Here is a 264,666-nt window from a genome sequence, read left to right as displayed (position 1 = left end):
TTTTGGCCTTAACCCAAAAGAGACAAAGTAAGAGTCTTTGGCCGGCTTTTTTTTTTTTTTTTTGGCTGTTTGTTACACTCCCACATTAGGTGCAGTTAAATTATTATTTTTTTGATTAAATCAAATCACTCATTTTGTAGACATCAAATAACTCAATTTACCCAATGAATTTATCTATTTTTTGTACATTTGTATATAGATGTATATATTTATTGTTCTCATCATTTTAATACTAAACAACATATCACAAAACCTCAGCAAATAGTACATTTTCTTCTAAAATCAGTAATAGCTCAAACATTTATTCTTGGCGAGACATTTAAAAAAAAAAGAAGAGGTTAATTATTTTGAAACAGCAATGATGCCAATTGCTACTGCACCCTCCTAAAAATAACATCCCGTATTACACAAACTGGAATGAATTTATTTAGTTATTTATTAACCACACCCAGCAGCAGAAGAACTGTCAATTATAAAAATGAACTTAGAAATGGGGGGGGGGGAACTAGAACAAATATATAAACAATGAACTCTATATACAAAAATTAAAATGAATAAAACTGCTGCAAACTGCTCTGTGACTCGATTAACCTGAAATATACAAATAAAAAAAATCTTAAGGTGGCCTGACGTTGCGATCTTAATAAGATCTTCAGAACAAGATGTTGTTAACCAAAGGGCAAAATTGTCCAGCCAATTTCTGATATACATGTACAGCCAAACGCCACATGCAAGAGCTATTTCAACAGTATTTGTGCGATATTTCTTTGGCTCGAAACACCATGGTGTCGGACGTACTCGGACAAATTGGAAATTTGGAATACCGGGTAATTACTTTTTCAGTTAATAGTAACAGCTGAACTGTTGAACATTGTCAGAAATAAACTATATTTCAATAAAATGCAGCTAATAAGTTTCAAAGTGATATGCATGTTTTATTTGTGGCATTTGGATTTTTTTTTAAAGTTTTGGCTTCAAGGTTTATAATCCCGTGGATTGCCCCCTACAAACCCCTCTAAGAAATGTGTATATGTTTAGTTTCTAATACCATGAATCATAACAAAAAAAGCACATGCATCCACCAGTATTGGTGCTCAAGGTGCAACATCATTATTACCCCTGCTCATTGGGCAAATGAATCTTTCCAAAGACAATCTCAGCTCCCTGGGGAGTATACAGCTCCATGCTGTCATTCCAGCAAAAAGCATCTACCACAAACCATCTCTGCCATCACAGGTACCCATCTACTCCTAGGTAGGGAGAAGCAATGAGTGACAAAGTGCCTTGCCCACACGCACCACAACCCCAGGCTGGACTCGAACCCACAACCTGCAGAATTACCCGAAGACCACGAATTCAATGCTCCAGACCACAAGGCCACGACACTCCACTGTTTTGATTAGACTTGACTCAACTTGGCTCCAAAGGCAGATCCACAAGCATCACATATCGTAGGTTAATTGTGTCGGTGAAATCCTTCCTCATAAACTCGGCACAGCAAGTCCGCAATTTTGCAAATTGCACTTTGTGATTGCTGTGTTCAGTCAGCATGGGTGAAAAGATTGAGTGAAATACATCAGAATATTATAAGCTGACCAGTATGGAGTCAACCGATTGGAGGAACCCTTGCCAAATCAAAGAAAGACATCTTTTAACCCTAACTCCCTAGTGTCCTTTACTAAGTACTGGACCAATTCCACCAAAATCCATCACTGACCCCGCTTCACATAACGCATTAGGACCAAAAATCCACTGAAATCCACCACAAGACCACCACTACTAAAGGTGGATTTTGATGGACTTGGTACAGATGGCTTGCCTACCAAAATCCCCAAAATGGGGAAATGGATTTTGATGGATATGGGTGGTTAGAGTTAATGTAGAGTAACATGACAAGAAATATTTTAGAGGCTCAGATGAAGAAAAAGACAAAATTTTGTCTAATATTAAAGCTTGAATTCCAATGTTAGGAAAAACCTCAAATACAGTAAAGCACATTTGAAGATTTACCCAATTAGTGTACACAAAGGTGTTAAAGGAGCTTTTGAGCACTATGTATACATTTGGGCCCTATGTAAACATTTTTCATAAAGACTGAACAAACAACTGAACTGGTAGCCAGCAGCTGAACACTTTACTATAATCAACACAGGGGATCCAGATAGGTTAGTGCTGGGGGGGGGGGCTCTTACAAGTAAAGAATGGCCTTATTTGAGACATTTTCTGTGGATGGGGGAGGGGGGGGGGCTCCGCACCCTGTTGGATCCACTGCTGTATAATAATTCATCTTTGAGCAAGGAAATTGCTTGATATTTTTTGTCATGTTATTCTAGATTAAACTTGTGGGTTTTTTTGCATTAGCCTGTTTCGTTTATTAATAAAAGGCAATACAAGCAATTGAAATAAGAGGATCTATTATTACAATCGGGTTAATAAATACATCAGTCCAATCAATCTACATTATTTCATTCAAGCTTCCATTAAGACTATTCATTTGGCTTTTTGTCATAATTTCTTTTAAATATATATATTTCTATATTTAAATTTCACCAAGATTTCTTTTTGTTGGAATTGCCATTTTTCTATCGGTACAAAAGTTATTCACTTTTTCCAACAGATTTTTGTGCAAAAAAAAGTACCTAAAACAAAAGTATTGGGGGATGTTGGGGTGCTGAAGTAAAACAAACTGATTATTTTAGGGGTGAACTGGATTTTATTGAAGAACATTATTTCAGTGTTGTCCATTTTACACAAGCTTTTTCATGAAACGGTAGTTAACACACAAGAGGGCGCTACGTAAATTAACCGTACAGCTAGCTAATCACGCTCGCTCGTGTATCGGCGTTTCGATGATGGAAGGTGAGCATGTGCCAAGACGATGTTTGCCAATCAATGCGGTAGGTAAACGTGGGGACGTCATGCTTGATCGCTCCGTGATATCAACTCGCAGCTTTTGTCACCGGCAGTTTCATCGGGATCCAGGGGGAGAAGCCCGCTAACTGTGGACCGTTAGTTTGTTCAAACAGCGGGGATTGCTGGATTTAGAACGCCAATATAAATCGGCTCCCGCACGGTGAATGGACCGCAGTGCGTGCGGCGCTCGCTTTCAGCCTGAACACGCTCCAGTACAGTCAGCGCTTGCGGTCCAGTCAAATCCGATTGTCAGATTTGTGGCCACTTGTGTTTATCGCCCGTTCCGCTGGCTGATTACCCAGGAATTGTTCTCCTACTTGTCGTAGGTGATTGGCAGTTTTCTGAGATTACTACCGGAGGAGGTGGCTGCCTGTTTTTTTGTCTTCCGATAAGCGCCGACTCGGTTCAGATCATGGGATGAGCACTCGCCCAAGATCTTCGCCGTGGTAAGTTCAATGGTCTATCGGTACATTGGTTTTTAAATTGATGGTCAAGTGCACTGCATGCACTTGCCAGTGCCGATGAAAACGGCGGCGGACAGAGGAAATGAAACTTTCAGCTCATTTAGAAACTTGAACATTTCTGATCTTTTTGGAAAGATTCCTATATCTGGCGATCACTAATTTTCCCCTTCAATATCCAAAAAAGTAAAGTTTAGCACTAGCAGTAGCAGGGAAAATATTGAAGTATTTACAGAGGAAACACTTAGAAATTTTCAGACCAGTCTCATAGGATTTGTGTACAGTGTGACAAGTGATGGCCAATCTTTCCATCTTTTTTTAATAGGAAAATGAATTCTCTTTTTTTCATATTTCTCTGTTGCTTTTTTTCCCTCCAATTTTTTCTTTGCAGCGTAGGGAACATTCAAGTAATGTATTTTTGTTTCAAACATTTGGTTTGACTCTAATTCATTGTATTTGTTTGTTTGATTTTTTTGGGGGGGGGGGTTGTTGTTGTTTTGTATCTGCTTTTATTTTGTTTTGAATTGCTTTGTTACTCATTTTCTATGCCAGGACTATAAAGCAGGCCATTGTGCTTGGGGTTTAGCTCTCTCCCCCCCCCCCCCCCATCCCAAGCCCTTTTTCCTCCAAAGAAATTACACGTGTACTTATAAAGATTTTGCACTTGTTATGCATCATAGCAACTATTCACCAGCTAGAGAGATAGGAAGTCCAGCCGCAAATTATTATTTGTTTTCGTGATAGCCAGCCATCTGGTCATATCGTTATCAGTAGTTCACTCTCAATAAATTTTTAAGGGAGTTTATAATGAATCATACATGTGAGCCATATGTCTATTTAGTTACATAGGCCTATATGTATCATAATCTTTGTCATCCCTTGCCAACGAGTGTCGCCTAATCTGATGGATTTTTTTAATTGCTCAGGGGCAGAGGTGTAATGGGGGGGGGCGGGGGGAGGGGGGTATCCCCTACTCCATCATACACCAAATGGATGCTACTGAAATTTATAAGGTTAAAAAAAATCAGGGCAAAGAGTCTTTGTCCAGTGTGCATTGGCTTAGACATATCTTTTCAGGGAGAGAGTTTTTCTAAAGAAAAAGAAAGTCAAGTTTTCTGGTCAACTGTGAAAAAAATTATAGTCTTGCAAGTATGTATACGCTTGTACTGTTCAGTAGTTTAATCGATGTCACATTCCACATATTTATCTACAATGTATTTGACTACTACACGCTGAGACCAGTGATCGGTCTGGTGCATTCTAATGACTGAACCAGACCGTTGCCAGGAGTCAGACAATTTTTCTGTTTTTCTTTTGCCCAAATTTTTTTTTAGGAATGTAATTAGTAGTCATCATTCACAATGTCACACGTAGGCCTATACTTGTTTTCAAGTTCTATTTGACTAAGATAACTTTTCATGAACAGATCTATACAATTTTTTTCTCCAATTTACCATTCCTTTCTTTATACTGTCAAGTTGAAGTTTTCTTCAAGTTCAAAATGCACTTTTCCAGTTAAAATATTACAGTTCTAGTGAAATGCACAGTGTTCAGGTACATTGTGTAGGACATGTTAGGGCTAAGAATAATTTTTACCCAGTTACCAACCAGTTTTGAGTCTAATGAATTTATCAGGAATTTTTCGTTTTCTAGGGCTCTCCCGTATACCAAGCTATTTGCCGGTTGGAATATTCAAAAACAAAAACAAACTACACATATATACACACACTACTGTGATGGTTTTTTTATAATAAAAAGGTAACTTTTTTTGTCGATGGTGGTTCATTGTTCCCATCCTTTTAGTAGGTTAAAGCCCTCAGACAATTAATAAAATACTCACTGCAAAACACTCCAGCCTCTCATATCGATTGCCTCTCATATCGATTGCTGCATGCAAATTTTAACTGGCGCACTCTTTTTTTAACTGCGTGCAACTTTTGACAGGCGCGGCACGTGGCTATAATTTGCAGGTGGCAGTTTCAAATATCCAAATATTCAGTCAAACGCACTTTCAAGTAATCGAATACTAAATTATTTGAAAATGAACAGCTCTATCATTTTCCATTCCCATCAGATGCTTGCACCATTGATGATGAAGATGCGATTGCGAAGGACATTCTTTCTCTTGATCCTGACCTGTGTACTCGCCTGCCTGTTTCTCTATTTACGCATATCTCCGATGAGGACCACAGAACGCCAAAAGGTAACTTACTTGCCATTTCATTTTAAACTGTTTTGAGTAAAGTCATCATGATTCGAGGAAGGTAACTAATTTGAATGTTTTGCAATATAAATTACAAAACAAAACCTACATTAACTTAAGAAATTGCCCTATTTTGCATGGCTTCAATTCTTGTTACACTTTTTGTTCATAAAAAGGTTAAGTTTGTCAAATTAACACAAGAATGTAACATTTTAAATACTGAAGAAGCCCTTTAAAAAAAACCATTTTGACATTGCCAGATGATTTATTCATTTATTATTTGAAGACTTTTTTAAATCTCTGCTTTTCTAGCTGTTCATAATTGAAAAAAAAGACATCTTGATTAAATCCATGCTGAAATAACTTCAGCTTTAGAAGTACTTGCTGTGTTGTTTGCTCCAAAGAAGTGTAAGACAGATTAAATTACAATTGCTGCTATGAAAGGTTTGATTCAGACTTCCTGCTTTCAAGACACAAAAGATTGAAATGAGATTTCTCGTTCCTGTCATTGAAATGATAATTTACGTATTTTTCATGAATTGGAAAATGCCGTTAAACAAATATGCGGTCAGATCCCACAAAATGAGTCATCGAAATTTCTCCATTTAGGCCTATTAGTTTTCCATACTAATCATTTGATCAGTTCAACATCTGTAATATGCAATGACTTTCCCATTGTGCTGTTTTTTACTCAAAATTAGCTCTGTCGACTTGGGTTACATAATGCATCAATTGGCATTTGATGTACATTCAGAGTATGAGTTCTGCATGGGGTATAAATGTCAAAACTACAATTTTCATCAATTTGGTTTTCATAAAAAAACATTATGATATTATGTAGGCTAGGCATATATGGTGAAAACGGAGCTCTGGAATTAAGGCCTAAATTAAGAAATGGCGATGGTTTAAAGAAAGATGATCAAAAATCAGTTTGCCCACACGCGAGTCTATGAGATAAAACTGCAATAATTGTAATTAGGTCTATATGGTAATTGGGTCTATGGCAGTCATGTAGACCCTCATTACAATTATTGTAGTTCTTTGTGCGTGCAGTGACATTTTGTTAACCATATCTCATAGACTTGCGTATGGACAAACATGACCATTCCCATTTCTATTATTTTCAGCGCCGTTTTCACTATATAATAACCTCTTTTTTTTGGTCCACCCTGTATAAATTTATGAAAATTGTACATAGTTTTGACGTGGACAAACTAGTTTTTGACCATTCTTCTGTAAATGGCCGCTATTTCTTAACTCGAGCTTTATTTCAATGCCGTTTTTTCCATGTACGACCAAGATCTTGTGGTTTAGGAATATATATCTTTAAAAAAATTCAAAATGTCTCTTCAGTTATAAAAAATCTGCCTCAGAAAAAGGTAAACTGTTTTGGGGACCTCCCTGTACATATATGCTTTGTTCCAAGATTTGCAAATCATTGGAAAGGTACCTTTTGGGAACTTAAGTTAAAGAGCTCGTAGCAGAAGCCTGCAACACCGTCTCGGTATCTTTATCAACTTGGCATTACTGATTTTCAAAAATTAAAACTTTGTGACTTTAACTCTAATGATAAACCACATGAACCATTTCCGAATAGTACCGGTAGTTACATGCCCCATTTACATGTATACATGTGCAGTGAGGTAACGCAAGCTAGGCGACTTCCTGGAATGTTGTTCGGTTCAGTGAATGTGTCGAGTTGCATGCAGATCACAGTCATGTACAAGTGGGAACTTCAAAGTGCACGCACCATGGTTACCATGGTCACTGTTTGTAAACCATCCATCTTCTGCCTCAGAATGCTGTCAATTTTACTAACATTAACTGAGAGCTACTGGGTATGGTACGGGTAAATGTAACGAAACTTTGAGACTGTCTTATTACGCTTTCTACATGAGAACAGATACATTTGAGGTTTTGCCTTGCCAGTTTGTTGTTTTTCTTTCTGAATATAAAAACATTCTTGAGTCAGTAATAAAAAATGGCATGAAATGCATCCACTGGTCTAAAAGTCAGGTTTTTGTAGGTTTTTTGCTTAAATGCTTATATCATTGAAAAATATTTCCGACAGTTTGAGAAGGTACAATATGTGTACAGCCTGCCGAGAAGTTGTGCTCTCAATTGAGTAGATTGTGTGTTACAGTGCCATGTACATTCCAAAGCAGCAAGCTTGCATGCTTTTGATGCAACTTTTTCCAAATTGCTTTCCAATTTGACTTGATCGAATATTCCTTTTGAAATGCACCGATCGGGATTTGTGTGCAGCTGCGCTTGACAGAAAGTGACGAAGAGCTTGTTAAAATAATGTAAAGAACGGGTAGCGCAATGGCTGATATTTTGGCCGTTTTTGAGAATTTGAACTAATAGGCCTATTCCTCATTGAATAGCTGCTCTCAAATCATGCGTGAAACCAGCCTTCAACAAAAGTGTGGCTTTTGACAAACGACAGAACTACACACAAATTGCATTTTTTATCATCATTCGGGTATTCGGTATTGGCACAGCCCAATCTGCAGTATGCACAGTAGGGATATACACACTAGAACCAGGAGTCTGAGAATGGTGTGATTGAACCTATTAAGTACACATTTGCAAATTATCAGTAGAGGTGGACCTTGGACCTACCTATATACTCATTATTTGCCAATCAACGGTCCCAGTACGTTTGGAGGACTCCAGTGCCGCCGTGATCTCTGTACGGGCCGTACAATCACCAAGCTTCGTCAAGCCTAGTTAATGGAGAAACCATTGTGTAAGCTATTGTACAGAGCAACTGCCCCGTGATAAATCTGAACAATAGCTAGCACCATGCTTTATAGCCATTGATGGGGGCCTCCATGATAGAAACTTGTGATAACGTGCCCGACCTGGATTAGTCTCGATACACATACCTAAAGAATATTTGGGTCACATTTCTACAAAATAACTACAAAATCTCAGTCTTTGACAGTTTTTTTTTAGTTATTTAGAGTTGCTCTCCCTGTGTGCTATTTGAGTATCACCTCGAAAAATTTGATTGTTTTTCAATTGTTAAATTTCACAAAAGTTACTTGCTTTTGAATGAGTCACACACACAAATAAAAAATACACCCACATTTAGTTTCGTATGGAATATTTACTGTACGAATTGTGAATTATTTTCAGTGCCGCAATCATTCAGGCGTATCTTTTTTTGTGTGTGCTGTGGGTACAATCAACCTGAAATAGAAGCGTACTAATAAAATGTCCAAACGGGGGGGGGGGGGGGGGGGGGGGGGGGGGGGGGGGGGGGGGGGGGGGGATGTAGCTTTTATTGTTTAAATAAAACAAACAAATTGAAATTTGTAAGGAGAAAATAATTGAATGTGTGGATCAATTTTTGCAATGCGCAACTGCTCAGTCTCATGTCCAGCAGGAGAACCTGCAGTTACCAATGATTTAATTTATTTCTGGCATCTAGTTACAACCATTTATCGTTTTGACTTATTGGTATGAATAACAAATCAACTGTTGACTGCTGTGATGTGGGATATGCCGTTTAGCCCCCTCCGCTATGCTCCCCTCTCACATCAGTCAACAAGTTACTGTTAAATAACAACATGTATACATAAGTAAAAAGCAAGGGTGTCAATCGCTTTTCAAAGGGGGGGGGGGGACATACCTTGATCAGAACTAATGCCAGCGGGAAGCCCTAATGGTGTGGGGTTCGGGGCCCACTGTAGGGCACCAGAAAATGTTGAATTCTAGGCAATTTCTTTCCACTTTTTAAAGCAAAATATCATCATTTAAACATCATTTTCGAGTTTGAATCAGCTATTCTGAGCTGTAGAATCAAATGTAGGTTACAATTTTTATTTGAGGACGAAAAAAGTGGGGGTGGGGGGTGGGACAAAGGATATATCTTGCTCCCCCAACTTTAAAATGTGGGGAGGGGGACATGCCCCCCCCCCCCCTGGTTAACAGTATATTTCACCAACTTTTGGCCCAGCATGTGTGTAATCAGAAGTGGTTAAAGAAAAGTGACATTTGGGTGACATCAGTGCATTAGTGGGGATAAGCTAGACAGACAGAAACACCTGCCAATTTGGGTCCGTAATCAGAGTGGTTAAAACTGCTGTAAATCTGGCAAGTGCTGAAGTTGCATGAGGCAGCAGCACAAGATAACTATTGGGTCGTGTGCAACAAAAAATTGTAAATGACCTCACAAAATGCAACACAATGTAAAATGGGTCATGTATGCAACTTTAAACTAGTCGTGTTACATTAATTTTCTTTTAAAAATCACACCCAGAAAATATTTGAAAGGCCCACACATTACAATACATTGGCAATGTACCAGTAGTCTATTTTATTCCAATACCTTCAAGGACACCAATAAGTGAATGCACTGGTTCCAGATCATATGCTGCAGTGTTTACGTTAGGCACTACATAACTCACGCTTGACTAATTCTTTTAATGCACATACAGGTATAAATTCCCCCCCCCCCCAAAAAAAAATTATGGATCACACATTCGCTTTCCTTCGCTGATTATTTCATACCACTAGGAACATTGGTGATGACCTGAAAATGTACCTACTGAAACAATGAAAAAAAAAGTTTGCCTAAAGTGAAGATAGGACTTGATAATATCAAGTCCTATCTTCACTTTAGGCAAACTTTTTTGCAGAATATCTATCTATCCAAAAAAGAATATCAATGATATTCTGCAAGAAACTCTTTTGTTTGGAAGAAAACGATTATTGAATGTAGTTGCCCACAGGCACACTTTTCGACGTGTTTACGAGACCCCGAAAATTGTGTGTATTCTCCGTTTTCTCAAAGCAGAGCTAAAACACAGCTAAAACGTCAATACATTTTAGTTGTTATGGCACATACCTACCCCAGTACTAAAAAAACCACAATGCAGACAAGCTAATGATAGCCTACGTTAAAAAGGTTATCAGTACAACCAGAAAGAAAACTACACGTGTACTAACTAAGCGTATAAACAGACAGCGTTTGTGCAAATGTATTTCCTTGTCAACACTTTATTAACACTCCCTTGTTGTGAATTCTCTTGTCATCTTTTGCTTTTAATATCCACCTGAGGACAAAGTTTTACCTGTACATGTAAAGACATCTGTTGTGCTTGTACTAGGGTTGTGGGCATGTATAGGCCTAACAACCACAATGATCTCAACCCCCCTCCCAATTCCAGGGACAACTCCCTTTTGATAAGCAGAAAAGCTCAAGAAAATAATGAAAGAGCAACTTGAGCTGTAGAAACAATGACTTTTGTAGAAATGTGCATGCAAATGTTTATATGGGTGTGCTTTGAACAGCGCCCCATAGAACGATGGATTTGGGGGGTTAGTATTTTACAGCAAATATTGTTCTTCTGATTGGTTTGAAGTTTTGTTCCTGTAGTCTGGTTTCCTGACCCCACGTAAGATGAAACAGAGAAATTTAGACATCGGGGAATTGTAAGGTCATGGAACCAGCCTAGCTGGCTTATAGGTGTGTAATCGATTGAAAATGAAATGCGGACTAACTAAATATCGTAAATTGGGGTCAGTATTTGAAAAAAGCCAGTTGTTTTCCAACAATGGTCGGCTGACCAGCATAGGAAATTGACACAAAAATACCACTTTTTGAAAGAAAAAGACATCACACCAGGTGCCATGATTTTACAGGATGCTTTAGACTGTCATTCACTAACGGTCCAGTAAGGTACTTCATAATAATTTGGTAGTCTTGTTTTTTTGACGTTTGCAAATGTTGTATGCTCTCTTTAACTATCGGTAGATCAAAGTCTGTACTTTGAAGATACAGTCCATCATTTGTAATTTGAGCATTTTGTTCGTTTGAAGCAACAAAAGAGTTCAAAATCTAATGAAGGATACTGAGCAACTAACCTGATGAAGTTTCAGCTAAGCTTCAGCTGTACATTCCGAGAAAAACAGCATTCTAAGATCTCAATTTCAAATCAAAAGTTACTGAATCATGTTTTGAATTGTTTTGAGTTGCAGCTATACGCGACGTCGCGCACTGATCCGACGAATTATAACAACCGCACGCGCGTGTGCGTCGTTCCAATACTTGTGCGCGCTGCGCCGAATAACAAAACGAACTACTAATTTAAATTTTCCTACGGTGCTTCTTAAGAATCACCGTTGGAAAGGCCTTCTTTCGTTGATTACTTCAACATGACAGCTTCCCAGAAAGAATAATTTCACAGGGAGTTTAGTTCCCTTACTATCTTTCAACCAAGTTTGTTTTTCAACAATAATTACGCCAGTTACTTTTCGGATGGCTGCAAATGATGGACTCTAGCTTTAAGGCGCCAGTGTAAATCTAATGTTTGGTACATGTATACATTTGTTACCATAAACATTCATGATTGAAAGATCACATTTTCTGCCTGATTTGGAATTCTTGATTTTCACGAATCCGTGGTTGGCCTAGAGGTCCAGGTGTGTATGTGTCAAGGATCAAGGATTCTCAGCCAGACTTGGAGACAGAAACCCATACCCCACGACAGGTGTGGCTTTACTGCTGTGATGGGATAGGAGTGAAGTAATGTGCTGATCTCATGCTAGTCCGATCAACATATTTGTCCCGAAGCAATAAACATGTTCCATTTCTCCAGCATGAATGCCTCCAGATATGTCAACCTGTTTACATGAATCGGCCTTTTGCATTCTGGTGAATATTCAAGGATGTCGCCTCATTGTTTTGAGGTGTCAGCACTCTGAGGTGTATTGAAAGCATAAAACATGTTTTTACAATATTTTTTCAGTTGTGTATACCGGTAATTAAACAATGTATTCCATTTGTTTGTAATTTGGAAACAAGATAACAAGTGTTTATATCTTCCATCAAATTTTAAAGAATTGATAATTTGTAAATTTTAAAATTCTCATGCCCCAAACGTTCTTCCAATAACAAAAAAAGTCTCACAGTCTTCAGTTTTCCACCTTTTTTTGTCAAAATTGGCAGGAATTGACAATAAAAGTGTCCCTCTTGACTTAGATTTATGTTAGAATATACAGCTTTTAAGTTTGCTGGAAACTTGTATTGAGAAAACCGGCTTACTTTTAGACTTGAACAGAAACAACTTACTCTATTTAACATGCTGTGTGTAATACGTAAACATTTTAAAGAATTTTGTGACTCATTTTAATTTAATTAGACACTTGTCATGTGGTTTAATTGGGTGCTGAATCTTGGTCAGGTTAAATCTTGACTATTTTAACCGATTTCATGACTCTCTTTCCATTGTTTTTTGGATGGTAATTTAATCAACCTTGTGAAATTGAAAAGAGGTTTTTTCAACACGAACCGACAAACTTTGAATAAATTATTTTCCTAGAAGCAGTTTTAAAAACAAACATTTAAGTATGAGAGGGTGCCACACTATACACCTCAGAGACGTCACCCATTTGAGTCCCTTTTATTCCCCTTTTTTGCCAAGAATTACATGTATTTGACAAGGAAACAGAGTTTGACATGACAGGAAACAAATAGCTTAATGCTGACAAAAATATCATGTTAGCTAATGACAATTACTAGTCTTCCCTCCTCAACTAATAATAACATATTGGGCTGGTGGGATGACCAAAGAAGCGTGAATATGTAATGAAGTGTGTGTGGAATTTGTGGACGCTTTCTGTGGCCAATTACGGCAATCATGCAGACCAAATTTGCCACATGGATGAAAACAACAACCCAACCAACATGTATCCTTGCATTTTGAATGAGGTTAATCCTTGGAACTAATTTGCAAGTTTGGGTCCAGACAGCCACCCTCAAGGCCTGGGAATTATTTGTTTCCATAGCCTGACTTGCAGGCCTTGATGTAAACGCCGATGAGGTAAACATTTGTAGCATGTCTGGTAGCAAGGATTCTAGGTAAACATGAATGGGTTCAAGAAATCATAGAGCAATGAAGAAATGGACATCTCGGGAAATGTTTCACTTGTGGAGTTTTCCCACATTGCATCAGCACGAGGCACCTTTAATGCCTATTACGCTTGCCATGGAGGAAGGAATTAATGATTATTAAAAATTAAAGATTACATTGTAACACATCATTAATCAGAGCTGCTCTTCACCCTTCAGAGGTGGTAGAGTTGTAATATCTGTTATTTTTACACGCCCTTTGATTTCAGTTCATTGGGATGCAAGGGCTGTCCTAAAGTGAATTTCGTGTTTGTTTTTTTAAAGTGTACACGTAGGCTACATGTTCATGACACACTCAATAAATGCTGACAAAAAGGATAAAAACTGCATAGAAAGTGATGCACTTCTCTTTAAAAAAAAAAGGTTTTTAGAGCCGTTCCAGCCAACTCCTCCCAATGTTTGTTTCCCCTCCCCCTCATACCCTCCCTTTCAGTTTCATAAGCATCAGAATGCTGCTGCTGATCATGGAGGATTTACACCCTCCCATACATGTTTGAAAAAAGTTCTCAGCAGGCATGTACACGAAATGGTCTGTGGTATGTAGGCCTACTTGTTGTATGTTTTAGCATTTGGTTCTTCCACGGACCAAAACAACGTGCAACCCGATTAACCATCAGTGAAGTATTACTTCATGAATTCAGTACAAATTTGTCTTCTGGGGTCTCATCAGGCTGCTCTCAGCTCTAGGGCTGTATGGTCTTAGTTGCTGTCATAGAAATTGTGATGTGGGAGTCAGTGGTGCTAAGTTATAGGGGCGAAGTAAAGCATTTGTAGTGAAGTCATAGGATATAAACAGGCACACATACATGTAATAAGCCAAAATTCCTTGATTGTCCACTGTTCAATCACAGACCATTTACTCTGTAAGTGGTGGTCCACCATTTCAAGAAATGGTCCGTGGTTCAATTTACTGCTTCTGTGTACACTCCATAATGAAAAGTTGATAGGCAAACGGACATAAGCTCAAGTACGCGGGGCGCTGCATACACACACTACAGAACACACGCTACACAACAGGCGCTCACATTTATATACAATGTACATAATACGCGCGCGCGTGTGTGTGGGTGGCTGACCATGGGCTAACTTATCAAAACACTGGCTGGCTATATTTTTTTCAAGCCAAAATGGTCGTCGGAATTTATTGTCCAATTAGCATGCTTCTTATATCAACGTTTAGAGAATTTTATAAACTTTATGAATGACGTCACCCCAAGGTTGCCGAACTTTTTTTTTAATGCTGTGGTAAAAAACACTTGGACATGCGTGCTAAAAAACTAGTTTACGCTTCGTGATGTGCACTATTGAATAGGAGCACAAAGCGTGGATGTGTTTTTTCAAACTACAATGGTCGTTATTGGCCGAGCACTGTCATTGACAAATTTCATCCCTATAGAAAGCTGAAGATGTCTTCTTTCATGTTCTGATCACCCAAGATTTGTACGTTGCCCGGTTTTAAAGATATATGCCTGTTTTGGTCTCTCAACAACGCATGCGCACACATACTGAGCGTGTACACGCAGTGTTGAGATGAGCAAATGTCCAAAACTTTTCATTATGTTGGCTTGTGGTAAGTAGAGTCCTGAAATATGTTCTTTCCTTTAAAATTAGTTAGGCCCTAAACCATAAACCCTTGAGTGCATTGGCTACAGCTAGGTCATAATCCCTGCACAGTTAAATTCATGAGTTACGTGTTTGCTGTCTGGACCACCAAGCAAGAAGCTTTGGTCAGTCTGACACCTCACTGGTGATAAACACTGCACAAATCCACCATTCAAGTTGATTGTGCATTACTGGTGGGCCCCCAAATGATACAAAAAGCCTCCAACAATGGCTTTTTGTTGGGTTAACTTAAAAGAGCAAGTCTACATGAATGGCTAGGGGCTTAAGTGGACAAACATTAGATTACCGACAAACAAATATTGACTCTTGAGTTTATTTAAGACCCATGTCTGGCTTTGGAATGGAGTTCCTTTTTTTGTGTGTGTGAAAAAAGTGATTGGTACTGGAGATGAGTTTGGAAATGGTTGACTTTTAATTTGATGGCGTCATCATGGACATAGGAGAGATTTCTACAACTGCACCTTTTTTTTTGCAAATAAAAACTAAGGTGATTTAGGTTATAAAAAGTAGATTGCCCAAGTTATATGCACTGAGAACACAGTTAACAGGATTAGAGAAGATATGATGGGAGACAAGATTTACAAATTCCAAGAGGGATCCTTTTTTTTGCATGGACTTGCTTGAAGTGAATACATTTTGTTAATTCTAATCAAATCACTTTTTAGGGGTCCAGAACGTAACCGTCCAAAACCAATGTGACCCTCTTAATTCACAATTCACAGGGTGATTTATAAAGAAATTCCAGGAAGGTTGAGTAGGCAAAGTACCCTAGAAACTTTTGGAAGGTATAGGCCTACACGACACACATTCAATCTAGATTTTTATGTATTTACTGTTCTGTCTGTTCTTGGCTGCTGTAATTTCATTGGTCCAGAATCGTCAGTACAGTTTCTAACAAATGGTGTAGGAACCAAGATTCAGCTTGTAGTTGGACTGTCCTGTGTACGAATTACTCTGCGTAAATTCTGCAATTTCGCATCAAATGGCCCATGTGCTGTCTCACCAAATCAGTGACTATGAATTTGCACCTGGTATTACCCATGCTACTCCTCCCCATTTACTCCATAGTTGTAGTTAAGAGGAAAATTTATACAGATTATTATAATGGGTGTTGAAATTAGTAGAGGTACAGTACTAACGGGTCAACAGATCCTGAGTTGATTGCTTCTGAAGCAGAGTCAAGCAATAGATAATCAAATAAGCAAGATAACAAAACTGATGGTAGCTGTACTGTGCCGTAGGACAAGACATCTTTAACACTTCGAAGTAATAAATTAAATAAAAATTAAATAAATTAATATAATGTGAGTGTTAGAAACATCATGTCCTACATGTATCATTCACTGATGAGTTGGGGTTGGTGGGGGCGGTGCAATGGGACTCAAAGCCTCCATAACATTTTACATGTAACTAAACCAGAAGAGTGCATTTGACTATCTTTAAAGCTATAGTCCATCATTTGCAGCCATTCGAAAAGTAACTGGCGTAATTATTGTTGAAAAACAAACTTGGTTGAAAGATAGTAAGGGAACTAAACTCCCTGTGAAATTATTCCTTCTGGGAAGCTGTCATTTTGAAGTAATCAACGAAAAAAGGCATTTCCAACGGTGATTCTTAAGAAGCACCGTAGGAAAATTTAAATTAGTAGTTCGTTTTGTTATTCAGCGCAGCGCGCACAAGTATTGGAACGACGCACACGCGCGCGCGCGGTTGTTATAATTCGTCGGATCAGTGCGCTATGTCGCGTATAGCTGCAATTCAGAACAATTGAAAACATGATTCAGTAACTGTTGATTTGAAATTGAGATCCTAGAATGCTGTTTTTCTCGGAATGTACAGCTGAAGCTTAGCTGAAACTTCATCAGGTTAGTTGTTCAGTATCCTTCATTAGATTTTGAACCCTTTTGTTGCTTCAAACGAACAAAATGCACAAATTACAAATGATGGACTATAGCTTAAAGTTGAAATGGATGCTGCTCATCATTTTGTTCCATTCACAGATTTGTGAAATAGTAGGCCCTTATCAAAAGAGAGATCTAAACAAAAAAAAGGTTGGGGAGAAATTACACCGAATAGCGTCAGAATTTTTGTTCTGGGTCTGGCCTTGCTGCCATCACAGTAATCAACAATCTGTTACGTAAATTGCGCCCAAGAATCTCAACCAAAGGTCACAATCTGAATATCTGTCAAAATATGCTGAAAGTATTCTAATCTTGCCCCAGGCCCCATCCATTCATATTATATCCCATGATTGATAACCATACTGCATCTAGCCTTGACCTGTCTCATATTAATCTCAAGCACGCTTTCATATGTGGGGATTAGTGGGCAACGGAGATAGGGCCCCCATTGTTGGAAGTGGTGCTCTAAACTACTTGCAAAGTTAGGGGAGCTAGAGGGGAATCTAGGATTGTGAGAAAATGGTTTTGTATCTGCATGGCCTCATGTTAGGTCAGAAGTTTGTACAAATTTGAAAAAAAAAACAAGTTTGCAAAAATCATTTTATGTGCAAGAAAGTGGTCAATAGGTTGGCTAAGTACTGCAGAAGATTGTTTGTAACCAGTTTACATCAATTATTAGAAAGTTAAAGAAATTGACTGGAGCAAGCTTTGAACCTGCATGCAACCACAGGAATACTATCCCGGCACTCGATCAACAGCTATCCTGCCATGTAATATGTTGGTCCTGAAATCTAGGTCCTGCACTAGGTCCTGAAATCCCCGAAAATTTCATGTTTTGGCTAGTTTACTTATCCTATTTCAAACATCTGGCTCAAAGGAAACCAACCTAAGAATGTCTTACCGTTCCCAAGAAAAGACACAAAAAACTCGGCTGTTTACATCGGACACGACGGAGTACGAATATGCTTTACTTGTCGTTTTCACTTTCAGTCAATGTACATACGATATGTATACACAGCACCGTGTTCGCGAACAGCACGGGGTGACCAAATTCGTGCACAAATAATACAGGAAAAATGCCCAGTTTTGAAAGGATAGTTGTGTGGATGTTTATATCCTACTTTTAAATGTTCTATCAGATTAACATCATTTCGTTTAAAGTGTGTTTTGTAGCCCAATTGGGCTGTTCTAGGACCCAGTGTCCCTTTAAACCCAAATCTGCCATGTAGCCAGGGATCACACCCAATGTCACAATGCCAAAATAGTTTAAAACAAAATATGTGAAAAAAATATTGAGAGAAATTTGTTCAGCCAAAAGTGTACTTCACTCTTCCATCTTCAACCTTATTTTGTCAGTTTGTGGTCCCCGTGTCTGACATACGGTACATGTACCGGTACCTTGCCAGTAAGAAAACCACCCTATTAAAGTGTGTTTTCCATTATGATACTATCGTACCATTCTGCTTTAATCATAAAATCACAGTCTTTATAAGTCCAAGTAAAAAACTAAACCAGTTTCTCGTCCCCGCCCGCTTCCTATTTTTAATTTTGCCAACGCGCATGGCTAAGGCGAACCAGAAACCGGAGACTTTATTTTTGGCCTTAAGCAAGTAAGATATCTATTTGCTGTTTAATTGTTTGCATAATTCCTACTTGTTTAATTGATACATTTGCCATCTATTTTGTCAATGTTCTTTTCATTTGTTTCCAACAAACTTGTAGATATGTAGAAAGGGTTACCGCTCTGTTGGTAAATTGAAGAAATCATCTGCCATATCTTTGAAAATGCGCATCTTGAAAGAAAAACAAATAACGTTCGCCTCGTTCAGTTTTTCAAAAAGCCCGGACGATCGAGAAACTGTTATTATTTTTACTTGGCCTAAAAGATTTGTAGTTTTACCTTTCATCATGTACCAGTACTTGTTGAGAAATGCAAAGCTGACATTTTTTCTGTATGATCTTAATGTATTTTTCACCCAAAATAAACTTAAACAAGTCACCACAAGCTGGAGATTATGCTTTACAAGGACAAATTCGTACCTAATTTGTTTCCAATGTTTTGTTATCTCCAAACTACACACATCTCAGGGTTTGCTCAAAAAGCGGATTTCCCATTCCAAGGGGAAATTCTGTTAATTTTCCCTTCATCCTCCACCACCAAAACTTAAACCACTGGCCCAATGTTTGTCAGATAAACGTCTTGTTTCTGTCAAATTGTCACTTCAAGGTTCAGCCTAGCAAATGATCTGATGAAGCTGTCAAGATACGGTCATTGAAAAGGACAGAAACGTTTTTGCAAATCCCACTTTGCAGACCTCTTAATCCCTTTCTTTATCCTGTGGAATCCATGCACAAGTGCCCCTTCCCTGTGATGGAGAGATGAGTTAACCACTAAAGGCAAAATTTTCCAGCCAAATTCCGATATAGGCCTACAGCCAAACGCCACAAATACTGATTCGTAAGAGTCATTTCAACAGTATCTGTACGATATTTCTTGCCGAAACAGAGTATTGTTTCAATACTGCACTGAAGTGTAAATTGTAGAATATAAGGCCGAGCACAACGGCCAATTGAAGATCAACACATGGTCCGCCTCCACAGACTTCATGGACTTTGTGTGTGTACAAAAGACACTAGGCATTAGCGTGTTTAGACCTCACCCGGAGGAGAGGCGAGTCGAGGGAATCTTGATGTTTTAATCCGTCAGCCGTGCCTGTGTATAAACAACCAGTGGGTTTTATCAAGTCATGAGATGCGAACTTGTTGCACTTATAGGGGCCATTCAAAATTATCAAAAAAATTAAATAAATATATTATGTTTTTGCCCTTCAAAATCTTTTTAATTTGACGTTTTTTTGGAAAATGGGTGAATTGCATCAAGGAAAATAATTGAAAATGGAAATTACTTTTCAAAGACATGTAGGCCTAATAAAAAAATAAGGAAAAAAACCCTAGTTAAACTCTCCCTAGTAGCGCCATAGCACTGTTGGGCATTCTCGGTGGATCTACGCCAACGCCCAATCACGCTGCGCTGTTGGTCAATTGCGCTGCCCTATCGGTCGATCATGCAGTCCTCGGTCAATCACCTTTCTTCTTCCTAATTCGCGCCACTGGGGGAATTTTTGTAATAGCGAATTGAAGTCCAAGGGGATTGAAGTCTGGGAAGCAACGTACAGGATCAATCGATTTCGTAATCACATTTCTGTGCGATCGGACAATAACGCAAATCCACCAATCGTGCCCAACAGCACCACTGTCAATGTTGTAGTCAAGTCTGTCACAAGGCTGGTCACAAGTTAAATCAAAAGTCCTCTCACAAAAATAATGACATTTAAAGGAAATTGTCACTGTTCATTTGAATTGCTTGAGAATTTTTTTTATTTTGTTGCTGTTTAGTGCAATTGATTCTGTTCTGTTTAATTTTTAATGTTTGTTTTTGAAATACAATTGCACGTGTACCGCTTTAAGATGTGTTTAGTACATAACAAATATTTCATTGAAATAAGTATTTGTATTATTCTTATTTGTGACTCGACTTGAGATGGATTCCCTATGATGGACTTGTGAGGACTTTTGCAGACTCGTGGTGGACTTGACTTCAGCACTGACCACTATTTTTGGCAAGAAGCCCATCATCGACCCATAATAAACCCCTTGAACATCATCAGGTCCAGGGCAGTTGTCCCCTTCTGTTAAAGTCTGACAACTCACCAGAGTTTTCTGGAGTCAGGGGCTTATTCAGGGAAACTGGGCATGCACGGACTTCCTGAGTGGCAGGAAGCGCTGAATTTGGGATGTTTTCCTGCAAGGCTCCAGATAGAGCCAGCGAGTATAGCCCCACTGACCTGACAGGGTTCTGTCTGTCTATTTTTGGTCAGTCTCGTCATTCGTGCCAAAGTCTTGTGTAATAAGCCCAGATGGTTGGCGTTGTACTTTCTGCCATGTGTCAACTATTAATATTGCATGATGGGGCCAGTTATGTTTGTGGGTGGACCTTTGACTGGAGTTCATTTGTATTACATGTACACAGTATATGTAACAAGCTTCCTTGGAAAAGTGTGCTGACTACTGAAAGGAAATTCTCACTCACTAAAAAAATTAGACCCAGTAACTTTGGCGCTAGAACTCCCTTTTGTCGAATTTTGTCTTTGGTCAATCGTACTGGCGCCCCAGCGAATAGTGGATCTAATGTAAAATCAGTATTTTCACGAACATCCAGCTCAAAAAGTTGCAAAATCACGGCAAAGACTTGAAAAACAATTACCTTATAAAGGACCTTGACAAAAATACCTTATAAATCGCCTACTGGCTTCTCATCTCAATGTGTGAAAGACGAATTAGGCTTCAATGGTACTCACGATCATTTTTTGTGCTGCAAATTGACATAATTTGACAAGTTTCACCCTCAACCACAAGTCATCTCATGAACAGTACAGGATTTTTGTACCGGATTTTGTCGTGAAATTGGTGGTTAAAGTTCCGGGTAATTGCAAATGTTCCATCATGCCTTGAACTACTGGTATTCGTGAGCCAAAAGAATTCATGGACATGCCAAAACACTCTAAATTTCATGCATAAGATTCCTCTGCATGTACGTCACAATTTCATAATTATATACCCTAGATTTTTAAATTAAATTCATCCTAACTGTGTGCATGAGGTTGTTTGGTCTTTGTAGAAATTGCTAGCTATACAAACTAAAAAGCTATGGAGGGTACGTGAAAGGTCTTGTAGTTTTATACAAATCCTGGCGACAAAATTTGTGTTTGCTTTGTGGCTGCTGGCTTATTGACACACCACACAGCGCGGTTTGGGTCACTTCCTTTTTGTGTGCCGCCGTTCACAATAACTCACTTTGTAAAAACTGAAATCACCGAACCAGGCACCTGAACCTATTCAGAGGTTCCTTTTGTCCCATTCTTTTACGCCGAGATCAGACAACAATTGTCAAACCATACATTTTACCAGGTCAACTGTAAATAGGATTTTGTTGAGGCCGGCAACACAAGGATATCGAGGGGCAATGTGTGGAATTCAGTTTGAGTGCTTGTAACTGATCTTTTTGTTGTTGTTTTTTTAAGTACAAGTTAAAAAGATGAAAAAGAATGAAAAACATAATTTATCATTATACATGACAGAATGCTGCTTATAATTTCATACGTACACTACAGTCCACTCACAGGTATTTTATATTGATAATTGTTCCCTCTGTTTGTTTTGTGTTAATAGAATTTGACTAGCGACAAAATTGGAGCCCATTTTCATCATTTGCCACGTATGCCACTCCCAGACTGAAATTTTTGTTTTGCTTTAGACATCAATTATGAAGTATATACACGTATCTTTCATATGGAGGGTCTGTGTGCTCCACACTTTAGGAAAAAATGGCCTTTTTATTTAGATACTCTAAAATTGAGGCAAGTACAGCAACTTTTTTCTAGTATATCAAAAATAATTTGAATAGTTCATAGGCCCTTGCACATTATCCGAATCTCCGTTTTGGACCCAGGCGAGATTTTGGGAAGAACTTTCACAATATAGCAAGAATCCAAAATGGCTACTATTGGTCCAGAATTCTACACTAGTAAAATTCATCCCTCGGTGTTCAAGAAAAGGATTGAGAGGCTCTACCCGGGTAGAAAGTCCTAAATTTACGGCCGACCGGTACACAAACTGGTGTAGTGTGAACGATATGCCTTGTAGATCCTTGTTCGTTGGGACTCAGTCCTATCACGGTGGACCAGTGTTGATTTCAACACCGGTAGTCAAGACCATGAAAAGGCCTAAGTTATAGTTGTAACACGACTATTCACCACCCTGGGTTCATATGCAGTGTGCCCGGGGTTCCAATCAGCTTACGAGGATTATAGTCTGTAGTATCCCTGATCTTATATGCAACATCCAGAGGGGTAGGGTCTCAGTGACAAGTGTTGGTAAAGAGTTCGTACGCCAGTTATTTGCTCCAGGCTTGTTAATATTGGCTTCAGTGGATCGGTACAGGGAATAAGGCTTATCCCTCCTCTGTGCGTGTGTGTCTGGCTATGAGACTGATCCAGATTGTTGTACATGTATTGAACCTGATTTGGGTGAAATATAGTCTGTTGACACTAGCAGTAGCACAAGCACACATAAACAGTACAGACTGGCTTTTTGCAAGTTTAACCATGGAACAAGGTCTGTTCCTTGCTCTATGGTTATTACTAGTGAAGTGAGTCAAAGTACCAGTAGTGTTGGATATTCCTACAGTAATTTCATGGAGCAAGGAACAGCTCCATGGTGTGGTACTGGTACAGTATGCACATGTCTGCAGTACTCTGCACGTATCAAAACATGTAACCGGATTCCCAGCCACTCTGGAAATCACAGAAAACCTTGAAAATGAGTTTCCAGTTTTCCAGTGAGGGAAAAGTCAGGGAATTAGTGGAAAACAACCCAAGTCAGCGAAAACTCGGGGAATTTGATAGTGACACAGAAGTACATATGTACACACCTCTCCAGCCTATTGGCTGTGCTACACCACCTCTTGAATTCCCAGCAAACTAGACTCATTGAAGGGAAATATTTCCCATGGCATTTTGGAAATTTCTCGGGGAAAAGTCGGGGAGTTTTGCTTTCATAAAGTGTTGGGAATCCTGTGAAATTGCTATTAAAACAAATCAGGAAATCTATACACTTCCAAATTGGTCAAACAAATATTCGATATAATCTGTTATTTCCATTCATTTGGGGGGATACAATGATGACTTTTTAATTTTTTTTAATTAGGCCCTATTTTTTGGTCAGTCCTAAGCTGGTCGTCATTTTGAAAACACATTCCTATACTCCAATTGAAGCAAATTTAATACAGGGGGGACTTTCAAGCCAACATCATCAAAATTTCATCAGAAATACAAAGTCCACTTCAAATCTGGGACCCTTCATACCGGTATGTACGCACCGTGAATTCCTCCTGCAATTGCCTGATTTCAGGCTTTTTCAAATTGTAACACATTTGGCAACATACATGTGTGTATACTTTGAATGTCACATTTCCAGCAAAAATGTTAGAGTCAACTTACACATCTTTGCATATTTACATACCCTCAAGTATGAGTGCATGATCTCTACGAAGAGAGAAAATGCCAACATGTTTAGAAATTGCAATGTGGTTTGCGTGTACACGCAATTTTTGGCCTAAATGTACATGTACCGGGCCTGGAACAACAAGGGGAACCAAGCCAGGTTGTATGCCCCCACTTTGTGTATTTGCCTCCACACTTTGGATTCCCTGCTAGCGATGCAACATGGATTGTGCCCTTCCACTTTCAAAAAACATTCCTTCATGGGTGGATCCATAATCCAAATTGGGAGGGAAGGGGCGGTTGACCTCAGGTAGGCACTAGGGGGCCCCTTTTTACTAATATTTCAAAAATTTGTATAGAGAAAGGAGGAGAAAAATCCATTTAAAAACAATCATCATCAATCCACTTCTGGTTAAAAAAGGGCCATGGTCCCTGTTGCCCATGGTCCCCCCCCCCCTTCTCCCTGCCCTCTTCAGCCTATGCATTTCGTCGCTTTTGGGACCCATTGAGCATCTACTCTGGCTTGAAGATCTTGCATGTAGATCGCGTAAAGTGCACATTTAAGCAATGTTCAGCTGACTGTGCAAAAAGCTGTCATTTTTGCATGACTGCAAGCCCAGAAGTGACACTCAGGTAAAAGTAATGCTTCTCGTTTCCAGCATTTATGCATGCAGATATCAGCCCATGGATGTTCGTGAATATTGGGACCTTTTACATGTACTTTCATGCGCACATACTTGTAATTTGAGGGGTGAATAAATTAAAATGTATGTAGTAGGTTTGCTTGTAGATGTTGCTTAAATTGTACAGCAGTTTGTTCAGGAAACCGTAAAATTCAACAACAAAAATTAGACACAAAAAAAGAGTCCATTTTTCATCAATTTTTAAAAATCTCATCCAATTTTTGTCAAGGCTAGGCTCTGAACATGAAAATGCTATAAATCTCCTAATTAATGATTTATGTCTACATCATCTCCTTGGCTTATTATTGCGTGCGACAACCGTGAATTCTCAACATAGACAAGAGTTCTATTATGGTTGTCTTGGTAACAGACCCCGTGAATTGCCCAATTCTTCCCATGGGAACTTGTTGCTGGGGGGCTGATTGTTCCATCGCTACAAAAGAATGAATGGCTACGGGTATTCATCATTGTGAATGTTACCACAAAGCAGCCCGGGTAAAGTCAAAGGAGCAATGAAAAGAGTTTCACAATTGACAGTAAAAAATGTTGTACAATAAAATATATGAATTGTATGAAACTAAATGGAGTGCAATTTTTTTCTTTTCTCCATTAATGACTATTGAATAAATCAGTGCTATTTCCATGGGCGTCGCGAGGGGGGGGGGGCACTTGGCCCCCCCCCCCTGGAAAAGCCAAAACAAACAAAAAAGGAAGAAAAAGAAAAGAAAAAAAAGGAAAGGAAAAGAGGCGCGAAGACAAAGTGGTGTAAATTTAATGAGTTGGGGGGGGGCAAAATGTCCCTGCCCCCCTCTAAAACTGATAAATCAAGAATGTGTTGAGAAATACAAGCATTTTTTGGCAAAAATATTTTTGCCCCCCTCTAGAGAAAATCCTGGCGACGCCCATGGCTATTTCTTAAAGAGGTTGTGGAATGCTCGAAGACATTTCCTTCATTTTTTCGGGTATATGTAGCCTAAGGTGTGATGAAATAAAAACGACTATTGTGTCTGTCATGAAATGAGTACAAAAGGTACTTTTGAGAGCTGTTTTTCAGGTCCTGTTTCGTCGTCGTTGGGGGCAGTAAACAAAACATAGTAAATCGTAATAAACAGGACTCGTTTATACTACGCTGCATCGGGAGTCCTGTTTATTACGTCACGATTTACTATGTTTTGTTTCCTGCCCCCAACAAGGACTTTTACACAAATTGCACGTTCGGGTCGAAACAGGACCTGAAAAACAGCTCTCAAAAGTACCTTTTGTACTCATTTCATGACGGATATATTAGTCGTTTTTATTTCATCACACCTTAGGCTACATATACCCGAAAAATGACGGAAATGTCTTCGAGCATTCCACAACCTCTTTAACACCTGAGGGCGCTCACACTTAGTACAATTATGTTGTCAGTTGCAATCAAATCTCTTTATACATGTAGTTCAGGAATTATTTGTAAAAGTATGAGCATAATTGTACAATTCAGCTCACTAGCAGTTTTTGTAACTTCCCCATTTAAATTTGAGGAAAGATAAAAACTGAAAGAATGTTGCATACTGACGCCACTTTTTTTCATCACATATTATCTCAATGAAGGTCAGTCATTGCAAAAATGTTGACAAGACATGAATCTGGGACTGAGAAACATTTCCAATTTGTTAGAAAATACTTTCTCGACTCTCGATAGACTATGTACACAACCACAGAAGTGGCGTCTTGATACTGCATGTACATTCTTTCCAATTTGTAGTTAGTTGCGCTATGAAAATGTACGTGTACGTAAACATATACAATGTAGACACACAAAGGAGATGAAAAAAGTCCCTATTGGCTCCGTGCCAGGTACCCCCTCAATGTTACGAAGGGGAGAGTTGGACGAGACCATGGGGGAGACATTCCAACGCATTGATTGATGCTCACGTGGCTTTAATTGTGCATACATTCATGATTCAGATAAGTTGCGCATACTCCGCGCCATACGTACGCAAACCATCACGCGTACGCGGTGTGTCCTCTATTGGAACCCTCAGAAATGGTCAAAAAGTGCCCTCTCTTGTTCATGCACGGAGCCCAAATTGTTTTGTCCACAGATTCCCTCTTGTTTGTAAAATTTATCTTCAGTTTATGCATGTACAATGTACATACAAAAATGATTTGGACTCATGAAAAAAAAACAGTTGTGGCACTTTTTGCAATAAAGTACATCCATATATAGCTTTGTTGTTGCAACCATTTGCTTTAGGTGACAGCGCTCTTTCAATCATGAATATGGAAATTTGCATCAGCATACAAATTAAAACAAAGTCCCTAGACACCTGAAGTGTGGCAATACAGAGTTTGAAAGTGATAGTAACTTGAACACACTCAGAAATGCATTTCACATTATAGTCTAACTCAAGAGCCCTTTCAGTTTGAGCGTGATAAGAGCTTCGTGAAAGAAGGCAAACGATGTTAGTATTCTGCAAAAAAAGAAGAAGTGGTTCTCACTGGACAATTTCAAGTGCATGTAGCGCGCCTAGGGGCATGAAGTTTAGGGGCATGAATCCTGGTGGCTGAAAATCCCAGTTACAAGAGTCCCTCACTGGGGACCACAATAACCTTTTACAGGGTTCCAGTTGAATGCATGGTTGCCATGGGGGGGGGGGGGGAATACTGGCACCATTTTTGCCAGTACAAAAGAGTCTATACCTGAACACTTTTAACAAATTGTCATTACTGAATCTATTCCGAACAGAAATTCCATTTCAATTCAACATTCGTGTACGCATGTTTACACTCTGAAACAACTACGATGTACGTGTCCTGAATTTTTGTACGTGTGCTGAATTATAGGCTTTTTTTAATTAGTAAGGAGAAAATGATGATTACAGTGTATCATTTTCGTACGATAAGAAAACAAATCAACCGTGTGCACATATCAACATGTGAGGCATGCGACGGAGGTGGATTCAGGTTACACGCCAATTGCCTGTAGGAGTAATTATGAGACCGCTGTGTACACGTGTACACAGTATCTGTAATATCTTTTATACAAGTATGCAATCAGGCCCAGCTAGACTGTCGCAGTGCAGAGTTCAGATTACATGTGCCACTGATGATGATGATGATGATACGAAGATGCGTTCCATGATAGATGCATGATCAGGCCCCCAGACCAGATTTGTTGATGAGAGAGTTGCGCGCCGCTTGAGGTGAGCTGACAAGACTCGGGTTGCGATAAAATGAACCCGAACACAGTCGTTCGTTATCCATGTGCATGCAGGCCGATCCATTTCAGGTTTGAGAAATGTTTCTTGCAGTCCCTACAGATACATCCCCAAACCGCCCTACCTATTACTCCCTGCACCGCTCCAAACAGCCTGAGCACTGTGTAGTTTTATGGGTTCTTCAGGTTGTGCTGGTACAATGTATTTAAGGTGCTAAGGGTTAATGCATGACCTTTAAAAAACAGTTTCAGCTGAGTGTGATTTTCTGTTGGACTGTCGCAAACTCATCAGAAATTAATGAGGAAATGTTGATCAAAACCAAAAACTTCTTGTTCTCCACAACCAGGAATTGTTTTGAAAGAAACCGTTTTCATTCCGTTATTCCTAAGAGCCGTATTTACCAATTAGAATCCATGAACGACATGAGTGGATTTGGAAGGGGAAAAGATCTCTATAATCTTGACTGCCAATTAAAAAAAAAAGGGTTTAGCGTCCGAAGAGATTTTATACAGGTCTCCGATGTTGATTACTCCTTTTTTATTGATATTAAATTGAGGCTAAAATCCACTTTTCTCCCCAGTGATGTTAGAAATGGAGTTCCTTTTGTCTGTCTTCCACAAGATGCATTCAATCCATTTCTAACAAGTCTTTTTGTCCACAAGATTTAAAATAGGATTTGCCAGATTTTCTTGAAAACAAGTTTCTCCAGGTTACCTGGGACAAGCTGAATCCTCTTAAAACCCCTGGGGGTATACAAGCCTGTGGACCACCCTGTAATCAGCTCTGTCCTTACAGTGCAGTAAAGCTAATCCGGTTTGTAGAAAGCCCCATCTTTATTCCCACTGTTATCCGATTACATCTTGACTGGCCGGTTAATCTCTCACTAGCCAGGGATTGTGAGAATTGAGCTCACCTATCAAAGGAAGATCATTAGTGTTCAGACAAATTGAGACAGTGATACAATGATTGGCTAAACCACCCAGAAGAAAGACAAATTGGCCTCACACCGAATCTTTAAACAAAAAACGCATATTTCTACTTTGGCACCTATTGTTTTTTGTTTTTAAGTAACCTATATTACCTATAGAAAGCTATTTTTTATGCTGAAGTACATTTTAAATTTTGAAATAGAATCTTAAAATAGATTTGACCTACAATTAAATCATAAGGCCGAAATAACCACACGGACAAAATACCTGTCTGGCATTTGTTTTTACAAGCCTTTTAGAATTGGGCAGTTTGCATGGAGTGCTGCAAATTGGCTTTAGATAACCAATCTAGTGTTGAGTTTAAGGTGCAGTGAGCAATTCACTTTATTTCTGCTACCTCGTGCTGGAACAAAATTGCACCCTAAAGACCTAAAAATGTCTATAATTTGGGAACTTTGAATCTAAGCTTTAAAAACATATATTTTGATTTTCAAAACCTATTAGAAAACATATGTTGATGAAGAGAGGCAAGTGCTGTGAGGCCTGCAGATATCCAATGTAACCACTGATCTCTATAGGACTGGCTGACAATGCCCACGCTTTGAAGCAATCTGTCGCCATCCTGGGTCACCCACGAAGCACGGGCAATAAATGCAATTTTTTTAAGGGGCGTTTGTTGGTTTTGGATTTCTTCTTCAGAGTTAAGTGAATGCAAATAAGAATCAAGTATTTTCTGACCAGCTTTTGAGATTTCAAAAAAAACCTTATTCCTAGGACTTGATGGCCAACATCCAAAGAATACTTAAATTCAGTTGTTGTTTTAAAGTGGAAAAAACCCTTAGCTGCAGAACGCAGGTGTCTAGAAATCCCTTCGTGATGTTTGGGGATCCAAGATTATTATTATTATTATTACTGATGGTTTATTTTGTATCAATATAAAGAGACATTGCAGTCAGGGGCTGAATGGCCTTTCTTTTTACACATCAATAAAAAGGTTAAGATTTATACAATGTACATGACTTAAGACAGTATATAAAATTATAAGTATAAATCGTCGGGTGCCCGGCAGAAGGGCATTTGAGCGCTCTGAAGCGAAAATCACTTTCAAGAAAACTGCATTGAAAAGCTCCAATGTTCCCCAGCCATTATTATGAAACCAATGTTCTCCCAAGCGAATTAGAAACTATAGTGGTATATATATACATCACACGTATGAATCATAATTTTGGAACAATTTGTGTAAATTTCCGACGGAAATCTTTAAATTTCATTAAAATAGAGGCAGTTTTCTGCATATGCCCTTTTGCTGGGCGCATTTATGCCAGTTGAAATTAAATCACCCCAAAAAAACATTACAACGCTGATGAGAACAATGACATGCTAATAAATCATGGGATCAACATGGACAATGGACACGAATTTACCTAGACACCAAGATGGCAGATCAATTGTTTCACCTTCAAGGCAACATTGGCCTATTATGTAGCAGCCAGTCCAGGGACTGAGACCACTACATGCAGCATGTACCGTAGCAGGGTTGCCAACTTTAAGAGTAAGAGCTGAGAGTGAGAATTTGGCGATGGAGCTTGATCAAAATTATTCATCATGCTAATGCGAGCGGGAAGTGGGAGGCCCTAACGGCGTGGGTTCGGGGGCCACTTCAGGTCCCCGAAAAAGTTTGCATTCTAGACGCTCTGTGGTGCGATCTGATGCAATTTCTGACCACTTTAAAGGGAAAATACAACATTTGCAAACATCAAAAAATAAAACTACCAAATCATTTTGAAATACCTTGCTGGACTGGAGTGAATGACAGTGTAAAGCATCCTGTAAAATCATGGCACCTGGTAATACTGTAATTTTCAAGAAAAGTGGTATTTTTGTATCAATTTCCAACGCTGATCGGCCGATCAGCGTTGGAAAAAACTGGGTTTTTTTTCAAATACTGGCCCCAGTTGACCATCGCACTTGTTTGCAATCGATTACACACCTATGAACGGGTACAAGCCAGCTAGACTGGTTCCCTGACCTTACAATTCCCCAATGTATGTAAACTGCTCTGTTTCTTCTTAAATGGAGTCAGGGAACCAGACTACAGGAACATGATTGTTTTTCTTGGTTTTTATAGCAGTTTCCAACCCAAAACCTCAAAAAAGTCAGTGTAACAATATTTGCTATATATTTCCAACCCCCAATTCCATCCATTTCTGAAAATTACAGCAAAAGCAAATGATGTATATTCCCTTTAAACAATTTTTTGTGTGCAAAAGATCATCATTTAAACATCCTTTTTGAGTTTTATTTTTTTTTTTTGGCGTGAGAAATCCCGTATGCGCATGAGAGCGTGAAAACAACCTAAAATTCATTAGTCTTACGCTCAATGCGTGAGAGTTGGCAGCCCTGCATATATACAATGTATAGCCAACAGTTAATCTTAAAGATGAATGTCATGCTTTGGAATGAAAGTGTCGTTGCCAAGGACATTCATTCCTGCTATGACTTTGTGATTCATTTCTTAATGATTGGCATTTCTCTGAAAGTGATCCTAAAAGTTAAGCATGTTTACAACAGGAATGAGTACAAAGCGCAGGGTGAATCATATAAATGCCAGTGCATTCATAATTCACATTCTATTTTAGTAATTATACCCAAATGACCTTCACATTTTATGGAACCCAATTAGGATGAAATTTGTCTTTAATTTGCTATCCTTTCAGCCAGCTGTGGTTGTCAGCTTTGCACATCTGCATGCAGATCATTTCAGGATTTTCCCCTTAACAACCAAAACGGATAAATACACAGTAATGCATGAAAATCAGTTGGAAAGGTTTGAATCAGTTTACATTCAATGGATTATTGATGTTAAAGGTCCATCAGAGCGCAGCCCCAAATTAGAGGAATTTTGCAACCCACGAAAGAGTTGCGTTTGTTGCATTTGTCAAACGGATGGGCCACTGCCTCCTTTAACAACAATTTTAGTATTTTGTACCAAACAAAATTCAAACCTCTCTGAACATGTTAAGTAGGCGAAAGATTTGTCAAATTTTTGATGGCGCGTATATGTGTTCAAATCAGGGTCACTGTTGTATGAAAATTGATTGATGGCTTTCTGAGGTTGTTATGATTTTTTTCCCCAGCATATTATGCAATAATATGCAATGATTCTTGAGTTGAAATTTGGCAAGCAGTTTTGTTGAGGGTGGCGAACCGTGTATTTCTTTTGATTGGGGTTGGGTAGGGCAGTTATGGTGCTCCATATGTGCCATCGGCATCGCTTTTTTGGGCGTCGAATTTTTTAAGCTCTGGCAGGGATCGATTTGATAGATTTCATGCAAGACTTTCATAGCGTATTGTGCACTTGCACTTGTTTCAATGGGTTGGCCTTTTAGTTGTGAAAACATGTTTGTTTTGTTTGTGGCCAAAAAAAATTGTTAATGCATATGGCCGCATTCAGTAGACCAGCGTCTCTGTTTGTGTTGTAGCTATCTCCATCTGGCTGTCCCTTAATATGCGCCATGTGAGCGTTTGGCCTTTACGAAGGTACTTTCACCTTCATCCCCCCCCCCCCCCCCCCCACCTCAGAAAGGCATCGTTGACCGTAAACAGTATCGATCTCCTCTCGTCTCTCTCCCACCTTGGAGGCCTGATGGAGGAATTCAGTCTGCCTGTGAAAAGCAGCTCAGCGAAGTGGTCAGGGAGAACTGGTTTAATTTGGTTCAGGTGTTTTTTTTTTCAGGAGAAAATGACATGGGCACAACAAAATAAATCATATTTATGGGGAAGGCTGTCAGATTTGTTTGTTGACAGCTGGTGGGTACATGGGCAATCCGTACATGCTTGCAACCTCGGGGTCTTGGGAATTGTGAGTTGGACATTGGGATAGATTTGCACAAAAAAATCACCCTTCTTATGATGTAAAGTCTAGTATAATTCAGTTCTCTTTAATCCTTTCACTCACTTGGCATTGTTGCTGGGATGCTTCATGTTGCTGGGACGCTTCATTATGCCAAATAATTACGACAGTATGAGGCGGTTTAGCTGTAAAGCCCGAATTCCTGCAAAAGAATGCAAATGGCAAATTTGATTTTAAGGAATTAAGTACTTAGGAATTAAGTATTTAAAACAAAAATTTGTAATGGGGTAAAATGGGGACAGTTGCAACCAAAAATGAATACAAAAATGCTGGGCAATCTCGGAAACTACATTTACTGGTATATTTAGCAAAGAATTAATGCATGTCATTTCACAGAAATTGTATGCGTACGTAAGCAGCAAATTCTGAAGGTATGTGTGTACTTTCGACTCCATGCAAGCTTCCCATCCAGCCTCAGTAAGAATGTCCCAGAATGTACATCAACATGGAATGCATACATTCCTGCATGCACTTCCATCCTCCGCCCCCCCCCCCCCCATGAAAAATGCAGGACCTAAGTCTAATATGGTACGTGCTGTTTTGTTGTACCAAAAGTAGACCATACATGCCTATCTGCTCCGTTCACAAGTACCCCCTCACCGGCAAAGAAAGTACAGGGGTTGACCGACCGACGCCATCTTGCCTGACTGCAATTTTGCCGCGACGCGCGGCCACCACTATCACTGCGTGTACATAGTACAACTGAATCCCTTGGTGTACGTGCGTCACACACAAGGAACGGTGCGCGTCAACGAACGAAATGTCCCGCCCATGGGACATCGTTGCTAGGTAAAAGGGCGCCCTCTTTCGTTGGGGCACGGAGCCCATACAGACTATATCACATAAGTTTGTAAAGGAAATTGGATGTTGTGGTCACATGATGCCAACTTTCAGCAAATGTTCTCTTCTGCACTGCATGCGTATCTGTTGAAATATGAATGGTTTAAAAGTGTTGACAACTGTTAAAAACGTGGGGAAAAATACATGTAACATGCAAAAGATGCTTAAAAATTTGGGTTGCCTGTCAGTTGCCCGTCGGTACGACGTCATAGCTGTGATGTGGTCTTGTTACCAAAAAAATTCCAAAAGTCCAACTGCGTTCAGTGGGAAGAACGAAAAACATGTTGCTTTCCAGCTTCCAAACCTATCAATGTGACGTCCCGCTGAGATTAGATTGAAGCTGTGAAAACCACGCTCAGACAATATAACTCAATAAGCACCGAGAGACTCAGACTAGAGGGTGCATTTAACAAGGTAATCATGTCACGCAGCAGCGGCTGAAAAACGATCGATACATTTAACTGCCATTTGACGTGTGAGCTTTTATCATGCTGTTTTGATGTTTGTATAGGTTAATCACGCATCAACTCAAATTGGGGAATGGTGTTACAATGTACCTTTGAAAGTGGCTCTATAAATGTTTTTGTGTTGGTGTTATTTTAATCGACCCAAAAGTAAGTAGCAGGCACTTTTCTGAGCAGCGCAATAGTCTTGCAAGATTTTTTTTTTAATTTCAATTGATTTGTTTGAATGTGGATTCAAGAACTTCACTCGGTCTTATTTTTGTCATGCATGAGACATACACATATGTTTTAACAAGGCTTTATAACATTATTGAGTTGTGTCGTTTTAAAGTTACAATCTACCGGTACATGTATGCATAATTTACATTTATATATGTATCCACTTAAAAATAATTGTAATTTTATCACTCTTTCGATGCACATTTGTGTGCAGTTTGTTTAAAAAAAATAAATAAATAAATAAATAAATTGATAGAGAATTACCTGCAGGAAAATGTCAAAAGCTGCATTTACATTGAACCTAATTAAGAAGTTATTGGGAGTGATTGTTAACATTCCATTGTGTTATTCTACCCTACATCAGCACTTGGATTAATTTCTGGCCGCAAAAACTTTTTGGTTCATAAAACTAACAAAGTAATTCTTCTGCGACCCAGTTTGCCCTGTAAAACTTACCACTGCTGAGCATAATACTTACAATCAACAGTCAACACTTGACAATTTGGGAAGTTTATACAGGCTGTCCACACTGCATTTAACTTGGTGAAGTTAACAACAGTTTCTCTATAAGTTTTACCATAGTGATGCTAACCCAGCTTTAGCTCTTTTTTACAATAACGTGTAAGTAAGATTTCAGGCTTTGCATGGTGGAGAAACTAATGAATGAAAGGTTTCCGGAAACACCATGTGCGAATGATTTCTCAACTAAGAGAATGGTTCTGAAAAGAACCAGCTAGGTATAAAATCTTGAGTTTATACCTATATGAGTATAAGCTAGAGTTTATACATCTGGTTCTTTTCAGAACCATTCTCTTAGTTGAGAAATCATTCGCATATGGTGTTTCCGCAAACCTTTCATTCAAAATAACGTGTATTTTTCTTCCAAAATGCCTTTTCTGTACTGTACCGGTATGGTATGTCATGATGTAGAGCCCATTGCAATGTATGCAGAGTTGCCAACCATTACTCTTTTGGAGTAATTATTAGGATTTTGAGGCATGTTACTACTCTTGAACATTCCAGCTGTCCTATACGCCAACATTGTGGTTACTCTGAAAAGTACTGTGGTTACTCTTAAACTTGACTGTTGTCCTATGTATTTACATTAGCATTACCCTCTGCAGGAAGAATCATTACTATTTTGTAGTCTGTAAAGTTGGCATCCCTGTGTATGGCATACTGTGCCTTTCTAGATGATATTACATGAAAGCTTGAATACCGTATACCATTTTGGTGACCCATTGACTCCTTTTGGATATATCTGAAAACACAAGTCTGAAACAAAACAAAACCCAAATTGGCACGATAGCCCCTAGATGCACAGCAGTGTCCAGGCAGGAAGGCCTTGATTAGAAGGCCTGTCCATGTGCCACCCAGCCTGTCTCCATGCTGGCTCCTAGGCCATGGACAGCTGACCTTGTCAATTAGTGTTTGTGACTTGTCAGTTATATGCCTAATTGTTTGTCATGTCAAAATCGGGAAAAATTGGGGTTTTTTTGTGCACAAACCCAAAACTTTTTGGGTGAGCATTGGGCTGTCATCCCCAAACCCAAAACTTTTTCGGGTGAGCATTGTGGGCGTCGTCAACAATGCGTTCATATGTCTCTCTTCATTGGTCGCCCCCTATTCTTCCATTTCACCGTAGCGGGAGTACAACCGTTTCCCTTGCATCACTTTAAGGGCAATTCCACGGTTACTCACGTTACGTTTTCGTAACATGAGTAACCGATTTTGTGCGTCTTGTTTATCATACATTTTTCTGTATGTCATCTTTGGTGCTCAGGTAGGTCTAGGTCTACTCTATTAACCATGGGGATCAACCTTTTCAGTAAGGTAATTACAGCCCAAGGAAACTCAAAATTACATCAAAAATGTAACGTGAGTAACCGTGGAATTGCCCTTAAGATGTTTGAAGTATGGAAAATGGGTACATGTTTAACTTTGCTGACCTACAAAAAAGGGGGCTAAAATCTTGAATGATGTACATGTACTGTAATAACCTGGAACTTTGTCCAGGAGTTTTATGGTCAAATTTACCATGAGCCAGTTTTCTTGGGTGCCATAGATTTTACTGTAATCTACATTAATCCATAGGATGCATGCCCCATTAAGTACATTGGCCTGTCCTTAAAGTTGATAAGTCTCAGACTTCAGGCTTCATTTTTGTAACATGTTGTGGATATAGATACATTTTCTTCAACTGAAACATCAAATTCAGTGTCTGCGATAAGAATCCAAAGGTGGAGACCAAGCCATGATTTCCCAAATGGTCATCATGTTTATGGGAGTAATCTGTCCACACCCTACGGTCCTGCTACAGTTAGAGCATGATTTGTATTTACTGATATGCCCTCTGCCAAGGCTGCCCTTTAGTTTATATCAGTTGACAGTTTATCACTTATTACTTTGATTTATTACTAGGAGCCTTCTGTTATTTGACATTAAACTGTCATGGGGAAGGGCATATGCCCAGAAAGGGGGGGGGTCCTCTGTTTTAAACTACAACAGGGGCCAAGTTTACTAGGGCTATGCCAAATGTACCAAATTCCTGAATATTTTATCATCCGCCGGATCTTCAAAAAGCATTTTTGTATACTGTTATGTTGTTTTAAATATTCAAAACAATTGAGTGGTCTTGAGATGATGGAAAAAGTCTGTTACGTTCTTTTAATCATACATTGTGAGTTACATGGTTTTATTGTTTGTCAAATGGTACACTTTGTTTTGAACAAAATCCACTTAACACGCATGATTTGAGACCTGCCATGAGAAATATAAGCTCAAATTTCTACTGCTGATTGCTAAACGAAATGTTACTTTTTCTTGCTCTGACGGTTCAATTTTTATATCGAAGTCCTATACCATTAAAACAAAAGTAAATACGTTGAAACTATCAGGTAGAAATAAACATGTATAACAGACACGTAATGTCGATTTCTGACATTTCGTTCTTCAGCATTAGGTAGAAATTCACAAATTATTGAGGAATATTTTGGGGGAAAAAAGTCAAATTTTGTTTCTGTTTTCAGCCTATCCAATAGCAAAACATCCGGAAATTGCTTTAAAACAGAGCCATGTATTTTGTTTGATATTAAAATGTGCGGTCCGTATTGGCATATTCAGTATTTCTTACAGATCATATATTGGCTCAATGATGAAAGTGAGGTCAGTTCAATTACTTAAACTCTGTAGCGACGTCGCCAGCGTCCCTGGCGATTCGTTGCTGGCGCTTCAGCAACAACTACAAACTATGTATAAGATGATCGAGCGTCAACTTTTTAGTCGCGCAACCACCGGCGCGACCAAGGGCGGATCCAGAACACAATTTTTTTTGGGGGGGGGGGGCAAAAAAAATTTGGTCCCCCCCTAAAGTGGGTCAAAAAATTACGGGGTGAGGTTCGAGGCCCGCTTAAGGGCCCCGAACAATCTTTGGATTCTAGATGCTCTGTGGTACGATCCGAGGTAATTTCTGGCCACTTTAACCAATGTTTTTTTAGGAAAAGATGGTGGTGTACTCATTGCCTGCCTTTATTGCGACTTCACATAAAAAAAAAAATTGGTTTCGTTTTGAGGGGGGGGGGGGGGGGGGGGGGGCGCCATGGCCCCCTTTGGGCCCCCCCCCCTTGATCCGCCCTTGCACGCGACTGACTATAAACTGGCCTTAACTTGGTTCAAATGCCAGTGACAATATTTGTTTGTTACAAGAAATCCAATAGTTTAGGCTCCCTCAATCTGCCTGTCATAAAAAAAACCTGTTTTCTTTACGTTTCTTAACTGTGTTTCAGTATGAAGTATTCCAAGTACTAAATTCTGGAGTGCTGGACGTTGACACCTACCTCAGGGACAGCAGGGAGGAATCAGGGGAGGATCCTTACAAGAGACACGCCTTCAACCAAGCAAGGAGCGACAGTATACCCATCGATAGAAACATTCCTGACACAAGAAACTATAGGTGAGCAGTAGCAACACATCAAGCAGTTATTCATGAGGGGTTTGCCCAAAATTGAAAATCAAACTGAAAATTCAAAAGAGAGAGGGCGGGACATCATTTAACGCTTGGGGCGCTGTTCTTGATACACACGAAGACAATGTGTACTGTACATAGCTGCGTGGCCATATTTTACAGTGAAGGTCCCTGAAGAGCCCTTTTACTGTAAACTTTACTTACATTTAATAGCTAAGGTAAGTGTTCGTCTGACCGCTTTATTTTTTTCGTTTATTTAGGCCAATTATTTTTTTTTTTAAATTGTTGGTCATCCGGGCGTTTTTAGAAGGAAGGAGGCGGCCCTTTGACTGTTTTTTTCCCCCAATTTTTTTCAAGATGGCAGATTGATTCTTTTATTTTCCTGACTCTTATGCTGATACTTCAGTGTCCAAATGTTGAAAATGTTGCATACATAGCTATTATTTTTGCTGGAACAAATTAAAGACAGAAGATATTGCAAAATATGATTTAAAAAAAATTAACAAGGGGCGGATGGGAAAAAATTAACGCAGCGGGCGGGCACAAGAAACTGGTTTATATGTTTACTTGGCCTTACCCAATGCTGGAATATAAAGTGTAATAGTAAACTAATACACATTCCAACATTCAACATTAATGTTACGTTAATCATTCATCATCACTCAGTCGGTCTCAACACAGTATGTTTATATTGCAGTGGACCCTCAAATCAAATCAAAAAAATATTCCAAATAACGTATAAAAATTGTCATTTCTAGAACATTGAGCCAATTATCGCCCACGCATTTATCCTTCCAGACAGAAGTGTTGGGCCATTAGGAAAATTTTGTCCAAGGGAAGTGTCAGTCTGGAGCTGCTGCAATGGCTCAGTGGACAGAACTACTGCAGGATTTTGATAGCAGGGTTTTATTGCCGTTGGGGCATTTGCGTTGAGCTTTCCTTTCAGTTTTCCGTATAGTGTTTCTTTCCTTTTCGTTTTGTTTTGCATGTTTATTTTAGAAAGCTGTTTATTCAAATGGTGACAAAAGAGCCGGATTGTCTAAAAAGAATTTAATAACTAGTTTCAGTTGTTATTTCTAAACAAATGAAATTCATATCACATTCAAATTCATATCTAGAATTTTTTTGACAATTGGCAATGGTGGTAGCATGTTTCTGGATATGAAAAGCTTAGTAAGCACATGCATTGGTATGTACATTGTAAGTCTCTCATATCTCCCCCAAATGAGCCCAGAAGTTAAAACTGAGCACGCTACATTGAAGCACCAAGTAGACTGTGAAGGAGAGGAATGGCGCGTGACGTAGAAGCTTGGCTCACTGTTGGGAGATGGTGAAGATGTCGCCCATCATATAAGCAGCTAGACAATGTAGCATTCCACAAGATGAAAACACTATGGCTACGGCGTCATCATGTGAGTGAGGAACTCTGTCTGTGCCTCTACAACACGTTCGTGCTCCCTGTACTCCTCTACAACATGGGTACCTGGGGCCTCACTCGAAAAACAGAACAACCAACGGGACTCATTCCACCGAAGCCAATTATGACAGATCATTGGCATGTGGTGGCCACGTCGCATCTCCAACGAGGCACTCTACCGTCGCTGCAAGTGTGGTCCACTCAGCATCAGGGCCCTTGAAGCATGCTGGTGACTCTTCGGCCATTTCCTGCAGCAACCGAGAGATGTATCCATTCATAAATTCATCGACGAGTACTTCGGCACAGAAGCAGGCATGGAAGGCCCGCGAGGATGCCCTCTCACCAAACTACCAAGCGTTCTGAAGAACAACCTGAAGACGGTAGGCAAGTGCCTACACAACACTGCCAATTTAAAGCTGCTGACAAAGGAGGAGTGGAAGGCGCTAACGAGAAAAAACGTCAAGACGACAGAAGCAAAACTGACAATTTTTATGACAGCAACATTAAACACCCCCCCCCCCCCCCTCCCCGAGTGAAAGTTGGAAAAAATCACTTGGGTGGGACTCGAACCCACGACCTCCTGCTTTCTAGTGCAGACGTCTTACCACTCACATTTAGATGTTGTTGATACAAAGTATCCTTTTGACCCACAGGTTGAATTTCATCACGAGGACAGATTTTGGGATGGCATTTGGATGGGGATGTTAGAAAGAAAATGTATCCTGCAAAAACTGCTCTGAAGTTAGACATACTGAAAGGCAAATCTGATCACTACATTGACAGATAATTTAAAAAAACTGAATTCTTCTGACAGAAGGAAATCTGTCACTTACGTTTTCACAGAAATCGGGAGTCCCACTTTCAAACTTTGAAATTTATTTTATTGTTCAATAAATTTCTAAATGGATACTAATCAAATGAACCACAAAGGGATACTGATGTCATTAGTCTGTAAAATATTGATTCTGATTCGCAAAGTTTCTTCATGGTTCCAAGCCAACATGCTGTCTTTTAATTCTACCAAAAGGAATTACATGGTTTTCAGCAGATCTACAAATATCCCTGCTACTTCACATATTTTCATACAGGACACTCGTATTGACCAAGTTCACTCTACAAAGTTTCTCGGTGTTATTATGGACGGCAAACTCTCCTGGTCAGCTCACATCTCTCATATCTCCAAGGTTATCTCCCGGAACACTGGCATTATTTCTAAAATGCGTCACTTTCTTCCAAGCGACGTTCTTTTCTCACTTTACAATACCCTTATTCTTCCTTACTTAAACTACTGCAATATCGTTTGGGCTCATGCACATATTCTTCTAAACTCTATTCACTAATTGTCATTCAATCTGTACTCACTCCCTACCACGCGATCATACTGCACATCTTCTTGTCAAATTACACACTCTCACCCTGCCTGATGTTAATAAGCTTCAAACTGGCTTTTTCAAGTTCAAGTTTACTAATAATCGCCTTCCTGATACGTTTTCTTCTTTCTTTACTCCAGTTAACGTCATTCACCACTATCACACCAGATCACACAGCAACCTATACATATACATGTACCTTTCATGCGCACATCTCATTACAAGAACAGACTTCGCTTCTACAGCCCCAGTCTTTGGAATAGCATTGGCCAATCAATTAAATCCAAAACCTCTGTGGGTTCTTTTAAGAATTCTTTCATAGAGTTTCTTATTTCCCAATATGTATCATAGTTTTGTTGTTTTCCTTTGGTTTGTTCTCCAGTATTGCCACCTCTCTTGCAGTTTTATGTTTTTTTTCCAGTTATTTTTCTTAATTTATTTCTGGTCAGCTCATTTTGTCCTCTTGTTTATGTTTGTCTTTGACTTAATTAATCAACTATTTGATTATTTCATGTCTTTGTTCTCTTTTCTAAAGGCACTCCGCTACAAGCCTTGGCTTATTAGGATTGTGCCTCCACAATATCGTATTTTGCTTTCTGTTATGTTATTGTTTCAGTATGGAAATAAATGTAATATTGAATTGAATTGTAATATTGAATTGATTTCACTATTTGTCTCTTACAGGTGCCAAAGTATAAACTATGATATTGAAAACCTTCCACCTACATCCGTCATTATAACATTCCACAATGAGGCCAGGTCAACATTATTAAGGACTGTTGCAAGGTAAGACCGTGCAGTATATCCAAATGGAGCAGTTTCAAATGTTTAGTTCAAAGCCGGTTAGGGGCCTAGGCCCAATTTTATGGCACTGCTTAACAGTTAGCTGAAAAGTTGTGCTCACCATAGCAGAAAAGTTGTGCTAACTTATTTCACGGCATGGATTTTTTGCTTTGAGGTAATTTGAATTGATTTCACTATTTGTCTCTGTGCTTACTGCTTATGGTCTCCATGAAATGTACGGAACCTCCGTTAACGTAAAATCGCGGAACCTCCGTTAACGTAAAATCTTGTGCTTAGCACTAGCAGTACCATGAAATTGGCCTCAGGATTGCTGATAATAACCAAAACGAGCATCAAATGTCCAAAAAAACCTTCCAGAATTTGAAATTAGACAAAAGCAGAATTTTTTTTTTTTGGTCCTAATTGAGTAGCCATGTTTATTATATGCCGGTTTTAAACACAAAACCACCCAAGTGATGAGCTTTCAACAAATAGGAATGGGTAAACTGTCTCAGGTATATAAGGCCCCCCCCCCCCCCTCCCCAGAAAAAAGTCTTCGGTTTTTGGTATGGAGCTTGCCCCAAAAGTGGTGTGGTGACGCGGCTTTTTTTTTTTTTTTTTTTTTTTTTTACTTTTTTTTTCTTCAAATGTCGGCTGATGACTGCAAATGGTGCCTGACTAAATTTAGTGCAAAATGTGTGGGAGACCAGATAGGCCACATAAAGCTTATACTCGATTGTAACTAAAACATGTTTAAATTGTGCAGCAGCAGGATTCCAGTCAAACCAATGAGTTTGGTGGTTTTGAGACATCATCTTACATTAAAAAAAAACCGTTTTAATTTTGCCGACGCGCATGACTACGGCAAGGTGCGCACAGACCAGAAACCGGAGACTTTTTGGGAGTCTAATGTATGAAGATTTTTTTTCAAGTTGAAGAAACAGACATACAACCAATTACAGGTACAGTGTATTGGACCAGCTTGATATAGGCCAGATCACATGCCCATCTGTCAACAAGAGATCAGGTAGAATTGATGGCCTAACCCCTCCTAGATCCTTCAAACGCCCACCTGGGGACTTGAGAGGATTTTGTGGGATTAAGGAACGGGATTGTGGGCTTGGTTTCTTTTGAAACGGGACTTGATGCGTTTTGATAATGCAAGCCCAGAGAAAAACATACTACGGATTGGTTTCCTTCACAGTCGCGATGGTGGATTGGAAGAATCAGGAATGTTATTTGCCAAAAAAACACAAGAAAGAGGAGTAATGGTTACAAGATCTAGAAGAAGATATTGATGATGGATATTTAAGAAAATGGTTGAAAAGTAATTTTATTGTTGTTTTCAAAGACCATCTACTGTAAATCGTGACCCAAGCTACATGTACAGGAATATTGTAACTCATATACAGGCATAAAAATTTTCAAATTTTGCTTGAATGCAGTCTTTCTGAATATGAGAGAAAGACATTTATCAGTATAGAAAAAAAATGCATCTTTCAGACCTTTCATTCAATTTTCAGAATTTTTTTATAGGCAATCTCATCCCTGCAAATAGAGGGAGGTCTTCCAAATAACTGATTTCAGGTTGCAGGCCAGTAAAGAAATTCCCACACACACCAATGATAAATACCTGCACTTAAAAAAAAAATGAGAAAAACACTCACAGCTCACCAAGGTGTTCAAGACACACATCAAATTAAAGGCTGGATCAACCATCTGTTCAATTTATGTGGGGTTGACCGATGACTTTTGGGGATTTTTCCCTCCGTAGATGATTACCTTTTCAAAGCAGTTCTGAGGTCATTGCCATCTTGGAAATGATCCACCCACTCCATTGCAAAATGAGTGACTTTCCGATCCAATTTCGTTCACATATTCTCAGCAAATTAAATTTCCAAGTCTGGATTAGACCTTGGACCCTTGCATGTTGCAAACCTCCAAGTGCAAGGGTCGCAAAACTCTTATTAAAGGTAGGGTACAGATCAGCTGTCATTTGTGCATTTTGTTTTTGTTTGGAAAAAAAATGCTCAAAATCTCAAGAAGGGTGCTTAACAACTAACCTGATGAAGTTTTAGCTCTGTGAATGCTGTATATTCTGAGAAAACAATATTCTAGGATCTCAATTTCAATTTGAAAGTTGCTGAGTCCTGTTTTGAATTGCGCCCAAAATCAGAGTCCGGGACATATTCTTGTTCAGCTGATTGCAGCTACGGGATGTCATGCACTGAACCAATGAATAATATTAACTGCGTGCACGCAACGTCAACGCTTGCGGCATCCGTTCAAGGATTCACCGAATCACAAACCAACTTCTAACGGAAATTTCCAAAAATGTGTCACTTGACGCATCTTTGGTAATGGCCTTCTTAAATTGTTTTCTTCAAAATGACAGCATGCCAGAAAGTAGAATTTCACAGGGTGTTTATTGCTATGCCCATCTTTAAACCAAACAAGCTTTTCAATAATAATTTTGTCAGTTACTTTTTGGATAGCTGCAGTTGATCTACTCTAGCTTTAAGAAAGGAAACTGAGTGCATTCGAATGGGGATTTGGTCGGTGTGGCCAATTTTAGGCCTATTTACTGGTCTGCAATCGTCAATGCCAGGCTGAAGTTAGCAAGGATTTTGTCAATTTGTTGACATCGCTGTGCACAACCCACACCATCGGTCATCTGTTGTGCCTAATCCTATATACAGAAACACATATCGTGCGACAGTTGTGAAGATGGGGAAAACATTGTGTTGTTCCGGTACTTGTGAATGCTAGATTCCATAGCAAGGTATAGAGTTAAAAAAAACCAACACTTTGAGTGGTGCTGATTGGGTATTGTGTGGTTGTCAGCGATTTAAGAATCTGTGATTGATACCAGTCGTGCCCTGTTCTGAATGGCCATTTGGTGGGATGGGGAGTACATTATCTACTTGGGTTTGGTTGCTGCTACAAAGTCACCGTAAGTGACTTTAAATTAGAGGAATTTAAATGAAGAAATGCCTGGTGGATGGAACTGGAGTGGTCTTCAAGTGGTTATTTCATTGGGCACACTATTCACTTTGTGGACTACATGTCAAAATTTGCGGTCTCACAGTTATAAGGCCCCAACCTCATTCCCATGGGTACGATCTCGCTGCGCCATGTTGGTTCCCATCATGCCTTGTGCGATCTTAACCCCTGGAATTTTGTAATTTAAATAGCCACTATTTGGGAGATTTAAAATAGGACTGCAGTCGATGTGTTTAATGCCAACGCAGTGCTTTCCATTTTGAAGAATCCAAATTTTAGAATAAATTCTTTCAAAGATGAGATTTCGACGTTGCTTTGCTAAAATTTATAATGTGCGTACCTCTGCTGTCGTCCATTTCCAACACAAAAAAAGGGTTGGGTTTTTTTGCGAAAAACAAGGCTTCCAGACTTTCCATATCGTAGAGGCAGTCTTGAAAACAGTGTTCGTACGTGACGTGACATGAAGGAGATTGAATGCAAGCAAATGTGTGCAGCCTTCGAAATCTACACGCAGTACCTCTTTGGGTAGTCAATCAGCGTCATTTTTGCATTCTACACGGCCAGGTGTTAGTGAAGGAATGCGCACGCAGCCCATGTAGTCCAGGTTAATATGACCCCTAATGCCAAATTTTGTCCAAAGGTCCTTATTTACAAAATTTGGTTGAGTTGTCAATTAAGCACCCCCAAAACAGCAAAACTTAGCTTCAAATATTTTTACTTCAAATATTTTTTTTCTAACTAAAACTTGAGACAAATAATTGAGCCAAAAGCCTTTGCCAGATATGTTTTGACTGCTAAGGACCTTTTAGCTTTCATTTTATGAATTGTGAAATACAGTTGTACAGTGTACAATGTAAGTGGGCCTTTTGAAAATGGGTCATTCTATACATTTAATTATGAATAGCAGACTATCTACCCAATGTATACACCCCAAAAAAATAGAAATGTCATTATTGATGATGCTTGAATGATAAATCACCAAGAATCGTTACCAAGGTTTACAACAATAGGGACAGCAAAAAGTAACATTTTGGACCCTACTTTTATAGAATGACCCACCTACCACAAAATGACAAGAGAAACATAATATTCCCAGTCACATGCATTTGCACATGCACATATATGTTCATCGTCTGTATTCACATCATTCCAATATTCCCTTGTGACTTTAGTGGATATGAATGATTACTGTGCATCATGTCTCTATGCTGTCTGGACTATATTCATTGGAACAGTTTTGACTTCTTTTGTAATGTCCATGTATCATGGCAACAATAACAATCCAGCTGGCAGTTCAGTATTGTAATTAATTGCTTCTTCACAGTGGCGTAGCAAGGTCATTTTTATGGGGGGGGGTAAATTTTTGTTGAAAAGGGTATTTGCACATCCGTGGTGAAATATAGACACATTTTTTTTTACGGACATGTGGCCTCCGTAAAAGCAACAAGCGAGCCCCCCCCCCCCCCCTACTATCTATCGATTGGGGCGCTGTTCAAAAGCGACTATTATGCACACTAACGGAAAATATATGGTGCTTTTCAGGACAATACATGTGTGAAATTTAACAAAAAAAGGCACCTGGAACGGCTAATGACACAACAAAGGCCATGACTTCTTTTTAAAAAGGGCCCTTATTTTGACCAAAAAATGGCACTTCTTAAAAAAAAAGGGCACTTTTTACAAAATATCGGGAGTAAGGGCTGGTGAAAAAGAGGCCATTTTAATGGAAAAAGGGCAGTCTTTACAAAATATTGGGGGGGGGAGGAATAACCCCCTTAACCCCCCCCCCTCCCCCCAACATTACATAAATCTGCCACAGTTGCTGTCAAATATTGGCAGAAATTTGATTGCAATTGGCAAAATGAAAAAACTTCTTCCAGCCTTCAGCAGTGAGTTTAGAGTTTAATTTATTTCACATACTTGTTTTATGCAGAAGAAGTCTTTGGAATCAGTTACTAACTAACTGAATCAGGTCATTTTTGTAAACGCTATTAAAGCTGTCTAATGAGAAGAGACAACCACAGATATGGACCCTGAAAGTAACAGATTGGACGCCATTATCATTGAAGAGGCGAAGAGGAAGACAGCCTAAGAGATGGCGAGATGAAATCTCTGATTTCATAGGGAAGAAATGGAAACAACTGGCAAGGGACCGAAAAGCATGGAAAGTTAGTGGAGAGGCCTTCATCCAGCAGTGGATTGAATTAGGCTAATGATGATGATGATGAATTCTGGAAAAACAAAAAAATTCATGCTGCCATTCACTGATCTCTCCAACACATGCACAAACTCTTGTCTCTGAATCTCGGGGCAACTCTCAGTCCAGAAGTTTTGGCAATTGACAAAAACCAACTAAGTACATGTAGGCAATCATCAAACTCTATTCTTCCATCTCAGTGAGTTCCAACTCAAGTGGAGCGGTCGGCCAGCCCTGGACACCAATTTCTTGTGGTTCAGGCAAGCGGAAAAACGGAGCTAATGAAGGTTTACTGCAATTGATTGAGATTAATTTGTTTACCGGTCTGGAGTCCAGCCGGACAATGCTTGTTTGGTTTTGTGTTGTACAAATCTGACTTTTTCAGGAGTATCCAATATGCCAGTTTAATGTCGCCATTGTTGTGTAGTTCTATTATTTGTGCATTTAGTGGAATCGAGAGACCGTCTTGAAGTCCCTCTTCACAGTAGTTGTCTCTTTTGGTTAGACAAGCGATTTCTAAGAGTTCCTGTCTCTCAAAAGCAGAATGCTTCAGCTCCATCCTGTGAAAGATTTCAAGGAGTCCTTGTGTACAGTGTAAAGATCCATTCATGGTTGGCTTTAATCTGTCCGGCCTGTTTCTTCAGAGAAATAAACCAGCAGGTTGACATTTTGCATGATGTTTTTTTTCTCTTCACTAGAAATTGCTGCAGTTCTCTTCAGGACATGTCAAGCAAAATATCCCACTAACTTTAGAGGAGAGTTGGTGATATGTTCTTTCTCTCTTCAAATTTAAATCATTCAGAAAAGTTGAAATTGGTTGTCCACTTTTTTGCTGCTGTGATGTTTGGAACAAGTTTTATCTACAACTTTTGATTAAGCATTGGTTGATGCATGATGTAACTTCAAATTGCGTAAAGACCCTTCAAGCTATAGTACATTCATAGTAAGTAATCGTGCCTTCTTCGCATCAACTATGCATGAACCAGTGCCATCGATGTGCCCATGTAGCTATCACGAGTCATGAATGAAGCACTATGTGCTGTTCAATACCCTGAGTTCATTTAATTTGGCTGCCATTTTAAGTTCCAAGTCAAACAGAGGGTGTGCTCATATCAAAACTAGGCATGACTAAATAGTCATCCTAATAGTTCATAGGATGAAATTTGTGTCGGGGTGATGAAAATTCAATATTAGGTTTTGCCCTTCACCGACATATTTTATAAACACTGTATACTCAGTGTTGACACCCCCCCCCCCCCCCCCCCCCAGTGATTGTGAGAAAGAAAGATCAATTGGGTGGGATGCGAACCCACGATCTCCTGTTTACTATTGAAAGTCATGCATTATCTTGCCAATTAAACCAAAAAGATATGCTGGCACATATCAGCTTTGATAGAAATGGTACAACCAGATGATACTCTCCAGATCCTTAGAACCAAGGTTGTCCATTGAAAGTTATAATCTTGCTGCAAAGTTGACAGTTCTTACCAAAAAGGCATCTTTGTTGCTGCTGATACTTCAATTACAGTACCAGTACATCAGTTTCACCTTTTGTCTCTATTCCGGGCTTTGTTGAATTTTCCTTGTTTTTATAAGATTTGAGCAAATGACTGTTGCACATATTTAGGGGGGTAATTCTACTTTAGCTGCTGCTACTCTTAAGTGTATATTTGAAATGGATAGTTTACATTCTGTGTGATTGTACATAAGGTAATGGATTTTATCATGTACAATGCTGTGCACAAGTTACATGTATGTACCGTTATCACTGCGAGTGTTTACCATTACGAGTGTTACCCACGTGTACATGTCAGTCTTGAAAATGAACAATATAAAAACAATTATTACAGAATAGTCCACCAAATACCCCCGTACCCCAGATGGCTCAGTCCGAATGTTGTGCACAGGCAGGCATTATTGAAAATAAATGTCATATAAGTGGGGTTGTTGGGGTTTTTTTGGGGGGGGGGGGTTCGCATTATTTTTAATGTATTTCTATGAAAACAATTTTTAGTCAGAACTGGGGGAGGGGGGTTTCCGACCCCTCTGTCTAAATCTGAGCCTGACATTAACCAAAAAAAATCTTGCTGGGCATTATTTGCAAGAGTACGAGTGCTCAGTGTATTTCAGGTCAAAATGTTGGCTTTTAATTTTTCCTGTCCACTTTTTGCAGTGGTATGGCTTTTTTTTTTTACCTTTTGACTCATCTGCTTCCTTTTTTCCTAACCAGTGTGTTAAACAGGAGTCCATCACATCTCATCAAAGAAATCATCCTGGTCGATGACTTCAGTGACAATCGTGAGTATCCTCATCATTTTCTAGCGAGAGACTTTTGTATTGAATAGCTGTGTTTTCCCTGGCAATCACAGGAGGCAGTGTACTGGCCAATGGTTTTCAAATGATGACTGGCAAATGTGATTAAAGAGATCTGGACCTAATTTCATTGCTCTGCTTATATGTACCATTTGTGAAAAGTACAATGTACGTATCAGAAATGCTGTGCTTAAAGGGGCACTAGGTCCTGAAATCCCCGGAAATTCCATGTTTTGGATTGTTCACTTATCCTATTTCAAACATGTGGTTGAAAGGAAACCAACGTAATGTCTTACCGTTCCCGAGAAAAGAGGAAGAATCCCCGGTTGTTTACATCGGACACGACGGAGTACGAATATGTTTTTCGTGTCGTTTTCATACATTGTACAATAAACACGTTGTGTGTCTCGGGAACAGCGGTGACCAATCACCAATGCAAAAAAATGTGGTTTCTTCAACGTCCGCAAAAGGCGAACACTTTACGAATGAAATCACAACTAGCATCCAAACAGCTCGAATTTATGGGGTCGCAAAAGTGGACCCTGAAATTCGTTCTCGCGCGCATAATACAGGAATAACACAAAAACGCCCAGTTTTGAAAGGATAGTTGTGTGGATGTTTATATCCTAGTTTTAAATGTTCTTTCAGATTAACATCATCTCATTCAAAGTGCGTTTTGTAGCTCAATTGGGCTGTTCCAGGACCTAGTGTCCCTTTAACAATTACCAGTGTGCCTACTGTGTGCTTGGTACGTGTACCACAACTTCACATACATTATTGCAAAAGTAAAATGACCTGGAATAGTTGAGACACAAAAACAGATGGCAGGAAGGAACTCTTCAATGAATGGTTTAGCCATTGTGCAGTAAAGGAGCATCATGTCTAGGTTTGCAGATTTTTTGGGGCATTTTTCTTGTTTATATACAAAAATGCTTATTGGCAGTTGTTCTGTCCAGAACCATATTTTTTTAATTATTGGTCATAGATGCTTATTTCAAATAAGGCCAAAAAAAAAAACTTTTGCTTCCGATTAATACATGGCATTCGAAAATAGGGTAGGTAGGTAGGGATTTTTAATTTTGGCCAATTTTTTTTAATGTACGATCATATGGAGGCCTCTGCGTGTAGTCAAGGGTAAAAGGTATAAAGTGATGGTTTTGGGTGTTTTTTTTTCTCATTTTGCTAATAAAAAAATTAGGGTAAGAGCTGTCAGAATAGGGTGGGTAGGGAAACCGGAAGCAGAACTATTATGTTTTTAGCCTAATGTTTGATTTCAATACTCATTATGAGTTTATTTATCCTAAAAGTTTTCAAACTTTCAAAGATTCAGTTTACTACCTGTAGTGTTTAATCCAGTGTTTCTCTGGCCCCTGTTTTATTGTATTAAAGGTATACATCATTTTGCAGCTATCCAAAAATGTATTGTAACTGATGTAATTATTGTTGAAAAGCATAGTAATGGCACTAAACTCCCTGTAAAATTATTTTTTCTGGCATGCTGTCATTTTGAAGAACACAATACAAGAAAGTCATTTCCAAAGATGCATCGTAAGACGTATTTTTGGAAAATTCTGCTAGTAGTTCGTTGTTAAGCGCTGTACTATTGTAGATACCATAATGTGTGCTGATCTCGAGCTGCTGCAGAAAACTGATCTATGGGCCTGATGCATAGGACTAATAATTGTAAAGCACTTTGAGACTTCCCCGTATAAAGCGCTATTTTTAAAGGGAAGATACAACATTTGCAAACATCACAAAACGAAATGATCAAATTATCGCGAAATACCTTACTGGATTGTTAGGAAATGATAGTCTAAAGCATCCTGTAAAATCGTGGCTCCTGGTGTGCTGACATTTTCAAGAAAAATTGTATTTTTCCAAGGCCGGTCGGCTGACCAGCGTTGGAGAAAACTGGCTATTTTTCAAAAATTGCTCCGAATTTTTCATAATTCGTTATTCCGCATTTTCTTTGCAATTGATTACACACCTGTGAAGAGGTACAAGTCTGCTAGACTGATTCTCTGACCTTACAATTCCCAAAAGTCTATTAATTGCTCCGTTTCATCTTAAGTGGGGTCTGGGAACCAGACTGCAAGAACATGTTTGGTTTTCTTGATTTTTTCCAGCATCTACAAGCCCAAACGTGAAAAAGTCATTTTAACAATATTTGCTATATAACATACTAATCCTCCAAATCCATTTATTTCTGAAAACTGCAGCAAAAGCAAATGTTGTACATTCCCTTTAAGCACCACACTACTATTATTTTTGTGTTGGTTTGCATTAGGGCGACACACTGTGTAGATCCATCAGTATAACAGGCTTACATGTACACTGTATTTTCCCCCGGGATCAATTTTTGGGCAGAGACCATGCATTGATCAAACAATCGGGGAATTCTATGGTCTTGTGAAGATACACAATGCACTTGTGCATTAGTCATGGCTTTTTAAGTGACGACTGGGGCCTTTGCACTTGATCGGTGAAGTTTGAAAAAGATTTTCCGTTCATAAAAAGTTCAAGGATAAATGAATACATTGGTTAGGTTCATTGACTCCTTACTAAGTTTGGATTCTAAAGCTTCTTGTCTTTTTGTATTCCTGTCCCGAAATCAGTTTTAATTTATTCCAAAATATATAAAACTTAAATGTACCAATAGAAGCCAACACATGCATTAATCAGTTTCAACCAATATAAGAAAAGATACTAGAAATCAACAGACACCAATGAAAGTATTGGACACAATTGATAGAAGAGTCAAATCAGTGAAAAAAATCACTATAAGTTGATCTTAGTTTAAAAATACAATTAAGAATCAATCAATTAACAATACAAACTGAATATGTGCACTGTTTGTCAATTTTTTTCCCTTAAAAAAAATGTATTAAATCAGATTTAATTTATTCCAAAATGTAAAACAAAAAAATACTAAAAATTGAAGAAAATATTGCCAGCTGAAAATCCACTTTACGAATCTTCTTATGTAAAAGCAAAAAGCACTAAATCAGAAATGTACAATTTTGGTTGTAAAATTGGAGTGAGAGACTAGTTCTTAGCGTGTGAACAAATTAATTGATCTTGACTCTTAAAATACTCTTTAAGATACGCTTCAGGAGGGTTTTACCTCCTGTGGATGTAACCCCCATTTGTACTTATTTAATTTTATTGATTTATATTGATCAACTTCTTGTTATTTCTCATTGAATTTTTGTTGTACAAATGGAAATAAACAAACAAACAAACAAACTCTAAAAAAAAATTAAAAAATAGACAACTTCCTTTGTCAGTGTATCTTTTTGAAGTTGTTGTTTGGATCAGAATCCTGACAAGCTTTAATGCACATGATGAAACACGTTCCAATGATAAGATTCCATCAAAATGTCCCCACGGAATGACCAAATAAAATTAGTTATTTTGCAAACGATGGTCTGGGAATTAATGGCCTGATGAGAGTGTCATTTGTCATCCCAGGAGTGGAGGGGAAAGCTTAATTAAATGTCAAAGTACAAACTTGGGTAGGTAGAACCTTCAAGTGATGACACGTGCATATGGCCTTTGGTCATTACCCTTCCGGGCGGGTGCTAAGGAGAGAAAATCAATCCAAAATGCATTTTTGCTGGTTAGAGATAGTCCCTGACTGTCCTACAGGGGTGGCAATGCTGATTGCCAGCTGCTAAAAAAAAAAAAATTTCCAGGGGAGGGCATAATTTTGATATTTATCACAGTATTCATCCAGAGTTTCTACAGAAAATCTCTTAGTTTCCCACCGCGAACTTTTTTAGGGGTGGGGGGAAAGGGGACCAGGTGGTTACAGTTTGTTCCATTCGATATGTTTAAAGCTACAGTCTATCATTTGCAGCTATCCAAAAAGTAACTGACGTAATTATTGTAGAAAAACATACTTGGTTGAAAGATAGTAAGTGGACTAATCTCCCTGTGAAATTATTTTTTTCTGGCAAGATGTCATTTTGAAGAAATCAAGGAAAGAAGGCCTTTCCAACAGTGCATCTAAAGACGCACCATTGGAAATTTCCGTTAGTAGTTTTTTTTTTTTTATTCGGGGAAGCGCTCGCAAGTGTTGACACGACGCACACGCGGTTGCTATAATTCGTTGGTTAAGTGCATGACATTGAGTAGCTGCAATCGGCTCAGTGGGAACGTGTGTCACAGACGCTGAATTGAGTCCCAATTCAAAACATGATTCAGCAACTTTTGATTTGAAATTGAAGTCCTAGAGTGCTGTTTGTTCTCGCTTTAGCTTTAGCAACAATACTGTTTTTATTCTGTAAAGCTTCACGATCATGGACATTTTTCACTTTTTTTTTCAAATGGATGTATCGCTTTTTGGAAAAAACTCTTCATATTGCTGCTGCGGTCACCATAAAAAATGTGAAATTTGCAAAGTGACAACACACTTTAAGAGCGCCATGCACTCTTCAATAGTGTAAACTTTTCCTTTATGTATCATTCTGCACAGTATGTTTATAACTTCAAACTTCTTTTTTTTTTGGAATGAGATTCTTTGCAGGAACGCATTTTGTCAAATGCCACCACAGAGCGCAGAAATGCCAAACGCTCGAGGGAAGATCAGTGAAATATCAAAATACAACTTCATCGTGTATCCCGTTTACTTATATCTTCTTAAAAGAAAAAAAGTTTTGTAACTGTTTTTTTATTTAAGAAAAAAAATTGTAACAGAATCATCAGGAATGAATTTCACCTTTAATGGGTTTTATAAAGCTCGGTCATAATAACTGAAGCTACTATTGTAAACTCCCACCCACCTTTGCTAACCGAATCTGTTCTTGCGTAGCCTGATCCCTAGCATACATGGGATAGGTGGCGTTATAAATGTCCACCGACGGTTAATGACAGGAGCAGATTACAGATATTGCGTGACAAATTGACAACCCACCCACGTCCGTTTCGTTGTTTGCCCGCCGGCTGCCTGCCGTTTGTCTACAAAACTTTGACTCAGTTTGTTTGGAAATTGTTTGAAGGAATGGTCCATTGTATGAGCAGGAAGTTTGAAATTTTGATGGGATCCTCTTCTCAAGCGACCACATGTACGGAGCGTTGGTGTCACAGTTGGTTTTTTTTAATTCAGCTAGTGAATTCATGCTTCACATGTGCATGTGTGTGCTTTAATGGTAAAGCAAAGGGGGTCTACCCGATGTTCCCAAATACCTATGTTTCCCAATACCGATGTTGCCCCTAATCCTTAGGATTAGGGTTAGGATTGGGTTAGGGTTAGGGTTAGGTTTAGGGTAAGGATTTCGGGGAACATCGGTATTGGGGCACATAGGTGTTGGGTAACATAGGTATGAACCCAAGCAAAGTGCCAACAGTTTTAAAAGTCTCTCTGGATCTTGTTGTTAACTTGCAAAATCGACGTTTCATCATGTGTGTACAATATTACTGCATGTCCCCATTCAATGGCAACATACTTATTAGACAGATTTTGTCAACAATTTTGTCAACAAAATGTTGTCTAAAACCACCCCCCCCCCCCCCACCCCCACCCCCCAAAAATAATTCAAAAATGGCCAGACAAGCAGAACTTGAAAAACAAAATCATCACTCCATCTTCTTGTATCTGTGCTCTTCATTAGGAATCTTCCGTCAAAACTCCATGTCAGCGTTAGGCTTCAGACTTTGAACAACTCAAAAGTACAAAAAAGGTTCATAAAAGTGCAAGTTACAGTGGCAGAAATGGATGTAATGTGTTAGAAGGAAGTGCAGTTTCAATCATTTACTGGTCTTAATTCAGTGCATATAGCTCTCATTTCCCTCATGCTAAATTGACTGTTCCCTTCAAGGTTATAAGCCCAAATGCAATGATGATTTATGAGTTCTGATGATCGGCATATCCGTCATGCCATCCCACCAATGTAGGCTCTATCCTGAAAAGGAGAAAAGTTGATGGTTGTAAGGCGTGATTTGAACAAGACAAGGCATTTTTAGAGTAGTTTTAAATCAATTTATGAAATACATGTATGAATTGAATTGAGTTTGAATTGAGCTTATAATTGTTCAAAATTTAGTTTATTTATGTGATGTGTAATTAACTTTTAGTGTTTGAATATTGAGCTCGCCAACCATATGTAATTGCCTTTTAAGGATAAATAAAGTATTTTGAATTGAATTTGAAAAGCCTACAGTAGTAAAGCTGGTCCCAGAGTGCACAAGTTGTATTCAATTGATCCAGAATGGCTATTTACTGGAAGTCTTTCTATGTATCTGGTCTACACAATGGGCCAGATTTAGCCCATTCATTGGCATTACGAAGTAATCCTATACAATAGCACTGCCCAGCTCTATTTATCAGTCTACAACCAGTCTAAGTCTAAGTGACAGTCGATCAGTCAGCCAATCAGATAGACACAAAGAGGACGCTAGGCTTGCCCTCTGGGACCAGCAAAATTGACCTATCGCGGTAGAATCGCGTGAGAATTGCGTCAACGCAGCTTGTGATAAATTGTCCAATTACATGATATCCATCGTCAGTATTGACGGACGGATGCCTACATGATATACATGTACAAATGGACGCTGAACCCGCAAAATCTGAGACAAACAAAATTTAGTGTACAAAACTCCATAGGGTTGTCTAAGGGGCGTGGCTAACTCGTAAACGGCAATATGTCAATTGTTGAACAAGCCACAAACTGACAAGAATGTATTAGGCCAAAAAAAAAAAGTCTCCGGTTTCTGGTATGCGCGCGCGTCGCCGTAGCCATGCGCGTCGGCAAAATGAAAAAGTTTTTTTTTCAATGATAGATGATGTCTCAAAATCGCCAAACTCACTGATTTGACTGGAATTCTGCTGCTGCACGATTTTAACGTGTTTTTAGATGGGGTGACGATCGAGAAAAAGCTTTATGTGGCCTTTCTGGACTCCCATATAATTGCGCTAAAGTTTAGTCGGGCACCATTTGCAGTCATCAGCTGACATTTGAAGCAAAAAAATCGGGTAAAAAAAAAAAACACCGCGTCGCCGCACCACTTTTTGGGCAAGCTCCATACCAGAAACCGGAGACTTATTTTTTTTGGCCTTACTGCAGCTTACAGATATTGTGTGTATGTTTTTGGGTACAGTTTGTTTATTTATCTTCTTTCCCAATTTATGCAAAAAGTGATGACAGGAAAAAATTCTATGTACACATGTATGTATTACTATTAACAAGGGTCTTATACCTTACCTCTCTCTTGCAGCTGAAGATGCTCAAATTCTCCGTCAGGTCCCCAAGGTCAAAGTACTACGTAATGACAAGCGAGAAGGTGAGTAACTTGACGAAGAGTTAATGAACTTTCATCTGATTGAGAACAGGATTAGTCCAATTACGTGCACAACGTGCCCCCTGGAAATTTGGCAAATATGTGGTCCCGCATCTGAGTCAAATTATGATGAATTCCAAAATCGAAACTTCCCCAGATTTTCTCTAGAATCTTAAGGAGGGTCTCACTTGAAATTACTCATCAACGGATGGTAGGTGTCGGATGATCTTTTTGCCTGATATTATTTAATATCAAATTTGGATGATATAATCAGTTGTGCCTGAACACATGTTAGTTCTAAACTCCCCCCCCCCCCTCCCCCCATTCAAAAAATGTTACCTTTGAAAGATATTTCTTTGTGTAGTTGACCCTAGTCCACAATTGAGAAATATTGGAGGTGTAAGAAATATTCCGTTAAAATTACATGTTTCTAAAGTGGGTACTACGGAACCTTCTAAACATGATAATTGACACTTTATCCACAATGTCACAATCATTGTTACAAATAGTTCTGCTTCCGGTTTCCCTACCTACCCTATTCTGACAGCCCCTACCCTAATTTGTTTATGGGAAAAATGAGGGGAAAAAAACACCCAAAACCATCAATTGCTACCTTTTACCCTTGAATACACGCAGATGCCTCCATATGATCATACACAAACAAAAATTCCCTACCTACAAACTGTACCAACCCAGTTTTGAATGCCATATAATCGGAAGTAGAATTAACTTTTATTTCAGCTTTAACAATTCACTGAGAATTGTTGCACCTGTTGTGGTTGCACTAATGGAAAATGGTGGCACCTTTAAAAGTTGCATGGCTCACTTTGAAAATTTCATTCAAGTAGAAATTTTCTTGAAGGTCAAAATTGTTAAAGAATCAACCAAATTTTTTTGCACCTTTAAAGATTGCGTGCAGTGTCAACACTTTGATAGTCTTTTAATCAGGAATTTTGCCTTAGTAATAGAAATGGAGAATGGCCGTTATTTGGAAGGTCTTTTGATCTTGCACTTTTTTGGACACACAGCTGTTCCAACTCATCACACCTTAACAAGCTTCCTCCTTTCAGGCTCCACGTACATGTAGCTCCCAAAGGCTTCAAGTAGGTTTTTTTTATTTTTCATAACCCAAGGTTGCCAAAACGTTCTAGCAAGTGCACCTTAGGGAAAAAGCGAAAATCCTGTGTCAAATACGTGATAACCTGCACTCCCGGGGTTGTTTGTAAAGAAAACCATAAATGTTTAAGGATTTTGATAGATTTCCTGCTGTGCTGTTGTAAGGAAAGAGTGCCTCCTCAAACTGGCTATAAGATGAGGCCAATAGCAAACTTTCTTTTACTAATGCTTTCAAAACACATGAGCTACGGTATTTTTAATGGAATAAATATGCTTGGCGGGTTCTATACACTTTTATGTTAAAACCGGCCATGTTTAAAGGGAATATACATCATTTGCTTTTGCTGTAATTTTCAGAAATGGATGGAATTGGGGGGTTGGAAATATATAGCAAATATAGTTACACTGACTTTTTTGAGGTTTTGGGTTCGAAAATTATATAAAAACCAAGAAAAACAATCATTTTCCTGTAGTCTGGTTCCCTGACTCCATATAAGAAGAAACAGAGCAGTTTACATACATTGGGGAATTGTAAGGTCAGGGAACCAGTCTAGCTGGCTTGTTCCCGTTCATAGATGTGTAATCGATTGCAAACAAGTGCGATATGGTCAACAGGCGCGGATCCAGGATTTCTTTAGACGGGGGGCACACCTTTAGAGCATTTGCTGCGAGGACTAATGTATAATGCGAGCGCGTAGCGCGAAGCCCTTACGGCGTGGGGTCCGGGGCCCGCTTAACCCTAAAGGGGCCGGGTTATTTTGCCCATCTCTCAGCCGGGGGGGGGGGGGGGGGGGGGGGGGGGGGGGGGGGGGGGGGGGGGGGGGGGGGGGGGGGGGGGGGGGGGGGGCGGATTCGGCCCCCCCCTAAGATCTCGGCCATCGAGTGACGAAAAATTTTGAAACTCGATACATGCATAGAGCAACTCTTCCTTGACATACCCAAGAAATTTCATGACTATAGGTAAAAGGGTTTTGGAATTATGGCTAATTAATTATTCATATGTACGAATGGCAATTTTGCTCTGTGTACACGACGTATATGCGAAAATTCAGTTTTTATGGCGCGTAGCGCCGGAAAATTTTTCGCTACGCGGCAACCCGTGGTCCGATTTTTATGTTTTGGTATCAAAAGATGCGCAAAGCTCGAGGCTAAAAAGTCATAACAGCTCGGGTCGCGAACAAAATTTTTTTAGAGGCTATCACGGAAAATGTTGGGGGGGGGGGCGGATTCCGCCCCCCGGCCCTTTTAGGGTTAAGGGCCCCGGGAAATTTTGGATTCTAGATGCTCTGTGGTGCAATCTGAGGCGACTCCTTGCCCCTTTCCCCCTGAATTATTTGAGCAAAAGTTGTAAAGCTTATGAGGATTTTTTTAAAAATATACATTAATGTTTTTACAAGTTTTAAGGCGTGGGGTTCGGGGCGCGGGCCTACTCAAGGGCCCCGGGAAATTTTTGATTCTATAGATGCTCTGTGGTGCAGTCTAAAGCGATTTCTGGCCCCTTTCAGTAAAATGTTGTAAAGATTGTTGGGATTTTTTTTTCATTATCGCTTCGGTTTGCGGTAACACCATGTGTTTTCTTATTTTTTGTTCATTGGTTTAAAATTGTACTCTTGTATTTCTTCTGTTCTTTACTTGATAACCAGGTATTTTCGACGGCATTATCAATTTCTTGCAATTTATTTTGGAAAAAGAATTGGATAGGCTTAGTTTGTAGGAAGATCTGCCCCGAGGACTAATAATGCGGAGCGTGAATGTATTTCGGCCTGGGGTGCGGGGCCCGCTTTAGGGCCCCGGGAAATTTTTGATAATTAGATGCTCTGTGGTGCAATCTGAGGCGATTCCTGGCCCCTCTTTCCGAGTTAATTGAGCAAATTGTTTTAAGTTAAATAAGCATTTTTTTCATTGGTTTAATATATACTCTTGCTTTAACGAGCGTTTTAAGTTTCTTCGTTTTCACTTTCGTCTGCATGTTTTCGTGCATTTTATTTTTGAAACGGAATTGTAGAGACTTAGTTTGTAAACTTTTGCAAGGATGCTTTCTAATGTTTTGTATAAAGTTTAAATTTTCAGTTTATCAACAAGATAAGATTTTCTACGGAAATTTATACGGAAGCGGACATGTTTTGGACTCGATCCTTGAAAGCGCGTGGAAGAAATGCTGGCCCCCATGACCAATAGTGTGGTCCAAAGAGCACACTATAACGGCCGTCACACGTACACGTGCGTGTTTTTCGTACGGGTACATACGCTCAGAATCGCATTTCATAAACCGATATACTATGCAGGGTTAAGTATGGAGTACGTACGGTGGGATCGCGGTTTAATTCGAAGCTTCTCGAGTTCCCTGTGTCATACGGCCACACAATGTTTGCAGGCCGGTATTTTTGTTAGAAGGTTGCCCTCCTCCTTCCCTCCATTTCTCTCACCTCACCCTCTTTTCCCCCTGTTTTATTAATTTTATTTTTTTGTGGACTCAATTTGACGGGGGGCACGTGCCCCCGCGGCCCACCCCTGGATCCGCGCCTGGTCAATTGGGGCCAGTATTTGAAAAAAAAGCCAGTTTTTTCCAATGCTGGTCGGCCGATCCGTTTCGTCGATTTTTCGTGACTGCATTTTGCACAGGAATTTGCCGTCGTGTGCGCTTTCACGTTGACTGCCTGGCCGCCCCCCGTGCTGGCTTTTCTGCGTGTCTAGACTGTGCGAGGTCAGCGAGGTCAACGTAGGGGTTTCGTTTACGTGTTCTACTCGGCCCTTCTGCAAAAGCGTTCACCAAACGTTAGTATGTGGTGACCTTGGTAAAATATTTTTCTCCATGGTGCGTGGCCACCAAGTGCCCCTATTCTTTCATATGCTTCGCTTGCCGCCCCTGTGCCAAGTGCAACGAATACTCAGAAGGACTACACATTAAGTATGCCTTGCGCGGTCTGACCAATCGAAAGTTCACACTGCGTAGTATTTCCGGGCTATGCAAAACTGTCGATGGCAACGCGTACTGCAGCCTGCTCCACACCCTGGAAACGAGGTTGGGTCTACGGTGCTCGCTATTTGAAGCACAAGCATGTGACGTCGCGTGATAGAGTGCTGTTGCTTCCATAATGTGTTTACAGCTCCATGCTTCCACCACCAAGGCTGAGCGTTGTGAGTTCGCTGCCCGCCACGTATAATTCAGTGTCGTGTTATAATTTCGGGGGCCTGTTTGGGGTCAACGAAGGATCGATGCATTGCTTCAAACTCGCGATCTTAAACGCAGTCACAAAAAAATCGACGAAAAAGTGTCCGACCCGGCGGAAGACACCCACATTTTTCCACGGACGTGAAGCCGCGGTCTCGGATCCTTTCAGGAGCAAACATTTCTCGGAGGCCGAGTAAACTTGCTTTTATATAGATGGTTGTACCAACTTCAATAAAAGTTACCGACTTTTTCCTCGCAGACGGTCTCGCAAATTGTTAGAAGTTCAAGTTTACGTTTGTTGAAGAGTCCAATACTGAAACTTAATTATGACCTTCCTCCATGATTCAGACCGTTTGTAATTTTATGGTAACACTCCACATTTTCATTTCAAATGACACCTTCACGTTTTATTGCATTATGATTTAAACCAGCCTTCGCCTGTGTACTACAGTAACCTTTTCACTACGTTTTCCAAATCCGACTGCCTCACAAAAAGCCAATTTAGACCAACGGCAACATTTACAGACAGTTGCCACGGTACATAATTATCATGTGCGTAAATCGACGGGGGACAGGGGGAACCCAACCGGTCCACCCCATCCCCCCCCCCCCCCCCCCCCCCCCCACACACACACACACACATTTTGAGGTGGGGGACATTTTTTGGTGTCCCCCCCCCCCCCACTTTTTCTTCCCCGAATAAAAATATTGTAGCCTACAATAATGATTCTATTGCACAGAATACATGTAGCTGATTCAATTACTCCAAACTCAAAACTTTCAAAGATGATCTTTGGTTTTAGTGGTCAGAAATTGCCTCAGATCACACCACAGAAATTGCTTTTCTATAACTGCATGTTTCCCCAACTATATCCCCCATTTACATTTAATTCCCCACATTTTCATCCCCAACACTACGCCCTACCCGATCTATGATCGGGTAAATCAGCTTGTTGTATATATTTCAGAAAACTATACATATTTTTGTTAGGTCCTCGCGCTTCCAATTCAAAAGATGCCATTTGATATTAAACAAATACAACATGGTTTGTCGGGAAATAGTGAAAACTAATGACCCCAAAGTGTTGGATGATTGGGACTATCTCTGCCAAGGCGAAGCTTCTCCACGGTACGCACGTAAAGCGTACATGCGTCGTTGGTAAAGAGATAACACAGTACTGGAACAAATCTAACTGCTGCGACCCAGGTGTGTGATACTACCTCCCTGGCTTTTGCGTCACGCGTGCGTACGAAGACGCGGGATGCTAGTAAAAGTTTTCACACGGTTGAGTTGTTGGAATGGACCAATGAGATGCCGCGGTTGCCTGATGAATATTTATGAGGTATAGTAATTGGAATTGCGGCCTCTCATGTACAATCCCTAAATCAGCACACAGGGCATGGTTCTCTTTCGATCAGCCATGGTTCTCATTCAGCCGGTTAGTGTGCGTGACATTCGAGATCCCAGTGGATGGGTAATCTTAATGAATGTCATCAAATATTCAAAAACCTCTGCCTGTGGGCACACTTTCTTAATCCACCTGCAATTAATGTTTTCTTCAAAAGGAAGAAAACAATGGTTCATGGTTCTCATTCAGCCGGTTAGTGTACGAGACATTCGAGGTCCCAGTGGATGGGTAATCTTCGCTGTATTTAATGATTCAATGATTGTTTTCTTCCAAAGGATACCCTTTCAGGCAGAATAACTCCACAGGGTATTTGTTACCAGTCCTATCCTCACTCAAGGTTTTTTCAGTAAATTGGGGGTTCGTTTCTGGATAATTACAGATGTTCCTACATGCCATAGATCTAAATGATGTGCCTCTGTGTGATTTGTTGCAGGTCTTATACGATCCCGGGTACGAGGCGCTGATGCTGCCACTGCCAGTATTCTAACGTTTCTAGACAGTCACTGCGAAGCCAATGTCGGCTGGCTACCTCCATTGCTAGATAGAGTTCATCAGGTCAGTCTGGAGTGTGGGCTATGAGTATTTAGCCCCCCCCCCCCTAGGGCCCCCCCCCCCCCTTTTCACAGAAAATAATTCCATACATACATGTATATACCGGATTAAGCATGTCCAAGCCATCCCAGCGGTTCTGTTGATTAGATCTGTGTGGCGCCTATGCACATATGTTGATGTATTAAACTCAAAGGCATTTTAAAATTCCATTCCCCGTGCTGTCTTTGAGTTTCATCTTGAAAAATAGATTACCTTTTCTAAATTGCTTTTTTTTTAAGCAAAGAAATTATTGACTTTTGAATGAGACACTGACCAAAAACAAATTGGTCCACGTTTAGTTATTGAATTAGTACTTTACAAGTTTTGGAATAACTTGCAACCTGACAATAATGACATTCTCACAGCGTAGGCTGGTTCGGGTCCACAATCACATGGGGAGATGGTTCAGGTTACTCTTCTAATATGCATGTGTACAGGTACCGGTACATGTATGCCCCATGTTGCTTGTTCCAAGATGTTTGGAGACTTGCCACACGCATTGGATGAAAGATTGGTTCAAATTTATATCCCGTGTTGAGTGATTTCACTGCTGTGAGACATGAAGTTGTCATATAAAAAAGAAATGAAATCCTTTTTGCAAAAAAAAAGGAAATTTGTAGCCTAGTCATGACAGTCATTGACGTAATAAAAAATTATAAAGATTACATGTACTTACATTGATTTCAATGTAAAACAAGTTGTTTTCCCACATTAGAAAAAAAATATTTCTTTTTAAATGAAATACATTGTTAATAACAGATGCAGCAAGGCAAGAAATTGTATCTGTTAACGCCCGAAAATAGATACAGGGTTGGATATGCCATCTATTGCCCAGGCAGTTGATGGACACTAAGATAGGGAATTGATCCGAGTCCTGATGACGAGAAGCTGGTAAAACCCTAGGGGGGCAACACGCACCAAATGCCATCAGACGCAAACCTGTGTGTTACCTGAGTAGGGCAAATCTCTTTGTTACTTGCGATATACGCTGAGATGACGATCTGACGTCAACTGAGCCGGGGGGGGGGGGGGGTTGAAACCGGCAGGTTAGATTGAGCGTGACAGGAGGAGGTGGGGAAACAAGTGTCTGAAGGATGTGGAATGAGCTGGAACTAAGACTACACTTCCCCCCTGCTTCAGCCTTTTCTCAAGGGAGTACGGTCGGGTTGGAACTCTGGGGCCAGGAAAACATTAAATTTCCTCCCGTAATTCCAAGATTGAGAAGAAAAAAAATCCTGTGTTCTGAAAGTCTAGGTGCAATAGCTGCAGGACGTTTTTTTGCTTGGGCTGAAAGTTACTCATAATGAAGCAAGTCAGTTTCTTTTATGCTGAAGTCGATGAGCATAAAATCCAGAAGATTGCACACAAAAGCACTTAAGTTAGCCTTAATTCAAGTCTGATTTGTGATGATTGTGCATAACTTTAGTGGATTCAGTGTCTTTGAATATTTCTGGAAAAGTTCCTTATTAATACATGAAGGTTCTGTTGTAGATTCAGATACCATGCCCAAAGCATAACAGAAAATATAACAGGCTTGAAAATTCATCCATGAAGCTTGTAAATGGTTTCATGAGCACACGTCTAGCCTTTGAAGCTGGAATGTGCAAGAATCTTTACGCGATAGCATAACTCCACTTACACCACATTTTGTGGCGTCAGTTGCATACCAATCCATACATGTATCAGTTTAGATGTATTTCACCAAAATTTCACAATGCAAACGTCTGCAGCTTTAATAGAGAACAAGTTTTGGCATAGCTCACACAGTCATTTCAGATGGTGTACATGTATTAGGTATGCCCTACAGGCTGAAATGCACCATAACATTACTGATTTATCATGATAATTGTAAGGTCTTTTATTGCCAAACTTATCAAGGTTGATACAAATTACAAGAAATTCACAGCTTGTCCTTTGAAGTAAATGATTTTTGAGAGTAGGACAGAACTGTCTTCAAAATTGCAGACCTGTCGGGGTGATATTTGACAACTGTTAACCCTTACTCTCTGAGGGTAGTTTACTGCATGTCAGTTGGTTATGCCAATGCCCTCCAGCTGCAGTTTATTGGCAGATAGTTTGTCTTAACAGTGAAGGCTCCAATTGGCAGGAGTTGGAGGCCCTGGAGGGTGCCTGATACTGACCAGCTGGGGGCACTCACTTTGTTATCAGAGGACTCTCATTGTTCTCTGTGGCATGTATTGGAGTGCCTGTCCAGTTACCCTTGAAATGACATGGCAGATATTGGAGGGCCATGCAAAAAACATAGGAGATTTTCTTGAGGCACATATTGGCATGCGTTGGAGGGTCTAGTAGGGTAAGGGATTATGTTGTGAAATCATTTTACTTATTGCACAGGTGCCTGACATACAGGTATTTGTTGCATAAATCCTATGTTAAACTTTAAATTATGCAAGTAACTTGCGTCATAAGTTTTGTGAAATTGTCCACTGATAACACAAACATTAAGTACCTAAGATTGGCAGGACAGACCTTGCATTACAGCTTCCCTGGGCTGGCTACTGAGGCCAAACATTAACCAGTGCTATTTTGCGCATGGCCGGATTGGCCCGCATTGATTTTCCATGTGCAAGCAAGTTTCTGAAATGGGTTGTCATGCTGAAAGCCACAGGTGGCTTCGTTGCACAGTGGAATTGCGCGCACATTGAGTTAATTAACAGTGCTATTTTATGGATCAAACTGCAACTTGCATTAAACTAATTCTCTGAAAGGCAGAAGCATTATCTTGTCAATCAAAGTTGTTCTTGCCCTTGACAAAAACGTGACCTGCAATTTGTTCACCCTTTGGAGGCTTCTCCAGCCACACAGGTGATAGTTATTGATGTAAGATCAGAATTTGTTTTAGTGGGGTTCTGAGGCGTGCGATCACAAACAGACAATCTAGTATCTGAGCAAACAGTGTAGCTTTTCGCTCAAGCAGACGCGTACGTTGACAGCTTCCCGAGATGGGCCTATTTTGCAGTCGTTTGTAGACTGTGTTGTTTTATGCTGTGGGTGGACTGTGAGAGGTTTTGCTTTGAAATTCAACAACTACTGCCTGCAGAGGGACGAGTCAGTTAGGATTTCTCAGCAGAAATTGAGACCGAAATATCACGTTTCCTCTTTTGCACTTAGGTTATTCTTTGCAATCACCGGTATGGAATGAAATTTGAATTAAGACAACAAACGGCACCTGAGGATGTTACATTCTTGTTTGTTCAGAATGATGGCCTGCTCATACTTCATGCGTACATGAATGTAAAGCATATTTGGTTCACGAAAGTTGCCTTAAAGGTAGAGTATATCATTTGCAGCTATCCAAAAAGTAATTGACAACATTATTGTTGAAGAGAATACTTGGTTTAAAGATAGTTACACTATTACTCCCTTGGAAATTGTGCTTTTTGGCATGCTATCGTTTTGAAGAAAACAATGAAAGAAATTCATTTCCATCTTTGGAAATTTCCGTTAGTAGTTCATTTCTTAATTCGGCGAAGCCGTGAATGGTTGCACGGTAGCTTTAACTCGTTGGTTCAGTACGTGACATCGCGTAGCTGCAATCGGCTGAATGACAACGTGTCCCAGACGCTGATTTTGGGCGCAATTGAAAACATGACTCGGCAACTTTTGAATTTAAAACGAGATCCTAGAATGTTGTTTTCTCGGAATATACAGCATTCACTGAAAACTTCATCATGTTAGTAGTTAAGCACCCCTTTAGATTTTGATCACTTTTGTTGCTTCAAATGAAAAACATGGCAAATGGCGTACTCTACCTTCAAAGTGCAATAAAATCTGTAACTAGAAGCATATGGACCATATACCCTGCCTGTGTTTGCATATGCAATTAATTGTTGAATTTGTTAATCACTTTTTAAAGAAATGTTTATTTACAACTCAAAACTGTTTCCATGCGTGGGAGTGCGGTCTGGTGGTTAGGGTTTGTGACGCATGATCAGATGCAGAGGGTCGGGGGTTCGAATCCAGCTACTGGTCATGTGTTGTGTCCTTGGGCAGTATAACTGGGTACTGGCATATAGCTGGGTACTGAGTTTCATGCCAAGGAAGGCGGAAATAACACCAGGGCTGATGGACCACATTGGCTCGTGACAGACTTGACTTGCATTTGTTGCAGTCGCTAAATAATGCAAAACCTCTGATGTACTGTGCAACATACATGATTTGCATGGTTATAAAGTGCAAACACAGGGCATATAGGTCATTGTATAACCATATAAGGTGATGAAATGGACATGCAAATGAGAAATATGCAAATAGGGAAACTTTCAACCAATAAGGTGCTGCGTGAACATGAGTCTGCAGTGAATCAAAGTTTGTGCACACCGGGACCCATCACTTTGTCACAGCTGTCGACCGGAGGCCTTGCGTTTTGATATACATCGTCATCTGAGTATAAGTCTCCTGTATTCAGACATTCGAAAAGCCGTTCAGACAGTCAGCAAGCTATATTTGTTATTGAACAAAGCAGTGGTGCTTTCGTAAGGAAATTACTGAGTGAGAAAGAACGGTCCCTCCATTAGAACAATGTGTCCTAAGATAATAGAAGGACTCCCTGTTTTTGCTGAAAATAACAAATGAGCAACATTTGCATGTGTGCAAGTGACTTGTTCCTATATATACAACAATTTCCATTGGTCTGACTCGTGACTAGAGCATTGTTTTAAATCCAGATACTTAAATCATTTCAAACAACCACAATTACAGTCCGTACTTTGACATAATGTGCATATCCTAATCATTTTACTCATCAAATGTTTCACTTACTCCCCCTTCAAATCTTTGGAATAACTTGGTCTTGCATGATTCTGGATGATGCCAAGATGAACCCAAGGCATGATTTATTTTCTTCATAAACAACCAAGTTATATCACAGGCTTTCCAGCCACTCTGGAATTTGGGGAAAACACCGAAAAATCAGTGAAAACTCAGGAATTTGACAGTGACGCAGAAGGGAAAGGTTTTCGCGAGTTTGGTGTATGCGTCTTGTACCACGTGTCGAAGTTGTGTGCATTGACTCACTGGTTCTGGAGGCTTTTTAGTGCGAATATTACACAACTCTCCAGACAATAACAAGTGACTGTGCCAGGCCCCATACTCTGGGGGGGGGGGGGGGGGGAGGGTTCGGGCAGTTAAAGTGAAAATACTTCTCACGGAATTTTGGAAATTTCTCAGGGAAATATCAGGGAAAACTCAGGGATGTTTAAGTTTCATAAAATGCTCGAAACCCTGTGAATAAACCCTTGCATTACAACAAAACATAACACCAACAGAAATTCCAGCCCATTGCCCCTAACCCATCCACTGAACGACAATTCCTTGTCGCCTCCCCAATATTTGATCTTTTGTTTTGTTCGCAGGATCCACAAACAGTCGCAAGTCCCTCCATAGATATTATATCAATGCACACATTTGAATACACAGCAGCCATGGCGGATCTCAGGGGAGGTACATGTATGAACACGTTTTACTTTGAAACCACCACATCACAAAGAAACACCTCATTGCCAATTCCATTAATACAAACACACTGTTTTTTCATTAAATTCGTGTCACCACTGTTCATAACCCATGCTTGGTCATCAGCAACCTATCTTCTCCTTTGATTCTGTGAGGTTTTGGGAAATGTTCCCGGTTTTCTTCTGGTGGAAATGTATTTAACTGCTTGCTTCCTGAATTGACCTTAAATACACAGCACAGAAACAGACATGCTATGGATCGAAATGTCATGCCTTTTTTGTCCCCATAAAATCAATTTTATGGGGCGATGATGACAGAAATCTGTTGCAAAATTTATGGAAACATTCAACTGTTTTAAGCAAAAACGGTCACTAGGCAAAATGTCATGCAGTGTGCATGGCTTAGGATTGTTTTTCAGTATGTTTTTGCACAAGCAAACAAAATTGCAAAATTTCTGCGCACGGCTGCATGATACTGAACCAAAGTATAAAAAAAGAAAAAAAGAGTATCGTTAGTCGGTCAACATCACAACTTGACGTTTTTTCCAACTTTCCCCGTTTCCTCTTGAGGCTTTCTTCTCAAACCCCACATGTTTTGCTGTGGGCCCTGATCACCAGATAAGGCCAACTTGTGCCTGGTTTGCGTACTTATTAGGGTCGTAATCAGAAATCAAGCCAGGGGCTTTCAGGATAATGATCAGTCCTCTGGATCACGTTGTCATGACGATGAGCGTCTTATTGTATTGGGTAGTATTCCTGGTTCCATCCCCCCTCCCCCCCCCCCCCCCCCCCCCAAAAAATTGTAAGTGCATTTTGTTCATTAAGTGATTCGTGCTTATAATGATCAATTGACAACTAAGGACAGGTTATATTTGTTTCAAATTTGTTTAATGAAAAGGGGCAGTTTGAAAAAGCGCCCCCCCCCCCCCTCCACATTGTAAGACAATATACATGTGCAGTCTGAAGTTACTAAACTCTTTAGTTGCTCTAGGGCCCCAAACTGCCCTGCATATTACTCACTGTAGTGCCCGAAACCGCCCCATTTTTTTTATGAAAAGGGGCAATTTGAAAAAGCGCACCCGCCCCCACATTGTAAGACAATATACAGGTGCAGTGTGAAGTTACTAAACTCTTTAGTCACTCGAGCGCCCCAAATCGCCCTGTGTATTACTCACTGTATCACCTGAAACAGCCCAGAACTCCATGGAGTATTGATTCTTCAGTGAATAAACACAATGTATTACAATTTAGTACAAGTGCTAATGGGTTTTTTACAGCAAAGTGTGGAAAATGTATACACAAACAGATCACAGCTGCTGAGACAAAAGAAAAAAAAAAATTTGCAAACCATACATAATGATATTTTGGTTTCATGAGGGTTCTTCCCAGAAATTGGTTATTTGATCTATGCTCGTGTATGTTTTATAAATTATCCTTATCCTACTGCTCCTAATCTTGCTTTTCATTCTTTTCTGTTTTCTTTCTCTGTTTTTGCATCCGATGACTCAAACTGCACTGGTTTCTTGAAACTTGTGATACGCAACTTCATCGCTGTCACTCATCGCATCCTCACCGGCACGTTGCTTCAATCTTCAACACTTGATTGGCCACTCATTTCTACTACTCATGATGCCATTGTAAAACTCATCGCCACTGTACCTGCTTCACCCTGCAAAACTCAAAACTTTTGAAACTCGGATTGTGTTTTTGCTCCAATCATTGCACCGGAACTCATATGTCATGGAAACCACGTGTTTGACACTCACTCTGCTTATCCATTGGTCATGCTTTGACTCGCTTGTGTGTGTACCGTGTGTGCTTGCAACTCATCCGGATTGGAACTCGCTCGACCATCCTACCCATAACTCACTACTCATGATGTGACTACTCAGGACACTTCCCGTGTTGTGAGTCCCATCATCGACGTCATCAACATGGATTCCTTTAAGTATATAGGGGCTTCCCCAGATCTGAGAGGAGGTAAAGTAGGACGTATTTCTGAGTAAATGAGGGCGATGTAATGACGCCATTTTGAGAGTACAAATGCGTGAGTGCCAGGTTATTGGCATAATTTTATTACGCCATAAAAATTTTATTACGAAATAGAAATTATATGTAAAAATAGTTCATTTTTAGATTAAAGTCAAGTTAAATAAGGTGATATTTCTACTGTTGGTACTCAGAAAATGGCATCTTCACAGCACCCTCATTCAGTGAAAAAAATGGCCAATAATTATTTATTTATCGCAAAATATTCTTTTAACTAAGTTCGCGTCGGAGGACGTGATAACACGCACTGGCTGGCTTTTATATACAGGCCGGGCTGATGGGTTAAGACGTCAAGACTGCCTCGACTCGCCTCCGGGTGACGTCTAAACACGCTAATCCTCGTGTCTTTTACACACACACAAAATCCGTGAAGTCTGTGGAGGCGGACCGTGTGTTGATCTTGAATTTGCCGTTGTGCACGGCCTATTGTTGTACAATTTACGCTCCAGTGCACACCCCGGAGTATTGAACCATGAGGTTTTGGCAAGAAATATCGTACAAATACTGTTGAAATGACTCTTGCGAATCAGTATTTGTGGCGTTTGGCTGTATATCAGAAGTTGGCCGGAAAATTTTGCCTATTGCTAAAATCGAAATTTTCAGCAAAAATATAATCCCGGCGCGAAGTGGTTAAGGAAATTTACATAAATTTTCAAATACCATTTTTTTTATGGTGACTGAAGCCAAACCATTAAAACTATTTCTTCTTGTTCTTTACGAGCAATGTGAAATCTCTACTGTGAATTGAAGTGGATTTCTGACTTTCCACGTTAATTGGAAGTGACTTTTGAATGGGGACATTGCAGCATATTCATAGATTCCCATGTTTTGTGGAGTTCAATTTTTCCATATCTTGAATTTGAATCTTTTGTATTGCAAACACCATCCAAAACAAATAATCCGAATAATGCTTGTGTTACACAGACATCATACTTGCATTATTCTCAATTGCTGGGAGATATTCCAGATGTAATCTCAGTGCGGACGGAACACTCTCAGCACTGTCAGCGTGTCTCCTCGTGCCTAATATCAGACTTGAATTCTACTACACTCACTTTAAGGGTTTTTTATTTCCCGCTGCTTGTTTTGTTTCACAGCTTGATCCAGAATACATTGCAAATTGAAGCCGGCTATCCCTGTTGACAGTTTATACAATGAAATTCAAGACAAGGTGCTCTTTTTTCCCTCCACAATGCAATTTGAGCGGATGTTTAAGAGAACGACCTATCCACCGACACTTGGAAGAGCGTGAAGCCGTTTTGTCGAGGGTCTGCTCATGTTTCCAACTTTTCGTTCCTTCTCCAAGACAACATTTCAGTGGCTGCTTTTAAAATTTTTGTGGAAATTGTACAGAGAATCCCTTTTTTTTTTTTTTTTCGAAAAGCAGAGAGTCACTCCAAACCTATCGAGTAACGGATGTCTCCATTTGGGAACAGTAGGAATTAAGTAAGACGAACCCAAAGAAAAACAGTGACCGAATAATCACATTGTTATTGGCAGCGCTTGGGACAGGTTGGATAAAAGATCGTGTTACTGAGGGAGGCTCATACCGAGAGCTCAACAGTGACATTACTATAGAGATGTTTTGAGTGTTTGAAGTGGGTTTTTTAGGAGGGGGGGGGCGTCTTTTTTCTTTTCTTTTTTTGGTGGCAGATGGGATGTAGTTTTACCCCTCCGTCACATTGGAAATAGTATTTTATCATGGTTTTGGCTGTTACTTGCATTAATTTAGAAAAACAATCTCCAAATTAGAATATTATACCATGGAGGAAGGACTATATACTAGCACATGTCAACCAAACTTTTGATAGCACGCTACTGAATGGAGGTCAGATCAAACTTACGGGAGCTATCATTTTTGAGGGGGTTGGGGTAAGAAAATTGCCCGTTGCGTGGATTTGAATTGTTGACACAGTTTGAAGGCAAAAGGATTATTGTTGGTTCAAATGTTAAAGCTGTACCGTCCGTACCACTTTTAACTTTCATCCAGAAAATGGAATTCTCTTTTTAAATTGGCTCCTTATTAGCAATAAAAAAGCTGTTCATTTTTTAATGAGGCATCAGACAAAAAAAAATCAACCTATGCATGTACGTTTAGTTATGTATTAATTACTTCACAAATTTCAAATTATTTTGCAGCTCGAATATAATTCAGTTCTCGCATCAACAGTTCTGTCATTGACTGAAAAAAAAAATCTTTTTAATACTCATAGCACCGAGGGTTTATCTTTCAAGTTACAAGGTCAGTCACTCCCGCCAGACAGCGCTCTGTTTTGATTACCTGAGAGTAAAGAGAGAAAAAAGGAAAGCAAAGTGTTGCATTTTGTTCACTGCCGGGGCAAACCCGACATGTGATTCACCGTCTTGTCTGGGACGGTCATCATCACCAGAGAGGAAATCCTTGCCATATCTTAGGTTTTAGGGTTCAGCGCTTTTCAGTGAGCCCAACCTGTGTATATATGACCTCCATGTGGTGTGTGCTGGGTATCAATTTTCTTATTCGCTAAGGATTCTCTTTTTATAAGATTTGAGGCTTTGCATGGTGGAGTATCGGTATCGTTTCGGCTTGCGGTAGCACCATGTGGTAATAACTACTGCTTAGAAGATATTTAGTTCTGAAAAGAACTTGTCCTGCTTATTATCAACTTTCGCTAAGTACTTTTTGTTCTGATAAGAACAGTCTCAGGCTCCTGATGATGACTAGAGCAGGCTAGTCGAAACGTTGAGACCAAAGACAAGTTCTTTTAGAACTTAAAGCAGGACTGTTCTTATCAGAACAAAAACTACCTAGTGAAGTTGATAATAAGCAGGACAAGTTCTTTCAGAACTAAATATCTTCTAAGCAGTAGTAATTACCACATGGTGTTTCTGCAAACTGAAATATACCGATTCTCTGTTTAATGGTCTCTACATAGGCTACTGTTTATTCCAGGCAGGGAGGCTCTGGGAACTTGTACTCCTCATATTAAAAAAGAAAAAGAAAAAAGATGAGGCAAGCCTGGTGAAGAAGACGCCAGAGCACACAAAATTCTATTCAATTGATTCAGAATAGCTTTTCTCTTGAAGTCCTTTTTTATGCATGTGGTATACACAATGGGCCGGATTTGCATTCATTGGCATTGCATGGTAATCCCATTCAAATTTCTGGCTAAGGTGAGACTTGGGATAATTCACAAATGACAGTCAGTCAGTAAGGTACAAAGAGAACTGTTGGCCCCTGTGAGACCAGACAAACAAAACAGCAACGTGGCTCTAATAAATGTCTGCAAAATGTGTTGACTACTTTTTAGTGTAATTTTGTGATTATAAAGAAACATTGTGATTATTGAGTATGCTTTTGGAATATTTCTGTATGCCTCTAGGGAAAAAATCAAAGAGATTTTGAGCAACTTGACTGAAGAATCTAGGGACTTGAAAAAAAGGTTCATTGTCCTTCATATAGTGCCATCTCGTAGAGTGGTGTGCATTTTTTGGTAGTATAGAAGCCAGGTACCCTATTGAAGTAAAACACAGATACCTAGGTACCCGTAAAAAAAAAAAAAATTCAAATCTTGGAAGTTGTCTGAAGGGCTTTATATCGTCAGCTTTGCGGGTTAAACTGTGAATTTCACAAGCGTCATCTCTTAAGCGTCAATTATGCACATAAAACATGAACTTCAACGCATAAGTGCACATAAACGTGAAATCTGTATTGGTTTTCCACATGGTTTTCATTTTAAAAATTCTCCACAAATGGCATTACAATTCTTAATTTCACATTGTCTTCGAAGTTGCTAAGTAATTTGTAAAATTGGGTATGGGAACCTGTGCAATCCCACAATCTGGAACTGGTTACTGACAAAATCTGGTTAACTCAATACACAGTTTGGTCAGTTAACAAAACACATATAAAACTAAAACATTTTTGTAGAATGTTAAGGAATAAATATAGAGTAATACCACAACATGAATAAGAAGCCATACTCTCTTCTTAATTTCGAAGGCTGTTTTTTTTTCCTGCAGGTTTTGATTGGAGTCTACATTTTAAATGGGAACACATGCCAATGGACCAGAGGTCCAGAAGGAAAAGCTCCATTGATCCAATCAGGTGGGTGGATTGAAGTGGCTGAGCCAATGGGAACACTCCGTTTAAAATTCATTACGAACTTGCAACCAATGAAATCATTTCTTTACAGAAATGCAAAGATGCTCATGTCTAGCTGGTTTCCTTGCTGAATCTACTTTGTGCAACATTCAACTTGCCATCTTTTTCATCCATGTAGAGGGAAGAAGCCTTGTTTAATGGTGATAATACATATAACCCTATGAGGTGGGGTTTTTTGGAGGGGGGTGTCAAAACACACACCAAACATTCAAACCAATTTTTTTTTATAAGACCACAGTATGTTAGTTGTGATGGGCAGGGCTACAAAACAAATTTACAATTTCCTATCCAACTGACATTTAAGTTTCTCTCCCAATGCTGTTTTCCAGTTTCACCCTGAAAAAATAGATTTTAATTTTAAATTGCTAGTTTCCAGCAGTACAAAATTTATTCACTTTTGAAATGAGGCATCAAACAAACAAAATCTGCCCACGTATAGTTTGGGAATAATAACTTTACAAGTTTCAAATCATTTGCGGCCGGACAATAATTTAGGGATATCTTTTTTTATATGAGCCCAAAGGTCGCACTGTGGTCCATTGTGCTGTGCTGTCTGGGGACTGACTAAAAATAAGCGGCAACCACGAAAACGGGCCGGAAATATACTTGTAACACAGGTGCCTCAACGGCGCTCCTTGTGTAAAATCCATCCGGTGTCGGTTTTCTGTCGAGGTACTTTGGATGTTTCTCCCAAATGAAACTGAATCCTGGGGCAATTGTGAGTTGAACTGAATGACCTGATGAAATCAAATCATGCCTCGCAGTCCTAAGAATGGGAGAGCGCTGGGTCGCCTTGGATGAAACAAAATCAAGTAGCAATGCAGATTGTGTTGATGAGATATGGGGGAGTATATGTAGAGATCGATCATCAAACGGACATTGGATACGGTGAATCAGAATGGCCTTTAGTTCAGGCCTCTGGGGCTTTTAGACAATGAACTGTGTTTTATAGAAAAGTAACCTGTTATGAAAATTGTTAAAAGTCTTCAAACCCGTTGAGAAATTTGGAATATTTTTTTTTGGGGGGGGGGGGGGAGAGAGAGGGAGAGGTGACTGATCTGTTTTTATGGGAGTTCATCGGCCTCTGTCCCCCTCATTGTAGGACTGTTTTACTAATTCGTGTCTTTATTGGTTATTCAAGTATGCAACAGGCATTGTAACTTTTCCTTGGATCAGCTGATTTTCTCCTTTTTTTACTTCCCATGAGTTTGAAGGATTTGAATTTCCTCTCTTTTTTGTGAATTCCCAGTTGCATGCCTGATGCAACAGTATCAAAATCCTAGGACATTATGTCAAAACACAAGATTCCACGTAATACAATGCGAACAGGCATTAAAGCAAGTCAAAGTAACATGTAAATATCAAAATATATTCTATACGCCAGGTTATAAAATATGAAATCATTTATTGAAATTGGTGAATGCAGTTTCTAGAAGGGTGCTGTTGGTATTGGTTTAAGGTTTGCTCGGTCCCTTGGGCCAGTGCGTGGAGGAAGTTGAAAGAGTCACTAGACATAAGTTAAACACGGAATTCCAGTCAGTATAATGCTCATTGAATTGGCCATATACATTGTATTTGAGCGAATAAAGACGCTGTAAAATTTTTAAAAACACCATGTTTTGGGGTTTTAAACGCTAGAAAAATCCTGTTTATTGAAGCAGTTTAGTACCCTCAATCAGATCTAATTAAAGATAGTAAAACAACAATCTTTTAATTGTGGCAATTTACATCAAGAGATACGTTTTTATACCTTCAAATGGTGTCGAAAACAGCGCCCTTATTTTTTCAAGAATAATTTAGGCCCATTGGTCACATAACCACTGGTACCAATTTCAAATATTTGTTGTGGTGTTATGACAACAGAAGTTCATTTCATTGTTCATTGTTCATTTATTTTCCACAGTGCCACATTTTTAATGATCGTAATTAATACAAAAAAAGGTACTATATAAACAGATAGTGAGACTGTAGAGGAACCTACTAAGAAGCTAAGCTTGTAATCGTAGGCCCCTTGTATACAAATTTAAAGTTGCTTTTAATACATAAAACACAGGACAGACAATAGACAAGGACAATACATACACTTTTTTTTTGCTCTTGAGTAAATGGCCTGCATAAAACATTGACAATTTGTGCAGATCACGAAAAAGTTAGCCTCTGTTTGTTTGTTTTGTTTGTTAGGTTTGCTTGTTTTAATTGTCATATAATGTGATTGCTCTGGACGCTTACAAAATTGTTTGACTTACAGTATGCTGTTGTCTTTTTCTTCCAAAAATAGAACACCAATGATTGCAGGGGGACTGTTTGTCATTGACAAAGACTGGTTCAACAAGCTTGGCAAATACGACACTGAAATGAACATCTGGGGAGGGGAAAACTTTGGTGAGTGCAGGAACCAGACTTTAAGACCACTCTTCTTTCTTGATACTTTGGTCCGGAGATGAATGATAATTTGAAGAGGCTATTTCCAAGACGTGATAAACGCCATTTTGTTACTTGTTAGAATCTGCTGTCCAAAGTCAGGTGGTTGTTATATTGTTAAAACACGATTTGAGAATGCAATAAAGCAAGAAATAAAGTTTAGAAACAGCTGTACGTTAAACTATTTTTATTGTTTACATTTTCATAACCGTGCACATTTTTCACTTTTTTCAGTTGGACATATCTTGTTTTGGAAATAGATCTTCATTGATTAAAGTACAGTCAAAAGTAATTTCACCTCGTCATATTCATGGGGGAGTGAAATGAGTTTTCATTAGACTTTCTTTTCCTCATTTTTTTTTGGTAAAAACAATTTATGAGCTTGACCCTGAGGGAACATAAATTCTGTTCCCTTGGTTCTCAATGGCTTTTCACTGGAAGTCTTTTGATCTGGTGTTAAAGGGAATATACAACATTTGCAAACATCGAAAAATAAAACTACCAAGTTTTTACGAAATACCTTACTAGGATGTTGGTAAATGACAGTCTAAAGCATCTTGTAAAAATGTGGCACCTGGTGTGAAGTCATCTTCAAGAAAATGTTATTTTTGTAAAAATGTCCAATGGTGGTCGGCCAATCACCGTTGGAAAAACCTAACTGTTTTTCAACTACTGCTCTAAATTTACTATTTTTTTTGTCACTCCAAATTTTGTTTGCTATTGGTTACATGTTCATGAACGGGTGCAGGCCAGCTAGACTGGTTCCCTTACCTTACAATTCCGGCATCTGTAAATTGAACCATTTTATATTTAGAGGAGTCAGGGAACCAGACTACTTGATTATTTTTTTTGTTCTTGGTTTTTACAGCATTTTCGAACAAAAAAATTCAAACATGTCAGTGTAACAATATTTGATCTATTATACTAACCCCTCAAATAGTTCATTTCTGATAGCATTACGGGTAGTCCTGTACAATAGCACTGCCCAGCTCTCTCTAACAGCCAACATCCAGGCTAATGATGGTCAGTCTGTAAGTCATTGAGTCAGCCAGTCAGTCAGTTGGTCAGATACAAAGAGAACTTTAGGCTGAGTCTCTGGCCCAGCATAACATTTCTGGGGATGAGTATTACTATTAGCCATAAACGTCCTTATAGAAGATCAAGCCAAAGCAATTTCTTTTTTTTTAAAACAGTTTATCTTTAAAATAAGAAGTGCAACCAAACATCTGTTAGAACTAAAGCATAGGTGCGGCTTGTCTTTTTCCCTGCCGACTGCTAAAGTTTTATGGGGTCAGGTTGTGGCTGACCTGTACAGTCGGTTGAAATAAATGACATGCACATGGTATCGGGTTTTGATTTTCTGTTTTGGTGTTTGGCATTTCAATTTTGCACACTCTTTCTCCAAATAATGAAAAGTTTGGTAAAAATTCTATTTAATAGTTAAAACTAGAATTTGGAACGTTCATAGGTTTCTCTACAGTAAGACAATAGAGGGCAGTATTCCATTTGACAGACATGCTTTTGCCACAGTATCCTGAGCATGATGGGACGTTCCTGGTATTTTCAATGAAATGCCTCCTGAGATTACCATATGTCCACACAAAGACCACGGCAATGGTCTATGACTCACCCAGGAATACATCAGTGTCAAAGTTTCAAGTTACTTTGTTTACATTTATTTATTTGTTTCTGTAATTTGTAATGTTTTCTTGCAGAAATTTCTTTTCGGGTGTGGCAGTGTGGCGGTAGCCTAGAGATCATACCGTGCAGTCGAGTGGGTCATGTATTCCGCAAAAAGCACCCCTACACTTTCCCAGAGGGCAACGCTAACACTTACATCAGGTACTAGTGGTCGAGATATTCTATCTGTGCTTGTCAATTTGATGTTTGTTTCATTGTGGTTCATTTGATATCTCATTCAACTGAATAACTGTTGAATTGAGAGAAAAAAAAACAATCTGATATGAAACAATCATCTTTTTGCGGCCGTATCTAAACAATTGCATGGGATGAGCAACTTTAAATATTGGTTCATTAGTCAAAGTTTTACAGAAATCAGACAAATTTACCTATGGTAAATGATGAAAACTACATGAGACTGAAAGAATTTAATAATTTATCGAAAAAATATGCCGATGATGTCACTCCTGAAAAAGGGGGGGGGGGGGTTGCATGCTGGGCATGAGAAAATAATTTTTTTTGTTACTACAGTAGTCTCGATAAATACTGAAAGGTGAAAGTAGCCCAAAATATATATATGTCAAGCATTCATCATTGTTTCAGAATCATTTGTAACATTTGAACTATTTCTTTTTCTGTGAACTTTTAACACATCAGCAACCCAGACCCTTTGAATACTGGAAATAATGCATCATGGAATAATCACGCACTGAGCACTTGGTCCCCTTAAAAAGGACCATATTGCTAGATACTTTTTTCCAGGCTGACATAGAGTCTGGTCATTTTCTTCTTGAGAGCAAGGACAAAACTTTTTTACACCAAGGACGCAGACAAGTTGAGTGCAGGAAGTAAATCTTGTTCAAGTGTTTTTCCCAAACACTTGATGATACAATCTCAGCCAAGCGCCCACTCACTGGTAGAGAGCTCATTTTGTTAACTCCCCCAGAGACCATAACAAATAGCGTTCATCTAGGATTGCTAGGAACAAGTGAGGGATTCAGGAATTTTGGAAGTTTGGGAGTTTTTCAGGTGGAGGGGGGGGGGGGTGGTTTTGCTATACAAATATGCTCCAGTGTGAAATTCATTTCATGGACCCTTTAACTGGACTGGATGCCACATAGTGATTGGCCAGCGTGCCTTGAAGCAACTAATCCGCCATATTGGGTCCCCAAAACGGCACAGTGGGAATTGCATGTCCTTAAAAGCAGTCCTAGGAATAGGATTGCTCAAATCTAAAAAAAAATAAAAAATAAAAAAAAATAAAAAACAGTCATAAAACACAAGTCCTAGTTTTGATGCCTTTCACTCTGAAGAAGGAATCCAATACTGGAAACTTGTAAACTGCTCTCGCGTTGTGGTTGACCCAAGATGGCAGGCAGCTGCTTCATTGCATTCAGCCAGTCCAGTTAGTATAGGGGTCACAAAATTGGAGAGCAGACAAGGTTATAGTCTGGTATCCCGTCCCTCATTAATCACTGTAGTGGGAGAGGTCTATAAATAGCCAATCCATCAGTATGTCAACACCACATCAGCAGGTGCACCTGGCTTTTGACATTGATAACTTGGGCAATATCAGGTCACCAGACTACTGGACTACTTTTGGCTCAGTTCAAAAGTCTTAGCATAACTTGCATCACACAATAGTTAAGTCTGCAACAATTGAGGATATAATTAATATTAAAAGCTCCCTCCCAATGCCAAATTGTATGATACTTTCCGTGCTGCTGCATGAGAACTGTCCAGGCCCATAGCCAGCCTGGGGGAAGTGGGGTGTCTTTTTTACCATAACTTCACTCTCACTTCACTCACTTCACTCCATGGCATCGCTCCAGGTGGAGCATACTGTCCTCACGAGCCTTTTCCCACTTGAGACCACTGGCTGTTAAAGGGGCTGCTTGATGGATGTAGAGATTCAGCCTTTCCAGGTCTCTGTCCAGTGTATCCCCCCATCTAGTCTGTTGGCGCCCTGGTCGCCGTCTTCCATGAGTTGGGGTCCAGTCTAAAAGTCGTCTCGGAATGCGAGACTGCTCCATCCTCATAAGATGTCCCCACCATGTCAAACGCTTTCTTGCTAACAGTAAAGAGACTGCTGGTTGGTTTGTTCTCTCCCTGACTTCTATGTTTGTGATTCTGTCCTCCCACTTAATGCCAAGGATGCGTCGCAAACATTTCTAGTCAAAGGAGTCAATTCTCCTCTCTTGACCTGTTGTGAGAGGCCAGGTCTCAGCACCATAGAAGAGGGTGGAAATGACACAAGAGTTGTAAAAACATACTTTCTGCCGAAGAGAGATTTTCTGCTGTTTCCAGATATTATCCAAGTCCTTGTAGGCAGCCCCTGCTTTGCCAATCCTTACATTTATTTCCTTTTCTACTGTGCCATCTCCTGAAATGTACCTATCGAGGTACTAGAAGTTCGAGACAATGCTAAGCTGCTCTTCATCCATAAAGTGGACCATTTTACCATAAAGTGGACCTTTACACCATAAAGTGGACTTTTACAGTACTATCACTGCGTTGCCATCCTGATCTTTCAGACAGATCATGTTGACACTAGATCAGGTTGCTAGCCGTACACCGCAACAACTACAGCGCAAATCAGAATAACGATACTGCGAATATACGTAGGCTATAAAGTAGTGCATGAGGGAGCTTCTGCTTAATATTTCCTGTTGAACTATCCCCGCATAGCCAAAAAAAATCTTTTTCCAAAGCTTACGCACACATAAACATTTTGAGTAAAACTAAAATATTAATTGCGAGAAAAAAGTGGACCTGCGGCCAATTTTTTGGGGGGGTGGTCGTTCGGAAAAAAAACACCCCATCCCCACAACAACAACAACCCCCTCACGCCCCCCCCCACCCCCCACAGGCCTTCTGCCTGCTTGCAACTGGTCAAAAGTAAATGCTTTTGTCGTAGTTTGTTTGCATAACTCGTGACCTGACTCGTGACCTTGAAGTATTCTGTCACAAGCCAACATGGCCAATCAGGCCGGTAATTTTTTTTTCGATTTCAATCGCATGAAACGACTGGGAATGTGACATTCCCCCTGGATGGGACGCTAGTCCATCGCAGATTACTCTCCAGCTAATGCCAGTACCCATTTATACACCTGGGTGGAGAGAGGCAAGTGGGGATGAAGTAGCTTGCCTAAGGACACAACATATGGCCAGCAGCTGGATTCGAACCCCTGACCCTCTGATCAAGAGTCATAAACCCTTAAAACTAGGCCTAACTCCCCCAACTTATGATGACCTCTAAAGATTTTTACTCAACTTCAATACTGGTAATTTTAGTAGCTAAGGAGTAAGTACCTTAGGAGTTAGTACCTCAGGAGTTAGGACCAGAAGTCTGGAGAGAACAGTCTTTATCAATAATCAGTGTTGTAGTCAAGTACTTTTTTCCGAGTGCCGAGTAATGCCGAGTACTTAGGTTGCCGAGTACGAGTACTTGTACCTCCAAGTACAAGAACAGGTCTCAGAGTACGAGTACTTGTACGTACGAGTACTAGTAATAGTACTTTTCTTCCGAGTACGAGTACAAGTACTTGTATTTCCGAATGCGGCCATACGGCAAATGGTTTGTTGTGCGTAATTGGCCCAGGCTCAGTCAAACCGATATACAGATCGACCCACTCACGGTTGGCTGTTAAATGTGTTTGTCCTGACGTGCACAGAGGAAAATCAGGAAACTTTGATTTCTCCACAATGCAATCAACTATTTCAAACTGAAAGCATCGATAAAATAAGGCCGTGGTATATATAGTCAAGCTACACAATTTTTCCCCCGAGTACTGCTATTCGAGTACGAGTACTTTGATGATCGAGTACGAGTACTTTGACATTCGAGTACGAGTACTCCAAGAAAAAGTACTCGAGTAGTACTCGAGTGCTACAACACTGTCAATAATGGTCACAGTAGGGGCGTACATTTGAACATCATGTTTTAAACAACACTGTGTGGCTGACTGACTTATTTGCGGTCTCTTTGGTTTCCATTTTACAGAAATACAAGACGAACAGCGGAAGTGTGGATGGATGATTATAAACAGTACTTCTACAATGCGAGGCCTTCGGCCAGGGGGAAACCATTTGGAAAGTATGACACTCCGTTACGTTTTCAACAAACAAAGCATTTGGAAAAATTTGTCTTGCAAAATCAGTCAAATATGAATTATTGGTAGATTCTGAAAGAGAAGTAGATTTTCTTCATGGCATATTGTAATCGGAAATTCCATCATGAATTTATGAATTGTCAAAGTTGGGTGTAATTTGTATTAAATATTGTTCCCGACTTTTTGCCCTGTCATCAGTGTGGACAGCAGGAGAGAATTAAGGAAGCAGTTGAACTGCAAGCCTTTTCAGTGGTACCTGGAGAACATTTACCCAGAACTCAGGTAGGTCTTGTCTTTTCTAATTTTTGGGTACGTTCGTTTAGCTCACCCGGGTGGCCATGGGTAAGCCCCGTGCCGTTCAATTAGCTCTTAACGTCATTCTCGGGGCTCACCCAGGTCAGCCACCACAGACCCTGCTCGTGGAGCAGAGTCACTGGTGGAAGTACCAGGCATTGTTCATTCCCTAGATTCAGACAAATATGGCGGCCGGACAGCAGAAATCTAAAGTGGACATAAAAGTTGTTGGTTATCATTCATTGAGTTCATTGCAACTTTTGAGGCTATAATTCCAGCCCAACTTTTTTGAGTTTTGCGATTGACTGAAAAGCAGTAAAATCTCAAACTAAGACCCAATCCGAAATGGGCCTTTTGTCAGTGGCTACGGCCACGGCTAAGGGTGTCACGTGGCTAACCCGTCTGCCTTTACCCGAGTTGATCCGGGTGAGCTACTCGAGACACCCTTTAAAAGTTTCAGAAAAGGTGGGGTTTTTTTTAATTGTCATCTAGGTTCCTATTGATTTTTGGAAAATGACACATATTGCAATTGGTCAAGCATCTGTAAATGTTTTTTTTGGTGAAGGAACAACTTGGTTGATTACATTGGTCTAGAGGAGTCAAAAGGGGCCATCCCCCCCCCTCCCCCTTTTTTACATAAATAACAAGAAGGCATACGGCATCTCAGTGTCTTTAGAGAAAAAAATCACCCCTTATCAGCTTTATGAAAATCCTTATACAGTGTGAAGATGAGATGAACAAAGCAATAGAAATGGTATGACTGATCAAGAGGCTCTAAAAGCTTAGTTTTTATAGATTAAAGAAAGTTGCTAATTTGCTTTGATAAATGTGATATTTTCTACTGTTTGTACCCAGACAATAGTGTGTTATAGCGCCCTCATTTGCTAAAAAAAAAAAAAAGCCTACAGCAGGCACTTCAAAAACAAAACCTATTTGTTTTGTGAAACATGCATGTCTGTCACTAAGATGACAGATTGACTGTTTTGTCTTGTTGCAGAATTCCAGCTTCAGGAAATGTGCAATATGGCAAGCTACAGCAAGGGGAGCTGTGTCTGGACTCGGCCCCACGTACCACCGGAACCACCTGGGCCCCGTCCATCATTCCATGCGAGATTCAGGATCAGAGTCAGGTCAGGCCAGCTTTTTCTACCTCTTTTTGCCTGGTCACAGAGGGCAAGCCTGGTATCCTCTTTGCGCCAGCTCACCGACTAGCTGTCACTTGTTACGCCTGGGACCAGCTTTTTTAGGCTTGTTTTCAAAGGGGGCGGGTAGGGTCGTAAAATAACCCACAGAGAGGGAAGGAGATTCAAATAATTTATAAAGGCCTATTTTACTTAGGAGTAGGGTAATGGAAAGAGGGAACAAAAGTGGCATATCGCATACTAGTATACAATTATTGAGTGGCTCAGAATGGAATGGGAGGAATATTATCGCAAGGTAAAATCTGGACTGTTCCATCTCACGAGTGAACTGAAAAAGTCCAGATTTTACCGAGCGATAATATTCCTCCCATTTCACAAATTAAAGCCACTCAATATTTGTTTTCTATAACTGACATATACATCCTTGTCATTTGATATATTGGAACTTTTATTTCAATACAAAATTGGTGGAAAATGTATTTCTCTCTTACAAAACCACCCCTTCACGAAAATGTTTGAACCAAAGCTGTAGTGCTGGCTCTTTGGAACAATTCACGCTAAGTGCAAAGCTGATCGCACACCAGCATGCATTTGCACACAAATACCGCGTCATGGAACAGGAATGATCCTAACTGTTCAGTAGTATTTCCCATTCCCCATGGGCAGATAGTACTTTTTGAGCCCCGGCGTGAGTGGGAGCAATAACGAATGTCATGTGATGTGAGTTCCACCAATCAAATGACAAGGATCTGTATGTCGGTTATATAATTAAGATTTAAACGTTGGCAGAAAACAGAGTAGAATTTTGCTAATTTATTATATAGATGGGGTTGTGTAAGACACATGTACATTGTACATTGGGGTGAGGCAGTGGCATGGGGGGCCTGGGAAGGCACGTGCCTCCACAATTTCCCAGGTCCCCCCCCCCCCTTAGTTACCCCTTACATAAAAAAACTGATCTTTTTTGCTTGCAAAGGAAGTGTCTTTTTGAAGTATCTTTTTGAGTATTATTTAATCAGAAGAGGACTAATTTTTACTCGATCCTAATCCCCTTAATTCCATTAACCCTTCGGCGTTATGAAATGTGAATAAATTCGTAAGGAAGAAGAAATTGTTCTACTAGTCTTCTAGTCACTCATGCACCTGACTCCAGGCTACATCTCTGACTGTTTGGAACGCCACGTCCCAACTCGCACTACCCGTTCATCATCTGCCATATCATTTATCCGCCCAATCACTAAAAAGCACGCTGGCGAGATGTCCTTTTCTTCCTCGGCTCCAAAGCTCTGCAATAAATCTACCACAAGCTCTCAGGAACTCCATCTCCATTTCTCAGTTCAGAAAAAACTTAAAAACTTACCTTTTCACGCATTAAGTTTCTTTCTCTTGTATGCGCTTTGTATCCTTGGGAAAAGGCGCTTTAGCAAATTCTTCGTTATTATTAAGAAGAGCGTCCTTTTGCGCGGACACCCCCCCCCCCCCCCCCCCCCACTAGATCCTGGCTATGCCACTGGGTGGGGGTTGGGTGCATAATGCACTGATTGTTTGTCTGAAGGAGACCACTTTTCGGTGATTTGACTTTTTGCAAATATTGTTCTGCAGTAGAGTATCGGATCCTTGTTACTTACAGAAAATATTCTAACATGAAATGTATGTGTGTTCAAAAAAAATTAAATAAATAAAAAAAGCATAGTAAACTGCACATTGTTTATATTTCAGTATGTATTACAACAAACTTGAATCATTGATCCTCGAACCTGATTGGTTGTTCCATGGCAACAATCCCATATCACACGATCCATATTGCACAGCATGTTGCGTCTTTACTGTGCATCGAAATTACTGGAAGATAAATGATGTTGTTCATCTATACTTTTCTGTATTCCACTCGCCCTATATATGTAGTTGTTAATACTGTGTAATTTCTATTTGACATTATTAAGGGATGTGCGAATTGTTCTGTTGATCTTATCTAGGCATGGTCATTAACCAAAGAGGACACAGTCCAGCAACAATTCAAGTGTCTGACCGTCAGTTCATCAGTGCCTGATACTAGGGTCTACCTAACTACTTGCCAAAGCAACGAAATTAAACAGGTAGGAATGCCCAGGTCTTAAGTCACAGTTAATCTCAGTTTTAGGGCCGGTTCATACAACAGAGTGCCAAGATTTTTTTGACAAGAGATTCAATCAGAGAATTTATTTATCTATTACATTGCTTTACCCAGGGTATGCCCAAACAGTTTTAAACTGGTTTCCATTGGGGTCCTGCATACAATAAAAAAAAAATGACTACAAACATATAGCACTGTTTGGGGAATTCTCTGTATTTGTACAGAATGATTTTTTTAGATGAATCTTTAACGAAAAATTTGAAGGAAAAAAAACTTAAATGAAGAAATTGACTGAAACGGGATTTGAACCTCTGACTTCCAGAACACTGTACTTGCCATGTTCAATTTTTTTCTTAGTGTTCATCGAACTGCCATCCTCTTTTAGCAAGCATTATAAGGTTGCATGCAGTAAATACAACCAAACTTTCGTGTGTGGGCCAAATCACGATTTGCATGCCATCAAATTCTCTGGTTTTTCGTGGGTTTTGTAGCCATGCAGTTAAAGGGAATATACAACATTTGCAAACATCAAAAAACGAAATAATCAAATTATCACGAAATATCTTACTGGATTGTTACGGAATGACAGTCCAAAGCATCCTGTAAAATTGTGGCTCTGACATTTTCAAGAAAACTTGTATTTTTCCAACGCTGGTCGGCCGACCAGCGTTGGAGAAAACTTCTTTTTTTTTCAACAACTGCTCCTAATTTTTCATTTTAGTTATTCCGCATTTTCTTTGCAATTGTTTACACACCAGTGAAGGGGTACAATCCTGCTAGACTGATTATCTGACCTAACAATTCCCCAAAGTCTATAAATTGCTCAGTTTAATCTTAAGTGGGGTCAGGGAACCAGACTACAAAAACATGCTTGGTTTTCTTGGATTTTCCAGCACCTCCGAACCAAAACATGAAGCAAGTCAGTTTAACAATATTTGCTATAACATACTAATCCTGCAAATACATTCATTTTTGAAAATTGTAGCAAAAGCAAATGTTGCAAAAAAGTATTAACAGAGGAAACGGAAGGCGAACAATAGACAATCCTCAATTTACACCATAAACAAACCTGCGTGACTTTGTGAGTGTTTTTACTCAGGGCATTTATCATTGGGGTCTATAATAATTTATTCACTGGTCTGCACCCATAAAGTCACCATTCCCATATTACCATTACAGAAGTGGACAAGAGAGGGCAGCAGACTCCGTCACCAGTTGAGCCACCTGTGTCTAGACCACCTGCCCCAGCGGGGCCTGGTTGTCCGGCCGTGCAGCCCAGACTCCAAGACCCAAATATGGACATTCAAGCCTCCAACTCCAGCTAGGCATAGACAGCGCTACCAGCGCCAATGAGCTGGGAATCAATCAATCATGGTGCAATTACTTACTGTACAAACTGCTGTTTCCTCTGCTTTCTGTTATTGCAAACCCCATTCTGATGCTTATGAGTGAGCCAGGGCCCAACTTCATGTAGCTACTAAGCAGTGGGATTTAAATCCAGATTTTTTTAAATTCAGTTTGAATTCCACTATTTGGTTTCCATTTTGGAAACCAGATACTCGAAACCAACCTTACAAAAAATAAGACTCTCAATTCCATTTGGAGATTATTATGGAGTACAATTACTTTGATGACGGAGTACGATTTCGAATAGGTGAGCCCAAGTACTTTGCTTCTCGAGTACGAGTACCGTGAATTTGAGTCCGAGTACTTTGAAAGTCGAGTACTTATGCAAGTACGAGTATTCCGAAAAAAAAGTAATGCAAGTTGTACTCGAGTACGAGTACTGAGTACGAGTATACTACAACACTGCTCAATCCGTTTCGTTCACAAGTACCCCCTCACCGGCAAAGAAAGAACAGTTGGGGGTGACATCTTGCCTGACCGCAATTTTGCCGTGACACGCGGCCGTACGTACCACTGCGTGTTCATAGTACAAATCCCCTGGTGTACGTGCGTCACACACAAGGAACGGTGCGCGTCAACCAGCTAAATGTCCCGCCCATGGGACGTCGTTGCAAGGTAAATGGGCGCCCTCTTTCGTTGGTGCACTGAGCCCATACTCTTTTGTTTTGGTTTGTAATATCTATTCATTTTATAAACAGGCCTTTGCAGGCACACCGCATATTGACTCCTCCTTGTACAAATTCTTGATTTGTTGATCAATACCCAGAGGGAAGTCCACATGGCACCAATGACTCTAAACTCATCATTTCCTCCCAATTTCAAAATTAACGAGGTTATACAACCAAACAATAGCAGTTGCTCCACTCTTCATGCTTTACTCGAAAAAACAAACTTGAGATAAATTCTAGAATGAAATACAAAAAATTTGTATTGAAAAATAATTATAATGTATATACACCCAGAATCTATTTAAGATCCCCTTATTATATATTATTTATGTAAAATAAACATATGTTTTAACTAAGGTCACATACATTGGACTCCATGAATGTTTTTTTTTTTTTTTTCGTTTGAAGCAACAAAAGTGCTCAAAATCTACAGACGGGTGCTTAACAATTAGCCCGAAGGAGTTTTAGCTCTGTGAATGCTGTCTATTTTTTAGAAAACACAATATTCTGGATAAAATTTTCAACTCAAAAGTCGTCATCATATTTTGAATTGCACCCTGTAGTGACACAATCCCGAAATCAGCATTCTGGACATGAATCCCGTTCAGCTGATTGTAGTTAGGTGATGTCACACACTGAACCGACAAATGGTAGTTACCGCGCACGCATTTGCATAATGTCAACACTTGCAACCATTCACGGATTCACCTAACTAGAAACGGAAATTTCCAGTAATGTGTCACTTGACACAGCGATTGAATCGACATTCTGTTATTGTTTTCTTCAAAATGACATCTTGCCAGAAGGAGTAATTTCACAGGGAGTTAAGTGCCATGACTATCTTTAAACCAAGTAAGATTTTTGTCATTAATTTGGTTGGTTACATTTTGGATAGCTGCAGATGGTCGACTCTACCTTTAAGCTTACACATTGCTACCACGCACAAATTATTTTTACATTTTTACAATTTTTGTTGGTATTCAGAAATTATTTTTTTACAGTGCCCTGATTCGATACAAAAAAAAATATTGCCTATTGGACTTTATAAATCAATATTATGAGCCAAGTACTGTCATTGACGCACACCAGCTTAGAAAACAAATGGTCCCTCTTTCTTTATTTACATCACACCTTTCTGTTTATGTGAACAGCTGCTTTAGACAGACAGCCACTATTACGCATCTAGCCTGTTTGCTGATCTGCTATTCAGCTTTCTCTTTTGTCCGAAGTGGAAGGGATAAAAACCTGGAACTGGTTTCAATCATTTAAAGACATAAAAATTGGTTTTGGGACAGATAGATGATGAAGTACATCATCTTGTTGTTGGGGGTTTTTTTGGTGGGGGGTGTTCTATTGAACATTATAGACAAAAATATGATAGTCAGCTGATGATTGCCAATTATTGACAGAAATCAGGCAAAATTCAATTTAGGCCAGATTTCTTGGGACCCTATAAATGTATAATGCATTACCTGTGATACATGTACAGTACCCAACCACAGGGCCTACCCCACACTTTTACGAGGTTTCACTGTACTAACAAGGCCACAAAAAGTGAGACGTGTCCGTTATATCGTAATGGATCTTGCTCCTTTACCAAAAGTCTGTCTTGTTCATTCTATTCATTGTCTTTAAACCAGCCAGGGAGATTTTTTAGTCTTGATAATTAAATTACTTTACCCATACATGACATGATCTGATCAGCAGATTTTTTAATACATGTCCGGATTCCGCTGCTTAATTAGTCACATTCTTTGTCTGCTGACATCACATTGTCCAGAGATGCCACTTTTCAGGTTTTAGCCTGAATTCAGGGTTTTTTTTCAAAAGTGTGACAAATTAAAAGTGCTGGATTTGGTCTGAAACATCCAGAAAACTCATTTTTGAAAGGGGGTAAGGATAGTTTCAGGTTTTTTAGTAGTGTTTCAGGCTTTTTATTGATATATTGGTGGCATCTCTGATTGTCATGCCAAGATAATTGAAAATGGATTCATCATGTCTCTTCGTAACTTGCATTTCACAAATTCCCCATGAAATATGTAATATTGAAAACAACAATCAGTACTATTTGTTGTATGTTGATTTGGAGCAGGTCGCATATTTATTATATATGAAGTATTGTGTAGCATATTTGTATTTTATGTATAGATGTTGGATGCAGAGAAGAGTATATCGTAGGGAGTTATTCCCTAAAAAAAATTATGAAGAAAAAAAACAGAATGGGAATGGGACAAAATACCTTATTGCCAAGCTAAAAACAAGTTGAGATTTTATTGGAATAAGACCATGTACTACGGCAGATGGGTGATGGGATTGTGCCTTTGATGATACAAGCATGGCATTTGGCACACAGAGTATGCCATGAGAAAGATATTTGGCTATAGGGCCATCGCAGATTTGTCCTTAAAAAAAATACAGGTAGAATAACAAGCTATGGCAGCCATTTTGAAAATTGCTTGTTAGTCTACATATGTTTTTTCATTTTTTTTCTTTCAAAATCTGCGATGGCCCTATAGCCACATAGCTTCCTTAAGACATACTCTGACTGTGTGCCAAATGCCATGCTTGTATCATCAAAGGCACCATTCCCCCAAATATCTCCCCTATCTGCCCCACTAATAAGGTGGAGTTAGAGGGCTGTGGTTTAGGCATGATAAACCTTTTGTGCATGAGGTTTACTGGTTTGCAGAACACAACAGAATGGTGGTGTTTGGCCGAGTAATTTTTATTTCCCTAAATCTTGCCTGTATTTTGGCAGTGCCCTTCAAAAGTTAATGTTATGTTCACCGCCACAGGGAATGGTTTATGAGATACATTGAGTAGCTAGAACTTGTGGAGCCCTCAACTTGGATAACAACTCACCAGTAATATTGTTTATCATTGTGACATATTTTGTATTTATCAGTTGGTATGGATCCACATGTTGGTGGATGACTCGTTAATTATGTTATAAACCTGTCTTACTTAAGGTTTTGTTTTAACTACGATATGCCAAATACTCATGCAAATATCAGGGGGAGGATGTTTTCTTCACACGTTGAATATCGATATTCTGCCTGGCAAGTCTTATACCCCGACCTCTCTTGCAGGTGTTCCACTGTACCTGCCCTCAGGCTACTGATCCTCATTAAGTCCACTTCACCTGCTGAGATTGATTCACTTTCTCTCTGTTTGCTTCAATTTCCGAGGATTTACCGTGCAAATGAAACAGGGGCCCCCGCCAGATTAACTTGAATTTGGCCACGGAATTCTCAAGGAATTTGTCTCCGAGCAAGGTTGTTGTCCGGGCCTGAAATTATTCAAATTTATGAGTGCCATGGAGACCACCGCATCTAGGAATATGATATGGTCGATGGCAGTCAGGAATTAGACTAGCCCCAGTCTAGGGCCATTGTACGTGAGAACAGTGTGTTTAGTCCAATAGATCGGCCCTAGACTGGGGCTAAAATGAGACAGGCTGGGTATTGTACTGGATAAAACAATCAGTGTACATTTTTATGCCATCCAATAGATATCATTGTATAATGTTCAAATAGGGTTTCGTATAAAGTCCATCAAACACGGGGGGGGGGGGGGGGCACGTCCCACCCCCCCCCCAACTTGGGATGTCTAAGGCCCTTGATCCCCCCCCCCCCGTGGTTCCCCCTCCCACTGTGTCCCCCCCCCCCCTCCAAAAAAAATGCACTCTCAGGTGCCCTCCCCCCTCCCATTTACCCCCCCCCCCCCCCCCCCCCCCAGTTATGCCACTGTGCCAGGATTGACAGAAACCCATGTGTTTGATGGACTTTATATTTAGCGAAATTTACAAATTCTCCTGGAAATAGCTGGAGATTTGTAGTAAACTAGACTCATTGCAAGTCTCCTATCCACCCTTCAGCCCAGGCCTTATTAATTTATACATTCTCTGTCAATTCGTAAAAAAAAATCTGGGATTGACTTGCTGAAAGTCTAGCTTTTGTCACCCACGGCTCTAACACCTGTTTCTATACTTACTTCAAATATGAAGGGGGAAAATCAATAGTATCTTCAACGCTTGCGCTCATTCGATCCCTCATTTTTCCTTAATTGAACTTCCCTTTAAATTTCCAGTTTTCCAATTATTTCTGCCTTGATTTACATACATGTACCTCAAATTACCCCGACTTGCCATGCGCTGGTCATCAGAGATGCATTTTAAGTAAAACTATGGTCACGACATAATCTGTGATAGATTGTTGAACGTAAAGTAAGCTGGGCCTGGGGCTTTTTTATGTAACGGCAGTTTGGTTTAGAAGTTCATTATCTGAACATGTGAATATTTTAAACACAAACACATTCACTTTGTGTAACAAAGTAGTGAACTTAATTTGTTAAAGAGAAGGAAATCTTTTTTTTTTCGTCACGCCACAAACTTTGGACATTTCAGTGTTTTAAAAAGGCATGTAGGATATTTTGCCTTTCACGCATTTTGTTCGTAATAGAACTACTCAAAATCCAAAGACGAATGTTGAAGTTTCAGCTCAGTGAGATTAATCTTTACGAGGAAAAAAAAACATGCACAACCTTTTGATCGTGCAACACGATTTCGTCAAAAGCACTCCTTATTTCCAAAAATCAGTCAATCGACTGATCGTTGTGAAAAAAACATTTCTGATTTCTTCTAAATGACAGCAAGCCAGACGGAGGGGTACTTTTTTGGGATAAATGCACATGACCCTATATGGCTTCAAATGTTTATAAATTCGACATGAAATTTGCATGAACGTTCCGCACATCGATTTTGTGCCTAGCTATGCGGTTTCCATAACTTCATTTCACAAGTCAGTCTTGCAAGTAATTTACATTTGTGTAAATTAAAGTAAGCCATCTCCGCAGCTCATTGCATTACGATCAATATTACATCCGATGTTCCTTGATCTATAATCGGGGAACCCAGAATACATCTCCCACTCGCAATTTGCCTTGGGAATTCAGAGAGCAAACATGTTTATCCCGGAAGTGAACTCAATTAACTCGCAGGTAAACAGAATTATCAATGCATGTACACATGCAGCCGGGAGGCTGTTTTGCTTGCCGTAAATATAGACACTCATTGTAATGAAGGTACATTTGTTATTCGAAGACTGGAAAAGTAAAATGTGATTTTTTTTGTACCGCTGTAAATTGTAATCTATTGATGTACTGGGGCACGGGTTGTGCATTGGGGAATAAGGATTGCAAGATCAATGAGATGGCTATTTGAGGTTTGTACTTTACCGTCCTGTATTTCATGCATGTATTTATGCCATTGACATTTCAGCCCGGGTATCATGATGACTCTACTCATGCTAGAATTGCTCCTCGTGTAACATTATCTAGCCGTTGAAGAAAGGCCCACAGCGCTCCTGAAAGAAACCGAATTTCGGTCATTCACATTCTAGTTCGTATCCCATTCGTGATAACCAAAACGCATTTACTGATAGGCGGCAGGAAAATTTATTTTGAACAATTTATTCAAGAACCGTGATTGGACTTTTCTTTTTGGACAATTCAGCTTTTTTTTCTCTATTTTTAATTCGTTTATTAAATAGTCTGCTTTTTTAGAAGTGCAATTCTACTTTTTAAATTAAAATTATAGCTCTAATGCTTGTGAAGCTTTTATAAAGAAAAGAGAGGTTTCTTTATTGTGTGTGTATATATAACGAAATAAACGCTCAACAATTATTGTACATTTTGTGTCAAGGTGTCAACACTGCTATATTATGTGCCATAATATTATGGTGTTTTTTTATGTCGACATTGGATTGTTATTTTTAGGGAATTGAAATCTTGTAAAGATGATTATTCCCGTTCACGGGCGTAACGTATAATTGTCCAAATCAACGAATCAACCAGTTAAATGTATTTGATATTGCTTTGGTTTTTCATTGCAAATATAAAAAAAATAAAATCTATGACAAAGAAACATGAAACATGACGAATCATGTCTGTCACTCTTTTCCATAGTTTATATTGTTATCTTCATTATGGCAAGTAAAGTCACCACTGGCTTATACCAGAGGGGATGATTGGGTATATACTAACTAACCCCCCCCCCCCCCAACCTTCTACGACTGACTAATGTGAATTATTTACGGAACGGAAAAATATATCTAGATTTCCGAGTTCCCCAATAGCGTCATCACTCAACGTTGCATATCTTGAATAATTGCTTCAGGCCAGATTGGTAATTGTATGCATTGACTGCAACATCTCCCCATTGAAAATCTTGGGCATCAATACCAACGCAGCCCGCCACCCCTCAAACCCCCTCCCCCTCCTTTTGAAAATCCTAGATCCGCCACTGAGAGACAACTCCATCACCAACATCTTTAGTCACCGAGCATATTTCCCATCGCCACGGACGTCATCATGATGTCACCGTACACATCATGACCAGAATCATCAGGATTGGAAGCCACTTTCTCGTTAAATCCCTGCACATTGTCCTCATCACGATCGTCTTTGGGTTTCCCCTCAATCCCGGCTTTGTTTGGAAGATGTTTACGCTCTAAGTTCGGGCACTACGGCACGTTGCGCTTCATCAAGAACGTCACATCCTCTCATGAAGCTTAATATATAGTACCTCAAGTGGATATTACAGGCTTCTCAATGATTGTGGATTGAAATGAGTTATGACAAAACCCAAGCCAACCTACTTGTTTTGCCTCAAACTGCCGGATGGCGCACAATGACCGATCAATGATGTATAACACGCGACAAACTCACTCGGCCGATGGGCAAGACGGCATTTACGAGTTTGGCCGTCAGCAGTCAGTTCCTATCATCAGATATCGATACAAATCTCATAATGTGCATCTTATTTTTCAGATGTAGCACTAACAGTCTGAATAGACTACACGGTATAGAATCGTTATTTGTCAATATCTATAAAACCCATAGCCTGGCGAAGTGAGCCCCACCCACCCCCTCCCACCTACGCACACCAACAAGATAAAGAAAGAACAAAATAACATTTCCCACTCGGTAGATAATAATACTGCATTCCGTTTGTGTTTTAGTCCCATGGGATTATCACCCCCTAAAAGTAGCTCTCCTTTTCAAATGTCATTTTCTTTAAACCGAAGACGCAGGTTTTAGTTATCCACCTAGAGGTAGCAGTGAAAGAGCGGGCGTTGTGATACCGACCATTATGTCCATTTTAAGGACACGCAAATCAATTTTGAGTAATACCTAGGGCATTAATGCTTTCTGAGGACGAAGACGTGGCTTGCTTGATATTCATCCGGTGAAGTAATGAATGCCAAGTGCGAAGATCTAGAGACGGAATGACTGTCAACAAGCAGAGCCTGCGGGGGCTAAGAAACATTTTCTGAATTAAACATTATCTCCACATCGGGTGACTAACCCAACATAGCTAAATCGAAAGTAATACGAAGGTAAAAAATAATAGTCGTGTTGCTTCAGTCTGCTTTGTATTTTTAGCTTAAGGCCATATACCGAAATCCTCTATACCATTCGACCCACTCACTGAGAATGAATTACACATTCTCAGCAACGAACGAGGCCTCGGTAGTCCTTCATGCAAGTATCATGGCATCAGGTGTTGTTTTTATTCCGCCATCAGCACTTACGACTTTCCTCGCCTTCCACCTCTATGGTCCAGGTTCGATTCCTCTCATAGCTGGTCCACATGTGGTTTGGGTTTTCAGTCCCTACCTGATTCCATGGGTTTCCCCCGAATATTCTTCTGGGGTTTTCCTCTCAACTCTAAAACTGTAATTTCTTTATTGTCTTCTCTCTATCTTCAGGTTTGCTACCTACAAAGCCTATAAGGCGCTTTGGAGGAATCCTTGGTATCATTACCAGAAATATAGATTTTCTCGGCCAATTTCGAAATAGCATTCAAATTCATCTTGATAGTGGCCGATTTTAAAGCGAATTCGCTCCCTGCTGTCATTCCCGTGGTTCGTATTAGCTTTCAGACGTTCAAATTCGTTATCATGCATGACATTTTCATGTTTAACACTATAAGTTGATGTCGTTCGGTTTTAAATGATCATTCAATCTAGCTGTCTGTTTGGTTTAGGGTTATTTGCATAACAATCTTATTTTCCTTTCCATCTCCGCAATTTCTATGTACATGTAGTACTTTCTGCATTGAAAATAATGGGAAGTGAAGGCAAGATGCGAGTTTTGAAGAAAAAAAATGGTATTTTTCACACGTTCTTTTTCTATTGGTTAATCTAGTTTCGTCTTCAAAGTATATCTGTCTTTAATCTAAGGACGTACACATAAAAACTGATGCGAGAAAATTAAAGATGATAGGCTACATGAAAGTCCACATACAGGGTGAGTTAAAAAAAAAAAAAAACGAAACCCAAATGTTGGGACCATTGTTTTTGTGAAGTACCGCATGTAGCACTTTCAAAATCTAAAACATGAAAGCCCAATTCATAAGCTTTCTTTTAGTACAAGAATCGTTCAAATCACTTATGTACTTTTCAAGTTACAGAATTTTAAACACAACCACCGTTTACTTAAAGGGGCTGTCCACAGATCACTAAAAAAGTTCAGTGTGCTTTCAGCAAAAAGAAAACAAATCACATAGGGATGTGTGTGAATTGGTTTCGTTTTGCTGAAAGAACGCACACTTTTTGTGATCCGTGGACAGAACTTTAAAACGGTGGTTGTGTTTAGAATTCCGTAACTTGAAATGTACATGAGTGATTTGAATGGTTCTTGTACTAAAAGAAAGTTTATGAATTGGGCTTTCATGTTCTAGATTTTGAAAGTGCTACATGCAGAACTTCAATAAAACAATGGACCCGACATTTGGGTTTCGTTTTTTTTACTCGCCCTGTATAAACTATAAACTTAGGTAACATTAAACTCAGAAGATCCTTGCACTCTTTTTATCATGTTCACATACATGTATATTTTTTTTTATCATTATGTTCGTAATTATTTACCTTTGCTCTTTTCTCAGTTAGCTTTATCGTAAACATGCTTCATTTCAGTAACATCTGCTTTCTTTTTATGCAAAAAAAAGTGATCAATATAATGGTTATTTTTGTTAACTGCTGCTTTGTGGCTGAATGTTGTGGGAAACAGCTGTTCTGTATTTTTAGATTCCAACAAAGACACTTCATTGAATTCTGACCAACAAATTAATGACATGAACCGGTTTCGAATTCCTTTGCTCACATTTCACAAATGCTTAGGCCAACTTAATGGCGAATTCGAACCACCAAACTGACGCAACGTGAAGCTGAACTCCGGTGAATTTGAATGACCCAATTTTAATTTGACCGCATTATTTTTGAAAGTGAATCGTTTAAAAGTGGAATCGCATGTGCTTTTAGATTTCACTTGAACGCTCTACATTTTTAGTTAATTAAATGTTGATGTAAACGTGCATCAAAATTCGTGCGAAAATATGTGATTCGTCATCAATTTGGCTGCCAAATCTAGTAAACCAACCGGGAAAACCTACAGTATACAATAATTATAGACGAGGTATGAATTGGCGCTTTTAATTTGGTTGAGGAAATCAATGTCTTCGATTGCAACGTCAAGACCTTTTGCGGATTGAAATAAAATTGTAACCTCATCTGTCTACGGTATATTCGTTATCGTATGGAGGATGGTTTGTGCGCGTGTGTACATTTTTTCGTTTAAAGCAACAACGTGCTCGAAATGTCATATAGGGTGCATGTCCACTAACCTGCTAAAGTTTTAGTTCGGTGAATACTTTGCCCTTTGTTGAGAAAACAGAGAAAACAATGTACACATTTGTTTGGGTCGTAAATGGATTCTGTTGCCAGCGCTTCAGATTCAAAAGTTGCGTTTCGTGTTTTGAATTGCACTCTCTTGTATACGAAACGTCATGTTTCATACCTCCATGGTATGACAAAGTTTATTACATGTACTTTGAAATATAATTTTTAAATTATCACTTTGAAAGTCTATGTACAATCCCTAAATTAGCGTTTGGGACACGATTCTCATTCAGACCGTTAGTGAATGTGACTTCAAGCTCCCAGTGGAAATGTGGAATCCTTAGCACTTAACGAATATCGTCTCTCTTAAAAAAAGTGTGTCTGCGGTATAACCCTTTTTAAAACCACCTTCAATTGTTTTTCTTCCGAACGACACCAATTCAGGCGGAATGATTTCAAATGGTATTTGGTCCCAGTCTTTTCAACACTTTAAGGATTGTTGTTCTCATTACATCAGTAGGTTCGTTTCCCGGTAATTACCACTAGGCATATTCCTACGTGCCTGAAAATCGAGCGCCTTTAAGTCCTTCCCACCGAGGCTGTCAAAGCTTTTAAAGTTCCTGCTTCATCAGAAGACAGATCGACGGCTGATGCATAGCGAGGAGCCGATGAGGCTTTTTATTCCTCTTTTAGCTCTGTGGCACGCGGCCGTTTGGGATTACACGAGATCAGCTGCAACGAGCAGTGATGGCGTGTGACTTGGGACATGAGCCAAGTACAAATATTTGATGCACGTAATTTGCATTGCTGCGTCCACCGTCCACATGCCAGAGTTTGGGCGAGTTATACCAAGATCGGCGTACAGTGCGTTATACGAGCGAGGATGTCTCTGCTGTCGCGTCCAGTGACTGGTGTATCGTAACCGCTTTTTCTCCGAACATAAAGTGCACAGAGCACCTGACAGTACTGTGCACTCTTATGGCCCGTTTCATCTTGCTCGAGTTACCAACGAAGTTTACAAGTGGATTCGTAGAGGAGATGGTAGCCCGCTAGTGCACACACAGTGTTTTGTTTATTACTTCTTTTCCAGACGAGGATATCGCACTTCGCTTTGGAAACTTTATCATGACAGCTGTATTTTTTTTAAAAAGCGACGATGCCAGTTTGATTACAGAAAACCTCGCATATTCTTATGTGGCGGTGGGCCGCATCACTTGGAAATTCACGCTCATGCACTGAAAAGAACCGAAACGAGTTGACCGCCAGCTTAGAGCTAGAGATGTAGATACGGCAGAGTCCGCATCGTGGGATTTGCAATGATCGGGCGAGAGATCCGTTGCCGCGTAACTGAGCGTTAAAATAACAAAATTGCTGCCGCTTAATAAAACGGTGCGCCGGGATATCTTGATTGGCAACTACGATCATGTCGTGATTAAGTCGAACCATAACATGTTTTGTTGTGTTCTGTCTGAGATAAATTGCTTCGGTTGCTTGTAACGAAAACAAGGATTGCAGAAGAAGAGTACAGAAACCAACAGACCGTAGCCTACTCGGCAAGGATCTGGAGGTACGAATTTAACACCCCCCCCCCCCAAAAAAAAAATGGCGCCTGGATATGAGACTGGTACTGAGTCGCTTCCTCCATCAACAAACTTGATGACCGAAGACGCACCTTACCAACTTCTCCCACATTCTACCGCCGGGGTCGGCTGGGACGATAATGCCGGTCTCACCAAGCAATCTCCGGCCGAGAATACCATCCCCCGTGCCGGTGACGACGTCTTCACCCCGAGTCAGTACACGTGGAACCTGATCATCGGCATCACCGCGTCCGTCGTGTTCGTGCTGGTGACCATAGCGGCTCTGTTCGGGCTGATTGCCTTCAAGAGATACATGAGGAAGCGGAACCGGACACTGAGCGCAGATACCGGCGTCTTTTCACCTCGGAGGGGCAGCAAGGCTGGCCTGGACATGATCGACAATGCAGTGGTGAGTGTCGTTGTCTCCCCACCCCGGGGAGGCATTTGTCGACAGGGCAGCACTTAAATTTGTAATTCATGCTCGAGTTTTGTTGCTGGTCCCAGAGGGCCAACCTAATGTACCTATCTCACTGACCGACTGACGCACTGACTGGTATAAATCAGGGGTGTGAAATCTCAGCTTTAAAGCTGATTTCAGCTTTTTTGTGTGTTGGATTTCACCCTTTTTTCAGCTTTTTCCCTCACTTGCTGTGTACAGAAGTATAGGAGATTTCCAAAGTTCAGCTTTTTTACACCTTTTTCAGCTGTTTTCAGCTATTTTTATCAGTGGTCACTCACACCCCTGATAAATACTGGCTGACTTAGTGTCACATTTGAGCTGGGCAATGCTATCGTATAGGATTACCCCGTCACGACAATCAATGGGCTAAATCCGAGTGATACATGGAAAGACTGCAACTGAATAATCATTCTGAATCCAGTGATTCTAATTTTGTGTGCTTTTTTACCATGCAGCTTATCATGTCTTGCTTGACCATTTGTGTTAGGGGGGGTTGACATTTGGGTAAATTTCTTTGAGGATTATAGCACATTGAAGGCGAGTGAAAATGAGACAGTCTTTACAAAAAATGATTATACTCGGTTAATAGTGGTTAAACAATTCTGTTTTCTTCAGGTGTCACCGGTGGTGCATTTCAAGATTTGGGATGTGGAACGTTTGTTAACTACGTATAAAAAAGGGAAATTTTTCTTGCAAAAACTGCCCCTTCGGAAAGGGATGCTTTGACTTTAAACATCGTTAATTATGTAGACTGATTCATTGTCATTACCTGTGCCATTCCCCAAATTTGTTAAATAACCTAATAGCTATAATATAAGGATTGGTTTACACATTGAATCTGCAGTTTAAATTCTTCTTAAGATTGGCATATAAAAATGCGCCATGTCAAACGGGTTTACGTTTAGCCATGTTCTTTTTGCTGGTGGCTAAAGCTCACCTGACCATTCATGAGCAAGAAATAATCACGTGATAAATGTTTACTAAGCAATATTTTGAAGTGTAGGGGATTGTTGGTAGTGTGTAAAGTTACCCGGTTAGTTTGTTTTAGTTTGTGTAATGTGCCCCTTGTGAATCATGCCTATAGTATGGACGTATCGGATGGCATTTTCGATTTATCACGGCAGCTTGCCATAGATGGACTACTCAGATTCAATTTAACATGTTTACCGCTAAAATTCACCGACTGTGGAGCAAACTGAGAGAACTCAGGCAGTGTTAGTTGCATCTGCCGTGGCTTTCGAGGTGTCAAAGAAAACTATACGTCCAAAAAAATCAAAATGCCCGAGAAGGGACATCTCATGACCGTGCAGGAAAAAACAAAATCATTATGTGGACTGCATAATAGATGAGGCTGGATGTTGATCGGGACAATTGACGTCATCCTATTTCCACAAAATCCACCTTGGGTAAAAACAATGAGAGACAATCTACTTAAACAAATAATGTCTGGTCTGATGGTGGCGCGAAATGGAACTCCACTTCCTGCTCTTAATGCATGTGCATTGAAAGAGCTTCAATTAATAGGCCTAAAAGCCAGGTGCACGCTATTTGCCATTTATAGCTGGAACCATTAGGATTTTCCCCCGATATAATTAGGATTTTCCCCCGATGTAATTAGCCAGAGTATGCGTGGTATACTGTCACGACGTAGGCCCCGAGATGATAGCTCCCGAGATCCCACCCAATGTTTTTTTCGGGCCATAAACCAGCGACAGCAACCATGACATGAATGGCGTTGATGGTAAAAGGATTAAATAAATTGCATTAAATAATTAGATTTTGTAAGACTGACTGGTGACAGTAATTTGTAGATGAGATTTAAACTTTGCCGAATTCATCAGTGTTAAAAACTATGGGGTCCGTGCATGGGCGTCGCCAGGATTTTATTCTGGAGGGGGGCGAGCCATTTTTTCACAAAATCCCTAGATTTTCCAGCATTTTTCCCGATTGATTATTTTTTCGAGGGTGGGCACGGACATTCCCCCCCCCCCCACCCCATTTAATTAACAACAATATGATTTTTTTTTTTTTTTGCTTGTCCAGGGGACAAGCGCTCCCCTTGCCCCCCCCCCCCCCCCCCTCGCGACGCCCATGGGTCCGCCGTGTACAAGTACCCCGTCAGCGGTTCCAAGGAGAGAGTTGGGGGCGAACGCTTAATTGGAGGTGTACTGGAAAGCATCTGCCAGGGAAACATACTTCCTGAATTCTTATTCCATCCCGGAATAGCAAGTAATGGATTTATATCGTGTATGTACTTGGTGGTTTTATGTCTAACGTGTATTACGCGTTTTAACGCTCATTGTGATTATTGCGTCCAATCCTCCTCAAAAACAATCCGCCCATTTAAGAATCGGCATTTAAGAACGCTCTTATTAGTAAACTAAATCACAGCGCTTACAGTATATTATTACCCCTGATCATTGGGCCAATTAAACATTCCAAATGCCATCTCAGCTCCCTGGGGAGTATACAGCTCGATGCTGAGGCGCAAGCAAGCTTATTCAATCACAATAACCATCTCAGCCCTCACAGGTACCCATTTACTCCTGGGTGGAGGGAAGCAATGAGTGACAAAGTGCCTTGCTCAAGGGCACACGCACCATGACCCCGGCTGGACTCGAACCCACAACCCGCAGTTTTCCCCTTAGACCACGAATCAGTGCCCTTAACCACGAGGCCACAGCACTCCACTGCTCATAATTATTATTGAGTGTAAAAACTGCATACGGGATGGATAAGATTATAACGTTTTAAGTTTGTGGGGAAAAAAACATGTATTTTCAAACACTGATTTAAAGTATGGCCAAGCCAGGCGCGGTTCTACGGGGGGGGGGGGGGGGGGCTAGGGGGGCTGTAGCCCCCCCCAAAAAAATTTTTTTTGTCTAGCCCCCCAAAAAATAAATTCCTTAAAAAACAAATTGCATTAGCAAAAGAAGGATTGTGATGTACATGCGAACGGTCTCCCCTTAAAGAAGAAATAGCCGTGACAAGGGTGCATTAGTTAATATAGTGTGAATGATTTTAGGATTTTATTGGCGCTCCCCATTGAAAATATGGCATGAACCCCCCCCCCCCCCCCCCCGCCCCCCCCCCCCCCCCCCCGCGCCCTGGCCAAGCACCTGACTATTCCGCAGCTAATAATAATGCGCAAGATTTTTGAACGTGAATGCATATGATCTAGACAAGTGTAAATACACCAGGGATATTGGAAGCTAGGCGTACTGCATGCCATGGGGACCGGTTGTTTTTCTCCCACTGTTGGAGCTAGTGCAGGCTTAAGTGGTACCGTAGCATGCATTACTGTTCATGCCCAGAGTCCATACACTGTCTAACCGTTTTCACTGATCGAAACGTCAAGTGTTGACCACGGGCGTCGCTAGAGGGAGTGTAGAGGTGTGACTGAAGCCCATCAGTCATTTATGTCAACAAAATCGTCTTCCTCATAATAAGCGAGTACGGTTTTCCAAAATAGTCCGGTGCACCAGCACGATTCGACGATTTTTTTTCGGAATAACCGCGGCAGATAAATACACACAAGGCTAGGGGGCATAATCTGCATTCTGTGAAATTTTTCGTGCAATCAAAAATAGATTGAACTGTCGTTCGCACAAAAGTGTGGACACGTCACAAGACACCTACAAAAACTTCGCTTTCCAAACTTTTTTTCAAAGTTTTGCAAAATGTTATACTTCAGAATACGATGATCTCTTCAATTTTGCTGGTACCCTGCCTTGCTTTCGTACGCGTACGATGAAATGTTTATCCCTAAAGAAAAATCGGCAAATGTTGAGTTGGAATACCGAAATCGCCAACGATCACCATGGGTCCCAGAGTGTCGAGCAGTAAGCACCCACCACTACCTGCTCTCTAGCCCTGCATGGTATTGGATCATTTGCATGTGCACATTTTTTGAACACGAATGCAATTAGGAATAGTCTGGTGCCTGCCTGTGCTTTACGTATAGGATTTGTTTTTGTATGCGGTGTCTGGGGTAAATGTTCAAAGTTTAAATGTTACAATCTCCTCATCTCCTGCCAATATGCAGTATCACATTTCATATTAATATGAACAAGTTGGATAGGAAAGGATTATTTTTGGGAAGGTGTGGAACGTAATAATTAAAATGAACTTGAAAACACGTAATGCACGTTGGAAATAACACGCAACATTACAGTACACGATATCCATTACTGGCCAATTGCGGTGTTGAATCAGGATACAGGAAGAAAGTTTCCTATCCAGGGATTACTATTGGAAACGAGGTTGGAAATAAAGTAAGCACTGGGCACGAGGTTGCGAACCCGCTTATTATGTCGCCTTAATAGCGCCACCAAGTGCTCCATTGTCTGAGCCCCTAGCTGGCTTCGCTCGTTCCCATCGCCCAATCCCCAGAGCGCTGGTGGTGACCTCTAGTTGTATGAGCTCTCATTGGACGACTTCTCTTGCCCCATGACCCGGGACAACATTTCCATATGTATGCGCATGGCACGTGCGCACCGAATGCAATTAAAATAGCAGGCGAACAATGCTTTGCGAATCTGCACCATCACAGTTGTCTTTCCGACGTGTTACCACAAGGCAAGGTAAAACCGGTCCCAGAGATCACAAAATTCAATTCAATTGATTCAGAATGTAGGCTGCAGTTATAACGTGATGGAAACGAAAGGACCACTATCGCCGTTCGCATAAAAACTTGACTTATTGCCTGCACATGTATCATAAAAGTCTATGAAACTTGCGGCGTCAGAGTAATGCACATCACATACATGCATAGGCAAGCCTCGTAAAGCTGGCACCAGCCTAGTGTAAGTGCACACGTAGCAGTCAGTCAGTGAGGTAACCAGTATAACTCACAAGCAATAGTGGATCAGTCAGTGAGGTCACAAGCGATAGTGATGAATGAGTCAGTGAGGTAACCCGAGTATAACTCACAAGCGATAGTGAGTCAGTCAGTGAGGTGACCAGTATAACTCACAAGCGATAGTGGATCAGTCAGTGAGGTCACAAGCTATAGTGAATGAGTCAGTGAGGTAACCAGTATAACTCACAAGCGATAGCGAGTCAGTCAGTGAGGTGACCAGTATAACTCACAAGCTATAGCGAGTCATTCAGTGAGGTGACCAGTATAACTCACAAGCTATAGTGAGTCAGTCAGTGAGGTGACCAGTATAACTCACAAGGGATAGTTAGACAGCCAGTGAGGTGACCAGTATAACTCACAAGGGGAGTGAGTCCGTCAGTGAGGTGACCAGTATAACTCACAAGCGATAGTGAGTCAGTCAGTGAGGTGACCAGTATAACTCACAAGGGATAGCGAGTCAGTCAGTGAGGTGACCAGCATGACTCACAAGCGATAGTGAGTCAGTCAGTGAGGTAAAAGGAGAACTTAAGGCTGGACTTTTGGGACCAGCAAACAATATACTGTAAAACAGTTACACTACGTTTACAAACAGGAGGTCGTGGGTTTTAGTCTCACCAAAGAAGCATTGCAAAACTATGTAAACACCAGGCTCTCTGAGAACTCTGAGGGGAAAATGCGTCTGTATTTACGGGAAAGGGTATAATGCTTACTCTTCAAACTATATCAAACCTTCAATCGGTAAAGTTGATGTACGTGCAGTGTACATACTGCTTTCGTCAGCTATACATGTGAGTTTAATCCCGCCGGCTTCTCATGCATGGTTGTATATAGGTTGAGGCCCTCTTATGCGCGTCATCCAAGTTCAAGACACTTCACTTGTTCCTGTTTGTTTGCCCTAGATACTCTTGCCTCGCAATTTTTAACATGCTTTGGATATACATGTATTTGAGAACACACTTTTGGAGTCACTGACAGACATTCGCCACGCCAGAAAACGAGTACGAGCTGGAAAATACTAGGTGAGAGAAGATGTGATCCAGTTGGTTTGTGCCGGTCCCCGAAGGTCAGATTGACTTACCCACCAACTTTCACATCTGAGTCGGGCAGTGCTATTGTATAGGATTACCCTGTTATACCAATGAATGGGTTAACTCCGCCCATTGAGTAGACCATGTTTATTAAAAGACTTCCAGTGAATAGTCATTCTGAATCATTTGAATAGAATTTTGTGCACTCAGACCAGCTTAACTATGTCATGTCTTGTTTGATTTATATTAGTCCTGTAATGCTACTGCAGCCGATCTGCTTGCTGACTTTTCAATTTTTGTGACGACTTTTTGAGTAAATGTCAAATATCTCCGATGCATTATATTCTGGGGATCAGAAATGGACTGCCGTCGGCGTATTTTTTTCCTAGGAGGGTTGGGGCCAAGTCATGCAGAATTCAGTTTTTCCTTTGAATCGTTGCAAGACACTTAGGTTCTCGTTCACTTTTCCCCTTAAATTAAAATTATATCAAGGATAAATTTGGAGAAGAAAAACAGTCGATGAAAAAGAGCAGCGACGACGTGGATTCGAACCAGGGATATTTGTATCCATAGCTCGTTTCGCTATCCACTATGCTACTGTGGTTGCTCAACGACCACCGTACTTTAAAATGCTTTACTGTAACTGGTTTACTATAATAACAGCAATGCTGTGGATATCATTGTTCTGTTCTCATGAATAAACATACTGGCCCGATCGAAACTACTGAATTTTTCATGACTTGGCCCCAACCGTCCTGGAAATAAAAATTACGCGCGCCGTCGTTAGAGTTGTCACATGACCATTTTCTGCCTGTCTGCACGCTTTTCATCACGACGAGCAATTTACACAGACTCGCACTAAAATACATGTACTGAGCGATCAGTTTTCAAAACGAGAGAAAGGGTGAAATAAAATTTGGTGAACGAAATTGCGCAACAAAAAGCTCTCCAAAAACGTTCCGGGACCCGGCAAAAATAAAATATGATTCGCCCGATAGTGCATTATTTTAGTTCTGCACAAGCGTAATTACAAGTGATTCTCATTGTATGATCGCTCATATCGACAGCTTTTTCAGTCTTGTGCACAAATCAGATTAAAAGTTGGAAAGCACATGATATTTTGTGACGTAATTATTACGTCATAAAAACTATTTCGAATATCAAACAACGTTTTTTATGCTCATAACAACGATTGCTTGGGTATAAAAGGTAATCCCCCTCCCCTAAAAAAAAAATCGTTGTGACTGCGTCGCAATAGACCATTATCATGTCGCGGCCATCTTGATTTTTTCCCATTCAAATCAACGTAACCAAAGCGAGGCTGGAAGGAAAAATAGTCTGGTTCCTTTTTGCACAAAAACATTATCATTCAGTACTGTTTTTGGATGCAGGGAACATGACTGGAATGGTGGCAGCGTGTTAAAGGTGTATACGATTTTTTTTTAAATGAGAGAAAAAAAAGACGGGGTCCGACACATTCCGTGTGAAATCAAGGTGACATGTATTTCGTGCCATAAAGGCAAAGGTTTGCACGAACGTGTCAGATGTCTAAAGACATCTGAAGTGACAGAGCCATTGGCATCCATGCGGTAAAAGCTTTTTACTTCAATTTTCATTAGAGAGTTGCGACTCGTTATGAGGTGGGTATAACACTAGAGTTGGGCTTGTAGATTCGAAAATCTATCACGCGTCACATCGTCACTACGAATCATGGCAATCTTGATGGGTACGGCTAATGATGATTCGTGCCTGTATCCTTTGGGGCATTTTACTCGGTGATGTTGAAGTGCGTAACTTCTCCCCTCTCTTTTAAATCACCATTGACTAAGTGAATTAACTTTTCACTGATTCACTACTGAGTGTGAAGAAGGAAAAAAAAGACCACACGAGCGCTGAGTAGATCTCCGCATCACCGTGGTCAAGCGCACAGCCTTACATTTTGCTACATTTTGCTCATTTTTGAGACATGGGTGAGCATCTTAGCCTATACCGGAGACACATACCGCTATATCATTGCATTACACGTCCCCTGCTTCCAAGATGCAGGGTAGCAGCTGCATGAAGACTTTTTAAAAAACATCAGAGAGATGTTTAGGAGCACTAAAGATCGGACCCGGGTCCATTTTACCAGACTCATTATGAGTGCTTCGGATTCCTGACCAGGTCAAGTACGTGCCATGTATGAGTAGCATCTCTCGCGACATCTCGTAAAGTCTCGAATTGCGACTTACTGTATCCACCACTGCTTCGGCAGCAGTGGGCCAGATCGTCTGCTCATGACCATTTTCACAACCACGTCAAATTAATTAGTGTGGCCATGACATTTTGCCAAGTCGCGGGCGGCTAGGTGTAGACTCCACTCTAGTCTGAGGCGGGTTGCATTCCTCTCACCAGACTCAGTCACCAAGTGTTCGGATAAGTGCAGTGCAGCCTAATTGCACAGGCAATGCACGCAGCTGGCCAAAGACTCGCAAGCGGTGAATTTCCTCGCCGAATACCCATCGTGTTCCATTAGCAATGTGGAATGGTTTCGTCATGGCCAAGGTAATGAAAACGAAGAAAAAAGTAGAAGAACATCTGCAGAATCGTGGCGAATCGAGCTCACCCACACGTACACCCTGTCGAGAGCTTAATACAAAGTCTTGTATCATCGGTGGCAAAACATTTGTAGCATGCGTCGTTCATGTTGCGAATTAGATAAGCGGTTTTAGTTTTTTTAAGGGGGAAATGCAGCGTTGTACTTCAGGTCTTGGATCAGTGAATTGAGATCAATGTTTACTGCGCACCAGTTACTAATATTGTCTCTCTCCAGTCAAAAACACCTGGTTTTTCATGCTTAGAAGAAGTTCTTACTCAAGGATCGATGCGATCGTTGCTCGCATGAGATGTTTTGATATGAGTGTGCAGAACTGGAGCCAAAGAAGAGACCGCTCAGAATTCTCGAATATTCGAAATTGAAAAAATGATATTGAAATATTCGGTATACAGTGGCGTAGCACGGTCATTTTTTTTTGGGGGGGGTTAAATTTTTTTGAAAAGGGCACTTGCACATCCGTGGTGAAATGTAGACAGGATTTTTTTTCCTCCGGATACTTGGTCTCCGTAAAATAAAAAAAGGGGGGGGGGAGGGGGGGGGGGGCTGGTACCATCTGTCGATGGGGGCGCTGTACAAAACCGACGATTATGCACACTAACGGCCAATATATGGTGCTTTTCAGGGCGATACATGTGCCAAATTCAGAAAAAATGCACCCAAAACGGCAGATGCCACAAAAAAGGGCACCACTTCATATTTAAAAAAGGGCACTTGTTCAGAAAAAAGGGAACTTATTATTGTGGGGGTAAGCCCGTTGAAAAAAGGCATTTGAATGGAAAAAGGCTGTATTTCCAAAATATTGGGGGGGGGGGTTAAATACCCCCCCCCCCCCCCCCCCCCCCCCCGCTGGCTACACCTATGCTATATTGGATACATCCCTAATAAGGAAAGTTAGGGATGTGTCGAATATACTGAATATTACAATATCATTTTTTTCGATTACATGTACGAATATTCGAGAATTGTGAGTGGTCTCGAGACGATGATGACAGTGGTCCACGATTTAATTTGAATCGTACGAGTTATGTAGTTTTATTGTTTGTCAAATGCCATGCACACTTTTGTTGAAGGCCAATATCGCGTATGATTTGAGAGCTTCCATGAGAACAATTGGCTCAATTTCCCCCTTAAAATCGGTCAAATATCAGCCATTCCACTTCTTGTTCTTGGTATGATTTTAATAAGCTCTTTTTCAAGCGCAGGCGCACGCAAATCCCGATCGGCGGCCAGTTAAAGGCAGGCGCATGTTTAACGTGATCAGTGCATTTTGAAATCGAATATTTCGATTAATATTCGAAAATGCACAGCGTATAAGAAATTAAACCGATAAATTCCAAGTGGGCTTCAAGATGGTCTTGACAAAAAATATGGTTATGTCACAGTGACATTGCAAAGGGCACAAAATGGGACCCATATGGCCAAAAAAAAAGTCTCCGGTTTCTGGTATGCGCGCGCGTCGCCGTAGCCATGCGCGTCGGCAAAAATGAAAAAGTTTTTTTCAATGAAAGATGATGTCTCCAAACCGCCAAACTCACTGGTTTGACTGGAATCCTGCTGCTGCACAATTTTAACGTTTTTTTTAGATTGGGTTATGGTCGAGAATAAGCTTTATGTGGCCTCTCTGGACTCCCATATATTTGCACTAAGTTTAGTCGTGCACCATTTGCAGTCATCAGCCGACATTTGAAGCCAAAAAAAAAAAAAAAAAGTAACAAAAAAAAAAAAAGCCGCGTCGCCGCACCACTCTTGGGGCAAGCTCCATACCAGAAACCGGAGACTTTTTTTTTTTGGCCTTAACCAATGTTTTTTTGAGGAAAAGATGGTGGTGTACTCATTTGCACTAAGTTTAGTCGGGCACCATTTGCAGTCATCAGCACACATTCGAAGCAAAAAAATGAGGTAAAAAAAAAAAAGCCGCGTCGCCGCACCACTTTTTGGGCAAGCTCCATACCAGAAACCGGAGTTTTTTGGCCTATAGTATCGACGCTGACTTCAATTTTGTCCATTGCATATCTGATTGACCCTTTTTGTAATTTTCCCGTTTCACTCTTTGCACCAGGTACTGACGTCACACAGTTCACTGCAAAGAAGCGGTTCCCTTCGCAAGCAGTTCCAGAAGTTTCTGTCAAGATGAAGGACGGTGCTTTGGATCTTTGGCAACAGGGAGAGCACCTGATGTGCCCGAGACCTTGAAATACTTTGTGCCGTTGAACGGGACATAATGCACAGCTTTCACCGAGGCATGCATGATCATCATGCAAACCATACGACATTCATCACTGACTGTGACAATGACTGGCTCCTTGTAATAAATTCTTATGTAAAACACTGTTGGAGTCTAATCGGGTACAAGACGGTACCTGTAAGCCACCTGATCAACCGCTATAACAGCTGGCTTAATTCGTTGAAATGTGGTACAGATTTTCTTGCTTATACAAAATGTACATGTATATTTGTACGAAAAGATATAACTGGTATACACACCCGAGGCACTTGCTGGTGTAGACGATATGGCATCAAGTTTATGGGCGCAGAGATATAATTGAATTTAAGGGCGACAGCTAGACGTTTAGACGCCAGCTGATTGGTCACAATCTGAGGGTCAAGATGGGATGTCTTGCTAATTAATCGACGGATATCTTTTCACGCTAATTATCATAGACTTTTAGGCCACCCAGGTGAGCGTGTCGGGTCTGTGCACATGGGCGTCGCCCCCCCCCCCCCCCCATCGTTGAGAACATGCTGGAAAAGTACAGGGATTTTTTTTGGGGGGGGGGGGGAATGTGCTTTGCCCCCTTCTAGAAAAAAATCCTGGCGACGCCATGCATGGCCGGTGGGAGATCTTTCTCGTGAAACCAACTAAAACTCGCGCCAAGTGGATGCGTCTTCTTCACTAAACGTAAACAGAGATTTTTGAACAGAGTTATTCACCGCGCTTTTGAGCAGGCTGATTTTTCCATATTAAATATTACATTAAAAGGCTCGTGAAATCCAACCCCCCCCCCCCCCGTTTTCTATTTTAACTTTATTTTCAATTTTCATACTGCTAGTTTAATAAAGGATCTATTTCGGGGCTTTTAAGTTTTTTGATAATTTAATACCCATATTAATTAGGCAGAAGATTCAGTGTACTCAGTAAGAGCTGCTTCGTACGGCATCAAAGGTTGTCAGAATTGTGAATTTTGACGTGGTCAACTATTTTGGAGGTTTTTTTTGGTGCTTGGCTGTTGATTCATTACAGTCAGTTATGTAGCAAACTAAAATATTTGCAATGAGCCACTTTTTGGGTTCATGACAATATTGTACAATAAAGTCCCTAACCTAATGCCTACAGTAACGTAACATTAACATCATTGGGAGTTTGTAATGTTGAAAAAAGTGCACTTTTACAAAACTTTGAACCAAAGGGGAGGGGTCTCCTTATTTTCATAACGTTCAGAGCAGTTGATTTCTGCACAAAATATATTTCCGTGTACAATTCTTATTATTGACCCTTGTACGCATTTAATTCCATACTGACTGTAAATTTCCTTCGTCTTATAGTATATTGCTATATTGTGTGATTGTGTATCATTAAATTTGTATAAACTAATGTTTCATTGTGCAGAATTTTCAAATAATAATTGTGCGTTGCAAGGGTGGAAAGTGTTGGTATTCCATTTAGTTTTGATATGCAATATGCATGGGTATAATGCATGCAAGCGCTACAAGATCATGTGAGACTGCCATCCCTGTATTTCGCATATGCATAGCCTAAATAGCCTCAGCACAATTTTTGTTCATGGATATATATTTATTTATAAGATGGAATTTGCGTCGGGGTGATGTAAATTCAATATTAGGTTTTGCCCTTCACCGACGTATAAACACCGTATACTCAGTGTGTCACCTCCCGAGTGAAAGTGAGAAAAATTCACTCTGTGGGACTCGAACCAACGACCTCATGAATTCTAGTGCAGTTTCTACGGGCAAAACCAAATATTGAAATTACATCATCCCTACGCAAATCCAATCCCATAAATAGTTTCATTGCGGTACCCGCTGCTGTATGATTCGAACCAGCCAACCGACCCTGCAAGCTCGGTGTCGAGTGGTAAGACGTCTGCGCTAGAAAACAGGAGATCGTGGGTTCTAGTCCCACCCGAGTGATTTTTTTTCTCAGATTCACTCGGGAGGTAACACACTGAGTATACAGTGTTTATACGTCGGTGAAGGGAAAAACCTAATATTGAATGGATATCTGTTGAGAAAAGGAATTTAAGGTAAAGTAAAACCAGCCACCTTCTTTAGTAATTAAGGCCGGCTACACAGAGTATGGCAAAGAGGTAATTTAATTCCCCACCCCCAAAAAATTCCCCTGAGGAATGACGAGTTGGCAAAGGCGGAGGTAGTCTGGAGGATCAGACATTGGTGCGCAGAGCTACGATACGAACGTCTGCTATATCGTAGCATGCAAATTTATGCGACCGCGCGCCATCCAATCGGACTCGACTTAAGAAACCGTGTTCGATAAAAAAAAAATGTGGACTATGAGCTGTTGATTGGTCAATTCGGATACCATGTTTTGTAATACAACAACGGTTACGGGAGACCCGATGGAAGGCGTCCGCTGAATGGTCAAAATCTGGAGGTCAAGAGGCAGTCTTGTTTTGCATAATTAATCGCCGAATCTGCGCGACTATCATAGACGCTTGTGTGCCAGCGGCTAAGGAAGAGGAGGGGTCACGTTAAACCTTGTGGAATGAATAATACTACTTTCGATAATTCTCATTGCCCTCCAAGCGCCCCCCCCCCAGCCGAAAAAGCAATATTGCCCTTACTAGGAATTCATATCTTATCTTTGATTCAGGCCCCCCCCAAAAAAAATATCGTTGGATATTATTTTGTTATACATCCCTCACTCTCTTTTACTTCCTTTTTGGACTGAGGAATTTCAATGTTGGCTTTTCCCCCAAAAAATATCCGTTTGGACATAACAGATACCAGTACGTAGACCATCACGCCTGGAAAATACCACTGAAGTGCGATATTCGTCGGTGATATTCTCAGGTCCATCACGGGATCACTCACAGGAGGCCGACTGATCATTTGCACACATTTCTACTTCACATGCGTTCGTCATTGGTTTGAGTTAAAGGTTTACGGTAAAAAAAAGGGGGTTTTACTAAAGTTTTCTTTCTTACCACGTGTCAAGGTCAGGGATTAATGGATTTGTTTACACCCCTGTTTATTTATATCTGACGCGAGAGTCATTTTCTTTCCTTGCCTACAAGTTTCCAGCCGCAAAAGCCATCGAATCATGACCCGCTTATATTTTTCATTAGAAGACAGATAAATTCATGCATCATAATTTTGTAGTTTTGAATATAGGCCTAGAGACCTCGCAAATTAAAGAGGATACCTCAATGGCGGCACAAGCATTTCAACAATGGACACTAATTTCCTGAAATAGCGTTTTTACTAAGCATTGCCGACAATAAATTGCCGGTGCGACCACATGCACAGCCATCAACAAAGGTGGATTCTTACAACAGACTAGACCCGAACGGCGCTGATATTTTATGTCCCCAAAACTTAAAAGATAATGGAATATATTATTATGCTCCACGGAAGACACAATTTGAATGCTGAGATTACAAGGTGCGTGCAGTAAACTTGGAGACGTTTACGATGGCTGATTTTCACGTTTGCGTTTTCATTTTGCCTATACATCATTTGAATTGCGTGCTATAAAATTATACATGTTTTGCGTGATTCATGTGCACAATTTATGAGTGACGCAGTAACGTGGATGGTCATCATTTCACTTCCCTATCGTGCTCAACGAGAATTATTCAGTTATTTCTCAGTCTTTTCCTTATCAGGACCGGGTATTTTGAGTTTTATCATGACCGGGAAGGGAGCACATTCTCTGCACATTGTCTTCCCGGGTCGTCGTTTTATAAGCTTTAGTCGATTTCTCAACATTTTGGCAAATATCTTGATTTGCACTGGTATACTCAATAGGCCTGCATGACGTGATTTGGTTGCGTTGCCCCAACCATAAGAGGGCGCTTTACTACCTTTTGCCCGTTTTGGTTGAACACGGTATTTGTGACATAATTTCTTCATTTTTCAGTCAAATGCTTTCTAATTGATCAAATATTGTTTGAGTCGTCAATAACACATATGCCATACAAAGACACCGCCGGAGGGCGATATACCAATACAAAAATAGGGGTGGGGTGTGCAAAATTGTAATTTCGTCAAAATGTGAATTATTTACAACCAAATTCTGACCATATGAAAACTTTTTTATTACGAAGAACGCCCAAAAATCATCCCAAAAAACTGCAAAATTGAAAATCAGCTCTGCGGGTCAATGGTGATCATACTCGATCTTATAGCCCTGCGTGCAATGTAGTCGACCACGTGACCATGATTATCAGAGAAAATGTGTTTTTTGTTTTACTATAGGAACACGTTTATCCATGTTTTTATACAAAAGAACAACATTTATGATTTTCAATTTAAATTGTTAAATCGTTTGCTGATCAGTTGGTGTGAACACTCGTTGTGACATTTGACAAAAAAAAGTTATAGGGATAGTCCAACAAAATTATGCCGATCATCGGCTGAAGTATTCCAGATCTATTTCAAAAAGGTTTCGAAGTGATCACATTGTGCATTCGGTCCTGATAGGGTTAAATTGGTAGTTTCGACATTCGTGAAGCCAAACGTTAGGAGGAAATTCGAATACGCGTTGAAGAGAAAAAGGGAGAGCAAAGTTTACAGTCGTCGACGCGTCATGACAATATTTCAGAAAAGGAAATTTCCCCCACATTTAGGCCTAATGTGTAAATGGTTGGCATTGGTCAGACGGACGGGGATTTGTTAGCCATCCAGCAAGCCATCGAACCCAGACCTCAAAACCTCCATTCTTTAAGGCGAAGGGTAAACTGCGGCAATTTTTTTCCATTTTATGGGGACCAGCAAACGCAGAGGGCGTGTTTCCACCTTAGCGGATCGAAATCGCGTCACTTTCGCAAACTGTAGAGGGCGTGTGACAATTCCAAAAATTTGACGTGGCATTTGCGTTGTAGTCTGGTTCTACTTTCAAATATAATGCGTAATGAAGGGAGATGTAGTGGATACCCGACAGTATCGGCAAAATCTTTTTTGCGTGTGTGAATGACGTTACATCATGTTGCCACGGAATAAATAGTGCTGCGTAAAACATATCGTTTTTAATGACACGTGGAATGATTTACATTTAAAATATCATATCTTCAGACAATCTATTGAAAGCAACAAGACTGGTTTAAGCGAAAACCAAACGTAAGTTCAGTTCTTGGTTGTTTTGTGTATTGTCCGTAAACTGGGCTACCTTTCCCTTCACAGAAGTTGACATGGTTGAGTAGGCCGTTCATGGCCGTATTGTCATGTCACCTTTTGCAAGGAACAGACGGTGGGCCTATGTGGTGATTGTGAAGGGAGCAACTATAGAATGCAGGGCCACGCCGAAGCAAGGTTTTTTATTTTGCCTGGAGGCGTGGATGGAATAGGAGTAATAGATATGCAAACCTGCAAAAAAGTGCTAAGTACAGCGAAGGAATGCACTGCACTTGTCTTCAAAGCTTCTCATGAAGGATCGGAAGGGAGGGCGTGCTTGTAAATGTGTTGGGGGCACTGTCTGGAGCGGCGGAGGCGCGGAGTCTTGGAGTCGCAGAATCGCGGAGACGCGGGGCACTGGAGTGGCGGAGGCGCGGAGTCGCGGAGTCGCAGAGACGCGTACCGATAGAGGGCGCAATTCTCGGCGGAATCTTTTTGAGAACGAAGCATCCATATCCATTTTAAATGGGCGGGCCAATTAGGAAGGGAGGAGGGCGACAGGGCACTGTCTGGAGTCGCGGAGGCGCGGAGTCGGGGAGTCGCAGAGTCACTTTAAATGGGCGGGCCAATTAGGAAGGGGGGGGAGGGCGACGGGGCACTGTCTGGAGTCGCGGAGGCGCGGAGTCGGGGAGTCGCAGAGTCACTTTAATTGGGCGGGCCAATTAGGAAGGGGGGAGGGCGACGGGGCACTGTCTGGAGTCGCGGAGGCGCGGAGTCGCGGAGTCGCAGAGTCGCTTTAATTGGGCGCGCAAATTAGGAAGGGGGGGGGGGAGGGCGACGGGGCACTGTCTCTCAGTGGTGGAGGCGCGGAGTCGCGGAGTCGCGGAGTCGCAGAGACGCGCACCGATAGAGGGCGCAATTCTCTGCGGCTCCACGACTCCACGATCGATTTTCAGAGGTAGGTCGACTGCGGTTCCACGCCTCCACGCAGCCGTACGGAGGCGCGGATGTAGAGTAAAGTGGCCCTGCATTCTATAGTTGTACCAACCACAATGACAGGCCCCTATTTTGTTTTTGTCTTGTTAGTCCTATAATGTTTTTGGCAGTTCAGTGTAGTGAATTGAAGGGCCCCTCTTTTACAAATGCTTTAGGCCTACTTAGTTTTGATCATTTTTGAATGATATTATTGATAAAAAAAGATAGTGGATATATTGCCGGAGGTAATGCCGGCAAGCTAACGTTTACTAAACATGCTAAAGGTTTGCCGGCGGCAATCCATATCAACAGAGGGCGCTGTACTCTCTAAGATAGGGCTGATTAAGATATATTAAATTACCACCAACGGTTGTGTAGCACTAGCACCCTTGAGTAGTAGATAAGCAATGGATCTTATTAGCGGGAAGACCCGGGTTCGATCCCGATCCCCGCTGGCGACATTTCTAAGATTTTTTTCCCCCATCCCCCCAAAATAAGAATATTCTTCTTTTATTATTTTAACATGTCTCAAAGTAACATTTTATTGCAGAGTATTACATTTTCTTTTTCAGATTTGTGGCTCTGGAGGATTTTTTAAAAGGGAAATAAAGTCCGAAATTGTAAAATGGTCTGATTCCCATCTTGTGAATACGAAGTTACAACGATAATGTTGGCATGGAGCCAGACTAAAATTTGTCACCAGAAAATGTCTAAGTAAAAAAAAAACAGTAACTGCGCATGTTCAGTGCTTATCCGGCAAGCTAACGTTTACTAAAGGTTTGCCGTCTCCGGCAAAATATCCACTGCCATAAAAAAAACACCCTTGCCCACATGCCTTTAACTTTGAGTCTAGTCAAGGGTATTTTTTTAAGGTACTGGATATTTAGCCGGCATGGCTTTCTTTAGGTAAACAGTAAGCTGGAACGGCACTAAAAATGCATAGTGACTGTCTTTTAGGACTCCTAAATTTTTACCGTGACAAATATTAGGCTGGTTCCAAGCTAGTCCCATAAATGTAACTGAATTACTGGACTACCTCCGTATTAGAGTCACACTTTTACGCATATGGTCTGGGCATGGACGGTCCCGTTGCTAGGGGAGTACACCCGCATGCATGCACTTTTGACCAAAACTGAATGACAGGCAACAGCTGTACCAATGCACATTGTCAAAATTTGATGTAAGCTAGTGAGGATGCGATTTGCAGCATGACTGCTTTTTGCGGGGAGGTAGAAAATGCTATATTTCTACCAATTTTCCCTTTGACACCATGCAAATCAGTTTGTTTAAGAGGTGCTCTCCGTATTATTTCACCATTTGTCTATAGATCTGTTGCCATGGCAACGTACCAAGAGTACATTCAGCAGAACGAGGATCGGGATGGGGTCCGATTCAGCTGGAACGTCTGGCCGTCCAGTCGCCTGGAAGCCACCCGAATGGTGGTGCCCCTAGCAGCCATGTACACACCCCTGAAGGAGCGGCCGGACCTACCCCCGGTCCAGTATGAGCCCGTGCTGTGCACCAGGTCCACCTGTCGGGCTGTCCTCAATCCGTTCTGGTGAGACATCTTTCACAAGATCATGTCCACTTTACAATTGTTGAACACTGTTACGTTGTCTATGGTGATTTGTACAGCGTGTGTCAATAAAAATGCAGGATTAGAAACAAAAATATTAAGAATATAAACCACCCCTATTCATCATAATGTTAACGCTCTTTTCAAAGTACCTTTCCTTCTTTTCACTATGCTTTTTATCCCATCTCATTTGGACAATCCTGTCCAGAGATAGAGTACATTGAAGAAGGGTTATAAATTCCAAGCTGGTCTGATTTGTGAAATCACACATACCTAATGAAAGGTTTGAATTCAGTACAGGTGAAAGTATTTGTGGATCACAAAGAAGGACATGTGTGGCAGGATTAGGCTTACATAATCCTTTAGTCCACAATCAATGTTATTAGTCAATAATTCATGATGCTTTGAAACAATGATAGTCCAGTTATTAAATTTAAGTGATACTTATCATCAGTTGTTTCAAAGAAAGTTTTGTTCTGGTTTAATTGTCTTCAATGCATACCTGCATTGTACATAACTGGTCGTTGTGTTAAGGTCATTGAATCAGACCAACCCGCTTCAGAAGGGCTTCACAAAACTTGTCATAACTTTTGAACCAAAAGTCCAAATTCCACCAAACAAAAATCTTGTCAAAGATGAAATTATGGACAATCAAATCCTTATCAAATTAGGCACACCAGTAGCATAATTTTCTCAGAAAAAAAATCGCTTGAATCCTGCGTTTTTATTGACACATGCTGTTTAACCAGGGGTGCCAATTGCCCATGAAATTTTTCAAAACCCATGGGTTACATCACAGTAGGCAATTATTTTGCTATACCTCGGTATTAATTTTAGAAAACTGGTGAAGAAGTACATGTAGAAGTACGATGAATAAATAAGCTATTTTTGTTCCATTGCAGCATTTTTGTTGAGTTTTGCATTCTTGTTTTGCTCTCAGTACTGTAAATATTAAAAAAAAATATAATTAGCCAAAGAGTTCCTTTAATATGTGTTTCATCCACAGCCAAGTCGACTACAATGCCAAATTGTGGACCTGCAATTTCTGCTTCCAAAGAAATCAGGTAAGTTACTCAAATGTATGCTTCGAACACTGAGCTCAATTGTCAAAAATAAAATCTATCAAACAGAGCAAGTAATGGCTCAAAATTTGAGCCGCATTGTTGAAATTACATTTGTATATCTATTTAATTTGCTTGGAGGTATCGAATTTCGGGATGACAATCGGTTGGATTGTCATCCTTTGAATGTGGCAGGTATTGGAGTGCAGTATAAACCTTTTTGCAGTTATTTAAGTGAATTTTGGGGGGTGGGGTAGAACAAGGGTACAGGAGGTTGTACTTTACCCTTGTTCTACCACACTCCAAAATTAACTTAAATAATTGCAAAAGGTTTATTTACTGCACTCCAATATCTGCCACAGTACCAAGTCTCATGTTCAGAAGTCACTGGCAATAAACAGACCAAAGTAAACAGGTCTGTAATGAGCTTCCCAGGCCCTCACAATCTCTCAAAATCAGGACCCTGGCTGACCAGCAGATAAGCCTCTGATGACATTTTTTATACGCTTTCATTTGTCTGGTCACTCAAAGCATCCTGCAATATACTTCAGCTAGAGTGCATTGGCAGGGTTTGGTGTTTCCAAGCTCTGACATACATGTAGGTTGCACATGTGTACTCATTTTCATTTCAATTATTGTTGTTGCAGTTCCCACCTCAGTACAGAGGCATCTCAGAGCAGCACCAGCCTGCAGAGTTGATTCCTGCTTTCTCCACCATCGAGTACACACTCAATGTAAGTAGAGCTCCCTGCAAGTCCCTAACCCTCCTCACTCCAAAATCCTCCTGGCGGTTTTGGAGGATTCTAGAGGATTTGAGGATGATTGGTGAATGAATCACATGAGGATTTTGGAGGATTGAGGATGAATGGTGTTTGAAGCATAGGATGATTTTGGAGGATTAAGGATGAATGCATTTTGAGGCAGGACTGTCTGATGATTTTGAAGGATTTAGGTGTTGGTCATCCTTCATTTAAACACAATTGCAAAATTTTGGGATGAGGAGGATTGACGATGAATGCAATTTGAGGCAGGACTGTCTGATGATTTTGAAGAATTTAGGTGCTGTTGCAAAATTTTGGAGGATTGAGGATGGTTCTCAGCAAAAAGGGCCTAGGGGGTTAGGGTTAATCCTAACCTTCCTCAATCGTCCAAAATCAGCCAGGCGCTTTTAGAAGATTAAGGCTGTATGCCTGCATTGTTTCTGTTAAGCCATGCATCAATGTGGGCCCACATTAACTGGGTATCATGTGCACTGCTTCAACACTGTTCAATGTTTTCAAAGTGGGTTTGAGGATTTTGGAGGATAGAGGCAGTATCCAATTGTTAATGGAGATAGTTGGAGTAATTTGAAAGATTGAGGGTGCATCTCCAAAGGAGCCGAGGGGTTTAGAATTAGTCCTTGACTGGCAACATCATTAGATTTTCAGAGGTAGTCCTGTAGTGAAGTGGTATATGTGTGTCTAAAAGTTGTAGATTGGAGACTTGACTGAGCAATGAGGTCAGACAACGGCATCAGGCAACAGCCTGATCAGCTTCTATGTTTGCTTTACACGGTGATGATTCTTAAAAGCCATGATTGATAGTGCTGACATTATGTCTAGACCTTGCCACCGGTCTTAAACAGAGTGTTTAATACGGACTAAGCACATAGTTATTCCCATTCATAAATACCTTTTTGGTAAAAAAACAAATCTTTTCGGTCCAAAAACCAAAACAAGTTAAAAACTAGACGTTGCCAACAATTTTGTTCAACAATGTTACTGCATGTTTTATGAAACACCCCTCTGACTCTAAAATGGAATGTCCCTCTACAACTCCTTACCTTATAAGATGTCGCGCAGAATGCACCTGGGGCATTGCGTTGTGAATTTAGGACTATAAAATACTGGCTCACTGGTAGTATTGTGCATGCCTACGTGATGTCGTTCAACCAAGAAAACGGTAAAAGGCACTGCATTTTTAGGAGTCCAAATTTCATGTGACACTGGAAAAGTGTTTAAGACCAGCCAAACATGTCTTTATCATCCGTTTTGTTCCCTCCCCGTCCCCAAACCCAGCGTGCCCCCTCCTGCCCTCTGATCTACCTGCTAGTCCTGGACACCTGCATGGACGACGATGACTTGCAGGCCCTCAAGGAATCCCTGCAGATGTCGCTGAGTCTGCTGCCTCCCAACGCCCTGATTGGTCTGATCACGTTCGGCCGCATGGTCCAAGTCCACGAGCTGGGCTGCGAGGGTTGCTCGAAGAGCTACGTGTTCCGTGGCACCAAGGACTTGAACGCCAAACAGATTCAGGTAAGAGAGGCACTGCCCTGGTGAACTACACATCCCCACTCCCGCTTCACTTAAGGCCCTTCCAAACTTTTCAAACAAGGATCCCAGCCACTCTGGAAATCAGGGAAACCTTGAAAATGAGTCAGGGAAAACTCCCGGAATTTGAAAAAAAACACCAAAAAGCAGGGAAACTCAGGAAATTTGACAGTAACGCAGGAGGGAAAGATTTTGGCCAGTTTGGCGTACACTTGTGCAGTGTGTCCAAGTTGTGTCCATCGACTGACTGGCTATGGTGGCTTTTTAGTGTTTATGCAGCGTGAATATTATCCGTATGTTCGTTGCTTTGCTGCAACTGCCTCTTGACTTCCCAGCATCCTCGTTAAAATTGAAAACATTTCTCATGGAATTTTGGAAATATCTCAGGAAAATATTGGGGAAAATTAAGGGAAAGTTGTTTTCATAAAGTGCTGGGAAACCTGATCAAAACCTCTGTGTTGGACCTTGGCCAAAGCCTGAGATGTCAGGAACCCCTTTCACACTAGCGAGAATCCGACACGGCTTCGACATAGGTCAAGCACTGCTTTGCTGCAAGCACTTACTCTACTCGGGTAAAATTAAACTCTGCTCAGGACCAGGGTGGAAAAGCTCTACCTGGGTAGAAAATCCCAAATCAATGGTTACCCGTGTACAAACATTCATGTGAATAGTATGTCTCTGCCAAACCATGATCGATCGGACCAGGTTCCTCTCACAGTTAACCCATGAGGGCCACATCTCAGAGCCAACTTGGATTTTTAGATGAAAGTTGATGAACAAATATTAAAAAGCGGTTATTATTTCCGTATTTGTCCCCAAACCCCTTCACAAGTTGGTACAGAAATGTCACTTTGGTTTTGTGGTCTCATCCATCCACAGGAGATGCTCGGCATCGGCAGAACATCAGCCCAGCCACAGATGAGAGGACAGCAGCAGCAGCAGCAGCAACAGCCAATGAACAGGTCAGAAAGTACAAGTACTGCACAAACTCAATAATTAACCCTAACTCTCCCTTTATCCTCAAAACTTAACCAAAGGCAGTAGTGCCGGATTTGGTATGTCAAATACTGGTTGATCGAAATTGGAGGTCTCTGTGAGGTAGAGTTTTTGTTGTTGTTGAGAATTTAGGCAACCTGCCAAACTACGTCATGGGCCAAGTTCGGGCAAGGACCATTAGTCGACTAGTGGTTGATTTGTGACGTACCTTACGCCTGCGCACTGATAGCAACGTGCGAACGTCTCTAGTCAAACGCTGGTCAAAATGTCATCGCAAAACTTCTGGATCCTGGCTCTCTGCTAGCGTTATGAATGCACGCAGCTATTGGTTACCAGCGAAGCAACCAACCCCAGTAGGCTGGTTCCAAATAGTCGACTAGCGTAGTCAACCACCGTCGACTAGACAGAGTTCGGGCAAACGTTAGTTAACCATTGGTCAACTATAGTCCTTGTGCGAACTTGGCCTTGGCTGTTATTGGAGAATTGAGGTCAGCACTATATCTTGACTTCATAAATATCCTGCATTATAGACCAACATGAGCAGGCTGTCACAGTACATTCACGGAAGTCCCCTCAGAGGGCGAAAGCATTATGCCAGTTATTGTACAGAGCAACTGCCCAACGACAGATTATCTGAACAAAAGCTGGCGCAACGCTTTCGCCTTGAGATTTGTCTATACTGTTCATGGAAAGCACCGTGTCAAGTTCTTAAGAGTTGGAGGATATTGAAGGATTGAGGTATCCTACCTGTCCTCAAATTCAAGCAGTTCTTGACAATTTTGAAGGATTTAGGATTTATCTTTGTCAAAAGCTCTTTGGTGGTTTGTTAATCAAGAGGGAAAAAATACATGTAGCGTGGCCTCCACAGTACTACTGCACAGTGTTAATACTCATCAGATTGCAAAAGTTTCTCACAAAAGTGTCCAAGGGATGTGTACATCTGCTGTATGTGTATAAGCATGCTTCCCCTGCCTTTCACAGTTAACATTTTCTGTTTTCATTTATTAACATCAAGTGGTCCTTCCTTTTTTGCTCCATGTGCATATTACGCAGTTCATACTCCCTTGAGGTGAACACAAACTGTCACGGATCGTGAGTAGAGCAAGAGACTCCTATGGAAGACTTCCTTTTTATTTTCTTAACAGGACTTTGATTAGGCCGTGCCTTTAAAATGCTTCAGAATTACCATTCTTTTGCATGTAATTTGGACAAATAGTCCTTATCCCTAGACACTAGTGCAGTTTAGACAACATTTTCATCCCCTAAACCCTAACCCTTGAGGTTGAGGTCAATTGTCTTGAAACCCTTACCCAATGCAACACTGGTCAAGTGTCGTGCCTGCTGAGTGTAATTTGGTCCAACAGGTTAAAAAGAACATCCCAAAGCCAATCTGCCTCAAATTCCATGAGATGCCAACTGCAACGGGATACAACAGTGACATTGATCAAAGGGACTAGTTCCCATTGTCTCAGTCGAAGATAGTGTCCAATGATTGATGGTCGGCCGCTAAAATAAACAATAGCCGCACGCTATGCACTCACATGTACTGTGTGAAGCACGAACAGCGACCTCACACGGCTAGGCTGCATTATGCCAGTCAGTTGGTGCTGGTCGAACGCCTTGGCATTTTGCATTGTGGCCCAGTAAACTATAAGGTGGCATTGACTTAAACACCTGTTGCACTGTGCTACATCTGGCAGGGTTACCTTTAATCCTTTTGGTACTGGGACTTATGTTTCTCTATTCCTGAACTGAAATGGGACCTGTACATGAACCCCCCCCCCCCAACCCCACTCCCGGAAAAGACAGTGTAGCTAAATAACCTGCTCTGCTGGCCAAATGTTCCCCCTGTGGATTTTCTCTTTGCATCACGGGTGGAATGGAGTACCATCAAATAAATATGCTCATATCTGCATTGTTTCCTGGTTATTTAATATTGAGGATAAGTTGTGGACAAGTTCATCTTCAGAAGCCAAATTGATTCAGGTATTAGTGCCAGGATCTGTGCAACTTCTCAAGAACTTTCCTGCAACATCTATCAGCGTTGTCTGAAAAATGAAAGTTGTGTAGAACCCCACAAGTAATACATGAAACAATTGCGGATAAAGGTGTCCACAACTTACATTTATCACGGATATTTAATCAGATTTCTCCTAAAAGTGGCAAAATTAAATTCCAGTTTTTATGTTTAAATCCAATTTTGCTGTTTGTTTGTTTGTTTGAGCAGGTTCCTGCAGCCAGTGCACAAATGCGACATGAACCTGACGGACCTGTTGGGGGAGCTACAGCGCGATCCGTGGCCCGTCGGTGCCGGAAAGCGCCCTCTACGCTCAACCGGGGTGGCACTGTCCATCGCCACTGGCCTGCTAGAGGTAATGTTCAGTGCACTTCCGAGTAAATTGTGAAGATATTACAAGGTTTTGTACAAACATCTACTTGATTATATTTAAGCTGAAAATGTGTCAATGAATGGAATAGAAGTGATTCACCATACAGTGCGTTTCCAAGCATTTGCCTAACAGAATATCATCGTTAATGTTCATTAAAACAGAAAAAAAGTCAAAAATTAATACCATTAGGCAACATCTACAAAGGGATGTTGAGTTGTTCCCATGGTGCACTGTAGGTAAAAGGCATGCAACTTTTCCTTGGATCAGCTGATTCCCTCGTTTTTTACTTCTCATGAATGCCATTACAAATTGAAAAACACTGTACAAAGTCTTGTGTGGTTTGGAATTTCCTTGTTTTTTCCTAAATTCCTAGTTGCATGTCTGAGGTAAAGCAGGATCTATGCTAGACCGCAGACCTGACCTCGAGCACATGTGGACCTTGTTGGTCAAGCTCACATGCACATGTACAAGCACATGCAGAATGAAAACGTAGGCAATGCACAGGGCAATGCATCTTATTGTGTATTTAACCCTAAAAGGGCTGGGGGAGGGGGGGGGGGGTGCGGAATCCGCCCCCCTCGACTTTTTAGTCTCGAGCCTTGCGCATCTTTTGATAGCAAAAACATAAAAATCGGACCACAGGTTGCCGCACACCGAAAAAATTTCAAGGCGAAATCTTTCCTGTATTTGGCCAATTGCAGCTGTGATGAACATTCAACATGCATTTCGTGGACAACAGTCCTACATACGTGCATGCACATATGAGTTGTGCTGCTGAAACATGCAAATGTGTTGTTGGCCATGTGTGCAGTGGGTGAGGTTAGAGCAGCCTATTGCTCCTATCCTGATCTTTATTGAAGTGGTCATGCTTCGGTCTTACTTGTTAGAATCATAGCCATTAAGATGTTCAGATTTCTATTTTTTTTTCCCCCTCAGTGTTCTTTCCCTAATACTGGGGCCCGCATCATGCTGTTCATCGGTGGGCCTGGAACCCAGGGCCCTGGCATGGTGGTAGGCGATGAACTCAAGACTCCCATCAGATCGCATCATGACATCGAAAAGGACAACGCCAAGTACATGAGAAAGGCCATGAAGGTAAAACTTGAAGTAATTATATGATTGGACTGCCATGTGGGAACACTGGATGGCAATTTGTGGCTTTGCGCACTAGAGGCAGTGATGGACACAGTGTTTGCACTTCTTTATATGCACTGATTGAACCTAGTGTAAATGACCAGTTGTCAACTGATTTTCATCAAACATCTAGGGCCAACTTCTGAGACAGACGTAGCTGAGTGCCCCATACGCGCACCTGTATGGGCACCTTATGTGGCCCTCCCACTGGGGCTTTTGAAAGTGGTTAAAAGCGCCATCCTAGTGTTCATGCGAGGAGTCCATTGGCAGTGCAAACTAATTGAGCGAAGTTTCTGTGTCAGTTCTGTACATACAGAATGATAACAGCAGACTCAAGTCGAACTTGAGTCACTATTTTTTGGGCTTGAAGTAATGGCCTGAGACTTGACTTGACTTGGGAAGAAAATGACTTGTGACTTGACTTGAGTAAATTTGACTTGCTGACATTAACACTTGTGTTAAAACAAACACAGACTTCAGGCGCATGCAAAAGTCTGTTGAACAGAAAGCAAAGGACCTGGTAAACATGTAGCGAGCTAGGCGTCCTGCACGTACATGCATGTATGCGGCGATCGTCGAGGTGGTATTTGTGCGATGCATGCTGGTATATGCCATGGAGATCAGTGCCGTTGGCTACAGTTGTGCTACAAGGCACCACATTGCCCTGCTGCACATTAATGATCAGTGTAGGGAAGCATTGCGGAAGCGACATCATCTTATAACGACTGGAAAACGACTACTATCGTCAGTCCGTTATGCAGAATTGAGGCGTGGCAAGGATTCTTCCTATTCAATGAAAATGCTTGGCAAATGAATGTCAAATGTCCTTCAAAAATTCAACATTATTTTTGTAGATATTTGATCACATTTTCAGACTATTTTAAAAGCAAATAAGGTGTTGGAGAGAGCAAATTTGAAAATGGCAAAATGTTATTTTTAAATTCTCTTTACCTGATGCATGCTTAATAAACTCCATCGCGCACACCTACTGTAGACTGATTCCCATCTCTACTACTATGTTCAAATGGACTTAACCACTTCGCGTTGGGATTATTTTGACATTGAACGCAGGATTGTTTTCATGAACTCGATGCCAGACGGGTTTGGGCCGTCATGTGCGGGTAGCACACCCTGATATTTCCGGCCTCGCTCGCTGCAAGGGGGTCGCAGACAGATACTTCCGGCCTCACTCGTTGCGTCCTCACTGGTTGCGTGTTTATCCGTCATCCGTTCTGAATACTGCAAAACGTTTGCGTGTATACACTTTATCTGATGTGAACTGGTTAAAACAAAATTGACTTGTGACTTGTGACTTGACTTTGAAAAAATTGACTTGCGACGTGACTTGACTCGGAAAAAAAATTGACTTGACTTGACTCTGGGAAAAATTGACTTGCCACTTAACTTGATTTCGAAAAATTTGACTTGAGACTTGAATTGACTTGAGAAAAAATGACTTGGTTGCAACTCTGGATAATAGGCGCAACATTCTGGTTAGCAGTGCCATGATAATTGACCCCAGATTTACTGTTAATGAAATGGTTGTATTGGTCTCTGTATAGCATTATGAGGGACTGGCCACCAGAGCTAGCAACAACGGCCACACTATAGACATCTACTCCTGTGCGTTGGATCAGACCGGACTGCATGAGATGAAGACATGCTGTAACTTCACAGGGTAGGATATCTTATCATTCAACTAGATAACTAAATCATTAAATGTAATATTGTGTTGCTTAAATAATGCTTTGCACCAAAGTCTCAAAGTGCTTCACAATTATTATCCCTGTTCAGCAGGCCCAGATACCGGTTTTCTGTAGCAGCCTCATTAGGGCCCAATTTCACGGCGCTGCTAAGCAAAAAAATTGTTTAGCACAAAAAAAGCCTGGCTTATAGAAGCAGTTTACCAGCCAAAACTCCACGTGATTTTCATGCTATAGCAAACAACAGCTGAATACTAATCACTATACATCACATGGAGTTTTGGCTGGTAACCTGCTTTTATAAGCCAGACTTTTTTTGTGCTAAGCAAATGTTTGTGCTTAGCAGCGCCGTGTGTACCCTCACAGGTACTTATACTCTTGGGTGGAGAGAGGTAGTTGTAATAAAGTGTCTTGCCCAAGAACACAAGCATTCTATTCCCTGTCGGAGTTTGAACCACACAACTATTGCTCATGAGTCAAACGACATAACCATTGTCATTCCACAAATTTGCTTTCCTGATGTACAATATATCAAAGCTGTCCGTAACATAGACATTTTGAATTCAAGGTTGCTTAATAGTAGACAGGCCTGTAGCAGGATTTCAATAGAGAGTTGCATAGACTAAAGACATCAGACTGACTTGCACACATATGTTGACCAACATGGCGGACAAGGATCTTCAGAAATTCAACAAGGGAAGCGGGGGGGGGGGGGGGGGGGGGGGGGGGGGGGGGGGGGGGGGGGGGGGGGGAGATTGCAGGGTTGGGGACTGGATGTTGTCTTATTCCAAAGGGGGAGTAGTATTAACATGTATGTGTGTAATTATTTATGTTTGCATAAACATAATAATATCCACATTTAACTCCCATTTTCTGTAGTGTACACTGTTGAAATTACGTGAAACGGATGGCGGATGATCAATATCTTGGAGCTGTTGTATGATGGGACAAAATTGTTTAATTTTGTCCTTTCCAATTTTCAAAAATGTTCTTTTTGTTTGTCTTGACGCTGTTACCACCAATGAATCCATTGTTGTTTTGCCAGCGGTCACATGGTGATGGCAGACTCCTTCAACACCTCCCTCTTCAAGCAGACTTTCCAACGAGTCTTTGCCCGTGATCAGAAGGAAGAATTCCAGATGGCTTTTGGTGCTGTCTTGGAAGTCAAGGTAAGAACAGATTAGGCCAGCATCATTTACAATGTTAGTTGCTCATAAGACATCACAAGACATCACAAGATATCACAAGTCATCACAAGACATCGCACGTCATCACAAGACATAACAAGATACCACAAGGCACCACAAGACACCACAAGGCACCACAAGACATCATAAGACATCACAAGACATCACAAGACACCACAAGACATCACAAGACACCACAAGACACCACTAGACATCACAAGACATCACAAGACATCACAAGACATCTCAAGACAGCACAAGACATCACAAGACATCACAAGACATCTCAAGACACCACAAGACACCACAAGACACCACAAGACACCACAAGACACCACAAGACACCACAAGACACCACAAGGCATCACAAGATACCACAAGACACAACAAGACACCACAAGACACCACAAGATACCACAAGACACCACAAGACACCACAAGGCACCACAAGACACCACAAGACACCACAAGACATCTCAAGACACCACAAGACATCACAAGACATCACAAGACATCTCAAAACACCACAAGACATCATAAGACACCACAAGACAACACATTGCACCCACACAACACCACAGACACCAGAAGACATTACAAGCCATAACAAATCATCACAAATCATCACAAATCATCACAAATCATTACAAATCATCACAAGTCACCACAGCTCATAAGTCAGTTGACAAGCTGTTTAAATGAACTGTGATAAAGGCATTCCTTCATTATTGTTCATTCCTTGTTTCTTAAATAATATTCATAAATACCTCAGACAGTTTAGCCATTCCTATTGGTCGAGAGCCCGTCACGTGGCCGGTATTAAACGGATGATAAAGACATGGCTAGCTGGTCTTAAACACTTTTCCAGTGTCACAATAAAATGTGGACTCCTAAAAATCCAGTGCCTCTTACCGTTTCATTGGTTGAACGTTCACAATCCTCACGTAGGCATGCGCAAAACTACCAGGGAGTCAGAATTTTTTAGTTCTAAATTCAAAACGCAACGCGCCAGGTGCGTTCTGCGCGACATCGCGTAGAACATGATACGCGCGCGTCAATCTCCATAAAAGGGTTGTTTTCATCTTACTCGCCAGCTGAACACTCCATTATTTTGCAGGAGGGATGTTTCAAAAAGCATAAAGTGAATTTGTTGAACAAAATCGGGATGTTTTGAACGAATTATATGATTTTTTTTTACCGAAAAGGTATTTATGAATGGGAATAAATATGTACTCCGTCGGTATTTATCACTCTGTTTAATACCACTTAGAGTCTGGGTGCTGATAATTACCCTCGCCTCCGGCTCGGGTAATTATCAGCACCCAGACTCTAAGTGGTATTAAACTGAGTGATAAAAACCTCCGGAGCACACATTTATTCCCTTAATAATACAAAATTTATAATGTGCCCTAATCATTAATAAAATGCTCTAAGCCTTATGTTTTGGCTTGTTATTGACTTGATGACAATTCTGATATAGACCCTTTGAATAGAACAGCCATCTTCGAGGTTTTTTTTTACTTTTATGAAATACGCTAAAGGTTAACTCACATGTATACCTGTGGAACCATAGCACACATCTCAAAGATAGCTGTAGTGCTGAGTATCAATTGATTCCCCGTCGCAGTTCAACAGATCCAAATTGATGTCAGCACCCAATTTGATGGCTCAGCTTTCTATTAGCAAAAAACCCCGCTTACTGTAGCAGAAAATACTGTGCTTATAGTTCGCATATTTTACTGTTTATTGAGGAATTTGTGCTTATAAATGCTTTATTGGGTACATCCCGTAAGTGCGGATTCTGTGTTCGCCAGCGCTATTAGCACAAATGGTGATCGTAAGCGTTGATTTCTGTGGTTAGCAGAACCATGAAATTGGGCCCTGATCCGAATCAATCAATACTCTTGCCATTAATGTGAACTTCGACCTTTGATTCTCCCTGGTTGACCCTTGACCCACCGTGTCATTTCAGACCTCGCGTGAGCTGAAGGTGTCTGGCGCCATAGGCCCGTGCATCTCAACGAATGTGAAGGGGCCGTGTGTCTCAGACACAGAGATTGGTATGGGGGGAACCACACAGTGGCGATACTGCGGTCTGACACCGCAAACAACGGTGGCGCTGTTCTTTGAAGTTGTCAACCAGGTACGTTTTTCTCCTTACACTTTTTGTTGGTCTCAGGGGATAAGCCTATAGTCCTCTCTGTATTTGTCTCACTGATGTACTTACTGACTGACTGGCTGACTCCCCGACTGACTCCCGACTGACTGTCACATATGACATAGACTGGTTGTAGACTGGTAGAGGGCCGGGCAGTGCTATTGTATAGGATTACGCTGCCATGCAATGGAGTGTATACGCCTCGACCAGGCCACATTCACTTTTTCTGTGAACGTCTTGGTACCAAACACTGACTAGTCTAGTCACAGACTACCGTGTTGAAATTTACCCAATTGTTATCTGCGTGGTTGATTGAACAGAAGTTGAGGTCAACAATTTTGTGAAGGCCACATACATGAAAAGCCTTCCAGTGAATAGCCACTCTGAATCAACTGAAAAGAATATTTGTGCTCTTGGACAAGCTAAACTAGGTTTTGCTTTTTTTGTTTCTTCTGCGTAGAGTAATGGTAGATGTACAGTAGTACATGAGTAAAAACCCTGACCCCCTAGGGCCTTTTTGTTAGGAACCATCCTCAATCTTTCAAAATCCTCTGAAAATTTTGCACTTCTGTTCAAATGAAGGACACCCCAATGCCTCAATCCTTCACAATCGTCAGACAGTCCTGCCTCTCAAAATGCATTCATCCTCAATCCTCCAAAATCCTGATGTGCTAAGACACCATTCATCCTCAATCATCCTCAATCCTCCAAAATCCTCCAAAACAGCCATGAGGATTTTGGAGGGTAAGGGATTTATAATACCCACTTGTACTGCACCCGAATGTGAATGTTAATTTGAAATAAATGCAACATGTGTTCATTTGACATGAATGCGAAATTAGCCGGAATTTGAATGTGTTCATCGTCAAAGGTGCGTTCTTAGTATTACCCTTGCAGCACAGGAGAACATGTCATAGACTTGTGATCCATAGATGCTCGGTAAACAGAAGTGAAGTACATGTGCTTGGTAACCATAGTTACACTCTGGTAACATAGCAATGATGGGAAATAAATAGCCTTTGGCCTCTTACTTTATGTAGCCAGATCAATCAAATGTCTCCACGTTGATGGTAGGCATGCTTACTGTCCACATAGGGCAGTCAAGTTGGATTACAATGTAATTGCATTACTATGTCATTACATGCATTCAAGTCACGAATGGAAAGGTTTGTCAACGTACCTTGGACACTGTCTTGATTGCCTGTATGTGTCATGTTAATGCTCTTGCCTTCAGTGAAGTGTTGAAGAGCTTCATAAGGCTGGAATTTTACCTTATAGTAGCCAGGTTTTTTGGCCATCTTATACCTGGAGGGGGGGGGGGGTGGGGTGGGGTGGGGGTATTAATTTTGCCCCTCCCCCTTCTGTTCTCGGAACAGACATTTTAGTAGCGTATTTCAGGCCTGATACAAAGTTGTAACTCAATTTGGACAAAGTCTTTTGTACAGTAGTTATAATCATTACGTTTCATGCTTCTGCCGAACTGTAGTTGGAAGCTACATGGCCATTGGTAGACAAAAGCTTTTCCATTACCTTGTGTTCACTATTTGAAATTTTGCACAACACCGCACCTGCAAAACAACTGCAAGACATCAATCTATAGTGAAGGCTGGCGTGAATAAAAAATAATTTTAAAAATTGTACTGGGGACAGATTTTGGCCTGTTCCTCGGCCCTCCGAGGGTTAAAATCCATGCAATGGGGACTCAAGCATGGAAACATACTGGTTGTGGAAAAACACGGAAAGGTCTGTTAGGCTCCATGCACAATTGCTCCCTCAAAGAGGTGGCTATGAAAGACACCGTACATAATGCCTGAATAAATCCCTGTCATTGATAGGTGGGTTTTTGATATTACGTGTCATTGAATTATTCATCCCAACCCACGGCCTGGCCTCATTGCAAAAGTAGAAGTTCCATTCCATGGTAAATAGAAGTCCCAATGCACAGTCACACCATTCAGGCATAAAAGCAAGTAATGAATGTTTGACATTCGTGCAATAGAAAGAAAAAATTCATGTGGTGATGCGTACCTCTATTATTATTCTTACCATTGCACTCATAAACATTTAGCACCCACTAGAGAATACACGACCAGGTTCTTGCACATCCCATTAAAGATGATTAGTAGTGCTCACTGAATGTTGAATGCACACAGACCAGTGTGATATACACCTGCCGATGACAGCAAGACAAAGAGACAACAACAGATACATTGTTGCCCTGTTGTCATTGTTTAATTAATGAGATCCATTGTTGAGAACAGTCCTTGCATGTCTGTGTAATAGAGTGTCAAATAATTGGAACAAAAGGAAACACAGTGATAAATTATGACTGAGTGCACGCTCACATACACATGTATATCCCATGGATAAAAGGTTTTTGTCAAAAATAGCAGCCATGCCGGTTCGTAATTCAGGTGAATTCCATTACAAAGCGAATTTGTTAGTGAAACGGCCAACGTCACACTGTATTAACTGCAGTTGTTGACGTCATGAAATTTGTTTCGCTTTCACCTTCGCACAAAGAATGAACCGGCCTTTGGTGGTAGACTGGGCAACTACACTTAAATTCCCTTGTGAAAAATCCTCCATGCGTTGCAAGTAACAAGAGAAAAGAGAAAATAAAAGTTAATTAATTGTAACAGTAGTGCTGGAACAATATTAAATATTGGGTTTAGCCTCTCACCGACCTATTTTTATAACCACTGTATACTCAGTGTTGTCACGAGCATAGTGAAGCAGTCTCTTGGGAACAAGACTATCCTTCAGATGTTATTTTTACTCGCCAGGTCTTATCGGTTTTAAGTACCAGCAAAGACCGACTCAATCCTCGCTCTTATTTTGCCCTTATGATACCCCCTCTTTTTATTCCACATCTTAACCTCAGATTATGGACTTACCGATTGTTCCTTTAATTGCTTTTTGGGAATGGAGGCCGTGTGATGGAAACGTTTGGCTGTTTTGACAGCAGTAGTGTTTATTGGCCGTTTCATGTGGAAGGTTTCGAAGCCTCTTGCAGGAATTTCTTTGAGTAATTGGCCGTGCGGTTGGCTGTCCTACACACAGAGTAATTCACTCGGAGTTCAACGAATCCCAAGTGTCTATCAAGGCTACGTGTCAGTAAAATTGCTCAGTTGCCGTGAAATAAGTGGTCTTACCATAGGGCTGGTCAGACCTGCTGATCAAAAAATCAAGAAAACACGACAATCAGAATGTCAAAGGTTTGAATTCCTTGCACTGTTTCTTTGTTAAATTGTTGGTGTTTCTTAAAAGCACGGAAAAGCGTTTCAACATTTTCAAAATTTCTTTAAACTATGGTATTAGTAGAGTTTTATATGAGATTTTTGTTTCATGCAGCTACCTCCCTAGTCTGAGGATCAGATATTCACATGTGTATACATGTTTGTTTATGATGTAAATAGAGGATTTTCCTTTGTCCTCTTCCTTTTCCTTGGTTCTTACTTTAACTTTTCTGCAACAGCTCTCATTGGTTTTGCACACGTTTTCTAGGATGACCTCGATTTGGTTCCTGTCCTCGATTCACCGATGATGTTGCGCGTGTGTGTCCCCGATTTACACCATAAACAAACGCAGAGCCACACTACGAATGTCTAATATATCCTAACATGCCAGTTTTATGCGACCCTGCGCACCAGCCAATTGGTGTCGACTTTAGAAACTGGGACATCATTTCGATGATGCGACAGTGGACTAAGCTGTTGATTGGTCAATTGGGTTGCCATGTACATGTATTTGTAATAGAACAACAACGGGTTACGGAAGACCCGATAGAAGGCGCCCGCTGAATGGTCAGAATCTGTAGATCAAGATGCAGCCTCGTTTTGCATAATTAATGGCAGCATCTGCGCGAATATCATAGAGGCTTATTATGTGATGTACATGTAACTGTGTCACAACAGAAAGACACTGCACATGAAAAAAGAAGACACTATGGAGTGTGGAGAGCAGTGAAGTGTTACTGATGCAGTGGAGACATTTCTTTGTTCTCGTGTAGTAAAGTGTTCAATTTTGAAAGTGAAATTTCAAAATGCTCTTATTTTAACCAGAATTAGTTTCCTTGGCTGAAATTTGGACTTGATATCCCTTTTCTAAAACTCTTCCATTTGCGACAAATCAACCCACCTTGGAAATTCCTAGTTTTTGAGTAAAACCCATATATCTATTTCGTGAAAACCTTGTGGAGACCTATTCATCTATAGAAATTGCCCTGTGGAGACCTTTACAATGTTTTGTTCCCTATTGTGTGTGTGTCTCCACAAGGATACGAATTTGTGGTCAGGGATTTGAAGTGTTATCCATTCTCCGTAGAAGATTACCTCAAATGAATTTGAAGTGTGGGTGCTTTCTCCATTGACATCAGCGGTTTTTACGACCCTTGAAGGGTTGCAAAATGCAAAAGACTACATGTACATGTAGGAGGATTGATTAAAAACGGGCAAGGAGAAGTCACAATGGGGGTCCTTAGTCTTAATATGCTCTCAGCTTCTCCGGTTGTTTGTTGAAGTCGGTATCTCTTGCTGTTTTATTTCCTCAACAAAAGTGATGTGGCCTGGACAAATCACGGGGGAGCCAGATGGCTGTTAATTATTTACCCGATCTGCAGGGTAGATTCTTCAAGATTGAGACAGTTTCGCCGACAAACGCTCTTCTCAGTTTGATGACGTTATTTGCTTTGTTGTTCAAGAATGCGAGCACATGTGCCACTGGGACTGAGTTCTTAATGGTTGCTTTTTATCAAGAAAATTATCATCTCTGTGGTTTGTTTATTGGTCGGAGTTTCGAACTTGAAAACATATTCCCTGCTTGCGAAGCTGAGGGGCATATGGGGTGGGCATGCAATTTGTCTCTTGGATGAGCTGATTTCCGCTTTTTTTACTTATCTCGTATGCCAATAATAATGGGACAAAAACACTGCAGAGGGTCTTTTAAGGCTTGGAGTTTCCTCTAATCTTTTTGGGTGTCTTCCCAACTGAATGCCTGAGAAAACTGTTTTTACCATGTTCTTCTGTATGTGTGTGCATGGGTGCGTATGGACATTAAAGCAATCTCTTTCTGCAAAATAACTCAAGAGACTCAGCTTAGGCCAAAAAAAAGTCTCCGGTTTCTGGTATGCGCGCGCGTCGCTGTAGCCATGCGTGTCGGCAAAATGAAAAAGTTTTTTTTCAATGTGAGATGATGTCTCAAAACCGCCAACTCACTGGTTTGACAGGCATCCTGCTGCTGCACAATTTTAACGTTTTTTTAGATGGGGTTAAAATCGAGTATAGGCTTTATGTGGCCTCTCTGGACTCCCATATATTTTGCACTAAATTTAGTCTGGCACCATTTGCAGTCATCAGCCGACATTTGAAGGGAAAAAAAGAGTTTAAAAAAACCCAAAAAGCTGCGTCGCCGCACCACTTTTGGGGCAAGCTCCATACCAGAAACCGGAGAATTTGTTTGGCCTTATCAACTTAACAGAGACTTCAGTGGTAGGTTTGAGCATAGTAAAGTGCTCAAAATACTCAGGAATTTCCAAAATAGATAAACACAACAAAATAAAACAATAACTTCCCCCGCAGAGTCTTTAATCATAATCAAGACAGCATGGTCGTGTATTTAATTTCCTGTTCTGTCGGTAAGCAATCTTGCTTGTCATCCTGATTACAGTATGGACTGTATAGCAGGGGACCTGGATCCAGCAGATACATCAGGACAATGTCATTTATTTTGGCGAAGCATTTAGCGAAAACACAACATTTGTTTCATAGTAGCGACTCAACCAACAAAAACACAAACATGAGACCCACGTTGGAGTCAAGCCTGCATGCCTTGATGATAAATGTACTAGTAATTTCCGTTGAAACGTCTTAGGTTGCTCTTCAGTATGGCAATCTAAAATGGAATTGAAAGTGGTTTGTGTGATTAAGAACCAGTGTCTAGCACATGTATGTGAATGACCGAGTATCATTTCAGTCCAGTATCCGGTCTGTTAGTGTGACGTCAGTTCAGTTAAAACCACGCTCACTGGCCCTTGAGTAGCATTGGAAGGTTTTTGGAACCATTTGGAACCGGACCTCGAGCGTTTATCCAATAGGCCGTAGTAATCAGTGGACAGTGGTGCGCGCGTGTATGACCTTTTTACTCACGAACCGGATTGTTATTTTGTTTGTGGCCAAGTTGTCCTCCTTGCATATATACATTGTATACAGTATACGTTATTCATTGCATGTACATGTATACAGCAAAATCCATGTGTTTCCATGGTGGAAATTCCAAAAAAAATATAACAAAAATATTTTTTAAAAATACGCGAGGGCCTCAACCACACCAGTTGATAAAGACACCGTGATGGTGTCGCAAGCTCCTGATATGAGCTCTGTAACTCAAGTCCCAGAAAGGTATCTTTTATTTACTTAAAAAAAAAAAAAAATAGAAAAAGACAAATAAAAAAATCCAAGACTGATAAATTTAATTTCCTGTATATTGGCTTTGATTCGTTTGTCAAGGTACCCTTGCTTACATGTACGGTATATCAAATCTGACAGGATGATTAAAGTTGTCATGATTGAAGGCCAGATATCTGACAAAGGACCTACTATGTGTGCACGTTAATGTACATATTGCTTGAATCTTACAGACATTACATTACTGCCCAAAGTCACCATGCTAACAGCATTAGCAATGCTGCAAACCTAGAAATGGGGCTCACTCAGAGAGAATGCAGCTTTTTATCACAAGTAATCAATCAGCACACATATTTGAATTCCAAACGTGCTCCAATCAGCAAGGTTATGTACAAATGTGCATAGCAGGAAAGTTGACATTTAATAGATGTGTTTGTCATTTTGCTCCTTTAGTTTGCTTTAAACATAGCTTTAAACAAGTTGCACACTACCTTGTATAAACAAATGTAGGGTACATTTAATGTACCTACATTCAATCTAGTCGAGTGACACAGTACATACAATTACTGCGCCTCGAGCAAATGCAATCATGCCCATTTTTTAATGGATGAGAAGCGGTTTTCTTTATGGAGGCCCTATTTTTTTGGCTGAAATTGAATTCCATCAGAATATGGGCACAAGTAGGCCCTGTTTTCAGTTAAAAGTAATTGGGCAGTTTCACAGTGTTGGACTTACATTTTGGACAATTTCACAGTGTGCATAATTATAGTTGTAATCATAAAGTGTATTTTAATTCCGATATATCACATCAGACAGTAACTACGATGATTTAAAAAAGACAGGTTCGAAACGCTATGGTGTTGGATGTACCGTACGTGTACTTACTCAAGCTGTTTTTATTGTGTACCCATTAATTAATTGTTCAGTTGCAAGTAAGAGCTGAACTGTTGAACAGTTTTAATGAATAAACTATATTTCAATAAAATACAGAGAAAATACAGTTTCAAAATGATAAACATGTTATCATTTGTGGTATTTGGAACATTTTGAAATGTTGGCATTGAGGTTTGATCTGTGGAATTGCCCTGAAGTTAATACCTGTGTTGCTTTATTGTCATTAAAAACAAATGGCGAGATTTCCTTTTCATGGGGGAATTAAGCATGTTCAACCCAAACAGTCCCAAATCCTTCAATTTTCACATGATTTTTCCAAGCGAGGGAGTTCAGGGTTAAATATCTACAATCACCCTCTGGCCTCTTCATTTTTTGTTACTCTGCCATCCAATTTGTGTATATTACTGGTACCTCCGGTAAGTGTATCTTAAACTTCAAAGTGCTGCTTAAACTAATTGGACTATTGATGGGTATTGCACTTGTCAGGCAGAATTAGGAAATCATCGCCACAATCCAGAACATGTTGGCCCTCATTACAAATCAGGGGTTACCTGAAATGTCCGTAAACATCTCCATCAGTTATTCGCTAGGTCAGTAAATCCGTCACTGTTTTCATGAACTGAAAGGCATGCGCCGTGTGCATGCAGTTTGTGAGAACCAATCAATAAATTTGGTTTCACGGACTAACACGCGGGTGTGTCCCTGCACTTCGTAGACTAATTTTGGTTTCTTATAAATTGAAACGTATAGCATGTGGATGAAATGCAATTAAGAGAAAAACGCTTTGAAAGGTTTGACACAAATTTACTCCATCCATATATACTTGTGGGGTTACAGAAACTTTTAAAAGTACACGTATGTGGTACTGTAAAGTATGCGCGTGTGCCGAGCACTCGCGCACTACCGAGTGTCAATTCGTGGTGTCGGTGATGAATTGTCGGCATAAGACTTGCACAGACTTGCAGCATCGCAAAAAACATTGAAAATGTACTAAATTTGTATTGGCATTTGTGAACAACAGAGGAAGATTTTGTGATGTGAGGTAGGCCTATTGAATTGAACTCAATGTGAAGGTATCCAATTGATGACCCATACAGGGTGAGTAAACAAAAATGAAACCCAAATGTCGGGACCACTGTTTTAGTGAAGTTCTGCATGTAGCACTTTCAAAATCTAGGATATGAAAGCTCAATTCATAAGCTTTCTTTTAGTCCAAACTCATCCAAATCACTGATGCACTTTTCCAGTTACGGAGTTTTAAACACAACAGCCGTTTTAAAGGGAATATACATCATTTGCTTTTGCTGTAATTTTCAGAAATGGATGGAATTGGGGGGTTGGAAATATATAGCAAATATAGTTACACTGACATTTGGGTTCGAAAATGCTATAAAAACCAAGAAAAACGATCATTTTCCTGTAGTCTGGTTCCCTGACTCCATATAAGAAGAAACAGAGCAGTTTACATACATGTACATTGGGGAATTGTAAGGTCAGGGAACCAGTCTAGCTGGCTTGTACCCGTTCATACATGTAGGTGTGTAATCGATTGTAAACAAGTGCGATGGTCAATTGGGGCCAGTATTTGAAAAAAGCCAGCTTTTTCCAACGCTGGTCGGCCGACCAGCGTTGGAAATTGATGCAAAAATACCACTTTTCTTGAAAATGACAGTATACCAGGTGCCATGATTTTACAGGATGCTTAACACTGTCATTCACCAACAGTCCAGCAAGGTATTTCAAAATGATTTGGTAGTTTTATTTTTTGATGTTTGCAAATGTTGTATTTTCCCTTTAAGATTCTGTCCACGGATCACAAAAAAGTTCGGTGTTCTTTCAGCAAAACGAAAACAAATCACATAAGGATGTGTGTGAATCGTTTTCGTTCTGCTGAAAGAACGCACACCTTTTTTGTGATCCGTGGACAGAACTTTAAAATGGTGGTTGTGTTTAAAACTCCGTAACTTGAAAAGTACATGAGTGATTTGAATGAGTTTTGTACTAAAAGAGAGCTTATGAATTGGGCTTTCATATCCTAGATTTTGAAAGTGCTACATGCAGAACTCCACTAAAACAATGGTCCCAACATTAATTTTGGGTTTCTTTTTTTGTTAGTGCACATTCAAGTCGGACTCACTGTTGTTTAAAGGTAATGGACACCACGTGCAAACATTCAAAAAGGAAACTCTCAAAATATCATGAAGTATCCTACTTGATGGTGATGAAATGATAGCATCAAACGTTGTGTGAAATCAGTGCGTCTAGCATGCTGTCATTTTTGAGAAAAAGGAATTACCATCATTTCCTTGCGATGGTTGGGACCAAACCATCACGCCTTCAATGTTTATGAAACCTGTATTTGGGTCCAGAAAAATGAAGATGCATTTTCACAGTTTTCTCATAAGTAAGTGTATGATATCTACTGAGCTGAAATTTCGACAGGTGAGTTGTTTAATAACCTGCTTCAGATTTATTGTATTGTTCATCCTTGAATAAGCAAAACACAGCTCCAATTTTTCTCGGATGGTGGGGGTCACATGGTCAGAGACTTTCAATGCGCATTAGCGATCCTGACACAGTGCTGGCCAACGCTTCATGCAGGCTCCCAGCGCAGTCGGTCTCCGCAATATCTCCACCCCCGCCGTCTTCCAGATTGTCATTGGCTGCTCGCCCGCGAGGATGGTCAAGCAGTATGTCCTTGCAAGACGTTCGCACCGCCATGTCTACCCGATTCCCATTGTTCAGGACCTTGCCGGCGTTCCCAAGACCCCCGGGGCCCGGCCTCAGGATGCCCGCTGACCGCAGCAGTCTGACACCTTGACTCCTCAGGGCTTGGCGGAATGTCCTGTTGAGCAGGGAGTACAGCCAAGGGTTGATGGCGGAGCTGAGGAACGTGAGCCAGAGGGAGGTGGCCGTCAGGATAAAGGGAAAGTCGGTGTTTGCGTTGGCCTGCCACAGGCTAAGAATGGTGAAGGGGATCCAGCAAACCAGAAACACACCTGTTATTAAAAACCAGTGAAAATAAAGCGGGAATTGACCAATTAGCTATCACATTGCATTGTATTACATTGTATTACATTGTATTTATTCCTTGATGAATCTGAGAAACCATATTGTGCTGGGGGTGGTTTGGTGCAGTTGACTAATGGGTTAAAAAGACAATAGAATTGGTCCTGCTGCACATGCGTGTACTTCCTTTCATGTGTCAGTCTTAAAGCTATAGTCCATCATTTGCAGCCATCCGAAAAAGTATTATACTGGCGTATTATTGTTGAAAAACATACTTGGTTGAAAGATAGTAAGTGGACTAAACTCCCTGTGAAATTAATCTTTCTGGCAAGCTGTCATTTTGAAGTAATCAACGAAAGAAGGCCTTTCCAACGGTGCGTCTTAAGACGCACCGTAGGAAAATTTAAATTAGTAGTTCGTTTTGTTATTCGGCGCAGCGCGCGCAAGCATTGGCATGATGCACAGGCGCGCGTCGTTGCTATAATTCGTCGGATCAGTGTGCAACATCGCGTATAGCTGGAATTCAAAACAATTCAAAACATGATTCAGCAACTTTTGATTTGAAATTGAGATCCTAAAATGCCGTTTTTATCGGAATATACTGCTGAAGCTGAGCTGAAACTTCATCAGGTTAGTTGTTCAGTATCCTTCATTAGATTTTGAACACTTTTGTTGCTTCAAATGAACAAAATGCACAAATTACAAATGATGGACTATACCTTTAAGTGTCCGTCTGTCACTGACGACATGTTGAAAGGAAGAGCCCACAAGTGTTGAAATTCTGTCTAGACAATCATTTCGTTTTGTACAAAATGTGCAGAAGAGTTCTAGCATTTCTATACAAACACTGTTTTGTGTTTATAGAGTATCCAAGTGTGACTTCATTTTGAACCGGGAAGTGTAGTGCAAACGAATGGAGTAAGCGGGCGTGTTGGTTCACGGGCTGAATCACGCGCTAATGTCTTTTACACATGTAATTGTGCGCGTGATGTATTCACTTCGGTACTCTATACATGTACCAAAGATACACGTACTGCTGTAATTAATGTCCTGTTTTTAATGTACGGTACTTGTTTTTCTTTTATCAAGTACATGTACATGTACATGTGAACATTTACATGTACCAAGTAATCTTTCATGTACCGGTAGCTATAATGAATTACCACTAAATACATGCACATGTACCAAACAATATTTTGTATAGTTTATAATTAACGACCACTATACATGTACATGTACCAAACAATATTTTGTTTAGTCCATTGTGTTCATGACAGCACGCTCCACCATACACTGTGTACTAGTTTTCAAAAAGGCATTTTCAATTTTTAAGTTTTCCTTGTCACTATGCTATAAAGCGGTAAAGATGTACATGTTTGTGTTTATGTGTAATACTCATTAGGCTACGGTTGATCACCCGTGTAGGAGTGACTCTAATATTCCGATCAAATTCAACACAAGGTCTTTGAATTTCAAGTTTTTAAAATAAAAGCAATGAATCTTTGAACTCGTTTTTAATTTTTTTAAACTACAAACTATTTTATACCCAGAAATACCTGGGCGCTATCCAATCGTTTCAACAAAATGCATTCGGTAAACTTAGGACATTTGGGGAAACGAGCAGGATCCGACACCTTTTTTTTGCCGCGTCTATTTTTAGCCGTGACAGCTACCTGACTTCGCCAGAAATGTCAGAACCTTTTGGTGTGGGAACCAGACTAACCAAAACCTGACCCCTGTCCACATGCGAAGCTTGAATGAAAGCACATAATAACTGTAAATAACTGCCTGTTTCAGCTCAACTAATGCTACATTTAAAAGCCTTTGTACATGCATGCACATTTGTAAGCTTGAACCACTGCGATACGGGAAATCAATAGGAACAAAATCATGCAAGGCGTGAAGTTATTATTAAATTTAACACCTCGCACCCTGCAATAATGAAATCATATACAAAAATCAACTATTTTGCCCATGAGACCCATCTGTTGAATCACTCTGGCTTTGTAAAAGAGAAGCTGACCGCTCACTTTAAGAAAAAAAGGTCATAAAAATGCTTGGACAATTCCATGGTTACATACCAGACTAAAACATTTTAGATTCCTTTTATTGTCATGTTGATGTTGCCTTTATTGAAATAAAAAGTACATTTACATGTACTGTCTCGTTTCATTTTATCAAGCTTTTATAAAATCTGCACTTTCATTCGGAGATCGCCATAAATTATGATTTCAAATTGTTTACTAGTCATATTTCAGAGGTCTGGGTAACAGGACACCCACGTAATGTACATTTACAGGGAGACAATTATTGGTTATTTACATCTGATGCAACAAAGATATTTCGCCTTGCCTGTACCAAGCAAAACTGTCAACATGGTATAAAACACGTTATTAACATTCTGTTATTGAGCATGAAAAAAAGCAGTTGCCTCTTTCTTAAGAGTAGATTAACTAGAATGTGCATACCCACCTGCCATGACAGCGAGTATCTTAGCAGCCCGATAGTCTTTAGTTTTTGGAGCTACAAACATGCAGTGTTCCTTGTTACATTCCACAATCTTCCTCTTGGCATGGGAGCAGGCAATCCTCCCGATGGACACGTAAGTGTAGCACATGATTCCCAGGGGCACAAAGATGGCAAGAATGGGTATAACGATCGCCGTCACCACGTGGCTGTGGTAGTTTAGCAGACAGAAGGTGTACTGCGGAAGAAACGCGTAGGCCTCGTGTTCCTGTTCGGCAAAGGGGAAGGCAGCGTTCAGCGTTGCCCCGAGCCAGATCAGAGCAATGGCGATGATCGCCCGTCGACGGTCCACAAGTTGGTGATACTTTAATGGGCTGTTGATTGCCACGAAGCGCTCCAAGCTGATGCAGGCGAGGGTCCAGGTGGAAGCAAAGCACAGGAGGGTGTATAGGAAACCGAGCAGGGTGCAGGGGACGTGACCGTAGCTCAAGTTGGGGTTGAGAGTGCTGCCAGCTGCAAATGGGAGGAGGAATAAGCCGGCGGCCATGTCGGAGACGGCCAGATTGAGCAGGAACCCACTGGTGATGGTGCGGAGCTTGTGCGAGCGGACGATGACCGTGATGACCAGTGAGTTGCCAAGAGTGGTCAGCAGAATGGTCAGGATGTGCAAGAAGGCCAGAAAACTTACAAAGCTGGAGAGGTCGTTGTCCAAGTCTGGACTGAAGGATGCATTGCCATGCTGAGTCCGATTCATTGCAAGCAGGCCACGGTACCACGCAAAGATGGAATCTTTCCGAACCAATCGGTGCCGTCCCTCCAAATCACAGTGCGTGGATCTTAAAAAAGATACGAGGAAATCAATGAGATTGGAATGATACGTGTATGTCTGTTATAAGCTCTTGTTTGTTGTAAAAAGGTATTCTTTTAAAGTGTCTAAGTCATTGGTGACATAGCGTGCTGTAAGTATATTCCAAGCACAGTTCTTCAAAGTCACAAACCTACATGTATAAGGATGAAGTCAATCATTAATAATGGAATAAATGTGTGCTTGGCCAGTTTTAAACACTTTGTTTAAGACTGGTTGGAGTCTGGATGGTAATTATCAGCATCCAGACTCCAACCCGTCTTAAACATTGTGTTTAATACTGGCCAAGTTCTTTCCAATTCAGAAATACCTTTTAGGTCAAAAAATCAAAAACAAGTCAAAATTATATAGTTCCAACGATTTTGTAATTCTTCATGTTTTTTGGGACACCCCTCCAGCTACATGTATACAATGGTACATGTATGTCCAGTCTCGCGAGTAGTGGAAAACAACTCCTTATTATATGGAGATTGGCGCGCCCATTGCGCGTACTGCGCAATTAGGCGCAGAGCGCAGCTGTGCTGGTGTGTTGTGAATTAGGACTGGGATGTGCTGACTCACTGTTAGTGGGCACAAAAAGTGGGTCGCAGTTAAAGCGGTATTTGTCTTCCAGTTGATTGAACAGCATACTGTTACTGAAAGGCGGCTACTCGATACTGCATTGAAACTAAATTGGTTACAGGACAGGGTAAATAATCAACCAACTCTTATCCAGTTAGATTTTTGACATGAAAGCATCTGTCTTGCCGGCTCTGGAGGACAAAAGAACTTTGCCGATCGACCTGAAATTAGGCTAATGACAAAATGGGGAGGAAGGTTGTGATGAAAATCGTGACCAGAGCTCACAAAGCTTATCGAAGGATACTTGTACGTGCATTTCTCAAGAACTTGCTACTAATAATTGTATTAACAGCCCTCCATTGCTCATTGTTGTCATTTTATTTTTAGACTGTCAAATGCTCTCAACATCCAACAGGATTTTCAAAATTTGTCCAATTTTTGAAAACTTGATATGCCAATAACAAATTTACAATATTTCTCGACTTCTTGTATTTATTATAAGATGGAATTTTTTTTGCGTCAGGGTGATATAAATCAAATTAGGTTTTGCCCTTCACCGACATTTAACAGACATGCATTTATACATGAATGCTATTTTTCAGCTCAAGCTGATGCAATATCGCACTGATTTTCCATGCTTCTGGGAGAAATACAACAGAATATGCTAAACAGTGTTTTTTTATACAAAGTGTACTCAACATTTAAAAACAAAATCTTGATAAACACAAAGTACTGTTTAAATTTATGTAATTTTAAAAATGTTTTTTTAATTATTATTTTTGTGTGAAATGGACCACAAATGAGTTTATGCTTAGTACGGTAGCTTGCGGATAGCCTTTAGTTCAATCTTAGAATTAGAGCACAGTTACGTATGCACATGAGGGTAAACATGGCTCAAGTTTAATCAGACTTCAAACAACAAGTCCTGGTAAAGAAGCGTTCCCTTTGCTCATCAACTAATTCATTTTTTTTCTCATAGCCTATTAAATTTCCAACTCGACTGTTTTATTCCAACAAAAAAAACTTATTTTCTGCTGTTTTGGATGTCTGCAACCCTCTGAAGAAAGGTTTTATTTGAGGCACAAACAAATCTGCCTTTGCGAGCAGACTGGCTGATTGTGGGGCTCAAGAACAGAAGTTATGTGAGGCCGCCAGTAATTCATAAGTCATAAAGTCGTGATTCAGTAACTAAACGTGGGCCGATTTTTTTTTTTATGGTTGATATCTCTTTCAAACTTGAGTAACCTTTGTATTACTAGAATAATCGCAATTTAGAAAAGGAATCTAAATTTTACGATGACAATTGAAAATTGCACGGGAATGCAACCTTAAATTGCTAAAGTCAATATTGCCTCTTTTAATAGCCAAGGCAAGAAAATATTAAGTAAAATTCTTCTTCTGTACTTGATAAAAAAAATACTGTGTTTCTAATGCGTTGCATTATTCTTAAATCTGTCCTCTGGAAGGACATGATCATCCAATGATACATAAGAATAGTTGTGATGATGTTGACAGTACCAGGTGCCAGTTGTCTAAAAAAAAAAAAAAAAGATTTTTAAAAAAGATATTATGTTTTCCTTATTTACTCTTTCAGTTGGTAATTCAATGACAGAATAAAAATAATGCCCTTTAACATTTCAAGTAAATACATTGGCTTATTGTCTCTAGAAGGTGCCATTTTGACCCAGTGTATTGACTCACCAAAGGCAATGAGTAAAATCACAGTAAATTCCCCTTTTTTGACTCCAAAAGTTCAGAATTGTTAGTGTTTGCACTATCTTTCACAGCACAGTCTCTGACTCAACAGTCTCTGACCATGTCTGTTGTGACATTTCTTAAACCCATCTGCCCCTGTACTGCCCAAAAGCGCCCTGCCAGTTACTCCTCATACCGCCCCAAACTACCCTGTATTCATCAAGAAGTAACTACATTGTAGTACAATGTAACACAAGTGCTAATGGGTTAACTAAAGGAATGTACAACTCACGAAACAAAATCATACTTGTAATGATAGCAGGCTTACCTGTTAGACGTCTGCAGAAACAGCGTACACCATATACATGTGTGACTTGGCCTTTGTCCGTTGGATTATGCAACAAGAACATCCCGCGAACCACAAATCCATGTGTTGATGAGTCAGCTTCCTACCGTAAACTCCACCAAAACTCCCTCCGTTCCCTCCTTTTTTGGGAGTTAAACGCAGGCAGTGTCATTAATCTACAATGTCATCCGCAGTTATGCACTAGCGGTAGGAGTTCCTGTGCCCTAATCCTCCGCGTTTGATCGCGGAGGTCCGCGGTTAATTATGGCACGAAGGCACACATCCTGCCCACTTTAGTGCCGCCTGAACCTTGGGTGCCAGCCAGTCAAATGTAATTTAATTTATTTGGGGTTGGATGTGCAAGTGGCAATGCGTGACTCTAATGATGGTTAAAATTGAACGATATACACATTGGAAAGCAGACACCCGATTGTTTCTATAACGGGGAAATTTAGGGTTCAATTACAGCTTTCTCCTAGTTCAAAATTAGATTCTCGTGAAAGAAGTTGACATCTTGAAATGCAGTAAATACTTCTTGTTTACTGTCACCATACTAATGCATGTAAATCATCAACACAGATGAATTACATGTATCATGTCTGAGAGTTCTTTGTCAAGTTAAATCTTTTTTGAAAGGTACATTCGCTCTTTTTGCATTTTTTTTTGAATCAGCAAATTACTAAAAATCTTAAGTAGGGTGCATAACAGCATAATCTTTGAAGTTTCAGCTGAGTGGCTCCTAAACATTTTGTGAAAACAGAAAGCAAATCCATAACTTTTTGTGCTGGCACAAGTTTCTAAAACCACCTTCAATTGTTGGTTTTTTTTTTATCAAAACAATTTCCGGCAGATTAATTCCACAGGGTATTAGGCACCATCTCTATCCTCCATGCTTAGAGCAAGGTTTTTCTGATAAATTTGGTAGACCACATTTCCAAGTAATTATCAATGTTCATATATTCAGTAGGGCACTAGTGGTGCACTGTCGTGGTGTCCGTGCGAAGTGGCAATTATTTGCATTGGAGGCTGTATCCACCTGTCATCCTAGGGGATTGTTGAGTGCCTTACCATGTTGTGACGAGGTGAATCCCTGGCTGTTTGGTGCTTGGCAACAGTCCCATGATCGACCCTGGTGTTGGACAGCCATGCCTCTCAATGGATGCTATTTGAAATAAGAGAATGGCTGAAGCTTGCAATGTTATGGCTCAGGGCTGTCTTCTGTGTTAATTACACGTGTATGGTTTCTAAATTATGTACAGTTGAATATACAGTGCATCTCTACATGATTCAGGATCAGCCCCCCTCCCCCCCCCAACCAACTATTCATCTCATCTCAATTGATGCAAAATATTGTCATTGTTTCATAAAACTTTTTATTTTAATTAAATCTTCTTCTTTTTAAAGTTTTCTTTCAACTATTTCTACGTGGTTAATAACCAGATTTTTTCAAAGCTTTTCAAAGAATTTGTGATAATTTCCTTTATTTAAATGAAATCTTTGAACAAATTCTTCTTAAAAAGAAACAAATTGAGAAAAGAAAAAACAAAACAAATACAAGCACCAAACACAGGTTGTGTATCAAAGTATGGAAAAGCGTACTTGGAAACGAAATTGTCAGAAAGTCTTGACGACGGGCAGAGTATGTATTGTCTGAAATGTTGAGTTTCCCCCGATTCTTTTCAGAACCTCACAAACTCACAAAAGAGATTTGTCACTCGGTGCTACCGTGAGTCTTATGTTATTTCTAACTTCAAACCTTCAAATCTTATCATTTAAGTCTTACTTTCTACTGTCAAGTTTCCTAAGGGCAATTCCATGGTTACTCACGTAGTCACGTTACATTTTTGATGTACCGGTACTTTTGAGTTTCCTTGGGTTGTAATTACCTTACTGAAAAGGTTTAATAACTGTTATCCCATGGTAGATAGAGTAGACCTAGACCTACCTAAGCACCAAAAATGACATTCAGAAAAATGTGTTATGTATGATAAACAAGACGCACAAAATTGGTTACTCACGTTACGAAAATGTAACGTGAGTAACCGTGGAATTGCCCCTAAGTATTTTTAGTTATCCAGAATTACAACTAGTCTGTGCACAAGGTTTGAAGCACTATGAGCGTTGCCTTGTACTCTCACTACGTCTGTATGGATGTAATGGATTTGGGGTTTTTTTTCTGGAGAGTGTGATGTCTCAGGTTTTTTTGGGGGGGGGGGGGTGGGGGGGGGGCATGTTTTGGGGGTGTTTTCCTCAGAATGTATGGTTTGAAGCTATGTGTACATGTACCGGTACATATAAGCTAGGCTGTAGTATCTGCAATGAATAAATCATGAGTCGATCGTGGAGCTCAGATCAGCCGATGTATTGTTTCTGTTTTGGTCAAGTGGGGCCAGTCCCGTCACATGAATTATTCACGAGTGAATTCAGCCGGCGGCAGCAATTGGATGGAATAAGCAGGCGTAAGATTTCACCGTTATGCGGATAATTGTAGCAGATCACTCTTGATGGAATTGTTGACAACCCACGCTGGTTGAGTGCGCATGAATTCCTTCCCTTCACTGTAGTTATGAAATCGATGCTGCTTCGGCACAAGGTTTTCAAGGACGATCAATCGGAATCTTTAACATGATATTTTACAATAATACTTCTTATCATTGATTTTCTTGAGTTCCTCTGCTGTCAAGAGAAAGTTATTTGTTTTTTTGTGGTCACAGGTACTTCCAGTGGAGGATAAAAACAAAATCTGCAATAAAATGGAAATGTGGTTGCACATAAGGTCAAGAAAAAAAGAAAAAAACCAGGTTCACATCCCCACCCAGGCGCCCACTTCCTCCTTCCCGTTCACCTCCTGTTTTTAAATCATCCATTTGCAATATGTTTTGTCATTTTATTTGTTTCCAGCAAGGGTGTAGCTTTGTATGCACTTAATCATTTTCTTTTCTGATTTGCTTAGTCATTATCAGTGTTGTAGTCGAGACCGGATAGTCCGAGACCGAGACCAAGACCGAGACCTGAAGATTCGAGACCGAGACCGAGACCGAGACCAGCCCCTTCAAGGCCGACCGAGACCGAGACCAATATGGTCCGAGACCGAGACCGAGACCGAGACCGCTGATAATAAATAACAATAGTCGAAATAAAAAAAACAAGACACGTTATTATAGTTGGAAAATGTAACCCTTCTATTCACAAAGAATACAGACCAAAATGTTGACCAGTGGCAGTGTTGACAAATTGATACATGACACCTTACTTGAGCAAAAAGTAGTTCCACTTAAGACATATGGGCTTTGACATGTTGTCTGCACCCAATCGTGACAAAAGTAAAAAGTTAAAGGTAGATGTTTCATCTGTTATAGGAACTCGGATCCTAAACTCCACAGTCACCCCTTGGTTTCAGCTATGACTTCTAACGGATATTTAAAGATGCAATTTTAATTTTACATTGTGCCTCTTTTTTCCTAAAATAAATATAGGACTTAACTTCTAACAAGACTTGTGTACTTGATTTTAAAAAATGGGAGCTAGAAAATGTTGAATTAATTTTTAAATTTCTGTCATAGAATGTGGACTTGTACATGTAGACCCACAAGTTGTGAGGTGGTAGCCAGAATGTGCCAGATATGGATTTTTAATTTTTTTTCTGAACGGGATTTTAATTTTTGAGGAATAATGGGGTACTTCAAAATGAGCAGCCAGAAAATGGGGTCTCATCATACACTCTCATGGCAACAGTGAGTGGTAACTGGTAAGAGTGTGTGAGTTCAATGCTGGAAAATCAGGTAGAAAAAATTACTTTTTCTTCAAAATACTGTCCCAAATTAAAGAGAACATTGTGTGGGGTCGAAAATATAACTAATTTGAAGCACCTCATTTATTATTAGAATACAAAATGCAAGTGATTACGCCCACAGGGGTGGGCTAAACTACACAATCCCCGAAAATGGTTGACCCTTATTGCATAAATTGTTACAAGTTCATACTTTGCTTTATGTGCCCGACTCAACAGATAAATGCCGAACTTGCTCCAAATCGTTCAGTGACTGGTACTGCTGCAGCTTTACATGTACTTTGGGGACTTTCCAACGTGCAGTCGAGTCCGGCAAACCGACCACGATATATAACAAGCTTGATCTACAGGCTAGCAAATGTTTTAACTAACAACGGTACTGAACGAAGTGAACACAAAGTAATCGATCGAGCTGTAAAAGCTACATATTGCCGGTCTCGACCCGAGACCAGCCAAAATATCGAGACCAAAGGGGACCGAGACCGAGACCAAGACCGAGACCACAGCTTCCGAGACCGAGACCGAGACCGAGACCAGCAAAAAGTGGTCTCGAGACCGGTCTCAAGACAGAGACCGGTCTCGAGACCTACAACACTGGTCATTATTTTACATATTGTACCGGGTCTCACTCTTAAACCTATTGTCCTGTCTTCGTCCGTGTGTGGTTCTTTTTGTCCTGTCCCAGGGAAAGGTACAAAACCAGTGCTTCACCTTTTCCCTTTATGTTGGCATCATTTAATAATGTTTACACTCAATTACATATCGTCTGTGAAGAATGTCTTGTATTTTTTCTTTATACATATATGAATTGTCACTGAGGATGTCAATGTGAAAATAAATGTCGAATTGATTTGATTTGATTTGAAATCTGCCATCCTAGGAGGATTTTAAAAGGGCCGCCTCTTTCTGTTTTTCAAAATGCTCTTGTGAGAAACTAGTGTGTTTTTCCTTGGCCTAAGTTGGAGCATAAGAAACTCTATTGGAAAACAGCACAGTTGAAATATTCTAAATTAGGAGCATACGGGTACATGTCCAAATGAAAACTTGTCTTCAATATTGTTAGTATAACCCGTTTAATTTTTGTACAATGGCTTGTGTATCCCTAAGTGAAAATAGTCGAATCCCGAGGTGCCTATGCCCAGGCAGAATTCCTCACTTCATTTGCATTTTTATTTGAAACTTTTGTTTCCTCTTTCAAGGCAAAATGAAAGTGTAACAATAAAATGTACAATAAAGGCATAATGAGGCTATTAGAAGATGGCCTTCCAAAATGTGAGCACTATACCCTGAAACTTGTGCTGGGGGAGACAGACAACATTAAAGTGTGCAAGCGACACCTTTAATGGTCCAATTTACATCTTCACCGTAAGGGGGATCAAGTCCCAGTGGTAATTGACGTTTTTATGACTTTGTAGAGAGCATGAGAGAGAGATGCAACGGTGATAGGGACTATTAGAAATGAGACGGGGATGGGAGACTTTTGCTTGCCTGTTATTGTTAAGTCACCATTTGCATGGTTAATTTAATGGATCCATGCGGCAATGCACATCTTGTATCAAAATGTTGAGATAGGCCTGATGAAATTACGTGTAAAGCATAGAAATGCTATTGGCAACATCTCCTGAGCTGCACACATGTGACCTGTTCTGTCAAAATCAGACTTTTCTGGGCATAAGGTCAAAAATGAGATTTTTGCATATTGTTAAAATATGTTCTGTTCTCTTTTAATAGGTGGTTAAATTTTTGAAACCGGTCATTCTTGCGCAAAGTTATGCTATTTTGAAGTTCATTGGGTCGAAAAGTAGAAAACAGGGAAAATGGACACGAACGTCACAAAACAGACATTTCTTTAACTGATATACCTTAACACATCATCAAAAATACTATAATTAGAGATCAAATTAGGGTTTCAAACTTTTATAGTATATTTTAGACATGCTCAGGATTACAAATATGCAAAAATTAGAAAATGGAAAAAAATCACCCCCACAGCATTTTTTGGCCCTATCTCAATTTCAACCTCTGCCCAGAAGCGTCTGCTTTTGACAGAACAGGTCACACATGTACTTATCCTGTATACACATCATATCTAATGGACCTTTTTGACTCCATGCACAAGTACCCCCTCAATGGTTACAGAGGGAGAGTTGGGGGAGACCATACACTGTGCATTACTGATGGGCTTTGTACAGATTCGGAAATTCAGTCGTGCCTACTTCATGCTGCACACATCAGTGGCATAACCAGGGGGGGGGGGGGGGGGTTGCAGAGTTGCAGATTACAATGGGTAAGAGATTTGAAGAGAAATCGGGACGCTGAGAGATGCAAAAGAAGGATGCCTAATCAGCCAAATCGGGATGTGTACCGGTATATCCGTCGGCAAATTTGCAGGGATGAAGAGTGCCACCTATTGTCTGATACTGTCAGTGACTGTCATCTGTTAACAATGCCCCCTATCAGAAGATGGTGCGAACAAGCTCCCCCCGCCCCCAGTACAGGCACACAGTGTGTCCCTCCCACTGGAACTCTCAGTGGTAACATAGCGCCCTCTACTGGCCATGCATGGAGTCCATTGTAAAACAGTTTAAGGAATTGTAACCACAAACTAAATGTGTTTCTTTTTTGTGTGTGTTTTGCAGCACAATGCACCTATCCCCCAGGGTGGCAGGGGCAGTATCCAGTTTGTCACCCAGTACCAGCACTCCAGTGGCCAGCGCCGAGTCCGTGTCACCACACTGGCAAGAAAGTACGTGTACAACCTTGTTATTTGTCACTGCACATATGAAGACTGTATTTCCAAAACGTGATATATAATGTACGCCACTTTGTTCACATTTTAGAATCCTCCTCTCTCCTGGCTACCCAAAGTCAGTTTTAAAGGGAATATACATCATTTGCTTTTGCTGTAATTTTCAGAAATGGATGGAATTGGGGGGGTTGGAAATATATAGCAAATATAGTTACACTGACTTTTTTGAGGTTTTGGGTTCGAAAATGCTATAAAAACCAAGAAAAACAATCATTTTCCATATAAGAAGAAACAGAGCAGTTTACATACATTGGGGAATTGTAAGGTGAGGGAACCAGTCTAGCTGGCTTGTACCCGTTCATAGGTGTGTAATCGATTGCAAACAAGTGCGATGGTCAATTGGGGCCAGTATTTGAAAAAAACCCAGTTTTTTCCAACGCTGGTCGGCTGACCAGCGTTGGAAATTGATACAAAAATACCACTTTTCTTGAGAATGACAGTATACCAGGTGCCATGATTTTACAGGATGCTTTACACTGTCATTCACTAACAGTCCAGCAAGGTATTTCAAAATGATTTGGTAGTTTTATTTTTTGATGTTTGCAAATGTTGTATTTTCCCTTTAACTGCTGTTTTATACTGGTACGGTACATGTAGTCGAACAAAATTTGAGAATAGAGTGACAAAAGGGAAGTTTAGAAACAGCTATTTTACTGATTTTTTTTCTATAAAAGTTTCATAACCATGCAATTGTTTTCCTTATTTTCAAATGGATATACATGTATTGCGCTTTGGATATAAACTCTTCATATGTAGCAAGGGGATTGCAGATCTGAATTTGCAAGTGCAATGCCATTGTTTGGTTTGTCATTTTTTTTTATGTGCACTTTTTTTAACATTTAAAATGTTCCAGTGCTGTTCCTGACAAATGAGGGCGCTATTGCTGTAAGGTCACTTCAAGCACACACTCTACAGTGTAGGGAAAGTGCACAAATTATGAACCCGAAATGTGGCCCATTGGAAATTCATGTATCTGAATCAAATGTTTGCTAAATAACTTACTGTCATGTACTGATAAAAAGTTAAAACACCAAAACCAGAAAGTTGACCCAAACCCCAAAATGCCGTCACTTTTGGTACTATTAAAAGCAGCTGTAACAGGAAGCTTTGAATGTCATCATGGTTGAATATGCAAATGTGTATTGGCATACCAACCAAAATGGACCCAAAAACTCTTAAAACTAGGCTAGACAAAAATTGACAAAGTTAACGTTGAACACAAGGATGCATTAGAAGGATTACACTAAAAATTATATTACATTCGCCCTTGAAAATAGTCAGATGTTTCAAAATTTTACCAGAAATTCCGTTCGTCGTAGTCTTTTTGTGACTAAATCCTGTTCTCTGATTGCCACTCCTATGTATAGCTGGGCCGATGCAGCTGTCAACATCCAGCACATAGCAGCCGGTTTTGACCAGGAAGCCGCTGCCGTACTGATGGCCCGCATCGCCGTCTACCGGGCCGAGAATGAGGAAGGGCCTGATGTACTGCGCTGGCTGGACCGCATGCTGATCAGGCTCTGCCAGAAGTTTGGCGAGTATCACAAGGACGATCCCAACTCCTTCCGGTTTGCTGAGAACTTCACCATGTACCCGCAGGTTGGAGTCTTAGAGACACTTCATTTATATTTCAGCAACTGTGTAGAGATCTTGACTGTGGACTTCTTGAACAAGTACCTAGTGTTGTAGTCGAGTACATTTCCATGAGTATGAGTACTTTGCCATGAGTACGAGTACTTTGCCATGAGTACGAGTACTTCGCCATGAGTACGAGTATGAGTATGAGTACTTTGTCACGAGTACCAGTACTTTGTCACGAGTACGAGTACAATGCAATCTTTTTCCATGAGTACGAGTCAAGTACCAAAAATGTCCTCGAGTACGAGTACGAGTACAAATATCAAATAGCAAATTTCAATGGTTCGCGTGCTTTCAAAGGCTTTTTGCTGTCAAACCAGGCATTAAACAAATTTATGCAGAAGCCTCCCAAACAGTAGAAAACTGGTTCTTTTCCTGCATGTAGCTCAAACTCATTTAAATTCCTGCTGGAGAACATTTGCAAGAGTGCAAGTACGAGAACGATTACTTGTCATGAGTATGAGTACGAGAACGGGTAATTTTTTTCTTGCGAGTATGTGTACGAGTACGAGTACATTTTCATGAGTACCAGTATCAAAATATCGATTTCCAACTAGTGTTGGCCAACCATCATTGGAAAAACTGACTTTTTTTCTAATACTGCCCCAAATTTACTAGATTTAGTTAGTTTAGTGTAACATCATTGCTATAAAATACTAACCCCGAAATCTGTCTATTACTGAAAATTACAGCAAAAGCAAATGTTGTATATTACTTTTAAAGTGTAAAAAAACGAGTAAATATTAACCCTGAAAGTACAGATGTACCAGTACATTATGCAGATTCCCCCTTGTAAGTTTTAAATAAACATTGCATTGTTGGGAAAAAGTTATTTTAAAAAAAAGTCAAACTAATTTCAATAATTGAAACGAAAAAAAAATAACTAGAGCAGGAATTAAACCTGCAACCTTCAGAATAGCTGTCAGCGCTCTACCCCACTGAGCTAAATAGTCATTGCTGGTGGTTTCCAAGTTTCCCTTCGTGATTTATTTGTTAATAAAAAAAATCGCTAATTAAAAAAACTATACAACCTGCTGTGATGATTTCCACCGCAGTTCATGTTCCACCTGCGCCGCTCCCAGTTCCTGCAAGTCTTCAACAACAGTCCTGACGAGACATCCTACTACCGACTGATGCTGATGAGAGAAGACTTGACTCAGAGCTTGATCATGGTGCAGCCAGTGCTCTTCTCTTACTCCTTTGAGAAGACTGAGGTAAACAAAAACACCCTCCATGTCACCCTGCACCCTCCATGTCACCCTGTACCTCGATCAGGAATGCCAGTTTTCCGGCTACAGCCGGAATTCCTGCATTGAATCCCTTTGCCAGAAAAATCAATCCTGATCTTGCACGTACATGGAGAAGGGAAAAAAATATTTGGCTACCTGTCGGCGTTCGGCCAATAGGAAAATTCCTTGCATGTTGTTTGATAGTCACTTGTGAACCAATAAGAAAATGGGTTACGTGTTACATGTTGCTAGATTCATATGGTGATTTTCATGCTAGTGCCATACACCAAGGCATGTTCTAGAGCTGTCCTGAATATACTGAATATTCCAATATCATCATCCGAATATTTGAATAGCTTATTGCTGGTTCGAATGTTAAAAAAAAACCTACGCACATACACACATGACTGTTGAGTAATTTTAATCGTAAAGTTGCGGGGCTTTATTGCAAGATGCAACTTTTTTGTCAACGACGGTTCATTGTTTCCATCCTTTTTATAGCCCTTGGCAGTTATAAAATACTATCTAGGCCTATGGGCCTTATTCACGAGTTGGCCATTTTTGTCGAGTTCCCTGAATGCATTTCATTAATTGTTCACTGTTGAGTGGGATGGTGCCAGACTGTTTATGCAGGCACAATGCAGCCTTATTTTACTGTCATTTTTTTTTTTAAATATGATTTTAAACATTAGGGAATGTTTAATTACAAATTTTAAATTATTCATTGAAGCAGGCTGGCATTTGTTATACATGAAGTTGCTTTCATTTCTCTTCACAAGTTCCAAAATTTAAGATTTTACCTAACTTTCAATTCAATATGGCCGACTCGTGAATAAGGCCCATTGCAAAACTCTCCAGCTGCCCATAATATCGACGCAGCACACACAGCTTAACTGGCTTTTGACCGGCACGACACACTGTTGCAGCTGGCAAGTGTAAAACTTGGCCAGTGAGTTTTGAAAATTGGAATAATCGGTCAAATGCAGTTTCAAATAATCAAATACTACTTAATTCGGAAATGGGCAGCCGTAATACGTTCATTGTCGACGTACTTAAAATGTGTGTGGTTTTGTGACATGAGTTTGTATGGTGTATTGCAATTGTGTCAAATTTTTCCAGCCCCGTAGCAAAAACGCAATGGCATCCCTCCTTGATACATCTAAGTTTTTTTCTGGATGAACAAAGCATGGAAGTCTTCAACTTGACATTGCTTAAAAATATTTTTGACCTTTGTTGAAAAGTTTGAGTGCATTTTCCCCCTCCCCAAAGTTGGTTTCTACAGTGAGACTTCTTGAACAGTCAGAATTGCTCGCTTTTCCATATGGTCATTTAGCCTTCGGCTTTGGTCATTCTCTGCAACTGCAGGCCGATTTCATTGTACTGCTTAACAGTTAGCAGAAAAGTTGTGCTCACTATAGCAGTAAATTGTGCTAACCTTAAGTACTATTTCATGGCGTTGGATGTGCTAATGGTTGCACATGCATAGAGACTTTTATTATTAGATCACTCATTTGAGCAACCCTTTGCTCTGAGGTATTAAGCATGCTTTTGCTGTGCTTACTGTTTAGGGTCGCCACAAAATAGAGGCTCTGTAAGCAGATAAGGGTGTGCTTAGTAGCGGCATGATATTTAAACCAAACATGTGTAACTGCTCCACATGATTATTCACTTTTTTTCAACATTTTTGGTGGCCTACTATTTCCTGGATTAGCTGAGTTTTCATGACAAGACTGAAGATAGTTTTGCTTGTTATTCTTTCCTTTTCCCAGCCTGTTCTCCTGGATACCAGCAGCATCCTGCCGGACCGCATCCTTCTCATGGACACCTTCTTCCAGATCGTCATTTTCCACGGAGAGGTCAGTAAATCATGAAAAAAATCCCGCCTGTTGTTTAATCGAATGACCCAATCCAATTCGTAAGTGACTTTGTCATATACACGCACACTCTACTAATTACAAACGCCCATTGGCAAAACACTCTACTTTGCACTACTTCCCGTTCCACTGGTTCCAATGCTACACTGTGTACAGTACGCATGGTTAAGTTGAAATGACATCACACTTACCAGATAGGTCAAAGGTCACAATAGGTCAAAGTTCATTTGTATAGACCATTCCAAGCACGCTATCACTACGCACAAGGAGGCCCCCTTCAATGGCCAAAGCATTGTGCTAGCTATTGTTTAGATATCATCCATCCCGGGGCATTTCTTGGTACAATAGCTGGCAATGCAGTCGCCATCGAAGGGGGCCTCCATGAACGTACAGTGACAGTGTGCTCGGATCGGTCTATAAAAGTTCTATAGAAAATTACAAGCTTGTTTGAGTGGGACTCGAACCCATGACCCATGAAAGGGTTGATTTTCGCATTAGATGACAAGGACTAACTTTTGTTTTGGAGATTCATTGCAGGCCTTTAAAGGAATTTGTGTTTGTGTGGTAGCACACAAACATTGCAATCAACAAATACTTTGAATTATAACACCTTGTACATTCATGAACCAAAACGCGCTTCTGTCATTGGTCGATGTACCAATGCATCAGGGAAGTAAAAGTAGCTACCCAGCATGCACGCATGCAGGACGCAGGTACTATCGCCCGACCGAATGATGCTACCAGAGAAGAAGTACCCTTGATTAGCTCCTGGACTCCCAATAGCGCAACAGTTGCGATTGCAAATGAGGTTGCTGGTGGTACCATACTAAAACCTTCACGACATAGGGATGATTAGGCACACAGATGGCATGGGTACTGCAGTGCGTAAAACGCTGCCTCTCACCACTATGTAGAGCTGCCAATTGGTAGTAATTTTCCGTATTTCGTACAGTAATTCATGCAAAAATACAGAAATACGGATTTTAGTGTATACATTTTGTAAAATCCGATCATAATCTTCAGGCATGCAACTTTTCTGCATTTTTAAAACTCCGGTCGTGAAAGAGAATGTGGTATTACCGCGCATCCGTCTTGTTTCCTGCTGCGGCACAGCTGAATCTTGCACGGATATCGCTAGCGTATAGATTAAAAGAAGAACATCGCCTCGCTCGGTCTTTTGTATAGATATAAAAGTATTAAAAATTGTGCAGGACACGGACTCCGTACGCATTCTCCAGCATACATACAGTCCGGCCAAATGAGCAAGTCGCTATAGCGCCCTCTATCTACTTTGGGCTATTAGTCTGGTTCCAATATGTACTTTGAATGCTGCAGAATACAGACACCACTGCTCGGAAGTTCATAGCATGCCATAGTGATTAGTGAACAATCAATGGTTGAATTTGACATTGTAAAACTGCAAAGTAAACATCGATGGGAAAGAAGATTTCTGCAAGTTAATTCACAGAACTTGCTCTCTCTTGTCTTTGTCTGTGTGTGTATTTTCTGTGTTTATGAATTTATTGTGAAGTTGTACCGGCAGTTTTAAACGGAGGAGCATTATTGATCAATTTTGAAAAATACTGATTATGGAATGACTCGGACTTCTGGGTTTAGGAATACTGATTTTGGAATTTGGAGGTTGGCAGCTCTGCATTATGGCTTTGGCTCATTTCCCGGTTCAGATCATACGTGAGTAGAGTAGTGCCACAAGGGTTTTTCTCCGTGTTAAAAATCAACACGTTGTAGCTGCATCCTTCACAATTCAGCTTCTGCTGCGAGTAAGGAAGATTAGGCCGTGGAAGGGCTTTTTCTTCTGTATAATACAATATGTCAAAATTTGCTCCCATACCTGTCTGTTTTCAGACCATTGCCACCTGGAAGAAGGAAGGATACCAGGACCACCCAGAGCATGACATGTTCAGGCAGTTCCTGAAGGCACCGAGAGACGACTCGCAGGAGATTCTACAGAAGCGCTTCCCCATGCCGCGCTACATTGACTGCGATCAGAACAGCAGTCAGGTAAGGAACGCTGGCAACAGAGTGCTGGGTGCTATGTCATAGAGCTACAAAGCACAGAGAGGTGCTCAGATTAGGAAATATGTGAAGCACGCTGGCAAAATGAGACGGAACTGGAACAGGCCGTAGTGGAAAAAAAATGCAGAGAAACTGAAAAAGGGTTGATTTTTTTTTTCTATTTTTAAATTAATTGATATGTGATGCGATCAAGCTAAATGAGTCATTTGTCAGGAACTTTCATTTGGAAATTCAGGCCAAAATGGGGCCACTTCATCACATCACTTCATCACATCTCTTGGTGTTCCGACTTCCATAATTTTTGAACTAAAGATGGTATCAGCATGAGGTTTTCACAGCAGTAATGCTGAGATTGTGCTCTTTTCAAATCTGTAAAAAAAAATTGACCAGGGTCGACAAACGACTCATTTAGCTTGATCGGATCACATATGTGTAATCTTTGATATGTCTACTACATTTGTTTTAAAAGAAAAGTATAAGAATCGTGGAATAAAAGTGTTTGTTAGGAAAAACAATTGTCGTCTTTCATTTTCACGACTACAGAACAGTCGAACCTTTTAAAGGCCTTTTTCTCAGTATTTAAACTTTTTTGGAAATGTCGATCAATGCAAACATTAAACAGCCATAACTTGTCAACGGAATGTCTGATTGCAGTGCAACAATCAGTATTGTAATGAGAATTTTATTCTCTTTCCTAGTACCTACAAACCCTCATTTCGATCTCTGCCCAGTTCAGTCTTGTTTTGCCATAACGCCTCGCATATTGGATGAGCAGAAAGGGGTTACCAACCAAATGTTAATGCAGTTTGTACTTATGGTGACTGGTTCACGGCTGATTTATGCTTAGCACATGTATGAATATGCTTAGCAATGTGTTCTGCATAGAAGCGCCCATGAAATTTTGCCTTTTTGACTTCATTCGTGTCTTTCAATAGAGAATGCCAAACCCTAAGGTTGAAAAAATGTTGCAACCTGACGCCACTTCAGCGGTTGTGTACAAAGTCTATGGAGAGCCAAGAATTTTTTTTAAACAAAATTGGAAATGTTTCTCAGTCCCAACCCTTCATTGAGATGATATATGAAGAAAGTTATTAACTCTAACACCCATGAGTGATTGACTAAGATCCTTCCTCACTCTTGCAAAATCCAACAACATATGTGAACTCTACACTAGACTGTTGCACTCCGATTATGGTGGTATGCCTGACCCCATGTAAAGCATAATCAGTTGACTAGTGCATTCCTAACTCCACAGAATCAAACAAAACACGCAGTTGGATTGTGAAGGGTTAGAGTGGTTAGGGTTAACCTAAATTATATTCACTGCGTCATATTTTCTTTTAAAAGTCACTAGCAGCATCAATATAATTGAAAAACCTTTTTGGATTATTTCCCTGATGCAGGCCCGTTTCCTGTTGTGCCGAGTCAACCCCTCACAGACGCACAACAACATGTATGCTTGGGGACAGGTAAGCTATACATCCTGTGTTTCATTGTAACAGGACCTTCATCTCATGAAATATCTGGGACAAAGTTTTCTGCAAGAGTCCCATTGTATTTGTGCAGGATTCGGAACTTTCTGGACAACTTCATTGACTAAACTGATAACTTGGTTGCGGGAATATTCAGATGTTCAGGGCCCATTTTCGTGTTTATGATGACCATTCTTTGCTAACAGCGCTAGCAGAAAAATTCTGTGCTAACCCTGTAAGCACAGAATCCTTAGTTACTGATTGTACTCATACGCATCAGGCAAAATTCCTTGCTATGCTAACCACAAGCATGGAATTTTCTAATGAATCGGTCTATCGCCTAATGAACCAGTCTATCGACATGAAGAGTTATCATTGGAATGTCGCTCATAGATTCGGATGCCGAAGTAAGAATAACAATTGTTAATCCAATTGTCCATTGTACAGGAGGGCGGGGCACCAGTCTTGACAGACGATGTAAGCTTGCAGGTCTTCATGGATCACTTGAAGAAGCTTGCCGTCTCCAGCTCCTCTTAATGTCAGTGATGGCTCCTCTTGTGATAGATGACTCCTCTTAATGACAGGGATGACTCGTTTTAATGATAGGAATGGCTTTTCTTAAAATTAGGGATGGCTCTTCTTACAGACAGGATTGGCTCTCAGTAATAGGGATGGCTCCTCTTAAAATATAATGACTCCTCTTAATGACAGTGATGGCTCGTTCAGTGATTGGGATGCCTTTCTTAGTGATTAAGGATGGCTCCTAGTTGAATCTGGTATGAGCTTGACTCTGCTCTGCTGGTATTTTACACAAAAGCGTGCCACTGTCTTTATGGTCCCGTTAGAAAATCTCCTTCAATTTACCCTTAAACATATGCATGTACATGTATGGGAACTCCAAAACAAAGTGTCATACCTGTAGGCTAATCCAAGCACATGCTACCGTTGCACCTGTGAGACACCACAGCTTTGGCAGTACAGTGGAATGTCGCTATACCGAACACTGCCGATCATTCGGCTGTACCGATCATCGTCTTTGGCTCCTGATTTTTGTGTACAAAACGTACCAAACATCGTTGTTAAAAAATGTCAACAACAAAGTGACAAGTGGCTGTTATTTCCCCAAGGAATAGCAGGGGAAAGCCACCCATTGCTGTAGGTGGTAAGCTTAAAAAACTGTGTACATGTAATTACATAATTCAGTAGTCGGCACGTGTTGTAAGTTGTCTTTCAGTAACTACCAGGGCGTAACTACCACGTCTTTATTAAAAAGTGAGTTACCAGAGCACCGGCAGTTTAAAACCACTATACCGAACGATAGCTATTACGAACAATTACCAAGGACGCGGTGTTCGTTGTAGTGGCGTTCCACTGTAGTAGTTGTTGGTACTTGTTTTAAACAATAGCTACATGTACTACATTAATGCAGTCTAGTAGCGTGCGGTAGTCATGTGCTTGGATTGATGTACCAATGCCACATTTTGGACTCATTGAATAAATTCAACAAGACTGTTCCGAATTGAATAGAAGTAAATTCACTTGTATGGAAGTAAATATGCCCAAGCTGACTTGAATTTGTTTCATTGTAGATGGAGAAAATAAAATGTAACTGCATTTATAACCAGTAATTTAATAAATTGGCAGTTCAAAATACAGTACATTATTGCCCTTTATTACCATAATACATGTATTTATATTAAAGACTTTTTAAGTAGTGCTGTTTCTTGTTCTGTTTTTCAGTAGTTTGTTTATTTTTGGCCCATAACTTGTCTCATTATCTCTGCCATGATTGATCCCATTTTTATGGCACCTCTTGCTTGGAAATATTTTTGTTTAATTAAAATCAGCTTGGGAGCAGTCTGTACTTGGTATCTCAATGAAATTGGCCACAAATTATTAAACATCGGTCCAAAATCCGATGTTCTCAGCACGACTCGAGTTGCTGAACGTTGAAACAAATTTCACGCACAATCTCTGTGATTTTTTAACTGTACTCTTGGAACCTAAGATCAAGGGAATCCCTGCCAAATAGCAAAGGATTTTGAGCACGATTTTCATAAAATTCTTATGCTAAAGTAATTTCAATCATTTCAAAAACTACATAGCTTTATGCTTGGCCAGTCGCTTTTTTTTTCACAATCTTCACTCTTCATTGCTCCAGCGGTGCCAATAATCTGAGTTTAAAGTTATCAAATAAAAGAACCACCATACAAAACTGAACATGAATCAAGTGTTATTTTTCCTTTCGTGTGTAATCTTGGCCTTTAATGACACTAATTATTGAAGTATATTTGGCAGTAGAATGTTGGACAAGACAATTACACAAGTGAGTAGAGGAAACATTACATAAGGAATGGTACACTGTAAAGCACATGTATATTCCATGATTTACATAATATGCGGAATTACGCATTTACATAAATATGCATATTTTAGTCAGTTTTGATCAGCTTTTCCATAAAAAAAATAGAAGTACATGTACAGTGAACTCCTTTGCATGATGGTCTGTTTCATCACCTTCACCGTGTGGAAATAGACCTAGGACATAATAACCGTTGACGTCACGCTTTGTTTACATGTGCGCTTTCCAATGGGAGTCGGGTGGGAACGATTGGCTCTCGTGCCCACCTGCTGGGGCCAATTACACGGCGCTGCTAAGCACAAAACATTTGCTTAGTACAAAAAAATCTGGCTTATAAAAGCAGGTTGCCAGCCAAAACTCCATGTGATGTATATTGCTCGTGATTAGTATTCAGCTGTTGTTCGCTTAGCATGAAAATCACATGGAGTTTTGATTGATAACCTGCTTTCATAAGCCAGACTTTTTTGTGCTAAGCAAATTTTTGTGCTGAGCAGTGCCGTGAAATTGGGCCCGGCGTGAGCGTGATGTCGTTATGTCTTGGGTCTATTAACCCAACCAACATTTGAAGGATGTCATATAAACAAGCCCTATATACTGTACATTTGTAATGGTTACTTGTACCTGATCATCTTTAGCTTTAGACAAGCATTTTTTTAAATTAAAATACACGCGCAAGCATTTAAAAAAGCCCAAATACATGGTTCTGGTATAAACGTTTATGAAACGTGAATGCATAAATAATACAAAAATAATTGCTTAAACCAATACCAGCTAGGTTATTGTTCCTTACTTCCTTACACCAAAAACAAAACCAACATATTTTTCCAGTAAATACAAAGGTAATATACAACATTTGCTTGTGGTGTAATTTTCAGAATTGGATGGATTTTGGGGTTAGTGTTTTATAGCAAATGTGATGCGATCAGGTTAAATGAGTCGTTTGTCGGGAATTTTCATTTGGAGATTCAGGCCAAAATAGGGCCACTTCATCACATCACTTCATCACATTTCTTGGTGTTCCAACTTCCATAAATGTCAAACTAAAGATGGCACCAGCATGCGGTTTTCACAGTAGTAATGCTGAGATTGTGCTCTTTTTAAATCTGTGAAAAAAACCCAAATTGACCAGGGTCGACAAACGACTCATTTAGCTTGATCGCATCACAAATATTGTTACACCGACCTGTTTAAAGTTTTGTGTCCATAGATGTTGGAAAAACCAAGAAAAAAAATGCTGTTCTTGTAGTCTAGCTCCCTGACCCTACTTCAGACAAAACACAGCAATTTATAGACGTCAGGGAACTAGCACTAGACTAGCTAGCTTGTACCCGTTCATGGATGTGTAACCCATTGCAAACAAAATGTGGACTAACTAAATTTTGTTAATTGGGGGGCAGTAATGCATTTGAAAAAAAGTCAGTTTTGGAAATTAATACAAAAATTCCACTTTTTCTTGAGAACGACAGCACACCAGGTGCCATGATTTCACAAGATGCTTGAGACTATTATTCACTTAGTCAAGTAAGGTATTTCATAATAATTTGGTAATTTTGTTTGATGTTTGCAAATGTTGCATAATGTTTATTACTTTTAAGTAACAGCACCCTGGCATAAAAATGTTGCATGCCAAATCACTGCTCATGCACGGGAGTCAAATTTTCAAGTAAGCTGTCATGTCTATATATCATGTCTATATATTTTGGTATGCAGTATCAATCCTTTTCAGTTCTTGGTTGGGTCCAAAGGTACATAACATTGCAGTTAACATCACATAACACCTCCCACCTCAGTAATCATCCAGCTCTATAAATACAACCTCATCTACTCTGTCCGGCTTTCTTCTGAAGACGATCACAGCATACTGATCGGAATGTCGAGTTCACAACCAACCCGTTTTTTTCAGAACCAAACATCTTCTCAACAGGGGATTCTTCCACATGGTGTTACTGCAAACCCTCACTAGATCACATAAGTTACAAGTTATGGGCTCCGTGCACAAGTACCCCATCAACGGCCAGAAAAGGAGAGTTGGGGGTGACCTAGACTGGTTCCCGATCCATCCACTGCGTATTTCGAATATCTCCATTATTGGAGGCGGGAATTAGTCTCGGAGACCATCGCAAGTTTTTGCGCGCCGATGATGCCTTGACGCTCACGCGAAGACGCGGTGGCTATAGCTTTTGCACATTCAGGAAGTCGTTCGTACTTCGTGCGTGAACCAGTACAGTACAGAATGGGCACTGTGTGTGTCCCGTCCAAGGAGCTCTCAAAAGAGGTAAAAACGCGCTCTCTTTTGTTGGTGCACAGAGCCCATACTTGTATGGCTGTAAGCTTCAGAACAGAAATGTAAAACATTCTTCAACTTTGTACTTTTTTTTGCACCTCAATTATAATACTGTATCAAAAATAACACAAAAGTTCGACAAGTAGAGCTCGTTAGTACTTGGTAGAAATGTGCATTCTAAACATCAAAACATAACATGATTGTGACAAGACAACAGGCATTTGCAGAGGCTGGATACATCATACAATAGAAGCATACATAAAATGTGACACAACAAAGGCTTGACAATTATCACATCTTTTGCCTGAAGTTGCACACCTTTAGTGTAGAATCTCTGCTTTTAGTTAAAGATATTTTTTGTAGAATCCTGCACAAACCCATACTCCAAAGGGGGTCCGCTCATAAGTCCGACCCCTCATAGGTCCGACGCCTCGTAAGTCCGACAAACTCGCATCCCCCAACCAAATAAAGGCCCATCAAGTCTGATGTCTCATAGGTCCGATGCCTCATAAGTCCGACGCCTCATAGCTCCGACGCCTCATAACTCCGACACCTCATAGGTCCAACGCCTCGTACGCTTCGTTTTTCCGACGTCGGACTTACGAGGCGTCGGACTTATGAGGCGTCGGACTTATGATACGGCCCCATCCAAAGGATCCTGTGATTTATATTAATTCATCCCTGGGGGAGAACAAAGCATTTTGTTATCTCTTCCAGCATAAGTTTTAGGTAGCTCATATCATGTCATGTCTGATATCACGTGAAGAGAACTTCATCCATCTCCACTGGAGAGTAACGAATCTTATCTCCAAAATGATTGGGAGGTTTTAATCTAGGCCCCGCAGAGCACTTGGTGAAGAATATAACGGCAAAAACAAACAAGGACAAGATACCCAGAGCACCCAGAGACAGGAAAAATACAGCTACAGGGGGCACGGCGAGAGCATGGATTGGAGATGGATGAAGACTCTCGACTTCCAGGAGCTGGAAATCCCACAAGTCATTCAGGGCTCCGACTGATCCGTTCCTGGCGAGCCCTCCAAATAGGTAATAGGTGTTGTTCCTGGACCAGCTGGCGCAGTAAGCACGCGGTGGGGGCTGGCTGTGGGTGTCCTGCGACCACTCAAGGACATCCTCGCTTTGTGGGTTGTGGGTTTGGAAGCTGATCCATCTCATAAGTCTCAGGTCCAACATCCACAAATTGGATCGGGTTTGGGAGGTCTCCTCGCAGGTGCTGTCAGTCCCATTGCTGCTGTCCAACAACCAGAGGTTGCCGCTGGCATCAGGCCAGAAAGCAGCACTGGCGAGACAGCTGGGTTGCTCAACAACCCCAGCCGACTCACTGTCAGCTTTGGCATCCGTGCTTATATGCTCCCACTCGTTCGATAAACTGGAGTACCTCCACAGATCGCACTTGTTCTTGACCTCGCTAGTTTTGCCCTGGCACGACTTGCTGGCCAGAGGGGGATTCCTTCCTAAAATATAAAAGTGACTGTTCTTCACCACCCAGGCTGCGGTTTTCCAACGTCCAAGGTCTCTGAACTCCTCGGGGCTCCCTCTGTTGCCCGTATCACCACCGACTTCCGTCCAATCGAAGCTTTGAAAAGAAAACTTCCACATTGTCTGTGGAGCATTAGGGTCGGAGCTCGTGACTCCGTAAATCCACAAGGCATCATGGGTGCACCAGTGCACCATGTTGGCTCTTACACCAGGCTGCGAGCTGTCTGACAATAGCATCCACGACTGGTTGTGCAAATGGTAGAGCCAGGTGTCGCTTAGGAGATTTTCCGTTGACTGAGCTCCTCCGTAGACGACAACTGATGAGTTTGTGACCCCGCACACTGCTGCGCCGTAGCGAGGTTTGGGCCAGCTTTGCTCTTTCCCTCGTTGGATGTTTGTCCATTCCTGTGATGGCATGTCATACAGCCAGAGATCGTTGAGTGCCATTCCGCTGCCCTCCCTCCCACCGTACATCCAGACAACTCCGGCAGTTGGAGGCGTCCATATCCCACTCTCGGCCCTGCAGCCTGGGTACTGGCTACCAGCTGTTAGTGTGCTGGGCTGGTTGACAAGTGTTGTGCCATCCAACCAGGTCCACACTGAAAAACACAGAACCACCACAAAAGATTACAGTTACATGTACAACAAAATTGCACTTGAAATCAAAATGAATTTCAAAAACAAGGGAAGATAAAGACAAAACACAGTACCTGGCTTCCACAGAAATTGTGGCATGGATATTGGAGAACTGAGAAAATGTTATAATCGTGTACCTTAATTATCAATGAAATTCATTTACATGTAGTTCTGATGGTGTGTTCTGATTCATGTGTGATATTTGAAATATCTTATTTACCCGTCACATATTGCAAAGATTTCTTTAATTTAATAAACTAAACTGAATTCAAATCATGTACATGCGACTACAATTATCAGATTTTTATCACTAATAATACATGTAGCAATCAATTAAATTTGCTGGTACAACAGTTTATTCTGGTTATCATGTATGATATTATTTGCATCTGGTTGATGTAAATTTTAACCTTGGGTTCTGCCATTCATCGATGCAATATTAAGCCCTGTTATACCGGAGCTCAGGGCAGTCCTGTGACCTGTGAATGAGAATCTTTTTTTGTGTGTGCAAACTCTTGACATCACTGAGTATACATGTATGGTCACCGAGTCTACGGTTATAAATACAAATTACATCAGTGGCAGGAGAAACCAATTTCAAAATTCTATTTTCTTCTTGTGCGTGCATACAATGTACATGTAATGTAGTTTTTTTTAATCATGATTTCCTTATGTACATGTGTAAGCCCTTCGTATAGGCCTATTGCATATGATTTTGAAGTTGTATATGCACAGTGCCAGCATAGTGTACACTTTTTGTGGACATGAACAGGTTAGCAATCATCCTGTTCTGACTTATGTACATGTAATTCATCTTTACTTGATGTGCACATGTACAGCATGTACATTATACATGTACACTTTTTGTATTTACACGTAAGCCATGGCTGGAAAAGTCATCTATAGACTCTGACTATATTTTTGGGGGGTTAAATAAAACACAGAGATCGAAATTTGTTCAGGAAAAAAAAAAGAATTATGTGGGTTTTTGGACAGTACATTAAAGGTAGAGTCCATCATTTGTAATTTGTGCATTTTGTTCGTTTGAAGCAACAAAAGAGTTCAAAATCTAATGAAGGATACTGAGCAACTAACCTGATGAAGTTTCAGCTAAGCTTCAGCTGTACATTCTGAGAAAAACAGCATTCTAAGATCTCAATTTCAAATCAAAAATTGCTGAATCATGTTTTTGAATTGTTTTGAATTGCAACTATACGCGACGTCGCGCACTGATCCGACGAATTATAACAACCGCGCGCGCGTGTGTGTCGTTCGAATACTTGTGCACGCTGCGCTGAATAACAAAACGAACTACTAATTTAAATTTTCCTACGGTGCTTCTTAAGAATCACCGTTGGAAATGCCTTCTTTCGTTGATTACTTCAAAATGACAGCTTCCCAGAAAGAATAATTTCACAGGGAGTTTAGTCTCCTTACTATCTTTCAACCAAGTTAGTTTTTCAACAATAATTACGCCAGTTACTTTTCGGATGGCTGCAAATGATGGACTCTACCTTTAATTGTACTGGTACGTATAACGTAGTGGCGGTAAATGAGAACCACCAAGTTCTAATTGATAAAATATACTGTACGTGTACATGTATGTAAACAAAGTGTGATGCCAATTTACGTCTTGGATCTATTTTGAATGACATCGTTGTTTTTTACATACCTGGTATGCTCTTCTCATTAGCAGACACCGCCAACACAAACCAGAGACAAATAGGCAGGACTACGGCTATCCGGGCTACCACCAACCATGCCAACGATGCCATGCTGAAAGGAGGACATCACACCGACGCTACAGAGTAGCAGCTTGCTTCCATGGACGTCACTGTCAGTTCATGTGGATTGCGTGCTCGTTATGAGCTGGCTCATTCATTGAATCATCCGCAATCAGTTACACCTTATAACTAATTACTGCACCAATGCGGGCATGTGCGTCACACCATGCATCCTCATTAATTCATTCCTCTCAACACCATGTTCAGGAATTCGTACCAGCAGAAAGTGGCTATCATGCCTTCATGCCAATGTAGAGGATGCATGGAGCTGGACACATCCACATCATTTCCATTCCATCTGACTGCCCTCATGAATGTCTCAAATAGGAGTTTGTTACCCCTCCTGACTTCTTTGTGAAATCGTGACGAGGTGTATCACACTGTTGACAGATGAAAACAGAAAAAAGACAGCAGTCAGGGTTGCATTTCTGACAAAAATGAAATCATAAAATGTTGAGGTATTTCAGGCAATCTGCCCACTTTCTCTGCAATTTTTGTCTCTCAAACGAGTTTTGCCCTTGACCCTCAATCCAGGGCACTTATTGCCAGGGCGTTTTCCCCCAAATTCATCCACTGTGCAGGAACGACAAAATCTTTTGCTGGGTCAACTGAGCAGTCATTCATATTTGACGAAAAATCCAAGTACAAAAATCACCTGTGGCTCTTTACTTTTTCACAACTAAGAATTTTGTTACGGGTCAGCAGTTCTTAAGAAAATGGATACCCAACTGCTTTGTGCACACTCATGCACATTGTACTGTAGTAACCAACACCAAGATCACACTCTACTGATGTATGTGTAAGTATTGTACATATGTACGGCAGAAATATAAAGTTTTTATGTTTGTGAGTGAACAGTGTGAGACTTTGCACAGTTGTACTTGTACGTACATTGTACATGTACATTTGATATACATGTATGTGTACATTTGTATGTACATGTGGGCTCAACAATATTCACTTCATTAAGGGAATAAATATGTGCTTTGCCAGTTTTAAACAAGTACATTTAAAACCAGCTACATGTACAGGGGCCTGGACACTGATCTGCAAACAGGCCCACCCCCAGCCGATTTTAAACGTACATGTACATGTACTTGTTTAATACTGCATGGGCAAGTATGATTTATTCCCATTCATAAAAACCCCTCAGTCAAAAATTCACAATTTGACCTCATGTTTTGTGAAACACCCCTCTTGCCATGTGCCTCACGCTTGTACATGTAACGTGTCAAAATCTCATTAAATTATGGACATTTGCGCATGCATGGCGCATGTACTGCGCGATGCTGAGCGGAACACACTGGTGTAGGAATAAAGTGTTTAACAGTTGGTGTTTTATCAACTGTTTAAAACCACCCACGTGACGGTCTCTTGACCAATAGGAATGGGTAAACTCATGTGTCTAAGGTATTTGATAACACTAAACAGATTTTACCTTCATGTTTATCAATGGTAATTACACACAAAAGGTGGGAACTGAACATGCAAAATTTCACATCATTGAAAATAATATACTGTTAACAATGTATTCAGTACAAATACAATGTACAATTTTTCCTGCACGTGTATATCATACTATTATTACGTACATGTGCATATGTACAATGTACACTGTACATGTATTCATGGTATGCATGTACATGCACACATGTTGGAAGGTTGATTTGGCCATGATATCATAACAAACTGAGTGCAAAGGTTACAAATTGTGTTTATTTTAATATTTTTTCCCTCATGCAGTGCTCTGTAAAAAAAGACAACGGCCGACTAGCATTTTGCCTCTTGAAATTCAAGAATTTTATTGCTTGAAGTTCAACAATTTTTACATCAATTGTTGGATAATACAAACTCTGTTCATTTACAAATTTTAGTTATCATAGTGAGCATAATACAGCCTGAGTCCGGACTGTGCATGTGCATACCGTGTATTTATGTGCACAATAAATGGGGCCGCGGTGCTCCTAACTCAAAGTTCTGATATGACAAACATTTTTGGCTAGATCCAGCAGAGTTTGCATTAACAGGAGTCAACTGTGCAAACAAATCTTAACCAGTGAATCTAAAAGCCGGCTCTGAGGTAGGTACACATGTGTTTAAGATCATGACAGTAGGTTATTTGACCTCTGACAAAACTTCAGTATCAGTTCTCAACATTTTGCACAAGTGAGAAATGAAGAGATTGTCCCTCCCTTGTCTTCATGGAACATGTACCCAAAAATGTAGAATTTTTCAGTCGTTTATTTTTTATGCAATTCCCAGGTTTGTTTGCACAAGTTTGCGTATGTAAATTCAAACACAAAATTACACACAAAAAATTGATGTTTGAAAAGTGCCGAACTTCTTTTTTATAGCTATAACTAGAGGTTGAGTCAATCTGCTTCTAAAGCATAAATAAACTACAAGAAAAAATGTTGCAACCTGACGCATATTCTGGTGTTTCAAAGGCAACAGTGACGCGGGTTCGAGCCCGCCAGCGGACACTTGTGGTCTTAAGCAAGGCACTTAACCATTATTGCTTCGTTCTTCGGATGAGATGCAAAGCCGTAGGTCCCGTGTGTTGTATAATGCACGTAAAAGAACCCAGTAAACACTTATCGCTAAGAGTAAGAAAAGGGGTTTGCCCCGGTGTTTCTGGCCTCCTGTATAAACTCCCACATGGAGTATTTAGGAGAAAAACCAACCAAAAACCAAGAACCAACAACTTGGCGATCGTGTAGTGTAGGGCCCCTGTTTTGTTTTGATCAAATTAGAGTCAAAGATGTTTTTTATTGCTCAAAAATCACCTTTACAATCAAAAGCAGACTTTTCTCAATTCTAATGACACCCGTTTTGCTAGCCCCATTTGTGTGGCCTCCGTATTGCTGTGCTGTACGTTAGGCCACACACCTGGTTTCCAAACCTACTGAGGAGTTTAGACTTTAGTCCCAAACTGGCGCATATGGACTCCAGAAAGATGTCTGAATTTCTCAAAAAAATTTGAAGAAATATCACCTAATCTACCCCGGGGGCAAAAGATAAGAAATCATAGAATACAACCATATCAGTGGTATGTAAAAAAAAAATGCCAAAAAAGGGTGCGCCAGTGTTTGGAATAAACTCCTCAGTAGGTTGGAAAACCAGGCGTGTGGCCAAACGTACAGCGCAGCAAAATGGAGGCCACACAAGTGGGGCTACCGTTTTGCAATTTTGAACAGTTTCTTGGGGTAGAAATCACGATTTTCCTGCGCGGTTAGTGCCTTGCGATTCAGCGCACAGTGCTAGTCCGAAAATTTGGAACTCTCAATACTGTGTATGAGAGTCCCAAAACTTAAGGTATCCATATCGAATACAGGTCAGCTCGTACGCGGGCCAACTCGTACGCGTGATAACTCGTACGCGGACCTACTCGTACGCGAGCCAACTCGTACGCGTGAGTATAGACTAGACTGAAACCGTTGGTTCGGGCGTGTAGGAAAGTAGGGTCGGTCAGTTGTCCGGCACATTCTTTTTTTCTTAAGTTAAGGGGATAATTTTGTGTTACTGAGTGGTCCCAATTAGTTCAGTTTTAAATCAGCTTTTTTTGCTCATAACAAAAAAATTATGATTTGTTTTCCCGGACAACTCGCACACTGTCGATGTCTGATCCTGGCTCACACCGTACGCTATACGACAAGATATTGCCACGTAGTGAGAATTTAAATCGTATAATGTCCGCTGCATTTGTAGACTTCCAACAATACATTGCTATAGTGGCCCCGCGCTATGTGTAAATCAAATCGTTGTACGTCTTGACAAATTCTCCACACTAGCTGCGTGGTTGGAAGCGCATGCCGCAGCACTGCACTACACATCGGTCGCAAAAAAATGGATCATGTTTTTTTGTATCATTGAAACTTTTGAACTTGACATCGTTGCATTTATGGAATTTAACTGTTGAAAATACATATGGCTACAATCATAGTTATTCAGTCATACAATCGTACTGTGTTCTGTGATAAATCGATAACTTTGGCGTGTGTTTTGGGGTAAACTTTTGGCGATCGTAAACATCGTTCAATTTAAATTTGCTTATTTCGGTCCGCGTACGAGTTGCCTGGCGTACGAGTTGGTTCGCGTACGAGTTGGTCCACGTACGAGTTGTCTTGCGTACGAGTTGGCTGGCGTACGAGTTGTCTCGCGTACGAGTTGACCTTCCTCCATATCGTGCAAAAGTTTGTGCTGCATAATAAAACCAGTGTGAATCAAATTTGCAAGCTTCTTACTCACTACAGTGTCTTCAATAATCCCTGAAACTTTTGCCTCGCAAAGTTGCTGTTGTGAGCATTGCATCACCAAAAATTCAGCTTTTAAATCTAATTTTACAGAGAGTTATCGAAATCCAAACGTGAGACATCATGTTGATGTGTACTGCAATGCATTGTGCAAAAAGACTCCTCAGCTATAACATTTTCATCGTGTAGATAAAACAGCGCCCTCTTGTTGATCTGAGTAAATGCCAAATGTTTCATTTTTTAACAGAGGGCGCTATGTTCATTTGGCCATCGATTAAAAACAAGTAAGCTGCAAGGTTCTTCTTACACCTACCCAGAATACATTGGGAATCACACACACATTTCCAGAGCATGGAGATTGACGTGGATGGTGTTTGAACTGCCAAAAACTTGCCTTAAAATTGGATTTAAGGTATCAAATTTCGCAGGTGACATGCTTGCAACTATATATCATTTTGATGTATGTGTTGTGTGGGCATTAATTAGCCTGATGGTGAGTAAAAAATGTCAGTAGTAATTTTGCACGTTTTTATGCACTCATCACCTGCTCATGGTCCCAGTCTGGCACAGTGCATGCTCACAGTACATCGCACGGTGTTTCGCCATCTCCAATATTTTCAGGTTGCGTGTTGTCACCGCGCTGTCATCGTCATTGTACCCCCTAATTTTCCACAAAAATCAAAATCCTGCCCTCTATCTATGATATATCCTCGACCCTCCATTATCTGTGCAGGTAACGCTTGCTTACGCGTGCGCGTTGTCACACACAAATTGAAGGTAAATGCGTAGGAAAAGGACTGCGTAGCTTTAGGGGGTCTGACGTCGTGACGATACCTGTTTATTGAGAATGTCACCAACTAGTTTGGTCGGTCTAGTAATAATTTTAAGTAGATTTTGTTCCCTTATAGGAACCGGGCCCTGCACTACACAATCGCCAAGAAGTGGAACTCAAATGTTTCTTAGTCCCAGATTCATGTCTTAATAATTTTTTGCAATGACTGACCTAATAAGTACTTAAGGTCAGTCATTGCAAAAAATGATTAAGACATGAATCTTGGACTGAGAAACATTTCCAATTTTGTTAGGAAATAGGCCTACTTAGAAAATGTTCTTGACTCTCCCATCGACTTTGTACACAACCGCTGAAGTAGCGTCAGGTTGGAACTTTTTTTCCTAAAAAGGAATGTTGTCAATACAATGTCAATTGTCGACTTACCTGGCTCCGAGTCCGAGCTCCAACCTCCAATTCGTTGGAATACACACTGTACGTACGGACGAACCCGTACATCGACGTGTACGTGTATGATATCGTACGTGAGATGCCATCACTGATCTCTATATGTCATGCATGTGGGGAAAAAAGAAAAAAACATGCAGCTTAGTTAGGGCGCCCTCTCACATCCTTCGTTCTGAGATAAACAAAACAAGATGAGCACAGCTAGCTGGGCTCATAATAATAATCGTGAATTCATGCAAACTGAAAATGGGCAGGGCCAGGGCCGCATCCCGCGTACGAGCAACATGGCCGGCCGATGTCGTTATTCATCTCCGCCTCACTGTTTGAATTAAAACAAATTGAAGAGAGACCGTCGATAAAAGGCCTTCGGTAACGTGTTTTTCCCATTTTGGTTGTACATGGTTGTCATAATTTTTGTATCCATCACTGATTGCTCACAGCACTGTATTATTTTCTTGTTTCACAAATTTCACATTATTAATATAATAAGAAACGAGTGTTGCATATGACTGTGTTGTATTTACATTTTATTTAATAACGATTTACGAAAAACTGTCATAATGTTTCGATTTGGTAATTACTTATAATATAGTTATAGGCCTAATAATTTCACAGGTAGGCCTATTGTTTATTGAACTTGCTTCTTGTTTTTTACAATTTGAATAAAGACAGTAAATGCATGATCAAAAAAATAAGTCACGTAAATACACCCCCTCCCCCAAGCCGAGGTCCGTGGTCCCAGGATATCCCCCCCCCATTTTAAAACCTTGAATTGCACATAAACAGTAATTTTAGTTGCCTGCAGTGCACTCCCACCCTTGAAAAATCATGGTGCATCCTAAGAGAGGCCGCTACAGTTAAACACAGTTAGCCCGCTGCAGCGAGCTGATATTTGTATATCATACTCTTTGCTTTTGTAGCGTATGTTTCATTTAGTCTGTGGGTGACATTTCCCCCTCAATCACGGTTTCATTTGTATTGCAAGTCTTCCTTTCCTGGTTTTTTTTCGTTTAAAAAATGTTATTGAGATGTATTAATAATGGGTGAGTAAAAAACAAACGAAACCCAAATATCGGGACCATTGTTTTAGTGAAGTTCTGCATGTAGCGCTTTCAAACTCACAAAAAAGGTGTGCGTTCTTTCACTTTCAGCAAAACGATAACAATTCACACACATCCCTTTCGTTTTGCTGAAAGAAACTGAACTTTTTGTAATCCGTGGACAGAACCTTAAAACGGTGGTTGTGTTTAAAATTCTGTAACTTAACAAGTACGTGAGTGATTTGAATGGTTTTTGTACTAAAAGAAAGCTTATGAATTGGGCTTTCATATCCTAGAGATTGCAAGCGCTACATGCAGAACTTCACTAAAACAATGATCCCAAAATTTGGGTTTCGTTTTTTTACTCACCCTGTATTACGTAGTCGGAAACACACAAACTGTAAAATAATATACGCCTTACTTAAAATTCAGACTTATCGTTTATTATTTTTTTGTTCTACGAAAGATGTAATTATTACTGCTGATGACGGGCCTATACAAAGTCATGGATGTCACCATGGAAACTTACGCTCATTCCCGTTGGGATGATACCTGCATTGTTGACCAACGGAACATCGCGCCATCCGATCACAAGAAAAGTGGAGTGTCATGGCCTAGCGGTTAAGAGCACCGGACTCTGTGTTCTGGTGTTTCAGAGGCAACAGTGACGTGGGTTCGAGCCCAGGCGCGGATACTTGTGCCCTTAAGCAAGGCACTTAACCATTCTTGCTTCGTCCTTCGGATGGGACGCAAAGCCGTAGGTCCCGTGTGTTGTTTATTGGCCTAACGCACGTAAAAGAACCCAGTAACGCTTATCGCTATGAGAAGGGGTTCGCCCCGGCCGTGTTTCTGGCAGGAAGGATATATATATACCCTGCCCGTGTGACCTCTGAGAAGGGGTGTTGGTGCAGTATTTATCAAGACAAAAAAGACCAGACAAAAAAGAAAAATCATACCGAAACAGAAAAATTACCGAATGAAGAAAATAACCAAAAGACCGATGAAGCTTATAGTATATGACGTTTAAGCTGTGCACGTTGGAGTAGTGCAGTGGGGCATCAAGGTGCGCGTGATTTAAACGTCGTGGACTAGGTTGAGGATCAGACCAGTGGCGTTACCAAAAAAAAATTGCGGGGTACTGTACTAGTGTGAGTACCCGTCGGACTCGTCTGGTTCGGCACAGTAAGGACCTACTGCGCACTGCAGAATGTATTGCCAGTGCCAGCACCACGTACGGGGCCATGCACAGGGAAACTGCCCAACCAGTCAATCTATAAAAAAAGGGATCGATCACTTTTAAGTAATTATCGCATATCCCTCACCTGCACCGTGTGCAAACTAGCACACTCATTTCACAGTAACGTCATGAGACATCTAAAAAAAACATTCCCTACTTTGTGATCGACAACGGGCTTTAGAAGTGGGAGGTATTGTGAAACTCTGGTTTGCTGAACGACCTTTAATTGCGAAGATCCTCGATAATTGTGGCCGAGCTGATCTCTGTATTATGGATTTTTAGCAAGGCACGTGACTGGTGCCACACCAACGCCTCCCACAAAGACTGACCATCTTGTATTGGCGTCAGAGGAAGTCATGGATCAGGACTTCCTAACCACTCGTCAGCAAAGAGTCGTCGTTGATGGACAATCATCCTCCTGTTGAGTCCCCTGTAATATCTGGCGTCCCACATATTCTTGACATGTAACGATCTACCGGACTGCATTAAGCCAGACGTTAGATTATTTGCAGATGACCTGATTCTGTATATATAGTCACCCATTGAATCTCCAGAAGACTGTAACATACTCCAGAGGGACATCAGTTCTCTTTGTAAGTGGGAAAAAAACTGGCAGATGAAATTTAATACATCAAAATGTTTCATCATGCTCGACACTGATCATCAAAAAGATCCAGCTCAACAGCACACTATGGGAAATTCCATTCTAGAGAAAGTTGATCATCATCCCTATACCGTGGAGTTGAACTGTCCTGGAGTAAACACATCACCCAAAGTGTCAACAAAGCAAACAGCATCTTATGATTCTTAAAGCGGAACCTCTGGAATTGCTCATCTCTAACACCAATGACATCGCCTATAAAAACTTCTCAGACCAAGACTTGAATATTGCGGTCCACTTTGGACCCTCACCAGAAAGTCTATATGGAAAATCTGGAAAAAGTTCAAAGGAGGGCGGGAAGGTTCGTCAAGAATAACTACTGGCGTGAAAGCAGCGTCACCGACATGCTTCACGACCTGAACTGGGAATCACTATAGATATAAGGGAAAAGGCTCGGCTTAACATCTACAAGGAGACTCATCACATCATCTCAACAAGAATAACCGTTTGAAAACCAAGAACTCGTCAGACACACGAATTCATTTATGTAGTCATCCGGTCAAACAAAGACTGCCATAGATATTCACTGTATCCAAGAACTATTCCAGTTTGGAATGCACTCTTGCCTAGAAGCATAAAGGATGATGTGATCAACGGGTAGTTGAAAAATTAGAATTTATTGATGCGATGCATGATGGACTGTACGTTGATAGCCACCTGAGGCGTTTTGTGCAGTACCACTACCAGACAAGACAAGACCAACTTGACCGTTTGAGTGGAGGAGCAAGGTCAGCCTCTCGGTAAAAACTCCGATTCTACCGTACGTGCCTGCCGCCTATATGGGGTGCGCTCGCTGCCTCTCGGCTCTTTATTTCTGGCTCCGAGAGCTGGACGTTACGTAACAACAGCGTATTCAGGCAATGTCTTCGTTGCACCGTCAACCCCCAAAATGGTCAACCCCCAAAATGGGTTATGTAATTATGTTGTCTCAGAAACCTCTCAGAGACGGCCTGAAGTTCCTCTAAACTCCAGCCCAAGTTTCATCACAGTCTTTCTCGGCTTACCTAGCAAAAGCATGCAGGTTGTTACTGTCGACTGTCCAGTTGTCTCAAGCGATTCTGTCCCTTGCCTCTGATCAGAGATGTTACACGGAGGTACAGCCCGTCGTGACGAAGTCCCAAACCGGGGGGAGCCTACAGCTAATTAATTTAAAAATGTGTGCATTTTTAGATTCATACAGCAATTTTCTTATCCCTAAAATTAGGTCCCAGGCGGAATAGCATGTCGTACCTGGGGCCACCGCCAGCACAACACGTCATCCTACTGGACAAGATCAGCCGCGCTTTGATAGCCGAAGACATCCCGAGGTTCAAGAACAGGTGCCTTGCTGAAGGGGTGCGGCCGGGCGAAGTGGAGAGGCACAGTGTTCTAGAATTGCTTCAGTTGTTGGACCGACGACGGGTCATTGCTCCAGGGAAGTATGACAAACTTGTGCAGGTACTGACTGACATCGGCAGGGGTGATTTGGTTCAAGAATTCTTCCCCCTGAAAAGAGGACAAGGTATGGCAATTTTAAAAAAATATATATGACATATATTAATATTGTAATTTTTTGTAAATGGACGCGCGGCAACTGGGCAGTGGCGTATCCCCTCTGGCGATTCCCCCCCCAAAAAAAAAACATTACAATGCGCCCCCACTTGGAAGATAAAGCGCTCCCCCCCCCCCCTCCCCCCGCTTTTGGATTTAGCTCCATGATTTTACAGAGGCCAAGTGTCCGGAGAAAAAAACATGTCTACATGTCTACATTTCGGTGTGGATGTGCGGTTGCCCCCCCCCCCCCCCCGACATTAAAAGCTGGATAGCCTACTGCATCTGTGTAACACAAAGTAAAAAAACAGCCCCCCCCCCCCCAAAAAAAATCAAAGAGGCTTAACACTATTATTCTTATTGTTCATTATTTGAATAGTACAGGCCTATAAGGTGGAAACACTGGGGAAAACGAACACTTTGATCGGAATTTTATTCGGGAAAACAAAAATACCATTTGCAAAAACATAAGTTCCACAGACTTCAATCAAAATTTGTTGTTTTTTTTTTCCTTTTCGGGGGGGGGGGGGAGTACGGCAGGTGTGAATCAATGGAGCGTCAAGTTCATCATCCTCATAATTATTTGGCTACTATGACCGTTATGGGGCTGGGGGGGGGGGGGGGGGGGGGGGGTGCGCACCGGCCGCCGGCGCGGCGATCACGCGGCGGGTGTTGGCGCCCTCAAGAGCTCGAAAGCTGCAAGTGAAGGTGTGGTTCCGGGTTACAAGCATGCAAGCCGACGCCGAAACCGGTGAAACAGGTCCACCCGCCCCGATGATTTTCACATAAATTAACGGCATAGGCCTACTTACTTTCAGTCCTTTCAAGCTGAGTTTCAGTATCTGAAAACCTAGGTAGGTATTTTAAAGACCATAAAGGACTTACAACTGGACCATTTTTGTCATGTTTGTGGAGTCCGTTTTTAATTAGTCCGAGTAACTACAACCATGACAACCTCGTCCCCAGGGTGTCGAGCAGTACGCGCCCACCACTACCTGCTCTCTCACCCTGCTATTGGATCATTTGCATGTGCAAGATTTTTGCACACGTATGCAATTGAGGAACAGTCTGGTGCCTGGATTTTTGTATGCGGTGTCTGGGGTAAAAACAGAGTCAATTCGTAGCAGCGTGAGCACGGCGTGAGTTACGAAAACACGATTTTTGAAATCAAACTGTTACGATCTTATCCAGACAACATGCAGTATCATATTTCATTTTAATATGAGCAAATTGGAAAGGAAATTAGTATTTTTGAGAAGGCGTGGACGAATGATCGCGAAAACACGTACTGCACGTTTTGAATAATAGCACCAAGTACGCGATAAAAATCCATTACTAGCCAATTGCGGTATCCAATCAGGATACAGGAAGAAAGTTTCCTATCAAGGGTTTACTATTGGAAACGCGGTTGGAAATAAAGTAAGCACTGGGGACGAGGTTGGAGTAACTAGGACTCTACGGATCGCTTTTTACCCCTCAGCCGAGAGACTCGAGGGGTATTGTCATCGCCTAGGCGTCCGTCCGTCCGTCCGGATGCCGTGCTGTATGTCCGTCCGTCCGTCCGTCCGGGCAACTTAGTTTCCGGATGATAACTTGAGTTAGAAATGTTGTTTGGGGTTGTAACTTCGGAAGGGGGTTGCCCTTGGGAGGAGGGGATTGGTTTTGAGGTTAAAGGTCAAGGTCACCGTGGTGAGTTAAAGGGAATTGGTTTCCGGATGATAACTTGAGTTAGAAATGAGATTTTGGTGTCTAACTTTGGTAGAGCACTTGTGGAAACGAATCTGGAAATTTCACGAAAAATAGACATCTGACTAGCTGGAGTTACCCAGCCCTAAATTATATCATTGGGTTGTCATTAGGGCTGGAGGACATTTTTCATGTGAACCAGCAGAGTTGGCAGGTCCCCCAAAAAAGTTCGTTCTTGCCGGCTGCGCTGGCTGATGGCGCATGACGTCACGCGGAAGCGGATTACCCGACGACTGTTTCATGCACGATAACCGGCAAACTTTGGTTGCCGTCCAGTATCGCAGCTATGATGCGAGTGATAAACCTCAACAGTCGTCGGGTATTCCGCTTCCGCATTAGTGACGTCATGAGCCATTAGCCAGCGCAGCCGGCTAGAACGAACTGGTAAACGCGCTGTGCACAATTCCAATTGCGGGCCTCGCCATGACCGCACGGTTGTCGGTTTATGCCTCGTTTTTTCACTGCAATTGTAGGCTGAATCTGCATCGTGGATCGTTTTTTTTACCTGCCAACTCTGCTGGTTCACGTGAAAAATGTCCTCCAGCCCTAAATGACAACCCAATGATAAAATTAAGGGCTGGGTAACTCCAGCTAACATCTGACCAATCACACAAGGCCTGAAGACTGGTATCCTGAAATTAATTTACAATTATTTCGTATTTTTACTTCTAGAGTAGAAAAACTGAATGGTTGTGCGCTACAGTCGGTTGAGAGATTGTACAAGAAACAACCGTCGCATTGCAACTTACTCGCAGGAGCGCCAAGATCCATTTGCAAATAAACACAACGTTTGACTGAGGAAACTTTTTTTTTTCTTTCTCAGAAAACCAGTCAACAGCGTCTCCGATATCTTGCCAAAAGGAGACGGATAATCATCCTCCTCATCATCATTGCCGGCATCATTCTGCGACACCCACCATGAATTCCGTCGTAACCGAGAAAGCCCTCTCCTGGCTGGCTTCCAAGATGGGAGCAGACTGGGAACAAATTGGCATCCAGTGCTTGGGCATGTCCAAAAATGACATCTTCCAGTGTAAGGCGGACAATCCCTACACTGTGCAAAACCAGATCTTCAGCTTGTTGAACAAGTGGAGATGTCGCAGCGGCTACAATGTAACCTATGCGCAGCTGTTTGAAATGCTACTTCAGTTCCAGGAGTTTGACAAGAACATTTTGGAAGAAATGCAAACGAAGATACCAACGTTTTGAACCTGTGTGCGATGGTTCCTGGTAAAAAGCATGAACGACATGTACTTATGATGTTCTTGGACTACTGATTTTATTGGAGAAATGCTGAAGAAGAAAAACTGAACTTGTAGAAAAGACTGTATGATTAACAACACCGATTGAAAAGAACATTGAAATTGACGTTTATCCTGCTCAGGATGACATGTATAATATCTGAATCACCTTCCTTTTTAAATCATGATATCATAACTAGAGCAAAACATTTGTGTGAAAAATGCTAGCTGATTAGGCAGTGCAATCTTCACTGTCATTCATTTCAATCATGAATAAGGAATTGCTAAACTAGAAGGAATTTTGAAAAATTCAACAAGTTAAACCAGTTCAAGATTGAGCGATTTCATCCGGTGTTTTGGGGTTGGAATGATTGTATCATACATTACTTTCAACAAAACTGTTATCTCCTTTCTTTATAGACCTCTGACATTATGATGTCTTGATTATACACTATTCAATGTTTCATTGCAGTTGGTTTTAATCCTTAAATGTCTGTTTTCCAGACGAACAAATTTGGGGATCTGGATTCTGAAGCCCCACTGACTCGAGTGTGCCACAATGCTACAAGAAGAATAACTTTTTTTAATTATTAGACTAGGTGATATTTTAAAAAATGTTACACGAAGAGGTATTTTCGAGTAGAAGTTGGTAACATAGCTATTTTACCTAACTTCGGGGTGCTGAATCCAAAATGATGGTTACCAAGCTGTATTTTTAGTGGAAAATGCCTTATTTGCATAAATCTTTAACCCTAACTCCCTAGGCCTTTTTGCTAGGATGTAGCCTCAATCCTGCAAAATCCTCCAATTGGCCTCATGGAAAAATAGCATATAGCCTCAATCCTGCAAATTCCTCCGTTATTTCTTGAATATGGTCCATGGAGGGATGACCACTGCCTGAATCCTGCAAAATCCTCCGGCTATGTCTGTCAATAGGCTGAGGCAGAGGCAGTGACATCCTGGAGCAGTGCGGAGGATGTCAAGTATAATCAAGGACTAAATTTATGCACGGCTGAGCATAAACAACACAAGGTCCGGCCCAAGACCTTGACACAGTGCGTACTCCGAAATCAGCAACGCACTTTTGCCATGTAACCTCAATCCTGCAAATTCCTCCAATTTGCAAAAAGGATTTTGGAGGATTCAGGGCGGTTAGGGTTAATACCCGTTGTTTTATATATTTGTTCCCAAATTTGGGTATATTTTTTATTATTTTATTTTTTGAAAAGTTTATTTCGGTGATTCTACTTATATTTCCTTATTTCAATAACATTTTCTAAAGCATGTACAAGTGACTGAATAATTATGAGGACATATTAACAATCCAAAATGGCTACTATTACACCCTAAAGATGCGCGTATTTACCTTGTCTCCGGATATCAAGTAGTCTTGCCAAACCTCAGTATTGATGAACTTCAAATTCACCATGTTGCTTACTGTCACAGTTACCATTGAAAATCATGTGAACAATGACAACATTGTGATATTTAGCCCAGCAAACAATGGGGAAAAAGCGAGGTGCCCGTAAATTGGGTTAAAAAGTTGTTGAAGGGTTGCCTAACTTGGGAGACTTGAACAAGTTCAAGAATATACCCAAAATTATTGGTAAGGAAACTTTTGATGTTAACATAATCTTTGTAAGCAACTTAACAATAATCTTTTATTTTGGGGGATTTCCTTGAAGTTGTTCAAGTCCCCCACGTTAGGCAACCCTTCGCCTAATTTTTAGCCCAATTTACGGACACCTCATTTCCCCCCTGTTTTCTTTTTTCAGCCTAAATATCGAAATGTTTCATTTTTCACATAATGTCCCATTTATTTTTGGTAGGGTAACTGTGCCAGTGAGTAACTTTGTGAATTTGAAGCTCATCAATACTGACGTTTGGCGAGACAACTTGATGATATCTGAGGAAAAGTAACATGTGTGCAACCTTAGGGTATAATAGTAGCCATTTTGGATTGTGTTTATGTCCTCATAATTATTCAGTCACGTATATGCTTTAGAAAATGTTATTGAAGGAAGGAAGTGTAAGTATAATCCCCAAAATAAACTTTTCAAAAAATGAAATAATAAAGAACATACCCAGATATGGGAACAAAATTACACGACAGGTATTAAAGATTTATGCAAATTAGGCATATTTCCACTAAAAATCCAGCTTGGTAACCATCATTTTCGGATTCATCACCCCGAAATGAGGTAAAATAGCCATGTTACCAACTTCTACTAAAAAAAATGCCTCTTCTTGCCCTTAATAAGCCTTTTTTTTTTAAATATCGCCTAGACTATATCTGTAGAAATATTTGTAGAAATGTTTTCATGTACATGTAATGGTTTGGCAATAATGAGAGACCTCTCTGCCTTTCATTCAACAAAGAATTGCTTAATTTTACTCCTTGAATTTATTATAATACATATCTACTATGTATTATGTATGTATTCTTGTACTTGATAGCTGTAGACCGAAAATGTTACAAAAAAAAAGAAATAGATCATACTGCAGTAGTTTTAGATGAAGGTGGCTGACTGACTGGTTGCCCTGTACTCTTATGCTGAAATAATAAAGAGATAAGATACGATACCAGACCCAAAATAGACCTTGCCATCGAAGTAGTTTTGTTAATCTAGTAGCAATTCTACAGTTACACTTTTGTTGGTCACCCTTTTTTCAACTTAAAAATTGACATATTGGGGAACCAACAACCAAGGGCTGGAAGGCTCAGTTGGTAGGAACCGGAACGGTATTCCGGAGGTCGGAGGTTGAAATCCAGCTCCAGTCAATTTCTTTGTTCAACTTTCATATTGTTTTTTTTACCTCAATTTTCAGTGCTTTTCACTTTTTGTAAAAACTAAACCAATATTAAAGTCCAGCGGATATGTGCTAAAATATTAAATTATAAAGTTTGCGGGTAACACCATGTGGAAATATATCTCTTCTTGGAAGAAGTGTGGCTCTGAAAAGAACCGGTTGGTTGAGTGTGGAACTCGACGTTTCGGACAGTGTGCTCTGTCCGTCCTCAGGTGGTTGAGGGGTTGCTAAAATATTGATGAATTGTGCACTTCTTTACAAAAGCTTGAAACTTTGCACAGATGTTTATTTTTATGAGAAAACATGTTTTAGATCAGAGATTTGATATACCATCTTTTGATCTTGATTTTTTTTCTCATGAATATAAACGTGTGTGAATTTCGTGCTTTTATGAAAGGTTGGCATTTTTTTTTCAAGTTGGGCATAATGACTCTCCACATTTTTGAAATGGCTGCCAGGCCCCTAAAAGGTTGAGTCTGCGAAGGCTTCGCATCTAAAACATTAATTTTGTTTTCATGAATATAAACATCCGTGCAAACTTTCATGCTTTTATGAAAAAAAGGCACAATTTGTTCACATATCCGCTGGACTATGTTTGGGTCACGAGTGACAATCACATGGGCATGAAGAGGAGTAGAGGACACTAGGCTAGCCCTCTGCGTCCAGCAACCGCAAAAAAAAGAGTTCAGCATTGTGTAATCAGACTGACCTTTTCAAATCGAAAGCGTCCTAAAAACAGCCAAACTATGAAACTATGACATGAGTTTATTTATTGATTCCTGGATATCTACCAAAATGAAGAACATTACTTATGGTAATAAATAAAATCACGAACAAAGCAACTTCTCTGAAAAAAAAGAAAAGTAGGCTATCAGCTTCGGTCCAAAATTGGGCCACCGGTATCACAATAATAGTCGAAAGGAACAATGGTCATAGCGATTTTTGGCATGGTATGCACATCTAGAGTTGGGAAATGTGTGATAGCTTTGCAGTGTGAGCGGTGGCAGTTTTTTGGGTGTTATAAAATATCATTTTTTTCCCCAAAATGGCCGCCAATATGCTTGAACCGGATTAATTATATTCGGTAACAAGCATATGTTTTGGCCGCCATTTTTATTTAAAAAAAAAAGCGATAGCACCTAAAAAGCTGCCACCGCTTCAACGCTGTCACATAATTTTCCAACTACGGGGGTGCATTCCTTGCCAAAAATCACAACGGCCATTATTCCCCTAATTTGATACCGGTACCGACCAAACCCCCAGGCTGATGGCCTTAAGGCATTCACTGCACGATGTATTCAAAGTCACGGCGTTTATTTCTAAGGATAGCCTGCTAGGCCGCGCCGTTCTTCATCGTTCAGTGATTTGAATGTTGGTCAAAATAGGCCTTTTCGCCTGCAGGGGGACAATGAAATGGTACCATAATGGTGTCACTCCACGAAAAGGGTATAATGGCGTTTGATTAAAGGATACTTTGGAGAGAATGCGCCCGTTTGGGAATGAAAATGAGTTTTTGCTGTTACCCTGACCTTTGAAATAAGGTAAAACAAGTGAATTTAAGACATGAAATTTTGGCGAAATGTTGCCGCTGCCGCTGACCACGTCCTTCATATAGGGCTTACGGCTACCTGACATTTGGCGTCTTAGCTTGGCTAAGTTAGATATGGAGTTATCCCCTTGCACAGTGCAAGGAGAGGCTCCGTTGGACAAGGGACTAGGCCATAGGCTTGTGCTTTGTGCACTGGTTGTCGGGTGAGGCGAATTTCTGCCGTTATATTCTGGAGAGGCCTCAGTAGGCCTATAGGCTCTTCATTCGGTAAGTATACAGCAATATTTTTTTTTTGGAGGGGGTGAAAAATAAATTGGGGAACCGCCAACTTACAAAACTTCAGTTGACTTAAAAGCGTGCAAAAAACAATATCAATACACGGGTCTGAAGATTATTGTATAAATATCTGAAGTTATACATCCAATAAAAGGCGTCATCATTCGTACCGAATCATCCACTGACCGACTTCATACAGACTTTACATTCTCATGTTATGAGGCCCTGCTATGTGGTAAAACTAAAGGAAGACATACGAAATAGACGTAAGACCACTCATCCATATTTTTACTTACAATAAAGTCGTATGTGAATAATGCTACGTACATTACTTGACGCTGAGTTTTCTTCAACCTAAGCCATCTCACGATGGACGCCATGCATAGGACTAGACTGGCACCAGTCGTACCACCATGCCCTATGACGTCCTATAGCACAGTTACTGCCCAACCAGTCTGTGGACCAATAATTTAAGTTCTTATCTTCGGTTGGGAACAAAATTGTGATGGAATGTCGGTGAGTCTCCCGCGCTGCTGTCATTATATGAGTCGATGGTGAGCTGATAGTTGTCCCCAGAAATGTGACTCTCCGTATTCTCAATCTGCGTAGACTCTGTAGGTGTAGACTCGGATGTCCCAGTCCTCTAAATTCACGCGTAGCTGCCAAGCTTTCTTCTAGAAATTAGATTGTGGAAGATTTCATTTCCGATCCAGAACTCATCTGACAAACCTACCTCGTAGTCAGCCCAGTTGCGGTAGAAAGTAGAGATATAGTGTCGACGTAGCCGTCTTGACGCCTCTGGAGTATTATAACGATCCATCCTCCACTGTTACTAGTCTCCATATCGCAGTGGACTTGGAGGCCACGGCTGAATCTAGCCTCTGGATGGGGGGGGGGGGGCCCTTTTTTCACTGGGGGAACGGCCCCGGACCCCCACTCTTGGTAGGTCCCACAATAGCGTATACCCTTGGAAAAGAAAGTGGAAAAAGGCGCCCCTATTAATGAATGAGGTCTAGCCCCCGGCCCCCATACTAGACACTGGCGGTGCTTTGCCCCCCCCCCCCCACTTTCAAAAGTGTTCCGCTGATAATTCGTTCGCTAATTAATAAATAGTGTTCCGCTGATTCGTTCGCTAATTAATAAATAGTATTTGAAGCTTGTCCACGAAGACGGTTGGCAATGCTGCATGGGAAAGTCGGAGGAAACGTAGCCTTGTTCAATGCGGTCTCTCGGCTTTTTGTCGAAGGGAGATAATCGGGCCCTAGCACCCACAATCAACGCGGTTACGTGCGTGTACCACCGACCCTTGTCCGTGCGTGTACCACCGACCCTTGTCCGTACGAACGGTTCGGTACTAACACAACCAGCAAGCACACACACGTGAGTACGGACTGTACGCATGGTGTAATAAGGCAGTAAATGTAGGCCTACTATGTTCTGCGTGTGGGTGTACGTACGTACGTGTGGGGGATATACGCGCCGCGTGGCCTGTCGTACGCGGACTAGCTCATGCATGTACATGTACTTGTACATGTACATGTACATGTACTGTGTGTGCATGGCTGTTGTACGAGTACGTGTGTGATGTACGTGCGTACGTACATGTACATGTACAAGCATAGCCTTGCTGTATGGTACAAGTTACTTTCTCACTAGAAGCGTACGGGCATCGATATGTGCACGCAATTATGCCTTGCCAAGTTGATTAGGGATTTTGTTATCGGCGATTTTTTTTTATCGGCGAATCGATAAGCCCGCAACGCCTTGGTCAAGGCTAGAGGAAACGTCGAAGTGCGCTAGGTTAAGCCGGTGTCACGGTCTCACTTCTCCGGCGTGCTAGCTTCTCCGGCTGGATTCGGCGGATATTTGAGCACGTTACAGGGCACGTTGCATGAGCACGATACATGCTCAAGTGTCCGCTGTGCTTACTTTTCTTGGGGCTGTTCTCAAGTCCATAAATAACACAGTGAGGAACACCAAATAATGTGTTATATAACACTTCCTGTGGGTCTTGCAACTAGCATTCTGATTTGTGATACCAGCGTCATGTACGTGTGCGTGTTCATTGAGGAATAATTAAGAACGAAATCCTTGGTCTGTGTTCCTTGCTCGTTCGCGGTCCATCACATGTCCAATTTGTCTTTATTTTTGCAACCACGGTTTAAACAAATGTGCATCAAGTCTTTTTGGTTATTGGGAGTTGCGAGCGGGCGCGCCGCGCTACCAAAATTCTGGATTCGACTGGTACCCAGTAACGTGTACATACAATATCTTAAGATCTTACGTGCACCATCCCAAAGAACTCAGCACACAAATAAAGTTGGCAAAAATGTACACTACTGCGCAATTTTGTGCATGCGTGTTGCAGCGAAATTTCCCTCTTGGAGAAGCTAGCACGCCGGAGAAATGAGACCGTGACACCGGGGACTCTATATAAACATGATGACCTAACCTGTGCCAGTACCTGAATACGTACACCCTCGGCCTCGTGCGACGTACGTACCTGTGACGTGAGCGCGCGCGATACCGTTATGTGCTGCACTGAAAACTTTATTTAGTCAATCGCGGTGAAAAATTCGTCAAACAGCGGGAAAAGAATTATAGTAATGCAAACGATAAGTCAAGTGACGATTTATTATCGGGGTATGACCAATCAAAGTCCATGAAATACAAATTATATAAATTGCTGGACAAATTAAAATCAGTGAAAGACTAATTTCAATCAGTGAAAGACTAATTTCAATGACGGACTAATCTACCGAGCGTCAACTGACAAATCTGCTTAGTCATGTAAATCAGATGTATGATTTTTAAGGTTGGGGCAAGTCAGTGCGGACATTGGTTTTTTGTATGGTGAAAAAAGATATTGCTTAAAATTCTTGTGTCTGTTTTCCATATTATATACTATATTTACAGCTTCCAGAGATGCTCAGTTAATCAAAAAATACAGCAATTTCTTTCAAACTTGAACTTTGTGATTGGAGGTTTTAAACCTTTTACATAAGTTCCAAACAAATTTCAGATGGGAATAATTAGTAAAAAGTTCTGTGTGGTGTTTTCATTCAATAGAAGTTGTGTTTTTGCTACTATAGCTTACCTGAAAATTCATCAAACTAAAATGGCAAAAACCAAGCAGTTCAACTTTTATTGTCTGAGATGACATTAGTTTTGGTAGTCAGATATGTTCAGCAAGTTTCATGATAATAAGCTTTTGATGCAAATTAATACCAGGAAATCTGACTGATTCGAGATTTGAACTGGTGACCCCTGGATTGCAAAGTTTGAATCCTGCTTAATAAGTTTGATTCTTCTCTCACTTGTCTAGATACCGAGTACTAATGGCAGCCTTTTCAAATAGTTGACATTTACATGACTAATTAAGTGCCGTGGCATGACTTATTAAATGCCTTGGCATTAGGCCAAAAAAAAAATAAGTCGGTCTCTGGTCAGCGCGCGCGTCGATTTGAATCTTGCGCGTCGATCTTTTTTTTCCCAAAATGTTCCGCGGTATAGCTCCAACAGCGCCCTCTATTTCCGCACCTCCTCATTTTTTTTGTTTTACCAAAGAGCACCAAGGAATGGGAAATTGCACCAAGGCAAATGATCGAAAGCACCAAGGCAAATTATGGAGGACACCAATGTACATGAGGACACCAAAAAAGCAAAATAGTACCCACCTTGTCTGTACAATCCAAGCTTGAAGAAAAAAAAAAAATCCGCGTGCCCGCGTCAATTCCGGAACTTTGGTCTGACCAGAGACCGAATATTATTATTTTTTTTTGGCCTTACTAATTCATTTTCTTGCATTACTAATTAATTTTCTTGCATTACTAATCATTTGAGAAGTTAGTCAAATAAGACACTTTTTCATGACTATAATTAGTCAAAATGACCCACACATGACAAACTATCAATAAGTCAAAATAAGACAGTGTTAATGACTAATTGTTGTTAGTCAATTAACTAAATAAAATGTTCAGTGTGAGTACTGACCTTTATCTATGACCTTCGAAAGACAGCCATGCACAATTACTGTCGATTATATACGGGATAAATAAAAAAGAAAGTTAGTTAGTAAAAACATGGCATCCAAATAACCAATCAACAGCTTAGTCCTCATTTCTGATTGAAATGACGTCACAGTTTCTAAAGTCGATTCCGATTGGCTGTCGCCGCGCTGAGTCGCATTCGGTGCATGTTATCATACGTTCGACTGCGGCTCTGCATATCATACACGTGTATGGGGCCGATGTACTGCAACATGGCACGGTCGGAAGATCTTTCACAAACGGTCAAAATGTTTTTTATCTCACCTCTTGGCATACTGTGTACAAACCAACGGGGTCCTGACCAATATTGACCCAAGTAATAAATAACAAGGCTCACAATGCATCCCCCATAGATCATATTTCACTTCATAAATCCAAAAATGTTTGTAAGTACAGTGTATTTAGTAATTAATACATGTTGTAATTAAGTTGAATTATCTTTTACTGTAATATAGTTGCCTGCATGTAACGGAGAGAATCATACCGAACAACACTATATAATCCTAGATTTGATTTCTAACTGATTTCAATAAAGGTAGAGTTGTTAATTCTGCAGCCGATTTCACCCCTGAAAAAAACCTTGATAAGTTGTGCTTTAACGGACTCCACGACAGTCCCGATTTGCTGGTAAAATGTCGATCATTTCAGTCACTACGCTTACGCAAAAATGATCGCGCAAGTTGCGTAGTTGCATAACTAAATTTTAAGTATCATGACACTCGTGATTTTGTCGTGAAATAGTGCGCAGCTAGCGAGCGTGAAAAGTTGCGCAACCCGAGAGTTACGCCATTGCGCGTGCGTACGGTTTCGTGAAATGGCTGTGCTGACTGGTACCCTGTTATTTTCTTCAATTTGCAAAACCATACCTTGCTAGCGATTGTTACCAGCGACGTTCTGACTTCGATACAAGTACATGCAGCGTACGTGCGTACTCCATATGCTATGATTTTGGTCCAGAACAAGGAAATTTGTAAGTCAAAAACACTCTAATTGCACTTAAATTTAGGATTTTTAACTTGTTTAAGCTGAAAGAGTGATATATAAGGAACTTATAGTTGATACATTTTGTCTTATTTGTGCAGAAATAACTGGAACAAGAAGCCTTTTTCTTGTGCGAGGCGTCGACAATTTCAGGCAGGGTTTGGCAAAACGTGGTTTGCAAAGAAAGGAGATTCCTACGAGTAGGAGCATCTCAACGAAGCTTTTCGCCTGTATAAACAGTCCAACGCAGTGCAGTGACTTGAGCGCTGTCTTCTCGTCTTAATTTTTGCAAAAACTCCAAAGTGTTTATGTCTTTTTGCAGTTGTAACGGTGAGTATAACTCCTGGGGCTCTTTTACTAGAAAGTATCCTGAATCTGCCGAAATCCACCAATTTTGTCACGCAAAAAATACTGGTATCCTGAGTCCATCAGAATCCCCCAGCATAGATGCTGGAGGTATCCTGAATCTGCCAAAGTCCACCAGCAAAAGTCTTCATGGATTCTGGCAAATTCAGGATACCATGGTGGCATAAAAAAATACAGCATGTTTTTCCATTGGGTCTTCAAAATCCATCACCTAAATTTCTGGTGCCAGTGGTCATGGTCATGGTGGTGGATTTTGACAGATTCAGGATACCATGTTGCTCGCATGTCAATTGTAATGTGTGTTGTTGCATAGGATCCATGGAAAAAGCCAATGCATGGTTCAACTGCTGGTGGATATGATGTGGGTTGTTTTTCCTTTTAACTTGGGCTGTAGTTAATTATGTATACTATGATGTTTGCATTGTCTGGAAGGGCTATTTCAATGAGCAGGTGAGCAATTGTCCCACCCCGGCAATCCAGCATTGCTTTGTCTGGATGGGTTATGTACATAATCCATTGTTTATGCCGAGGCCTAATATTAAGCCACAGTCACAAGCTCCCAACCGCCCAGTACATACATTTTTGTACAGCATGTGACAGACCTGGCAGGGCTACAAGCAGTATTTCATGACCACAAACATAGCCAAAGAGTTGCTCTGTTGAGATCCTGAATCCACCAAAGTCCCCCGCCCAACAGCTCAATATGGAGGTATCCTGAATCCATCAAAATCCTGCAGTTCCGCTAGGCTTACAATCCCAAATCCATAAAAATCCCCCAGTTTGTGCAATATGGAGGTATCCTGAATCCGCCGAAATCCCCCGAAACAGGGGAGTGGATTTTGATTCAGGTATGTTAGGGTTAATACAATAAAAAAGATAAGAATGTAGTATCCAGCCAGAAGACACTTTGGTTGTCAGGTTGTGTACAAAGTCAAGTGCATTTCAAAGTATTTTCTAACAAAATTGGAAATGTTTCTCAGTCCCAGAAAGAATGTTGCATCATGACAGAACTTTTTCCTTCAAATATCATCTCAATCATTTGTCAATAAAGGAAGCTATGGTCAGTTATTGCAAATATGTTGAAAAGACAATAGCCCGACTGCCTCTGGCCGTACACTACACAAGCTCTGCTCAGTCAGTAGCCGTGTCTAGCACACAGCCCTGTTTGACCTCAGTTTCTCGTCCCGAGGTCAAGCACGCATTGCCCAAAAGCGTACGCGAGATTTTATGAGATTTATTCGAGACTACAGAAAAAACGAATAGTGCCTCAATACATGCACTGTTTGGCCAAGATGGCTAAATAAGTGAAAAGTTGAAATCGTGTGCTTTATTTTGATAACAAAAATAACTGCTTTTGACAAATTATATAGTGTTGTTATGGCCTGTCAAACAAAATCATATTTTTGTCAACAAAATCGAGGGCCGATAGTTTTTAGGTGTACATTCGATTCTTACAAAAGGCCGAAACAAATGGCAAGGCTTAGAAGACAGAGGAGAAAGTATACGCTTCATTTTCATGCAGGAGACTTCTAATGTTTGGTCCAAATCGTCGGTTGAAAAATGAAGACTTTTGCGAGATTACATGATTTGCAATCACAATGTAGGCGTGTAAACGTACGCCGACGTACGTTGGCCTGAAAACATTGTGAATAGCACGCGCTATTCGCGCAATGAATGACTTATGAATATTAAGCAGGCCATGCGCGAGCTCGACCAATCAGTGGGCGTTTGGGTCACAAGGTCACACCGTGTTTGGGTTCCTCGCTCTATGCTTTACAATGGCGATGATCTTTTCGCGTTGTGAAAAATGGAAGTTGTTGGAAACATTAGGTGTACATCGAATTCTTAAAATATTAACGACATCACGTTCACGATTTTTGTAGATGAAGGTTCACTCTTTCGTTTGATTACCTCAACATTTGGGAGACTTTCGTTGTTCTCGAAAAAAAACGGATATTTCATGACCTAATTTTTAGTCGATTTGTCCGTGAAATAATATCATCAAAATGCATCGAAATCCTTTTTTTTTGTTGAAAAAAATACCTTGAAAGATGTATGAAGTAGGTCTTTAACTACCTAAAACAATTTTGTTTGTTTGTTTGGATCGGTTGTGGTTTGCCATACCCGCTGCTATGTACATCAGATTCGAACCAGCCAACTGATCCCGTTTGCTCGGTGGTGGAGTGGTAAGACATCTGCACTAGAAAACAGGAGGTCTTGGGTTCGAGTCCCACCCGAGTGATTTTTTTTCCAACTTTCACTTGGGAGGTAACACACTGAGTATAGGCCTACAGTGTTTAAACTTCGGTGAATATTCACTTTTGTTAGAAAAAAACTTTTTTATTAAGATCATTTTTTTATAACTACACATTTACTCTGTACAGAGCCACCCCAGGGTACAGGTGGACTTGCAATGCGTGCAAAGTAACAGGGTGGGAGAGTCCCACCCGAGTGATTTTTTTCCAACTTTCACTCGGGAGGTAACACACTGAGTATACATTGTTTAAACGTCGGTGAAGGGCAAAACCTAATTTGATTTATATTACCCCGACGCAAAATTTCATCTTATAAAAGTGAATATTGTTTCTATTTTCCAATTTTGTGTTCAACATACATTTGCGATGACTGACCATCGTTAAGGACATAGATTTAGGCGGGCAGTTGCTTTGTCAAGTAATGGAAGCTCATATACAATGTACATGTACATGTTCACAGGGCAAATTTTTACTGGCCCTTGTGGGCCTTGTCCAAATCTACCCATAGAGAAAGGACACACCGGAGTAAAACAATTTTAAGTTGGGGGCTTTTTGTATAGTGTCATAATTTTTGGATTTGTAGGGAAGCACAAGATGGTTGTCAAAATCGTCCATCTGCAGTCAGGTATGACTCCTTAGCCACAGAGACAAGGTGTATAAACCTGTGGTTAGTGGTACTAGGTGGTACGTGTATGTAGGTATTAGTGGTTTCAGTATGACTCGTGTTCCTTTACCCCCTATAACGGAACTTCATTTGGCACTTTACGTGTGCCCCAACGTCATTCACCGCGCAGTTGTATTGTCACCTTGTACAAGTTTACATGTAGTCTTAAGTGGCATCTAATAATATATGATACACTTGGCAGCATTACTTCATTAAGTCTTTGTGCCTCATAATCAGTTATAAATTGATGAGTAGGTTAAATCCTGGTATGTGTAATTTGTCTGACGACATTGTGTGTTTATTTCGCAATGTCTAAATCATATAAAAATCGGTTACGCACCAGTTTCTGTTCAGAGTAATGAAGGCGAGCTTCGTTTCCCGTATTCCTGTAAGGTGTTTGAGATAGATTTCATTTGAATGTGTTCTGGACCATGTTCATTACTTTGAAGATGCACATCTACATTTTATAATATCGTAGAAAAGATATTTTGATTTCACCAGCAACATTGATGTTTTAGGACATCTCGGAATTGTAAGTAAAAGTAACCTTGTTAGTTTTGTGAACATCTTTTTATGATTGATGTAAATTATGTTTTAGCTGTAAATCATTCTCATTTGCGTTTGCAGGAAAAAGAGATATAAAACTAGCATGTCGGTCTGAGCCTCGTCATACATGTATGCTGCATGCTGGTTATGAATAACAGGTTTTGGAATGTTCAAGAAATGGTCAAAGTTATAACAATCAGATAAATACTGCTAACCTGGGCCTAATTGCTTGGCTCTACTAACCACAGAATTCCGTGCTTACGTTAACAAATTTTGTGCTAACCGTGCAAGCAGAAAAATTCTGTGCTAACCCTTAAGCACAGAGTCCTTAGTTATGGGATGTACGCATGTGCAGAAGCAAAAATTCCTCGCTAACGCGTGACATACACTAACCGTAAGCACGGAATTTTCTGCTACAGTAAGCAGGGATTTTTCGCTAACTGTAAGCAGAGCCAAGAAATTGGGCCCTGACAGTAAACTACTGGTCCCTGTTGCTGATTTGTGTTGTCGGATGAATTAGTTTTACATGTAGAACTCCTTGTAAACTACAGTTACTGCTACATTTGTGTACATGTACATGTACACGTGTGGGGAGTGTGGTCTAGTGGTTAGGGTTCGTAACTCTTGCCTCTCTCCACCCATTTATACTCATGTATGCTGGGGTTGGCTCTACTGGCAATAGCGGGAGAGTAACCTATGATTGGACTGGCATGCCATCCAGGGGGAATTGAAATATCATTTGTTTCATGCCACTGAGACTGGAGATAAACACCGGCCTGAAGGGTCATATTGGCTCATGACAGAATTGTTTTACATGGACATGTACCGGTACATGTAAATGGAGTAAAGATTGAAAGGGAAAGCCTGACTAGTAGTACTAACTTTGGTGACTACCCAGGAAAATGAGACATTATCTCTAGAGGTCATAAGTTCCCCATTTCCTGTGTAAGGTCAATGTGCACTGTCCTGAGGATCCATCGTGTGCAGTAGCTAACAGCATTGAGTGTATGATGTTTACTTTGCTTTTATAATCTTTGCAATCTTCTTGCAATCGTTTTTCAATGGATTGATTGAAAGGGAGAAGTGAGTGTCATATCTCAGGTGGTCTATTGACACATACCGTTACCTGATCTTCCTTGAATGTTAAGTTGGATGATGTGCAAGTGTGCTCTGATGCTGAACATGCATTGTATGTTCAGAAAGATTATACTTGTTTTTGAACGAAGAGGCGACACTAGAACCTAATGTCATTTTGTGTACATTGTAATGCATCTTTAACTACCTTTATAGTACATGTACTTGGAATATTGTAATTTTTTCAGGTTTCAAATGTGTAGGTTAAACATTAATATACATTGTTTGAATATTACAGTAAATGCAGAATACTGTTAGTCGTGTTCGTGATGCAAAATAAAAAAGTGTAGACTTTTCTTTTCTCCTTTTCTTGTTGGATTCATATGATTACATGTCCATACAATAGTTTGATTATGTGACTTGTTTTGTGTGCACAGATATTTTGGTGAGGGTAGCCAGTGCTAAACGCCCACCGTGCCGTCCATGCACAAAGCAGCATCCACACATACATCGGCATCCACCCGACGATTTTATGTCTTCTATACCGAACTGTCCGAGTCATCCCTTAAATCACAACAAAAGATTCAAGTGGAGTAAAGACAGACAAGACAACAGTGACAACACCAGGAGGCAGTCAGGATGGCGCTCAACGTCAACCGCAATGTCACCGACCAGTTCTACCGCTACAAAATGCCACGGCTCATAGCAAAGGTTTCATGACATTTGTTGTCTTTCTGCTGGTTACAGAGGGCCAGTCTAGGGTCCTCTTCGCACCTATCTCACTGACGGACTCACTGAGTGTCACTTAAGACTTGGACTGATTGTAGGCTGGTGAAGAGAGTCGGGCAGTGCTATTGTATAGGGTTTCCCTATGATGCCAATTAATCTGCCAAATCCAGCTCACTTTGTAGACCTGGGCCCAATTTCATGGCTCTGCTTACCGTTGGCCAAAAATCCCTGCTAACTGTGGCAGAAAATTCCATGCTTACGGTAAGCGTATTTCACGGTTTAGCGAGGAATTTTGGCTTCTGCGCATGGGTACATCCCATTACTAAGGACTCTGTCCTTACAGGGTTAGTGCAGAAATTTTTCTGCTTGCGAAGTCAGTGCCAAATGGTGATCGTAAGCACAGAATTCTGTGGTTAGCAGAGCCATGAAATTAGGCCCAGATGCTTGGAATAACCATTCTGAATCGATCGAATTCAATTTTGTGCACTCTGGATCTGACTAGTCTGGGACTAGCTTTACTAGTCCTACCCTGTCTGGTCTAGTTATAAAATTAAAAGAGTCCATATCAGATAGTCCTGGCAACAGGGGAGTATTCTGTATTATCTGTTGGTCTTCAGAATCAACGCATCGTTTTTCTGTAGCTGCTACAGTGACAGCGACTGAATGTGGATGAGGATGATCGGGAGAAAAAAACGAAGAGTGGAAAGAGACTTCAGATCATGACGCAGAAGAATACATTTTCAAACTGTGAATTTAGATTTGAAGTACTTATTTTTGTGTTTGTAGGTCGAGGGCAAAGGCAATGGAATCAAGACAGTCATTTCCAACATGGTGGAGGTTGGCAAGTGCCTGTCTAGACCACCAACATGTGAGTATCAAGAAATGTCAAGAGTTAAAAGGCAGGAGGGAAAAGCCCTGTACTGTTACATTACTGACTTTATATACAATTCTGATCAAGTGTGAGCTTGCTTTTCTCTTACAGTTGTGAAATTACAGAGGTAGTACAACTTACTGAAAATAAGACACTAGAAGATAAGGAAGATAATGAAAATGTTCATCCTGGGATGGAATTGGCCACTTACTCCTTGATCACAGAGACCTTGTTCAGGATTGATTTCTGGTGTTTTGCCGTTTTCAATCCCTGCAGATCCAACCAAGTTCTTTGGCTGTGAGCTCGGAGCTCAGACTCAATTTGACTTCAAGAACGAGCGCTTTATCGTGAACGGCTCCCATGACGTGTCCAAGTTGCAAGATCTCCTGGACGTCTTCATCAGGAAGTATGTGCTGTGTCCCGAGTGCGACAACCCAGAAACTAACTTGGTAAGACCATATCAAAACGTGCAATAAGAGTGCCTTGTGAGTTCAGAGGGGAAATTTACCAGCTGGCAGGTGACAGGCAGAAAAGTGAAGTGGGCAAAGTGAAGTGGGTGAGGTGAAGCAGGCGAAGCAAAGCCCTGTTTATTATTTATATATAGTCGGCTGTATCATTGGTAATGCTGTTTTTTTCCTCATGCCTGTGTCCTCTTCATACTGAAGATTGCTAGTCATCAGAAGGACTTTCTTAACATTTTTTCTCAAGATCATATACTAATGATTCCATTTTAAAGTGAAACGATTTACAGGTTAAGCAGAAGTTGGAGAAATTCCCTCAGTAGCTTATCTTCCAATATTGAGTATAATACTCTGTAATGTGGTGTGTTCGGTCAACAGATTGTAAAAAGATCAACCATTGGGCAACACTGCGTTGCCTGTGGTCACCAGGGCATGATAGACATGCGCCACAAACTCACCACCTTCATCACCAAGAACCCACCGGAGCACGACCCGACCACCATCGGCTCCAGCAAGACTGAGCGTAAGTCCCGCAAGAAGGATGCCAATTCCAACCAGAACGGGGACGGGGACGCCAATGATGGCGTGGATGCGCTGGCAATGGTGAGATGGACTACCTGATCACACCAAACTCTTATGGAAGAAAAAGTTATAAAGTTCCAAATGAGACTCGAAAAGTTTGGCCAAAGTTGAACATTTCAGATAGGAACTCCAGAAGGGTTGTAAAGCCTTGTAGTTTGAGAGATTGGACTGTTTATGTGGAAGTAAAGAAACTAAGCGTAATTTGTGTTCATCCATTCTGGTTTCTCTATTTTTCGGATACATTGACCTGGTAATGTCAAAACCAGTTAAATGTTATAGATGCTTCTTAAAGCCAGTCTGAATTTCTTACCAGGATTTTTATTTGGCTTACCTGTTAGGTTATATGTCTAAATTCTTTTGCGTGAGGATGACAATGTTTAATCGATTTTGAAAATTTGACTTGGTAATGTATTAAAAATAATTGGCAGATATTAAAGGGACACTGGGTCCTGGAACAGCCCAATTGGGCTACAAAACGCGCTATGAACGAGATGATGTAAATCCGAAATAACATTTAAAAGTAGGATATAAACATCCACACAACTATCCTTTCAAAACTGGGCGTTTTTGTGTTATTCCTGTATTAAGCGTGCGAGAACAAATTTCGGGGTCCACTTTTGCGACCCCATAAATTCGAGCTGTTTGGGTGCTAGTTGAGATTTCATTTGTAAAGTTTCGCCTTTTGCGGATGTTGAAGAAACCCTTTTTTTTGCATTGGTGATTGGTCACCGCTGTTCCTGAGACACACAACGTGTATATTGTACACTGACACGAAAAACGTATTCGTACTCCGTCGTGTCCGATGTAAACATGTAGGTTTTTTCGTCTTTTCTCGGGAACGGTAAGACATTAGGTTGGTTTCCTTTCAACCAGATGTTTGAAATAGGCTAAGTACACAATCCAAAACATGACATTTTCGGGGATTTCAGGACCTAGTGCACCTTTTAAGTGTCCATGCAATGAACTCAAGGTACTTTCTCATTGCAAAATTAAAAGTCTGAGAGTCAATGCAAGAGTTAGTAAAGCTGAAATAAATCTGTACATTGTGTCTTGGTATTCATTGTGCAGAAGGATGCTGATGATGATTGGTCCGTGGATACCAGTGAAGATGCTGTGCTGGAACGCATGCAGAGCCTGACCAGTGGGGCCAAGGGGATCACACTCAATGACGATCTCAGTAAGACCTCCCAAGAACGACTGGATATCTTCTATATGTTTGTCAAGGTAACGTTCTAGTCATCCTTAACATATTTTGACCGCTCCAAAATTTGATCCGCACATTTATCAGCTGTGTAATTTAACATAACAGCAATATCAGTCAGTAATGTTTAGGCTATTAACCCCTGCTCTGGTGGTGTAATTTAATAGGGCTCGTTCAGTGACGTCCATTTCTGTAGGAGAAGTGCAACTGTGTATTTTATGCAATCAAGGACGCATTGCGCAGTGTTGAAAATGTTCCAAACACGCGTGCTGGTTGTTCAAAATGTGTTCGAAATACGATGCAGCTGATGCGCGTCATGCAAGTTGACGCTCAAAATGCCGATAGGAAATGACGTCATTTGAACGAGACCTATAGTGCAGGTCAACTGGACATGCCAGTGCACACTAGCTGACGTGTACTGGAGGGTTCTTTGACTCACTTGCCAGTTGAATTCTGGAGTGCAAAATGCCATTAGAAGGGTTATCTTTCAGTTAGCAATGGTTCAGATTTGGAGAGATTACTAAGGGCTTGGCAGCTCTGTACACAGGCATGCAACTTTTCCTCGGATCGGCTGATTTTCTTGTTTTTTTACTTCTCATGAATGACATTACAAATTGACAAATGATGTACAAAGTCTTGTGTGGTTTGGACTTCCTCCTCATTTTCCCCCTAATTTTCAGTTGCATGCCTGTTACAGATTTGTTTACTTTGTTCTGTGTATTGCCATTCGTACTATTGGAGTGCAGTGCAAAAAGCATAGGGTGGACGATCAGGTTGGCTTTGTCAAACATCAGGTTGGCTTGGTCATAGTGTCCTAACTCCCATCTCTAACGGTCTGTGTTAAAATACCTCATAAGCCTTGTTACCGATTTGGTGATACAATTGCGACCGCATCTCAAACATTTCCGTGAAGCGTTTTCAATAGTTTTTTCTTTTCATGCTAATTATCCAGCAGACACCCTTCATCACAAAAAAACTTAGGATCACAGTGATAATTGATTACTTTTCTTGAGATAACTATTCTCCCACCGCAAAACTAAAGTCCTGTTTTGAAAACTGCCTTAACAGAGCAAGAAAGAGCAAGGTAAGATGGCCGGGGCAGACAAGGAGATCCTGCTGGAGGCAGAGCGTCTGGACATCAAGGAGAAGGGTCCTCTCATTCTGGCTGAGCTCCTCCTGGATGGAGACATGATGAAACAGCTGTCCACCTATCGGCTGCACTTTCTTAGGGTGGGTACCGACAACTCAGGTCCACAAATCCTGCATTATCAATAAAAATCACTTTCCAAAACCACAAAACAGTATGGTACACTTACACGATGTTTTCACGAAGTGACAAAAACCGATTTTGAATTTTGCTGCCGAATTTATTGAATTTGACCAAAAGAACAATTTGACCAAGTTTCCAAGCAAAATATTGTTTACTTTTGAAATTATCGTAAACAAATATTTGCCAAAAAGCCTGAACTCAGTGTTTTTCTGTTTTAACAAAGTGACAAAAACTGACCTCGTTAGCAGGGCCAGAGGGATAATGCATTTCTCTTCACACGCTTTAGGATGGCAATAGACGCTCGCACTGTGAGCGATGTCGATAAAGAACAGACGCGCGCACGCGGCAGTGACGTATTACGCGCAAATGTAACAATTTGTCACAAGGTTTAATTATTTTCATGAAGTGATGAAGAGTGTGTACAAAGTAATGGGACAAAATAGTGAGGCCTCTGCGATTACCTTGGGATGACCTTTTTCCAGATATAGAGGTTTTTGTCACTTTGTGAAAACACCGTCTACTTGATTTCCCGATTTCAAACAGAAACTTGTTGTTTGGATGGTCTGCCTGATACAGATTCAGTTATCATAAGATTGTAATTGCAGGAGCCTTGGCAAGGAAATGCAACGTATCTATTTAAATGTTAAATGTGTGAAGTCCTTGCATGGGTATATGCGTGCATGTTTATGATGTAAATCAAGGACACACACGTGCAACATCATCGATGAATCGATGACAGGAACCAAATTGAGGACGACCTCGATTAGAAAACATGTACAAACCAATGAGAGCTGTTGCAAAAAATTTGGAGTATAAACAAAGGAAAAGAGAAGAGGAACAATAGAAACTCCTGAATTTACATATAAACAAACCTGTATTATCATGCGTCTACAATGTATGCACACTGGCTGTGAGAGTACTACTTTGTGCCCTGTGCGAAAGTTCCGTGATTGCTCAGTAAAAGACTATAGTGCAGATTACTTGTGATAGTTGACTGTTTTGACTCTATGTGTGTGGGCTTCTTATATAGCTAAACTACTGGCTGGCACGTGATGATGAATTGACCAGTTAGAATTTGGTTCTTGCTCATGAATATGTATGAGGTGGACTAATTCCGATTTCAGTTTAGCTCATTAAAGGTATAGTCCATCATTTGTAATTTGTGCATTTTGTTCGTTTGAAGCAACAAAATTGCTCAAGATCTAAAGAAGGGTGCTGAACAACTTACCTGATGAAGTTTCAGCTCAGCTTCAGCTGTGTATTTCAAGAAAAACAACATTCAAGGATCTCGCTTTCAAATCAAAAGTTGCTGAATCATGTTTTTAATGGGCCTGAATTCAGTGTCCGAGACACATTCTCGCTGAGCCGATTGCAGCTACGCGATGTCGCGCACTGATCCGACGAATTATAGCAACCGCACGCGTGTGCATCGTGCCAATGCTTGCGTGCACTTAGCCTATTGAAAAAAAAACGAACTACTAACGGAAATTTCCAACGGTGTGTCTTAAGACGCACCGTTGGAAAGGCCTTCTTTCGCTGATTTCTTCAAAATGACAGCTTGCCAGAAAGAACAATTTCACAGGGAGTTTAGTCCCCTTACTATCTATCAACCAAGTATGTTTTTCAACAATAATTATGCCAGTTACTTTTTGGATAGCTGCAAATGATGGACTGTGGCTTTAAACAAATTACAGCCATCTTTAGTACCATTTCTAGAAGGTTTCCGTGACAGTGTGATCTAGCTGTTGAATTGTTTATGTCCTATCCCTCCACAGTTCACCAATGATTCCCACAAGGCTCAGAAGTACCTGCTGGGTGCCTTTGAGCAGCTGTGTAAGACTTACGAGGACAAGCTGATGCCCAAGGTTCCAAGCCTCCTCAAGAAGATGTACGACCTTGACTTGCTGGAGGAGGAGGTCCTCATTTCCTGGTCCAAAAAGGTAACTTTTTTTGAAAGTATGAATCCACTTGTAAGCTGGAAAGGACAATGTCAAATTTCCACTCTTGCTTGATTTCTTTTGCTGGTCCCAGAGGGCCAGCCTAGTGTCCTCATACCCATCTCACTGACTGATTGTCACTTGTGACTTAGACTGGTGAAGAGAGCCAGGCAGTGCTGTCGTACAGGATTACCCCTGAAGGCCAATGAAATTGGGCTAAATCTGGCCTGTTGTGTAGACTAGATGCATGAAAACACTTCCAGTAAAAAGCCACTGTTAATCAACTGAATAGAATTTTATGTGCTGTGTGACCAGCTTTACTAGGCATCCAAGCCATTATTGGGCAATACTTCATGGTCGTTATGTACATTTTTTTTCTAAGGGCCAGCGGTTTTAAAGGAAAGTGATATTTTGACTTATCAGCGTGTTCCAATGACAGCATTGTGGAGCCAAATGTTCAAGAGCAATATTCTGTGAAAGATTCTATGAAATAATCCAGTGTGTGTATTTGCTCATTCTCGCCCAGCCGTCCAAGAAGTATGTGTCCAAGGAAATCATGAAGCTGATCCAGGAGAAAGCGGCGCCGTTCATCAAGTGGCTGGAGGAGGCAGAGGAAGATGACTCCAGCGATGATGAAGGAGTTGAGGTGGGTCCAACGAACCTGTGTGTGATACTGTCATTGTGGGGTTATGTCCAGGGTGGAGTGGGGCATGACATAAACAAATCTCATCCGAATGATAACAATCATCCACGTCTTTGATCGGTTGCATCTCATCAGTGGGTGAATCTCATCAGTGGCATTCAAGTGTTTTTCAATAGTTAATGGAAATTCCTCAGAACATTACAGGGAATTTTTTATTTGCCTGTCATTTTTTTTTCTGGGACAAGTTGCCTGTTTATTGTCGCCTCATGTGACATGGCCATATTGGCATAGACCCCTTGCACGTGAACTCTCACAGAGGGTAGATTTTGTCACTTGTGACCCTCCAGCACCAAACCAGTTAGAAGTTGCAAGGCTGTAGTTTGAGATTCAGCCAATAATTAAGCATAAACTATCAATGCAAATTAGGACTTGAAAATACCTATAACTCCATTAGATTTTGTCGGATTCTCCATATTCTGTGCAGCATTGGAAAGCTTATTCACTGTCCTTTCCAATGAGTCCAAAATTCCCAGTTTTTGCAAAAATTGGTCCAATTTTGCAGGTTTTGTGCTGGAGGATCACATTGAAGTTTAGTGACAATAGAGGTAAAGTGTATCTCATAGGTGTCGAAGAGGAGCAAAGACCTGCCCTTGGATGCATGTTCAGAAATGAGAGGTCCATGGTACCAAGATTTGTTTTTTAATTGCTGCGTCTGTCTTGGTTCCTTATTAACAGGTTGCATTGGTTCCTTATTAACAGGTTGCATTCACCAGAGACGGCAGAGACAGTAAGCCAAAAGCGGTGACCATCTCTCCACCTGCCAAGACGTCATCGGCACCAGCACCGGCGGACGATGACATTGACATTGACGACATCTGAAGACAGGGGAGATGGAACCAACCGGGAGCTTTTACTCCTGTCCTTGTAACTTTATAGGTTAACTCTGGCAACTGTGATTACACTAGGTTTGGGATTACGCACTGTGTATATCAAATGTGTATAGACAAACCAGGTTGAGGATATAAACACGTGTATAGCTATAGCTTCTAGTGATTCCTCTTCTCTGATTTATCTTAAATCTAAACATTTTCAATTGTATTTTTAAAAATGCCAATTTTGGGGGGTCTTGGGCAGTGATACTTTGTAGATGCAGGAAGAACTACATGTGGCTGTTCAATTGCGTGTACAAAATGCCCCTTAAAAAGGGAAAAAGAAAAACCTTGAAACATTTGATTTGTTGTGGTAGTAGCGAATGTCTCTTCCATAACTTGGTACCCCCCATCAATCGTTAAGTGATATGGAATAGGTGCAAGTGCTGCCACATTTTGAATCTGTCCTACGTTGGTAGCTCTGTGATATTTTTGTATCGTGCACAGTTGTTTTTTCCCCTTCTTAGGGATTCTGCTGAAAGATTCTACCAAATTTTGTTCATCTCTGCTCTACGTTCATGAAGCAAGCTTCATTAATTTCATGTCTTAAAAAAAGATTTTCTCTTTTTTTTTGCTTGTATAAGCGTTTCAAATCTTTGTTTTTCCGAAAATTGAAGGTAAAGCCTTGATATGAGTTTAATGGTTGGGAAAAGTTAACATTGTTTATAATTACGCAAAGTTTAACTGATGTTTGTCTGTGTAAAGTTAAATTGTTTCAAGTCACAAAATAATATTGATATACAAGTCCAGTTGGACCTCTATTGAAGTAAAAGTTCCTGCTTATCATTAAATTGACCTGATCAAAATTGGATTCTGTTGGATATTTCGCGATAGTTTCACTGTTGAGATATGGCCATTGTATTTTTTTAGTATTGCCCGTGAGTATACACATGAACATGCTGTTATAAATTTGCTGCACACCGACTTAATGGCTTGTTTCTTTCATCGTAGTTAATTCGTCCCGGAGCTTGCTAGATGTGTTGCTTAAGATGCTGTACAAAATGCAAAAATATTCCACTATTCAGATTCCGTGTTAAATGCTATGTAACTGGGTTATAATCTAACCGCACTTTACGATGTGACATTTTCGACAATTTAAAGTATACTTCTTTAAGCTTTGTCTTGAGAAATGTTAAGTTTAATCGCCATCTGTACAAACAGCGTATGGATGAACTTATGAGAAGAAAAAAAAAGGTGTATGAGTCAAATTTCTCGATTCTGATTACTTTCTGTTTGATTTGATTGATTCTTACTGTTTGATTTACATTTGAGGTCCTTGAAGGAAAAGAAATTCTTTTGAGGCGAGGAAATTTTGGTTTGGTTCGTTGGGTTCATTGAAGTACCAAATGGGAACTACAGTTAATAATAGTTAATGATTGGATACTACCTGATAAAGGTGTGAAAGGAGTAGCTGCGTTTCTTAAGATCAAGTGTGGATTTTAACACCGTTTTGTTCAATACAATTCTCATTGTTTCTGCATGTGTTACGGAATTGTATGAGTTGTGTTTATTTCTGTGTCCTGTGTGTTTCAGAGTAATAAACAGGAACCTCAAAAATACAGACTTTACATTTGTGAGTTTGGGAAAAGTTAGATGAATTTAAACGACGGGAAATATTGGTGAAAGCTCCGACCCCTGTGCCGTGGCCTCGTGGTCTGGAGTATTGAATTCGCGGTCTGCGGGTGATTCTGCAGGTTGTGGGTTCGAGTCCAGCCAGTGGTTACGGTGCGTGTGCCCTTGGGCAAGGTACTTTGTCACTCATTGCTTCTGTCTATCCAGGAGTAAATTGGGTACCTGTGGGGCAGAGATGGTTATTGTGGTTGATTTTGGCTGCTTTGCACCAAAATGGTAGCATCTAGCTGTATACTCCCAAGGAAGCTGAGATTGTCTTGGGCATGTTTCACTGGCCCAATGAGCAGGGTAATAATGATGTAGCGCCTTGAGCACGTACGTGCGCTTTATAAATACCAGGCTTTCAATTATTCCTTCTTTTCTCACCCTTTCCTTGTTTATTAATTAATTTTTTTTGCGTGGCTCCTACTTTTCCTACTTGTTTTCTTGAAATTTCCTACTTTTCCTTGAAATTTCTTACTTTGTTTTGGTCCCACAGCTCCGAAAAATAAAATCTCTGATTTCTGATAATTTGTTTCAAGAAAAAGCAAAAATTAGCTTCACTGGTGTCCATTTGTACAATAACATGAAAGTCTATGTCTTTTGAGAATTCTGACGTTTTAGAACAACACGACCATTATGGCTTTTTGTATATAAACGCGCTGAGATACGACGTTTTTCCGTACACGTTCAAGCATGTAATCCAGATACCACCTTATTACGTCATAATGGCGTAATATTCTTCATTGAAACTCTCCTGTAATAATATATGGGTATCTCGTAATGAAAATACACAAACACCTGAATTTAGGACCAATTTAACAGTTATAACGTTTTTACACACTGACACGACGAATTGTTGCCCACAGGAGATGGAAAAAAACCAGGCGCAAAACCCTTGCCGCTTCGATGACTGCTTGTTGATTGAACTATTTGAAAAAAAATGGTAGATATTCAACTTCAGATTGAATAAAATGCAATATGAAAGTCAGTTAAACAAAGAGAAGTTTTTATATTTGATCTAATACTGCGTGAATTCGAAAGCTTATCTTAAAACTCATTGAATTTGGTTTTAAAAACCAATGCTGTCTTGTGACATTTGCACAGGTTGTTTGTTTAAAATTGCGCTCAGGAGAGTTCTTCGAATTTTATCATGGGACAGAATAGTTCTTTTTAAATTATATAATTAAAAGTCAATAAAAAGGAAACGATCTCAATCAAAGAACGAGGAATTTTATGGTTTGCTAATGGAATGGTAGCAACAAGAAATATTACCAAAATATTGTTTCCTCCTTCTACCCTGGTATTAAGCGTTGGTTTCCTCGGTCCTTGAAAATGTAGACAGCTCCAGGCAGTTGTCATGGTGCTGTTATGGATGGATACCGTTAATCGAGTAAAAGGATGAGTTTTAACAGAGGGATTATTAACGTGTCGTTAAAGTGTCCGCTAGATGAAGCTGTAATTTTGCTTAATGATCAATCTACGACAGATATTGAGCCAAACATCGCTTTGGCAACTGCCTGGATCTGCCTGCAATGCCACACACCGACGAACCATGCACGTAATTCAAGGATAAATAGGAGAAACACAGTTAATTAGTAGCATATTGTTATATGCAGCCATACAGTGTTGTATAGACTACTGAATTTTGCTTTTTTTCATGGGAGCGCCAAATTGTGTACAGAGATAAGTTGTTGTAGGCCTTTCAAAAGTATCTTTTATGAACACGTTTACCACACGTAAGACCTATGTTTTTATAAACTAAGTTATGTATACCCTTATTTTAAAATTTTATTTTATTTTCATATGTGAATTGTTGTACTGCAGTACCTGCTTCTGTACATGTAGCTTGTACCATTGGATCCAAACAAGAGCCAGATATCTCAATTCAGCTTTGAAATGAAAATCTGCACAAGATTTTTTCACTTTTCTGAGACAGTTTTATTAAATAGCTGTGAGTCACCAAGCCTTTGCTTAATAAATTTGGCCATACAATTACAATATGTCAATGTCAGAGGATTACTATCGGTCCATTGGGTGAATTTTGATAATTTTGTCATTATTAAGGCAAGTTTAAGCTGATTGCCATCAACTTTGGTGACCTGTGCTAACTTGTTAATAGCGGTCAGCTTTTTACCTAAACTAGTTTTTGTGGGATGCCTATGACAACCGGTTTAAAAATCATATTCATAAATACCTGAGACAGTTTACCCATTCATATTTATCGAGAGCCGGCCCGCCTTGAAGTGGCCGCTTTTAAACGGATGATAAAGACCGACTGCATGGTCTTAAACACTTTTCCAGTGTCACATGAAATTTGGACTCCTATGAAACCCGGTGCATTTTGCCATTCTATTGGTTTGGTTGAACGGTATCCTCAGGTCACGTAGGCTAACGCAATACTACCAGTGAGTAAACATGCGCGTCGCCAGGATATTTTCTACAAGGGGGCAAAGTACATTATTTCCACAAATCCTTGTACTTTCTCGAGCATTGTTCTCATTTTATCTTCGTCTTTTTTTCGAGAGTGGGAGCGGGAATATTTGCCCACCCTACACCGGAAGGGCGCAACCCCCTCCATGTGCAAGTACACAAAGATCTGTTCCAAGACATTTTTCTTTGGTGAAATCCAAGCTTTAGGGAAACCTTCCGTTTTCGGTTGAGTTTTTTTTTTCTGTGGGGTTTTGAATTTTCAATTTTAACAGTACTTGCCTTTTTCTGAATAAATTTTAAAGGAAATCGACGCATAACTGACTGTCACACCATGGGTCTGTTTTTCCCATGGAGGACAGTAGTGGATATATTTGACAAATTAGCAGGACAGAAAATCAAACTCCGGACGGCAAAATGTGTATGATCAAGACAAAATACTATTTAATTACGACAAATAAATATATTAAACAAACGGAAATTTACTATGTACAAATTATTTCAATTGAATTATGCCACTATATGAATTACTTATACTTTGAGTGACGGATACTCAACTATATCATGGCATTATAAGGATCCTGTATTATGTGTTATACGGCCGTTTCCAATACCCCAAAACAAATGCAATCACCCCCCTAAACAGTCACTGTTCAAAACCTTTTGAAGGACTTGCCGTGTTCAAAGCTCACACTTGTGACACGGGTGGTCGATTTGGAGCACCAGTCACACACACAACATCCCTCCGGCGCTTTGACGATCCCACTAAGGCGGATGAACTCCGGGCTTGGGGAACTTGGGTGACCTCTCCGGGCCTTGGAATCTGGCTCGATGCCTGGTCCACACAGGACTCGGTTCCGAATCTTCCTCCTGACTCTCTCGGTAGACCGTGAGCTAGTCTTGGGAGTTGGCTAACTGTTGTTCACACAGAACAAGCTATCTGGTTCACCAAGAACCTAGGAATTCTCTATTCCCACAGGGAAAAGCCCTTTAAAAAAAGGTTAAACATAATTCACAGTGAAAATTAGAGTGCCTACCGACTTATGATCAAATTTACATTCGCTCCATGCTCAAGCTCAACCCAAATTTCTGGAATGAAAATGGCATTAAAAATCTTCAAAAATTCTTACAATTTATCCTACTTCATCAACTATATTAATTTTAATGAAAATAAACTTGATTACAAAAGGCAATTCTATACATCAATCTCTAAAGATTAACTTCAAAATGCACCATTTCTGGACTATCACTATTCTCCCAAAATATTCATAATTTCTGTACTATGCACTTCTATTACTGAATTATATTGTATAAAGCAGGATGAAATAAAACTTACAGTTTGCAGGATAAACTGGCTTTTTAAATCATGGGCCACGCCCTGGTACACACAGTACCACTGTATATACATGTACATGTACATGTACTCACACAGGACTGCACACAGCGAAGTCTAGAATAGCAGTGCCCTGGGGAATGCACATGGCATCCAAGTCCTAACAAAAGTACTCAACCATGACATTAATTTGCATACTGTCATTTGCATAAGAAAGATTTAGCTCTGCTGTACACTCTGGGTAGCCTCAATTCTGGATGGGGGAGAATTAAATTAACTTGTGCTAAAATAAATGTATAAGTGAAAATCCCATAATTAATTACATTAATAAACACAATGATAAATACAAAAATTGAAACATTATTTAAAAATATAAATCACACTTTGTGACACTGACATGAATAAAAGAAAACTTGCTAGGTGCATTATGATGGTGTGCTGGAACAGTTTTAAACGTTTAGTGTAAAAAAAAAACGGTTTGGGGGTTGGTCATTGATAATGGCCGGCCCGAGCCGAAGGTGAGGGATATTATTTTTTTTATTGGTTTATTGCATAAAATTCATATTGCAGAAAAATGCTTAATTACATGACATTTACAATGTTATATAAGAAGACAGCTAAAACAAATATTTATGAAAAAAAATGGAGATTACATTTACTGTTACAGCACCATTTTATTCCCATTCATAAATACCGTTTGGTCAAAAAGTCAAAAGAATTCAAATATTGACACGTTTCCAACCATTTTACTTCATGTCTTGCGAAAAACCAACCTGGCCATGTATATGGTATATGTGCCTCGCACCCGTAGTGCTAAACATCTCCTTATATGGGGAGTGGCGCGCGCACATGTCGTGTACCGCGCGATGTAGCGCAGCCAACGCATGTTTTACCAGCGTGTTTAAAACCACCCAGGTGATGAGCTTTCGACCAATAGGAATGGGTTAACTGTCTCAGGTATTTATGAATAAAATGGAAACCATAATTTGATCGAAGCTGAAAATCACGAGTTCCGTGTAAGAGACGGAGCACACGCATGTTCCACCAGGCTATACCCACGCATGCGCGAATCTGAAGAGCATTTCATTCCTAATGACTTGGTCGGAGCTGTCTGATTGGTTAAGAATTAAGAGAATATGAATATTTATATTACACCTATATCGTCCGCATCTGATAGAATGGAATATGGAGCATTCCCATTCTTGGAGGGGGTAACGCTGTTCCTAACAGTTTAGTTTTCCATAATTTTATTATTGGGAAAATCAGTAACTTGACATATTAGATTTTATAATTATATAATAATTATACCCTTCCGTTTAATATTCTAAAGGGAATCTTTTGAAAATTAAAAAAAAGATCATGCTAAAATAATAATATACACTGATCCAGGGACAGACATCTCAATCAAATAGTGGATGCTTCCTCATTGGTGCAGGTGAGCTATCATTATTAGCCCTTTCTCTGGAAACAAATGCACATACACCCCGTTGGGTTCATCAGTCCGAAATCATGCTAGTCAAGTCTCTAGATAAAACACGACTGTCTAGCGACTTGTCCACAAATCCAGACTGTGGGTAGCCGCAGACAGCCACAAACCCCTCCCTAGCCTCTGCACTGTGACACTACCGTTTGACTTGCAAACTATAACAGGTTTTACTAACGTGTTTGCAGCGGAACTTAGCGCGGTAGGCAAACCGTGGATGCGAAACGTAGGCTACTTGGAATACCGACGAAATTTTTTAAGAACTGTGTTTGGACTCCATTTTATAGTATCCTAGATTCTGAATACTCAGCTGACTGATGATGACTCCAATGTTAGGTGCCCTCATTTTGCTTGCTGTGGCACACTACTGCGTTCCAGCAATCGCAGGCGTCTGCCCAACAGGCTGGGAACGTTTTGGCGACTCATGCTACTTTGCCAAGAAGGAACGCATGACGTGGACAAATGCAGGCATGTTTTGCGAGCGGCTTGGCGGCAACCTGGCCGTGCCTAACTCGCAGGAAGAGCAAGATTTCCTGTGGATGACCGTCGAGGAGTACCTCGGTCCCTTCTCGAGCCCTCCCTGGGACTACGGGACGTTCATAGGCTGTGATGACGTTGCCATGGAGGGCTCATGGTACTGCAACTCACTGCCGTTACAGTATGAGAACTGGGCTCCGAACAAACCAGATAATTACCACAACGGGGAACATTGCGCAATAATCGTACCCTTCGAGGGGCAGTGGGACGACGGGTCGTGCGACTTGATTAGGTTCTCCGTTTGCGAGGTCCGTCTCTCCCGTGTGGCGTTTTGCGAGACATCCGCGGTCCGAAGCTTTACAGAAACCCAGTGTGCGTTGGATGGCAGTGCCGCGGAGCCACCACCGGTAGGGCACATCTTGTCCTGCGGTAAAGCTTGCCGATCCGAGCCTTACTGCCGCTCCTTCAACCTCATGCAGCTCAGCGCAGGTGAGATGTACTGCGAACTGCATGGGGCAAACTGAAACTCCGCCATTTACACCGTCTTTGATGAGGAAAACATTAAAGGAAAAGAGTGCGGCAAAACGTATAAGTATAAAGCGGTGGATCTCTTTGATCAACCGAACTGCAAAACACTCGAAACATTAGAGATTTTGCAGTTGGACATTTAGGACTGATTTTTACAGTCATTTTCGCTAAACGCTAATAATTTGCTATTCACTGATATATGGTGTAACCCTTTTCTCTAAAGTTTGTATTTAAGTTGAAAAAAATGCTACTTGTTTCACTCGTGGAGGTTATTCGCCTTATTACGACTTAAAATCGTCCTCATATTGCAATATTTTGCCGTATACATATCGCGCTATGAAAACAACATTTATAATATTCATAAGATGGAATCAATATTATCAATATTAGGTTTTGCCCTTCACCGACGTACAAACACTGCATACTCAGTAGGAGGTCGTGGGTTCGAGCCCCATCCGAGTGATTTTCTGCAACTTTCTTTCCAGAGGTAACACACTGAGTATACAGTGTTTATACGTCGGTGAAGGACAACACCTAATATTCATTAACATTTATATTATTGGTGAATAATTGATGTATGTGCGTGAAAATCTTTTTGAATTTCCTAGTTCATTCCTCTCAACATTTTTTGTATGATTTTTTTAGATGATAAAAATGCAAGTGCAAATTTTATGGCCAAGGGAGAGAGTAACGAATGGATAAAATGTTACGTCAGTTTTTTTTTACATTAATAATTAAATGCACAGTTTTCAAAAAAGACCTATACTGCCGAAAGCTCTGTTTTGAAAAATATCAGTTTTTGTTTGCCGTCTGTTCTAATGGAGAGAACAAGCTATTACGAAGAACAAACAACGCAACAAATGAAATTTCTTTATCTTTTTGACAAAGATTATGTTAGGATTGAAATGTTAGGCCGTATAATTTGCTATTTTTATACCAGGTCAATCCAGTCAGCAATCGATTTTCACTGTTGCGTTTCAAGGTTTTTTTTGGGGGGGGGGGGGGGGGCAAGGACGGCAACTTACCCTCGGCGACATTTTGCCAATTTGTGATGTTTTGGTTTTGCTTTTTTTTGGGGGGGGGGGGGTGGGGCGCCCGATGAATTGAAAAATTCGTGGTTACCTTCCACTTTTTTTTTTAGAAAAATTACCCATTTTGCGACCCTCCCCAGGATACTTTACTGAGTTTGCAGCAGTTTTATCATTTGCATATTTCTTTATTTTGTTAATACTTTCTGTCGGTGATACTAATTCAAATTGTTGAGGGAATAAATTAATTCACTTTCAAGTTTGTATTAGTTTATATAACTTTAAGGAATTGAACAAGTGTTGATATTCGTTGCTGGATGTGAAAAAGAGCTGTATGACTTGTGATTATTTCTGTTTGTGTGTGTATAGGGGTCTTGAATGGAACTCCAAACCCAGATTTGATGATTTCAAGAAAACTTATATGAATTTATTGAACTCAACTGACGATATTTGTCTTACATGTAAAAAACACCTGTTCGGCTAAATCTGTCCAATTCTTGATAGTTTTTTGCAATCCAGATGTATTCCCTGACACTTGGGGCGCTGTTCAATTGCCGATGGCATGGACATCGCGAGGGGGGGGGGGGGGGGGGGGGGGGGGCAAAGGGGGCAAAAAGAGGTGCGAAGCCATATTGCCGGTTAATTTGATGGGGGCGGGGGGGGGGGTAGGGCAAATGCTCCACTGCTCACGCTCGGAAAAATTATAAATTGAGAATATAATGAAAAAGTTAAGGAATTTTGGGGGAAAATTTGCTTGCCCCCCCCCCCTGGAAAAAAATCCTGGCGACGCCCATGGCCGATGGGACTGGACTCCATCTGGCTGTTCGCTTTTCATGGTGGCATGTAATCCTGACAGTGACACAATTTTGCCGACAAGAACGACGAAGTTGCCGACGAAACAAAGAATGGGCGGGTTTGTCCTCGTATCCCTCTAAGGGTGCAGACTAGTGAATAGACTGCCATAGACCTTAGCGGTAATTACGCGCACATAACAAAATTATTAAAAATACAGGTCGCTGAGGTGTTCAGTACACGCATCAAATTAAAGCTTATTTCATCATCTTCCATTTTCTGTTCAATTTTGTTGGGGTTAACCGATGACTTTTGGGAGAAAATTCCATCCAAAGATGATCACCCCTAACAGCAATCCTGAAGCCCATCGCCATTTTGAAAATGGACACCTTCGCTCCATTGCAAAATAGAGCCATTTTAGGGCCTAATTTCATCCACATTTCACAGAAATACGAGCTAGCAGTCCTCTGCACGGCTTCCAACCTTCTTCTTCTTTTTTTTTTTTTTTTTTTTTTTTTTACAAATCATCAAGTTCAAGGCCTTCACACTGCTGTAATACCAAAGAATTTGAGGGCAAATCGTGATTTGGCCAGCGCAGGCAATTTCGGACCGATTTACTGGCCTGCGCCCCTAACAAAGCCCTCGGATTTATTTTGAAAGGAAATATCTGCCACTTGGGGACGCTGTTCAAGGCAGACGGGACCGGCCACAATCTGACGCTCGTTTGCGTTCTTTATGGTCTAATTTATTGCCATTGGCCGCATGCGAGGAATCTGAAGAGCATTTGCATACCTAATGATTTGGTCGGAGCAGTCTAATTGGTTATATAAGAATTAAGAGATTAGAAATAGTTATATTACAGCTTTATATAGCGTACGTGTCTAGTGCACACACAATACTAGTCCACTGCCTGGACTGTTCTCGTGCGATCAATCGAGCGCCCGCCCCGATGCGCCCGACCCGAGCCACTGTACGCGCGCACACAGCGGACTCACAAAAAGTGTTTTTTTTCTCTGGGCGAGTGTTTGCTGGAGAGGGCGCCCTACTAGAATCTGGACTAAACACGTGTACGGTTCATGGGGGCATAGAACATGGGGCATGATTCCTAGTTGGGAACATTAGGCTATACCTTTCCGTTTAGTACGTATATACCAACTTTAATGTCGAAAAAAAAAACCAATTAATGTATACGTTTTGTCTTACAACTGCTACTAGACCAATGATTTTGGACTGCGTTTTGCTGTTTGAGATTTATGACTATAGTTATACATATCACGATGAGGTTGGATTTGATTTGAATTTGTACCACATCGATACTGATTGTGGGGCGGGAACCAGCCTATCCCGCGAGAACGGAATTATTGTCCGCCCGCAGCAGTGTGTATCGAAAAATAATGTGAATCGCTGTCGTTTTTATGGAATGGACATGAACTTTAGTGTTATTTTTGTGATCTAGCCGTTTGTGCATTATTTTGTATCATTAACATTTGTGGGCCCACATACTTTCTTGAGGATGTACATCGGTATGGTAGCGATAGAGGGATTTACTAAAAACAATTGGTTCGAACTTGTGATACGTGGCGTGGTCGTCGGCGGCGTGCGTAGCAACGGACTTCGGGGCAAAAACATGAGTATTATGTGTGTATGTTTAATGCTGTGTGGATTGCGCCGCGCGGAAATGTGAACGTTATAAACACTGCCTTATGAGGTACCGGAACAATGGGAGGTACCCCACAAGGAATGCCCACCGACTTGCGGGGTACCGTTTTGGTACCCACAAGTTTTCCACGAAATAGATATATGGATTTTAGTCATTTTACTCAAAAACTAGGAATTTCCAAGGTGGGTTGATCTGTCGCGCGCAAATGGAAGAGTTTTAGAAAAGGGATATTAAGTCAGAATTTCAGCGCAGGAAATTGATTCTGGTTAAAATAAGAGCATTTTGAAATTAGTGTGTGACATTGCAACATTTTAGTACACGAGAACAAAGGAAGTCCCCCACTTCTATGCCTGTGTAAGGGTGTGTGCGTGTGCGTTGGGTCTCTGCCCCGGGGCCGGTATACCGGGGGCAGGTGGTGTTTAAAGCTAGGCAGGAGGAACAGTGGAAGCTGGATGCGGGATTAAGGGTCCGGGGTCCAGACACACAGGTTCTTCACGAGACAGTGTTTTCCTGTTGTGCCAGGTGGAGCTTCGGGTTTATTCTGACCTGATGACCCCAAACCTGCACAGTCTGATAAAGACACGCAGGCGGTGAGGGTAAATACAAATACATTCAATTAATTCTTGGTTCACAATCAATAAACATTGAAAACTAAATATGTTACATGTATGCATGCAGGGTCATTTAAATTTCCTAATTATTCCTCAATCTTTAAAAAAAAAAAAAAAAACACGTAGGGCCTCTCAAAGTCTCAAATTCCTAAGTCGAGCCCGTGAGTACGCGGCAGGGGCGCAGCGGAGCGCACAGCACCCCCCCCCCCCCAACCGTCCGTCCCTAGAACAGCCCCTCTACGTAACACCGCAATAAATATCATGTTCTTATCACAAACGACGTCGAATAGACCCGATCTGAAATTCCTGTTGTATTGAGGTTTGCCCTGAATTATAGGACATCGAATAAAGGGTGGAGCTAGTAGACGCACTAAAGGCCATCGCATCCAGAATTGGAAGCTAGCAAGCTACTTGCTAACACCGATGTAATTAATGTTTCCCGACTTGAAAATAGGATAAAAACTCCCCTTCCTGACCATAGGCATATAATTATCCATGCTTAACATCTGAGGACCCACTACGGCTCTTCTGATCTTGTCACCCCCTCCCCCTCCCTCCCTTCTTTCCTCCTCCCTCCTCACCACAAGGGTGCCAAATACGCCTCCTAAACTACTGAGGACACACCATCTGTTGATAAAAAATAGACGAGTGAGCAATCGCGGGTACACACCGGTAAATCGATCCGCCAAGCTCATGAATAAAAGTTATACCCTCAAAATATTCTATATTAGAGAGTTCTGAGCGCCGTAAAATTGGGGAATTGAAGAGATATGGTAGTGAACCTCTGGCCCGGACTTGGGGCTTCCAATTCTGAGCATTTTGGATGCTATTGGGCTCGAAAGTGGCGCTATTTTGCCATGTTGTGGAGGGATCGTTTTTCAAGATGGCTACTTTTCCGCTTTGGGGAAAATAGGGGTCGTCTTCTTTGCGGGAAAATATCTCGAAAAGTCAATGGTCAACCCACCATAAATTGAAAAGAAAATGAAAGATGACACATTGATCATCATTTTTCTGTGCAGCTTGAATCCCTGTGAGAGTTTTGAATATTTTTAAAAGAATTTTGAAGTACGGGCATTTAGCACTAGTGTCTATGGGAGTTTATTTGCAGGTATGCACCCTCGCGCGCATGCTCGCTCCAGGACCCATTTGTTTGCTGCCACCAAGCGTCTGTAAAGGGGGTCATTGGCCTGTACGTAAAGAGTTCCTCAGATTAAAACCGGCGTCAGGACCAGACCTGTCAAAATGGTGCAGTAACGGTTGCCTCGATCTCATTTCAGCCTCGCAAGTACGCGCGAAATTAAAGCCGGTGTCATCGTGAAATTTGGACTCCTATTGAAATCTGTCTGTTTTACCGTATGTATTCTAAACCCAATTAGTACGTGAACTTTCTCTCCCTCAATTTTAACTTAGGCATGCGCAATACAACCAACAATGCGTCCGTATTTCAAATAGTCCAATTTTCGCACTACACCGGTAAAGTATAGTGCACCCTCGCTTGACATGATTTGTCAAGTGCATATATTTACGCTGCGCTTCTGTGTCGGAGTGAGAGGGGGTGACATAATATAACTGCAGTGGGGAGGGGGTTATATCACTATTCGGATTCACCCCCTTCCAATTGGATCCGAAGGCTATACATACATTTCCCTATTGGGGTCGGTTCGCACAAAATGATTAGCCTTTTGTCAAGGCGCGCGTGGCTAGCACAAAAAAAGACCAGTGCTAGTGGCGAAGCCACGATCGCTTGCCTTTACCATCTCGTGGAACTAATCACTTATTAATTTATTCAAGTAAGATAAATCATACATTATATTTGCGGTTACCAGCGACACCGCGCGCGCACCAGACGACGGCTGTTTTATGATGCATCTCATGCGAGCGGTCCATGCATTCTCCACTCGGCTTCGCCGTCTCGCGGACCGCTCATAGTGCATCATCCAACAGCCGTCGTGCTGAAACCATGGGCGCGCGCGCGTGTGTGGAATGGCCAGATCCCATAATGCATGTAATGTTTTGGTCCGGCAACTAGAACCAACTGCTAGCATTACAATCCCGGGACATACCGTTATTTCGTTTTACCGTTTTTCATTTCCTCAAAACAAAAACAGTAAACGAACCATTGACCGTTATGTCGTTTTACAGTTTTGTAACACGGTCAAACGGTATTAAGGTAAATACGGTTTCTCTGTTTTATAAGTTTGATAAAATTCATTAATTACAGCATAACGATCAATGATTTTTGTTTTACAGTTTTACACACATAACATTGAAAAACAGCAAAACGGTCAGTATTGAATACAGACTGTTTTTTTTATTTCAGTGTCGTAGCGAAAAGTCCGTAGTGCATTTTGTGGTGGTGGGGAAGGAGGGGGGGGGGGGGACACCATGCTTTACATGAAAAAATGTTACCTCGGCATAATGCGTGGTGTGATTCCTGGCGTGACCCTGACCCCCTTCTCATGCGATTCAGTTGGTGGGGCTTAAGAGTTGCAAGCAAAAATGGCGCTGGAAAATTTCAAGGAGGACATTACTTTTTACAATGGATACAGGATGGTAATACGTTTGAAGAAGTTGCAGATATTTGAAGGAAATTGGAGTTCGTCGCGGTTCTTCAATAGCCAGTTCGAAAACTATGTCGTGAGAACGAAATGTGAGGAGGGCAATTTGGGTCCCAGGCAATGACTCGATCCCATGGACGCATTAACATTCCTAGGTGCATAATTGCCGAACCTAAATCAAAAAATGGTCGACAGGACTATTGCCGTTTTTTCGTTGTCATGTTCTTCCAATCCAATCAATACTTCATTCCACTCAATCAAATAACAATACATGGAAAATGGGTATAATTAGAATGAAGGGCGATTAAGTGGTGGGGGCCTCCAAAAAGCAGGGCTTGTCGAGTAGAGACCCCCATAATGTGCATAGCTTAAAGGATTAGATTAAACAGACATAGTTAAATTAAATGCTATACACTAATTAGTAATAATGACTAAGTTACACAAGCAACAAGGACTAGGACAAAGACGAGGACGTACTGCACCGCAGTATAGGGTATTGTTCACGATGATCATCCAACATGAGGGGTTATGATAATAAGGTAAATAATATAAATGAACTGTATTCAATCAAGTCAAGTCAACCGGTTTGATATTTTCCCAGAAAGATACACTTCAATTTTCGCTTAAATAAACGACGACTGTTAACACATTTAGTGTCATTATCCAAAGAATTCCAGAACTTAGAACCTTGAAAACGAATTCCTTTTTGGGCAAATGAAGTACGTGTTAATGGGATATGAATGTCACTGGCATGTCTAGTATAATGTTGATGGACAGAAGTATTTATACAAAACATAGATTGGAAATAATTAGGTAATTCATGTTTAAAGAACTTATACATAAAAACTCCTAACTGGAGTAAATAAATATCATTGACTTTAAGAGTCTTATGTCTAATGAATAATGGATTTGAGTGAGCTCTAAAGTCTACATGATCAATAATTCTCAATGCCCGTTTTTGTAAAATAAAAATTCTATTTACAAAATGTGTATTTCCCCAGGCTAGAGTACCATAGGTAATATGTGATAAAATCAAAGAATTGTAAATATTATGTAAAACCTCGGACGGAAAGACATATTTCAATTTACTGATAATGCCTATGTTTCTCGACATTAGTTTACTAAGGTTATTAATGTGTTGACTCCAAGATAGCTTGGCATCAATAAACAAACCTAAAAATTTAACATTTTTACAGTCAGTTTGAGTAATCGGTGAATTATCGAATAAAATATCTTGAGGAGTCAAGAAACTGTGTTGCTGAATAACACGAAACTAGTTTTATCAATAATAATAGACAACTTGTTAGCTTTAATCCAGTTTGAAACATGAGTGAGCTCCCGGTTAACTGTATCAATAAGATTGTCTACGTTTCTATGGGAATAAAATAAATTTGAATCATCAGCAAAAAGTATAAAGGAAAGAATCTCAGAAGATTTATCAAAATCATTAATATAAATAGAAAACAACAAAGGAGCCAGTAAGGACCACTGTGGTACTCCACACGTTAATTCTTTAAGGTTAGATTTCTTGTCATCAATACAAACAAACTGTTGACGATTAGTAAGATATTTCCTGAACCACTCCAAGGCAATACCTCTAATTCCATAAAAGTTAGGTTTCGATAAGAGAATTTCATGATCAACAGTATCAAATGCCTTGGAGAGGTCCAGGAAAATTCCCAGAGTATGGCAAGACTGTTCGCGTCCTGTGGTAATTTTGTCAATTAGTTGCAGGATAGCATGTGAGGTTGAGTGATTCTCTCTGAACCCATATTGAACATCAGATATAATATTGTTTTTCTTTACAAACTCAGATGTGCGAGTATAAATAATACGTTCAACAATTTTGGAAAAAGAAGTTAAAATAGAAATGGGTCTATAATTACTCATCAGGTGGGGGTCACCCTTCTTAAAAATAGGAATGATCCTGGCTATTTTCATAGACTGTGGAACTATGCCAGTAATAATTGACTGATTCATTATATAAGTAAGCGGCCCAGAAATACTGGAAATAATATCTTTGATAGTTAAGCTGTTAAAAGAATCATGACCAGAACTTTTCTTATTGGGTAAGCTCAAAACGATTGCATGAAGTTCTTGTTCTGTCACAGGAGCAAAAAAAATGGAGAAAGGATTTGGATTGTGAAGATAATTTTGATAATGAGTAGGACAATTGGGAATTTGAGTTGCAAGTTTGGGTCCAACATTGACAAAATAATTGTTAAAGTGCTCTGAAATTAAATAAGGATCTTTAATACTAGAGTTGTTAACATGTATACTAAAAGTCTTTCGAGGAGTATTGTTTAACAGAGTTAATAATTTTCCACGTGTTCTTAATGTTTTTCTTCTCCTTTTCAAATTGGTTGGAAAAATATTTTGTTTTTGCAGTACGCAATACAGTGGGGAGTAAGTTTCTGAAACGGATATATTTATGTCGGTTAGTGTCACTGGGAGAACGAATATATTTATGATAAAGTTTGTTTTTATGATTGATAGATTTTAATAAAGCTTGGGTTATCCACGGAGACCTAGAATGGTACTTTTTATTTGTGTGATTAGCTCTAACCAATGGAATATTTTTATCATACAGATTATTAAAAGTATTCATAAAAATGTTAAAGGATCTATCAGGATTATCTGCATTAAAAATTGCAGACCAGTCGGTGGATTTCAAATCAGATTTAAAACAACAAAGCTTTTCGGGGGAGGTTTTGCGAAAATATTTGGATTGGATGGGGTGAATATTTAAATTGTATGGAAGTTTTGTAAATATGGGAAAATGATCTGAAATATCGGTAACTAAAATGCCTGAGCTAAGAGGAGGAGGGATATTACAAAATATATTATCAATAAGGGTAGCGGAAGTAGTCGTAATTCTCGTAGGTTTATTAATTAATGGAATAAAAGAGTGGCTAAACATTGAATCCATGAATTCCTGAGTTTGATTGTGATGGTCGCTATTTAAGAGGTTGATGTTAAAATCTCCCGAGATATGGCACGGTTTATTTCCATTGGAAAGTAAGGTTTGAATTTCCTGAAGTGAAATAAAAAAGTCATTAAATGAAGCGGAAGGCGGTTTATAAACAACTCCTACAATAATATTCCTATTCTTATGATTATTAATTTCGATTCTTGTAAAACAACACTCTAAAAATAAAGCAACTAACCGTTTATCGCTTTTAACAATTAAGAAAAACAACAAAAAGGTCATTGTTTTTGTGACCTAATACCGTTTGACCGTTTTACAAAACTGTAAAACGAAAAAACGGTCAACGGTACGTTTACTGTTTTTGTTTTTGAGGAAATCCAAAACGGTATAACGAAATAACGGTATGTCCCGGGATTCATTACTTTGCACACAACTCATATCAGTTTGCCCGACAAATGCCCAGTTGTTCACACATGGAGTTGCACCGAAAATACCCCTTTTTATCTAGTTCGGCTCGATTGTGTTGTCATTTTAAGTATATCCTTTGCTGTATAAAAATATCTTCAGTCTTTGGTGAGTATTTACTTGTAAGTTGAATGAAAATGGAAAATATCTCTAATATCTCTAAATAGCTCTACTGGCGAGTCCCCATGTCAAGGTACTGCCTAATTCGGTTGTACGGTTGGCATGCTCAGTGGCATCCCTATATTTTCCCCTACAAATAGGACCTATTTTTGGACCCTTATTTTATCAAATCTGTTCTTAGATAGTAGCCCAAAAGCTAGGGAGATGATCCTCGGCTATATTCGCACGATTCCACCGATTTTCAAACTAGACGGTATCGTTTTTTTACAAAAAATGGTGGGGTCACTTTTTATGCAAATGACTCGCGAATACAGTTTTGAAGCCCTAATCATTCGCGAATTTATTGCGCCCGCTGTCGGTCTTATTGTGCCATTCGGATATATCGTCTGTCTAGCAGTGTGTGACCTTCTGAACTATTGTTATCATAGGATCTTTTTCGTCGTGCAATATGCAAACAGTGCAATGGAGTAGTAGGTGTTATGACAATAGAACGTTAACCTGATATGTACCCGCAGTACTCGTGAGTCGTGACAGACGAAAAGATTCAAGATGGGACAGACACTGACGAAATATGTTCAATCATGGATTGAACCATGGATAGAGTATATAGTCGACATAAGAAGTAAGTGCACCAGGAATATAGATCATGTATCATCCCAGCGTACGCTACATCACTGTACTCCACTCTCACAGAGCCCCACTTTTCAGTTACATTTGACTGTTTCCTAGTCAAATTAGAGTGCCATAGAGTGTAGGCGGGTTACCTTAAGTACATGTATGTATGTATTATAATTGTGTGTGAACCCAGTGTTGTACTATTAGTGGAGCTCCTTTGGTCCATTTTTAGCCCAAATCGTGTACTTTGTGGTAAAAGCATGAAATTTGGCAGGTTGGGTCCAAATGGCCTAGAATTCATTTTAAGATCGGGACCCATCCTGGATCTTGCCCATTTTGGGGGCGGAGCTTGATTTTTTTTTAAAGCGGGTGCAAACAATACCAACTCATAAAAACTGTATTTAACATTCATTTTCCTTGTTTTCTATGGTTTGAAATAAACTTAAACATAAAATATAACATTCTAGCATTCGAACACCAGTTAATCTCCACCCATTTTGTGGGCGTGGCCTAAATGTACAAAAAGAGGCGGTATATATTAGCAGTTTGGTTCTAATACGGAAAACATTATTCGGTTTGGTAATAAAATCCTGAAAATTGGCCAGTTAAAATGGGCTGAAAATAATTTTAAGAGGTGAACACATCTTGGATCTTGCACAATTTTTGGGGGCGGAGCTTGATTTTTCAAAAAGGGGAGTGCAAAAAATAAAAAACTCAGAAAAACTGTATTTAACATCCATTTTCCTTTGTTCTTCATGCTTGAAATAAACTTAGACATGAGAAATAACTTTATGAGAAATAACACGTTAAAATTGTGCAGCAGCAGGATTCCAGTCGAACCAGTGAGTTTGGTGGTTTGAGACGTCATCTTACATTGAAAGACATCATCTTACATTGCCGACGCGCATGGCTATGGCGACGCGCGCGCATACCAGAAACCAGAGCCTTTTTTGGCCTAATAATCGTTTGCTTCGTTTCGTATGAATAAAAAGGAGTAAATGCTTCAGATTTCAAATATGCACTTGTCATCTACAAGGCTGGGTTGGGGCAACCTTGAAATTATAAAGCAAAATAATTCTGCGCAAAAACTACTGCATTTATTAAAGTTCATAAAGTACAAATGATACCATATGTTTGTATGAATAAAGCATGGCATTTGCTTTTTCTACCACTTTCGAAGCATTTACTCGCATCTGTATGAATGAAAATTAAGCAAACACTTTTACTAAAAACCATTTGCTCTTGAGTAAATGGCCTGCAAAATGTAAAGCTTTACACGTTTATAAGTATGCAGAAAATAAAACTATCGTAACCGAAACGGAAAGCGGCACCGGGAGGGTCACGTGCCGTTTACGTGCACAATGCGCTGTGCATCGGCACCCATGGTCTACATGTGGATGGGGTTTTCAGTCCCTACCTGATTCCGTGGGTTTTCCCCAGACTATTCTTCTGGGGTTTTCCTCCCACCTCTAAAACTGTAATTTCTTCTCATTGTCTTCTCTCTACGTTTTTTTTTTCGGGGTTTGCGAGCTACAGTGCCTGGGGCATGCACTTTTGAGGAATCCTTGGTTTCATTACCAAACAAAAAGAATTATTTATCGTTAACTTCGTTTCGTATGAATATAAAGGAGTAAATGCTTCAGATTTCAAATATGCACTTGTCATTTTGAAGGCTGGGTTGGGGCAACCTTGAAATGATAAAGTAAAATAATTCTGCGCAAAAATTACTGCATTTATTAAAGTTCATAAAGTACTAATGATACCATGTTTGTATGAATAAAACATGGCATTTGCTTTTGCTACCACTTTGAAGCATTTACTCGCATCTGTATGAATGAAAATTAAGCAAACACTTTTACTAAAAACCATTTGCTAAAATCTGAAAATAATTAGTTTTTACCTTTTAGGTTTTGCTACACTATAAGCGTTTACTATATAGTATGAATATAAAAGAAGTAAATGCTTCAGATTTCAAATATTTACTTGTCATATTTCTGAAGTCCTTTATCTACAGAACTGTAGGTCCGATTGGGTTGAAACTTGGTATGTGGCCAGACCGGGATGTGTTATAGGTAAACAAATGAAGTGACGTCATGATGACGCCATCCTGAGATTTTATATGAATATTTGCATTTTTGGACCGTTTAGCCATATCTCACGAACGCAACATGCAAAGTTAAAAATTCTTTTTTTATTTGGTTTGTTAGGTAATAGGTATTTGCACAACATTTTTGAAAAACTTGGGTAGGTAGATAATGGTACTAGTATGCAAAGTCCGAAGTGACGTCACGATGACGTCATCGTTTGATTTTTTTAAATGATTTTTAAAATATTTATGATTTTATTATGCTTCCAAAATTGCACACTTTCTTTCATCGGATTGAAATTAAACTTGGATCAAACCAAGACCACAATGACAAAATGTGTATTGAGAAGGGTTTTAAAGATGACGTCATTGCAGGGCATGTGACGTCATGTGATAAAATTATATTTTAGGAATTATTCTAAGCATTTGAACAACCTTTAACTGCATGAAGCACTCTGACAAGTGACTGCAAAAGGACCAACGAAACATAAACATTTGTAAAATGCGAAAAGCCCTGTGTTCTGTTTGCAAACAGATGTGGTGTCTTTTTTTTATTTCATCTTTTTATTTTTAATATGACGTCACGTGACATGTGACGCCATATTAAAATTGCATATTTTGAAGGCCAATATCTACAGAACTACTGGTCCGATTGGGTTGAAAGTTGGTATGTACCTAGACCGGGCTGTGTTATAGATGAAAATTGAAGTGACGTCATGATGACGTCATAATGGGTTACGTGACGTCTCGTTAGAGATTAATAGATTTGATCTTTAAAAATCAATATAAAATCAACCGTGAGAGACCTGAACATGATTTTCGTGGGATATGATAGAATTATCGAGGGTCTTCATTTTTTATATTATGTGCAAAATCACGTGACCCTTTCTTCCGGTTGAAACCGGAAGTGCCTTGTAATTTAAAATTGGTGAAAAATGTGAACTTGCATCAACGATGTATGCCCTGGCGAAGTTGTTCTTTACCATAATATTATAGTTATAGATGAAACTTGATGTGACGTCATCATGACGTCATCATGTGACATGTGACGTCATATTTCACAGCCCTATGAGAATATAATCACATATTATATGCCACCATTTATTATAAACAGAACTACACACCCTTCCTTGATGGAACATATACTTGAAACTTTACTTGTCACAAGTCACAAAAAATACCGAAACAGCCCTGTGTTTGTCCACAAACATAAATCTAGTTTGAATTATAACTTTCTCAAAAGAATGGACCACCGTTATCATACTTTTGTAATGTGGCAGGCATTGCCTCAGGCAATGTCTTGGATTCCCGTGTACAAAGCCATTTGTCAATTACTTACGGTGCTACTGGAAGTGCACTGAGAAGTGAATATAACATAAAACCGGAAGGATTTTACAACAATTAAACAAATAATGGAAATGTTAAGTGAGGAATGCCCATACAAACAAGTCAGGTGTGTTTAAAAACACAAATGCCCCGCAACCGTGACTGTTCCCATTACATAACACCACTCTTTTAACATCAACTTACATGTACCTTGGTCACATGGAACGTTCATTGACAGCATTAGTGTCTTCTGTAGGTTTTATATGAATTAATCCCTAATCCCTATGATATCAGAATAAATACAAGATTTCTATTGTTTTAGCCACTGTGACCTTGACCCTTGACCTTTCGACCCCCAATGCGATATGCCTATTTGGATTACCAAGAACGATCCACAAACCAAATTTGAAGTTCACATGTAAAGTATTTCTCAAGTTATCGCGCTGACAAAATTTCTTTTGTTTTAGCCACTGTGACCTTGACCCTTGACCTTTTGGCCCCAAATGCAAAAGGCTTCTTAGGATTACCAAGAACAATACACAAACCAAATTCAAAGTTCATATGTAAAGTATTTCTCAAGTTATCGCGCTGACAAATTTCTTTTGTTTTAGTCACTGTGACCTTGACCCTTGACCTTTCGGCCCCAAATGCAATAGGTTTCTTAGGATTACCAAGGACAATCCACAAACCAAATTTGAAGTTCGCGTGTTCACGCCCGCAAAAGGGTGAAAATAACACGTGTTAGAATGTTAGAATTTACATCTACTTTGTTTCAAAGCATGGGAAACAAAGTGGATGTAAAATACAGTTTTCTGAGTTTTCTTTTTTTGCACTCCCCTTTTTGAAAAATCAAGCTCCGCCCCCCAAATGGGCAAGATCCAAGATGCGTTCACCTCTAAAAATTATGTTCAGCCCATTTCAATTGGACATGCCAATTTCAGAATTACCACCAAACTGAATGATGTTTTCCATATTAGAACCAAACTGCTAATATACCGCCTCTTTTACCATTTAGACCACGCCCACAAAATGGGTGGAAAATAACAGGTGTTAGAATGCTAGAATGTCTTATTTCATGTTTAAGTTTATTTCAAAGCGTAAAAAACCAAGGAAATTTGATGTTAAATACAGTTTTCATGAGTTTGTATTGTTTGCACCCCTTTTTTTTGAAAAATCAAGCTCCGCCCCCAAAATGGGCAAGATCCAGGATGGGTCCCGATCTTAAAATGATTTTTAGCCAATTCGGACCCCACATGCCGAATTTCATGCTTTTACCACAAAGTGCACGATTTTTCGCTTAGCAGCTCCACTATATATACATGTACGCCTTTTGTAAATGAAAAGCAAGTTATATGTTTCCCGATTCTTTTATTCCTTATACAGTGCAGCAAATAATGGCGAAGGTCAAGGCGGAGGATATTAGCCATTGGGATACCTATGAATACGAGGGCGTAGCAATGTGGCCTGATGTTCTGCCCAGCACCTTGGACGACTTGAAGACGTTTGAAGTTCGTCACGATGACGTCTTCATTGTTACGTACCCAAAAGCAGGTACACACATTATATTGTTAGTCCAAAAAGGGGTTACAATTCTGTATCCTGACTGTCGAGCACACAGTGCAAATAATGATGTTGTTTCTTAAAAGATTATCTTGGGACTGAGAAACATTTCCAATTAGAAGGTATTTCGAAAGTTTTCACGACGTGACATATAGACACAATGGCTGATCCAGCCGTGTGGTTGCGAACGCCAAAGCTTAAACAAAGCTAATCCGATTACGTACTTAGACGCTGTAACAGAGCCGTGAAATTCGTGAACCCCCCAAAACATGGCCTTTTGAACGTTGTGTTTCTCAGACAATATGCTCAGTATGATTGAAATGTTAAATTATAACGGAAAAAGAAATTCTAAACTTCATGTCAGTGAAAAAATCGCCGTGATATAAAAAGAGTGATATTTATTAATTAAAAACTCGTGAAGGAGGCTTTTATGCAACATTTTTTATTGCACACCATAATGGATAGGAACCTTATTAATATTCGTGAGGCTTGAAAAGATTGACAGATACTGCAAACACCAGTGTTACAACTTTTTTAAATGCACGTAGACGGGCCTATTTTTCCAATTTCGACGAAGAGTAATGAGCATTTCACAACGATTTTTAGCACATACTTGGATAATTATAAGGGAAATAAACCCTGAAAATTGCAAGAAGATACGGTCTTCCAAACGGCAGAAATTAATGCTCCAAGATTTCGCCCGCCAACGTGAACATGTCTGTGTGCATGTAGTTTCATTTAAAATAAAGTGCTACGTAACCTGAGCTTCTTTAATTGAGTCGCCACATTGGATCAAAAAGTTAGTCTGCGTTTGTAGAAGAAAAGACAATTTCGTGTCATTACCAAGACAGCCATGCATCACTATTCAAACCAAGTAACCCTAAAATCGGTTTTGTCCAAAAGAGCAATCAGTGTTCTGACTGTTTGGAACAACCCAGAAAATGATACAGAATACTTTTTTCAACAACTGTAGTACGCACAGTGTCTTTATTAACAACCCTGCTTTTGCGAACGATAAGATGTATAAAATCCACCTTTTTTTAAAGACGGCCCTTCAAAAGGACTTTGTTGGATATTTTAAACTTTTAAACTGAGGTTTTATCGCTGGTGATGTTTGAAGACGATTGAAGCGACAATTTTTGAAATCGCATTTTGGACGAAACAGATTTAGTTTCATTTCCTTTAAATGGTGATATAATTTGAACGGATTGAGCATTGAAGTAATTTTTTTTTCATCTAAAAGTAGTTGATGAAATTGGTTTACCAAACATAATTATTTTTGGTGCATAGGCCTACATATTTTTTAAACATGAAAAATATTTCTTTGGGTTTCGGTTCCGCTTTTTTGATTCACCCTTTAGTGTCGATAAAAGCGCCCCATCAGTCGCTCAAAACGTGGCCTATTGGGGGTGGAACTCAATTCAATGTCTTAATCCTTCTTTGCAGGAACGACTTGGGTGCAGGAGATTATGTCTTGTGTCCTGCACGATGGCAACATTGAAAGGATAAGCAAGAGGCACACATTTAAGAGGGTTCCTTTCTTGGAAATGACAACAGGGGGCGCTGTCCACAACGATGTAATTATATTCAAAATTGATTGTGCTCGATTCATGGCCCCGCTGTAAACATGTCCCAATTTGGAAATGCTTAAAATACTTCAGTCATAAGGACAGCCCATTTTGTGAAATAACTTTGTCCCTGATATGTTTTCATGAGGCAGCATAATTAAGAGCATATAGGTATATGATTTATCACTCAGTTCACCTTTTACTAGTTTTAGTAGATTATATTATTTTTTTTAAATGCCAAGGTAAACTGCTAGTGTTGGTTTCCAACCCACATGATTTTCAAAGAAGGCTGATCAATCAAAAGCAACTTATGATTCAGTTTTGTTGGATTAGGTCACACCAACTAGGACAATTTTTCCGTATTAATATCATTAACAATCCAAAGACATACGTAGCAGTTAAACAACATTACTGGGATCAAATTGCTTAAGAAAATGAACTTACATTTCAAACAGTGACCTGGTGGTGTCCTTTTCGGTTTCATTCTGTTCTTGCCCCACCCCACTTTTTTTTGGGGGGGGGGGTGAGAAACTGCCTTTCCCGTTGCTATATGCAAGGCCTGCTGCTTCCAATCCCTCGCTCCGTGTTGCCTATCATATTTCATCACTTTAATTGAATATCCCGTGTACCTATAATAAGGGTATAGCCCCCCACCCCCGCTTGCCGGGCATTTGCCCCACCCCTTAATTGTGTGGGTAATGTAAAACTGAGCTTTTTTTTTTTTTTTATTAAAAACGCTTTGAGCTGCTTTCCTCGACCCCACCACCCTGGAAATGAGCCCCCTCCCCCGCCCTGCGAATTTCACCTGGTTAAGTGAATCAAAGGTCCAGAACTCCCATTTCAAACAGTGTCCTTCTTTTCTTCGTCATTTGTTTTTAGTCCCTTTGTTTTTCAGATTTGGTTTTGAGTTGGTATTTATGGGGTTAACCTCTCGCTTTTCCGTTAATATACTATTTGCTTCACCCCTTCCAAATTTACACCGTATCTTTTATATTCTTCGTTTTTCCCATGAATCTCTGTTTTCCCTCATATCTATAACTAAGCTTCCCCGTGTGCACAAGATGATCAGCTGGATGCCAAGGAGTTCTCCCCGCCTCATCAAGTCTCATCTCCAGGCACAGCTACTGCCTCCCCAGGTATGGGAGAAGAAAGTCAAACTCGTTTACGTCATCAGGAACCCGAAGGATGTGGCTACGTCATACTTCCACCATTGTCAGATCATGAACCCCCAACGGACGTTAGACTGGGATGAATATTTCCACAGGTTTCACACTGGCACTGGTAAGCTAGGGCTAGGGCTGTGACGTACGTCTGATTAAGGACAGGTTTAAGCTGCGCAGTTTTTGCCGTCTAAACGTTTAAACGATTGTCATGAGTTGTAAGATACAAAAAGGGACATCATGCAAATATTATTTTGCCAAAACATAAAAATTGTGTAAATACTAAAAAAGGGTCTTCTTTGGCCCTGCCTAACTTTCAGACATGCACTCAAACGGAACCGTTGAATAGTTTTGGGATAGTTGATTAACCCGCTCGAAGAAAATTGGCTTGTTTTGTCAAAAACATGCAAACAAAATGAGTCCCGATCGAAAGTTAATACTCCATTTAAACGTTTAAAAATAGTTGAAGGGATACTGATATTAATAGCATTTAAACATTAAAACTTTAATTAACAAAAAACTTGTATACTATAGGTTTTCCAGGCCAATTTCCTAAAATGTTCATTCACTTCTGAAAATCGGTCATTCATTTTCGTCTGAATTTGAATGAACGTCTTTTATTCCCATTTAAATTCAACGAAAGTTCAATCGTTTTCATTGTCCGTGCATTCGATTTTGAGAAACAGACGGCCAATTATGTTACCTGTGCATTCATTTACGCAAACATACATTTTCGTGCAGAGTTCTGGCATACAATTTCATGAATGTGCAATCAAAAGTACGCTTTTCTCACTCAAAATAGCAGATTGCATCACATAACATTACACTAAAAGTGAAATAGAATGACCAATGTTTGAAATCACCCTCTAAAGCGAAAAGGAAGTCTTGTAAACAAATCTGAATGAGCATAAACGAAATGTGCTGCTCAATCACTAATTGATGGAACTGAAACGGAATCGAATGCTTTGGTAGCGAAAATGAAACGCGTGTTGAGAACGATTCTCAAATTCGGACGAAAACGAATGACCGATTTTCAGAAGTGAATGAACATTTTAGGGAATTGGCCGGGAAAACCTATAGTTCTGTAGTTAAAAATACATGACTTAAAACCCGTTGCTTCAACCAATGAAACATAAAATTGATAGTGCTTGTTTCACAACTGTTGGATATGTTTATGACCGAAAACCTTTCTGTTGTTGTTGTTGTTCTTTTAGTTGGATTCGGGAAGTGGTGGGAGCATTATCTGTACTTCTGGGAGAGACGGAATGAGGACCACATCTTATTGTTGAGATTTGAAGACATTAAAAAGGTACATTTGTATCGATTCTCATTATATTTCTATAAGATTCCTTTATGCAATGAAAGAGCTTAGATATTCTGTTTGCAGTGTGTTATTTCTTATACATGTACACGTATGTTTTGATGCGGCTCGTGTGTGACCAATTTCAGCGTAGGCCCCCCTATTAGGTTAATAATTCGGATAATTATTATTTACATCTTGAATCAAGACTCTTTTTTTCCCCGCGAATCAGGATCTGCGTGGCACTGTGCAGCGAATCAGCAACTTTCTCGGGAAATCTTTCTCTGATGACGTCATAGATGACATCACCGATCACTGCACCTTCGAGAACATGAAGAAGAATCCCATGACCAACCCAGACACCCTGCTACATAAGATATTTGGAGAACAGGAAGGGCGATCATTCATGCGCAAAGGTGAAAGTTCGACACCCCTCGTCCCCACTGCCCTGTCGAAGGGCGCCCCCTGACCGCTATTCCCAACCTCGTCCCCGGTGCTTACTTTATTTCCAACCTCTTTTCCAATAGATAGCAGGTAGTGGTGGGCGCGTACTGCTCCACACCCTGGGGACGAGGTTACGCTATTCATTTCACAAATTAATTTGTTTTGTGAAGGAAACGTAGATTCTTAAAGCATTGTGGGTAGGTCACTATATAATACATAATCATTATGTATTGCTCGCCAATGTACATTCCGTGAGACCGTGTCATGCGCACACGGTAGAGTTGTATTCGTACAATGAGAGCTCAACAATTAGGTTGACCTTGGGTCATTGGCTGAACAAAATCCGTCCAATGAGAATTGTAGAACAGATGCACTAAAGACTTCCAGCAGTGAATAGCTATTGTGAACAATTAAATAAAATGTTATGCGCTCTATAGGACCAGTTTACCATGGTTTTACTATAGGCAGTCTTGTCTTGTTTTCTTGCAGGTGGTGTGGGAGATTGGAAAGCTCATTTGTCCGAGTCACAGGGTAAAGCCATAGACGACCTGTGCAGAGACAAGCTGACAAGTCACGGCCTCACTTTCAACTGAGATAAGCGTCAGAGCGAGGCTAGACGTGCACTAGTACAGTGTCACATTTTTCGGGCAATCACCGGAAGCGTTTAATGCGGCAGACCGGTGTAGCGCGAATTTAGGTAACGCGGACTCATTGGTAATAAAAATTATTGCGCAACACCTGATAACAATAACTACGTGGGCAGTTCGTATATTTCGGGGCGAAACTCGAAAGTAACATGAGGGCTAAGCCATGGGTTACGACCAGGCTTCAGGCAGGGTAGAACTTCAAGTCGATTTTTATAGCTCCATGATTCAACTAGACATTTCCAGACTTCTAAATCGTGATAATTGCAAACAGAATAATATTTTTTTCTTTATTCCCATGGCGGGTGTCAAGGCTGGGTGGGTGGGTTGGTTGGTGGACAGTTTACTCGGCCATATATTGTATTCATGCAACTCGAGTATCATAGGCCTACAGCTTTGCATTCGAAGACCGGTTTTGTAAACACTGAGGCGATGTGTCTAATTTGCATATTTTTGTATAATAGATCACGACCCATTCGGGTGCACGGACGGTGCCGCGTATTAAAGCCGCCTTCACACGTTTAACCCTGTGTCATATGAAAATCGGACTCATCTGAAAATCGGACTCCTTTTCCCTGTTATTGGTTAATCCCTCGCACGTGACCAGACACTCTCCCAATTATCATACTTTCGCATGCGCAATACTACCAATGAGTCCATATTTAACGAAGTCGGATATTCACGCTATACCGGCCGCCATGCACGGGTTGTACCACTTAATTGGTACGGACTTTTGCACTGGAAAAATTGTCTGGGTTAATTTTACCAAAGAAAGGGTGAAAACTGGAACTACCAAAACTTTGGTTGTTCTATAACCAATTGTTTGGTTTAGAATTTCTGCTAAATTCAACCAAAACTTGTGTTCATTCAAGACCAAATTTAATTTGGTCTTGTATGACTACAACTTTTGGCTGAATTTAACATACATTTTTCACCTAATGTCTAGATTATCCTTAAATTAACTTCCATCCATGTAGAATAGATTTCCTCCAAGTTATGATTGTTTTAAGTGACACAATTTATCGCCATTTCACCACGATATCAGCTGTTCCCATGCATTACTGCAGCGCACGTGTTTGTGTGTGCGCTATAAAAATAGGACTTGCTTAAATTAGAGATAGCCGCCTCCTAGACCTCTAAAACTGTTTCGGATTGGCCTGTAGTTTTAACAGATTATTTCTTAATTTAGTCTTTAAAACTTAGGAATAACACACTAGGAAGTTGCCTTTATATAACGTTTATCTAGTTCAATCCTCTAAGTTTGTTTTTGGAAGGTTATTTAGGAATAAGGAATTACTTACAGATTTTCTTGTACTTTTCGTCTGCTAGGACATTTATGGATATTTATGAGAGATGACGTCACTGTATTTTACTGAATTGGATTAGGTTTGTTTACGTTCAGTAATAACTTTACTCTTGGGTTTTCTTGATGTACTTAAGTCATTTCTGAGCTCATTCTTAGGTTGAACTTAAAATGTAGAAAGTGGAGATTATTGTATATTTTGATTGATGACTTTGCAGCATACATCATTGATTTCTCAGATGACTGAAAACTTTGTTGTGCATAGTAATTTTCGCCAGTTTACAACCTGTGGGCGTGGCTTATTTACTACGCGTATGGAGCGCCGCGCCGTGGCGCGCAATTCAATGGACACATTTTTGTTGATTTGGGTTGGTTGGTTAGTTTTGCTTTTGGGTTGCTTGAGTCTTGTACTGCTGATCGCTGAGGAGCTCGGAAGAGGAGCCTAGGGGAGGTGTGAGAGTATTGAGAAGCTTATAGGGGCATAGTCTGAAAACGGAGGAGGAGCCAAGGAGGAGATAAGGAGAAGTTTGAGAAACTGAGGAGGAGTTTGGAAAACTGAGGAGGAGCTTAAGGAGCCAAAGAGGAGCTGAGGCAACCTCGTACCCAGGGTGTCGAGCAGTACGCGCCCACCACTACCTGCTCTCTCACCCTGGTATTGGATCATTTGCATGTGCAAGATTTTTGCACACGTATGCAAATGAGGAACAGTCTGGTACCTGGATATGCGTTACACATTAGCGTTTGTTTTTGTATGCGGTGTCTGGGGTAAAAACAGAGTCAATTCGTAGCAGCGCGAGCACGGCGCGAGTTACGAAAACACGATTTTTGAAATCAAACTGTTACGATCTTATCGAGACAACATGCAGTATCATATTTCATATTAATATGAGCAAATTGGAAAGGAAATTAGTATTTTCGAGAAGGCGTGGACGAATGATCGCGAAAACACGTACTGCACGTTGTGAATATATAGCACCAAGTACACGATAAAAATCCATTACTAGCCAATGGCGGTATCCAATCAGGATACAGGAAGAAAGTTTCCTATCCAGGGTTTACTATTGGAAACGCGGTTGGAAATAAAGTAAGCACTGGGGACGAGGTTGGAGCTGAGGAGCTGTGACAACGGCATAGTTCATGTAGTTTGTAAGTTATTAATAATTGGAGTGGAGTGGAGGAGCAAGATATTGCAGGCCTTTGAATTATTTCCATTGCTGTTGAGATATTCAAGAAACTACTGGCTGACCTGTCATCAGAGGCCTTGGATGGAGTTTTAGTTATATTTATTATCTACTGGCAGACGTAATTGGCTTGTGATACTTATTTTCTACTGGCAGACGGAGTTGCCTAGTGATATTATTTGTAGGTATTGAGGTTGCCTAGCCCTTTAAGTTCAGCACTGTTTACTGGAATAATTTGAGTCAGCTATTATCCTCCCCCCCCCCCCTACTATCTTTTATTGGATTCACTCAGTCGTTGTAATATATTTTTATTACATTGTTGACTAGTAGAGAGAGTGTGCTATTCTTTATGAGAATCTCTTAGTCAAAAATTATAGCTTGGTTTACTTTTATTCAGCTCATCCTTGATATTGTAGATTTGTTGTTGAAGTTGAATACTATTCTTCGAGTTGTACTTAATTATTGCCTGAAGCGGAGAGTAGTTTCTTTTAGTCCGTCCTTAGGAAAATGAGACCTTGCCCTGCCTATTATCTTTTCACCTTGGTCATTTCACCCTAGTCTTAGATCAAGAAGTACTAAACCGGTGAGGCAGAACTCCGGAGGTTTAGGGCCTATAAATTGTCCGCCTGGTGGCAGCGCTATCGTGGACTGTGTTCTGAGACGAATTGCGACAGGTCCCGTTTTTCCGCCACACAGTGTACTTTAATTGTCTTTCAACAGAGGGCGCGCCCCATAAATAATAGTCCCCACAACTAACAACGCGTCAACACGGGGCAAGTTCGAGCAAGGACCAGTGGTTAACTAGTGGTTGGTTCGTGACGTACCTAGCGCATGCGCGCTGAAGTTGAACTGCAAACGACTCTGTAGTCTTCGCTCGTACCTCTCGCCCTGCAAACAGGGATGGCATTCTGGGTAATTTATCATGACCTATGTATAAAGCATCTGGCTGCAGCTGTAGACCGCGGTTAGCCAACTTGCGCGCAAATGCCATCCATAAAGCGTCTTGTTTGCAGGGGGGGGGGGGGGGGGGATGGGGGGGGGTTACGAGCGAACTCTATAGTCGAACTATACTGTCATCATGTCAACGACCGTCAGAAAATGGCTGTCGCACAATTATGCAACACTTGTTGCATCTCTTTATATTCACAAATAAAAGTGATTGTGTATATTTTAGGACATCTTTACTATCGCCAATATTATTGTACAATGGTGACAAAAGTGACATAATCGTAAACTATGATGGAAACTGTGCTTGGTCCCCTCTGCACTTTGGTATGGGAATGATTGCTATTGGTAACCAGCTATAAATCGTGGCGCGACCGTCGTGGATGATGCAAATGCCCATATTTCAAAATGCTTTTAGAAATACCTCAGAACTCTCACATATAGTTAAGCTGCACAGAGAAATGATGATCAACATGTCATCTTTCATTTTCTTTTCATTTTTGGGTGGGTTGACCATTTTCAGTTGACTTTTCGAGAAATTCTCACCCAAAGAAGACGAGCATAAAAAATGGACGTCTGCAGGTGTGTCAATGGGGGTGGGGTGGGCAAATGTCCCCGCCCATCTTCGAAAAAAACTGATAAATTGAGAGTAATGCTGGAAAAAGTACAAGTCATTCGGGGGGAAATGTGCTGCCCCCCCCCTCCCCCGACTCATGGCGACGCCAGTATGCTGGGGTGTTGTGATTGTGAACGGGTACAGCGTACTGCTTGACGCAGTGGGGACGAGGTTGAGGTGCATGCATTGATCTCTGTGTAGATCAATGGGTGGGTGCATGTAACACTACGTCTCTTTCAGTATATTTTTCTCAAAATGTTGACAGTATCAGTAAATATCAACAGAAAAAGTCATCGATATTTTAAAATTCAGATTTACGATGAGATTTAATTTTTTTAGTTAATTTTATTTTGCTAATTAGTCCTAAATAGTGATATAAATGCACCTTTTTAGAATCATGTCAGTTCGAGGATGTATCGCGCGAAAACCGAATACCGCGATCACGATTTTGCAAACACTGCTGCAGCATAGCGAGGCCACCCTTGATGTTGTTTTCTTCCTATTTCGTGAAAAGGAGCCGCTTTTTGTGAAAGGTAACAACCAGGTAAATGTCGCATTTTTTGAATAACTTTTGGAAATAAATTTCCTCAGATTTCCATGCATGGACTTGCTTTTTTGACACTAGCCGGGCTGTCGGTGAATTATAGCTTGAGCTGTTGAGCATGTTGAGAAGCATTGCATTACGACTGACGTCCAGGGGCAGGGAATAAATTGTACCGCCATAGCGATAAAAATTAAATGTTCTCATTTTTTTTGCTATGGGGACGCAAGTTCTACGCTTTCGTTGAAAACATTTTCAGTACGAACTCCCGCGGGAAGACTTACGCTCGCGTGCTGTTTGCTGCCGCTTGCTGCCGTGGCGGCAGCGTGCTAGGTGTGCATGCACGCGCGCGTAATCTTCACACGGGCAATGACGGGGAGTTCGTACTGAAAATGTTTTCGCGAAAGCGTGGGATTGCAGTTTATTTTTGGGTAAACACGCCGTCCGCGGCCATATTTGCCTTTTCTAACTAAGCCCAGCACAGGCACAATTCAGGACACAAGGAATATGAAAGAGAAATTTCAGCTTCCTCCGTCAGGTAGAAATATGAAAAAATGTGTTATAATTTTTTTCACTGTGGCAGAGATTCATACCCTGGACTCCGTTGCGTGTACACAACAGAGTCCAACCTGGGCTATAGCTTCGGTATAACTCCAGCTTAACATGCTTATCAGGAATTCACATGTGAATTCCTGATGAGCATGTTAAGCTGGAGTGAGTTACTCAAGCTAGTGAGTCATGTGAAATGACCCTTTGAAATTTAGTATCAGTATCACCGTGTAAAAAGTCCTTGTATTAAAAAAACTACTCATTAAAGTACTTAATCTTTCTTTTAAGACAATATTTTAGTATTTAAAATGCTAATACTTGTAATTTTTTTTTAATTGAAATGTTTTTCCATTACAATTGCATTTGATAAGTTAGTGAAACTTAAGGAAAGGGAACAAATTCCATACTGGGCCACCATTCATATTCCTAAGGCCCCCCCCCCCCCAAAAATGGTGTGTTTACGGTAACAGCCTGAAAAAAATCCAGGTAGGTAGGTAGGGAAATAATTTTATTTTGTATTTTTTATTTCATTTCAGTTGTGCATCTTCATAAACCATGCGTGTTCTTTCGCAATTTTTTTTAAATAAAAACATTGTTCAATTATTCAAGCATTCAAGATATTGAATTGATACATTTCATTCCAAATTAATTCGTACCATCCCAAGGTTCTCCCCAGGATTTTTTCAAACCTGTGGGGGAAGTTTTGCTGTGATTCAACAACCTGCGAAGCCATTGCGTGGGGTTTAAAATGTTAAACTTTAGAAGCTCTTTGGTGCATTTTAGAGCAAATCTGTGGGTCTTAAACTTAAGAAATTTCCTTAAAATTCAGAGGAGATCTTGTAGGCCCCTTATATTTTTGTAATTAAAGAAAAAAAATCAAAATTGTTAACTTAAAAAAAAACTCAACATTTCACAACCTGTGTTAAAGCTTCTTGAACTAGAAAAGTATGGATTACATTTACAAGTAAGTTTCAAATTAAGAAATTAAGGTGAAGGAAAAAAAATCACTTTTGCTTCCGATTGCATGCCTTTCGAAGATCGAAAAAATTATTTCGCCAATTTTTTTGGGGAACTGATTGAATGGAGTGCAATAAAATGGTGTAGAGCAAGGAATCATGTTTATTTTGTGCCTGGATTATTTTCATTTGCGCCACGAAAATTATCAAGACTGGCCATCAAAAGTGATTAAAACTTGCCTCACCAAATTAAATATATATTTGAGGTGGGTGATTCCACTATATTCTTAACTCTTTCAGTGCCAAACTCGTACATGTACGAGGTATATTTGTTAGTCCAATAGCGCCAACCTCGTACATGTACGAGGTAATGTTCGTAAATGTTCGTACTTAAAATTGCCAAACCTCGTACATGTACGAGGTAGAGTAAATATGTTATCAAAAGGGGGCGCTCTTGCTCTTTCTAATGGTACCATTTTCATGCATGTACGACCTGTATTTATTTTTTCATTCGAGTTCTTGCGAGAGGGCGCAGCACTAAATCTCGTATTTTCTGCAAAAAGTGCGGAATCTCCCTGTGTTCAGGCCAGTGTTTCAGGGTGTATCACTATGTTTGTGACTACTTTTGACTTTCCAATATATCAAGGATATACCAGAGAGTAACAACAACAAATTTAGTGAGTAAAACTTATTTCCTTTTTTTTTTACAGAATTTTGAACAATAAACAAAAACGCTCGAAGTTGGGCGCTTTAGGGTTAAACTTTTCAAATTTCGCGGGCACTGAAAGAGTTAACGTACATCTCAGCCGCTGGCGCCGCCAACATTCAGTCTGGCCGGCCGAACATCGTGCCGTGCACACGGTGCAGTATCAGTGTGCACTGCACTGTATACGGCCCATCCCACGTGGCCGAAAATGTTGCACTACTGCAGAAACATGCAACGATGTTTCGCCACAAGTTCGAGCTTTGCAATCTCGTCATTTTAATGGAAACACATACACAGAAAATAAAGATCACGTTCTGTGAATTAATTAATTCCCAGAAATTCTCTTTCTCCATCGATGTAATTGTTTGTTTGGTATTTTTACGATCCAACTTCGGCTGATTGCATGATCATCATGCATGGTAATACGATGTATGTGGTATTATAGGCAGAAGTCACTGGTTCCGGTCCTTCATCATAGCCTTGATTCCGTTAGCACGCGAAGGGAACCAGTGTATGCAAAGTTGTAAACCTGATGAAGAAATACTGTTTAAGGAGTGCAAAAATTCTTTGATAAGGCCAAAAAAAAAAAGTCTCCGGTTTCTGGTATGCGCGCGCGTCGCCGTAGCCATGCGCGTAGGCAAAATGAAAAAGTTTTTTTTTCAATGAAAGATGATGTCTCAAAACCGCCAAACTCACCGGTTTGACTGGAATTCTGCTGCTGCACAATTTTAACGTGTTTTTAGATGGGGTTATGATCGAGAATAAGCTTAATGTAGCCTTTCTGAACTCTCATATATTTGCACTTAGTTTAGTCGGGCACCATTTGCAGTCATCAGTCGACATTTGAAGCAAAAAAGTCAGGTAAAAAAAAAAAAAAAAGCCGCGTCGCCGCACCACTTTTTGGACAAGCTCCATACCAGAAACCGGAGACTTTTTTTTTTTTGCCTAATAGTACCCTAAAATGTTCTGTCATGGCCCATAGACTTTGTGCAGGAGCTCTGAGTGGTGGCCCAGTATGGATTTTTTTTCCGTAAGTATTTCCTAACAAAGTTGGAAATATTTCTCAGTCCCAGATTCATGTCTTATCATCATTTTTGCAATGACTGACCTTCATTGAGATATATGAAGAAAAAAAGCAGCATCAGGCTGCAACATTCTTTCCAAACTAAATGTTGAGACAAATAAATATGGCATACTTTCGCAGCACTTTTTGCACTCATCCGTTTTGGTGTGCGGCCATCTTGAATTTTGAAAAAGTCAGGGAAAGATTCATATCAGTAATTTTTCCCTTAATAAATGATCTATCAACCATCAGAAAGTGATAATATGTCCTAAAAAGTCAAAATAAGCAAGGACAATTTTTGAATTTTTACTGAGAAAACACCTAGAAATTTTCCGACCAGTCCCATAGGGTTTGTGCACAGGGGTGACAAGTGATGGCCAGATATGGGAATCTTTCCAAAGACGGTCGACACTGTTTTCTTTTTGCAGTCAGTTGCCGTGTCATGCGTACCGGGAGCTGCTCTATTTTCTCTTCCGCAAGCAACTGACAGCAACGTGAGGCTAGCAAACGATTGCCGTAAAAAGGGCTTCAGAAAATTCGCAATTTCCCTGCCAAACCACAACGATCCATACAAACTAAGCTGTTTTGGGTAGTTAAAGACCTAATATATACATCTATCAAGGTCTTTTTTTCTCATAAAAAAAGGATTTCGATGAATTTTGACTATTTTATTTCATGGACAAATCGACTAAAAAATTACGTGATGGAATTTTTGTTTTTCCAACAACGAGGAGAGTCTCCCAAATGTTGAGGTAATCAAAGGAAAGAGTGAACTTTCATCTACAAAAAGTCTCGTGAACTTGATGTTGTTAATATTTTAAGAATTCAATGTACACCTAATGTTTCCACTCCATTTTTCACAATGCGAAAAGGTCGTCGCCATTGTAAAAGCATAGAGCAAGGCCCATGCACGGTATGACCTTTTGACCCCATACGCCCACTGATTGGTCTTGCTAGCTAGCTGGAGATGGCCTGCTTAATATTCATAAGTCATTCATTGCGTGTTCGCGCACGTGCTATTCACAGAATTTTTTTCAGGCCCATACATACGTACGTTTACCCGCGTACATTATGATTGCAAATTATGAAATCTCACAAAAGTCCTCATTTTTTAACCGGCAATTTGGACCAAAAATATAACAGTCTCCTGCACGTGTTTCATAAGAAAATGAAGTGTACACTGTCCTCTTTCTACTGAAGCTTTCCATTTCTTTCGCCTTTTTTTAAGAATCGAATGTACACCTTAAAACTAAAGGCCCTCGCTTTTGTTGCTATAAAGTACTTTATTTTTCAGTTATATTTGGTATCAAAATAAATCACACTATTTCAACTTTTCACTTGCCTAGCCATCTTGGCCAAATAGTGCATGTGTCCAAGTACTTTTCGTGTGTTTCTGTAGTCCTGATCGGATTAGAGATTGCTCACCAACTTGTCCTGTCTTTTGTGTTGTATAATTATTAACCCTAACCCCCTAGGCCCTTGTTGCTTGCAACCATCCTCAATCCTCCAAAATCCTCCAAAATTTTTCAACTCTGCCTAAATTTTTCAAAATTGTCAGACAGTCCTGCCTCAAAATGCATTCATCCTCAATCCAAAATCCTCCTCATCCCAAAACTTTGCACTCGTGTTTAAATGAAGGATAACCAACACCAAATCCTTCAAAATCATCAGACAGTCCTGCCTCAAAATGCATTCATCCTCAATCCTCCAAAATCCTCTTGTGCTTCATTCATCATTCATCCTCAATCCTCCAAAATCCTCATGTGCTTTAATCACCATTCATCCTCAATCCTCCAGAATCCTCATTTGATTCAATCACCATTCATCCTCAATCCTCTAGAATCCTCCAAAACCGCCAGGAGGATTTTGGAGGAGTGAGGTGGGTTAGGGGATAACTCTTGCTTTTCAAATTGAATTTTTTCAATGGGATGATAAACTAATAATTCATTTTATGATTCTTAAATCTAAAGAGCAGTTCTGTGCTGTTTGAAATCTTTCTTTCTGAATTCATATAATTATTCTCATTACATGGTAGGAATCAGCAATGCTAAACCTGCATTTGTCATCAAGCACCAAACTAACAAAAGCCTGTGCGTAGCTGGAGTGCAGTATGGGTATACAAGGATTACTGCCGTTCCTGAAGGACGCAACCCACCGCGTCAATGTCAGGAAGTACAGTGGCTACACCGTAGCGGTGGATACCTACTGCTGGATCCATAGAGGAGCATTTGGTTGTGCCATGCAGCTTGCCAAAGGGGAGGAGACTGATATGTGAGTAGATTTGGGGATGATGCTAATGCCCCTCCTTGATACTAATGCCCCAACGAGAAGAGAGACTTCCGGATTTGGTATAGCATGTGCTGGTGCGACTAGTCGTGGTGCCGTGACTAGTCGTGGTGCCATGACTAGTCGTGGTGCCATGACTAGTCCTGGTGCCATGACTAGTCGTGATGCCATGACTAGTGGTGGTGCCGTGACTAGTGGTGGTGCCATGACTAGTGGTGGTGCCATGACTAGTGGTGGTGCCATGACTAGTGGTGGTGCCGTGACTAGTGGTGGTGCCATGACTAGTGGTGGTGCCGTGACTAGTGGTGGTGCCATGACTAGTGGTGGTGCCGTGACTAGTGGTGGTGCCATGACTAGTGGTGGTGCCGTGACTAGTCATGGTGCCGTGACTAGTCGTGGTGCCATGACTAGTCGTGGTGCCGTGACTTGTCGTGGTGTCATCACTGCCATGACTAGTCGTGGTGCCCTGACTAGTCCTGGTGCCAAGACTAGTCCTGGTGCCAAGAATAGTCCTGGTGCCGTGACTATACTTGTGCTGCCATGACTAATGGTTGCGCTGCAACTAGTTGTTGGGACTAGTTGGTTGGAACATTCATTGGGAAAGTTCATGGGAAGATCAATGTACAAGTTAATTCATGCATTTGGAATATATATATGAAATGATTGAAATTTCATCCAGTAACATTACTCTGTAAAAACTGGAATAAAACTCCACCAACAAGAAAATTGGTAAGTGCGACATTATTCAGAATGCGTCCTTAGCATACCGGTAGATAGAACTACATGTACCTTTATCAATGTATTCCATTTATCGTCTTCACTAGTCGTGTAGTTGCACAGCACTAGTATAGATCCATTTTCTGCTTCAGGGACATTAAAGGGTATATACAACATTTGCAAACATCGTAAAATAAAACTACCAAGTTTTTACGAAATACCTTACTAGGATGTTGGTAAATAACAGTCTAAAAGCATCCTGTAAAAATATGGCACCTGGTGTGAAGTCTTTTTCAAGAAAATTGTATTTTTGTATACATTTCCAAAGGTGGTCGGCCGACCATCGTTGGAAAAACCTAACTATTTTTCAACTACTGCTCCAAATTTGCCACTTTTTTCAGTGCAAATTTTGTTTGCTATTGGTTATGTGCTCATGAACGGGTGCAGTCCAGCTAGACTGGTTCCCTTACCTTACCATTTCCGGCATCTATCAATTGATCCATTTCATCTTCAGTGGAGTCAGGGAACCAGATTACTTGAACATTTTTGTTTTCTTGGCTTTTCCAGCATTTTCGAACACAAAACTTCAAACATGTCAGTGTAACAATATTTGATCTATTATACTATTACTAACCCCTCAAATAGTCCATTTCTGAAAATTACAGCAAAAGCCAATGATGTACATTCCCTTTAACATAGTCTGAGGAAGAGGCTTTAGTGTAAATTTCCATTTGGTTTGAACGTTAAAGCTTCAAATTGTTTTTTTTTCTATCTGGAATGTATCACTCCAGGTATGTGCGCTACTGTTTGAAGTTTATCAACATGCTTCGATCCATGGACATCAGGCCGATTCTGGTATTTGATGGCAGTCACCTTCCAGCCAAGAAATCGGTGGAAGAAAGCAGACGGGAGTAAGTAGAATGGGCTGGATGTTGACCGCATCACTCAGCCATTTGAATCAAGTTTGAAATAGTTTTGAGCACATTGACTTATTCGGTCGATAGCGCAGGTCAAAATGTAATCCATCTATCGGTTGCGCACTGCAGAACTGGCGGGATTGATGGCTTATGCTGTAATGCGTTGGCGCAACCTTTCAGTTGTTCAGTTGTTCAAACCACACGCAGTTGATCATCACTGGTTGTGCAATCACTACTGTACACTACATAAGGCCACAAAAAAGTCTGGTTTCTGGTATGGAGCTTGCCCCAAAAGTGGTGAGGCGATGTGGTTTTTTTTTTTTTGGTGACTTTTTTTCCCTTCAAATGTCGGCTGATGACTGCAAATGATGGCCGACTAAATTTAGTGCAAAATGTATGGGAGCCCAGAGTGGCCTCATATAAATATATCATATGCAACTTTTCCTCGGATCTGCTGATTTCCTCTTTTTTTACTTCCCATGTGTGCCATTGAAAATAGAAAAACACTGTACAAGCCTTGGAAAGATTTGAATTTCCTCTTTTTTTGTAAGTTCCCAGTTGCATGCATGATATATTTAAAGCTTATACTCGATCGTATTCCCATAAAAAAACACGTTAAAATTGTGCAGCAGCAGTATTCCAGTCAAACCAGTGAGTTTGGCAGTTTTGAGACATCATCTTACATTGAAATTTTTTTTTTTAAAATTTTGCTGACACGCATGGCTACGGCGACGCGCGTGCATATTAGAAACTGGAGACTTCTTTTTTTTGGCCTAATCAACTAATGTTTGGGTAGTTGCTATCATGTTACCTTTGTGCAGATCCACTTAACGTGCCCGACAGAATCATTTAAACAGATTGTCAGGGTTTCCGTAGTCACAGAAAAATCCTGGAATTTAAAGTTATCATGGAAAGTCATGGATATGTTGCCATGGAATTGCGTTATGCATGGGTGGGTACATGTGTGCTCTATACTTTTTGCATGCTCAGTGCACTGTTGTGATGCTTTTGTGGTGTTCAGTGGTCTCGTGTCAAACTGGAAGGCTGAAAGGGAGTGGCATCCCTTGCCTCAGTGGGATGACTGACCAGTGTATTGTAAATAGGCTCGTAAGGTGACAAAACAGCATAGGAATTGGTCATGGCAAGCCCTAGTGTTCTCCTGGAAAATCATGATTCCTTTGGGAACCCTGGATTGAGGATTTTGCAGCATTGAGAAAGGTAGAGCCGAGCCACTGGAACTTGATGCCTTGTAGGCTAGGGCAAATCCAGCATTTTTGGAATTCCGAATTTGGAGTCGATTCTATTCGATTCCGGCCTGGATTCGCCCAAGCCTAATGTCTTGTGAAAGGTTCAGTTGTAAACAAAGTGTGCAGTGGTAGAAAATGCTGGAAGTTTAGTAAGTGCGAATAAATCTGGCAACTAGTGCATTGTTTGGGATTTAATTTGTATAACTTGGTCAGTAATTGTTTTCCCTGTGAAATAGTCATTCTATTAGTTAAGAAACCAATTGTGTGGGTTGCTTAGAAACACCTCTCACTATTTTAACAGTCAAATGCCTTCGAAATGTCCATTGATTTTGGCAAAATGCTTCAGGAAAAGTTAAAACTTTAGGAAATCACTTTGACTGATTGCATCGATTTTTATTCAGACAAAAATGGTAAGTGGTCAGAGGAGTGTGATGTGCAAATGTATTGCAACCTTCTGCATAAAGCTGTACGTCTACAAAGACTGTTTTGCACAGTTGTATCGCACAAATCATAATGCGTTTTTCTCTTTTGTTTTTTCTAAATTTGTTGTGCAGGAGACGTGAGCTCTACAGTAAGAAGGGTAAACAGTTCCTGAGGGAAGGCAAAGTATCGGAAGCCAGGGATTGCTTCAGCAAGTGTATCAACGTCACTCCTCGCATGGCACTGGAGGTCATTAAGGTAAATGTGGAGCCAGCAGGGTACCAGTTTCGTGGAGTTGAAAAAAAAAACCAGAAAAACTATTGCTGAGCAATTTTGTGTGCTTAGCGAAGATCAGCGGGCAACCAGTCACAAGCAGTGTATGTCACATGACGTTTTGGCTGGTAACCTAATATGGGTAAGCAAAGATATTCTGTGCTTACCATATTTCTGTGTTCAGCAGCGCCATGAATTTGACCCCAAATGTTAGTTATATCTCGGAAAGGTCTAAGCAGTTGATGCATGTAGCCACTCTAGTAGAAAATCTTCACTAATTCTAGATGGATTTTTAATTATACTGAGCCTATGTCACAGGAAAGCTAGAAATTTTGTGTGCCCTGGATGCATACCAGTACATCAAGTAACTTACAATTCTGTGCTTCAAGATTTTTCTCTTGGCAAGGTGTAAGTCCCAGCATTGCCAGCTGTGTTGTATTTGAGTCCATTCACAAGTCCTTTCACAGCTCCAGTCACAAGTAACTGGATGAACAATGACAAAGGAATGCTGTTGTAACAGTTTATTTAAATACATGTAGCTAGTGAATTGACTTGAGACTGAAGGACTTGTGTTGGACTTGTGATGGACATGTGATGGACTTGTGATGGACTTGTGTTGGACTTGTGTTGGACTTGTGATGGACTTGTGTTGGACTTCTGAAGGACTTGTGATGGACTTGTGATGGACTTGTGTTGGACTTGTGAAGGATTGTGATGGAATTGTGATGGACTTGTGATGGACTTGCAGGGACTCGAATACAACACTGATTATCAGCAGGCTAAGTGCTAATAAAGACATTTGGAATACTGTCTGACCTACCCATCCCCCCCCCCCACAATGAAAAAAATAGAATCCACAATGCAAATGAGATTTGGTCCATGTTGACAACACTTGCCAAGACTGCCTGGGATGAGATGATCGCATTTTAAGACTTTTTGGTTTTGTTTGAATTGAAATAAAATTAAGGAAACTTTTAAATTGGAAAGAGATTGGCCTTTCATTACTCCTCCCAAATCTTTTTGTGGATTTTCAAACTAAGGATTTTAGAGGGTTAGGGTTAAAACCATTTTTTTCCTTTATTATTGATCAATATAATCCAGGCAGCAAGATCCCTGGGTGTGGACTGCATAGTGGCTCCGTATGAGGCAGACGCCCAACTTGCTTACTTAGCCATCAGCGGTATGGCACAGGCGGTCATCACTGAAGACTCGGATCTAGTGGCCTTTGGCTGCCCAAGGGTAAGATTCAACTCTCACAAGGGTTTTTTAAAACTATCTTTACGGAAGTGGACTGTTGAGCGCATGTGCCAATTGTCAACCAAATGGTTCTCAGATTTAACTTCCCTTTAAAGAAAAATCCTCCAGAGTCATGAATCGGAAAGAAAAATTACATCAACTTAACCAGTTCGCGCCGGGATTATTTTGACATCGACCGGACCCAGGCTCGGGATTGTTTTTCTCGAACCTCGATGGCAGACGGGTTCAGGCCGTCATCTGCAGGTAGCACATCCTGTTTTTTTTTGCCTCGCTCGCTGCGAGCGGGTCACAGACAGATATTTCTGGCCTCGCTCGTTGCGTGTTTATCCGTCATCCGTTCCGAATACCTCAAAACCTTTGCGTGTGTACATGTCATCCGATGTGAATTGGTAAAATTAAAATCTACTTAAGTTAAAAAAAACAAATAAAAGTAAGAAAATGTATATTTTGGGAAACTAAAAACATTCTAAAAGAGATTTGAACCCCACACCTTGACCACATCCCCATGGGCTCCAGTCCATGGAGATATGGTATGTTTGTCCTTAGGCAAGACACTTTTTGTCACTCAGTGGCTTGTCCAAGGACACAAAAAATACGGCCGACAGCTGGATTCAAACCCCAGACTCTTTATCGAGAGTCACAAACTGTAACCCATTAGGCATTATTGACTTGAAGCAAAAACTCAAATTTAGTACTTGGTCCAATAATTGCAGCAATGATTCACCCTGTGTTCCTGACTTTGCCGCCTTTCAGATAATCTACAAACTTGACTTGAACGGGAACGGTCTCGAGATCGTGTCGTCCAGGTTGAACCAAGCCATGAAGATTGGAGATAGATTCTCATTGGACAAGTTCCGCTACATGTGCATAGCATCCGGCTGCGACTACCTGGCCTCTCTGCCCGGGATAGGATTGGGAAAGGCTAAGAAACTCTTCCAGAATGCGACGAATCCAGATATCACTCATGTGAGTGTCTTGTTTGATGGGATATCTTGTACATAAGTCAGTTTGGCACAGTGGTACAGAACTTTCCTTGTGTTCCACTTAAGTTAACAATGCTAATGGACCTTATTCATGAGAAAGCCATTTTGGTCATGTTCCCTGAATGTATTTTATACATTGTGACCTGTTGAACGGGAGGGTGCCAGACCATTTGTTCATTCTAGCCTCACTAGCGGATTCCGCCCCCCCTAAGATCTCGGCCATCGAGTGACGAAACATTTTGAAACTCAGCACATGCATAGAGCAACTCTTCCTAAACATACCCAAGAAATTTCATGACTATAGGTCAAAGGGTTTTGGAATTATGGCTAATTAATTATTCATATGTACGAATGGCAATTCTGCTACATGTACACGACGTATATGCGAAAATTCAGTTTTCATGGCGCGTAGCGCCAGAAAAGTTTTTGCTACGCGGCAACCCGTGGTCTGATTTTTATGTTTTTGGTATCAAAAGATGCGCAAAGCTCGAGGCTAAAAAGTCATAACAGCTCGGGTGGCGAAATTTTTTTTTAGAGGCTATCACGGAAAATGTTGAGGGGAAGTGTCCCCCCCCCCCCGGCCCCTTTAGGGTTAAAACATTAGGGCATGGTTAATCACATATTTTAAATTATTCATCAGAGCAGACTGGTATTGATATGTAATTGAATTTATGTCTTTGCTTTCATTTCTCTTTTTAGCAAGTTCTAAAAATGAAGATTTTACCTCGCTTTCAATTTAATATGGCCGACTTGTCAATAAGGCCCATGTTTGCTAACGTTAATTTTTTGCACAGCCCTCATGTGTTTTCCTCCCATGTTGGCAAATTTCGAGTCATTCCATAATGATTTCCAAAATGGCCAACCCGTACATAGGGGACATCATGCTTTCGCTGTGGCTGAAATCTTCATTTGATATAGCATAGGCGAATTATCCTTTCCAGTCATTATTTTTGTTGTTGAGGAATTTAGAAGATGCTAGCCAAACAGTGATGTCTGTAGCACTTAGTGCAGCAATTTGGACATTTTTATGCCCCGCGGCGAAGCCGAAGGGGCATACTGTTTCCGCCTTGTCCTTCCGTGGGTGGGTGGGTGGGTGGGGGTGTGTGTGTGTGTGAGCTTGTCTTACATACGCAGTGTGGACTTCCGAACAAAAGACGTCCACATAATGTAGGTAGCACCGACGTTGTGTGGACTTACCCCACGTCCACACAGTGTTTCCCCATTTCTGGAAAACAGGTTTAGAGGCATTTTTGGGTTAGGTTTATCTGTAGCAGAATGAAGAAAAACACTAAAGGGAATCATAGAAAAAAAATTGGGTTGAAAGAGTTTTCACAGTTTGAGAAAAATGAGTTTTTTCACTGGTTTTTCTTAACTACACGAAAGCAATGGAAAGTCCACACTAGTCATGTGAAACAAGTATGGGTGGGTGGGTGTGTGTGTCCGGACAAATCTTGTCAGCACGATAACTTGAGAAATACTTAACATATGAACTTCAAATTTGGTCTGTGTATTGTTCTTGGTAATCCTAAGAGGCCTATTGCATTTGGGGCCGAAAGGTCAAGGGTCAAGGTCACAGTGGCTGAAACAATAGAAATTTTGTCAGCGCGATAACTTGAGAAATACTTTACATATGAACTTCAAATTTGGTTTGTGGATTGTCCTTGGCAATCCTGAGAAGCCTTTTGCATTTGGGGCCGAAAGGTCAAGGGTCAAGGTCACAGTGGCTAAAACAAAAGAAATTTTGTCAGCGTGATAACTTGAGATATACTTTACATATGAACTTCAAATTTGGTTTGTGGATTGTCCTTGGCAATCCTAAGAAGCCTATTGCATTTGGGGCCGAAAGGTCAAGGGTCAAGGTCACAGTGGCTAAAACAAAAGAAATTTTGTCAGCGCGATAACTTGAGAAATACTTTACATATGAATTTCAAATTTGGTTTGTGTATTGTTCTTGGTAATCCTAAGAAGCCTATTGCATTTGGGGCCGAAAGGTCAAGGGTCAAGGTCACAGTGGCTGAAACAATAGAAATTTTGTCAGCGCGATAACTTGAGAAATACTTTACATATGAACTTCAAATTTGGTTTGTGGATTGTCCTTGGTAATCCTAAGAAGCCTTTTGCATTTGGGGCCAAAAGGTCAAGGGCCAAGGTCACAGTGGCTAAAACAATCGAAATCTTGTATTTATTCTGAGATCATAGGGATTAGGGATTAATTCATATAAAACCTACAGAAGACACTAATGCTGTCAATGAACATTCCATGTGACCAAGGTACATGTAAGTTGATGTTAAAGGGAATATACATCATTTGCTTTTGCTGTAATTTTCAGAAATGGATGGAATTGGGGGGTTGGAAATATAAAGCAAATATAGTTACACTAACTTTTTGGAGGTTTTGGGTTCGAAATGCTATAAAAACCAAGAAAAACGATCATTTTCCTGTTGTCTGGTTCCCTGACTCCATATAAGAAGAAACAGAGCAGTTTACATACTTTGGGGGAATTGTAAGGTCAGGGAACCAGTCTAGCTGGCTCGTACCCGTTTATAGGTTTGTAATCGATTGCAAACAAGTGCAATGGTCAATTGGGGCTAGTATTTGAAAAAAAAGCCAGTTGTTTCCAACGCTGATCGGCCGATCAGCGTTGGAAATTGATACAAAAATACCACTTTTCTTGAAAATGACAGTATACCAGGTGCCATAATTTTACAGGATGCTTTAGACTGTCATTTACCAACATCCTGTTAAGGTATTTCGCAAAAACTTGGTAGTTTTATTTTTCGATGTTTGCAAATGTTGTATATTCCCTTTAAAAGAGTGGTGTTATGTCATGGGAACAGTCACGGTTGCGGGGCATTTGTGTTTGTAAACACACCTGACTTGTTTTTCACAATTACCGATTGGTCCATAGCCATTACAAATACAGATTGTTTTGTGCATGTCAAGACAACTACGAGCAAGGCATTGTCAATAAATAACTCCTGGTTAGATATATTTTCTGGAAACTGTTGGTTGTGTTTTAGACTCTTGTCTCCCCATCCCCACTCCCACAAAAAAATATCTAGACTAAAAAGATTATACCCATATTACATATTGAGTCCACTCATAATAATCTGTTGTTTTTTCTTTTTAAAGGTTCTCAAGCGACTACCCATCCATCTGAAGATGAAAGTAACAGTCCCTCCTGAGTACATCGAAGGTTTCCTCCGCGCCAATAATACCTTCCTTTATCAGTTGGCCTTTGACCCTGTCAAGCGGCGACTGGTACCCGTGCATCCTTACAGTGCCGAGTTGGACAAAGAATCATTGACTTATGCTGGGCCGTATCCTTTGCTATAGAATTTTCCGATGACTGACAGAAGCCATTCATAAATACCTAAGACAGTTTACCCATTCCTATTGGTCGAGAGCCCATCACGTGGCCGGTTTTAAACGTTTGATAAATACTGGCTGGCTGGTCATAAGCACTTTTCCAGTGTCACATGAAATTTGGACTCATTTGAAATCCGGTGCCGTTAACCGTTTTATTGGTTGAACGTTCACAATCCTCACGTAGGCATGGGCAATACTACCAGTGAGTCAGTATTTCATGGTCCTAAATTCACAAAGCACTGGCACAGCTGCGTTCTGCGCCACATCGCGCAGTACTCATGATGCGTGCGCCAATGTTCATACAAGGAGTTGTTTCTGAGAGGGACATACCATAATATACAATGTAGCTAGAGGGGTGTTTAAAAAAACATGAAGTACAATTGTTGAACAAAATTGTTTTTTTTACATTTATGAATGGAAAGAAATGTGTGCTTGGCCGGTTTAAACACTATGTTTAAGACCAGTTGGAGTCTGGATGCTGATAATTACTGGAGCCGAAGGTGTTTAAAACCGGCCAAGCACTCATTTATTCCCTTATTAATGGCATATGGCACCATACTCACACGCAGGTGGTACAGGCATACTCAGTGCTCCTTCCCCAAACAAAGTTTATAAATTACAATCGCACATCGAATTTGAAATGCATGTTACAGTATGCCAGCAAGTTCTTAATGATGCGTTCTTGCTTACTTTATCTAATGAATGAATTTTGAGTTCTCGTAACCTCAGAGTTAGTGTTTTTCGTTTATCAGTCTGTTTACTGTTTTTACACCTTACATCACTGGGCCTAGCTACTGTTCATCTGAACTTGCTCTGCAGCAAGCGCTGGGTAACATCGACCCCAACACAAAGAACAAGATTTTTGATTTCCAACCTGAACGGAATAAGGTAAACACAATTTTTTTTTTTTTTTTTAATTTTAAATTTTTTTTTTCTTTCAAAATGTTTCTCCCACAATTAGAAAACTAGTGCAAACTTATTCTTTTTCTCCCTTCTTTCTAATACAGCCTTACGACAAGTCTAATCCCAGACACAGGCTCAGCATTTGGCACAAGGACTACCGCCCGGGACCGGACTTTTCCGAGGGTGACCCGGCTGAAGTGCAACGACCCAAGACCCAAGGGAAGGAGGTCACGCTGATGGTCAATGGTCTGAAGCTGGACGGTCAGCAGAGAAAGCGTCCCAGACCAGGTATGTTGTCTACGTCCCAGAGTTGTAATCAAATTTCCACAAGTCGCCAAAAGACATCACAAGTCATCACAAGACATCAGTCACATGCGTCATGTGCACACAAGCCATATGTCCTTCATAAATTGGCCACAGACTATCACATGAAATCTATTAAGCCCACCCCTGCCAGACACAACACAGTGCGTGAGGTGGAAAAGTCTGGTGCACTTTGATGCATTCAGCTATCAACACCAGTGCATAAACGGCCACTTCTGAGATAATGAGAGCTAGTCCCATTGAACAATGCCCCATTTGTATCCTGCTGCATTCGGTGACCACAGACTTTGAGGCAGTTTGGCCTTGAGACTTTTGCCTGATGGATCTTGCTGCACTAAATGTTGCATGTTGTTGCGTTTGGCAGGGTTTCTAGCCAAAATATCCTGTACAGGTCAAATCATAAAACATCTTTACGTCATCTGATGAAAACACATTCATTTGCACATAAGTTTCCATCGGTTGCTTCTGTTACCATTCAGCACTCCAGATTCAAGAACTACCGAGTTTCATGAACAGAGGTCTGGCAGCTGGATATATAAGCCAATGTAAAAAAAATCCTGCATGGCCCCACCTTTATGAAAAATAGATCCCGAATGGTATGCAATGGAACAGACCTGTGTTTTCTTTAATTTAATCTTGGTTGTCTTTGTTACATTTCTACGTACAGTTGGATTTATTCTTGTAGAAATTCACCAACTTGTCCTCCCTGGTATATACATTTAAGTAAGAATTAGCAGTGACCTCCTAAAGTAAAACATTGACCCTTTTCAATTTAAAGATGCAGATGAAGATGACCCAAGCAATGAGGATCTGACATCCCTTTACGGATCTCCCAAATCCAAGAGACATCTTGCAGACCCAAATCTTGTGGTGCCGGAAACGCCCGAAGATGAAGACAAGGTACCAGGGAAAACTGGTCCCCGTAATCGGAATCCCTTCTCGAAAGAAGGCAGGTTGAGGGACAGCCCTCCAAAGTCGGCGGTTGGGTTTGGTTCTGAGGAACGCGTCGTCAAGACTCTCTCCAGGAGGAACATTTTTGCGAAGGGTCGGACGGGTGGCAGTTCTAGACTGGACCTCTTGAAGTCAAGTACAGTTGTTACGAGCAGGTAAGGATGAGATTATTCCAAGTGTCTTTCAGACTTGAAAAGATGCCAAACCCTAACTCCCTAGGCATTTTTGCTAGAATGCAACCTCAATCCTGCAAAATATTCCAACTGCCTCCGTGTAAAAATAGCATTCAGCCTGAAAGTGGTCCATGGAGGGATGACCACTGCCTTCATTCTGCAAAATCCTCCATGATCACTGTCAGCATGTTGAGGCAGAGCAAGTGACATCCTGGAGCAGTGCGCAGGATTTCAAGTATAATCTAGGCCTAAATTTATGCACGGCTGAGCATAAACAACACAAGGCCCAGCCCAAGACCTTGACACAGTGCATCCTCCGAAATCAGCCGCACATTTTTGCCACATAGCCTCAATCCTGCAAAATCCTCCATTTTGTAAAGAGGATTTTGGAGGATTTGGGAAGGTAAGGGTTAATTAGGGAAAGGTAGATCCTGTTTTTACATTTGGAAAGTACACAACTTCCCTAAACAGTCTGATGGACTTTGAAGGATTCAGAAAGGCTCTCAGCAAAAATGCATAAAACTTCAAAAAGAGGGATAGCTACCTCTGTCAAATCTAACACTTGGCAATACCTGACATTTTTTTAAAATAGCGGCATAGATGAGACGTAGAGTCCCATGCAATGTAAAAGAGGCTAGATGTTTATATCTGACTGAATGTTTCAAAGTCCTTCAATAAACCAAACCAAAATAGTGTTTCTGTGTTGTGAGATATATCGTATGATGAATTATAACCAATTTTGAGGGAAGCTTGAGGGACATACATACATGTTCTCCTTCCCTGCAGAAATCAAGATTTTGTTTATCTATTTGTTGTAGATTTTTTGCAACAGAACCAAACCCAGTACTACATGAGATGGCTCAAGCTGATGAAAGTGACCCAGAGCGAGATTGTAAGCTTCTTGATAGTCAAGCACCGTCTGTAACAGACACCAGTGAAAATGAAACAAATGAAGACGATGGAACTTCTGGTGCAGAGACTATGCAAAATGGCAATGTACAGATAGAGAAAGGGTCCAAGGCATCAACTTTGAACAAGCTGCAACGTTTCCAGAGAGCGACGTCTGCACCAGTCTTGCCGTTTACTTGCAGTGCACCAACACTGTCTTCTGAAGAAACCGCAAAGGAACCACATCTGTCAGGATCTCAAGATTTCTTCACTAAGTCGCAGGAGTTGGATGTAGAATCTCATCAGGTCGGCTCTCAGGAAAGCTCTCAAACGTCAGTGAAGGCTTTCACTAAGAAGGGAGTCTTCAGTTGGTCTAGGAAAACAACGTCTGTCACCAGTTTGAAAGAAGGTGGGAGGGCGAGGTCATTCAGGAGTCTGAAGGAATTCAAGAGACAGACAGTTACAGCGAAGCTGGAACGTAGCGACTCCAAGGGTCAGGAAGGTGCTACTGACTTTGACTCGTCCCAGGAGGGTTGGTCGCAGGAGAGCTGCTCCGTAAGCTTGGAATCTCAGCAGAGCAATCTGTGCAGCATTGATACAGACTCGCTCAGTCTCAGTCAGTTCAGCAGCCAGCCTCACAACAACTCTAAGACTTGCGGGATGGGAGAGACAAACTCTTCACAAATCAACTCATTTCAAAGCCAAGATCAAGATGATGTTGTGGAAGAGACACTTGGACCAAGAGAAAGTGAAGAACCAAACAACAATTGCAGCCCATTGAGAGGCATAGAGGAACATCTTATGAGGATCAATAACGGACAATCTCATGAGGAAGTTCTCCCAAATCAAACATCTGACTCAGACAAAGATATTGACATTCTGGACAGTGTTATGGATGTAGACTCTGATTCTCAAGACCCAAAAGTTCAACACAGAGGGACTGTAGATCCATCTAAACTGTCGGAACCCACCTCCAAAATTGGGGCTAAAAGAGGAAAAATGGCATCATCCTTGGATGAGAAGGAAGAGTTTATTGACCTGACCTCAGAGAGCGATGAGAATACACCTCCACTGGAAAAAACGAAGAGGAACACTTCCACAGGAAAGATGAAAAAGGTAACATCTTTTGTATTTGATTAGTCAATTATGTGTGTACAACGTACCAATCAAATAATGTTACTTTTGTACAATGTATTCTTGGAGTCCCCTGCTTGGTTTTTGTTGTAAAGTCAGTTTTTGAGGGAGCACAATATTATGTTTAGTCAACTGAATAAATAATGACATTTGACATTGGATTCAAACCGGTTTTCCTCAGAACCATCACATACTCATAAAATTTCACAAGGTGTTTCTGCAAACTCACCTTGCTGTTATCCCCACCACGCAGACGTTCCATTCTTATTTGACATCTCAAAATATCCGAGACCAAAATTTTGGGAGGGACTTTGTACTTGCTTGTTTTTCTACCCAGATTTTGTTTGATATTTGCATGTTATAAAAGTTCTTAACGCAGAAACTAAGATACGTTTCAATATTACCATTATGTTCACAATCTATAGTTTAGTATTGATCTTTGCGATTCCTCACAATGAAGTGCATTATCAATTCTTTAACCCTGCAAGCTGGATTTTTGCCTTGATACAATGATACAATGAATGAAATATTTCATTTCAATTAGCAATTCACTGTCAGAGTTAAAGGCTAGAATTAAACGAGAAATCTTTACATTCTTTGTTGTGGGATCTTCAAATGTAACAAGAATGTTTACCTTGATTTGAACCCCCTCAGATGAAGAGCAACTCTGACTTGGAGGACACACCAACCCTACCTGTCTTCCCTAAGCTTCCAGGTCGGTACTTTGCAAGTTGTGTCATTTTTCAAAATCATTTTTGGAACAATCGTTACTGGATAATCAAAAGCATGACAGTTTCACGTGAGGGACTAAGTGTGAAATATTGCATTGCTTGTTACTTGGCAAATTTGAGTGCATACAAAAATCAAGTGACGCCCAATATTCAATCAATACATACTGTATGAGAATTAGGGTGGGAGCCAGTTTTTGCTATTGCAGATATATTACTGAGCTAAACAGGCTTTTGTGCTGGGCAAAGCTAGGAAACTGGCCTCTGGCTGTGGTACCACTCCAGGCCAGAGGTTAAACTAAGTGACTGTAACTTGAAGGGGTGAGATTTGTCGGGATTTCAGGATTCTTAAAGAATCTCTTTTATAACCTGGAATTCTTGACGTTTTATTATAAAGGTGTATTTACCTATAGACATATATAGAATAAAAGGAATGGGTATTTTACAACCCTAACCCTCCAGGGTATTTTGGCTAGAAACCCTGCCAAACGCAGCACCATGCAACACTTGTCTAAATGACGAGCCTGCCCAGTGTAGCAAGATCCATCTAAAAGTCTCAAGGCCAAACTGCCTCAGAGTCTGTGGTCACTGAATGCAGCAGGATACAACTGTGGCATTGTTCAATGGGACTAGCTCTCATTGTTTCAGAACTGGCCGTTTATGTACTGGTGTTGATAGCTAAATGCATCAAAGTGAACCAGGCTTTTCCACCTGATGCACCGTGTTGCGCCTGGCAGGGTTAGGATTAAGGGGTACCTATGTTGCTCTGGGGCCCTCAGCTTTTTATATTAGAACTCCCAATCTCACCTCTCAACTTGATGCCAGTTGATTGTTCAAAAGTTGAAGATGCACCAGGCATGCACCTTTTTCTCGGATCCGCTGATTTCCCCGTTTTTTAACTTCTCATGAATGTCATTACAAATTGAAAAATACTGTACGAAGGCTTTGTGTGGTTTGGGGTTTCCTCGTTTTTTGTTTTTGTTTTTCTAAATTCCTAGTTGGATGCCTGATACACGTATCATCAATTCTGAAATTGCTTTTGAAAATCCCTTGACAAATTTCTAATTTTTTTTTCAGAATATATCGCAACTGTGCATGAGTGCGTTGATTTCACTCCGATTACATTTCTTCTTGAAGCGTTTCATTTTTCAGAGTCAAGTCGATTACTAGTCATCCAGTCGCAAGTCACAAGCTCTTTATATAATTAGCTTTGACAAAGACATCATTGTCCAATCCCGCTATTTGCTACCTTTGCAACTGACTTGTGGTGACTTGTGATGGACTTGACTATATTTATTTTCCTCCCAGTGATCCCAAGAAGTCCTTTTAAAGAAGATATAAAAATATCTTTTATCCCCCCCTTGTTGTTGTGTCTTTCCTTGAAGGTTCAACCAAACTGAATGGTCAGTGCAAGGCCTCAGGTCTGTCCAGACGTCAGAAGAGTAAGCAAACTCCCAAGGCAGATGAGAATAGAGGCGGTGGTACCAGACAACAGACGCTATTTGCCTTCATGAAGAAAAGCAGGTCAGTATACTCAGCCCATAGGCTGCGTGTCTGAATTACTCGACTACAGCCAGCAATGACACATGCACCTTTTCCTTGTATCAGCTGATTTCCTCATTTTTCGCTCTGCACTTGTGCTATTAAAATCTGAAAAACACTGCATAAAGTATTGTAAAACTTTGTTGTGTACATCAGTTGCATGCCTGATGCACCTATGAAAGCGACTGAACGTACTTCTCATTTGGCATGCGTTTCTGCAAGCAATTGCCAAGTTATTTTTAAACAACCATTTATCAAAACTGGGGCTCCATGTTTTCTGAATTGTCATCTTCGTGGTGAAGATATTCCTTTTTGGAGGAGGTGGGGGGAAAAAAGTGGAAAAATTTAATCAACAGTTCCATGGTGATAATCAAATGTTCTGTTTTGTATCTATTTGAAGCGTTAATATTTTGGGTTTTAATTCACTTTCTCAAGCCCCTAGGAAATAGAATTTACATGTACAGTCGAATCTCGTTAGTACAAACTCTGTTAATACAAAATTCTGGTTATAACAAACATAAAGTCTTAGTCCCGACTGTGCATTTATGTGCACAATGAATGGGACTGATGTTCCTCTTAATACAAAATTCTGATATAACAAACAATTTGGCTAGGTCCGAACGAGTTTGTATTAACGAGACTCGACTGTATCTTCAAGTAAACTTGAATACTTGATTCTGATTGGTTGATCCATGGCAACAATGTGATATGGACCGTGGATCGCACCCTACTCATTGCGCTCTTCCAAGATGCGAGCGACATTCCAGCTGCATCCGCTAAAGTACTGAAATGTTTGTGTAAAGCGTAATCGTTCCAATTGTACTGCGAGTCAGGTTTGCTTGAAGATAAATTGGTTATCGTGCTCATGGAACACGAAAAATGTAGTGCGTCTGTGTCCCACATACCACAAGGCCGAAGACGCACTACATTATTCCGTGTTCACTTGCGCTCGCGGGATAACTAATAGTGCACCCCATGCGTTGTTTAACCATTAGCACCTATGTACTAAATTGTATTACATTGTATTAATTCACTGACAGTTCCATAATATCATTAGGTGCTTGAGCACTTTCAGACACTACAGGGAGAAATTGGCCGGGTGATTTGGGTGCTACAGGGGGGCTAATGGGTTAAAAGCACCTTAATTTGCTGGAGTCTATTACAACTCAGAAATCCATCACAAATAAGTTCAGGGGATGCTAATAAACAAGTTCTTTTTTAAAGCTATTTTGAATAGCTTGTGACTTGTGATTTGTGATCGACTTGTGATTTGTGAAAGACTTTTTGAGGTCGTGACTACAACTATGGTACAGCTTTAGGCAGAGTGTCACAAAACTGATTGAAACGTCAAGTGTTTGTCTACCAGTATCGCTCAAAAACCATCTTTGTTAACCATTAAAAAACCTCACAAATGTGGCAGATTTAAACAGAACCGCTTCAGGGCTTTACAAAATTGAACCAGGTTTTGACCAACGGTCTTGTTTTTGTTTCTACCAAATCTGTTTGCAGTGAGCGAAGGAAAGACGCCAACCCCACGGCTCCCCTGTCACCGTCCAAACAGAACATCATATGTGATGAAACGCCCGAGGGGGATAGCAGTCTATGTAGCAAGGGCATCGTACGATTGCAACGAAACATCTTCAAATGAAAGTCACGGGTCTTGAAAAGCAGAGGAAGAAACTAGCCACCAAAAAAATGCCCCAACAATGTAAACTTTGACCATCAATTTTGAGCTGTCGCAATTACGGTACAAAATTTGACTGAGCAGCACCGTTTTTGTTCAGATAAATAAAGTAAATGTTTGGTAGACACCTGTTGTCCGACCATAATTTCAACCTGTTACAGAGATCTCTGTGGGAGCTTTCAGAAAGTGACTGTGTAAAATGTCGCCCTCTAAAGCATCAGCATCACAGAGCTTATACATACAGACCCCTTTTAAAGAACGCCCTCACTGAGGACAGGTCTCTGTTCCCTGATACCAGGGATGTACTCGGAGTCCATCACAAGTCCTCCAGTCCCAAGTCAATTTTTAAGCTTTTCAAATGAGCTTTGACAAAGGCTTTCCTTTCTTATTGTTCATCGACTGTTTCTTGTGACTGGACTTGTGATTTACAGTGAAATCTCGATAAGGCAAACTCTGATAACTCAAAACAACTGTTAAGTCAAACAAAGAATCCATTCCCTTCAGTTGTATAACAATGATATACAGTGGAACCCCGCTATAACGAACATCGCGGGATCCACAGAAAGTGTTCGTAATAACGATCGTTCGGTATAGCGATTTTGAATCGCCGGTACGCTCTTAGTGAACTGGCATTTCTCACATCCCGCGGCTACACGAGGAGTCGTCACAAAACTTTAGCAACAGGTGGTTTTCCCTTCTATTCCTTGGGGAAATAATAGCCATCTATCACTCTTCCACATTCAAACATGATGTAACCATGGGTGGGTTGATGTTCAGGAATTAAAAGTGAGTAAGTGACCCAAATAGCATTTAATGCATCCGGTAGATTTTTTGTTAATGTTAATCTGTTGACTTTTTTTCAACAAAATGTTCGGTACCTTTTGTACATTAAAGCTGGGAGCCACGGATGATGTTCGTTATAGCCGAATGTTCGCTATAGCGGTTTTCGGTATAGCGGCGTTCCACTGTACAACCCTGCTTCACTCAAAACTCTGCTTAAGTCAAATTTTAACCTGTTCCCTTGAAGT

The 264,666-nt window shown here is 40.5% G+C and overlaps 10 protein-coding genes and 2 long non-coding RNA genes across 15 annotated transcripts; 9 read left to right on the top strand and 3 right to left on the bottom strand.

Annotated features, from left to right (window-relative positions):
* Positions 1-36,146: 36,146 nt before the first annotated feature.
* LOC119742745 (polypeptide N-acetylgalactosaminyltransferase 16-like) lies at positions 36,147-88,191 on the top strand. Its single transcript, XM_038218918.1, has 15 exons — positions 36,147-36,170; positions 38,123-38,289; positions 41,773-41,874; positions 49,302-49,369; positions 56,600-56,665; positions 62,793-62,914; positions 70,317-70,404; positions 74,476-74,560; positions 76,896-76,999; positions 78,754-78,880; positions 82,722-82,814; positions 83,029-83,112; positions 84,122-84,254; positions 86,243-86,362; positions 87,559-88,191. The coding sequence occupies exons 1-15, from the start codon at positions 36,147-36,149 to the stop codon at positions 87,730-87,732; spliced, it is 1,557 nt and encodes a 518-aa protein (XP_038074846.1). The 3' UTR covers positions 87,733-88,191.
* A 10,691-nt stretch (positions 88,192-98,882) lies between these two features.
* On the top strand, positions 98,883-111,448 carry LOC119742401. Its single transcript, XM_038218306.1, has 2 exons — positions 98,883-100,123; positions 110,719-111,448. Exons 1-2 carry the CDS (start codon positions 99,737-99,739, stop codon positions 110,791-110,793), a joined length of 462 nt encoding a protein of 153 aa, XP_038074234.1. The 5' UTR covers positions 98,883-99,736; the 3' UTR covers positions 110,794-111,448.
* Positions 111,449-115,924: 4,476 nt separating this feature from the next.
* LOC119742630 (protein transport protein Sec23A-like) lies at positions 115,925-163,648 on the top strand. Its single transcript, XM_038218758.1, has 18 exons — positions 115,925-115,976; positions 118,273-118,503; positions 119,528-119,585; positions 120,230-120,316; positions 121,640-121,876; positions 122,771-122,853; positions 125,115-125,259; positions 126,214-126,372; positions 127,974-128,089; positions 129,160-129,283; positions 131,274-131,444; positions 154,129-154,235; positions 155,666-155,897; positions 156,992-157,150; positions 158,935-159,021; positions 160,906-161,061; positions 162,480-162,545; positions 162,996-163,648. Exons 2-18 carry the CDS (start codon positions 118,283-118,285, stop codon positions 163,083-163,085), a joined length of 2,298 nt encoding a protein of 765 aa, XP_038074686.1. The 5' UTR covers positions 115,925-115,976; positions 118,273-118,282; the 3' UTR covers positions 163,086-163,648.
* Positions 141,181-145,211, bottom strand: LOC119742631 (histamine H2 receptor-like). Its single transcript, XM_038218760.1, has 2 exons — positions 144,239-145,211; positions 141,181-141,756 (listed from the first exon to the last, which is right to left on the bottom strand). Exons 1-2 carry the CDS (start codon positions 144,984-144,986, stop codon positions 141,299-141,301), a joined length of 1,206 nt encoding a protein of 401 aa, XP_038074688.1. The 5' UTR covers positions 144,987-145,211; the 3' UTR covers positions 141,181-141,298.
* Positions 163,649-167,766: 4,118 nt separating the features above from the next.
* LOC119743521 lies at positions 167,767-171,142 on the bottom strand. The gene is made up of 2 exons (XM_038219943.1): positions 171,003-171,142; positions 167,767-169,293 (listed from the first exon to the last, which is right to left on the bottom strand). The coding sequence occupies exons 1-2, from the start codon at positions 171,103-171,105 to the stop codon at positions 167,951-167,953; spliced, it is 1,446 nt and encodes a 481-aa protein (XP_038075871.1). The 5' UTR covers positions 171,106-171,142; the 3' UTR covers positions 167,767-167,950.
* A 217-nt stretch (positions 171,143-171,359) lies between these two features.
* On the top strand, positions 171,360-176,643 carry LOC119743522. Its single transcript, XR_005273045.1, has 3 exons — positions 171,360-171,496; positions 171,664-171,666; positions 176,595-176,643. It is a non-coding gene; the product is annotated as an uncharacterized LOC119743522 (long non-coding RNA).
* A 212-nt stretch (positions 176,644-176,855) lies between these two features.
* Positions 176,856-184,513, top strand: LOC119743520. Of its 2 annotated transcripts, XM_038219942.1 has the most exons (3): positions 176,856-176,973; positions 180,747-181,043; positions 183,642-184,513. In XM_038219942.1, exons 2-3 carry the CDS (start codon positions 180,764-180,766, stop codon positions 184,025-184,027), a joined length of 666 nt encoding a protein of 221 aa, XP_038075870.1. In that variant the 5' UTR covers positions 176,856-176,973; positions 180,747-180,763; the 3' UTR covers positions 184,028-184,513. The 2 variants fall into 2 exon arrangements, 1 of the variants encoding a protein (XP_038075870.1); XR_005273044.1 differs by lacking the exons at positions 176,856-176,973; positions 180,747-181,043 and adding an exon at positions 181,761-181,926.
* A 9,086-nt stretch (positions 184,514-193,599) lies between these two features.
* On the top strand, positions 193,600-208,812 carry LOC119743519 (eukaryotic translation initiation factor 5-like). Of its 2 annotated transcripts, none has more exons than XM_038219940.1 (11): positions 193,600-193,714; positions 193,827-194,055; positions 199,068-199,341; positions 200,146-200,227; positions 200,507-200,679; positions 201,070-201,294; positions 202,342-202,497; positions 203,543-203,704; positions 205,520-205,684; positions 206,208-206,327; positions 207,084-208,812. In XM_038219940.1, exons 3-11 carry the CDS (start codon positions 199,270-199,272, stop codon positions 207,201-207,203), a joined length of 1,275 nt encoding a protein of 424 aa, XP_038075868.1. In that variant the 5' UTR covers positions 193,600-193,714; positions 193,827-194,055; positions 199,068-199,269; the 3' UTR covers positions 207,204-208,812. The 2 variants fall into 2 exon arrangements, with proteins under 2 accessions (XP_038075868.1, XP_038075869.1); XM_038219941.1 differs by having other exon boundaries at positions 193,800-194,055.
* A 2,902-nt stretch (positions 208,813-211,714) lies between these two features.
* Positions 211,715-213,012, bottom strand: LOC119743614. The gene is made up of 2 exons (XR_005273074.1): positions 212,631-213,012; positions 211,715-212,282 (listed from the first exon to the last, which is right to left on the bottom strand). It is a non-coding gene; the product is annotated as an uncharacterized LOC119743614 (long non-coding RNA).
* Positions 213,013-214,294: 1,282 nt separating this feature from the next.
* Positions 214,295-215,521, top strand: LOC119743472 (galactose-specific lectin nattectin-like). Its single transcript, XM_038219881.1, has one exon. The coding sequence runs from the start codon at positions 214,428-214,430 to the stop codon at positions 215,109-215,111; it is 684 nt and encodes a 227-aa protein (XP_038075809.1). The 5' UTR covers positions 214,295-214,427; the 3' UTR covers positions 215,112-215,521.
* Positions 215,522-225,665: 10,144 nt separating this feature from the next.
* Positions 225,666-237,534, top strand: LOC119743103 (sulfotransferase 1C2-like). The gene is made up of 7 exons (XM_038219457.1): positions 225,666-225,900; positions 230,689-230,856; positions 232,312-232,442; positions 233,477-233,714; positions 234,808-234,902; positions 235,126-235,309; positions 235,827-237,534. Exons 1-7 carry the CDS (start codon positions 225,828-225,830, stop codon positions 235,928-235,930), a joined length of 993 nt encoding a protein of 330 aa, XP_038075385.1. The 5' UTR covers positions 225,666-225,827; the 3' UTR covers positions 235,931-237,534.
* Positions 237,535-240,389: 2,855 nt separating this feature from the next.
* Positions 240,390-263,763, top strand: LOC119742994 (exonuclease 1-like). 2 transcript variants are annotated; one of them, XM_038219291.1, is made up of 14 exons: positions 240,390-240,559; positions 245,877-246,112; positions 247,636-247,755; positions 249,563-249,686; positions 250,803-250,940; positions 251,712-251,924; positions 255,075-255,262; positions 256,103-256,199; positions 256,319-256,502; positions 257,317-257,644; positions 258,481-259,666; positions 260,339-260,399; positions 261,798-261,936; positions 263,464-263,763. In XM_038219291.1, exons 2-14 carry the CDS (start codon positions 245,952-245,954, stop codon positions 263,600-263,602), a joined length of 3,078 nt encoding a protein of 1,025 aa, XP_038075219.1. In that variant the 5' UTR covers positions 240,390-240,559; positions 245,877-245,951; the 3' UTR covers positions 263,603-263,763. The 2 variants fall into 2 exon arrangements, with proteins under 2 accessions (XP_038075219.1, XP_038075218.1); XM_038219290.1 differs by having other exon boundaries at positions 240,390-240,570.
* The last annotated feature ends 903 nt before the right edge of the window (positions 263,764-264,666 follow it).

This window comes from Patiria miniata, unplaced genomic scaffold (genome assembly GCF_015706575.1).
Source record: "Patiria miniata isolate m_02_andy unplaced genomic scaffold, ASM1570657v1 HiC_scaffold_6, whole genome shotgun sequence".
NCBI classification, from domain to species: Eukaryota; Metazoa; Echinodermata; class Asteroidea; order Valvatida; family Asterinidae; genus Patiria; species Patiria miniata.
This window is presented reverse-complemented; position numbering and strand designations above follow the sequence as displayed.

Excerpts from the sequence above, each read along its gene's own strand:
- LOC119742745 (XM_038218918.1), top strand. The coding sequence starts at position 36,147 with ATGGGGATCAACCTTTTCAGTAAG. Across the intron at positions 41,875-49,301 it reads TTATTAAGGACTGTTGCAAG|TGTGTTAAACAGGAGTCCAT; the intron begins GTAAGACCGTGC and ends TTTCCTAACCAG. Across the intron at positions 83,113-84,121 it reads AACATTTACCCAGAACTCAG|AATTCCAGCTTCAGGAAATG; the intron begins GTAGGTCTTGTC and ends GTCTTGTTGCAG.
- LOC119742401 (XM_038218306.1), top strand. The coding sequence starts at position 99,737 with ATGGCGCCTGGATATGAGACTGGTACTGAGTCGCTTCCTCCATCAACA. Across the intron at positions 100,124-110,718 it reads ACATGATCGACAATGCAGTG|GTACTGACGTCACACAGTTC; the intron begins GTGAGTGTCGTT and ends TCTTTGCACCAG.
- LOC119742630 (XM_038218758.1), top strand. The coding sequence starts at position 118,283 with ATGGCAACGTACCAAGAGTACATTCAGCAGAACGAGGATCGGGATGGG. Across the intron at positions 154,236-155,665 it reads GTCACCACACTGGCAAGAAA|CTGGGCCGATGCAGCTGTCA; the intron begins GTACGTGTACAA and ends TCCTATGTATAG. Across the intron at positions 162,546-162,995 it reads ACATGTATGCTTGGGGACAG|GAGGGCGGGGCACCAGTCTT; the intron begins GTAAGCTATACA and ends TCCATTGTACAG.
- LOC119742631 (XM_038218760.1), bottom strand. The coding sequence starts at position 144,986 with ATGAATCGGACTCAGCATGGCAATGCATCCTTCAGTCCAGACTTGGAC. Across the intron at positions 141,757-144,238 it reads GATACTCGCTGTCATGGCAG|GTGTGTTTCTGGTTTGCTGG; the intron begins GTGGGTATGCAC and ends TTTTAATAACAG.
- LOC119743521 (XM_038219943.1), bottom strand. The coding sequence starts at position 171,105 with ATGGCATCGTTGGCATGGTTGGTGGTAGCCCGGATAGCCGTAGTCCTG. Across the intron at positions 169,294-171,002 it reads TAATGAGAAGAGCATACCAG|TGTGGACCTGGTTGGATGGC; the intron begins GTATGTAAAAAA and ends TGTGTTTTTCAG.
- LOC119743520 (XM_038219942.1), top strand. The coding sequence starts at position 180,764 with ATGTCGTACCTGGGGCCACCGCCAGCACAACACGTCATCCTACTGGAC. Across the intron at positions 181,044-183,641 it reads CCCCCTGAAAAGAGGACAAG|AAAACCAGTCAACAGCGTCT; the intron begins GTATGGCAATTT and ends TTTCTTTCTCAG.
- LOC119743519 (XM_038219940.1), top strand. The coding sequence starts at position 199,270 with ATGGCGCTCAACGTCAACCGCAATGTCACCGACCAGTTCTACCGCTAC. Across the intron at positions 200,680-201,069 it reads ACAACCCAGAAACTAACTTG|ATTGTAAAAAGATCAACCAT; the intron begins GTAAGACCATAT and ends TTCGGTCAACAG. Across the intron at positions 203,705-205,519 it reads ATCGGCTGCACTTTCTTAGG|TTCACCAATGATTCCCACAA; the intron begins GTGGGTACCGAC and ends ATCCCTCCACAG.
- LOC119743472 (XM_038219881.1), top strand. The coding sequence starts at position 214,428 with ATGATGACTCCAATGTTAGGTGCCCTCATTTTGCTTGCTGTGGCACAC.
- LOC119743103 (XM_038219457.1), top strand. The coding sequence starts at position 225,828 with ATGGGACAGACACTGACGAAATATGTTCAATCATGGATTGAACCATGG. Across the intron at positions 232,443-233,476 it reads GGGGCGCTGTCCACAACGAT|CTTCCCCGTGTGCACAAGAT; the intron begins GTAATTATATTC and ends TCTATAACTAAG. Across the intron at positions 233,715-234,807 it reads CAGGTTTCACACTGGCACTG|TTGGATTCGGGAAGTGGTGG; the intron begins GTAAGCTAGGGC and ends TTGTTCTTTTAG.
- LOC119742994 (XM_038219291.1), top strand. The coding sequence starts at position 245,952 with ATGGGTATACAAGGATTACTGCCGTTCCTGAAGGACGCAACCCACCGC. Across the intron at positions 250,941-251,711 it reads TGGCCTTTGGCTGCCCAAGG|ATAATCTACAAACTTGACTT; the intron begins GTAAGATTCAAC and ends GCCGCCTTTCAG. Across the intron at positions 259,667-260,338 it reads CCACAGGAAAGATGAAAAAG|ATGAAGAGCAACTCTGACTT; the intron begins GTAACATCTTTT and ends GAACCCCCTCAG.